At 43.4% G+C, this 241,708-nt stretch overlaps 2 protein-coding genes and 1 long non-coding RNA gene across 5 annotated transcripts; all 3 read left to right on the forward strand.

The window, feature by feature from the left end:
• The first annotated feature begins 13,376 nt into the window (after positions 1–13,376).
• On the forward strand, positions 13,377–185,774 carry MYT1 (myelin transcription factor 1). Of its 3 annotated transcripts, none has more exons than XM_087959158.1 (23): positions 13,377–13,991; positions 70,964–71,064; positions 88,789–88,843; positions 91,589–91,619; positions 101,094–101,156; positions 102,941–103,194; positions 105,833–106,672; positions 111,078–111,212; positions 115,582–115,672; positions 116,603–116,716; positions 119,113–119,327; positions 120,067–120,275; positions 122,400–122,669; positions 130,231–130,385; positions 134,274–134,336; positions 134,670–134,738; positions 144,465–144,527; positions 149,012–149,095; positions 163,962–164,183; positions 169,706–169,797; positions 171,721–171,824; positions 175,935–176,078; positions 184,718–185,774. In XM_087959158.1, exons 3-23 carry the CDS (start codon positions 88,789–88,791, stop codon positions 184,856–184,858), a joined length of 3,414 nt encoding a protein of 1,137 aa, XP_087815284.1. In that variant the 5' UTR covers positions 13,377–13,991; positions 70,964–71,064; the 3' UTR covers positions 184,859–185,774. The 3 variants fall into 3 exon arrangements, with proteins under 3 accessions (XP_087815284.1, XP_087815286.1, XP_087815285.1); XM_087959160.1 differs by having other exon boundaries at positions 120,151–120,275; XM_087959159.1 differs by lacking the exon at positions 134,670–134,738.
• On the forward strand, positions 41,448–192,003 carry LOC148131073 (uncharacterized). Its single transcript, XR_015748419.1, has 2 exons — positions 41,448–41,478; positions 190,696–192,003. It is a non-coding gene; the product is annotated as an uncharacterized LOC148131073 (long non-coding RNA).
• Positions 192,004–205,128: 13,125 nt separating this feature from the next.
• On the forward strand, positions 205,129–230,975 carry PCMTD2 (protein-L-isoaspartate (D-aspartate) O-methyltransferase domain containing 2). The gene is made up of 6 exons (XM_026689869.2): positions 205,129–205,277; positions 215,586–215,931; positions 221,449–221,551; positions 222,226–222,397; positions 225,203–225,326; positions 227,746–230,975. The coding sequence occupies exons 2-6, from the start codon at positions 215,625–215,627 to the stop codon at positions 228,120–228,122; spliced, it is 1,083 nt and encodes a 360-aa protein (XP_026545654.1). The 5' UTR covers positions 205,129–205,277; positions 215,586–215,624; the 3' UTR covers positions 228,123–230,975.
• Positions 230,976–241,708: the final 10,733 nt, after the last annotated feature.

A 241,708-nucleotide genomic window follows, 5' to 3' on the forward strand; every position in this document is an offset into this window, starting at 1 on the left:
GTGGTAGGGAAGCATTCTGGGAGCGGAGTCCCCACGTGATTATTTTAAAGGCGAGCTAAAAGTCCACATTGCAGGATTATCTTTTATAGAGGGGGTCTCGTACTTTGAAAATAATGCTGTCTGCAAAAATTAGGATGCTTTGTATAAAGTGAAAAGTTTGGGAAGAAAATAGTGGGAGTGTAAAGGCAATTTCACCTGGATGAAGTTATATTTGTTTTCATTTATGTGCTGTTTGTAATCATGCCTGTGTAAAATCAAAAAAACCCTTCCTTCCTTTTTTCTTCACCTTATCAAGATTTTCCTCCCTTCTTTTCTTCCTTATCAATAACTTCATTCCTTCCTTTCTTCTTCCCTCCTTCCCTTCTTTTCCCCTTCCTTCTCTTCCTCCCTTCCTTCTTTTCCCTCTTTCTTTCTTTTTCTTTCTTTCTTTCATTTCCCCCTTTCTTTCTTTCCTCTCCCATCCTCCTTCCTTCATTTCTCCCTTCCTTCCCACCTCCCTCCCTCCTTCCTTCCTTTTTCCTTCCTCCTTCCCTTCTTTTCCCTATCTTTCTTTCTTTCTCTTTCTTTCTTTCATTCCTTTCTTTCTTTTTTCCTCTGTCCCTCCCCCCCTCCTTCCTTTTTCCTTTCTTCTTTTCCCTATCTTTTTCTTTCTTTCCTTCTTTCTTCCTTCTCCTTCCTTCCCCCCTTGCTGCGCCGCAGCATGAATTTTTCACACCCCCACTTACAACCATTGTTTTGACCAGGCCTTATAGAGACAAATGTCGATCAGAGGAGAAGAGCTGGCGTATGACATCATAGGAACTAAGTAGCGACAGAAAAATCATTCGAACTCAGAAGTTGCCAGTTTTGAAGCTGGGAGGGAAGTGGGGGATTGGGACTGATCAGACTTTAAACAAAAGATCGACTTCCAACTGTAAATTTCTTGCAGACAAAGAACTTTTTATTCCTCAGGGATGATTGTATAAATCTGGGAGAGAAGGGGGTTATTAAACGGGCTTCCCTCCCTCCCTTCTCTTCCCTTTGCCTCTTGTTGTTCCATCTGCTAGGAGGCTGAATTGAGCAAAATGTACACTAGACCTTCAGCTGTTCGATATACAATATTAATGCAGGGCTATTTTTTTCTCTCCACACATCCCATTCTTAATTGCCGTCTGAGGCATTAAGGCAGTTTTCTCCATCTGCACCGTGAGGGGATGGAGTCCTTTTCCTCCCCCTCTTCCCACAAAGAAATAAGGAAAATCTTCCCTCTCTCCATCTTGTCCCTTTCTGTTCCCTCCCCCCCCCCACTACCCTTGTCTATTCTTCCAGCTGGCAAGCAGAGAACTTGTACCCAATTTCAAATGCATTAAGTTTGAGGGCTATAAATGACAAAAGAGTTTTTAAGAAGTAGCAAAACAGCTTCGCAGTGGTATGTCTGGCTTGGCAGAAAGCCTTTGTTCATTTAATTACAGTGATCTTTGAGAAGTTGAAAACATTTATTTCAATTTTTTTTCCCCTTAAAGAGGCTTCTGGTCCTAAATTATTCTTTCAGTACAGATGAGAGGGAAAACTGCAAGGAATAATTTCTTCCGAAGGTTCACCTTTTATCCTTTTTTTTTTTATTTTGCGCATATCCACTTCCCTTGAATTTAAGGATATGTTTATACTTGTATATATATCTATGGATGTTTGTATGTCTGCTGGGTGCCTTTCTGTGAGTGTATCACTAAATTTAAACCCAACTCATCAGAACTTATCCCACAGTTAAAACTGAAATATAATGAACTTCAGAAAATAAAAAGTGAAGGAAGGAAGGAAGGAAAAGAAAAGATAAGAAAGAAAGGGAAGAAAAGATAAGGAGAAGGAAAATGGGAAGGAAGGAAGGAGCATGTTTTCCCCTGTTAAAACTGAAATATAATGAACTTTAGAAAATAAAAGGCAAAGGAAGGAAGGAAAGAAGGGAGGGAGGAGGGAAAAGAAAAGATAAGGAAGAAAGGGAGGGAAAGACAAAGAGAATGGGGAGGGAGGGAGGGAGGGAGGAGCATGTTTTGCTCTGTTAAAACTGAAATATAATGAACTTCAGAAAATAAAAAGGGAAGGAAGGAACGAAGGAAGGAGAAAGAAAAAAGGAAGGAAGGAAAAGACAAAAGGGTTAGCAGCAATTTTTCATAGTGAACATTTTCTGAAGTTTACTATATACAGTAACTTTTTTAAATTCCAGGAAGACCTATATTAAGTATTTTAAAAGAAACTTCAGTTCTAATATCCCCTTTCACTAGTTTGAAATCAGCTGGCGGTTTTTTGCAAGCTTAGCTCAGAGGTTCCAAGGAGCTGTCCACCTCTCAGTGCTGAACTGAGTCGTTCTTAAGCGAAGAACATTAACATTTTGTGTGTAGAAATTCACAATGGAGATTAAGCAACATCCTCGGGGGATTGCAACTTAGGTGGCATCCCCAGACTGTGGGCAGACTAAGGTAAGAGAAATTTGGGTGCCATATTTCTGAGGTTTAATTACTGTATTCATGGAGACTTTCTTGGTTGCAGTCATGATGTCACGGAAATGCAAATGGTCCTGGGGTTGGAGATATTTCATGACATTGTACGTAGTACATCTTATTTTTTCCAGTGATTGCTACAGAGTCAAGTAATATGTTAATTGTCATCAAGTAGCAGATTTTATTTTGGTCTTTACCATTTCTAGCTTCAGAAGTTTAAAGTTCATACAGATTAGATTAGATTAAATTAAATTAACAGAGTTGGAAGGGACCTTGTAGGTCATCTAGTCCAACCCCCCACCCAAGCAGGAGACCCTACACCATTTCTGACAAATGGCAGTCCAATCTCTTCTTTAAAGTCTCAAGTGATGGCGCTCCCACAACTTCTGAAGGCAACTTCTATTCCATGAGTTGATTGTTCTCACTGTCAGAAAGTTTCTCCTTATTTCCAGGTTGAATCTCTCCTTGTTCTGTTTCCATCCATTATTCCTTGTCCGGTCTTTGGGTGCTTTGGAAAATAGCTTGGCCCCCTCCTCTCTGGGGCAGCCCCTCAAATATTGGAAGACTGCTATCATGTCTCCCCTGGTCCTTCTCTTCATTAGACCAGCCATGCCCAGTTCCTGTAACCGTTCTTCATATATTTTAGTTTCCAGTCCCCTAATCATATAGAATGGAATGGAATGCAATAGGAATAGAAGAAGAAGAAGAAGAAGAAGAAGAAGAAGAAGAAGAAGAAGAAGAAGAAGAAGAAGAAGAAGAAGAAGAAGAAGAAGAAGAAGAAGAAGAAGAAGAAGAAGAAGAAGAAGAAGAAGAAGAAGAAGAAGAAGAAGAAGAAAGCATAGCATAGAATTGAATTCTTTATTGGTCACATGTGATTGGTCACACAAGAAATGTGTCTGTGGTGCAGAAGCACAGTATGTGTATGTGGTGTACATACAAATAAAGTAATACAATCATAAGATGCCCATAGGAGAAGGTAGTAGAAAGGATGAGAAGAATAATAGTAATAAAGCCATACAACATGGGTAAATATCCTTAGACATAAGACAGTACTGTGAGAATTAGGTGTTCAGCAGACTGATGACATGAGGGGAAAAACTGTCTTTGTGTCTAGTTGCTTTGGCATCCTATGGCCTATAGCGGCATCCTGAAGGGAGAAGTTGGAACAGTTTGTGTCCAGGATGTGACAGCTCTGTAGATGTTTCCTCAGCCCTTTTTTCTGACTCATGTAGTATAACAGGTCTGGAAAGCAGGCTGGTTGCAATGGTTTTTTTTTTTTTCTGCAGTCCTAACTATCCATTGAAGTCTGTACCTGTCCAGTTTGGGCAAACGGGCCCTCTTTGCAAATCAACAACTAATACTATTTACGTATACAAAGATCTCCTTGAACATAGGAAGGTATAAATCAGCAGTCCCCAACTTTTTCAGGGTGGCAGTCCAGCCGGCGCGGGGAAAGGAGAGGGGTGTGAATGTCAGGCGCACACAGCTCCATTGGTGTGAGTGGCATGCATGCATGCATGCCCTCCACTTGTGCAAATAGAGCTTCGCGCACAAGCTGAGGGTGCTTGTGCTTGCACACAAAGCTCCATTCACACAAACCCAAATTGTTGGGGGCAATAGGCTGGCTCTGTAAACCACTTAGAGAGGGCTGTAAAAGCACTGTGAAGTAAATCGAAGTGCTATTGCTAATGCCTTTTCTTGAGACAAGTTGGAGAAAGTATGAAAAGCTCAACCAAGTACCAATAGGATAAAGTAAAAATTATTCCATTCTTCACATATCTTTGGGGGTAGCACTTATGATTTATATATCAAATTTGGAGACTGTTTGGCAACATGTTTACCTTGATCCTTTCGACAGCAAATGGTTCCTTAGCGGTTTTAAGCTGCCTTCACTCTCATCCGTCCAGAGATGCCATCTCCTATCTGAATGCAATTGGCTAGGTTGTGTTCTGACACGCTTCCATTCCTTGTATATTGCCTGATCAGTGGTGAGCCATAGATGGAATTAGGATGGAAAATAGATCAATAGTCAGAGAGGAAAAAGAATTAAAGTTGCATTAGGCGGTGGTGGAAAGGGAGGGCAGTGTACGATACAGTTAGTCCTCGATTTACAGCTATTCATTTAGTGACCGTTCAAAGTTACAACAGCACTGAAAAAAGTGACATGACCATTTTTCACACTTACAACCATTGCAGCATCCCCATAAGCATGTGATCAAAATGCAAAGGCTTAGCAACTGACTCATATTTATGACAGTTGCAGTGTCCCTTTTTACGACTTTTTGACAAAGTCAATGGAAAAGCCGGATTCATTCATTCATTCATTCATTCATTCATTCATTCATACATTCATTTATTTTATTGATTGATTGATTTGATTTATCAATCGCTTACAAGATAATAGGTATAAGTATAAACATGAGTAAGAATACAGGAAATAGGTATGCATAAATGGGGACAATAGGACAGGGACAGTAGGCACAATGGTGCACTTATGCATGACCCTTCCTTCCTTCTTTTTCTTTCTCCTTCCCTCTCCCTCACCTCCAACTTCCCCCCCTCTCTTTTTCTTCCTTCCATCTATCTACCCACCCACCCTTTTCTTTCTTTCTTTCTTTCTTTCTTTCTTTCTTTCTTTCTTTCTTTCTTTCTTTCTTTCTTTCTTTCTTTCTTTCTTTCTTTTTTCTTTCTTTTTCTCTCTCTCTTTCTTTCCTTTCCTTTCTCTTTCCCTTTTTTCCTTCTCTCCTTTCTTTTCCTTCCTTCCCTCCCCCTATCCACCTTTCCTTTATTTTATTTATTTGATTTGTCAATTGTTTACAATAATAGGTATAAGTATAAACATGAGTAAGAATACAGGAAATAGGTATGCATAAATGGGGACAATAGGACAGGGACGGTAGGCACGATGGTGCACTTATGCACGCCCCTTACAGACCTCTTAGGAACCGAGTGAGGTCAATAGAAGTTAGTTTGAGGTTAAAGGAGTGGGGGTTTGAGGATGTAACAACAGAGTCAGGTAGTGCATTCCAGGCATTGACCCCTCGGTTACTTTCTGCAATCGAGTTTGGAGCAGTTTACACTGAGTTTGTATTCACTTAACAATTGGTTACTAGCTTAATAACTTCAACGATTCACTTAACAACTGCAGCAGGAAAGGTCATAAAATGTGGCAAAGCCCACTTAATAACTATCTCACTTAGCAAGGGAAATTTTGGGCTCGGTTGTGATCATAAGTCGGGGAGTACCTGTATTGCAAAGGATAAACCTGGCGATGATTCGAATTTGCCTGAAATTGCAAGCTTTCAACCCGAGAATCGATACAAATGCGGATAATTTGCTTACGGTGAGGTGCTACATTATTGGGGAAAAAAGGTTGTTTGCGATAATGGGTTATAAACAAGACATTTTTTTTTCCACTGATGTTTTTCAGTAGAAAGGCAATCTCATGCTCATTTATTTGCGAGAAAGGCCATTACACTCAGAACTTACTTCTGATTAGACATGTGTGAAATTACACTCTTAAGTGCCATTTTAATATACTGCTGGCTTCAAGTTAGAGTTGACTTCTGCCTGGGCTATTTCTTGCAGCATTTTTCAGAAGTGATTTGCCTTCTTCTACCTTGAGATAAGAGAGAACAATCAGCCCAAAGTCACCCAGCTGGCTTTCATGCCTAAGGCGGGACTAAAACTCGGCGTCTCCTGGTGATTGGCCAAAGGTCACCCAGTCGACTTTCGTGCTTAACGCAGAACTTGAATTCACAGTCTCCCACTTTCTAGTCTAGTGCCTTAACCAGTAGACCAAACTGGCTTGCTTGTGGATTCAATTAGGGTCATAAGTCAAGGATTATCTGTATTCACCTGTTTATTCAAGTCAGGTCAAGATATAATCATTTGATTGCAGCCAGTCCTCGACTTACAACAGTTCATCTGGTGACCATTCGAAATTACAACGGCACTCTAAAAAGTGACTTATAACTATTTTTCACACTTATGACCGTTACATCATCTCCACGGTCACATGGTTTGCACTCGGATGCTTGACAACAGGTCCATATTTATGACCATTGCTGTGTCCCGGATCCACTTAACAATCACATCACTGACTTAACAACTGCAGTGATTCATTTCACAAATGGTGCAAGAAAAGCCACAAAGTGGGACAAAGCCCACTTCACCAAATTTCTCACTTAGCCACATAAATTCTGGGCTCAGTTGTGGCTGTAAACCAAGGACTACCTTGTATTCATGACCTGGTTGCCTTTTTCGTGGTTTAGCTGCACAAGGGATAAACCCAACCTTTGAGTCACTCTGTTCTGACCCAAACCTGGTTCCAAGAGAGTAAACACAAGACCAAGATAACAGCACAACCTTTCACCGTTTCATTTACGAATCCTGTTTCTTCACAGATAAAAGGCTGCTTCCCACTAATTAGCTCTGAGAAGGAAGAGCCTTGCCAAGTTTTCGCAAGGCTGCCAAGAACAACAGATAAAGTTCCTAAACAATAAATCAAAGAGACTCCAAAACTCAGATATTCCTAATGTCCACCAGGCTCGGGTATCAAACTTCTTTGCTTCCTGCAAAGAACTGCAGTTTCTCAGCTGGCTTTTATCTTCTCAGGGAGGGGCCATTACTTTGCAGCCTTACACCTGAGTCGCCTGTGCTGCTGCAGCTGCTCTTTCCTTCGAGCAGCCCTGCGCGCACACATACTGGGCACAGGCTCCTCGGGGGCCTCTTCCTCGCTGCTGCCAGCCTCCATGATCTTCGAAGGCAGCACTCAAGACTCCCTGATGGTCCTGGCCCCATCCCTGCATCACACGCAGGCCCCTCATTTGAGTCTTCGCTCTCCCTCAGCCATCCACACCTGCTGCCAGCGAACCACAACACACTCTCATTTCAATAGATCACAAGACACCCCAAATAGCTTCAAATGTGCTATGTGAACATGGCCCATACATCCAGCAAGGTAGTCCTTGACTTACAACAGTTCATTTAGTGGCTGTTCAAAGTTACAGCTGCACTGAAAAAAAGTGACTTAGGGCTGTTTTTCACAGTGACAACCTTTGCAGCATCCCCATCAGCGGTGGTATGCTACTGGTTTGGACTGGTTCAGCCAAACTGGGCTAGCTGAAAGGAGAAAGAAGAGAAAAACACAGGATCGAAACTCCCACCCGCCCTTGTGCTTTTCTTCAGCTGGTGTGGGGAAAGCTCAGGGGGTGAGTTTATACTGGTTTGGACCGGTTCTATAGAACCGGTTGTTATGATTCTGCACAGTTCGGAGAACCGGCAAATCGTGCCCCAGGCTGTCTCCCCCCTCTCCACCCGCCACCCCCCCAGCCCAGTCAGTCCTTATCGCGCATGTGCAACATCATGTACATGCCCGAAATCACTGACTGGGTTCTTCTCTTCCCAGTCACTCTTTAAGGTATTTCTTTTTCCCCTCCCAAGAATCTGCTGTTCCTATGATCAGCTGTACCAGGATCCTCCTCCTGTCTTACTGCTTTGCCCAGGAGGCTTCCCTGAGGCCCAGGAGGCCCCAAAACGGAGCATAGGGGGGTGCTGTGCGGCCCCTCCAAGCTCCGTTTTTTTTCTTCCTGAGCCCCAGAAAATCCTTCTGGGAGCAAACCACCAGCCCCGGACACTTCCCTGAGGCCCAGAAGGCCCCAAAAATGGGGGAGGGGGTGTTGCTGCAAAAAAAGCCATGCCCACCCAGTCACATGGCCATGCCCACCTAGCCACGCCCACCTAGCCACGCCCACAGAACCTGTTGTTAAAACATTTGAATCCCACCCCCTGGGAAAGCTGCATGCGCATGTTGGGTGCACGCAAATGCGTGCATGATCACCAAACCGGTAGTGGAACAGGTGGGATCCCACTGCTGATCCCCATGATCACGTCATCAAAATTCAGATGCTTGGCACAACTGATGTTCCTACTTATGACTGTTGCAGTGTCCCAGGGTCCTGCGATCCCGTTTTGCAACCTTTGTTAACCTCAGTTAACAGCCAGGTTACTAACTTTTTCAATGGCTGTGATTCACTTCACCACAGTGGCAAGAAGTGTCATAAAATGGGGCCAAACTCACCTAGCAAATTTCTCACTGAACACCATCCATGTTGAGCTCCATTGTGGTTGTAAGTCGAGGACTAAAGATAAAGGTTCCCCTCGCACATACGTGCTAGTCATTTTCGGCTCTAGGGGGGCGCGGTGCTCATCTCCGTTACAAAGCCAAAGAGCCAGCACTGTCCGAAGACGTCTCCGTGGTCCTGTGGCCGTCATGACTAAACACCGAAGGTGCACAGGACGCTGTTACCTTCCTACCAAAGGGGTCCCTATTTTGCTACTTGCATTTTTTTTTACATGCTTTCGAACTGCTAGGTTGGCAGAAGCTGGGACAAGGAACGGGAGCTCGCTCCGTGACGTGGCGCTAGGGATTCGAACCGCCGAACTGCCAACCCTTCTGATCGACAAATAAAAGTCAGAGACTTGTATTTGTTGATCCGAAGGAGTCAAAGACTTTTCTTGTATTTAATTTCGTCTGGACTGAGATAAGATAGATTTTTCTTTTTTTTTAAAGGAAACTTTGAAAACCCTTCCCAAGATGCGTTCTTTAAACCAGGCCTTGCCAAAATCTGAAGCAGAGGCCTTGCAACAAGACATCATGGGGCACAAAAGAAATAACAACAGCAGCTGTATGTGCGTTGTGGTGTCCTTGCCCCATTAGCTCACGAAAGCTATCTTGACAATTGCATCGTCCTCTCGGTATTCATATCGAGAAATGATCTTAGGATAATAGTAAAATAAAATAAAAATAAAAAACCCTCTTATCACTACAGCTGGCTCAGAAGTGCAATAAACCTTGAAATTAGTTGTATCGTTGAGATATGGCCAGTTGTGAACTTCTTAATATAATGGCCTACACTTCCCTCGACGTGAGAGCCCTGCCATTGTCCGAGGAGCTGGGCTGTGGGAAAGCATAATAAAACCGAACGCCGCGCATTAGATTCCAGCTCAAAGAAACGACGGGTGCGTGGTTTTTTTTTTTTTTTTATCAAAGTCCCTGGGTGTTTTGTACTCGAACGCATTTCAATGAGCATAAATATGTGTGCCTCTGAAACCTACAGGGCTGCGTGGCAAATCTCTGTATGTGTGTGTGTGCATGCGTGTGCATGAGTGTGCATGCACTGGCAGAATTTTTGCTTTTTGTTTTCCCAAGTTGGGAGCATTTTACAGCTCTGAATGAAATAGCAGCCAAGGGGGGAAAACCATTGTTCCACGGATAAAGTTGATCCCGCTTCCTCCCTCCTTTTTGATGCTATCTGGAACCCGGAACAATGCGGGGCCTTGAAACGCGTGAAGCCTGCTGCCCGATGATAAGGCTTTAATAGAATTTCTGAATGCCGGAGGTTTAAGGAGGTAAAATATCCCTGTCTTTGCAGCGTGGGGAAAGGAGATAGAATTATTTATTTATTTATTTAATTGATTTTATTATTATTATTATTATTTTTAAGGAGGACTCTCGACTGAACACGTCCTTTTATGAGAACGGCTGAGTTTGTAGGAAAAAGGAAGGCCGCGTGGCGGGGATTGGAAGGGGCTGTAGGAAGACTTTGGCAGAGTTTTCTGCTACCCTGGAAGATCTGACTTTGGGAGGAAGGCCGCAAAAGATTTTTTTTAAACGACACCTCCTGGCTTGAAAAAGGACAAAAACGCTGGCTCTTCATCCTCGTGAACGAAAAAGAGGGGAAGCCAAAAAAAAAAAAAAAGGAAGAGTTATACATCTGCCTTCTTGGTTTCAATGGGCTAATTGTCCGTGGCGATCTGCAGCTAAGGAGGAATGAAAAGTCACCTGCAAAAGGACCGTGTCTAATAACCCCATGTGTCATTCTTACGAGCTCTAGTTAATTTGGTGAAAGACTGACCCGTGTGAACAATTGTGTCCAAGTAAGGAAGAGAACTAGTTTGGTCTAGAGATCAAGACACCAGGCCAGAAAGCGGGAGGCCATGAGTTCTAGTACCGTCTTAGGCATGAAAGGGGGCTGGGTGACTTTAGGCCAGGGGTCTGCGGCCCTCCCGAGCTCCATTTTCACTGGCAGAGGCACTGTGGGCCGGTCCTTTGCTGTCTCCAGGGTGGCCTCACGGGTCAGATCTAAACACTCCACAGGCCAGATCCATGTGAGTCCTAGTCCTCACAAAAGCCAACTGGGTGGCTTTAGGCCAGTCAATCTCTCTCAGTTCAACCCACCCCACAGAGTTGCTGTTGTGGGGAAAACACAAGGAAAAAGGTGTCCTAGATATGGTTGCCGTCTTGAGTTATTTGTAAAAAAAAAAAAAAGTAATAACGGTGGGAATGAATAAATAAATAATGAACAAACAAACACAATAAGCCAACGTCAGCAATGCAAGCTTTTACGATATTTGAACTCCAGCTAACTGAAACAGGCAAATAGGTTTCTAGATCAACTGCCTGGTTTGTACTTTTTGGCAGAACAAAGCATATTCTGCTTGGCTTGTAAAAGTTAAAGCCCCTTTGCACTTCCCACAACACATCAAATTGCAGACCTATTTATGACACTCTGGGAACCATCTGGAGGCTAGGTAGCTCTTTGTGGATTAATTGGGTCAGTGGTTTAATTTTATCTAAGGCAAAAACTGTATTCCAGATTCTTTGTTGACTAGATTTGGTTGAATCGCTGCGAAAAAGGTTGATTGGAATCGGAATGAGACAACTTGCCACGGACACTTCTCCATGGCCAAATAATTGCAGGACAATTCAACTATTACGATTTCATCATTCAAAATAAACAAGCAATTGTTTTAATTATTGTCAGTCATGTTTCATTCTGTCCCTCCTTTTGCATCCTTTCTTTAATGATTCTATCCCACCATTTCTTTGATATCAGTGTAACTCCTGTCCCACAGCGAATTGTCTCATGACAAGTTGGCTACAGCAAGTGAGCCATGGTGAATTGGCCATGGTGAGTTGGCCATGGCAAGTTGGCCGTGGCAAATTGTCATAGCTCTGGTTGGAATATAAGTCTTCGGGACTTTCTGACAGTTCATAGATGTAGATAATACTCTACTCATGAAAGCTGCAATTGAAACATCTATATGGAGGGTCTGTTTCTAGCAGTGGAACTCCCTATTGTGTAAATTGTGTAAATTGTGTAAATATTATAGGATTGTGGCATCCCAAAGGTAGAAGTGATTAGGAGGTAGTTCTCAACTTGCAACAGTTTATTTTTGACTTCAAAGTTACAATGGCTTTGCAGGTGTTATATAGGAGAGGAATTATATTTATTGGGGGTTTTTTTCCTCCTTGTTTAAGGCAGGACAGGTGGTCCTCGACTTACAACCACAAGTGAGCCCCAAAGATCCATTGCTGAGCGAGGCAGTCATTAAGTGAGTTTTACCCCGTTTTATGACCTTTCTTTCCACCATTGTTAAAGGAATCACTGCAGTTGTTACGTTGGCAACAAAGTCCCAAAGACACGAAAGACAGTTGGGTGACTTTGGGCCAATTACCAGAGAGCGTGAGTTCTAGTCCTGCCTTAGGCAGAAAAAAAAACAGCTGGGTGACTTTGGGCCAGTCACTCCCTCTCAGCCCGATCCACTTCACAAGGTTATTGTTGTGGGAAAAACAAGTGCATATTAAACATGTTAACCAAAAATATTATAAAGGCGGGACATCAACAAATTAATTAAATAAATAATATGCAATGCCTTTGAGAGTAAGTTCACTTCTTTTATGGCAACATTTATAGATTTATTAATTTGTAATATGACATATAAAAAGGAATACAAAAGCAAATATTAGGGAAATTAGGAAAGGAAAAAGGGAGGTGGATAGTGAGGGAAAGCAAGGGAAAGCAAGAACAAAAAAAAAGGCATTGACTTTCAATTCCTTTGGTGCAGTAAAATAAGCCATTAAAATCTACCCTCAAGTTTTTACTTTTTCATAATAATAAAAACTAGCCATTTCTATAACAACAAATCCATCTAATCGGTAAAACCCAAAAATCAAAGTTTCATATATTTCTTATCACCTCAAGCACAAAAAAGTTCTGAAGTGGTTTCCAAGTAGAAATGAAAGCATTTCTATTTCTTTTTTTCCCCTTTGATCAAAGCAGTCGATTTAGCCATCTCTGCTAACTCCCATCAGTTGTTCTAGCCATTCATCTTCCTGCAGCCAGTTCACTTCTGAAACCAAGAAAAGGTACATCATCTGCATTCATCTTCAGAAAATAGAAAAGGCTTGTCTTAAAAAAAAAAAAAAAAAAACACAGGAGGAGGAGCTAACGGAAGTCACTTTCCTAACGCGAAGTTGGATAAAGTTTGCCAAAGATGTTGGAACTAACTTTGCAAACCGCAGCGAGCGTCCTGAAAATAATAATAATAATATTTTTTAAAAATGCGGTGGGGTCCTGTGGCTGCGCCCAAAGACTCTTCGGCTCTTTCCATCTTCAAAATCGGCTCCGCCGTTCTGCTTCCTTTTTCTCCGTTAATGGCTCTGGGAGGTCATAAAGACGGAGTGGGGAGGGGGAACTACTTTGGCTGCTGGCGAGGCTACGCAAGGGCATCTGTCACTCCTGCTTGTTGCTATTAGAAATTATGGGACTGTACCATAAGCAGGAAACGCGGAGGGGGGAGGGAAGGAGGGGAGGGAAGAGAAAATTAAGCCGGCAATTCCAACCTTCCTGAATTCATTTCTCTCTCTCTCTCTTGCATTAAAAAAAGCGAGCCAAAGGCTAGATATTAATGTCTCGAAGTGGATCTTGGAAAGCGGGAGGCATTCTCCCCTTCTCTTGAACTGGGAAGGGGAGATATTTCAGAGCTCCCGTTTAAAGCACCCCCCCGCCTTTAAAAAAATAAATAACTCGGCACCTCCGTGTGTGTGTGTGTGTGTGTGTGTGTGTCCCTCCCTTCCCTACTGTAGATTTATTTCACCTCCGAGAGTAAACAGATATATTGCCAACCCAAAAGGTTGCTGGGTAGTGTACTGTATTTACAAAGGGAAGGGGAAAAGAGCTCCCCCGCTTCTCCTCCTCCTCCTCCTCCTCCCTCTCTCTCTCTTTCTCTCTCTCTCTTCCCCCTCCCTCCATCCCATTAATGCGACCGATCATTAAGTGAGACGCTGCCTTTAGCAGGCTTCAAGAGTTCGCCCAGGAACGACTAAGAGGCGAAGACGTTGAAAAAGCTTCCGTCAATCTCTTTTTTTTTTTTCCGGGGTGAGGAAACAGGGCCCCCGTTGTTGCTGTTTTTTAGCAAGTCCTCCCCTCGGCTTAGTCCCCCAACAACACACACACACACACATACGCACTCACATACAGAGAGGCTTTGCAGCCTCCGGTACCTTCCAACTCTCTCCAGTCGCCTCCTCTCTCTCTCTCTCTCTCTCTCTCTCTCCCCTCTCCCCCTCCCCACCGAGCCCCAACTCTGCCGTTCGCTCCGATACATTTCATGACTGCCTTCTGTGATGTCATTTTGCAAAAAGGAGAGACAATAGAACTGGCGGCCAAGGTAAGTCCGGGTGTGTTTGTGTGTATGTTGTTTTGGTTGGGTTGGGTTGAGTTGGGTTGGGTTGGGTTGATTAAGCCGCTTACACAGTATTTGTTTGCTGGCTGGCTTGTTGCGGGGGGGGTGGGGGGGGACAAAAGAGGAGGCAGGAAGCTCGGGAGCGGTGGGCTGTTGTGCTGCTGTTAGGTTGTTGTTTGTTGTGGTGGTAGTGGTTTCCGGGTGGCAAAGGAACCGAGAACTCAATAAGAATCGCCAGAGGTGTGGAGCGAAGCCAGAAAGATGGGGAGAGGGTGGGAACTGGATGGTGGACTATATATATATATATGTTGGTCTGTTTGTCTGTTTGTCTGTCTCCCTCTCCGGAAGAGGTTGTGTGGAGCAATCCCTGTGAACAACACCCCTCCATCCATCTAGAGAATCTTTGTTGATCAAAGAGCTAGATGTTCTCGTTGGTTATTTGATATTTTCTGCGTTTTCGGTGGATCTGGCACACTACGGATCTCTCTGGTTGGATTAAGTAGAAATAAAAGCCTGTGGAGATGGGGGAGAAAGTGTAGGAAGTGAAAATGCAGGACTCTTTTTCTTTCACTCTGTTCTCCCCACCCAGCTGGAAAACTTTCCCAGCTGTTCTTCCAGAAAGCGTATGAAAAGCGTATGAAACCTTCGGAAGTTGTGGGTGCTCCATCACTGGAGGTTTTTAAGAGACTGGACTGCCATTTGTCTGAAAGGGTCCAGGGTCTCCTGCCTGAGGGGGGCAGGGGTTGGATTAGAAGACCTCCAAGGTCCCTTCCAACTCTGTTATTTTATTCTATTCTAAGGAAGGGCTCTAGAATCGTCTTTATCCAAGTCGAGGAAGGGAAGAGCGGTTGGGTTCCTCTTGACGCTGTCCAGGGTCCTGAAAGGGTCCAGCGTTCACTCCTCTTTCCCCGGCAGGCATTTGAAAGACGGTAGAGAGAGGGGGGAGTTCGTGAATTGAAGCTGAATATTCTTCACCAGCACGCACACACACACACACACACACACACACACACATTCCCCCATGAAAAGGCAAAACAACCTCTTCGCTCAAAAGTGAAGCTTGCTGTTGTCCTACACTTTGGAATAAAAAGAAGCAGGGTGTAGAAACTCAGGTTTTAAAGGGGCAAAGCCACCGTATAAGCTAAAACGTTAAAAAATAATGACAACTAGGAGAGAGAAAGAGAAAGAAAGAAAGAAAGAAAGAAAGAAAGAAAGAAAGAAAGAAAGAAAGAAAGAAAGAAAGAAAGAAAGAAAGAAAGAAAGAAAAAGAAAGAAAGAAAGAAAGAAAGAAAGAAAGAAAGAAAGAAAGAAAGAAAGAAAGAAAGAAAGAAAGAAAGAAAGAAAAAAAAAAAAAACTTGGACTTTATAAACATGCCAGAAGTCAGCTTTCTGCAATCTGGAGACTTTCTGCAATCTGGACTACAAAGACCATCACCAGCCATAGGCTGGTGAGAGTTGTAGTCTGGCATAGGGTTAGGAAAGCCTGCAGTGAGTGTTATTGTTCTAATTGCATAAACTACCAACTTATCATTCAGTTCTCTTCTCTCTCTCTCTTTCTCTCCCTCTCTCTCTCTCTCTCTCTCTCTCTGCTTCTCCGTTCCTAATGATCTCCTTAACTTAAATATAACTCTCTCCGAATGCCCTAATGAAGAGCTGGGTTGTACAATGTAACTTGATGTTTTATTTATGGAAATGCCATTTTGGAATGGCAGATAGGCAGAAATCGTCCTTATTCTGCTAAAATTAGCAAAGGGAGGCCTTTGTCTGCAGTGTGAAGCGGGCACTGTTTGCCTGGTGAACCTTTATTGTTGAATACGAAGCAGGGATTGTTATGTTTATCTCAATTCCTGATTATTAAATTTATATATTAAAACATTTTAAAGATATAAATGGAAGCTGGACCCTCTGGGACCTGGCCTAAAGTTTTCATGGCAACTATCGGCTATCACCGAACAGGGAAAAGGGGCCTTTAGGGCTGTGTGGATTGTGAACACAACTCTCTTAGTTTTGTGTTTTATTGCTGGCTGGCGTGCGTTTGTTGTGATCCGTGCAGTAACACTCCGGCTGAAGTTTGCCTGCTCTCTAATAATTGCATCCATCCTGGTTCGCATTGGCTCATCTGCTCTTATTATCAGCTCCTTCCATATGTCCACTTTAATTAAAGGCAGACAAAAGAAGAGGAGATGGGGAAAAGGGGGTTATTATGGGAATTAAAGTTGAACAGTTGCTTTGATTGCAACAGGGATGTTGCAACTGAGTAGTGGTGAAAGAGGGCGGGGTGGTTTTTTTTTGTTGTTGTTGTTGTTTTATTGGTGGGGTGCCTGCATTTGATTTCAATTTTGGCAATGTATTTATGACTGAAAAAGTAGACTAGTAAAACCCAGTTAAGCCAAGTTATCCGCTGATTCAGAATCACCAACTGTGCTTCTCGGTTCTGCAGGCAAACAAAGAGACATCAAATATAGATCTAATCTACATGGCAAAGTTTCCTAGCTTTTTTTTTTTTTTAAGAAAAGAAAGATCCAATAACAAAAACAAGCTTTCTTTAACCTCCTCCAGTTTTGAGTTTTGAGCATCTTTAGACTGTTGGTAACTCATTAGCAGTGTGCGAATGTCTATAGCTTGGATGCATACACAAAAAAACGGGGGGGGGGGATATCTTAAGTCTAGTCCAGTTAGAGAAGAAACCCTTAGATTCTCAAAACAGAACCGCCTTCTTTGCCTCTCCCCGCAAAAAAGAAACCTTCTGAAGGTTGACTGATGGCTTGCAACTCTATATTTAGACAAGTATAAATAGAATGCCATGTGTATATATAGAATATACTACAAGGAGCCATGATCTTGGGAGAAATTAGCTCTATATTTCTATTCCTTTTTTCTGACCTGGCTTTTGTAAGCCTGAACAGAAACACATGCTTTGGGAACTTAAAGGAAAACTGCACACACACAAGAGTTTATGGCTCCGTTAGATAGATTTTTTAAAAAAATACCCAGCTGTATCTGTCAGAGTTTATTTTATGGAATGCTCATCGCTGACCCCTGTGACTAAATTTGCCAACATTTTATGTCCTTGGAGTGAGTCCTAGAAATGGGTCCTGCAGGGCCTGCATGCTCAATGATTCCTACTGAGTTATGTAGGCTAGAAAAGGAAGAAAACATGACTTCTATATCTAGACTATCTATCTATTTATCCATCCATCCACCCATCTAACAATAGCTATTGCTATTGTTCTCTCTCTCTCCCCCTCCCCCTAACCCATCCATCCATCTATCCATCTATCCATCTTTCCATCTTTCCATCTATCCATCCATCCATCTATCCATCTATCCATCTTTCCATCTATCCATCTATCCATCTATCCATCTATCCATCTATCCATCTATCCATCTATCCATCTATCCATCTGAAACTGGACAGCCATTAGTCCGGAATAGCAATAGCACTTAGACTTATATACCACTTCATGGTGCTTTAACCGCTCTCTCTAAGCAGTTTACAGAGTCAGCATATTGCCCCTAACAATCTGGGCCCTCATTTTATCGACCTGGAAAGGCTGGAAGGCTGAATCAATCTTGAGCCGGTCAGGATCGAACTCCTGGCAGTGAGCAGAGTCAGCCTGCAATACTGCATTCTAAGCACTGCGCCACCATGGCTCTTGGCGGTACAAGGTCTCCTGCTTGAGCAGGGGGTTGGAGTAGAAGACCGCCAGGTCCCTTCCAACTTTGTTATAGGTAAATGTGATGACCTGGGGTGTGGCACAAAGGCAACACGGTCAGATAATCAGTAGGAGTCCCTTTATCAGCTCCAACTTTGCCCCCAATGTTCAGGTTACCTTCTGGCTGGGGAAAAACTCTCCCAGGAACAGCCTTTAACTGCAGAGAATCAAGTCCAAAACATGGTCAACAAAAACTGTAACTATAAGTCCAATCAAGGCAAGATGAGGTAATTAGTTTGGCAGGGCAGGGGGAAGAATTCCAAACATGAAGGAACGGCAAAACTCACACAGTTGGGAAGACACCAGGAACACAGATAAGCAAAGACAACACAGGATAAAGTCATGTTTGCTCCCAGCAGCCGCACGCAGCCTGCCTTTCTTATCAACTGTCTTCCCAGCTGTGGCTAATGAAGGGAATCAGGGCCCTTTCCTCCCCCATAAGCCACGCAACCCACATTGCTCTATTCTCTGTTCCTCCCTGCATGCCCTAGGATGAAGAGGGGGTGGGCCTGGGTCTTCCTCAGAACTTCCTCTCCCTTCTTCTATGTCTCCCCTGCTCTGCCCAGCCGGACTTTGCTCTTCCCCAGCCTCCTCCACAGCCAATGGAGCCATACTCCCACTCCCTGTCAGCTGTTCATCTTCCTCCTCAGATTCAGACTCCAACAGGGACATGACACCAGTCCTTGACTTACGACCACACCTGAAGCCAACATTTCTGTTGCTAAATGAGGCATTTGTTGACTGACTTTTACCCCATTTTCTGATCTTTCTTGCCACAGTGGTTAAGTCAATCAGTGCAGTTAAGTTAATAACAATATATATGTTGTTCATAATTCACACATATTAACACTTACCAATATATATATATATATATATTGGTCATAAGTGTGAAAATGGTCATGCCACTTTTTTCAGTGCTACTGTAATTTTGAATGGTCACCAAACAAATGGCTGTAAGTCAAGGATTACCTGTGTTTATTATTTTCTATTTTTTAAGACACTGGGGCCGCTAGGAGATTGAGATTGTACCCATTCTTCTATCAAATTAACTTATAAGTTCTACTCATTCTTAGAAGGGTCATTAAATATTCCAGATAATCTTACATCCCGAAATGATCAATCCAAGCATTATTAATAACGCCACTCTAGCGGGGAAGAATAGGACAAGGGGAAGTTCGTCAGATCTCTCCATCTTGGCCATGATGGGTTTTCAAGGAAGTCTTATTTTACTTCAAAGGATGGAGCATAAGTGGACCTGTTTGCCAGGAAAACAGGCATGGAGCTACAGTTCCTCCATTTTGGAAGAAAAGAACCATGATTCATGGTGGTCGCCTTCAGAGCCCAACATGGCTTGGGGCCAGGTTATCTGAAGGACCGTCTTTCCCCATTTATATCTCCCTGACCCATCAGAGCAGGGTTAAAGGTGACCCTCCTAAAGAGGTTTTTCTAGCACAGAAGTCTCCAAACTTGGCAACTTGTAGACTTGTAAACTTCAAGTCCCAGAATTCTCCAGCCAGCTATGCTCCAGCTATGCTGGCTGGAGAATTCTGGGACTTGAAGTCCACAAGTCTTAAAGTTGCCAAGTTTGGGGACCCTTGTTCTAGCAGGACCAAGAAACAGAGCGTTCTCTGTAGTGGCTCCTCCCTGTGGAATATCATCCCCATGGCTATAAGATTGGCCCTCACTTGGGCACATTTTCTCCAGGCCCTGAAGACCTGGTTCTGCCCATGTGCTTTGGGATCCAAGACGGGGAGGGTGGCTTATTTGACTGTTGTCACTAGGGTGGTAGTGGGTGTTACTGCTTTCTTTATAAACTAGCCGGAGTTGTTGAAAGTGAGTTGGGTGGCCATATTTAGATGGATGGATGAATGGCTGGCTGGCTGGATGGCTGGCTGGCTGGATGGCTGGATGGATTGATAGAAGACAGGTAGGTAGGTAGGTGGGTGGGCAGATGGATGGATAAATGTCAAACTAGGTAGATAGGTGGATGGATGAATGAATGCATGGATATAGATAGGCAGGCAGGCAGGCATGCACAGACAGACAGAGAAAGCAAGAAAGAAAGCTTAGGATGATGTTCTTCATATCTTCTTCTGCCTAAAAATGCAAGAGCTGGTAAAAGAAATAAAGATATGACCACAACCGAGCCTAAAACTTCTCTTATTAAGTGAACTTAATAGTCGAACACCGCAGTCGTTAAGTTAGTAATATGGTTGTTAAGGGAATCTGGCTTCCCCATTGACTTCGCTTTTTCAGAAGGTTGCAAAATGTGATCCCATGACCCCAGCACGCTGCAACCGGTGTGAACCGGTTTGCCAAGCGTCTGAATTTTGATCAGGTGACCACAGGGATGCTGCAAAGGTTGTAAGTGTCAAAAAGGGCCCTAGGTCACTTTCTTCAGTGCCATTGTAACTTCGGTCACTAAACGAACTGCTGTAAGTTGAGGGCCACCCATCACCATCTTTCCTCCTCTGTTAGACCCTGCTTTCTAGATTCAGCAAGGAAAATATTGTTTTCCTTTTCTCTACAAGGCTATTCTAGTTGGGAAAAATTTGGAGCCAGGCTGCTTGTGCCCAAAGCAAATTCTGTAGATAAGGAAGAGCCGAGGAAGGCCGATGTCTTCTGATGATTAAATTTGATGTTATTAATACACAACTGTGCAGGAGATGAGAATTCAACCCACGCGACCAGCCCAGATATAAGCCAATTTCATCCCTAATGGAAAAAAATACTTTATGCTGAAGTTATTATTAATGAACGCAAGGATGAAAGCTCTTAAAAACAACAACAAGAAGATAGACCACAATAAATCCATGAAGGCACATTCATTTTGATTTCCAGGGATAAATCTTTTGAGCTGAACATTGAAAAGGGGAACAGAGTCGTTGTTGTAGTTTTTAACAAGTCTCTGGAAAAAAAAAATAAACCATTGCAAGGCAGAACTTGAGAATGGTAAATGAGATGTTTAATTATTACAAAGGGCTCTCTTTTTTCTCTCCCTCTCTCTCTCTCTCACACATACACACACACCCCGCACAAAAAAAACAAACGTCCTTCCTTTTTTGCTACATAGCCTATTTATATGCTTAGTAATGAATATATCCTGATGTAACCTCATTCGCTCAGAGCAATGCAAGTCACGTTGTGGGCAGGTTGTGATCCACAAAGATCCATTGCAGCAGGCAAGGAGAATCTTTTGAGCTTGCAAATGTGAGGGTGCATCATCTGGGAAGTAAGCCCCTTAATCCAGTAATCAAGAGGAAGTGCACTGAGCAGGGCTCAGCCTGCAGCCTTATTATTTATGAATAAATAGGGTGACAGGGGATCGAAGAAGGATGAGATCAGACTGAAGGCAAAGGTTCTTCACTTAATCAGATCACGGAGGAAGCTAAAAAGGACACACTATGAAGTCCTCTAACACAGTTTCCAGGATTCTTCGGCCACTGTCTCCCCTCTTCTCAAAGCGGGGAGCGTTGAAGTTTCCTTCGGCAAAGCACAAAGTTTGATCCAGTGGTTAGGATGCTGGCCTAGAAACCCAATGATTATCAGTCTTAATTCTGCCTTAGGCATCAAAACTGATTGGGTGATTTTGGGCCAATCACCAAGAGACGGTTTATTCCAGCCCCCACCTTAGGTGTGAAAAACGGTTGGGTGACTCTGGACCAATCACGAGGAGGCGGTGAATTTTAGTCCCGCCTTAGGCAAGAAAGACAGCTGGGTGACTTTGGGCCAACCATTTGGAGACGGTGAGTTCTAGTCCCGCCTTAGGCAAGAAAGACAGCTGGGTGACTTTGGGCCAATTACTAAGAAACTGGGAGTTGTTGACTTACTTTGGGACAATCACCGGGAGGCAATGAGTTCTAATCCTGCCTTAAGCATGAAAGTCACCTGTGTGACTTTGAGCCAATTATCAGGAGCTTGTGAATTCTAGTCCCGCCTTAGGCAAGAAAGACAGCTGGGTGACTTTGGGCCAATCACTAGGAGATGGTGGCTTCTAGTCCCGCCTTAGGCAAGAAAGACAGCTGGGTGACTTTGGGCCAATCACTAGGACATGGTGGCTTCTAGTCCCGCCTTAGGCAAGAAAGACAGCTGGGTGACTTTGGGCCAATCACTAGGAGATGGTGGCTTCTAGTCCCGCCTTAGGCAAGAAAGACAGCTGGGTGACTTTGGGCCAATCACTAGGAGATGGTGGCTTCTAGTCCCGCCTTAGGCAAGAAAGACAGCTGGGTGACTTTGGGCCAATCACTAGGAGATGGTGGCTTCTAGTCCCGCCTTAGGCAAGAAAGACAGCTGGGTGACTTTGGGCCAATCACTAGGAGATGGTGAATTCTAGTCCCGCCTTAGGCAAGAAAGACAGCTGGGTGACTTTGGGCCAATCACTAGGAGATGGTGGCTTCTAGTCCCGCCTTAGGCAAGAAAGACAGCTGGGTGACTTTGGGCCAATCACTAGGAGATGGTGAATTCTAGTCCCGCCTTAGGCAAGAAAGACAGCTGGGTGACTTTGGGCCAATCACTAGGAGATGGTGAATTCTAGTCCCGCCTTAGGCAAGAAAGACAGCTGGGTGACTTTGGGCCAATCACTAGGAGATGGTGGCTTCTAGTCCCGCCTTAGGCAAGAAAGACAGCTGGGTGGCTTTGGGCCAATCACTAGGAGATGGTGAATTCTAGTCCCGCCTTAGGCAAGAAAGACAGCTGGGTGACTTTGGGCCAATCACTAGGAGATGGTGACTTCTAGTCCCGCCTTAGGCAAGAAAGACAGCTGGGTGACTTTGGGCCAATCACTAGGAGATGGTGACTTCTAGTCCCGCCTTAGGTAAGAAAGGCAGCTGGGTGACTTTGGGCCAATCACTAGGAGATGGTGACTTCTAGTCCCGCCTTAGGCAAGAAAGACAGCTGGGTGACTTTGGGCCAATCACTAGGAGATGGTGACTTCTAGTCCCGCCTTAGGTAAGAAAGGCAGCTGGGTGACTTTGGGCCAATCACTAGGAGATGGTGAATTCTAGTCCCGCCTTAGGCAAGAAAGACAGCTGGGTGACTTTGGGCCAATCACTAGGAGATGGTGACTTCTAGTCCCGCCTTAGGCAAGAAAGACAGCTGGGTGACTTTGGGCCAATCACTAGGAGATGGTGACTTCTAGTCCCGCCTTAGGTAAGAAAGGCAGCTGGGTGACTTTGGGCCAATCACTAGGAGATGGTGACTTCTAGTCCCGCCTTAGGCAAGAAAGACAGCTGGGTGACTTTGGGCCAATCACTAGGAGATGGTGACTTCTAGTCCCGCCTTAGGTAAGAAAGGCAGCTGGGTGACTTTGGGCCAATCACCAGGGGAGTGTTTATTCCAGTAAAAACCAGTTGGGTGACTCTGGACCAATCAACAGGAGGTTGGACTAGTCCAGGGATCTCCAACCTTGGCAACTTTAAGACTTGTGGACTTCAACTGTTTGTTTAGTGACCCTTCGAAGTTACAACTGAAAACTGAAAAAAAGTGACTTATGACTCTTTTTCACACTTACAACCATTGCAGCATCCCCATGGTCACGTGATCAAAATTCAGACGCTTGGCAACTGACTCATATTTACGATGGTTGCCGTGTCAAAGGATCATGGGATCCCCTGTGATGACCCAGAGCATAACACAAATGTAACAAAATCCAAAATGTAAATAAATGTCCTTTAATGCCTCCAACTTGGCTCCACTGTTCAATAATTCTCAGTTGGAGATAAAACGTACTCAAAAATAGTCTTCAAAAGAAAGCAATACAGGTGATGAGCAGATAGAGGTGAAATAAAAAAAACCAAACAAACTACAATGATGAAATTTCCACAACGGAACAGGAGAAATATTTACCAAATTCAAGGAGATAGCAAGGCACAGTCTGTTGGAAGGACACCAACCAAGATAATTTCAGACCAAAATGAAACACACTTTGCTTCTGGCAAAACTGTATTTTAATGTCTCTCTTATATACTATTCTCCCCAGCTGCAACCAATGAGGGGGATCATGGCCGCTTCCTCTCTCGTAAGCCAAGTTGTTGCCTTCTCCTTTCCTCCCTGTGTGTCCTAGGATGAAGAGGGAATGGGCCTGGTCCTTCCTCTGACTGCCCAGCCGGCCTCAGCCCTTTCCCAGCCTCCTCCACAACTCCCGGAGCCACACTTCTTATTGACTTTTCCTCCTCTCCCTCAGAGTCCGATTGTACCAAGGGCATGGCATCCCCTTTTGTAACTTTCTCACCAGCAAAGCCAAATGGGAAAGCCAGATTCACTTAACAATCGTGTTCCTAACTTAACCACTGCAGTTAATCACTTAACCACTGCAGCAAGAAAGTTTGTAAAATGGGGCAAAACTCATTTAACAAGTGTCTCGCTTAGCGATGTAAATTTTAGGCTCAATGTGTGTCAGCTTTGGAAGCCGTATTAGCACCAAGTGCTTCCACGCGGCCACATTGTTGAGCCTGGGAAAATGGGAGGGGGGAATTTCTTGGAGTGTATATGGTTAGGCATAATAGTATTCTTTTTCTAAGTCAAGGACGTGTTATTTCTGCACCAGGCTGAGAGGACGTCTCAAGTTGGGATGGATGCATGTGATGCAATGATGGGCGCAGAGGGTGGATTTGTAATTTTTTTAGTTATTGCAAGGGAACCTCAGAGCTTTCAGATTTGGGATTTCCCACATGTGCCAGTTTACTACTTAAATAAAAAGAACTTTGGAGACCATGTCTGTCTCAGAGCTGGAGTGGAGGCTTTCTGGAATGCTGAATGGTGGTCGTAAGTTGAGGACTGCCTCTATTTGGGGGCAATGGTAGCAAGTGTCCATAGATAACATGCTGCTGAAGCTTCAGCTGTACACAGAACTGAATAACCAGCCGAACAGAGGAGATGGGAAGCATAAAAAAAGAAAGAAAGAAAGAAAGTTTGTTTTTCATAAATTGTAGCAGCAAGTCAGAGATTCGGCCTGTGACATGTTTTGTCCTCCCGTCCTCCCCTCCCCCCCTTGCCATTTGATCCCTGTAAACTGAGATGGCAGCAATTGAACTTGGGAGTTCATGCATGCGAAGCAGATTCTCTTTATCGCCATGATGTAGTCCTGAAACTGAAGCAGACGAGGGGGTGTTAATTGGGTCGTGTTTTACTTTCCAAAAGAAACCGATGCTTTGCTTTGCAGGCAGGGCGTAGTAGAGGACTCTTGCGAACTCTTCCATTTTTACTTTCCTTTGCTCAATATTAAATCGGACCATTACGAAGCCAGAATGGATCCTCCTCCTTCTGAGCACTCCTCACGACTGTGACAAAAGTCCTTCTTCTTCTCTTTCAGCGCTACCTTTTCTTCACCTCCTCCTTTTTCTCAGATCTGTTTGTGACATCATCAGCTCCTCTTCCTCTTCCATCACCATCACCCCTATCTTCTTCTCCTTCTCCTTCTCAATTACTAGTTTGCATACCACTATCTCCTTTCTTCCTTCTTTCCTTCTCCTCTCTTCTTTTTCCTCTTCTTCTCTTCCTCGCCTTCTTCTTCTTCTCCTCCTCCTCCTTCCTCCTCATCCCCCTTTCTTCTTCTTCTTCTTCTTCTTCTTCTTCTTCTTCTTCTTCTTCTTCTTCTTCTCCTTCTCCTTCTCCTTCTCCTTCTCCTTCTCCTTCTCCTTCCTCTTCTTCCCCTTCCCCTTCCTCCTCCTCTTCTTCTTCTTCTTCTTCTTCTTCTTCTTCTTCTTCTTCTTCTTCTTCTTCTTCTTCTTCTCCTTCTCCTTCTTCTTCTCCTTCTCCTTCTCCTTCTCCTTCTCCTTCTCCTTCTCCTTCCTCCTCCTCCCCCTTTCTTCTTCTTCTTCTTCTTCTTCTTCTTCTTCTTCTTCTTCTTCTTCTTCTTCTTCTTCTTCTTCTTCTTCTTCTTCTTCTTCTTCTTCTTCTTCTTCTTCTTCCTTCTTCCTTCTTCCTTCTTCCTTCTTCCTTTTCTTTTCTTTTTCTTCTTTCTTCTTTCTTCTTTCTTTCTTTCTTTCTTCTTTCTTCTTTCTTCTTTCTTCTTTCTTCTTCCTTCTCCTCTTTGCTCCTCCTCCTTCTCTCCTTTCTTTTTTCATCTCCTCCTCCTCCTCCTTCTCCTCCTCCTTCCAGAAAGAGGATCTTTAGCCTTGTTGTAGGCCATGCATTGTGCATAACCCAATGTCCCACTTCATATCCCAATCATTTATTGATAAAAGTTTCAAGAGGTCTTAGAATTACAAATTTGGAAAGGACTATTAAGTTGCACAAGTCTAACCCTGTGCTTCAGAGCGAAAATGAAAGAGTCTCAGACAAATGGTCTCCTTTTGAAGCTATCCAATGGAGAAAAAATGTTCCATTGTCAAGCTCCTTTTCCTTTTGTGATGCTCTCCTACCCCTTCAAGCATTTGCTAGAAATCGGTCTTCCTATAACTTAAATCCATTACTCTGTGCCCAAACCTCCTATTCTTCCCCAAAACCAAATTTCTCTATACTCTTGTTCGTTCCCTTCCTTCTCTAAACATGGTCCAGTTTGTTAAAGAGTAATTTATAAATATTTATGCATGTTGTGTGAGTCAGAAGGAGGGCTGGGAAAACATCTGCAGACCAAACTTTGTCAAGGACCTTGGAGTACTCATCTCTAATGATCTAAGTGCTAGAGCCCACTGTAACTACATAGCCAAAAAGGCATTAAGAGTTGTTAATCTAATCCTACGTAGCTTCTTTTCTGGTAATATCACACTACTAACTAGAGCATACAAAACTTTTGCTAGACCAATACTTGAATACAGCTCATCAGTCTGGAACCCATATCATGTATCTGATATTAACACAATTGAAAAAGTCCAGAAATATTTCACAAGAAGAGTTCTCCGCTCCTCTACTCGTTGTAGAATACCTTATGCCACCAGACTTGAAACTCTAGACCTAGAAAACCTTGAATTACGCCGTCTTCGGTCTGATCTAAGTATGGTATATAAAATCATACATTGCAATGTCCTACCTGTCAATGAATACTTCAGCTTCAACCATAACAACACAAGAGCAAACAATAGATACAAACTCAAGGTTAACCGCACCAAACTTGATTGCAGGAAATACGACTTGAGCAACAGAGTGGTCAATGTCTGGAATACTCTACCTGACTCTGTGGTTTCTTCCCCAAACCCCAGAAACTTTAACCTTAGACTGTCTACTATTGACCTCACCCCTTTCCTAAGAGGCCTGTAGGGGGCATGCATAAGTGCACTAATCGTGCCTACCATCCCTGTCCTATTGTTTCTTTTTATTTTTTCTTATAAGTATCTATCTCATGTATTCAAAACTATGTTTATTCCTATACCTGTATCTTGTAAGCGATTGACAAATCAAATAAATACTAAAATACCCTTCCTATCCTGGATATAAACTGTTTCAAGTCCTTCGCTCGGGACAGTGCTATAAGGCAAATGTCATGGCCCCGTTGGAGCCTGAGTCAGCGGAGGAGGATGAGCTGGAGCTGGGGCCAAGGGAAGTTGAGGGGGGTGGCTTCATTGGCTTTGGAGGAACGTGGGGAGGAGCTGGACAAAGCAGCCCCAGGTCCCTCGGGCTTGGGACGGCTTGCCAGTAGGGAAGAACAGGGACAGGACGATCGAGAGGGAGGGGAAAGAGAGGGCAGGCAGTGGAGATGAAGAGTGATGAAGCTCAGGCAATGAGCAAGGACTGCCCCCTCCTGATCCCTGAGCAAGAAGAGTGGAGAGGAGGCGGGAACAGCGCAGACCAACTGGAGAGGAGAACGCCCCGTTCCTCTTCACAAGGCACTCCTGGAGACTGAGACTTAAGGAGATGCTGTGGGGGAGGGGCACTTGTTGGGAACAAATGCTGAATTTGTGGAGTTTTGTGTGCTGTGGCCGATGTCTGGAGTCCACTGAGCTTCTTGCCTAGTGCCTTTGCTTCGTAGAACTTGACGGCCTTGTTGCCTCGCTGGATTTCTTGCCTGGAAGCCGTTGTGATAACAGCATTTTGCTGGACTACTCACAGCCACAGGCTGATGGAGGTGTGTGTGTGTGTGTGTGTGTGTGTGTGAGAGAGAGAGAGAGAGAGAGAGAGAGAGAGAGAGAGAGAGAGAGTGTTTTGCTCTGGGACTTGCCATAAACATGGGAGTGTTTGGGGAAAAGTTTGGAGCAATAAAGGGGAGTTTGAACTGTCAGCTGGCTGTGTTGCCTCCATGCCTTGCTCCAGGTCATCACACATTTTCTGCCAAAACAACTACACACAGGGACAGTATTTTCCCTCGGCTGAACACCTATTTCCTGCAGTTCTACCTAATGTCTATCTATATTAACCTATACAGTGTGGTTGCAGAATTATTATTTATCCTTCTTATTATCTTCTCTATGTCCCTCTTCTATTGCTGTTATTATTGTTCTGCACCAGAGACAAATTCCTGTGTGTCTAATCACACTTGGCCAAATAAAGTGTTCAACTCAACTCAATTATTCAATAAACTGTGGCGCCCAGCAGCCAATACATGCATTCAACATGAATCGGATGCAAGTAGTCCTCGACCACAATTGGGACCAGCATTCCTGTTGATAAGCAAGGCAGGTGTTAAGTGAGTCGTGGGATGACCCGGGGTGTGGCACAAAAGCAACAAAGTCCAATAAGCAAGAAGAGTCCCTTTATTATCTACAACTTTGCCCCCAAAGTCCAGGTTACCTTCTGGCTGGAGAAAAACTCTCCCAGGAACAGCCTTTGACTGTAGAAAATACAGTCCAAAACAAGGTACACACAAAGGGTAACTTAAAATCCAAACAAACCACATTGCAGTAATTAACTGAACAGGGGCAGGAGAAGGAATTGCAGACTTGAAAGCACAACAAAACACACACAGTTGGGAAGACGCCAGGAACACAGATAAGCCTTGACGATACCAGATAATTCACGATTTGCTCCCAACAACTTGCTGTGCACAGCTTCCCTTTTTAAACCCTGTGTTCCCAGTTGCAGCTAATGAAGGGAATCAGCGCCCTTTCCTCCCCCGTAAGCCACGCAACTCACGTTGCTCCCTTCTCCATTCCTCCCTGCATGCCCTAGGATGAAGATGGGGTGGGCCTGGGGTCTTCCTCTGAATTCCCTCTCCCTTGTTCTACCTCTCCCCTGCTCTGCCCAGCCGGACTGTGCCCTTCCCCAGTTTCTTCCACAGCCAACAGAGCCAGACTCCCACTCCCTGTCAGCTGCTCGGCCTCCGCCTCCAAATCAGATTCCGATAGGGGCATGACAGTCATGCCTGATTTTACAACTATTTTCTCTGCAGTAGTTAAGCGAATCGCTGCATCTGTTAAGCGAATCATGAGGTCATCAAACAAACCTAAATGTTTGTCGAAAGCTGGCTGGGAAAGTCACGAATGCTGATGAAGTGACTCCGGGATACCGCAGCCATCATAAACACATGCCAGTTGCCAAAGGTCTGAATTTCAATCATGTGGCCATGGGGATTCTGCGATGGTTCGATTTTAAGGTATTTTATTCAGTTACAGATAGTCCTCGACCTACAACAGTTCACTTAGTGGCCATTCGAAGCTACAACAGCACTGAAAAAAAGTGATGAGCGTTTTTCACACTTACAACCGTGGCAGCATCCCCGTGGTCCCGTGGTTTAGATTCGGAATGCTTGGCAACTGACTCACATTTATGACAGTTGCAGTGTCCAGGGGTCATGTGATCAACTTTTGGAACCTTCTGACAAGCCAAGCCAATGGAGAAATTCAGATTCATTTAACAACTGTGGCAAGAAAAGTCGTAAAATGGGACAAACTCACTTAACAAATGTTTCACTTAGCAACATACATTTTGGGCTCAATTGTGGTCGTAACTCGAGGACTACCTCTACTGTTATAACTTCAAACAAATGGCTGTAAGCCAAGGGCTACCTGTACATATATTGAACATGAACATGAACCAGATCAATGCACTTAGCATGAATCAGGCATACGTATTTCAGTTTGACTCTTATAGAACAGGATGGACCAACAGCTTAACTTACGACCACAGCTGAGCTACAAGTTTCTGTTGCTAAGTGGGACAGTTGCTAAGTGAGTTTTGCCCCATTTTACGACCTTTCTTGCCGCAGCTGCTAAGGGAATCACTGCAGTTGTTAAATTAGTAACAACGTTAAGAGAATCAGGCTGCTTCTTAGAAGGTTGCAGAAGGGAATCGCAGGATGGATGGATGGATGGAGATCGATCGATCGATCGATTGATAGCTAGGTAGATAGATAGATCAGTGGCGGGCTTCAAAAAAGATTACTACCGGTTCTGTGGGCGTGGCTTGGTAGGCGTTGCTTGTGGGTGTGGCAGGGGAAGGATACTGCAAAATCTCTCTTCCCTCCCCACCTCACTAACCTGCTTTCCAGCTCTGTTCTCCTGTGCAGGGCAACCAAAGAAGATCCAGCCAATCAGCTGGGACTCAGGAGGCAGAGAAGAGATGGGGGCGGGGCCAGTCAGAGGTGGGATTTGCCGGTTCTCTGAACTACTCGAAATTTCCACTACCGGTTCTCCAGAACTGGTTAGAACCTGCTGAATACCACCTCTGAGATAGATAGATAGATAGATAGATGATAGATAGATAGATAGATAGATAGATAGATAGATAGATAGATAGATAGATAGATAGATAGATAGATGATAGATAGATTAGACAGACAGACAGACAGACAAGATAGATAGATACGGTAGATAGATAGATATTGTAGGTAGATAGGCAGGCAGGTAGGAAGAGAAAGGAAGCAAGCAAGCTTGGGATGATGTCCTTCACATGTTCTTCCACCTAAAAATGCAAGCACTAGTAAAAAAAATAAAGGTAGTCATTGGTTTACAACCACAACTGAGCCTAAAACCTCTCTTATTAAGTGAACTTTGCTGTATTTTATGACCTTTCTTGCTACAGCTGTTAAGTGAAACACCGCAGTTATTCAGTTAGTAACACGTTTGTTAAATACGTTGTAACTTTGAACGGTCCTTAAAGGAACTCTTGTAAGTTGAGGACTACCTGTGTTTACTCAACTGAATTGATAAGAAAGGCTGTAGAAAGACATTAGCAATCAAAACAGGCACCACATAGACAAATAATATGAATGTTTGCCCTGTAGGGACCCTGTAACCAATATCTGGGATAATATCTTTTCTTCAACTGTTACAATACCAATCACAGCTGTCTTGCACAGTGTTTTCTTTTGTCATGAGCTAGGCTGTTGAAAAACAGTGTAAAAAAGAAATAAATCTATCAGCAAATTCAGAATTTATCTATCTTCATTACTCTGATCATTCAGTTTATCCACATGGACCCATCAGAGGTAATAACCTTATAAAAAAAACAAGATTGCTAGTAAAAAAAACAATTATAAGACAATGCATTTAAAATATATGAGTGCATATTTGAAAAGCATATTGCCACAATAAAGTCTTATTTATCCCCGGCTGCTAAGTTTAGACATCATCTTTCATTGTCTCTCCAGAAATATTGAAAGTTCAACTTGGCTATCATGTGGTATGAATGCTATTATGGTTGGGGGCTGAGATAGTAGCTCAGGCTGATGTATAACTCAGCCAAATTGAGATTTTTATTTGGTAGAAAGGGTGAATGAAGAAATAATGAGTTAGAGATCAAATTAAATAAGTTGTGTGAACAGGCCAAAGTCAGGTGCTATTACAATGCTGGCTAACAAATCTGCTTTTTTATATATATTTTAATTAAAATCATCACAAAATAATCATCAGGAAAATAGGAAAGGGAAAGAAAGGAAAAAGTGCAGGGAGAAAAAGCATCCACTTCCAACTTTTTTTTCAGGGCAGTAAAAATGCAGAGTAAAATCACAAGCTCAACTTTTTACTTTACCAATTTAACAAATACTGGCCATTTCTACACAAACTATGTTAATCAGTAAAACCAACATTAAAAAGGTCTTTTTTTTTTCCTGTCTTGAGCACAAAGTCCAGAAATTAAGTGTTGTATCTCATGATTCTTGACGAATGTAACTTTTCTTTTATGTATACTGAGAGCATTTGCACCAAGATAAACTCCTTGTGTGTCCAACCATACTTGGCCAATAAAGAATTCTATTCTATTCTATTCTATTCTATTCTATTCTATTCTATTCTATTCTATTCTACTCTACTCTACTCTACTCTACTCTACTCTATTTTAAATGGTTTACAAGGAGACGTAAAGCTGGATGTGTTTTTTTTCTTTAATTAAAGCAGTCAATTTTGTCATTTCTGCTATTTCCATCACTACTTATTCCATCAAATTTCCTGTTGTGGGAATTGATGTAGCTTTGCATTTCTGCACATATAGAGAATCCTAAGGTGACCAACTTTTTTACAATGAGAAGGAGGACACAAATAAATTGAAGAAAAAAAACAAAGCCACTTGTGCGTGGCACACTTTTTCACGCAATGCACTCTTGTGCGTGGCGCACTCTTGCATGCGGCACACTCTCTCAAAACAATTCTCCTGTGTGGAGTGCATGCATCTCATAATCGCGTCTCGCCGCACTGTACCGAGCCTTGACGAATCGTCATGTTAAATACAAAGACGTCACATCACACACAACGGATCGGATCTGCATCGATCAAATACGGAGATTTACAGATTGGTCTTCAAAGATCAAAAAGGAGGACATGTAGGAGGGCACTTTTCGAGGGAGGACAGAACTTACAAAAGGAGGACTGTCCTCCCTAAAGGAGGACGATTGCTCACCTTAAGAATCCTCAACTTACAATCATTCACTTAGTGACTGTTCAAAGTTTACAACAGCACTGAAAAATGTGAGTTACAACCGTTTTTCACACTGATGACCGTGGTAGCATAACCCATGGTCACGTGATCAAAATTCAGATGCTTGGCAACTGGTTCACATTTGTGATGGTTGCAATGTCCTGGGGTTATTATGGGATCCCCTTTTGCGACCTTCCGACAAGCAAAGTCAATGGGGAAGCCAGATTCACTTCACAACCGGGTTACTAACCGAACAACTTCAGTGATTCTTTTTAACAAATGTGGCAAGAAAGGTTGCAAAGTGGGGCAAAACTCACTTAACAACTGCCATGCTTAGCGATGGAAATTTGGGGCTCAGTGGTAGAGAAATATCTGTAATCCTTCCTCAATCGCATCAAGGGGGGGGGGAAAGAGTCTCTAGACATTTGCAATTGAGAATAAAAACACCATTAGAAACTTGCCTGCATTTATGAGTTAGTGAAGTGTTTTTCAACCTTGGACTTCAACTCCCAGAATTCCCCAGGCAAACATACAGTAGCTGGCAAGGGGAATTCTGGGACCGGAAGTCCGCACATCTCAAACGTTTCCAAGGTTGAAAAACACTGAGTGAGTGAACCCCATCGAGGCATGTGTGATGAGCAAATGTTACTCAATAAAAACTTCGACTAGCAGGGGAAAAGAGAATCAATCATAAAGGGTATATATAGCTCAAGTTTGAAATAATGGGTTCTTGGTGTTCTCTGTGTGCATTTGTTATCCTGCAGATGTTTCACTGGCAGGCTAGAGGACCTCATTAATACAAATGAAACATCTGCAAGAAAACAACCAAGCACAGAGAACACCCAAACCTCCAAAAAGAAATCTACTTATTTTTATTTGTTTATTTATTTTGTCAAGCAGAGACTTATTATAATTTCACTTAAAAAAATAACATTAAGGGGGCTTCAATAATTTCTGTAGTATTTTTAAACTTCCTTAGGGGTACCATTCTCTGGTGTGACTGATGTGACTGATGTCTCACTTGAGACCTTCAAGAAGAGATTGGACTGCCATTTGTGTAGGGTCTCTCGCTTGGGCTGGGGGTTGGACTAGATGACCTACAAGGTCCCCTTCCAACTCTGATTATCTGACTGTTATCTGACTCCTAAAATCTAGAAAGAGTGCAGAGAAGAGCAACAAAGATGATTAGGGAACTAGAGCCCAAAATATATGAAGAACGATTGCAGGAACTGGATATGCCTAGTTTAATGAAAAGAAGGACTAGGGGTAACATGACAGCAGTGTTCCAATATTTGAGGGGCTGCCCCGAAGAAGAGGGAGTCAAGCTATTTTCCAAAGCCCCCGAGGGCAGGACAAGAAGCAATGAACAGAAACTAATCAAAGAGAGCTCCAACCTAAAATTAAGGAGAAATTTCCTGACAGTGAAAACAATTAATCAGTGCAACATCTTCAAAAGTTGTAGGTGCTTCATCACTGGAGGTTTTTAAGAAAAGATTGGACAGACATTTGTTTACAATGGGTATAAGGGTCTTCTGCTTGAAGAGGGGGGTTGGACAAGATGACCTCCAAGGTCCCTTCCATCTCCATTATTCACATATTACTTTAGCTTTCCATGTGATGTTTCACTCATTTTAATTTTTTATTTTGATCAATTTATGGGTGATTTTTAAAAACCCCCCACTGATTTTGCATACTAGAACCCCGGGCTTTTCAATGCTTTGTAAAAAAAAAAAATAATACCGGCATCTTTCCATCTAAAAGCATCCTAAGACAATTTGCAATTTGTCAGCAGTTCAGGATGGTGGGATGGTTAGCACAGATGTTGCAGGAAAGGTGAGATATTAGAGCTTGCCAATATTCCTGCCACCGTTGCATAAAATTTCACTACACGCTGTAAATCTTGCTTTATAAGGGTTTATTTCCTTGCCATTGCGTTACTCTAAAATATTTGCAAGTACAGTTAAGTCCTGGACTTACAGCCATCTGTTTAGTGGACGTTTGAAGTTATAATAGCACTGAAAGTGACTTATGATCGATTTTCACACTTATGACCATTGGAGCATCCCCATAGTCACGTGATCAAAATTCAGATGCTTGGCAACCGGCTTCTATTTATGACAGTTGCAGTGTCCGAGGACGTGTGATCATTTTCTGCGACCTACAGACAAGCAAAGGCAATGGGGGAGCCAGAATTACTTAACCGTATTACTAACGTAACTGCAAGGACTCAATAACCATTGGCAAACAAGGTCATAAAATGAAGCAAAGTTCATTTAACTGTCTTGCTTAGCCACAGAAATGTTGGGCTCAGTTGTGGTTGTAACTTGAGGACTTGAGAAAAACATTGCCTACGGAACTGGCCCGGAAAGCTGTTGGGGAGGAGTGTGGAATCCAGCTGGCAAGGGCCAGATTGCACAAGGCATGCCATCTTGAACTTTGGGTGATGGGTGTTGTAGTCCAACTTATGGGGGTATCAGGTTTTGGAGGGCAGCTGCTACACAGCAGCCACATATCCACTTCAAAGTGAACCCATCAAGCGGCAGGAAAGTGGGAATTCCACTTTGAAAATCCAGAATGAGTGGGATTAAAACCTGATCTAGTCTGATCGGGAATGAGTTTGGTCTAGTGCAGGGGTCTTCAAACTTGACAGCTTTAAGACTTATGGACTTCAACTCCCAGAATTCCTCCTCCAGTCATGTTAGCTCAGGAATTCTGGGAGTTGAAGTCCACAAGTCTTAAAGCTGTCAAGTTTGAAGACCCTTGGTCTAGTGGTTAGGGCATCAGGCTAGAAACTTGGACGCTGTGAGTTCTAGTCCTGCCTTAGGTATAAAACCCAGCTGGATGGGAGACTGTGAGTTTTAGTCTCGTTTTATTAGGCATGGAAAGCAAACTTTGGGCCAAATCACTCTCCTTTCAGCCCAATGCACTTCACAAGGTTGTGAGGAAAAAGAGGAGGAGGAAAATATAAGTTATGTTCTTCCCCTTGAGTTATTTATATAACAAAAATAATAAAGGCAGGGTTTTTTAAAAAATATATATATATAAATCTTTCCTGGTTGGAAAAATATGTGGCATGCTACCATTTGGAGTATTTACAAGAGGGAAGAATTTTGCAGGACCAGCTGTTGCCTTCATTCCTCTCTGCCATTCAGATACATTGCTTTTACCCATGGAGGTTCCACACCACCTCCGCAGTTCAGAATCTCCTAGAGCAGAGGTCTCCAAACTTGGCAACTTTAAGACTTGTGGACTTCAACTCCCAGAATTCTCCAGCCGGCTGGAGAATTCTGGGAGTTGAAGTCCACAAGTCTTAAAGTTGCCAAGTTTGGGGACCCCTGTCCTGGAGTGGAGAGACGCTTGGGGTTTTTGCTCTCGGATTTTCTGCAAGATTTCAACGGTCTCCGGGAACCGATTCGTGTTTAAACCTCTCCCACTCCGTTCCTGGTAGAGTTGCATTTGCGCCGCAGTTGCAAAACTCTTTCGCGAGTTGCTAATCGCCAGTTCAGAGCAGCGCCAGCCGATCAGGACACGGGGTAGGAGGAGCATCGCATTCACACGTGCGCGGCGGGAGGAGCTTTGTTCCAACTCCGCGTCTGGCTCAGCTGAGTCGGCAGCGTCCTGGATTCGGCATCACCGCAGCTGCCATTTTACTTCCGACATTTTGAAAGCTTTATTATTATTATTATTTTAAAAGACGTTTGTGTTCTGGCGTTGTACACGTACACGCCTGTTTGGAGAGGAAGGGGTTAAAAACTAAAACCATCATTTAACAACCGACAGCAGCAACATTAATTTGCTTGTTTGTTTATGTTTATTTGATTTGATTTATTTGGATTTATTTTATTTTAGTTTGTTTATTTATTTATTAGAATTGCACTAATTAAGCTGGTGGACCGCAAGTGAGAGAGCAAAAAACTGAGAATCTTCCAAGATTCAACTTCAAAAATAAAATTAAAGTCCAAAAATGCCCTTCCCTTCCCAGAGTTTAATCCGAATTTCTTGTGTGATTTTGGTGCTTTCACATTTCTTCCAGGACTCTTAAAAGTGTACAAAACAGCCACTGGGTTGGTTTTTTTTTTAACCAAAGCAAAATATCCCTTTTTCTCATAGATTCATATCAGTTAGAAGGAGATCTGGCTGAGTTTTGGTGAGTTTTTGTCCTGAATCCGGAGGCCTTACAATAGTTTATTTAGTGACCGGTCAAAGTTAGAACAGCCCTGAAAAAGTGACTGATGTCAATTTTTCATACTTATGACTATTGCAACATCTCTATAGTTGCGGGATCAAATCTCAGATGCTTGGCAACTGACTCATATTTATGACGGTTGTACCCTAGAATACAGGAATGAAATTCCAAAATAATCTCCACAGGTTGGAAAAATGGATAGATGCAGATAATTCAATTTTTTTTTTAACTTGGGAAACCAGCCAAATGCATAAGGATAAGATGGAAACATCTGCCTTGGCAAAACTATGTGCGAAAAGGCTCTTGAAATAGGAGTTATGTGCAAATCAAACGTATGGCTGCAAATTAAACAATAAATAAACATGTAATTTTAGGTTGCAACAACAATAGAGTTTCCAAAAGACAGACAGGAATGGTTCTGATTTATTTTGCGTGTTGAACAGTTTGGTATTGGTGAAAGGTAACAGAAAAAAAAGGCAATACAACACAGGCTTTTTATGAAAAATGAATACATTATAGGGATTAAAATAAACCCAATCTTAAGGAAATAAAAAAGGGGGATGTACTATAGCACTAATCAAGGGCATTCTGGCAGTGGGATACATGTAAGAAAATCAAGATGATAATTTTCATCATTTTGATGAACAAGGCAAAACCTTCCTTCCCTTATTCTTTCTTCTGTCTCTTTTTTCTTCCTTTCTTTTTTCTTCTCCCTTTCTTCTTCCTTCCATTCATTCTTTAGTTCTTCCTTTTTCTTTCTTTCTTTCTTTCTTTCTTTCTTTCTTTCTTTCTTTCTTTCTTTCTTTCTTTCTTTCTTTCTTTCTTTCTTTCTTTCTTTCTTTCTTTCTTTTCAAAAAGTGAGGATGGGTTTCAAGCATGCATTGGACAGCATGCTCCTGGAGGTTGAGCAACAGGTCGTAAGTCAAGGACTAACCTGCAGTACCTCTGCTCTGTGAGCTACATTAGCTTCTATCAATAGCTTCTGACTGCAATTCAAGGTGTAGGTTGTCACCTATTATACCAAGTCCTTTATGGCACAGGGCCTGGCTATCTGAGGGACCATCTGTTTTAGTTTACAACAGTTGGCTTGCTCTATGTCCCATCCATTAACAGAGAATAATAGGGTTGGAAATAAACATTTCCACTACCGATAGTCCTCTACTTAGAACCATTCTTTTGCAACCATTTGGAGTTATAATAGCACTGATAAAAATGACTTACAACCAGTTCTCACAGTATCACCCTCTCAGCATCCACACAGTCACAGGACTAAAATTTGGACGCTTGGCAACTGGCATGTACTTACGACGGTTGCAGTATGATCACGTGATCACTATTGCCGACTTTCCCAGCTGGCTTCAGACAAACAAAGTCAATGGGGGAAGCCAGATTTGCTTAACAACCGTGTGGCTCACTTAACAACCACAGTAAGTTACTTAGCATCCGTGGCAAAAAAAAGGCCCTAAAATGGAGCATAATTCACTTAACAACTGCCTCATTTACTGACAGAAATGTCATTCTCTATCAGGGGAATGGAAGTCGAGAACAACCCGTACACTGGGTCAGGAAATGGATGCCTCATGTAATGCTAAAATTATATTGATATGAGGCAAAATGTCCCAAAGTAATTGCCATCATTACCCCCAAAACATTTTTGGTGTTCAGCAAAGAGTTTCATTTTGTAGCTTTTACGAAAGCATGAGTGGAAAATCCTATTTCACACATGTACGTGCTTGAAATCGTTAGGGCCTCCTCAGATATCACAGGCCATTGTGAATTGTTGACCAGAAAGACTTCAAATGGTCCTTCCTTTCTTCAAATAACGTCTTGCACAGATTGACAGAGTTGGAAGGGACCTTGGAGGTCTTCTAGTCCAACCCCCTGCACCATTTCAGACAAATGGCTGTCTAATCTCTTCTTAAAAACCTCCAATGTTGGAGCAGCCACAACTTCCAGAGGCAAGTCCTTCCACTGGTTAATAGTTCTGTCAGTAAATTTCTCTTTATTTTTAGGTTGAATCTCTCTTTAATAATCTTCCATCCATTGCTCCTTATCCTACCCTCAAGGTGTTTTGCAAAATAGGTTGTCCCCCTTTTTTTGTGACAGCCCCCTCAAATATTGGAAGACTGTCAACCCTAGTCCTTTTCTTTGTTAGGCTAGGCGCCCAGTTCCTGCAACCACTCATCGTATATCTTATGTCAGGGGATTGCACAGTGGGTGACCAGATGAAGTCAGAGATGCTGAAACAAACATGGGGTTTTATATAAATAAATATATTTAGCATCTACGTTTATAGCCCATAAGATAATCAGGCCCATCACTACATCATGAGGTAACAAATAACAGATAATCAGAGTTGGAAGGGACCTTGTAGGTCATCTAGTCCAACCCCTCCGCCCAAGCAGGAGACCCTACACCATTTCTGACAAATGGCAGTCCAGTCTCTTCTTGAAAGGTAAATCATGAGGTAAATCACAGAACAGCATACAGAGGGCACTCATACACACACACACACACACACACACACACACACACACACATAAAGGAAGGGGGAAAGGAAACTCCCCCTTTACACCCAGCAACCAATCATAATGCAGATTTGCCTCAGGAGCCTGCACTCTCCAACCAATCAGCTACCACTGTGTGTTCTAACCCATTATCCACTTTACTATCCCACTATTAAATATCTTCAACATTTTAGCCTCCAGGGCCCTCAACATCTTTGTTGCTCTTCTCTGCATTCTTTCTAGAGTCTCAGCATCTCTTTTGTGTTGTGATCAGAACGAGACACGGTATTCAAAGTGTGGCCTTACTAGCGCAGTATCAAGTGTCATTATCACTTCTCATGATCTTGATGCTATCTCTTCTGTTGATGCAACCTAGGATTGCATTGGCCTTTTGGGCCGCCGCTGCACACTGCTGGCTTTAAGTGGTTGTCCACTAAAACTCCTAGAACCTTCTCAAAGTTACTGCTGTTGAGCCATCTTTTCCATATCGGTGCATTTGGTTTTTCTTGCCCAGGTGTAAACCTAAGTTCAACCATTTGCTCCTCAAAACCTTTATCTACCTCTACCCAAAAAAACAAAAGCAACACTTTAACCCAATTTGGAGTAATTTCCTTGGGTAGCACCGATATATTGGAACCACTGTTTCAATATTTGAGAGGCTGCCACAAAGAAGAAAGGGTCAACCTATTTTCCAAAGCACCAGAAGAATAGGATAGGATAGGATAGGATAGGATAGGATAGGATAGGATAGGATAGGATAGGATAGGATGATATAGGAATGGAATGGAATGGAATGTATTTATTTATTTATATATTTGTTTGTTTATTTATTTATTTATTTATTTATTTGTCAAGCGATTATAAGATAACAGGTATAAGTATAACCATAGTTATGAATACATGAAATGGGTACATATAAGAAAAATAAAAAGAAACAATAGGACAGGGACGGTAGGCACGTTGGTGCGCTTATGCACGCCTCCTACAGACCTCTTAGGAAAGGGGTGAGATCAATAGTAGACAGTCTAAGGTTAAAGTTTTTGGGGTTTGGGGAAGAAACCACAGAGTCAGGAATGAAATGGAGTGGAATGGAATATAATGGAATAGAATAGAATAGAATAGAATAGAATAGAATAGAATAGAATAGAATAGAATAGAATAGAATAGAATAGAATAGAATAGAATAGAATAGAATAGAATAACAGAGTTGGCAGGGATCTTGGAGGTCTTCTAGTCTAACCCACTACTCAGTCAGGAAACCAGAAGCAATGGATGGGAACTGAACAAAAAGAGAAGCAATCTAGAAATAAGGAGAAATTTCCTCACAGAACAATCAAACCAGTGGAACAACTTGCCTTCAGAAGTCGTGGGTGCTCCAACACTGGAGGCTTTTAAGAAGTGACTGGGCAACTATTTGTCTAAAATGGTATAGGGCCTCCTGCTCGAACAGGGTTGGACTAGAAGACCTCCAAGGTCCCTTCCAACTCTGTTATTCTGTTATAGGGTATAATATCAAAATCTTGAAAGCCTTATAATATTTCTTTCTCATGGAATCTTCTCTTCGTGACCCAAGCTCATGTTTTCTTCTTGTATATTTTCCCGGAGACCATTTCTGACCTTCTCTAGATGATCCCCTAACAAGACCGTGTGTGTTGGGGGGCTAATCTAACTCCCTCGTGATCAATTACCCCAGTTTCCTTGTTTGCATAACAGGCTAACATTCTTCTCTTCTTGCCCTACTTAAGTACCTTATGCAAACATGACTGTGCTGAATTATTGACTGCAAGCCCCACAGATTAATGTTGTACTTTATAAATAGTTCTGCAGTGTATTTGCATAATATTGGTACAGTGGAACTATAATCAACAAGGACTTCTTTTCCCTAAATTTTCTATATTTTGGTCCAGCTTAGATTCAGGAGTGAGAATTTGTGTAAAAGATGGAGAATTATATGTGGTCCTAAGTCAAGGACTACCTGTACTACTTTGTCACTTTTTCCCCCAGTGCCATTGTAACGTCAAACGGTCACTAAATGAATAGCAATAGCAATAGCTCTTAGACTTATATACTGCTTTATAGTGCTTTACAGCCCTCTCTAAGCGGTTTACAGAGTCAGCCTATGGCCCCCAACAATTCTGGGTCCTCATTTTACCCACCTTGGAAGGACGGAAGGTTGAGTCAACCTTGAGCCTGGTGGGATTTGAACTGCCAAATTGCAGGCCGCCGACAGTCAGCAGAAGCAGCCTGCAGTACTGCACTCTAACCACTGCGCCACAGAGGCTCATAATAATGAGTTGTAATAATGAGTTCAGAATGGTTGTAAGTCAAGAACGACCTGTCCTGTTGTAACTTCAAACAGTCGCTAAATGAATGGTTGTAATTTGAGGACTTCCCCGTACAGCCTTTTGCAGAATGGAATAGCACCAGAGGTGATATTCAGCAGGTTCTGACCAGTTCTGGAGAAGCGGTAGCAGAAATTTTGAGTAGTTTGGAGAACCGGCAAATCCCACCTCTGACTGACTCCGCCCCCACCTATTCTCCGCCTCCCATTGAGTCCCAGCTGATTGGTTGGGTCTTCTTTGGTTGCCCTGCACAGGAGAATGGAGCTGGAAAGCAGGTTAGTGGGGTGGGGAGGGAAGGGGGATTTTACAGTATCCTTCCCCTGCCACGCCCACCAAGCCACGCCCACAGAACCGGTAGTAAAAAAAAAATGAATCCCATCCCTGAATAGCGCCCCTGAGTCTGTGCAGCTTTTCAGTCCCTATTTTACGTTCAATAATATTATGTCACGATCTCTCCTTGACCAAAATTCCTCTGAAAAATGAGCAAAAACAATGAAGAATGCAAAGCTTTACTCTTAACTCAGTTGTTCCTGGCAAGTTTTTTTCTTATAAGTGTTCCATTAGGGGAAATTCAGAAGAGGCTTTCTCACCTGTTCAGGCTATTACTGACAACTGATGGATATCTTTTTAAAGAGAATAATGAAACCCCGGTCCTCCTTTTTTTTTCCCCCTTCAACCCAGAGGGGGGGAAATAATCATTTTCACCTGAATTAAAGTAACTTTGATCTTTGTGTTTGATTGAAGGTCCTTCTCTTGGCTTCAGAGAGAATAGATTAATAAACACTTTCAAATGGGAAAAGAGGCTTCATTTCATCTCTTTAAGCAGCTCCTTTTGTTGCTAACCTCGCTGTCTACCTGCTTTCCTCTCTCGCTCTCTATCGTTTTAGGTTTTCCATCTTTTTTTCCTTTTCTTCTTTTCCTTTTATAAAACCAGCTCCTCCATTTGACCATTTCGTGCAAAGTTCTCCTTTTCTTTTTCCCCTTTTGTTGCTATGAATGCCGAAATGGGCAGATGATCAAAAACAACAGCAGCAGCATCCACAATAACAACAATAACAACAACAAATTGCGATGTTATTTTAATCAGGCTGAATGAAAGAGCAAATCAGAAAGGGGATATTTCTTTCTTTTCTTTTTTTTAATCTCTCCTTCCCCCACCCCACCTCCCAGCAAAACTGCGTCGTACATCTGTCATGTTTGGGATTAACGGAAGACTTTGAAAAGAGCTGAAGACTTGTTCAACAAACTATCAGGCGCAAGTGACCTCATTTCTGTTCTTACATTATTCTCATTAATAAAAGCAGGAGGGCTCCAGACATCTGTTAACTTGGTTTGTAGGAATATTACATGGCACGTAATTTGCCGAGAGGCAATATTACACTGCATGTAATTTGTGGATAGGATATACAGATAAACAGATTAACAGAGTTGGAAGGGACCTTGTAAGTCATCTAGTCCAGCCCACCCACCCACCTAAGCAGGAGACTGTCTACCATTTCTGACAGATGGCAGTCCGGTGTCTTCTTGAAAGCCTCCAGTGATGAAGTGTTCTGACCAAGGCTTCCTGAGACTGAAATTAAGCACACACTTAGTCCAAACAACTCTTGTTTTATTTCAACACTGGGAATTATGTGCATTCCCAGCCCGTAATGAGTCCCAAACAGCCCCTCAAGATAAGCACTCACCTTTCTTTCCTTTGAATTGCTGCCAACAGCTAAAGTGCCAAATGAACTGTAAAAAACCAACCGAAGTACAAAGTCCACACAGAGTTTCAAGGTTTAACCTGAACAGAGCGAACAAAGTTGCTTCCTGCAAAGGTTTCTCGACCTTTGCATGTCCTTTATACCTTAGGGGAGGGGCAATCACCTCCAAGCCTTACTCCTGAGTTGCCCCTTTTGTCTCAGCTGCTCTCGCCTTCTAGCAGCTCTGTGCATACATGCACTGGGAACAGGCTCCCCTTGCTTCTCTGCCTCGCTGCTGCCAGACTCCGAAGGCTCCGGAGGCAGCACCCCACTCCCAGATGGTCCTGGCCCCATCTCTGCATCGGATGCAGGACCCTCATCCGAGTCCTCTCCAGACTCCCGGACTGCTCCCCGTTCTTCCCCACTGTCCGATTCCCCTGCCGTCTGCACCGGTTGCCGGCGAACCACAACAGGAAGCTCCCACCACTTCCGAAGGCAACTTCTGTTCCATTGGTCGATTGATACAGGTAGCCCTTGATTTACGACAGTTCATATAGTGACTGTTCGAATTTGCAGCAGCACTGAAAAGAAGTGACTTACAACCAGTTTTCACAGCTACTACCTTTGCAATACCCCCATGATCCTGTGATCAAAAGTCAGATGCTTGGCAGCTGGTTCATATCTATGACCGTGGCTGTGTGCCAAGGTCATTTGATCCCCTTTTGTGACCTTCCGACAAGCAAAGTCAACGGGGAGGCCAGATTCACTTAACAACTGGGTTACTAACTTATCAGCGGCAGTGATTCACTTAACAACAGAGGCAAGAAAGGTTGTGAAATGGGGCAAAACTCACTTAATAAATGTCTCACTTAACAACAAAAATGTTGGGCTCAATTGTGGTCATAAAGCAAGGACTACCTGCAGGGATGGGATTCAAATTTTTTAACAACCAGTTCTGTGGGCGTGGCTTAGTTGGGGGGCGTGGTTTGGTGGTCATGTGACTGGGTGGATGTGGCTTGGGGGTCATGTTATTGGCTGGACGTGGCCAACTCAACATCACTCAGATCGAGGCACGCTTCTCCTCGCCTGGCCTCTCATGACTGTGGGGATGCTGCAACAGTCGTAAGTGTGAAAAACGGTCATAAGTCACTTTTTTCAGTGCCATTGTAACTTTGAATGGTCACTCCACACAAGCAAAGTACCAGCAAAGGAGTGGGGAAAAACTCCAGAGAAGTTCCTGAAACAGGAAGTCTAGTCCTGCCAAGAATGTAATAAGGGTTAACGGAGAGGCAGTTTCTGTAAGCAACGCCAGAATGTTTCCTTCCTGCCTTCCTTACAGGATTAGGCCAGTAATTTCTTCTAACAACCGGTTCTCCGAACTGCTTAGAATGTTAACAACCGGTTCTAGCAAATAGGTGCGAACTGATAGAATCCCACCCCTGACTACCTTGTACAAAACACTGCAGAGAGAGGCTCCCCAAATAATTGAATGATGTTTTTGAGATAAACGACATGAATTGCAAGTTTCCATCTCTTCTGTAGCTCTCCAGAATTTTGGGGGAGGTTCTACCTGACTTTTGAGGCACCATACAATAGAATAACAGAATTACAGAATTGGAAGAGACCTTGAAGGTCTTCTAGCCCAACCCCCTGCTCAAGCAGGAAATCCTATACCTTTTCAGACAGATGGTTGTCCAACCTCTTCTTTAAAACCTCCAGTTTTAAAATCCTCCCAGGACGACATCAGATTAACAGAGTTGGACGGGACCTTGTAAGGTCATCTAGTCCAACCCCCTCCCTGCCCAAGCAGGAGACCCTATATCATTTCTGACAGATGGCAATCTAATCTCTTCTTGAAAGCCTCCCGTGATGAAGCTCCCACAACTTCTGAAGGCATCTTCTATTCCATGGGTTGATTGCTCTCACTATCAGAAAGTTTCTCCTTATTTCTAAGTTGAATCTCTTTCCTTGATCGGTTTCCATCTATTATTCCTTGTCTGGCCTTCGTGTGCTTTGGAAAATAGCTTGACCCCCTTCCTCCTCTCTGTGGCAGCCCCTTAAGTATTGGAAGATGCTATCCTGTCTCCCCTGGTCCTTCTCTTCACTAGACTAGCCAGGCCCAGTTCCTGCAACTGTTCTTCATTTGTTTAAGCCTCCAGTCTATAGGAGGTTGCCATAGATTTGCAATCACGGCGCTAGACTTTCATGTTTTGTCTTCTCCATTGAATTCTTTGTTCCACCTCATTTCTAACAGGATCAAACCTCCCATTCTTCTTCCTCCTTCTCCACCAGCATCACTTCCACTGACCTCACCAGACATATCAAAATCAAAGTGATAGATAAATTTTAAAAAATTCCACTGAATCCTTTACTTTGGTCATTCCAGCGCCACCACATTAGAGGCCATACTTGGAATGTCTATGGAGACATTTCAAGCCAGCCAGGTCATGGTGTCCCAAAGGTGTTTTTTTGGACTTTCTGGGTTTTCTTTAAAGGTGTTTCACTTCTCATCCAATAAGCTTCTTCAGCTCTGACTGGATGGTGCTGTTACCCAAATATTGTTGTCTGACACCATCCAGTCTGAGACCATCCAGTCAGAGCTTGAAGAAGCTTCTTGGATGAGAAGTGAAACGCCTTCAAAGAAAAACCAGAAAGTCCAGTTGCCTCTTGAGAAAAAAAAAACCACCTTTGGGACAACCACATCCAGTTTTAGGTGCCATGACATTAAAAAAGGATGTTGAGCAGAGGTGGTATTCAGCAGGTTCTGACCAGTTCTAGAGAACCGGTAACGGAAATTTTGAATAGTTTGGAGAACTGGCAAATACCATCTCTAACTGGCCCTGCCCCATCTATTCTCTGCCTCCCATTGAGTCCCAGCTGATCGGCTGGGTCTTCTTTGGTTGCCCTGCGCAGGAGAACGGAGCTGGAAAGCAGGTTAGTGGGGTGTGGAAGGAATGGAGATTTTGCAGTAACCTTCCCCCAGGAGTGGAGAGGGAATGGGGACTTTATAGTATCCTTCCCTGCCACGGCCACCAAGCCACATCATGCCCACCAAGACATGCCCACAGAACCAGTAGTACAGAAATTTGAATCCCACCACTGATACTGAGGCTCTAGAAAAAGCGCAGAGAACAGCAACAAAGATGATTAAGGGACTGGAGGCTAAAACATACGAATAACGGCTACAGGAAGTGGGTGTGATCTGTCTAGTGAAGAGAAGGACCAGGAGAGACACGATAGCAGTCTTCCAATATTTGAGGGGCTGCCACAAAAAAGAAAGGGTCAATCTATTCTCCAAAGCATCTGAAAGCAGAACAAGAAGCAAAGGATGGAAACTAATCAAGGAGAGAAACAACCTAGAACTAAGGAGGAATTCCCTGACAGTGAGAGCAACTAGCAATGGAACGGGTTGTGGGTGCACCATCACTGGAAGTTTTTAAGATGAGTTTTGTCTGAAGTGGTACAGGGTCTCCTGCCAGAGCAGGAGGTTGGTCTAGAACAGAGCAGGAGGTTGGTCTTCAAACTTGACAGCTTTAAGACTTGTGGACTTCAACTCCCATAATTCCTCCTCTAGTCCGGTTAGCTCAAGAATTCTGGGAGTTGAAGTCCACAAGTCTTAAAGCTGCCAAGTTTGGAGACCTCTGGTCTAGAAGACCTCCAAGGTCCCTCCCAACTTTGTTATTCTGCTATTCTGAGTCACCGATGCGTAAAATCCGGGCTCTAGAACTGCTAGTATTGCCTGGTTGTCTGAAGTCAAGTTGGAGCTTACGTTTGTGGGTTGGGGAAATGCCAGACAGAAATTGTCGGGCGTGCAGATATGTGGCTGGCTGGCTGGCTGGCTGTGCACACAGATAATTTTGCCCCTTGTTGGCGACACAGTGAACGTGGGTCACCCACAGTGCATAATTAAAGGCTTAGACCCTAGCTGTCGCCAAGCTGGGGGAAAAAAACCCAGAAAAGGAATTGCAAGAAGACCTTGATTTGTATGGTTGCACTGTGGAGATAATAGCATTGGGGGGGGGAACCTTGTGCATCAGCGTGGACCCCCCTCAAATAAGGAGCCCCAATGCACAGAACATTCTTTGAAGAGGCCATTTTCGTTATTCACAGGGCTACCTCCATTGAAGAGGAAGGTTGCTGCTGAACACATTCCTTGCGTCTTGTTTAGGCATGCTGGGTAAAATATTAACAAATGGTGTGAACGAAGAACACAGATGGTGTCAGAACACTGGCAGGATGCCAAATGCATTCAGTGTTTTTCTTCCTCCTTCCTTCCTTCCTTTCTTTCTTTTTCTCTTTTTCTTTCTTTCTCTCTATTTCCTTTCCTTTCTTCCTTCCTTCTTTCTTTCCTTCTTCCTTCCTTCTCCTTCCTTCTTTCCTTTCCTTCCTTCTTTCTTTTTCTTTCTTTGTTTCTCTTTTCTTTCTTCCTTTTCTTTGTTTTCTTCCTTCTTTCCTTCTTTGTTGCTTCCTTCCTCCTTTTTTCTTTCTTTCTTTCTTTTCTTTCTTTTCTTTCTTTCTTTCTTTCTTTCTTTCTTTCTTTCTTTCTTTCTTTCTTTCTTTCTTTCTTTCTTTCTTTCTCCCTTCCCTTTTTCCTTCTTTCTTTCTCCCACCCTCCCTCCTTCCTTCCTTCCCTTCCTTCCTCCCTCTATCTACCTACCAGTATCTATCTATCTGTCTGTCTGTCTGTCTGTCTGTCTGTCTGTCTGTCTGTCTGTCTATCTATCTATCTATCTATCTATCTATCTATCTATCTATCTATCTATCTATCTATCTATCTTTCCATCAGAATAGAATTGGGTGGAAAAAATGCATCCAGCAGCCTCTGATCGAATGTTAGATCTCCAGGGGTGGGGGGAGGATTTCTCCAATGCCACGTAGCCCCCCCTCTCCCCCCAAAAAAGGGCAGGGGGATGAAATAAAATGTCCAAATTGAGTTGGGTAGTGCACGATTAAAAACTGAGGTTCTGAAACAAACAGTGCCTGGGGCCTTTCTTGCTCTGTTTGCTCATTCTGGTAAAGCCAACGGTTGGGTGTATTTATATAGTGTCAAGGTGAACAGATTGGCAGCGTGTAAACAGAGATGCAGCATGCCACTTTGAAATGACAATTGTACACCTTTCAACAGAGCTCATTTATGTCCACGGCTTCTTACAGAATTTCTATAGCAGAGAGAAGTAGGGAGAGAAAGAGAATGGCAAAACAAACAAACAAACAAACTTTTTTAGTAAGAATTTAATTGCTGGTGATTCCATGAACAAATTCACAGAGTTAAGTTTGGAACATGGCCATTAAGTGAATCTGGCCTTCCCCATTGAATTTGCTTGTCAGAAGGTCACAAAAGTGGATCACATGACCCCAGAACCCTGCAACCGTCATAAATATGAGTCAGTTGCCAAGCGCCTTCTGCAATGGTCATAAAGGTGGGAAAATGGTCATAAGTCACATTCATCACTGGAAGCTTTCAAGAAGAGACTGGACGGCCATCTGTCAGAAATGGTGTAAACTAACATTGGAATGGTGGGCATATCTCCAAGTACAATCTAAGGGATAAAAAAGAATGGGGAATAAATTGTCAAGATACAATATTAGATAAAATAGTATTAGCATCAGAGAAGAAACAAATAAAGAAATTGTGTAACTATTTATTAGATTATAAGGTGTATGAGGAGCAGGTGAAAGAACCAATGTTAACTTGGGCCAGAAATTTCGGCTATTACATAAATTTGGATCAATGGCAGCAAATTTGGGATCAGAATAATAAGATTACATTAGCCACATCCTGCAAAGAAAACCTGTTTAAGATGTTTTACAGATGGCATCTCCCACCTACCAGGTTAGCCAAAATGTATAGCTCTCAATCACCTTTATGCTGGAAATGCTTGAAAGAATGGGGTACCTATTATCATATGTGGTGGGAGTGCAAGGAGATACAAGAATTTTGGCACAAAATAGGGCAATGGTTAGAAGAAATGTTGGACGTAAAAATAAATTACACACCAGAAATGTTTTTTTTTATTGGGAATAATAAATGAGAATTTCAAAAAAGCTGATATATATCTAATCATTCATGTTATTACAGCTGCAAAATTACTAATAGACCAAACATAGACCCAAAGAAATACTTGAATGATGAAGCAATAATAGAAAAAAAAATTCAGTGCACTGGGTTAGATAGTATGACACTAGAACTGAAGGATACTTTAGAATTTTATGCAATATGGGAAAAATTTTATAAATGGAGGGATATGAAAGGAAGTCTAAAATATGTGAAATAGAATTTAAGAAGAGATTATATTGCAACATAATGTTTAAGATAGAAATTGATACGAAGATTACCATGTAAATGTATATATAGCTGTATATATGTACAGTATATAAATGTCTGTACTGTTTGATGATAATTTGCTCATAGAGCAATGTAAAGACTGAGATATATGTCAAAAAAGATCACCACGTTTAATGTTTTTAAAACCTAATTTTCAATAAGTTTAATTAAAAGAAAAAAGAAAAGAAATGGTGTAAGGTCTCCTGCTTGGGTGGGTGGGTTGAACTAGATGACCTACAAGGTCCCTTCCAACTCTGTTAATCTGTTAAATCTGCTAATATCTAAATTACAGATTTCAATCAACCAGAATCCAGCTGGAAGGGATCTTGGAGGTCTGATAGTCCAGCCCACTCCAGCAGGGGATTCTCTACCATTTCAGTCAAATGGCGGTTCAGTCTCTTCTTAAAAGCCTCCAGTGTTGGAGCGCCCACAGTTACTGAAGACAAGCCATTCCATTCATTCCTTGTTCTCACTGGTAGAAAATTTCTCCTTCGTTCTAGCTTGCTTCTCTCCTCCTCCTTTCTTCTCAGAGGCAGCAGCAGCAGAACCTGCCCTGTAGCTCTTCAGCTAAGAAACGGGTCCAGTTGCAGATTTCATCAAAGGCCTCTTGAAGAAAGAAAAACCTCGGCGCTAAGAATAGAGTAAATTGTCATCTCCTGCAGCCAGAATCTCATTACATAAAATGCACTGACGTAAAGAGAAAGTCAAGTATTTTTAAGCAGGCAGGAACATCTGAAGCTGCCTAACAATGCCCCTCCGGCGAATATTATTACCGGGGACAGGAAATATTTCCGGCTTAATCTGTAGGTGACTCAGAAGGAGGCCTTTGATTTGACAAGCAGAAGGAAAAGCAGTGACATGTCTTAAAAAGCCAGATTCTTGAGGCTGAATTGTTGCACGCTTTTACTCCGCTCCTGCCTGAAGCATGCTTAACTTTCCTTATCAAAAACCCTTTCCGGGTTTTTAACCTGATTGTATTTTATTTCTTGCACAGCGCGTAGTTGTATGGGTAGTCCTCGATGTACGACCACAATGAAGCCCAACATTTCCGTGTCTAAGCAAGGCAATTGTTGAGTTTCACCCAGGGGTGGGATTCAAATTTTGTAACAACCGGTTCTCTGGGCGTGGCTAGGTGGGCGTGGCTAGGTGGTCATGGTCATGTGACTGGGTGGACGTGGATTCTTTTTTATTTTTTGGCAGCACACCCCACCCCACCCCCATTTTTTGGGCCTTCTGGGCCTCAGGGAAGCCTCATTGGGGGTGTTTTTGCTCCCATAAGTCTTCCCTGAGGCTCAGGAAGGGGAAAAAATGGAGCATGGGGGGCACACAGCACCCCCCCACGCTCTGGTTTGGGGCCTCCTGGGCCTCAGCAAAGCCTCCTGGGTGAAGCGGTAAGACAGCGAGGGGGATCCTGGCACAGCTGATCACAGGAACAGCTGATGGTTGGGAGGAGGAGAAACAAACACCTTAAGGAGTGACTGGGCAGGGAAGAACCCAGTAAGTGATGTCGGGCATGCACGCAATGTTGCACATGCATGATAAGGACTGACTGGGCAGGGAGGGGCAGAGAGGGGCGGGGCCAGCCAGCGGCACGAATTGCCAGTTCTCCAAACTGTGCAGAAACATAGCAACCAGTTCTGTGGAACCAGTCTGAACCGGTAGAATGGCACTCCTGGTTTCACTACATTTTATTGATACAGTTTAATTTATTTATTTGATTTCTACAGCCGCCCATCTCAACAAACACTTTGGGCAGCTCACCCTTCAAAACGTATGTGATGGTTAAAATCTGCACTAGAAGATTCCCCAACTCTGTTCTTCTATTCCTGCCACTTGGACTTTGTTGTTTGTGCGACAAGTCACCGGTGGCCTTCCTTCCTGCCTCTTGGTTGTTGATGTCTCACCTTCCTTCTGTTCCTCACCTTATCCTTCTCACCATCTGTGTCACACCGAGGTAGCCGCGCCTGCCTGGCCTTACCAGGTGGCAGCATTTCAGATTAAAATATTAAGGTCAGGGAGTTATATATAGGTGGAAACAGCCCTATCAGTGGCTTGTTTCCAAGCAGTTTGAAGTTTTCCCATTCATCCTACAACCGTTGCTAATGGAGGGCTTGTCAAAATCTATAAAAAGGCAAAGTTTTGTTTCACACACACACACACCCCCACTCCTCAGTTTTGCTAGCATAACGTAGGTGAGAGATTGGAAGAGGCTGGGAAAATACAGAGGTCAGAACAAAAGGTAGGCACTCCAGAGAAGCAAATTGGTTCCCAGCTTGGTCATAAGTGGCAATTCAAGGCAGGTAAGGATAGGATAGGATAGGATAGGATAGGATAGGATAGGATAGGATAGGATAGGATAGGATAGGATAAGAGATGACATTCTGGGCAGCTGACAAAATGGAGTTGAGAGTGTGGGGTTTTTCTCTTGGGCTGTGCACTTGAGCTTTCTGTTCCACATGTTGACACGTGTATTGTATTGGCTGTTGCCAGATCCCTATGGGGCCATATAGGGGTTATGTAGGGGTCAGAGCTGGCTCTATAGGCAAAAGGAGAAATGCAAATCCTAGGTGTTTGTCTGACCTCCCAGGTTTGGTTAAAGTTTGGACTGCTCTGAGATGATGCAATGAAGGGGCTTGTGTTCTGAAAGGGTGTTTGGCAATTCTTATTGTGTTTTAATTGCCCTGTGTTGGATCTTGGAGGAGAGGCTGCTTCTAATCCTACCATTCTGCCTTTGTTTCAGAATATCCTGTCTTGAATGGATTTCTGTCTGCAGTATTTGCTTTGCCTATGAATAGAGCTATCTAGTTACTTGTCTTCCTTTTTCAATAAGCTCTTTATCTCTTAAGTGCTGGCATCTGCTGTGGGCTATTAAGGAAAGTGGAAGTTGCTTTCTGCCTCTAAAAAACATGTTTCTGCATTTCTTCCTTTGGGAAATATAATATGCTGCTTTTTTAAATATTCCTCAAAATATTTCATTCTTCTAGGAGAGTGGGTGCAGACTTTCTACAAATATGAACCAGTTGCCAGGCCTCCGAATGTTGATCATGTGACCATGGGGATGCTACCATGGTCATAAGTGTGAAAAACCATCCCTTTTTTTTCCAGTGCCGTTGTAACTTCGAACATTCACTAAATGGATGACTGTAAGTCTAGGACTCCTTATATGAATAAATAAAAGTAAAAATAGAGAAAACCTCGAAAGCTGAAGGCCAAATCTTTTCTGTGGTTCCTTCTAAGTTCTACAGAGGCTCTGCCTGCCTTTGCTTGTGTCAGGATTCCGGCAGTTACCCCCCATTTAAATCATGAGTCTCAAGCCAAACTTCCAAAACTTCAAAAGGATTTATTGGGAGTTAACATGTCCTGGGTGTAGCCAACTCTGAGACAATAATCACCAGGCTTGAGATTTTGGGCTTGGACAATCTTGAACTACGCCGCCTACAGTTAGAAATTATCTGCTACAATGTCCTGCCAGTCAATGACTACTTCAGCTTCAACCACAACAATACAAGAGCACACAACAGATACAAACTCAATGTAAACAGCTCCAAACGGCTGCAGAAAGCACGACTTCAGCAACAGAGTGGTGAATGTCTTGAATGCACTACTTGACTCTGTTGTTACATCCTCTAACCCTCACTCTTTTAACCTCAAACTCGTAGAGTTGTAATTGCAGGAATGTTCCAATCTCGGATGGCAAACCTCAGATAAAGAATGTTTCCAAGCAAATACAACTCAGGTAAACAAAGTCATTAATCTAAAGGAGGATTAGAGAGAGGAAGTAAACATATGTTAGACTTTAACTAAAGATAATTAATTGTATGGATTACTGTGCAAAACAGTAACGAAAGTTAAGCAGTAACCAAAGTTAACCAATGATGGAGGATAATTAAAAATGTATATAAATGCAAGACTAGACTCCAATAAAGATCATCATGATGCAGTTGTTCATGATCAAACAATTCGACTGCCTCGTCATTACAACACAAACTATCCATTATTGCCCTCACCCCATTCCTAAGAGGTCTGTAAGAGGCATGCATAAATGCACCATCATGCCTCCCGTCCCTGTCCTATTGTCCCCATTTATTCCTACCTATTTCCTGTATTCTTACTCAAGTTTATACTTCTATTATCTTGTAAGCCATTGACAAATCAAATCAAATAAATTCATTGTCACCCTTGACCCTGGTTTTACCCCATCCCTTGGTATCATAATTCATATTCTCCAATGGGACATATCCATAGCCAAGAGTCATCAATCATGTTCTCCAGTTAGAATTTTGGGGCGGCAGAAACTTCAGTCCCCCCTAGTTACTATCTTTGAAAACGATTTATGGGATGCACTTTCGATTCCCAAGCTGCTGCACTGCTCTTTCAAGCCTCTTTCTCCCCTCCCTTTTGTGTTGGCAACTCTAAAAAGACCATAGAAATATGTTATGAGTTGACACCGAGGCCATTTTTCCAGCCAAGTTTTTTTTTCCGAATGTCAAGTGCAATATTGGCCCTTTGGGATACTTTTATTATATTGAAGGAAGGAAGGTATGAAAAGAAAGACGTCCCGTTTCTTCTTTTCTTTCACGGCATTTTGAACCTCCTGCCATCTTCTGCCTTCAACAGCCCACCCGATGCAAAGTGTGCCTTTATTTATTTATTTATTTATTTATTAATCTTCCCCCGCCAGCAGCTGAGAAAATGATATAGATGTAACTTCCGGCAGTTTAGACTTTCTTTTCCATTTATATGCAAATGCCGACCTTTCACCCAAGCTGTCTCCAAGAAGTATTTCCTTAAAAATGCAAATGGCATGTTTCAGCCTCTTGCAGCGGCTCCGGGTACAGTATTATTACTATGATCACATCATTTAACCTCACTGGTGCTGGGAGAAGCAAAAAAAAATAAAATAAATAGCTAAAATTGCACCGGAGTCCGTAATTTTACTTTTGCATCTGAATTCCGGAGGCGATGAGGCAGACAGCAAAAACAACGCTCAGGAGAGAGAAAGTGGTACATAACTGGAAAAATCCGCCCAGGAATAAGGAAACAAACCTAGACAGGATTTATGTACAGTTAGTCCTCGACTTAATGGCCATTTGTTCAACAACCAAAAGTTCCAATGGTGCTGGAAAAGGTGACTTATGACGGGTCCTCCCACTTGCAACCAAGTGCAGCATCTCCAGGGTAAACGGGAACTTTTTTTTTTTAACCACAGTTGTAAAACAAACAACAGTGTGGTTGTTAAGTAGATCACGCCTTCATTAAGTGAATCTGGCTTGCTTTGTCAGAAGCCGGCTGGGAATGCTGCAAATCGCAACCATGGGACCTCAGGATGCTGCATCCATTGCAAAGACATCCCGTTTGCCAAGCAACCTAAATGCTGATCGCATGACCGTGGGGATACTGTGGCTGTCATAAGTGCGGGAGTTGGCATTTCAAATGGTCGCTTAGTGAACGGTTGTGTGCACCAAGGATGACCTGTAAGCATCCACTCTGTTATGAAGCCAGATTCTCTTAAACACCTGCTGGCTAAAAGTCTGTAGAGATTCTCAGTCATCCAGGTTTTGGATTGTCCCAAATCTGCTTTTTCAGGAAGCAACTGGACTTCCTTTTGAAGACATTTTGCTTCTCATCCAAGAAGCTTCTTCAGCTCTGACTGGATGGTGAGGAATGGAAGGATTTATACTCCTTGCAGACAGCTGGTCATTTGCATCCTTTTTAGAGAGTAGTTGAGGCCACTTGGGGGTTTATCTGTTTCCTCGGAGTCATCTGAGCGATGCAAATGGTTCCTGTAGTCTGCAATTTTTTTTCCCTTTTGGAAGTCCATTCCTGCTCCCACACCATTCGAAAGGGAGTTCATCCCAAATTGTGTAGCTAAAAGTCTGTAGAAATTCTCAATCATCCAGATCATGGTTGTCCCAAAGGTGCTTTTTCAGGAGGCAACTGGACTTCCTTGTTTTTTCTTCTTTTGAAGACGTTTCGCTTCTCATCCAAGAAGCTTCTTCAGTTCTGACTGGACGGTGGGGAATGGAAGGATTTATATGCCTTGCCGACAGCTGGTAATGTGTGCGAGCTGGAGAAGCTTCTTGGGTGAGAAGGAAGAGAAAAAGAAGAAAGTCCAGTGGCCTCCTGAAAAAAAAAACTACATTTGGGACTTAGTGGCCAACATAACAACTGCAGTGATTCCCTTAACAGTGGTGGCAAGAAAGGTCATAAAACAGGGTAAAACTCACTTCACGACTGTCTCGCTCAACGATGGATCTCTGGGGCTCCCTTGTGGTCGTAAATGGAGGACCACCTGTCCTGCCTTAAACAAAGAGAGGGGGAAAAACCCAATAAATATCATTCCTCTTCCATATAAACCGTGCAATGTGCATAAGAAGATTCCTGCTTCGGCAAGTTGTGTGTGTGTGTGTATGTTTATCCTGCAAGGTTATCCTGCAGTTTGTACCACACAAATAATTTATGGTGACTTGCTGGTTATGGCTTGAGGGGTAAATTCTTGCCTGGAGCAACTGGAAATCATATCCAGGATTGCTATCAGAGTCAAGCTTTCTCGGAGACTCCTCCGGGCTTTTAAAAACTCTTTGAAAAATTGATCCGTTCTTATCAGTGGTGGGATTCAAACCTTTTTACTACTGCTTCTGTGGGCGTGGCTTGGTGGGCGTGGCAGGGGAAGGTTACTGCAAAATCCCCATTCCCTCCTCACCCCACTGACCTGCTTTCCAGCTCCGTTCTCCTGTGCAGGGCAACCAGCCAATCAGCTGGGACTCGGGAGGCAGAGAATAGATGGGGGCGGGGGCAGTCAGAGGATGGGATTTGCTGGTTCTCCCAACTACTCAAAATGTCCGCTACCGGTTCTCCAGAACTGGTCCGAACCGGCTGAATTCACCCCCTCTGGTTCTTATTCCTCCACGAACCCAGTCAGGGTGCTTTCCTCGGGGCTGAATGATTTCCCCAAAGGCCATCCAGGCCTGAAGTCGAAAACATCAATAGATGCAGGCGGTGGAAGGCCATTGGGAGGTAGTCCTCGACTTACGACGACACAGAATTTCCAATTGCTTGGCAAGATGGTTGTTAAGCGAGTCCTGCCCAATTTTACAATCTTTTATGCTTTGGTTGCAAAAGGAAATTGCTATAGTTGTTCAGTGAATCCAGCTCCCCACCACACTGACTTTGTTTGTCAATTGTTAAGTGAATCCAGCGGCCTGCAGTGACTTTTTAGGGCAGTTGTTAAGTGAATACAGCTTCCCTAATGTGTATTTTTTTGGTGAGAATCAGCAAAAAATAGTCACAATTGACAATCACAGGTTCTTTTCCAGCAGGGAGCCCTTTTGTGTGTCTTCTATGAAAGAAGCTCTTCTTTATTTCTCTGTATTTAAATCTGTATTAAATCCATAACTCCAACTCCATCTTATTCTTCTCTCCCCCCTCTCCCTCCCTCCCTCTCCCTCTCCGTCCTTCCCTCATCTCTTTCTTTCTCTCTCTTTCTCTGTCTCTCTCCTTCCCTCCTTCTCTCTCTTTCATTTTCTCTTTCTCTGTCTCTTGCCCTCTTCTCCCCCTCCCTCTCCTTCTCTCTCTCTCTCCTTCCCTCCTTCTCTTTCATTCTTTCTTTCTCTGTCTCTCTCCCTCTCCCTCCTTCCTTCCCCTTTCCTCTCCCCCTCCCTGTCTCCTCTCTCTCCCTCCCTCCCTCTCTGTTTCTCTCCTTCCCTCTCTCTTTCATTCTCTCTTTCTCTGTCTTGTCTTTCTCCCTCTTTCTTTCCCTCTTCCTCTCCCCCTTTCTGTCTCCTTCTCTCCCTCCCTCCCTCCCCCCTCTCTCTCTTTCATATTTCCTTCTCCAAATTCATGCAACCTGGTTATTAAATAAACAACAGGTTGGATTCATCTGACATCCAAGCACACCTTGTCTTCAGACCTATGACCACAATTGTCCAAACTTTCTACAAAACAGTTGTAAAATAAGTTTTTCCCCCCATTTTACGACCTTTCTTGCTCAGTTGTTAAGCAAATGACACAGTTGTTGAGTTAGTAACATGGTTATTCAGTAAATCTGGGCCCCCCCCCCCCCCCCCCCCCAACACAAAAAAAACCAAAAAAAACAAAAAAAAAAAACCCCAAACCCAACCAAAAAAAAAAAAAAAACACCAACCTTGGATTAATGGGAACCTCCATAATGTTGTACCTGCATGCAAAGCTGATCTCCATCATGTCTTTTAAAACTACCCTAACTTTATTTACATTTTCTGTAGCAAAATACTGCCGTGCTCAATTATCTTTTGTGGCAAAATTATTTTCCTTGCCTTCCCTAGAAGGCTCGTGGCAGCTCCCTTTTTGTAATCCCACACAAATACAGATAATCCTTGGTTTATGGCCACAACGGAGCTGTGATGACCCAAAGGGACGTGGCACAAAGGCAACACAGTCAGATAATCAGTAGGAGTCCCTTTATTTGCCCCCAATGTCCTGGTTACCTTCTGCCTGGAGAAACATTCTCCCAGGAACAGCCTTTGGCTGCAGAGAGTCAAGTCCAAAACATGGTCAGCAAAAACGGTAAGAACAGTAGTAATTCAACATAGTTGGGAGGATGCCAGGAACACAGATAGTCAATACAAGATAAATTCATGTTTGTTTCCAGCAGACGCCGCACTCAGCATGCATCTCTTTTAAACTCTCTTCCCAGGTTTGCCTAACAAAGGGAATCAGGGCCCTTTCCTCCCCCGTAAGCCACGCAACCCACGTTGCTCTCTTCTCCTGTGTGCCCTAGGATGAAGAGGGGGTGGGCCTGGGTCTTCCTCTGGACTCCCTCTCCCTTGTTCCACCTCTCTCCTGCTCTGCCCAGCTGGACTTTGCCCTTCCCCAGCCTCCTCCACAGCCAATGGAGCCACACTCCCACTCCCTGTCAGCTGTTTATCTTCCTCCTCGGATTCAGACTCCAACAGGGGTATGACACGAGCCCAAACTTTAAGTTGCTAAGTGTGTCCATTGTTAATAAGTGAGTTTTACCCCATTTTACAACCTTTCTTGCCACAGTTATTAAGCGAATCACTGCAGTGGTTAAGTGAGCAACCCGGTTGTTAAGTGAATCTGGCTTTCCCGTTGACTTTGCTTGTCTAAAGGTCGTGAAAGGGGATGACATGATTCCAGGACACTGCAACCATCGTAAGCATGAGTCAGTTGCCAAGTGCCTGAATTTTGATTGTGTGACCATGGGGGATGCTGCAACGGTTGTGAAAAACAGTCATAAGACCATTTTTTTTCCAGTGCCATGGAAACTTCGGTCACTAAACGAACTGTTGTAACTCGAGGACTACCTGTATGATGTATTTCCTTAAGCCAAGCCATGAGTGATGCCTTAAAAAAAACACACAGCTCTCAGAGAGTGTGCCATTTCCTTTCGAACCTCATGCAGAATGTTAAACTGTTTGTTGCACCACTAATGACTAATCATTAAAGCCTATTAATTGAGGTTTAACAGCTGTGTAATGGAGAGACACAACGTCAGGAGATATGATGGAAGATCTGGAGGGGGTGGAGGATGGAGAAGAAGGGGAAAAAAACCAGCATAAATTCTTGGGAAGTTGCTGCTGGAAGTTCCCTTTGCTAAAAACCACTTGGCCTCAGTTTCCTTTGCAAAAGGACATAGAATAAGGAAGAGAATATTTGTAGTGTGGGAAGAAATATCCATCTGGTTTGGTTCCAAGCTGGGAGGAAAACACTGGAAACATGGAAGCTGTTTGGAAAGATGGTTCTAATGTTGAAGCAGAACTACACGGTTCTGGTTCTGGTGCAGCTGACCCCATGGAGTTGAGAGTGAGCGGCTTTTATACCTTCTCTTGGGCTTTGCACTTGAGCTTCCTGTTCCTGTGCAAGAACATGCCTTCTATTGGCTGTTAGAGGGGTTATACAGAGGTCATAGCTGGCTCGATTGTCTGGGCTAAGTTTGGTTGAAGTTTGGAGGGTGACGCAATGTCCTTAGGAGATTGTGCCATGTGGTGAGGTATGCTGCTAGATGGTAGTGGGTTAATCCTATTATGTCTTGAAGGGTCGTGTCTTAATCCCATCATCTTGGAGCTTCTGAAGGCCTTTTGTTTTGTAAATAGGAGAGCCCAGTCTTTCTTAAAATGGGGCAAAAAATATCTGCTGGGGGCTATTAAGAAAGGTGGGGGCTGTCTTTTTCTGTCTCTGCATGTTTCTCCATTCTTCCTTTAGGGAAATATAACATTCTGCCTTTTTAATATCTCTCAAAATATTTCATTCTTCTAGGAGAGCTGGCGGGTCTTTCCTCAGTAGCTCAGGGTCGAAATGAGGGGGTTTTGTTGCAGACGTCTCATTACTCAACAAGGTAGCATCATCAGTGCTAGAAGGGAGTGGCTTGCCCCGTTGATGTTGGTGGGGATTTTCTTTGTGGTTCCTCGATTTGGCTGTTTGGTTTACTGGTTGGTTGTCTGAATTGGTGATAGCGATAGAAGACAATATTTGTAGCTCAGGGTTAAATTGTGGGGTCTTTCTGAGCTTGGTGGTTTTCTTGCGGATCTTCCAATTAGGTAACATTATCAGTGGTAGAAGGGAAGAGGGTCTGTGGAGAGGAAGAGGGGCTGTGGGGTCTTTGGTGCTCTCTGAGCTTGGTTATTTTCTTACGGACATTTCATTACCCAAGTAGGTAAGATCCTCAGTGCTAGAAGGAAGTGGTATGTGTGAAGAAGAGGAGGGGAGACTCCTCAGTTCTTGGTGCTTTCCGAGCTTGCTTGCAGACCTTTCATTACCCAACTAGGTAACATCATCAGTGCTAGAAGGCAGTGGATTTGCTCTCAGGTTATATACTAGTGGCTTGCCCTGTGGGAATTTTCTTGGTGGTTCCTTGATTTGGCTGTTGTTTACTGGTTGATTGTCTGAATTGGTTATTCTTTTCATCAGAGAGTCTGAATACACACACTCTCTCTCTTTCTCCCTCAGCCTCCTTCCTTTCCTCTCCCTTCCCTCTTTCTCCCTCCCTTCCCTTCCCTCTTTCCTCCCTCCCCCCTCTCTGTCCCTTTCCCTCCTTCTTTGTCTCTCCTTCCTTTCTCTCCCTCTCTCCTTCCCTCTCTCTTTCTTTTCCTCCCTCTCCCCCCTCCCCTTCTCTCACACTGTGTGTGTGTGTGTGTGTGTGTGTGTGTGTGTGTGTGTGTGAGTGTGTGTACCAAGGGGCATTTTCTTCAGGAATCATGTCACCTCCATTCCTAAACAGAGAGCTTTCTTCTGAAGCAATCTTCGGAGCTGAATGGAGTGAAATTTATATGGAATCTGCCACCGATTGCCTGTGACACTGCTGATATTCAGGAAAGCTGAGAGGCGCTTTGTGTTAAAAGACAAAAAATATATAGTTCAGAGAAGGCAGGTGGGCCATCTTGCACCTGTTCAGCAATGCCTTAACCTAAATGCATTTTTTATTTTATTTTCTCCTGGAATCTGCAGCTGCCAAGCAACCATCCCAGGATAAGAAACCTTTGGTTCAAGGAGCTGCTGGCAGGTGTTATCAGTTCAGAATCCAAAGCATCTTTTATTTTTATTTATTTTTTTGCTTTGAAACCAAAAACTTGCACCCCACAGTCACTTCATTTATAAATCACTGCAAAGAAAAGCCAACCAGCTAGAAATCCCCCTGCACCATCCAAATGAAAACTGGTTTAGAAAAAAAAAAAGTGGGAGATTTTTTCTGCCTGGCACCAGATTAGTTATTCAGAGGGTAATTTAAATCTTTCTAGCCAGAGATGTTATTCGCTGCCTACAAATGCACTGGTAAATTGCCAAAAAAGCCAGCACCGTCTTAGCCTGCATTAATAGAGGGATAGAATTGCGTGAAGTATTAGTACTGTTTTATAATATGTTGGTTATGGCATCCAGTTTTGGTTGCTACGATATAAAAAAAAGATGTTGAAACTCTAGAAAGAGTGCAAAGCAGAGTAACGAAGATGATTAGGGGACTGGAGGCTAAAACATGTGAAGAACGGTTGGAGAATTGGGTATGTCTAGTTTAATGAAAAGAAGGACCAGGAGGTAAAACGGTAGCAGTCTTCCAATATCTCAGGGTTTGCCACAAAGAAGAGGGAGTCAAGCTATTCTTCAAAAGAGGCAGGACAAGAAGCAACAGATGGAAGCTAACCAAGGAGAAAAGCAACCTAGAACTAGGGAGAAATTTCCACACAGTAATTAATCAGTGGAACAACTTGCCACTAGAAGTTGTGGTTGCTCCAACACTGGAGGTTTTTAAGAAGAGATTGGACAGCCATTTGTCTGTAATGGTATAGGGCAGGGATCTACAAACTTGGCAACTTTTGGCTGGCTGAGGAATTCTGGGAGTTGAAGTCCACAAGTCTTAAAGTTGCCAAGTTTGGAGACCTCTGGTATAGGGTCTCCTGCCTGAGCAGGGGGTTGGGCGAGAAGACCTCAAGGATCCCTGCCAACTTATTTTGTCATTCTGCCCTGCAGCTAAAAAGAGAACGTAGAATCGTAGGGCTGGGAGGGACCTCAGTGGTCTTCTAGTCCAACCCCCTGCTCAAGACATGAGACCTTATACCATTCAGGTCAAATGGGGTGGGGGGAATATATTTTCCTGCAAAACTTCTTAATTTCTTGTTTTCCCGCCCAACTTTTCAAGGGCTGCAGGTCGCACAAAATAGGCTTAGGCATCAACATAAGCTAACGTAGGAATCTAGCTGGTATTTCCTGATTTTTTTTCTTCTAGAATTTTTAGAGGGAGTTTCAGGGGCTTTTTATCTTGTTTGTTAGGTCAACCTTTTCTTCACTTTTGTGTGTGTGTGTGTGTGTGTGTTTCAGCAGGAGATCATGACACCGATTTTCTGCACACTGCCTGCTTCTTAATAATCTGGATGAAAACTCATTTATGAAAACTCATTTATTCTCTGAGACCTGCATTTCTCTGAAGTATGGGAAGATCAGCAGAAAAAAAAGGGCATATATTAATGCATTGAATTATAGTAGTACACCTTCTAAATTGAGAAAATTGCTTTGCAAATACTGCAAATTATTACATATTCATAGAAATTTGTCTCGCTACGCAAGCGGCTATGGATGTAAAGGTACTTCTCTTTTTTTAAAAAAAAAAATCAAACCATGTTGTAAACAGAACAAACAGAATTCTCCAGTTTGCAAAGTGTCTTCGGTATTAATGGAGTTGTAAAACAGGTATTCTCCAAAGTTTTGACTGTAATTGAGCCTGGAATTACAGCTGTAAATCAGTGAGGTTGTTAATCGGTCACTATGTGAATCTTTAGGAATTTTCCACTTCTCTAACCCACCCCACAGTTGTTAAGCAAAAATAGTGGTCATTAAGCAAATCTATTTTATGTAGTTGGTGTATTTTTATGAAAACCAGATATAAACATCAGAAACTGGCAAAAAAAAAACTTAGAAAATTGGGGTTATGTGACTGCTGGATTATAAACAACCATAAAGGTAAGCTGGTTGTACCCAAAATATAATCATTTGACCACAGGATATATGTGCAGCCATTGAAAGTTCAAAATTAGGTTTTGAAGGTAACTTGGCGGGGGGAAGTGTGTTGTAACTTCAAACAGTCACTAAGTGACTTGTCATTAAGCAAGGACTACTAATAGTAGACCACATGAAGAAAAAAAATGGACAGGAATAGCAGCAAGTCTCCTCAATCAGCACTAGACAACTGATTTCACTAGTTTGATTTCCCATAATACCCCACTGTCATACTATACCTGGGGCATGCTGGGAAATTAAGGTGTCATACGACTCTGAGGTAAATCAGCTACTTGGCAAGCATGTTGTGTACCATGCATGGCCTTCATCATCTTCTTCCTACGTTGGGCTATGTCAGATGATTGTTGTCGTTGATTCAATAGTTGAATTTAAACAATGTGCTGAACCACAACCAGTCCTATAGTATAGGTCAGGGGTCCCCAAACATGGCGACTTTAAGACTTGTGGACTTCAACTCCCAGAATTCTAGGAGTTGAGGTCCATAAGTCTTAAATTGGCTGAGGAATTCTGGGAGTTGAAGTCCACAAGTCTTAAAACTGGCTGGGGAACTCTGGGAAATGAAGTCCACCAATTTTAAACTGGCTGGGGAATTCTGGGAGTTGAAGTCCACCAGTCTTAAAACTGGCTGGGGAATTCTGGGAATTGAAGTCCACCAGTCTTAAAACTGGCTGGGGAATTCTGGGAATTGAAGTCCACCAATTTTAAAACTGGCTGGGGAACTCTGGGAGTTGAAGTCCACCAGTCTTAAAACTGGCTGGGGAATTCTAGGAGTTGAAGTCCACCAGTCTTAAAACTGGCTGGGGAACTCTGGGAGTTGAAGTCCACCAGTCTTAAAACTGGCTGGGGAATTCTAGGAGTTGAAGTCCACCAGTCTTAAAACTGGCTGGGGAATTCTGGGAGTTGAAGTCCACCAGTTTGGAGACTCCTGATGTAGACTATAGGCCAGTGTTCTTTAAACCTGGCAACTTTAAAATGGGCAGACTTCAAATCCCAGAATCCCCTCAGCAGCATGGAATTCTGGGAGTTGAAGTGCGCACATCTTAAGATTGCTAAGTTGACATGTAGACTATGAAGTACAACCGGTGCCTGAGCAACATGGAACAAGCAGCAAATATTCCTTGCCTTGTTGGCAAACGGCAAAAGTTTGTTTTGCCAGGAACCTTCCCTGATTCACTTTTGGTTTGTTGTTGCTTTTAACAAATCATTTTGCTTAATTCCTTTTTTTGTGTGTGTGTGTGTCTTTCCACCTAGAAAAGCCTCCAGGCTCAAATGGCTGCAATTTGCAGTTTCTTCATTCCACTGGGCCATTATTGCTAACGAATGCAGCAAATTGGGTGTGAATCAGCCCATTATGGTTTCTTCAACAAACTATGGTTAAATGAACCAAGGCATAATATGATCTGTGAACAAGGCCCACAAAATCCTGGTCTTTTCCTTTCCCCCTCCCCAACAGCTAACCTGGGGAGACTGAGGTTTCAGTCAGAGACCCTGCAGATACTTTCAGCCAATCACGAGCTTTCGGTTCAAGGCAAGCTCATGGGATTGGTGGAATCGTAGAATTGGAGAGAGACTTCAAAGGGGAACTCCTTTCTTAGTGCAGCTGAGGTGTACCTGCCAGGTATAGATCTGCTTGAACTGGGGGTTGGACTAGAAGACCTCCAAGGTCCCTTCCAGTCCAATTGAACTGAACTGAACTGAACTGAATGCTTTATTTGGCCAAGCGTGATTAGGCACACAAGGAATTTGTCTCTGGTGCAAAAGCATTCTGCGTACATGCAAAGCAACAGAACAACAATAATTATAATTCCAACAAAAGGTAGAATATAGAAGATAATAAGGATAATAACATCAACAATAATGATAATACCACAGCGACACTACATGGGTTAATAGACATTAGGCAGCACAGAGAGAATTAAGTGCTCAGAATTATTATTCAGAGTAATAGTTGGAAGGGACCTTGGAGATCTTCTAGTCTAACCCCCTGCTGAAGCAGGAGACCCTACACCAGTGCCCCAACCTTTTTCGAACCAGGGACCGGTTTCACGATTATTTATTCTTCCACGGACCGGTACCTGAGTAATGTGAGACTCCACCGCCATCGGGACAGATCTTTGTTCGAAGCCGCCCCCCCCCTTCGACGAAACTAAGGCGCGAGCACCCAAACGCCGCTTTCCAACCAAAACCCCGGAAGCAACCAAAAACCCGGAAGCGCTGTCAAAACAAGATGGCGGCACCCAAGCTTTGCGGCCTGGTAAAAAATGATCCACGGACCGGTACCGGTCCGGGGACCGGTGGTTGGGGACCCCTGCCCTACACCATTTCAGACAAATGGTTGTCCAATCTCTTCTTTAAAATCTCCAGTGATGGAGCACCCACAACTTCTGAAGGGAAGCCAGTTCTAATGATTTATTGTTCTAACTGTCAAGAAATTCCTCCTTACTTCTCGGTTGCTTCTCTCCTTGGTGAGTTTCCATCCGTTGCTTCTTGTCCTGCCCTCAGGTGCTTTGGGGAATAGGATGACCCCCCCCTCTTCTTTGTGGCCACCCCAAAGATATTGGAACCCTGCTATTATTTATTTATTTGATTTGCTTTGCCAATTGTTTACAAGATAATAAGTATAAGTGTATACGTAGTTGTGAATACATGAAATGGGTACATATAAGAAAAATAAAAGAAGAATAAGAGAAACAATAGGACAGGGACGGTAGGCACGTTGGTGCGCTTATGCACGCCCCTACAGACCTCTTAGGAAAGGGGTGAGGTCAATAGTACACAGTCTAAGGTTAAAGTTTTTGGGGTTTGGGGAAGAAACTATAGAGTCGGGTAGAGTATTCCAGACATTGACCACTCTATTGCTGAAGTCGTATTTCCTGCAATCAAGTTTGGTGCGGTTAACTTTGAGTTTGTATCTATCGTGTGCTCTTGTGTTGTTATGGTTGAAGCTGAAGTATTCATTGACAGGTAGGACATTGCAATGTATGATTTTATATACCATGCTTAAGTCAGACCGAAGACGGCGTAATTCAAGGTTTTGTCACCCTGGGTCACCCTTCGTTCTTCTTTTCGTTAAACTAGACATACGCAATTCCTGCAACCGTTCTTTGTATGTTTTAGCCTCCAGCCTGCTAATGTTTATTGCTCTGCACTCGCTCCGGAGTCTCAATATCTTTTTTTATATTGTGGTGACCAAAACCAGATGGAATATCCCCAGTGTGGTCTTATTTCTATGTTCTATGTTTGTCCCAAACGTGTTTTTTGTTTTTTTCCAAGAGGCAACTGGAGTTTCTGGTTTTTCTTTGAAGACATTTCGCTTCTCATCCAAGAAGCTTCTTCAGCTCTGAACTGGAGGGTGGGGAATTTATAAATCCTTCCCTTCCCCACCATTTGCAGCACTCAGGTAACCCTGAGGACACAGATAAACCTCCAAGTGGCCTCAACGACACAAATGACCGGCTCTCTGCAAGGAATATAAATCCTTCCATTCCTCGCCATCGAGTCAGAGCTGAAGAAGCTTCTTGGATGAGAAGCGAAACGTCTTCCAAGAAAAACCAGAAACTCCAGTTGCCTCTTGGGGAAAGAAAGCCCCTTTGGGATAACCATGATCTAGATCAGGGGTGTCCAACCTTGGCAACTTTAAGACTTGTGGACTTCAACTCCCAGAATTCCTCAGCCAGCAAATTCTGGGAGTTGAAGTCCACAAGTCTTAAAGTTGCCAAGGTTGGACACCCCTGATCTAGATGATTGAATATCTCCATAGACATTATGTTCTATGTTCTATCCAAACTCTGTTTGAGCACTTCTTGAAAGAAGAAAGGTTACAGATAGTAGTCCTTGACTTATGACTGGTTGCTTAGCAACCATTCAGACTCACAATGGACCTCCCTTCAAATACTTATGATTCAGTTACAAAATTCCAAAAGGTCACACGACCAGAATTTCTAATTGCTCAGCAAGACACTTGTGAAGTAAATTTTCCCAATTTTACTATGGAACCTTGTTGCCAAGGAAAACACTGCAGTCTTTAAGTGAATCATGTTGTTAAGTGAATCTGGCTTCCCACATTGGTTTTGCTTATCGGAAGCTGTCTGGGAAGGTCACCCTGTCAGGATTCTGGCAGTTACTCCAATTAAATTATGAGTCTCGAGCCCAACTTCCAAAACTTCCAAAGGATTTATTGAGAGTTAACATGTCTGGCACTGCCTGGGTGTAGCCGACTCTGAGACACATCATTCATTGTCACCCTTGACCCTGGTTTTCCCACCACTCCCTGGGTGTATCGTAATTCCTATTCTCCAATGGGACACCTCCATAGCCAAGAGTCATCAATCATGCTCTCACGTTAGATATTTGCACGGCAGAAACTTCAGTCACCTAGTTACTATCTTTGAAGAACTATTTATGGAATGCACTTTCAATTTCCAAGATGCCGCATTGCTCTTTCAAACCGGCTTCCCCGCCCTCCCTTTCTGTTGACAACTCTAAAAAGACCATAGAAATATTTTATGAGTCAACACACACATAGCAATCCACATCACCCGGGAAGCTGCAAACCATCATAAATATTTATTGGTTGTCCAGCACCCAAATTTTAATTGCATGACCTTGAAGATGCTGCAATGGTCGTAAGTGCGAGGACCACTCCTAAATCGCTTTTTTTTCCCAGTCTTGCTTTAACTTGAAACAAACGGTTGCAAGTCAAGGACTAACCTAAAATATGTGTGATAAGCAAAAGTATGTTATTTTAGGCCAGAGAGTAGAGGTTTAAGATTAAATATAGAAACAGGGATGTCAATGTCGGATTTTCAAGTGATGAAATCCATTTAAAAAGAATAAAACAAAGTCCATCTTCCAAGACAATTTCTTTTATTTAGGAAAGCATCAAATTGGCAAAGTCCACGGTAATTCTGGATCTGACACAACCAGGGGTGAGATTCTACCAGTGCGCACCTATTTGCTAGAACCGGTTGTTAGCATTCTAAGCAGTTGGGAGAACCGGTTGTTAGAAGAAATTACTGGCCTAATCCTGTAAGGAAGGCAGGAAGGAAACATTCTGGTGTTGCTTGCAGAAACTGCCTCTCCGTGAACCCTTATTACATTCTTGGCAGGACTAGACTTCCTGTCTCAGGAACTTCTCTGGAGTTTTTTTCCTCTCCTTTGCTGGTACTTTGCTTGTGTGGAGTGACCATTCAAAGTTACAATGGCACTGAAAAAAGTGACTTATGACCGTTTTTCACACTTACGACTGTTGCAGCATCCCCACAGTCATGAGAGGCCAGGCGAGGAGATGCATGCCTCGATGTGAGTGATATTGAGTTGGCCACACCCAGCCAATAACGTGACCACCAAGCCACGCCCACCCAATCACATGACCATCAAGCCACGCCCACCACCTAAGCCATGCCTACAGAACCGGTTGTTAAAAAATTTGAATCCCACCCCTGCTTTATACCCGTGATGGCGAACCTATGGCACACCTACCACAGGGGGCATGCAGAACCCGCCCTCTGGGCACGCGAGCCACCGCCTCCGCTCAGTTCCACAGCGCATGGGTGCACACCTCTCACCAGCCATCTGGTCTTCGGATCTCTGCCGCACAGCCGTGGGGGGCAGGGCACGTGTGCAGGGGATGGGATGCATACACAGGGATGCGTGTGCCTGTGGGGGGGGCATGTACAGTGGGGCAGGCACATGCGTGTGGGGCAGGAGAGCATGGCATTTTGGTGATGCGCACACACATGCATGCTTTGGGCACTCAGTGCCAAAATGGTTAGCCATCACTGCCCTATACCGTTTGAGACAAGTGGGTGTCCAATGTTTTAAAAACCTCCAACGTTGGAACACCTACAGCTTCTGGTGGCAAGCTGTTCCACTGGTTAATTGTTTTTATTTTATTTTATTTTGTCAAGCGATTATTAGATAACAGGTATAAGTATAAACATGGTTATGAATACATGAAATGGATACAAATAAGAAAACAATTGTCCTTAACTATTATGAAGTTTCTCCTTAATTCCAGGTTGCTTCTCTCCTTGATTAGTTTCCATCCATTGTTTCTTGTCTGGTCTTCTGGGGCTTTGGAGAATAAGTTTAACCCCATCCCTCTTTGTGGCAGCCCCTCAAATGTTGGAAAACTGCTATCCTGGGACCCCTTCTTTTCATTAAACGTAGACCTATCCAATTCTTGCAATTGTTCTTCGTATGTTTTTGTCTGCAGGCCTTTAATCTGCTTAGTTGTTCTTCTCTGCACTTTTCCCAAAGTCTCAACAGGGATGCAGGATTCCAGGTGTGGTCTCACTAAGGGTTTATAAAGCGGTACTAATATTTCTTTATAAAACCTTAGTAATGCCACACCTGGAATAGTGCATCCAGTTTTAGTCACCACATTCCAAAAAAAACATCAGCCAGAGAAGGCTGTATATCCCATGGGTCAAGAAATTTGGACTGGAGGGATCTAGGAGGAGGGTCTTCCCAGCTTCTGCCTCCACCCTATGGAAACTCTTAGCTTCCCCTCCACAAGGTGATGTGAGCCCTCCCTCTTCTAACTTACTGGATGAGTCTTAAGACATGACTTGGCCAATCTCAAAGTCCGACTGCAGCCTTAGCGATGGCTGGTGGCCTGAAAACCTTCTTGCTGCCTTGTTAACCTCCTAAGTTTTGAATTTTAACCTGATTTATGTCATCTTCTAAGTTGGTTTTAACTCTCGTTTTTAAGCTATGCTGTTCTCCATGTATTTATATGGTTTTATTGTGCTGCTATAAATTGCCTAGCATCACTTACGGTAGGTGAGATGAGCGACGTAGAAATTTAATTTAAAAATAGCCTGGCTTCTCTTACTGATGATATGCGTGGAGTCCTTGGTGCTCTCTGAACTTGGCTGTTTTCTTGCAGAAGTTTCATTGCCCAATTAGGTAACATCATCAGTGCAAACCCCAATCCCTTCTAAAACAGATGTTGTTACCTAGTTGGGTAATAAAAAGTCTGCAAGAAAACAACCAAGCTCAGAGAGTGTGATGAACCAAAGGGGCGTGTCACAAAGGCAACACAGTCCGATAATCAGTAGGAGTCCCTTCATTAGCTCCAACTTTTCCCCCAATGTCCTGGTTACCTTTTGGCTGGAGAAAAACTCTCCCAGGAACAGCCTTTGACTGCAGAGAATCAAGTCCAAAACGTGGTCAACAAAAACTGTAACTATAAGTCCAATCAAGGCAAGATGAGGTAATTAGTCCGGCAGGGCAAGAGAAGGAATTCCAGACAGTACAGGCATGACAATAACTCAACATGGTTGGGAACACAGATAAGCAAAATCAACACAAGATAAATTCGCATTTGCTCCCAGCAGCTGTTGCATGCAGCATGCATTTATTTTAAACTCTCTTCCCAGCTGTGGCTAATGAAGGAAATCAGGACCCTTTCCTCCTCCATAAGCCACACAACCCATGTTGCTCTCTTCTCCGTTCCTCCCTGCCTGCCCTAGGATGAAGAGGGGGTGGGCCTGGGTCTTCCTCTGAACTCCTTCTCCTTGTTCTACCTCTTCCCTGCTCTGCCCAGCCGAACTTTGCCCTTCCCCAGTTTCTTCCACAACCAACAGAGCTACACTCCTACTCCCTGTCAGCTGTTCTTCTTCCTCCTCGGATTCAGACTCTGACAGGGGCATGACAGAGAGCACCAAGGACCCCACAGTTGTTCTCCTCCTCCTCCTCCCTCTTTTCTAGCACTCGTGATGTTACCTAGTTGTGTAATGAAATGTCTTCAACAAAACAACCAACCTCAGAGAATACAAAGAATCCCGCACTCCTCCTCCTCCTTCTCTTCCTCCTTTACTCCACCCTGCCTTCTAGCACTGGTGATGTTATCTAGTTGGGTAGTGATATGTCTGCAAGTAAACTTAGAGAGCACCAAGGACCTCGTAGTTCAACCCTGAGCTTCAAATATTCCTTTCTGATTCCATGCACTTTCTTCTTCTCTCCTTAGAAAATGAGTTCCGAGGCAAACTGCTGAGTCAAAGGTGGACCCAGGGGGAGAAAATCAACAGTTGTGAGTCAGCCCCAAACCTCCACAAGAGACACATCAAGGTGAGAAAGCCATTCTCCAGACCTAAGTTGTGGAAACAATGCCACGGTGCATTTCCTTGAGTTGGGACGGTAGGCCCATGTTTTGATGGGTCAATTTGAAGATCTCTTGACCTTCAGCTAACTTCCAAAGTTGGTGGAGGGAATCCATAAAGACTGTGGCTAAGGGAGACTTGTAGGGTCTTAGCTTGGTGATTTTCTTGCAGACATTTCATTACCCAGCTAGGTAACATCATTAGGGCTAGACGAAAGTAGGGTTTGTGCTCTGTTTATATGGATGTGGTTGCCCTGTCAGTGTTAGTGGGAGTGTTCTTGGTGGGTTCCTTGATTAGGCTATATGGTTTAATTGTTTCTTTATCCGAGTTGGCAGTTCCTTGATTGTCCCACCAACACTGACAGGTCACTGGTATATAAACAGAGAGCAAACCCCACTCCCTTCTAGCATTGATGATGTTACCTAGTTGGGGGATGAAATATCTGCAAGAAAACAACAGCATCAAGAACCCCATGGTCATCGTCCTCCTCCTCCTCCTCTTCAAATCCAATGTCAACTCATAAAGCTATGCCTGTTTTCAAGTTGCCATAAGCAAGTGTGTGTGTGTGGGGGGGGGAACCTGAAGGAGCAATATGGCAATTAAAACCAGAAGTACATTCCATGCTTATCTCACAAAGACTGTAGCCTAGGCTACTGGCTCTTCTGACCCTGAAAATCTTTTATTGGAGAATGTGATTGATGACACCCAGCCCGGGAACGTGCTTCATTGGAGAATCTGATTTATGACACACCCAGGGGGGAGGAGAGGAAACAGGGTCACAAATGACCATAAATTACATGAGGCAGAGTTGGCTTCATATGGCTCAATGTCAACATGTTGCTCCTAATAAATCTTTTGGATTCTTTTGAAGCTTGGCTTGAGGCTCATGATTTCATTAGGGCAATCGCCGGAACCCTGGCACCCCACTCATGTTAGCACTGATGATGCTATCTAGTTTGGCAATGAAATGTCTGTGTGATGACCTAGGACATGGCACAAAAGCAACAAAGTCACAAAAGTAGGTAAAGTTCCTTTAATTCCTCCAACTTGGCTTCCAATGTCCAGTTATCATCAGCTGGAGAAAAAACTCTCCCAAGAACAGTTTTTAAAGGGAAGAAATTCAGTCCAAATCCAAAGTACATATAAATTATAAATAAAAACCAACACAAACCACGCTGCAGCAATTAACAAGACAGGACAGGATAAGGAATTGCAGAACTCAAAAGATAACGAAACACACACAGTTGGGAGGACGCCGGAACCCACATAAGACTTGACAAACAAAGATAATGCACGCTTTGCTTCCAGCAAGGTTCTCTATGCAAACACCCTCTTTATCCTGTTTTCCCAGCTGCAGCTAATGAAAGGAATCAGGGCCTTGTTCTCCCCCATAACCCACGTTGCTCCCTTCTCCGTTCCTCCCTGCGTGCCCTAGGATGAAGAGGGGGTGGGCCTGGGTCTTCCTCTGAATGCCCAGCCGGACTGTGCCCTTCCCCAGTTTCCTCCACAGCCACTGGAGCCACACTCCCACTCCCTATCAGCTGTTTGACCTCCCCCTCAGAATCACATTCCAACAGGGGCATGACAGTCTGCAAGAAAGCAACCAAGCTGAGAGAGCACCAAGGATCCCATCCTTCTCCTTCACCACCACCACTCCACAAACACCCCTCCCTTCTAGCACTGATGATGATACCTATTTGGGTAATGAACCATCTGCAAGAAAACAACCAAGCTCAGAGAGCATCAAGGCCTCCCACAGTCCAACTCTGAACTACAAATATTATCTTCTAAGGTAGACTTCTCATCCATCTGCCTTCCAAAATCTGTTGAGACTGCAATTCCCAGAACTATCATGTCATCTGCAACTCTTACACTGCAAAAACATATGGACTACACAACTCGATCAGGGCAAAGCAATAGAAGCAATCTACACAGACTTCTGTAAAGCCTTCGATTCAGTGGTACACGACAAACTACTCCTAAAACTAAAATCTTATGGTATCTCTGGACACCTGCATAACTGGATAGAAGCATTCCTGTCAAACAGACAACAAATGGTCAAAATTGGGAGCGTACTATCAAATTCTGTACCTGTCAATAGGGGTGTCCCCCAAGGCAGTGTTCTAGGACCAACTCTTTTCATACTCTATATAAATGACCTCTGTGATCATATCAAGAGCAACTGCGTTCTCTTCACTGATGATGTAAAGCTAAAAATACCACAGACAATACTGCTACCCTTCAAAAAGACCTTGACTATGTATCAGAATGGTCAAACAAATGGCAACTTCAAATCTCAACAAATAAATGCTCTGTCCTACATATTGGCAAAAAAAATCAGAAAATAAAATACAGGCTGAATAGTCAAGACCTTGTTGATGATCCAAACTCTGTCAAGGATCTTGGAGTACTCATCTCTAATGATCTAAGTGCTGGAGCCCACTGTAACTACATAGCCAAAAAGGCATTAAGAGTTGTTAACCTAATCCTACGTAGCTTTTTCTCTGGTAATATCACACTAATAACTAGAGCATACAAAACATTTGCTAGACCAATACTTGAATACAGCTCATCAGTCTGGAACCCACATTACGTATCTGATATTAACACAGTTGAGAAAGTCCAGAAATATTTCACAGGAAGAGTTCTCCACTCCTCTACTTGTTGCAGAAGACCTTATGCCACCAGACTCGAAATTCTAGACCTAGAAAACCTAGAACTATGCCACTTTTGGTCCGATCTAAGTATAGTACAGTGTATAAAATCATACATTGCAATGTCCTACCTGTCAATGAATACTTCAGCTTTAACCATAATAACACAAGAGCAAACAATAGATACAAACTCAAGGTAAACCGCACCAAACTTGATTGCAGGAAATACGACTTCAGCAACAGAGTGGTCAATGTCTGGAATACTCTACCTGACTCTGTGGTTTCTTCCCCAAACCCCCAAAACTTTAACCTTAGACTGTCTACTATTGACCTCACCCCTTTCCTAAGAGGTCTGTAGGGGGCGTGCATAAGTGCACCAACGTGCCTACCGTCCCTGTCCTATTGCTTTATTTTTATTTTTCTCATATGTATCCATTTCATGTATTCATAACTATGTATATACTTATGCCTATTATCTTGTAAGCAATTGACAAAAATAAATAAATAAAATAAAAATAAAAAAATTACCTGCTCTGCCCTCCCAGCATTCCTGCCTCCCCCCCCTCCCCAGTCTAGATTGGCATCCGTTCCACGAATACTTTAAAAGCGGATACTTTCCCTTCCTGTGAGAGGAAATATATGATGCTCTGCTGAATTAGGATGGCCGGAAGTGCAGAATTCAACTTTCCCAGTTCTTTCCCCAAGCTTAACGTTTTTGTAATTGATTTGTGCAACTGAATTTTTGCACGGCTTCCCTTTGCAACGAGGAAGTGGCCATACACCATTTTTACCTGCCGGTACTGTTTGTACCTACCAAGCTCTTCCTGGTTCAAAAAGAAAAGTTTTTCTCGTTAGATGAAAGTGATTAAAACTGAAATGGAGGCAATGCGAGGTGCATGAGCCAAGAGAGAATTATCCAGCCTGTTCATAATCGGTCAGCCCGGAGGCTGCTATTGTTTTTAATGAGCTGCTTTTTCCATACCTTTAATAGCCTCTTGAAGTATTATGAGCCAGTGATAATGGCTAATCAGTGCTTGTTTCCTTTCCATAATAATAATAAAAAAGTTTTTCTCAGCACCAACCTCATTTTGAAGCCAACATTGTAAAGATCTGCTGTGATTCCTCCCTTTTTTAGGCAAAAAATAAAAGAGTTCTCCAGCAGTACACTCAGCTTTTTACATTTTTGGCACCACGTTGCTACGCTTTTCCTTCACAGCTCTTTAAAAATAGAAATGGGGCGCATAAGTGATACGGGGAATAAAGTCATCCTTTTGATGGTTGAATTTGGGTTGTTCTAGAAATGGCTGGAAATGTTGAGAGATTGGAAGCAAAATATTGATCATATATGTGTGTGTGTGTGTGTGTGTGTTTGTGTTTTCTTAAGTTTTTGTGGGTACTTACATGTATGGTATTCAGCTTTGTTTGGGTATTTTCCCACGTCATTATAGTTGTGCTTTTAAAGTTGTAGCAACGTTTCTGCAGAATCTCATCTGCCATCATCAGGCTTCTGTATTGTGTTCATCTGTGAGTCAGACTTTCACAGCCATTTCAGTTTTAAATTTGGGGCTAGCCTACTGCTGTGACAGAATGGTTTTTTCTTCATCCTGATTGGTTGGGAGTCTTGGTCTGTGTTTATTGGTCTTGGAGTTTGCTGTGTTCTGCTTGATTGGTGTTTTTAATACTTTCTGTCTGTTTTGTAGCATTTTTTTGTCTTGATTGGCTGACAACATTGTGTTCTTAGCCCCAAATTTAAAACTGAAACGGCTGTGAAAGTCTGACTCACAGATGAACACAATACAGAAGCCTGATGATGGCAGATGAGAATCTGCCGAAATGTTGCTACAACTTTGAAAGCACAACTACGACGTGGGAAAATACCCGAACAAAGCTGAATACCACACACACACACACACACACACACGGTATATATACAGTGTGCATATATATACTGTGTATGTATGTATGTATGTATGTATATATATATATATATATATATATATATATATTATATATATATATATATATATATATATATATATAATTTGTGTATTACTGCATAAAAACAAGTTGGAAGTCTTCCTTCCTTCCTTCCTTCCTTCCTTCCTTCCTTCCTTCCTTCCTTCCTTCCTTCCTATTCTCATCTCCTCTTCCTTCACATCTCTTTTCCTACCTTCCTTCCCTCCCCCTTTCATCCTTCCTTCCTTCCGCTCTGTCTTTTCCTTCCTTCCTTCCTTCCTTCCTTCCTTCCTTCCTTCCTTCCTTCCTTCCTTCCTTCCTTCCTTCCTTCCTTTCTTCTTCTCTCCCCTTCCCTTCTTTCTTCCTTCCTTCCTTCCCTCCCCTTCTGGCTTCCTTTTCCCCTTCCTTCCTTCTTTCCTCTTTACACCGCTAGCTGGCTTTTTCTTAGCTCTCTCTCGTGTTTCTTTTAGTATTTCTATCTTATAAGAAATTTTACTAAAATTCTTGGAAAAATAATGCAAAAGTCTGCAGCAGCAATTTCAGAATGTGTTACAGAGGCCAATGTTATGTCAGCCTACAAGGATCTGTGTGTTATACTTTTTTTTAAATAAAAACTTCTGGGTAAGGAGAGCTAGTTGGGTCAGAATAAATAACAAAACTAAGAAAGCACATGATCATTATTCCTTTGCGTTTCCAGGCACGAGGCTGCTCCCAATTTAATTTAATTAATATTAAAAAAAAAACATTTCTCCAGTTTTCCAGGAATATTTTACTTGAAGCAGCAGAGGTTCTGCCTGAAACCTGATTTAATTCCCAATTTAAACATTCCTGCTTGGAAAGCCACCTACCTAGCAACTCAATGAAGTGGCTTTTTGCTCCCAATTCCTTTCCTATTAAAAAATAAATAAGTGAGAACAAAAAGGCCACTGCATACCAGCAAACCCACAAACTCTGGATTGCCAAAAAGAAAACCAAAAAAACCCTGAATTAAAACGACCCCTTCTTAAGAGATAGGCACGTGGGGAGAAGTTGCTAAAAAGGCCAGGTGAAAAGAAAAAAAATTGAAACGGCTCTTTGCACCCGCTCTGTGAATGAGCCTTCCTTCTTACAAATCCTTCAATGGAACTCTTTTAACGGGAAGGAAGAAATTTGCCAAAAGAAAAGTGGAGGTTTGTTGTTTGCAGACAGGAAGGCCTTTAAGAGAGAGAGAGAGAGAGAGAGAAAGATCCAGCTGCAACTTTCTGAAAAGGAGGGGAAAGCAACAGCAGAACTGTTAAAAGTTCAGGCTGAATTATCTTGCCAAGCAAGAATTGGGGGCTTTTGTGCAGAGATCGGTCCACTCTTAGCGGCGTCCAGGCAAACACGGCGGCCTGTGTGCCCCCCCCAGAAACAAGGCATCGACTTGTGACAGGCGAAACAAAGTTAGTGGGAGACAGCTGGGCCAGTTGGCATCTCAGGTCCTGTTGCCAGAGGCTCAGCTGACTGAAAAGAAAGTTCCTCCTGGCTTTAAGCCCTGAAAGAGTCGTCCTGTCCTTGCAAGGATGATGAAGAAGGAACTTCTCCGAGGCTGTTTTATTTATTCTTTATTTATTATTAAACCTATTATTGAAGCCAATGCAATCCTAAATTGCATTAACAGGGGGATGAAATCAAGATCACATGAGGTATTACCGTAGTACTGCTCTATAAAGCCTTTACAAGGCCACACCTAGAATACTGCATCCAGTTTGGGTCACCACGCTATAAAAATGATGTTGGGACTCTGGAAAGAGTGCAGAGAAGAGCAACCCAGATGAGGAGCCTAAACATAAGGAAGAATGGTTGTAGGAATCGGGTATGTTTAATCTAGTGAAAAGAAAGACTATGGGGAGATATTTGAGGGGCTGTCACAAAGAAGAGTGGGTCAACCTATTTTCCAAAGCACCAAAAAGGAAGATGAGAAGCTTCTTCTTCTTTTCTTCAGCGTTCACCACAGAGTTATAGATTTTCGCCTTCAGGCGCATCGGCATCTTCTTGTCACAGAGGACGCCCGTGACGGACTTCCATTTGCCCCACGCTGCGTTGATCCTGGCTGCCACCTCAGTTTGTAGTAGGCCTTCTTCCCCAAGAGTAGTTCCCAGGTACTTGAAGGTGGAGGCGCGCGTAGGTCCTGCCCGCTCACGTGGATGGAGCCTGTCATTTAGTTGTCAGTGGTCAGGTATTCGGACTTCTTTAGGTTCAACCGAGCCCGAACTGCTCGAGGCGGTCGTGCCACTGTTGGACTAGGTGCTCGAGTTCAGCCTTGCGCAGGTTGGCCAGGAACACATCATCGGCGTAGAGCAGCGTCCATGGGGCGGGCGTGTGCAGGTCGTGGTGTAATTGTGTCCATCACCAGAATGAACAGCAGTGGTGAGAGAGCAGAGCCCTGGTACGCCGACGGTGATATTGAACTCCTGAAGATGAGAAGCAATGGATGGAAACTAACCAAAGAGAGAAGCAACCTAGAACTAAGGAGAAATTTCCTAACAGTTAGAACAATTAATCTGTGATGACCCAGAGCATAACACAAACGTAACAAAATCCAAAACGTAAATAAATGTCTTTTAATGCCTCCAGCTTGGCTCCATTGTTCAATAATTCTCAGTTGGAGATAAAACTTACTCAAAAATAGTCTTCAAAAGAAAGCAATACTGTCTGAATTTAATGAGCTAATAGAGGTGAAATAAAAAACCAAAACAAACTACAATGAAGGAATTTCCACAACAGACCAGGATAAGTAATTACCAAATTCAAGGAGATAACAAGGCACAGTCTGTTGGAAGGACGCCAACCAAGATAACTTCAGCGCAAAATAAAACACGCTTTGCTTCTGGCAATGCTGTGTTTCAACCGTCTCTCTTATATACTTTTCTCCCCAGCTGCAACCAGTGAGGGGGATCATGGCCGCTTCCTCTCTCGTAAACCAATTTGTTTCCTTCTCCATTCCTCTCTGCGTATCCTAGTTCTTCCTCTGACTGCCCAGTCGGCCTCTGCCCTTCCCCAGCCTCCTCCACAACCTCCGGAGCTACACCTCCACTCCCTGTCGGTTGTTCCTCCTGTCCCTCAGAGTCCGACTCTGCCAAGGGCATGACATAATCAATGAAACAGTTTGCTTTCAGAAGTTGTAGATGGTCCATCACTGGAGGTTTTTCAGAAGAGATTGGACAGCCCTTTATCTGAAATAATATAGGGTCTCCTGCTTGAGCAGGGGGTTGGACTAGAAGACCTCCAAGGTCCCTTCCAACTCTGTTATTCTACGATTCATTCAAATGCTGCTCTGAATTTCTGGATGAAGTCATTTGTTACAGTGGAGTTGACAGTAGACTTCCATCAGCTGGGTTTTGAGTGTTTGAGGCCAATCACGTTGCACAGTGACACACCAGCAAGTTCACAAAAGATCTTTTGGCTGTTTTGCCAACACCCGTGCCCAGATCAGTTACCAATCTGAGCAACTGCATTGTGGCATCATGGTTTTCTTATTTAGCTTTGATGTTGCTTAGAGACCTTTGTGTGTGTGAGGGGCCTCGGTGTAGGATGCACACCCAGTTCATCCAGCTAGGAAGTTTACTGCTCGATAGATTGTATGACTGAGGAAAATGAGTTAATTTGGGAATCAGGCTTTTAACAGAATAAGAGAGTTAAAAAAAACCATTCAATTGATTTATTTGCATATTAGTTTGTTTTAAACATACTTGCTGCCCATCTCATTTTAACCCTGAACTATAAATATTCTCTTTTATTGAAGTGATTTTGGAAATCCATAGTAACCTAGTCTGGCTCAGATTTTCGGCAGGTGGCAGGAGGCTAGCCTTGACTAACTGACCACCCCCCCTCTTCTTATCTATGTAGATTCTCAGTCATCCACGTCATGGTTGTCTCAAAGGTGCTTCTTTTCAAGAGGCAACTGGACTTTCTGGTTTTTCTTTGAATGTATGTTTCACTTCTCATCCCAGAAGCTTCTTCATCCCACCTGCATTTAAAGACAAAGGCCACTCTTTTGTAGACAGCAAACTCCATATATTTTGGACAGAAAGGGCCGCTGGTTTGAAAGAGAGGTCCAAGAGGCCATCGACGTCAAAATTACCAAGGATTCCTCTTTCCCGCTCTTCCAATTTTATCTGAGAAGCCATTTTGTGAAGTAGGTTCGTCTCACCTACACCTTGATCGGTCTAAAATGACCCGGTGAGCTGTTCTGACAAACAGCAGATTTTTAACCCCCGTTTATATTCTAATCGCTACACCACATAGAGGGTGTCCTGCTTGAGCAGGGGGTTGGACTAGAAGACCTCCAAGGTCCCTTCCAGCTCTAGTCTGATTGATTGATTAATTGATTGAATAGCCCTCTCTCAACAGAAAGGGAAGGATACACATCATCTATCTCCAGTCTACAACGCAATCCTTTCAGTAGTTCCAAAAAAGGCTCCACACCCATTTGCAGCACTCAGGTAAACCCTGAGGACTTTGCAATGCCACAACCACCATCTAAATCAGGATCCCTTCCTCCCCCCTCTCTGTCCCTGGCCAGTTTTCCCCATCTCCTTCCTCCCCATCAAGGCGAGCACTTTGGATGGTTCGCAGTTAAATGTTTTATTTGCACCGTTTGTTTATGCAAATGAAAACTGACAGCCAAGCCTTGTTAGGCTGTTTATTACACAGCAGTAAATTTTCATTTGAGGCCTTGAGAGGACTGGAGAGTGGTTTCTAATGGATGCTCTCCCCAGATTCGAAACAGGGACCACCGCCGTTCTTGTCACACACGGGGCGTGGGGGGGTTGACTTTGGCAGAGAAACTGGGAGGATAAAACGAGGTGGAGTAGGTTAAGTAAGCCAACTGCTAGTTAATTCAGCTGTGAACAAAACTCACCAAGGGAGGAATGTCAGGAGAATTTAAATCAAGCAGTTGGAAGGCCCTAAAGAGAGAGAGGTGGGGGGACACAGCAGAAAGGAAAAAGGCAGAAGAGATCTATGAAACCACAGCTGGGAGCCACAGGAACAAATGCGCAAGCTACAGAGCCATGTGCGGGGAGCGTGCCTTGACAAGGAACACATTCTGTGTGGGCTGTTGTTTTGGTGGCTTATAAAATGTACTTCCAAAATAGTGGGAAGGGAAAGAAAGAAGGAAGGAAAGAAGGAAAAGAGGGGAGGGGGAAGGAAGGAAGGAAGGAAGGAAGGAAGGAAGGAAGGAAGGAAGGAAGGAAGGAAGGAAGGAAAAGAGGGGAGGGGGAGGAAGGAAGGAAGGATCAGTGAAAAGAAGAGGTTTGCAGAAAGTCCAATAGTACCTTCAGAGTGCTAACTTCTCTGGATGGATATGCATCTTCCTTCCTTCCTTCCTTCCTTCCTCCTTCCTTCCTTCCTTCCTTCCTTCCTTCCTTCCTTCCTTCCTTCCTTCCTTCCTTCCTTCCTTCCTTCCTTCCTTCCTCCTTTCCTTTTTTCTTACATTTTCTTCTTCACTCTCTCCTTCCTTCTTCCCTTCCTTCCTTCCTCCTCTCTTCCTTACTTTGCTTGCTTGCTTGCTTACTGTGTTTTCTTTTTCATTCTCTTCTTCCTCCTTCCTTCCCTCCTGTTTTCTTTTCTTCCTTCCTTCTTCCTTCCTTACTTTTCTTGCTTGCTTATTTTCTTCTTCACTCTCTCCTCTCTCCTTCCCTCCCTCCCTGTTTTCCTTCCTTTCTTCCTCCTTCCCTTTCTTTTCTTTTCCTTTCCTTTCCTTTCCTATTTTTCTTCCTTTCCTTCCCTTTCCTTTATCTGCCTAAGGAGCAAATTGCCAAAGCATGCATGAAAGGCAGCCGAATGTTTGCCAATTTCCATGACAAACTGACAAAACAAAGGAAAACCATGTTAGATTTCATTTAAGGGGGTGGGGGGGAGAGAAGAGGGGAAGGAATCACACGCCCAGCCACCCGGCAATCAAAAATATTAATTCTACTGTGAGGCGTGCATCGGAAGGCATGAACTCTGGCGAACGCCAGGAATGGCATATTTGAAAGGCTCGTAAATGTAATGAAGTCCTTTTGACACCTGCTCCTCTCCACACTTTAAATGGAAGCCATTGGTCCAGAGGGAATCGAGCCTTTAAAAATAAAAATTATAGTAATTGTCTTCTTGGGTTATTGGAGAGATTGTAATAAACGTAGGGGCTCAGAAGGGGTGGTTTTGGCCGGGCCGGGCCTGACAGGATGCATAAATTACAGATGTGTTTTTATTTCCTTACGCCTCCCCCCCCCCCCCATCAGCAAATTCACAAAGGGTGCATCATGGTGGATTCGTGCAAGATTACCATACGAGAGAGAGGATAATATGCATGGAAATTTCATCCCAGCCGCTTGATTGGTGGAGCTGCTCTCAAGGCACTTTGTTCACCCTTCAGCATTTTAAACCAAACAATGGAGGGTGATACGTGTGACATCTATCAACCTCCGCTGGTGATGATGCTCTGGAGGAAAATGTGGCCTGTCATCCTTCTGCAAGGAGGGAAAAAGACGGGTGGGGGGGTGTTCCTGGAAAGACATTTGCAAACAGCCAGGACATTGATCGCCCCTCAGTAGAGAAATAATAACCGTGGCTTCTCCATATAAAGAATTCTCCATAGAATATCTCCATAGAATATCTCCATCTAATATCACACTACTAACTATAGCATACAAAACATTTGCTAGACCAATACTTGAATACAAGTCTCATCAGTCTGGAACCTGCATTACGTATCTGATATTAATACAGTGGAGAAAGTCCAGAAATATTTCACAAGAAGAGTTCTCCACTCCTCTACTCGTAGAAGAACACCTTATGAAACCAGACTTGAAATTCTAGACCTAGACAACCTAGAACTACGCCGCCTTCGGTCCGATCTAAGTATAGTACATAAAATTATATATTGCAATATCCTACCTGTCAATGAATACTTCAGCTTCAACCACAACAATACAAGAGCAAACAATACCGTGTTTCTCCAACAATATGCCACCCCAATAGGAAGACCCAGCATGTTTTCTAGGCATAAAATGAAATTAAGCCCCTCCCCCCAAATTTAGGCCTAGTTTAAAACATGCGAAATTCGGGGGGAGGCGCGGGGGACTTGCCATTAGGAGTACCCTGTGGGCAGCTACGCCTCACCATCAGCCACTCCTAACACCATGGTGGAGCACAGAGGGCTCCCTTACCCCTCCCTTACCCGGGTCAGCAGGTGGGCAGCGTCAGCGTGGATGTCCAGCAGTGTTTCAGCCGCTTCTCGGGCCTCCGTAGCTTCCACGGTTCTCACCAGTGCTGGTGCCTCTCTCGCCAGCGCCATCTCCAACAACAGTGTCTGAGTCGCTCCTGCTTTCCCCCGTCCCCGTAACAACAGAAAAAAAAAACATTTTGAGGTACCTGGGAGCGCCGTGTGCTGATTTTTGGTTCAATCCCGAGTGGCTGGGTGGGCGTTGAAGAAGAACATTTCTGCTGCTGCTACCCTTGGTGCTCCAGCCTCGGACTCTGCAAGTTTGCAAAAGTCCCGGTGCGCAGCCCGTTCCTGCATTCAAGCAGCACCCAGGCCGAGCTGCAGCTGTCCTCTCTCGCCAGCGCCATCTCCAATAACAGCGGCAGCAGCGGCAGGCAGGAACCGTGGAAGTTACGGAGGCGGCTCCCACCCGAGAAACGGCTGAAACGCTTCCATGGTTCCCGCCTGCTGCCGCTGTTGTTGGAGACGCCGCTGGCGAGAGAGGGACAGCTGCAGCTCGGCCTGGGCGCTTGAATGCAGGAACGGGCTGCGCACCGTGACTTTTGCAAACTTGCAGAGCCCGAGGCTGAAGCACCAAGGGTAGCAGCAGCAGAGACGCCGCTCGACTCTTCTCACGCCCACCCAGCCGCCGGGATTAAACCAAATGCAGCACGCGGCACTCCCAGGTACCTCAAAATCTTTTTTTTTCCTGTTGTTATGGGGATGGGGAAAAATTCAGACGCTGTTGTTGGAGACGGCGCTGGTGCGGGGGGAGAAAATTCACCCCCGAAAAGATGTCCTAGCCATTTTTTCGGGCTCAAAAAAATAAGGCCCAGCCTTATTTTGTGAGAAACACGGTAGATACAAACTCAAGGTAAACCGCACCAAACTTGATTGCAGGAAATACGACTTCAGCAACAGAGTGGTCAATGTCTGGAATACTCTACCTGACTCTGTGGTTTTTTTCCCCAAACCCCAAAAACTTTAACCTTAGACTGTTTACTGTTGACCTCACCCCTTTCCTAAGAGGTCTGTAGGGGGCGTGCATAAGCGCACCAACGTGCCTACCATCCCTGTCCTATTGCTTCTTTTTATTTTTCTCATATGTATCCATTTCATGTATATCATAACTATGTTTATACTTATATGTGTTATCTTAAATAAATAAATAAATACATAAATAAATAAATAAATAAATGAAAAAGAGTTAAGAGGGACTTCTAGGGGCTTCTATTCTTCCCCAGGCCCTGCAGCATTTGGAAAACGGGTCTAAAGTAAGTTAACTTTCTGCTCAGGTAACAGCAAGAGCCGTAGTGGTTGAGGCATCAGGCTAGAAAGTGGGAGGCTGTGAGTTCTAGTCTTGTCTTAGGTATGAAAGCTCACTGGGTGGCTTTGGGCCAATCACCAGGAGACTGCGAGTTCTAGTCCCACCTTAAGGAAGAAAGCTAACTGGGTGACTTTGGGCCAATCACCAGGAGACTGTGAGGTCTAATCCCGCCTTAGGTATGAAAGCCGGCTTGACGGCTTTGGGCCAGTCCCTTCCTCTTAGTCCAACTCACCTCACAGGGTTATTGTGAGGAAAACAAGAAAAGAAAAGAGTGCTACCTAAAATTAAAAGTTCAGTTATTTGTAAAAATAATAAAGGCAGGACATATTTAAATAAAGAATAATAAGAGGACACCATTGTGTTTCAAATGGGATCTGTTCAGGGCAATTATTGCCAAATTTGGACTCCGCTTGAATGAATTCATTTCAAGACAGCATTTGCAGGTTTACCAGCTGCATAACGCTGCTAGCTCATACTTACCTGGCAATCAACTAGGATACCTTGTTTATAATACATGTGGCTGTTCTATGAAAGAGCATCTCCCTCTAAGGATCATATAGCCCGACCTGATAACCTTTTGTAAAGCTGTTAATATTTTACCTTTCCAGCAACCACTCAGTAAGATTCAGAGATCTTCTCCCTGCTACTTTATTCCTATTTCGAATTGTGTGCTTGATGCCAAGCGGACGTTTCCTTACCCAACTAGGTAACATCATCAGGGCTAGAAGGCAGTAGGGTTTGGTCTCTGTTTGTAGATGAGTAGTTTGCTCTGTCAGTGTTGGTGAGAGAATTCTTGGCAGTTCCTTGTTTAGCCATGGTGACACAATGGTTAGAATGCAATATTGCAGGCTAACTCTGTCGACTGCCAGAAGTTCGATCCTGACTGGCTTGAGCTGGCCTTCCCTCCTTCCGAGGTCAATAAAATGAGGACCCAGACTATTGGGGGCAATCCATAAACACTCCATAAACAGCTTAGAGAAGGCTATCAAGCACTGTGAAGCAGTATATAAGTCTAAGTGCTATTGCTTTTAGGCTGTTGTTTATTGTTTGATTGTTTGTCTGAATTGGCAATTTCTTGACTGGGATTTTGTTTACTGTTTGTTGATCTGGTATTAATCTTGAGGTTAATCTTTGTTTACCTCAGTGTGGATTGCCGGTGAGGAGGTGTTTTGAATTGCTACCCAATGTATGCACTCTTTCCCTATCTTTGTGTTTTACTACTCTGATTGTTTTCATGCTAACATGTCAGCAACCTGGAGTTACTCCAGGAACTGAGGCAGCATACATATTGACAAATAAAAGAAGAAAATAAAAACATGTACTGTCTTCCAAATGCTTGTATCCTCATTCCTGGCTCACAGCTTTATGTTATGCCTGTTGAACCACTAAACCCAATTTAGTTTTTTTCTGAACCTCCATTCTTTTATTTAAAGTATTAGCCAAACCTACCATCCTTGTCTCCTCTGCAGACTGGATAACTACCGTCTCAACTCCTAGTCACTAATAAATACTTTCCTCCAAACTGAAGTTAAGGATTATTGGGAATAATCCTTCAGCCAACTGAGAATCCACCTAACGGTAGTATGATCTGTAGCCCGTATTTCTATGTATCTTAACTTCGGTATTCAAGACTTAATACCGCTTTATAATGACTTGGTAAGACCAAACTTGGAATATCCAGTTTTGATCACCACGATATAAAAAAAAGATGTTGAAAGAGTGCAGAGAAGAGCAACAAAGATGATTAGGGGACTGGAGGCCAAACATATGAAGAACTGCTGGAATTGTTTGTTTGATGAAGAATGAATAGAATAAATAGAATAGAATAGAATAGAGTAGTAGGTAGGATGGAGGAGTAAGAGTAGTAGATAGAAGAACGGTTGCTGGAATTGGGTTTGTTTAGTTTGATGAATAGAATAGAATAGAATAGAATAGGATTCTTTATTGGCTGAGTGTGATTGGACACACAAGGAATTTGTCTTGGTGTAAATACTCTCAGTATACCTAAAAGAAAAGATACATTCGCCAGGAGTCGAGAATCATAAGGTACGACACTTAATGATAGACTAGGGGGGACATGATAGCAGTCTTCCAGTATTTGAGAGGCTGCCACAAAGAGGAGTGGGGGGTTCAACTTATTTTCCAAAGCACCAGAAAGCAGGACAAGAAGCAACGGATGGAAACTAATCAAGAAGAGAAGCAACCTGGAACTAAGGAGAAATTTCGTGATAGTAAGGAAGTTGTGGGTGCTTCATCACTGGAGGCTTTTAAGAGATTGGACAGTCTGAAATGTTATAGGGTTTCCTGCTTGAGCAGGGGGTTGGTCTAGAAGACCTCCAAGGTACCTTCCAACTCTATTATTTTTTGTTCTATTGTTTAAGCTGTGGATCAAATGCATTACCTCTGTACTATATGTGAATATTCCTGCAGGCATGAACATATATGTGAGCATTCCATTAAAGAGGACAACAAAACATCTAAAATAAATCAACAATACCAGACTTTAGAACTGTCTAAATCAGGGGTCTCCAACCTTGGCCACTTTAAGACTTGTGGACTTCAACTCCCAAAATTCCTCAGCTAGCTTGCTGAAGTCCACAAGTCTTAAAGTAGCCAAGGTTGAAGACGCCTGGTCTAAATAGCCCCACAAGAATCAAAAGTATATCCTTAAACCTTCTAAACCTTGTCAACTTTTTACAAGAGGTTTAACATTCAAATTTGCTTTTTGATTGCCAAAAACCTCTTATGTGGACGTTTAAAAAAGAACAAACAAAGAATTATTTTGTTAGGTTCCTTGGATTATTTTTGTGATTATTTTCCTTCTGGAAGCGTGACAAGGTGAACTCTAATAAGCTGTCAAATTGTGAAAGACAAAACAAGATGACACAGCTGCTGTCAAGTACAACCAGCTATCAAAAGTGGAAATCAAATATCAAAATCAACCACGAAGTGTTGAAATTAGATCTCGGGGATGAGGAGGGTGGCAGGTACAAGTCAAATGTTTGATGAGCATTCTGCAAATATCTGCATATTTGAGGAATAAATTTATTCCAGCTATTGCTGACATCCATATGTTGAAGGGAGGGAGGGTTGCTACAGACTTACAACAATTCATTTAGTGACCATTCGAAGTTACAACATCACTGAAAAAAGTGACTTATGACCGTTTTTTCACACTTATGACCATTCCAACATCCTCATGGACATGTGACCCAAGATTTGGAAGCTTGGCAACTGGTTCATATTTATGACGGTTGCAGAGTCCCAGGGTCATGTGATTCCTTTTTGCGACCTTTGGACAAGCAAAGTCAGATTCGCTTAACAATCGGCTTATGAACTGCAATGATTCACTTAACAAATGGTGGCAAGAAAAATCGCAAAATGAGGAAAAACTCACTTAACAAATATCTCACTTAGCAACATAAATTTTGGGCTCCGTTACGGTCGTTAGTCGAGGACTAGCTATATATAAGCTTCTCCTTGCTTTTGGGAAGTAAATCAACCTTTCAATTCTGCAAGGAATCTATTTAAATCTCAGCTAGGAATACAGAGTTACAATCACAACGAAGGCTCCCGTCATTTAAAACTGAGGTGTATACAAACTATATACAGGTATATAGTTCGATTTATAACTACATTGCATCCCCAAATTTCTAAGTGGGACATGTTTAAGTGAATTTTCCCTCTCTTGCCATAGTTGTTAAGTGAATCACTGCAGTAGTTAAGTTGGTAACATGTTTTTTAAGTGAATCTGGCTTCCCCATTGACTTTGCTTGTCAGAAGGTCACAAAAGGAGACCAGATGACACTGCAACCGTCATAAAAATGAGTCCATTGCCAAGCATCTGAATTTTGATGACATGACCTTGGGGATGCTGCAGCGGTCATAAGTGTGAAAAATAGTCAAAAGTCCCTTTTTTTCAGGGCTGTTGTATCTTTCTTGTCTTGCCTTCTGGTGCTTTGGCAAGTAGGTTGACCCCCTTCTCTTTGTGGTAGCCCCTCAAATACTGGACCACTGCTATCATGTTATCCCTACTCCTTATTTTCACTAGATTAGACATACCCAATGCCTGCAACTGTTCTTCGTATGCTTTAACCTCCAGTCCCCTAATCATCTTAGTTGCTCTTCTCTGCACTTTTTCCAAAGTTTCTTTGCACTTTTTCCAAAATTTCCAAAGTTATCAGCCATATGTGGAGATGATCTCTGAGAAGGTTATTGCTTAGATCAGAAGCGTCCAAACCTTGGTGATTTTAAGACTTGTGGTGTTCAACCTTGGACCCTTTTAAGATTTGTGGACTTCAAGGGGCATCCAACCTTGGTTGCTTTAAGACCTGTGGACTTCAACTCCCAGAATTCCCCAGCTCAGGTCAGGAATTCTGGGAGTTGAAGTCCACAAGTCTTACACTTGCCAAGTTTGAAGACCCTTGGCTTAGAGCCTTTCCCACTTTCTTTGGGCCATCTCAATTTTAGAGAAACACCGTGACTTTGACTATAAAATGCTTTTTATTGAACAAAATGTTGAATCCTGTTGTTGTTGAATTCCAGATGAGTTTAGAGAATGATGATAAACGAGCACGAACAAGGTCGAAGGCAATTAGAGGTAAGCGTTTTGTTTGACTCTCCATGTGGGATCAGGGGTGCAGATGGTTCAAACACGTTTTGCCTGAATGGAATTATCCTGCCAGAGGATAAGACCTTGTGTGTTTTTGTGTGTAGTTTGTGCACAGCCACATCCTTTTCCCAATTATGCCCGACAGACTGCTTTGGCAAATGACTCAAATGGCCATTCAACACAGACAGACAGCTTTCCAGTCGGTTTTCTAATTCCTCCCTCGCTCCTTTTCTCTTCTTTAAAAACCAGCCATAAATGCCTGATTTGCTACACAACTACAGGCTGCTTTTATCACAGCCTGAGACTTTGAATTTGGCTAGAAAGGGAAGTAAGTGCTGGGCATGGCATGGGAGAACGCAAGGCTGATGGGTATAGGGAATGGAGGAGAAATAAGTTGTTAACTCTGAGTTGGATGTCTATTTATTTTCAGGCTTTGAAAGCAAAAGGGAGGGAGGGAGGAAATGAAAGAAAGAAGGAAATGGGAAGGAAGGAAATGAAAAGAAAGGAGCAAGGAAATGGGAAGGAAGGAAATGAAATTAAAAGAAAGAAGGAAGCAAATGAGAAGAAGGAAGGAAATGAAATTGAAAGAAAAAGAAATGGGAAGAAGGGAGGAAGGAAGAAATGGATGACAAAAGGAAGGAAGGAGATGGGAAGAAAGAAGGGAGATAGGTAGGTAGATAAATAGAGAGAGAGAGAGAGAGAGAGAGAGAGATGAAGAGATGAGAGACAGAGAGATGAGAGAGAGAGACACACACACACACACACAGAGAGAGAGAGAGAGAGAGAGAGATTCATCATTGCAGAATTGCAGTGACAATATATGAAATAAAATAGGCCCAGGATCAAAGCACCATTATCAAGGCCTCTCCTATCCCATTTGGAATCAATTATCTAATTCAAACAGATCAGGCAAGAGAGCCTGAAAATATTTCAGTTTGCTGTTCCAGAAGCTGCCACAAATTAACCCCAAATCCATAGTAGCTATAGAGGGTCATTCATCTAAATAAGTAGTTGAATCCTGTTGCCACAAGAAGGGCATGATCCCTTTGTTGGTCCAATTACCATGCTCCTAAACCATAAAGGCAGGGACGGCATTTTCCAGAAATGTTAATTGTTAATTATTCAACTGGGGGAGGAAAGCGGAACAGAGTGTTCAGATCGTAAGATTTGCAAAAAATGCTGCCTCAGTACAGGTAGTCCTCAACCAAAATCTATATTGCTACGGGAGACATTTGCCCCATTTTACGACCATTCTTGGCCCTGTTGTTAAGTGAATCACTGCATTTGTTAAGTTAGCAACACGGCTGTTAAGGGGACCTGGCTTCCCCATTGACTTTGCTTGAAGGTCGCTAAAGGCGATTCCATGACCCCGGGACACTGAAACCCATCCTAAATGGGAACCAGTTGCCCAGCATCCGAATTTTGATCACGTGACCACGGGGATGCCACAACAGTCGTAAGTGTGAAAAACAGTCGTAAACTCCCTTTTTCCAGGGCCGTTGTAAACTTTGAACGATCGCTAAATGAATTGTTGTAAGTCAAGGACTACCTGTATAGGTTGGATTTATGGAATGAGATGTGAATTTCGACCAATCTGGACAATAACTAACCACGATCAAAGGATTCAAATTAGAATATAGACCCGGGATGGCGAACTTTTCCACGTTGTGTGCCAAAAGTGCGTGCTAGGGTGCCTGCACCCATGATACAATGTGTGCGTGACTCTCCCGCATGCTGCATGCCTCTGTGGATGCACGCGCATCTCCCACATGCACGTCTCCCCCTGCGTATGCATGGCAGATACCCGACAATCAGCTGGCTGCCGGGGGGGCGCGTGCATGCGCAGTGGGGCTCTTCCGGGCGACCTCTCTGCATGCCACTTCCGGTACACGTGTCATAGGTTCACCATCACGGATATAGAGCAAGGGTCTTCAAATTTGGCAAGTTTAAGACTTGTGGACTTCAACTCCCAGAATTTCTGAGCTAACATGACTGGAGGAGGAATTTTGGGAGTTGAAGTCCACCAGTCTTAAAGCTGTGAAGTTTGAAGAGCCCTGGAATAGATAAAAAAAGAGAGGTAGGGGAGAGAGAGAGAGAGAGAGAGGGAGGGAGGGAGAGGGGGGGAGAGAGAGAGGGAGAGAGAGAGAGAGAGAGAATAGATAAGATTAGATAGATGCATAGATGGATAGATAGATAGATAGATAGATAGATAGATAGATAGATAGATAGATAGATAGATAGATAGATGATAGATAGATAGATAGATAGAGGAAGAGGTAGAATAGATAGAAAGAGAGAGATAGGATAGAATAGAATAGAATAGAATAGAATAGAATAGAATAGAATAGAATAGAATAAGATAGATAGATAGATAGATAGATAGATAGATAGATAGATAGATAGAAAGATAGAAAGATAGAAAGATAGAAAGATAGAAAGATAGAATAGACCAAGGGTTTTCAAACTTGGCAAGTTTAAGACTTGTGGACTTCAACTCCCAGAATTCCTGAGCTAACATGACTGGAGGAGGAATTCTGGGAGTTGAAGTCCACAAGTCTAAAAGCTGTCAAGTTTGAAGAGCCCTGATATTATAGACCAATTGTGGTTGCTATTTTGTGTGTGCAGTAGGTTATGTTTGCGATTTACACTGAGTGATTTTTTTCCCCCAAACCTGCCTTAATCTTCTTTCTCTTTGACCCTGTTTTCTTCTCTTCTTCCTTGTTGCCCCTGCAGTACCAACAGAACTCATCGGGCAGGAATTGAGGTAAGGAACAATATCTTAGATCTGATCTCCATTAGACCTGCTAAGGGACGTGACGGTTCTTGTCGCATTTCTTAAGCAAATCGCTACCGTTGTTAAATGAATCATGAGGTCATTAAGTGAATCCAGCTTCCTCCATTGGCTTTGTGTTCAGAAGCCAGCTGGGGAGGATGCAAACGGCGATCGTGCAGCCCTGGGATGATGCAAATAGTAAATACATGCCGGTTGCCAATGTTGCCTGAATTTTGATTGTGGGACCGTGGGAAAGCTGCCATGGGGGCCAGTGTGCGAACAGTTAAGTCAGTGTTTTTTCAGTGTAACTTTGAACGGTCACTAAATGAATAGTTGTAGATCGAGTATGACCTGCAGAGACTGAACACACCTGGAAACTGCTGGTGACCTTCTACCGCTGCACCATAGAGAGTATCTTAACTTACTGCACCTCTGTATGGTTTGCCAATTGCCTAGGGGCAGATAGGACAGCGCTCCAGAGGGTTAGCGTCATTGCCCAGAAGATCATTGGTTGCCCTCTACCATCTTTGGAAGAGCTTTATAGCTCCCGCTGCCTTAAGAAAGCTGAAAACATTCTCAAAGATCCATCTCATCCTGGGTTCCTTTTTTTTTGAACTATTACCATCTGGCAGATGGTACAGAATAATAAAAACAAGGACAAATAGGCTGAAAAACCAGCTTCTATCCCAGGGCTCTGTTGAATTCTACTGTATAGTGCAGTGTTGGTGTGGTGTCGGAGGGTTTTCAATTCAATGTGTGGAGTGTGAAGGATGTGTGTTTGTATTTATTTTCATGGTCGTGACGTGCACTGAAGATGGTGTTGGATTTGGTTGTACGAGGTGCAATGACAATAAAGAAACTAACAATGCCACATTTCTGAAGGCTACTGTACTGTCCACAGTTTCCTTAGCTTGGGTTGTGGCTTGAGGCCCTTCACCATCCCTTTGAAGGACCTTCTGTGACACAGACCCAGAATAACAGGATTTGGAAGGGACCTTGGAGGTCTTCTAATCCAACCCCTGCTCAAGAAGGAAACCTTACCATTTCACACAAGTGGCTGTCCAGTCTCTTCTTAAAAGCCTCCAGTGATGGACCACCCAAACTTCTCAAGGCAAGTCGTTAACTGTCTTCACTGTTAGGAAGTTTCTCCTTAATTCCAGGTTGCTTCTCTCTTTGATTAATTTCTACCCATTGTTTCTTGTCCTGCTTTGGAAAATAAGTTGACCCCCCCCCTTCTTTGTGGTGGCCCGACAAATATTGGAATACTGCTATCATGTCACCCCTAGTTCTTCTTTTCTCTAGACTGGCCATACCCAATTCTTGCAACCGTTCTTCATCAATTTTTTTGTCTCCAGGCCTTTAATCATCTTAGTTGATCTTCTTTTGAACCAAGGGTTTGGCTAGTCTAGAGAAAAGAGTCACAAAAATATCTGAAAAATACGGCTTGAAGCTTAACACCTCAAAAACCAAGATTATGGTCATCATCATCAAACAACCCATTAATTTACCGCCGATAATTTCGGAAGGAATACCACTAGAAAAAGTTGAAAGGATCACATAACTCGGTTCTAATTTACATGAAAGCTGGAACATGACCACGGAACTAAAGACGAGGATAGAGAAAGCTCGAACAGCATTCTTCAAAATGAAAAAGGTCTTCTGCAGACACGGCATAAATAAGCCTAAGGTTGAAAATCAGGCTTGTCAGATGCTACATTTTTTCCATCCTGCTCTATGGAGTGGAGAGTTGGTCTCTGACAGAATGCCCCTTGAAGAGACCAGAAGCATTTGAAATGTGGATTTACAGGCAGCTGTTATGTATAAGCTGGGCTGACAAAATCAGAAATGAGGAGGTGATAAGCCACCTGGGAAAAGCCAAGGGAAATCATTAAAACCATTAAAAAGCAAAAGTTAAAATATTTCAGACGTGTGATGCAGAGGTGGGCTGCTACCGGTTCGCACTGGTTTGGGCGAACTGGTAGTTAAGATTCTGTGCAGTTTGGCGAACCAGCAAATCCCACCACTGACTGATTCTGCCCTGGCTTATTTTTCGGCTTGCTTTTCAGGCCATTTCCAGGCTGTTTATTAGGCCATTTTCGGGCCATTTATTGGGCCAAAAACATCCTGAAAAACAGGGTTGGTCTCCGACAGAAAGCCTCTTGAAGGGACCAGAAGCATTTGAAATGTGGATTTATGTACAGCTGTTCCATATAAGTTGGGTTGACAAAATCAGAAATGAGGAGGTGATAAGCCGCCTGGGAAAGCCAAGGGAAATCATCAAAACCATTTCAAAAGTGAAAGTTAGAATATTTCGGACATGGGATGCGACATCCGGAAAAATATGGCGTCCTTCGCTTAATCCTCCAGGGAAAAATTGAAGGCAAATAAGGTCCAGGAAGAAGAAGAACATTGTGGCTTCAAAACCTAAAGGGACCAGTTTGGACAAAACTCAGCAGCACTTTTTCATGCCGCTGTTGATAAAATAGGATCGCCAACATGACCGCCAATTTCTGATGACGGATATGGCACAAGAAGTAGAGAGAAGAAGGATCAGAAGTGACACGATAGCCGTATTCCGTTGTTTCTCGTCCTGCCTTCTGGTGCTTTAGAAAATAGGCTGACCCTCCCCTCTTCTTTGTGGCAACCCCTCAAAAGAAGAGGGGCTCCTTCAATTCCAAAATTGTCTCACCCTCCACCCAAGAGAGACCGGTTTCTTTGCAAAGCAAGGCAGACTTTTCGACGTGGCACCTGGCTACAGAGGTGACTCCATCTGCTTGGCTGCTTCCAGATCCTACCCTCTCCTCCACACCCCGCTGTGTTTACAAGTGTAGCCACCGCCAATTTCTCGGCATGCTTGAACGCACGCCCCCCCCCCCGTCCCTTTCTCGTAAATGGTTCTGTCTTTCTCCATCGCCTCCTCCTCCTCCGCTTTTGTCACGGGCACAGCCTGGGCTTCAATTAGTCGATTAATTGTCCAGCTAATCAGGCAGTTAGGGGACAGCTGCAGCGATGGCTGTGCGTAACCAGGCTGCCCCTGAAATATGTCATTGGCATCAATTGCCACCTCTGCTGATGTGTTCGACAATAAAAGGCAGGCCAGGCCGTGCACCCGGTAATCTCCATAACAGCCTGTTCCTCAAAGTAGAAACACCATAGGAAGTTGGACCGGGGAGCTTCCAATTGCTCTTTGGCGCCTGGAGTTTTCTAATGAGGAAGGAAAATAATCTCGCTTATTCGACCCGCAGGATTTGAACGTGCTCCATGAACCCTGAGAAGCTGGGGTGTTTTCAGGAATACCTGGCGGATTCTTAAATTAAGGAGTTAAGGAGAAACGTCTTAACCATGAGGATAATTAGTGGAACAGCTTGGCTCCAGAAGTTGTGGATGCCCCGTCATTGGAGGTTTTTAAGAAGAGATTGGACAGTCACTTGTCTGGAATGGTATGGGGTGTCTTGCTCGGATAGGGGTTTGGAGTAGAAGACCCCTCCAAGGCCTGTCCAGTTCTGTTCCGATTGATTGATTGAAATCTGCAATTTAGATGTTACAGGGAGTTCTTGACTTACAACAATCCGTTTAGTGGAAGGGAGGGAGGAAGGAGGAAAAGGGCGGGATGAAGGAAGGAAAGAGGGAGGGAGGGAGGGAGGGAGGGAGGGAGGGAAAGGAAGGAAGGAAGGAAGGAAGGAAGGAAGGAAGGAAGGAAGGAAGGAAGGAAGGAAGGAGGAGGAGGAAGAGGGAAAGATGGGAGGAGGAAGAGGGAAGAGGGAGGGAGGGAGGGAAGGAAAGAAGGAAGGAAGAGGGAGGGAGGGAGGGAGGGAGGAAGGAGGAAGGAAGGAAGGAAGGAAGGGAAGGAAGGAAGGAAGGAAGGAAGGAAGGAAGGAAGGAAGGAAGGAAGGAAGGAGGGAGGGAAGATGGTAAGGAGGGAAGAAAAAAAGGAAGGAGGGAGGGAGGGAGGGAAGGAAGGAGAAGGAAGAGGGAAGGAAGGAAGGAAGGAAGGAAGGAAGGAAGGAAGGAAGGAAGGAAGGAAGGAAGGAAGGAAGGAAGGAAGGAAGGAAGGGGAAGGAAGGAAGGAAGGAAAAGGAAGGGGGGAGGGAGGGAGGGAAGGAAAGAAGGAAAGAAGGAAGGAAGGAAGAGGGAGGAAAGAAGCAAGAGGGAGGGAGGGAGGAAAGATGGAAGGAAGGAATAAAGTGGGGTAAAACTCACTTAACTTTCTCGCTTAGCAACATACATTTTGGGCTCAATTGTGATCATAAGTCGAGGACCATCTGTGCCAAATTCTGAGCAGTTGGATGTTGTGGTTTCATCTGGCATCCATTCGCTCATGGCTTCCTCTGGACAACAGGTAGTCCTCACCTTACGACCATTAGGACCATGGTCCCCAATGCTTCCATTGCTAAACCAGGCAGTTGTTAAGTGAGTCATCCCCGATTTTATTATTTTTTTCTCCCAACGATTGTTAAGTGACTCACTGCCGTTGTTAAGAGAATCAGGTGGTCATGAAATGAGTCCAGTTTCCCCCATTGACTTTGCTTGTGGGAAAACAGCTGGGAAGGCTGCAAAGGGTGATCCCATGACCCAAAGCGGCAACTGTCAAAAATACAGGTAGTCCTCGACTTATGACCCCAATTGAGCCCAAAATTTATATTGCTAAGTGAGACATTTGTTAAGTGAGTTTTTTACAACTTTTCTTGCCACCATTGTTAAGTGAATCATTGCAGTTGTTAAGTTAGTCACCCAGTTGTTAAGTGAATCTGGCTTCCCCATTGACTTTGCTTGTCAGAAGGTCACAAAAGGAGATCACATGGTGCCAGGTTATTGCACCTGTCATAATTGTGAGTCAGTTGCCAAGCATCCAAACGTAAATCACATCACCACATGGGGATGCTGAAATGGTCATAAGTGTGAAAAACAGTCATAACTCACTTTTTTCCCCGTGCCGTTGTAACTTCCAACAGTTGCTAAGTGAACCGTTGTAAGTCGAGGACCACCTGTACATGTTGGTTGCCGAGCGCCTGAAGTTTGATCCCGTGACTGTGCGGATGCTGCCATGGTCACAAGTGTGAGGACTGGTGGTATAGACAGTCCTCAACTTACAGTTACCATTGACGTTGGAATTTTCATGGCAAGTAGTTGCCATTGTTAATTCAAGTTGGACCCCGTTTAGGACCGTTTTTTTATACAGCCATCGTTATGCAAATTCACCTTTCCCAGGAACTGACAAAAAAAGGTTGCAAATCCTGATCACAAGAAGTTGGAACCAGTCCTAAATACAAACCAGGTGCCTGTTCTGACCCAGGCTTTGTAAATCGTAGTTGTTCCCAAACTTGTTTTAAAAGCAAAACCTATTTTATGGCAACGCTGCGAATTGCTTTCATTCCCAGCCAGAACTCATTATAAACAGTCCCCCAAGATAAGCACACGCCTTTCAGTGCTGTGGAATGCTGCCAAAAACAGAAGTATCCAATTAACTATAAAAGAAACCAACCAAAGTACACAGAGCTTCAAGGATGACTCGGAACCGATCGAACTACTTTGCTTCCTGCAAAGGTTTCGTCATTGAGGTCTGACTTTTATCCTTTATGGGAGGAGCCATCACCTCCCAGACTTACTCTCGAGTCGCCCCTTTTGTTTCAGTTGCTCTTGCCTTCTAGCAGCTCTGCGCACACGCGCACTGGGAACAGGCTTGCCTGGGTCCTCTGCCTCACTGCTACCAGACTCCGGAGGCAGCACCCCACTCCCAGATGGTCCTGGCCCCATCTCTGCATAGGATGCAGGACCCTCATCCGAGTCTTCCCCAGACTCCCGGACTGGTCCCCGTTCTTCTCCACTGTCCAATTCCGCTGCCATCTGCACTAGCCGCCAACGAACCACAACAATGCCAAGGGCCTGAATTGTGGATCACATGATCGCGGGGATCAGTGGTGGTATTCTACCGGTTCGGCCCAGTTCTGGCATACCAGTAGCGCCTAAAATCAGCTGGCAGAGAACTGGTTCACTCAGAGTCTTCCCGACACTCTGCAGTTGGGCCCACCTGCCCGCCGCTGCTCCTTCGTCCTTTTTAAACCTCTCAGCTGTTTGCCGTGGCAGAGCAGATTCCTATGCTAAACAGCTGAGAGGCGCAGTAGCTTAGTTTTTACTGTTTTAACGCATGCGCAAAGCATGCATTTGGCGCGTGCATGTTCATGATTGTGCGAGGCGCGCAAGGCATGCAATCCCACCCCTGCAGCCACGCCCACCAAGCCACACCCACAGAACCAGTGGTGGGAATTTTTGAGTTCCACCACTGGTGAGGATAGTACAATGGTCATAACTGTGAGTTTCCCGAGGCTGTCGTCACTTCAAACAGACTGAACGAACAGTCATAAGTCCAGGACTATCTGCAGAGTGGACGATCTCAAAAGTACATTCGCGGAAATCCATTCCCCCAAAAAATCAGAATTTAAGCAAAGAATGCAATTTATTCATTAACAGAGGGATACAGTCGAGATCAAGTGAGGTACTAATACCACTCTATAAAGCCTTAGTAAGACCACACCTAGAGTACTGCATCCAGTTTTGGTCACCACATTATAAAAAAGATGTTGAGATTCTAGAAAAAGTGCGGAGAAGAGCAACCAGGATGATTAGGGGACTGGAGGCTAAAACATACAAAGAACGGTTGCAGAAACTGGGCCTGGCTAGTCTAATGAAGAGAAGGACCAGGGGAGACACGATAGCAGTCTTCCAATATTTGAGAGGCTGCCACAGACAGGAGGAAGGGGTCAAGCTGTTTTCCAAGGCCAGACAATGAATAATGGATGGAAACTGAACAAGGAGAGATTTAACCTGGAAATAAGGAGAAACTTTCTGACAGTGAGAACAATCAACCAATGGAACAGAAGTTGCCCTCGGAAGTTGTGGGAGCGCCATCACTTGACTCTTCCAAGAAGAGATTGGACTTCCATTTGTCAGAAACGGTGTAGGGTCTCTCGCTTGGGCGGGGGGTTGGACTAGATGACCTACAACTCCGATTATGTTATCTGTTATTTCACCATTATTGATCGTAGGAAGGCGTAGAAAATCCATGTGATTGAGCAATATGACATGGCCGTGTGTGTGTGTGGTTTTATGTGTGGGTGTGTGGTTTTGTGTGTGTGATTTTGTGTGTGGTTTTGTGTGTGTGTGTGTGTGTGTGTGGTTTTGTGTGTGTGTGTGTGTGAAAGAGAGAGAAACTATAACACATAAATAAAATAAAATTCCCTGGCTGTGAGAGCCTAAGTGTGGGAACTGCTTCCTTTTAAAAGGCCTGCTCTTACATATGCAAATCTTTAATTAAACACACTCATAAAACTATAATGAGCCCTTCATTTAATTAAATAGGGTGACTCATTTCATTAATTTTTAGCAAATCACAAAGCCGCTGCCTTCCCTCTTTTGAAATCGAAAGCAGCCGAGGAAATGTCGAAAGGGAATTCATTCTCTTCTCCCAGATGCTTCTAGGTGTCACTTTACTTTCCGAGGCACCTGGCGCCTTCAGGTGCTCTCCATCATCCATGTACAGGTAGTCCTCGGCTTACGACCACAACTGAGCCCAACATTTCTGTTGCTAAGCAAGACGGTGGTTGAGTTTTGCCCCGTTTTACCAACCTTTCTCGCCATAGTTCTTAAGTGAATCATCACTGTAGTTAAGTTAGAGACATGGTTGTTAAGTGGATCCGGCTTCCCCATTGGCTTGGCTTATCAGAAGATTGCAAAAAGGGACTCCAATTGAGCCCAAAATTTATGTCCCTACATGAGATGATTTGTTAAATGAGTTCTGCCCGACTTTTCTTGCCACCGTTGTGAAGTGAATCATTGCATCGGTTAAGTTAGTAACCCGGTTGTTAAGTGAATCTGGCTTCCCCAATTGACTCTGCTTATCAGAAGGTCTCAAAAGGGGATCACGTGACCTTGGGACCCAGGAACGGTCATAACTACGAACCAACTGCGAAGAATTTGAACTTTGATCACATGATTATGGCGATGCTGCAGAGGTCATAACTGGAAACCGTGATAAATATGAGTCAGTTAGTTGCCAAGCGTTCTGAATTTTGAACGGGTGCGGATGCTTCAAAGGTTGTAAGTGTGAAAAAATGGTCACAATTCACTTTTTTCAGTGCCATTGTAACTTTGAACGGTCGCTAAACGAACTGTTGTAAGTCAGGCCAATTGCCACACATCTGTATAGAGCCGAGGTGGCACAGTGGTTAGAATGCAGTATTGTAGGCTCACTCTGCCGACTGCCAGCAGTTTGATCCTGACCAGCTCAAGGTTGACTCAGCCTTCCTTCCTTCCAAAGTCAGTAAAACGAGGACCCAGATTGTTGGGGACAATAGGCTGACTCTGTAAACCGCTTAGAGGGGGCTATAAAGCGGTATATAAGTTTGGTGCTATTGTTATCTCTTTTTTTAAAAAAAGTTTTTTAGTTTTAAATTATTTAAATACATCTTTGCGAGAACAGCGTGGTTCCAGGTGTTTTACATTTTAAATCAGTCATATCCATAGTCACAAATACAGCTTTCTAAGATCACATCATTAACTATTACCAAATTTTCTTCTTTATATTCTCATAAATTATTTTATATCGATCAATCTCTATCTTTCTTGATCATATACTTAAATTCAACATGTTTACAGTTTAATCTATTCATATCATTTCATTAATCAATCCAAATTTCATCTTAATTTATACCATCCACCATCAAATCCCCTTTCCAATATGTAATAACATATATTTTATTTTCTGTGTGTTTCCTCTGTCTAACTTCTCATTTTTACACAAATATATTTTCATTCTTATTTTCTTTAGCCAACAATATAACAATATATCCTGATTACCTTACACAAGTGGATAACAAAATATTTAATTCATTAAAATCATTCTAATCAATCTCTAACTTCCTTGATCATATATTTCTTACGCTCACCATGTTTACAATTTAATCTATTCGTACCATTCATTGACCATTCAAGATTTCATCTTAATTTATATTTCCCCTATTATACCACCCCAGTATTACATTTGCCACTGTTGCATCTATTTTATTTTCTGTATATTCTCTTCCCTCTAACATCTCATTTTTACACAAATATATTTTCTTTTAGCCAATAATATCACTTATAACCTTGTTACCTTATATATATGAATAACAAAAGTTATAATTCATTAAAAATATTATCCTACTATATGGTTACTATTGTTATCTCAATTGGGATCACATGTCCATGGGGATCCTGGAAAGGTTGTAAGCGTGAAAAACACTCGTAATTCACTTTTTTTCCAGTGCCTTTGTAACTTTGAAAGGTCACTCAACTTTTGTAAGTCGAGGACTACTTGAGGTTGAGTTGATTTGGTTCGTTCTCCCTCTTCTTCCTCCCCCACCCACCCCCTGCCTTGGAAATTATACCCGCTTTTATTTCTGGCTTGTGTGTGTCACCCTCTTCACACAGCTGTCCCACTCCAGGATGCAATGGATCAGGACACATTCGAGGAAAGTACGCGAGACACAGGAGGTGAGTTTGGGGTGTCCGTTTGGCATCTCTAATTCCATTGCCATCTCAATCACCTTCACTGAATTCTTCAGCAAGGAGGCTCAGAACACCAAACCATCTTCTGAATTGGTGGCCAATGTTTGTGATCAATTAGGTGACTTTGGGTCAATCACTGAATGATTGTCAGTTCTAGTCCCACCTTAGGCATGAAAGCCAATGGGTGACTTTGGGCCAATCACCAGGAGACTGTGAGTTCTAGTCCCACCTTAGGTATGCAAGCCATTGGGTGACTTTGGGCCAATCACCAGGAGACTGTGAGTTCTAGTCTCATTTTAGGCATGAAAGCCGGCTGGGTGACTTTGGGCCAATCACCAGGAGACAATGAGTTCTAGTCCCACCTTAGGTATGCAAGCCATTGGGTGACTTTGGGCCAATCACCAGGAGACTGTGAGTTCTAGTCCCACCTTAGGTATGCAAGCCAATGGGTGACTTTGGGCCAATCACCAGGAGACTGTGAGTTCTAGTCTCATTTTAGGCATGAAAGCCGGCTGGGTGACTTTGGACCAATCACCAGGAGACAATGAGTTCTAGTCCCACCTTAGGTATGCAAGCCATTGGGTGACTTTGGGCCAATCACCGGGAGACTGTGAGTTCTAGTCCCACCTTAGGTATCCAAGCCATTGGGTTACTTTGGGCCAATCACCAGGAGACTCTGAGTTCTAGTCTCATTTTAGGCATGAAAGCCGGCTGGGTGACTTTGGACCAATCACCAGGAGAATGTGAATTCTAGTCCCACCTTAGGCATGAATGTTGGCTGGGTGACTTTGAGCCAACAACCAGGTGACTGTGAGTTTTAGTCCCACCTTAGGCATAAAAGTCAGCTTTGGGCCAATCACCAGGCGACAGTGAGCTGTAGTACCACCTTATAACTTGTCATGATCAGCAGAAAAGGGGCCTCCTTGAATATCTGTTTTCAGTAATAAGAGTGCCTTTGATTGATGCTTCCAGTTTCTTGGAAGAATCTGCTTTCTCATAAGAACTGATTCAAGGTGGCCACAGATGAGGATGGCCCAGAAAGTTGAATTATAATATATAACCTGAAAACTCTTTATCCTGTGGAAAATGCACACCTTGAATATTCAGTTGGTCATCAACCAAATCATGCTGGGAATATTATGGGATAATATGAACTCTTACATGCTATTTATATACAGTAGTTATAATTCTGAGCTTCCATCCAAATAAATAGCACTAGGAAATGGTCATATGGTTATGTAGACACCTGCTTCTATCACATTGTGTTGAGTTGCTTCTCTTATGCTCTCTCTCTCTCTTTCTTTCTTTCTTTCTTTCTCTCATTCTCTTCTTTCTCTTTATTTCTTTTCTTTCTCTCTCCTTTTCTCTTTCTCTTCCCCTCTGTTTCTGTTTCTCTGTTTCCCTCTTTCTCTTTTTTCTTTTTCTCTTTCTCTCTCTCTTCCTCTCTTTCTGTTTCTGTTTCTCTGTCTCTCTTCCTCTCACTTTTTGTTTCTGTTTCTCTCTCTTCCTCTTCCTCTCTTTCTGTTTGTTTCTCTCTTTTTCTTTCTTTGTTTCTCTTTCTCTCTTTTGCTTTTCTTCCTCTCTTTCTGTTTCTCTCTGTTGTTTCTGTTTCTCTCTTTTTCTTTCTCTCTTTCTCTTTTTCTCTTCCTCTCTTTCTGCTTCTGTTTTTCTCTCACTGTCTCTTTTTCTCTTCCCCTCTCTTTCTGTCTCTCTTTTTCCTCTCTTTCTCTTTCTCTCTTCTTTCTCTTTTCTCTTGGCTTTCCTCCTAGTTTACAAAGCTGCCCGCTGGCGAAGAAGAGGAAACTTCAGCACTTAGAAGGAGGGCACCTGGAGCCCAAGAGGAAATCCCATCCCTTGAAGCTCACCCTGGACGAGGGCTACAATGTGGACAGTGATGGGAGCGAAGAGGCCGAAGCCAAGCAGGACTCTGTGACGGATGATTCAGAAGGCACCCTGGAAGAGGAAGACGAGGAAGGAGCCCTGATGCAAAAGGAGGCGTCCAGCAGCCCTCCCTCGGAAGAAGGTGCGGGGTCCCTCCTTCCAGGGGTGGGATTCAAAAATCCCAGCAACCCATTCACTGACCAGTTGCTGGGTGGCTGGGGCCGTGGTGGGCGGGACGTACTGAAACTTCCTGTTTCCGGCTTCTGGTGGGCCTCCAGAGCCCGGGGGAGGATGTTTTTGCTCTCCCAAGGGTACAGAGGCTTCCCCCGGGCCTCTGGGAGGGGAAAAACGGCCTCCCCGGCCTCTGGAGACCCTCCGGAAACCGGAAACAGGCCCATTTCTGGTCTTCCAGAAGGCCCATTTCCCCCTCTCCCAGAGCCTTCGTGTGGACCCTGCACTTACCTGTATCGAAAATGGGCTGTGTAGGGCCAGCTGGTCAGTTGAAATACCGGTTTGGCTGTAACTTTAACAACCGGTTCTCCTGAACCAGTCCAAACCGGTAGAATCCCACCCCTAGTTCCTTCTGATAATCTCAGCACTGTACTGCTAGTCCTTGACGTAACAACCAGAAGTGGACCCAGCATGTCCATCGCAAAAAAACAAGATGGTTCTTAAGTGAGTCCCAGGAAACAAGCCTTTCCGTTGCTAAGCGAGGCAGTTGTTAAGGGGACTTGTGCCTTGTTTAAAGGACCCTTTTGGGCCACCATTGTTAAACGAATCACTGCAGTTGTTGAGTGAATCGCATGGTTGTTAAACAAATCCAGCTTCCCCCGTTGACTTTGCTTGATTGGAAACTGCTAAGAACATGCCAGTTGCCAGGTGTACCTGAATTTTGATCACATGACTGAGGGGATGCTGCAACGGTCATAAGTGTGAAGACTAGTCATAAGTCAGTTTTTTCAATGCCATTGTAACTTCACAAAGTCACTAAACTAACGGTTGTTAAGTCTAGGACGAGCTGCAATGGCTCCTCTAAATCAGGGGTCTCCAAACTTGGCAACTTTAAGCCTGGAGGACTTCAACTCCCAGAATTCCTCAGCCAACTTTGCTTTGCTGGCTAGGGAATTCTGGGAGTTGAAGTCCTCCAGGCTTAAAGTTGCCAAGGTTGGAGACCCCTTCTCTAAATAATACGTCCATAAGTTCTTCATTCAGAAAATTAAGAAAGGAGCTACATTTTGGTCTTTGGTGCCCTCTGAGCTTGGTTGTTTTCTTGCAGACATTTCATGACCCAACTACGTAACATCATCAGTGCCGGTAAGGAATGGGGTTTGCTCTCAATTTATCCAGGTAGTCCTCAGCATACGACCACAATTGAGCTCAAAAGTTGTATTGCTAAGTGAGAAATTTTTAAAGTGAAATTTGCCCCATTTTACGACTTTTCTTCCCACAGTTGTTAAGTCAATCAGTGCAAGTTATTAAGTTAGTAACATGAAGTGCATCTGGTTTCCCCATGGACCTTACTTGTCAGACGGTCACAAAAGGAGAAAACCATGACCCTGGGACACTGTAACCATCATAAGTATGAGTCATTTGCAAGCATTTGAATGTAAATCATGTGACCATGGGTGAAAAATGGTCACCAGTCACTTTTTCCAGTGCCCTTCTAACTTTGAACAGTTACTAAATGAACAGTTGTTAACTCGAGGATTACCTGAATTCTAGAAGATTGTACCATATTGTTGGGAGTGCTCTTGAAGGTTCTTCAATTGGGCTCCTAAACCACTTACTTCCACCAACAGCAAGCCCTACCCACTTCTAGCAGTGATGATGTTACCTAGCTGGGTCATGAAACATCTGCAAGAAAACCACTGTCCCTCCCTTCTAGCACTGATGATGTTACCTAGTTGGGCCATGAAATGTTTGTAACAAATCACCAATCTCAGAGAGCATGAAAGATCCCACTGTCGTTCTCCTCCTCCTCCTCCTCCTCCTCCTCCTCCTGCTCCTCCTCCTCCTCCTCCTCTTCCTCCTCCTCTTCCTCCTTCTCCCTCCACAAACACCCCTCCCTTCTAGCACTGATGATGTTACCTAGTTGGGTCATGAAATGTCTGTAAAAAAACCAAACTTCAGAGAGCCCACTGTCGACCTCTTCCTCCTCCTCCTCCTCTTCCTCCTCCTCCTCCTCCTCTTCCTCCTCCTCCTCCTCCTCCCTGCTCCACTCCACAAACACCCTCCTTCTAGCACTGATGGTGTTACCTAGTTGGGTCATGAAATGTCTGTAACAAATCACCAAACTCAGAGAGCACGAAAGATCCCACTGTCGTTCTCTTCCTCCTCCTCCTCCTCCTCCTCCTCCTCCTCCCCTCCTCCTCCTCCTCCTCCTCCCTGCTCCACTCCACAAACACCCTCCCTTCTAGCACTGATGATGTTACCTAGTTGGGTCATGAAACGTTTGCAAGAAAACCACCAAGTTCAGAGAGCACTGTGGACCCCATTGTCATCCTCCTCCTCCTCCTCCCCCTCCACTCCACAAACACCCCTCCCTTCTAGCAATGATGATGTTACCTAGTTGGGTCATGAAACAACTGCAAAAAAAAAACCAAGGATGCACCAAGGATGTCCCAGCCTGTTCCTCTGCTTGCTATCCCCCTTGTCATGCAAAAGCCTCACACGCTACACAACAGATACAAAAGTAGGGACACGCTTACCTCTCCCCCACCCCCCCACCCCCAATTGTACCCACAACCATTTTCAAGAAATCACTCTCTTTTTCAATCCAGGCCAAAGAACGGAAGAAACTGTCGTCTCTAAACGGCCTGTGTCAGAAAGCGAAGGCGAGGTCTCCAGCAGCGGAGGAAACACCATGCACTTGCTCTGCGAAGGAGCAACAGAAGAAGAAGAGGAGGAGGAGGAGGAAGAAGAAGAAGAGGAGGAGGAAGAAGAAGAAGAAGAGGAAGAAGCAGTTGAGGAGGAATGCGAAAAGGAGATCATCATCCATACAGAAGATGCAGAAGAAGTGATTGAGGTCACCAGCGAAAGGAGCAGTGATTTGTGCCTAGAACATCAGGAGGATGAGGCGAGCTGTGAGGACTCGTGCAAGCTCCAAAAAGAGGAGGAAGAAGACGAGGAGGAGGAGGAAGAAGAAGAAGAAGACCATGATGATGAAGAAGAAGAAGAAGAAGAAGAAGGGGAGGAGGAAGAGGAGGAGGAAGAGGAAGAAGAAGAATACGAAGAGGAGGAGGAAGAGGAAGCGATGGCTGATGTCCTCTGTCAAGAAGTGCCTCACACTTCTCAGGATAGCCCCCAAACTCACTGTGAAAGACAGGCGGTCAACCCCAAGCCGGAATATTCTGTCATTGTGGAGGTCAGGTCGGACGATGAAAAGGATGACGACACTCACTCTCAGAAGTCCACCGTGACCGACGAATCTGAGATGTACGATATGATGACGCGGGGGAACCTGGGCCTGTTGGAGCAGGCCATCGCCCTGAAAGCGGAACAGGTCAAGGTGGTGAGGGACCCCGGGCAGCCGGCGACGGGAGAGCACGCGAAACATTTCCAAGCAGAGGAGAAGCAGAACAAGACCTTGGACTCCATCAGGAAGAACTATTACAGCAAAGGTAAGAAGAGACGGCTCTGCACGATGGTTAAAGACGCTGAGCTTTCCAGCCGGAAAACTGGCAGGCTGGATTTGAGACCCGGGTGCGCGAGATGAGGTGAGCTCCCATTCTTGCCTCAGCTCCTCCTAGCAGTTTGAAAGCATGCAAATGCAAGTAGATAAATAGGTATCACTTTGGGGGGGAAGTAACTGTGAGCTGTGCACCGTGGCATATAGTCATAACAGAGTTTGAAAGGACCTTGGAAGATTTCTAGTCCAACCCACCGCTCAAGCAGGAACCCCTATACTGGGGATGACCTGTAAGCAAGGTCAAGTTACACATTTTCCAAATTTTTGACCCTCTGAGCTTCAAAGTTTCACTATCGCTGGTCTAAAATTATCTAGCTACGCTCCTGCTGACAGGTTGAGATTCCTTTGGCCTAAAAGTTAGCCTTCCTCAGTTGGAAAAGAAATGTATTATACGATTTATGGATTTGGGGATTAAAAAGGATGGGGAAAGAATAAGATAGCAATTATTCAATAGGAAGAAGGGCTAAAATCATAATTCTGTGTTTTCTTTCTGTTTTGCTTCTTCTTTTCCACCTTTTGTTTGTTTTCCTTTTAATTTTTTTTTGTAGCAATAGCACTTAGACTTATATACCACTTCACTGTGCTTTACAGCCCTCTCTAAGCGGTTTACAGAGTCAGCCTATTTCCCCCAACAATCTGGGTCCTCGTTTTACCCACCTCGGAAGGACGGAAGACTGAGTCAACCTTGAGCCAGTGGGATTTGAACTGCTGAACTGTTGGCAGTTGGCACAGTCAGCAGAAATAGCCTGCGATATTAATCGGAAACAGCCTGCCATATTCTAACCGCTGTGCCTCCACAGCTCTTTTTTTTTTCCTATTCTAATAAATACTAATACTAATAAATACTAATACAAATAAAGTGGTAAAACTTTGTAAATCACGTGATCTGCTCATTTTACAACCATTACAACTTATGACTGTGATGGGCAGGGTCCATTATGGTTGTAAATTGAGGATTATCTGTAGCCTAATAAAACTTGAGTATATCAACCAGAGTAATAACTTTTTAGACACTGCCAATTAACCCTATTTCCCGATAACCTGTTTCCCCCAAAATACGACCTACCCCAAAAGTAAGTCCTAGCTTGATTTTTATATATGCACTCAATATAAGCCCTACCCCCCAAAATAAGCCCTAATTAAGATCCCAACCACTCCAGAGTAGATGGGTAAAAATTAAGCTAGGGTGGGGGTTGGTGGGTGGAGATGTCCTACTACTTACCTTTGGACAGTTGTAGCCAGGCCTTGCACACCCCGACACCTGCCTTGCCGGCCCATTTCTTCTGCAGCCGGCAAGGCTGGCAAAGCTTTCCCTGAAGGCCTCTGTAGCTGATAACAAAGCTCTGGATCGATCCTGAGCTCTGTTACCAGGTGCAGAGGCCTTCAGGAAAGCCTTGCCAGCCCCAGAAGAAATTCCTGAAGGCCTCTGACAATGAAAAGGAGGCCGGGGCTGACGCATGCAAGTGAGGTTAGTCAGTGGATGACATCCCCCCCCCAAAAAATAAGGCCTGGTGCCTTTTTTGGTGGCAAAAAAAAAAAGTAAGACAGGGTTTTATAGTCAGGTAGTGAGAAGAATAAACCAGTGGAACAGCTTGCCACCAGAAGTTGTGGGTGCTCCATCACTGGAGGTTATTAAGACGACACTGTACAGTCACTTGTCTGAAATGGTATAAGTTCTCCTCCTTGAGCAGGGGGCACGACTAGAAGACCTCCAAGGTCACTTCCAGCTCTATTATTCTGTTATTCTGATAAAGAGCAAGCCTCCAGAGTTTTACTTATTATATCTTGATTCCCAGGGGTATATTTGTTTTCTGATCCCTGCCAGAGACCGGAGACTGGAGTTAAGTAGACATTTGAGTTAATAACGAGAGGCAACCTTTGCAGTTTGATGTCTGTAGGGTTCCTTCGCATAAACTCTTCCAGGCCACAGAAGGCGAGAGCTTGTAGAGCAGCGCAAAAGCATTGAAAGGAGGTTTCACTTCATCGCTGCAGGCAGCCGCTTCAAAGCTGCTTTGAGAAGTTAAGGAAAGTAAATGAAAGAAGGCTCCACTTAAAGGATAGAGGAGACGGCTGGGTGGGTTCATTTGGCACAACTTCTCAGGGAATCCCCGACACGTTCAGGAACCAGGAAAGGCTTCTGAGTGTGGACAGAGGCCTTTTCTGAACACAAGAAGCGGAGGAAGCCCCAGAAGTGATGAAAAGTGTCCCAGGAAGGTGATTTTTATCATCGCTGCCATCTTGAGGAGGCAAATAATGGGACTTCCCCACCATTTTGTGTCTTGCTGAGCCAAAATATTGTTCCCTTAGGGGCAGAATGTAGATCTGATCTGCATAGGAACATTGTTTATTCTATCTATCTATCTATCTATCTATCTATCTATCTATCTATCTATCTATCTATCTATCTATCTATCTATCTATCTATCTATCATCTATCATCTATCTATCATCATCTGTCTGTCTGTCTATCATCTATCTATCTATCTATCTATCTATCTATCTATCTATCTATCTATCTATCTATCTATCTATCTATCTATCATTATCTATCTATCTATCTATCTATCTATCTATCTATCATCTGTCTATCTATCTATCTATCTATCTATCTATCTATCTATCTATCATCTATCTTTCTATCTCCTTTCCTTCCTCCCTCCCTTCTTTCCTTCTTCTCACCTCCTTCATTCCCTCATCTATTTTTCCTTCCTTCCTTCCTTCCTTCCTTCATTCCCTCATCTATTTTTCCTTCCTTCCTTCCTTCCTTCCTTCCTTCCTTCCTTCCTTTTTCTTCCTTCCTTCTTCCCTTCTTCCCATTTCCATTTATATCCCACCTTTATTATTTTTACAAATAACTCAAGGCAGGCAAACATATCCAACACACCTCCCTTCTCCTATTTCCCCTTCAACAGCCCCCCTGTGAGATGGGCTGGGATGAAAGGGAATGACTGGTCCTAAGTCACTCAGCTCGCTTCCACAGCTAAGGTGGGTCTAGAACTCCACCATCTCGTAGTGATTTTTCCCAAAGTCATCCAATTAGGCTTCATCCCTAAGACCAGATTAGAATGCAGAATCTCTTGATAATTGGCCTAAAGTCACCCAGCTGCCTTTTATGTTTTAGGCAGGACTAAAACTGACAGTCTCCTTGTCATTGGCCCTAAATCACCCAGGCAGGTTTCACACCTAAGGCAGAACTAGAACTCACAGTCTCCTAATGGTTGATCCAAAGTCACCCAGCTGCCTTTCATGTCTAAAGCAGGACTAGAACTCACAGGCTCCTGGTGATTGGCCCTAAATCACCCAGCTGCCTTTCATGTCTAAGGCGGACTAGAATTCATAGCCAGCTGGTGATTGACCCAAAGTCACCGACCCGGCTTTCATGACTAAGGCTAGAACTCATGGTCTGCTTTCTAGCTCAGTACCTTTTACCATTTAGAGCAGTGATCCCCAACCTTTACGCCGCGCCCGGTACAGCATCAGCTGGCCGCCATCTTTTTGATGAAAAGTGCTTCCGGTGACCTCACCGGAAGCACTTTTTCATCAAAAAGATGGCGGCGCCAGCGCTTCCGGTGAGCTTTTCCGCTCTACCCGGAAAGCTCACCGAAGCTAGCGCCGCTTATCTTTTTGATGAAACGCGCCCGGTGAGCTTTCTACCCGGAAAGCTCACCGGAAGCACTTTTTCATCAAAAAGATGGCGGCGCCCAGCAAGCCAGCAGCCCGGTAGGACTTGTTCCATGGACGGTACCGGTCCGCGGACCGGTGGTTGGGGACCCCTGATTTAGAGGGACGCAGAGTGGCTCAGTGGCTAAGACACTGACCTTCTCGATCGGAAAGGTCAGCAGTTCGGCGGTTCAAATCCCTAGCGCCCTGTAATGGAGTGAGCTCCCGTTACTTGTCCCAGCTTCTACCAACCTAGCAGTTCGAAAGCACGTAAAAAAAAAAATGCAAGTAGAGAAACAGGGACCCCTTTGGTGGGAAGGTAACAGCATTCCGTGCGCCTTTGGCGTTTAGTCATGCCGGCCACATGACCACAGAGACGTCTTCAGACAGCGCTGGCTCTTCGGCTTTGTAACGGAGATGAGCACCGCCCCCTAGAGCCAGAAATGACTAGCACGTATGTGTGAGGGGAACCTTTACCTTTATCTTATCTTTACCATTAGACCAAATTCTCTCTCTCTGTTTCTCCCTCTCCCCTCCCTCTCGCCCCCTCTCTCTTTTTCTTTTTTTTTCAGGGGAAAAAACTATTGTAGATGACGGGAGAGGTTTCTTGGAGCAACCCTACCCATCTAAATCTTATCGTAAGGTCCTTTATAACACCCTCTTCATTCATTTTCTAGATTCTTCAAGACCTGAGAAGCGTGAAATCAAATGTCCCACTCCAGGCTGTGATGGCACCGGTCACGTCACTGGACTCTATCCTCATCATCGCAGCTTGTCTGGTTGCCCACACAAAGACAGGATTCCTCCGGAGAGTAAGTGCGTCTTAAAATCCACTACACCGTTAGTGGAATTCTTTTTTTTTTTAGATATATTTTTATTAAGTTTCCATTATTACAACTCAAAACATCATGGTTTCAACAGCATGTTTGACATCTACACAGGTTCTTATCTTATATAACTTAACACATATTTACATTTATGTAACATTGATTAATAATTTTAGCTATAATTATTATTCTTATATTGTTATATATTCTACATATTTACAATTCATTTTCTTGAGGTCTCTTACAGGTTAATTTCCTATCTTATTTCTGTTTGTTATCCAATCATACCATTTATTCCAAATTAAAAAATATTCAGAGTCTTCTTTCTCTTTCAATTTCAAAGTAAACATATTCATTTCAGCACTTTCCAGTATTTTTTGTAATATTTGTTCTTTTCTAGGAATATTGGAAGTTTTCCATACTTGTGCACAGGCTATTCTGGTGGCTGTTATGATATGTAACATTAGATATTTTACTTTTTTTGGAATTGGGTCTTTAATAATTCCTAAGAGAAAGGTTTTTGGTCTGAGTTCAATTTGATAGCCGGTGATCTCCTGTAGCCAATTTTTAATTTGGATCCAGAATGTCCTGGTCTCGGGGCATAGCCACCACATATGGTAAAATGTACCGTCAACTTTTTTGCATTTCCAACATTTTGGGCTTACATTGGGGTATATTTTTGCCAATCTTGTTGGGACCAGATACCATCTGTAAAACATTTTGTTCAGATTTTCTTTATATGCTGAAGATATTGTTAATGTTAGTGGAATTCTTATAAAACAGCTGTTTACAGATAAATCCTCGAAGTACAACCATTCATCTAGTGGCCAAGCTTTTTGTGGTTGTTTTTTTTTTGCCATGGTTGTTAAGTGGATCACTGCAGTTCTGAAGTGAATCACGTGGTCCTTAAATGAATCTGCTTCCCCTATTGACTCGGATTGTTGGAAGCCGGTTGGGAAGGCCATAAAAAAAGAGATCACATGACCCTGGAGCACTGAAATGTTATAAGTACAGGTGATCCTCAACTTACGACCATAATTGAGGCCAGACGTTAGGTTGTTCAGTGAGAAATTTGTTAAGTTTGGCTCCCATTTTACAACTTTTCTTGCCACGTTTGTTAAGTGAATCGCTGCTGTTGTTAAATTAGCGGCATGGTTGTTAAGTGAATCCAGCTTCCCCCTTGGCTTTGCTTATCAGAAGGTCGCAAAACAGGATCATGTGACCTTGGGAATTCAACCGTCATAGATATGAACCAGTTGACAACCATCTGAATGTGAATCATGTGGCCAGGAGGATGCTGTAATAGTCATTCAGTGTGAAAAACGATCGTAGGTCACTTTTTTTCAGTGACGTCGTTAACTTCGAACAGCCACTAAAATGAACTGTTGTCAGTTCAAGACCACCTGTACCTGCCGATTGAGAAGCCCCTCAATTCTGGCCATGTGACTGTGGAGATGCTCCAAGGGTTGTAAGTGTGAGGACCTGTTGTAAGCCATTTTTTTTCAGTGTCAGTGGAGGAACCCTTGTAATTTTATTTATTTTCTTTCAAGCTGATCCTCAGAGAAGACTTTGAGATTAAAGTATGTATCCTTGAATTACGACCACAACTGAGCCCAAAATTTCTCTTGCTAAGCAGGACGATGAATTTTGCCGTTTTATGTCCTTTCTTGCTACGGTTGTTAAGTGAATCAGTGCCATTCTTAAGTTAGTAACCCGGTTGTTAAGTGAATCTGGTTTCCCCGTTGCCTTTGCTTGTCAGAAGGTCACAAAAGGGGATCCCATGACCCCGGGGACACTGCAGCCATCAAAAATATGAGTCAGTTAGTTGCTAAGCATCTGGATTTTGATCAGGTGGGAATCCTTCAAAGGTCATTAAGTGTGAAAAATAGCCAGTTTTTTCAGTGCCATTGTAACTTTGATGAATGGTCATTAATTGAACGGTTATAAATCGAGGACTACCTGTGGTAGATAGGTAGAATGTGAGTCTAGGCCTACTTTTAGAAAAATTGTGGATTTACCTCATAAAAAGGATGAATGGAGGATAGCAGAGGCTGATTACTGAGCCTGGATGAAGATTCCTCTAGCAAAAGTGCCTGGGGTATCCTAATTTATATATTTTATTTATTATTTAAATTTATTACAGCCGCCGAACCCCAATAGGCTCTTGCCTTGGGATAAATCAGCAGCTTCATCTGTATTGATGCCTATAAAACGCAATACAAGATGAAGAAAAAAAATTGATATTTTTCTCCATCTCAACCTATTTGGAGAGAAAGTTGAATAGGCCAGTGCTGGGAGGTTTTAAATTTTAATAAGACAATGTGGTGTGGAAGAGTTTCATTAACTTTTTCCCCAAAGGGGAAATATTTGCTATTTCTGAGTCTAAAATAATTTCTTTTATAATTCTCTCTCAAGAAAGAAGGTGTGAGCTTATGAAAAATAACAATAAAAAAACCACAATCTATCTTATCAGTTCATTACAAAGGCTGCAGATCCACACACAAAAGAGAGAGAGAGAAAGAAAGGAACATTGCTTGTCTATTTCCTCACGGGGAAATGAAAAACAAAAATATGCGGAAGTGCTGCTCTTTTGAAAGACATTTTTCTTTACTTCCAAGGTTATCTTGACAAAAGGCAGTAAGAAGAAAATACGTATGTGTGTATTAAAGAACCAGAGATTTGACATAAATATATGGAAACCCCTTGAAACAGAGAACCAATCTGGCTTCATTGCACGAAGAGAACTGGATAGTCTGTCTGTCTGTCTGTCTGCCTGTCATCTCATCCTCTCTCTATATATATATATAAAATCTCTTCTCATATCTATCATTTCTCCCTCTATCATCTCATCTATCTATCTATCTATCTATCTATCTATCTATCTATCTATCTATCTATCTACTATCGATCTATATCTATCATCCTCTCTATCATCTCTTCTCATATCTATCATTTCTCCCTCTATCATCCCTCATCTATGTATCTGTATATCTGTCTATCATCTATCTATCATCTATCTATCATCCATCTATCTATCTATATCATCTCATCCTCTCTGTCTCTATAATCTTTTCTTATATCTATCATTTCTCCCTCGATCATCAATCATCTATCTAATATCTATCTATCTCTCTGTCATCTATCTACCTATCTATCATCTCATCCTCTCTCTCTATCATCTCTTCTCATATGTATCATTTCTCTCTATATTATCTATCTTATCTCTGTCCCTACCTGCCTGCCATCCTGTCCGTCCATATCTATCTATCTATCTATCTATCTATCTATCTATCTATCTATCTATCTATCTATCTATCTATCATCTATCTATCTTTTATAAATAAGAATAGAATAACAGAGTTGGAAGGGACCTTGTAGGTCATCTAGTCCAACCCCCCGCCCAAGAAGGAGACCCTACACCATTTCTGACAGATGGCAGTCCAGTCTCTTCTTGAAAGCTTCCAGGGATGAAGCTTCCACAACTTCTAAAGGCAACTTCTGTTCCATGGGTTGATTGTTCTCACTGTCAGAAAAATTCTCCTTATTTCTAGGTTGAACCTCTCCTTGATCAGTTGCCATCCATTGTTCCTTGCCTGGCCTTCAGGTGCTTTGGGAAACGCATTGCTTTGATCCAAAAGAAACCAACTGAAAAGTTAATCTAGGAGTTGCAGATTCAAAGGCTATATCCTTAACCATTATGCACAGGTAGTCCTTACCTTACGACCAGTCACTTTGAAGTTACAATTGGGCTCCATGAAAGAAACTTATAATCCAGTGCTGAAGTTCCAATGGACATACACCTGGTTCAAGGGATTGGCTTTCCATACTGTATATCTATCTCAAACCTCTGATTCTTTAAAAACCAACATACATATTTTAAACTCCCTGCCTTAACAGATAACAGATAATCAAAGTTGGAAGGAACCTTATAGGTCATCTAGTCCAACCCCCTACCCAAGTGGGAGACCCTACACCATTTCTGACAAATGACAGTCCAATCTCTTCTCGCCTTTTGTGAAGATAACCTTAAAATAAAGAAAAAAGAACAGCACTTACCCTTATTTTTGTTTTTCATTTACCCGTGAGGAAATAATTAACCAATGTTCCTTTCTCTTGGGGTTTTTTTTTGGCTGGGGGGTGGTCTCTTGTTTCCAGAAGTTGTGGGTGCTCCATCAGTTGAGGCTTTTAAAAAGAGATTGGAGAATCATTTGTCTGAAATGGTATATAGGGTTTCCTGTTTGAGCAGGGGGTTGGACTAGAAGACCTCCGAAGTCCCTTCCGACTCTGTTATTCTGTTACTTTTATTATTACTATGATTCTCACCTTTCTCCTCATTTTCTTCTTCATTCTCAAGTCCTGGCCATGCACGAGAATGTATTAAAATGCCCAACACCTGGATGCACCGGACAGGGCCATGTAAATAGCAACCGCAATACTCACCGAAGGTACGTGATTTTTCTGCCGTATCCGAGGTATTCAAAATAATGAATCAGGCAGCTGTATGTTTAATAAACATGATTATCCGATTGGGACAGCACTCGAACTAGAGGAAGGAGAGTTCAGAAAAGGACTGGAAACAGTGGGTGGCATCAGAAATGGTCTTGCATTTTTGTCTTGTCTATTTTGCATTAATTTGCATACACACACAAAAATGGGATACAGGTAGTCCTTGACTTATGGTCACTGTTGAGCCCAAAACATCTGTCGCTAAGTGAAACATTTGTTAAGTGAGTTTGTCCCATTCGTTAAGTGAATCACTGTCGTTGTTGAATTAGTAAGATGGTTGTTAAGTGAATCTGGCTTCTCCATTGCTTGTCAGAAGGTCGCCAAAGGGGATTGCATGACCCCAGGATGCTCCAACCATCGTAGATATGAGTCAATTGACAACGGTCTGAATTTTGATCAGGGATGTTGGCAATGGTCCTTAAGTGTGAAAACTGATCAGGGCCGTTGTAACTTTGAAAGGTCACTAAATGAACTGTTATAGGTTGAGGACTATCTGTACTGCATTTTTAGAAGCAGGGATTATGTCACCACTGAGAAAGTATCTGAGAAATTGTCCCCCCCCAAAAAACCACGTCAAAGTTGTCCTTTTTTTGTGGTGACTAAATTTTCCGTTTAATTTCTGCGCCCATTCTATGCTGGTTTTATTTTAAACTAGAATTGTTTTTCCCCAATGTATCTATCGTGAAGGATTTACAATTTTGTTGACATACCTCTTTTTTTTGTAAAATATTTTGAAATCTCCAGGACGCTGCACTTCTTATAATGGTTCTATCTCATTTTATTGTGTTGATTTTATTTAATCCCTGCATTCCTCTTCCCTGTTCTTTCTTTTCTTTTCTTCCTGCTTCTTCCCTGCTTTCTTCCAATAGCTTATCTGGCTGTCCCATTGCAGCTGCTGAAAAATTAGCCAAAACTCACGAGAAGCAACAGCCTCCATCCAGCGACCCTTCGAAAAATCACTCAAATTCAGATCGGATCCTCAGGTAATCCACAGCCAAATGAAGCCTAGCCTCTGTTTCTCCTTCTGCTCTCAAAAAAAAAAAAAAAAAAAACCAGTTACAGCTTCAGTCTATCCAATCTTGGCCACTTTAAGACCTGTGGACTTCAACTCCCAGAATTCTGTGCACAGCTGGCTGGGAAATTCTGGGAGTTGAAGTCCACAGATCTTAAAATGGGCAAGGTTGGCCACATCTGGTTTAGGGAAGTGGCAAGCTCCTTCCTTCCCGCTAATCTGATTTGTGACTGTCAAATATTTTTCTTTGAACGATGAAAAAAAATATGTAGCATTCCCAATCAGGGCACACTGGAGCAGGAATGTCTGCTGTAGCATCCATTAATTCTAAGTTGACGGGCGAAAAGGGTTTTTAACAGAGTCCCAAGCTACGTCTTACTGTGTACACAGCAGTGCAGATGGCCCCAAAATCACATTGATTATGTTGACATTATGAAGATGGAAAGGACAGAAAGCCCCCATCCCGTTTTTCATTTTGTGTGGTGTGTTAACATTTCTCCATGCCTCTCGGTTTCACAGCTGGGTGGAAGGGACATTGGGTGCTAATTAATTATCTGATGAGTTAATAAACTTGCTCTCTGCACTTCAAGTGATGAGCTGATTAGAGACTGCATCCATGTGCCACCTATCGTAGCTGCTGCAGGGCTAAACTGCAAAAGAAGGGCCAGGTTTTAATTCCAGAGATCCCTTTACTTAGAACCACAGTGCCATTGATTGAGATCTCTGCATCTCAGGCTAAACCACATGATTAACAAAGGTGGTTGTTTTTTCAAGAGGCAACTGGACTTTGTGGTTTTTCTTTTAAGACGTTTCGCTTCTCATCCAAGAAGCTTCTTCAGCTCTGATTAACAATTAAGAGAACAGCTCTAGTCTAACAAAGAGAAGGAGTATGAGTGACGCAGTAGAAGTCTTCCAATACTCGAGGGGCTGTCACAGAGAAGAGGGGGTCAACCTATTCTCCAAAGCCCCCTGAAGGCAGGACAAGAAACAATGGATGGAAACTAATCAAGGAGAGAAGCAACTTAGAACTATGGAGAAATTTCCTGACAGTGAGAACAATTAATCAGAATAATTATTCTGTTATCTTCTGTAATCTGAATATGTTAAAGCTTGAATAATATTTTTAAAAAGTTCAATAACAGAGCATTAACTTTCAGGGTTGAGGGAAATAAAAACTTAAGTCCAGGAACCGGTAACTGAGTTGAGCAAGTATTCCTGCCAGTCTAAAAAACTATCAGTGGATACTTCCAACTTTGTTACTCCTTCAGATCGAAAGCACAGAGCCAGAAATAAATCAGAACTAATCAAAGCAAACTCCCAAAACAGACAAGGTCATGAGATCTAATAATGCCTGAACTGTTTGTGAACTGGTATAAGCTTTTTCATCCTATTGAATTTAAGTCTGTAGTATAGGATTTTACTATCACTCTTAAGACATATTTTTTCTATCAGATATGAAAACTGATAACACTTAGAATCATTTTTTCCTAAAAGCATATTTCTACTATCTTTCCCATTTTGCTATATACATTTCCCCGTTATACTTCATACTACGTGTTTATAAATGGGTTCTACTCCAGAGGAAGAAAAGAATTTGAACACAAACAGTACCTACACCCTCAATTCCTAATTTGCTCAGAAAATAATTCCAAATGATTCTTTCTTTGTATCCTATTCTACGATCATAATAAAATACTGGGACTGGATTGGATTGGTTCCTTCCTAGGTTTGTCTTTAATAGATGAATATGAGGGGTCCTTGGTGCTCTCTGAGTTTGGCTGTTTCATTACCAAACTAGGTAACATCATCAATACTAAAAGGGATGAGGTTTGCTCTCTATTTGTACTGTATATAAGGCCCTTCTAGCAATGATGATGTTACTTAATTTGGTAAAGAAATCTGCAAGAAAACAACGAAGCTCAGAGAACATTAAGAACCCCACAGTTCTCTTCCTCCTCCTCCTCCTCCTCCTCCTCCTCTTCCTCCTCGCCCTGATAATATTACCTAGTTAAGTAATAAAGTACCTGCAAGAAAACAGCCAAGTCAGAGAGCACCAAGAACCTTATAGGACTCTTACTCTTTCTTATTCCTCCTCCTCTTCTTTTCCTCTTCCTCTTCTCCGCAAACCACATTTCCTTATAGCACTGATAATATTACCTAGTTGGGTAATGAAACATCTGCAGAAAAACCACCAAGCTCAGAGAGCACAAAGGACCCCTCATTTCAACCCTGAGCTACGAATATTCTCCTCTTATCGGAAGGACGACGCTTGCATTTCCTTTTAGCCAAGTTGTTTCTCACACGTTCCCCCCCAGAATCATAAGCGTCTTACAAAAGTGCCTTCCCTCCCTTTCCTCTTTCCTTCAGGCCTATGTGTTTTGTGAAGCAACTCGAGGTGCCTCAGTATGGAAGTTACAGGCCCAACATGGTTCCTTCCACGCCAAGGGCCAACTTGGCCAAGGAGCTGGAGAAGTACTCCAAAGTCACCTTCGATTATGCAAGTTTCGACGCTCAGGTTTTTGGCAAACGCATGCTTGCCCCAAAGATTCAGTCTAGCGAAACCTCACCTAAAGCCTTTAAATGTAAGTCGGGTCTGGATATGGACAGTCATTGTGGGAATGAATTTATGGGGAGTTTTGTGGTTATTTATTTATGATATACTCTAGTCAATTACACCAATATAGACCAGAGGAGTTTCGTGTCTAAGGCAGGACTAGAACTCACAGTCCCCTGGTGATTGGCCCAAAGTCACCCAGCCGGCTTTCATGCCTAAAGTGGGACTAGAACTCATAATCCCCTTGTGATTGGCCCAAAGTCACCCAGCTGACTTTTATGCCTAAGGCAGGACTAGAACTCACAGTCCCTTGGTGATTGGCCCAAAGTCACCCAGCCAGCTTTCTTGTCTAAGGCAGGACTAGAACTCACAATCTCCTGGTGATTGGCCCAAAAATCACCCAGCTGACTTTTATGCCTAAGGCAGGACTAGAACTCACAGTCCCCTGGTGACTGGCCCAAAGTCACCCAGCCAGCTTTCTTGTCTAAGGCAGGACTAGAACTCACAATCTCCTGGTGATTGGCCCCAAAATCACCCAAGCTGACTTTTATGCCTAAGGCAGGACTAGAACTCACAGCCTCCCACTTTCTATATCGGTGCCTTAGCCGCTAAACCAAACTGGCTTCCTGTTGTAGGAAAAATAGAGGAGGGAGCTTTCAACAGGCTGTGTTGAATTCCTGCAGGAAGGACAAGGGAGCGAGAAATAAGGTGGCTGAACCCCAGCACCATGCCTACCTTTCTGCCTCTCTCTTGCTCCCCTTTTGCAGGCAAACCTTTCCCAAAGGTTTCCACTTCCCCCAGCCACAGCCCTTCCAGCAGTTACGTGAAGAACGCTTCGTCTTCATCCACAGGCTTCGACTACTCCCACGACGCCGAAGCTGCCCACATGGCCGCCACGGCCATTTTGAACCTCTCCACCCGCTGTTGGGAAATGCCCGAAAACCTCAGCACCAAGCAGCAAGATCTTTCCAGCAAGGTGAGCGGGCAAGAGGTAGCAGCTCCGTGGATCGATGGCAGGTAGTCCTCAACTTACGACCGTTCATTTAGTGGCCCTTTCGAAATTGCAACTGAAAAAAAAAGGGGGGGACCGGTGACAATTTTCTGCAGAACCACAGCAGTGATCCAAAGTCAGATGCTGGCCAAGTGACTCGCATTTATGACCATTGCGGCCGTGTCCCAGAGTCCCTTTTTGCAACCTTCTGACAAGCAAAGTCAATGGGGAAGCCAGGTTCACTTAACCACCGTGCTCCTCACTTAACGACTGCAAGTGATTAACTTAACACCTGCGGCAAGAAAGGTTGTAAAATGAGGCAAAAATCACTTAAACAAATGTCCCACTGAGCAACAGAAATTCTGGGCTCGGTTGTGGTCGTACATTGAGGACTACCTGTATTTATTTATTTATGTATTTGTCATTTATTTGTTTGTTTATTTAATTTGTAGGCCACCCACCTCACTGATACAGCAACTCAGGGCAACTTACAATGTAAAAATTCAAGTCATAAATCACAATAAGGTCCTTAGCCCGGTGTACTCTTTGCTAAATAGGATCCAAGCTGGACAGTTAGATTAATCTCTTTTTATTCAGGCATAAGGTAGGTCTCCTGTAGGTACAAGGTGAGAAGATCTTTAATAAAGGGAGAAATGTATGGTTCAAATATATTGGGTGTGTTTCCTAAAAGCATATTTTTAATATCTCTCCCATTTTGCTACATACATTCCGTCTTTATACTTTATACTACGTGTTTATAAATGGGTTCTACTCCAGAGAAAAAAAGAATTTGAACACAAACAGTATCTACACTCTCAATTCCTAATTTTCTCAGAAAATAATTCCAAATAATTCTTTCTTCATATTCTATTCTACGATCATAATAAAATACTGGGATTGGATTGGATCCTTCCTATGTTTATTTTTAATAGATTAATATGAGGGGTCCTTGGTGCTCTCTGAGTTTGGCTGTTTTTCTTCCCGACGCTTCATTACCAAACTAGGTAACATCATCAATACTAAAAGGGATGAGGTTTGCTCTCTATTTGTATATAAGGCCTTTCTAGCAATGATGATGTTACTTAATTTGGTAAAGAAATCTGCAAGAAAACAGCCAAGCTCAGAGAGCACTAAGGACCCCACAGTTCTCCTCCTCCTCCTCCTCTCTACCTTCTCGCCCTGATAACATTACCTAGTTAAGTAATAAAGCATCTGCAAGAAAACAGCCAAGTCAGAGAACACTAAGGAACCCCATAGGACTCTTCCTCTCTCCTTCCTATTCTTCCTCCTTCTCTTCTTTTCCTCTTCCTCTACTCCGCAAACCACATTTCCTTTTAGCACTGATATTACCTAGATAACATCATCAATACTAAAAAGGGATGAGGTTTTCTCTCTGTTTATATAAAAGGCCCTTTTAGCACTGATGATATTACCTACTTTGGTAATGAAACGTCTGCAGGAAAACAACCAAGCTCAGAGGGCACCAAGGAACCCACATTCCTCCTCCTTCTCACAGTCCTCCTCCTCCCTTCCTCCTCCTCTTTTTCACAAACCTCATTCCCTTCTAACACTGATTGTATCACCTAGTTTGGTAATGAAACGTCTGCAGGAAAACCACCAAGCTCAGAGGGCACCAAGGAACCCACCATCCTCCTTCTCCTTCTCACAGTCCTCCTCCTCCCCTTCCTTCTCCTCTTTTTCACAAACCTCATTCCCTTCTAACACTGATTGTATTACCTAGCTGGGTAATGAAACGTCTGCAGGAAAACCACCAAGCTCAGAGAGCACCAAGGAACCCACCATCCTCCTTCTCCTTCTCACAGTCCTCCTCCACCTCCCCTTCCTTCTCCTCTTTTTCACAAACCTCATTCCCTTCTAACACTGATTGTATTACCTCGCTGGGTAATGAAACGTCTGCAGGAAAACCACCATGCTCAGAGAGCACCAAGGACCCCTCGTTTCAATCCTGAGCCAGGAATATTCTCCTCTTATTGAAAAGATGACTCGTGCATTTCCTTTTAGCCAAGTTGTTTCTCACACGTTCCCCCCAGAATCACAAGCGCCTTACAAAAGTATTGTAAATTTGTTCTTGCGGTTTCCACCTTTCAGTCCATGGACATTGAAGTGGATGAAAACGGGACTCTGGATTTAAGCATGAACAAGCATCGCAAACGTGAAAACGCCTTCCCCGGCAGCAGCAGCTGCAGCAGCAGCCCCAGCATCAAATACCCCGACGTGTCCCAACGCCAAAACTGCACCAGTGCCACCAGCAGCACCATGACCTCACCCCAGTCCAGCCACACCTCTCGCCAGGATGAGTGGGACGGGCCCATCGACTACACCAAACCAAATCGGCAACGAGAAGAGGAACTGGAGGAGGTAAAGAGGAGCCAAGCTACTCTGACGTTGCTTCGTTTCTTAGGGTGGGCAGGAAGATTCAGCACCATAACCCTGAGTGCAGGGTTCGGATTCTACCGGTTCGGACCGGTTTGGGCGAACCGGATGTTAAATTTACATCTGGTTCAGTGAATCGGTATTTGAAATGATTGGCTGGCCCCCACCCACCCTGTCCCTCCCCCTCCCAGAAGTCTCCACGTGGCCCGCGTGACACTCTGGGACGGGGGGAAATAGCTCTACTGGAAGTTGCAAAACGGGCCTGTTTCCGATTTCTGGAGGGCTTCCCAGAGCCTGGAGGAGGCCATTTTCACTCTCCCAGAGGCCCGAGGGAAGCCTCTGGACCCTTGGGAAGGCGAAAAATGGCCCCCTCCAGAAGTTCCAGTAGGCCACGCCCACCATGGCCACACCCACCCAGCACCTGGGCAGCGAACCGGTTGCTGGGATTTTTGAATCCCATCCCTGCCTGAATGTCCTGGGCTGTGGGGATGGGAGGCAGGAGGAAGAGAGGGGGTAGGAAGTGGAGGAAGCACCTCAAAAGGAAAAGGGACCTTCCCTAGTTTCTTGGGCTGTAAAGGCAAGGGCGTGGGAAGATATGCTTTCAGGCTACCAAGGTTGATGTAGGATCCAATCTGGGTCGGTCACTGGGATCAGAGTTTTTGTCTTCCAAGCTTTTGGATTCGTGTGTTGTGGTCTGTCAGCCACCGGCCCCTCCAGCAGCTGAGGGGGGAGGAGAAGGAGGAGGAGGGGGCGTGGGAATTGGGGTCAGCATCAAGGCAACCTGAGAGCACCAAAGGGGAAGAGGGAATGGAGCTGTCAGAGAGAGAGAGAGAATGAGACAGAGATGGAGCCTGGGACATCCATCAGCCCTCAGGTGGAGAGTCAACAGCCCCCAGGTCTGGAGGTAGCTGATGAGGAAGAGGAGGAACAGCTGAGTCCAGTGCCTGACGTGCAGATGCACAGAAGGCAGAGGAGAGGAGAGCAGTGGAAATCTATGAGCCGATCCTTGGGAAGGAAAAGCCACTGCTGCTAGCGAAGCCCCACCCTACCTCTGGGGATAAAAGGCAGGGGGTGGAGATGAATAGGTGTGGCAGACAACTCTTCATCTCCCTGACGGACAGACTTGTTAGCTTGCGGTGAGAGAAACTTTTTACCGGAGCTGTTTGGGGAGCTGGGTCAGAAACATCATGTGGAGCCCATGCTCAGGGAATTTCTCTCTAGCTACAGAGATTTAATAACATTTAATAATAGTCATAGGGCGCAATAAGCAATCAAATCTAGGAAACAGTCAATATAAATCGTACGCAACAAAGTGACAATCATACAGTCGCAAGTGGGAGGGGAGGGGTGATAAGGAGTGGTGAGAAGATTAATAGTAATAGTAATGCAGACTTAGTAAATATTTGGACAGTGTTAAGGGAATTATTTGTTTAGCAGAGTGATGGCGTTCGGGGGAAAAACTGTTCTTGTTCTGCTGTGCAGTCCTCTATAGCGTCGTTTTGTGGGAAGGAGAGTTGAAGCAGTTTATGTCCGGGATGTGAGGGGTCTGTAAATATTTTCATAGCCCTCTTTTTGACTCCTGCAGGTAGACAGGTCCTCCATTGAAGGCAGGTGGGTAGTAATTGTTTTTTCTGCAGTCCTAATTATCCTCTGAAGTCTGTGTCTGTCCTGTTGGGTTGCAGAACCGAACCAGAAAGTGATAGAGGTGCAGATGACAGACTCAATAATTCCTGTGTAGAACTGTATCGGCAGCTCCGTGGGCAGTTTGAGCTTTCTGAGTTGGTGTAGAAAGAACATTCTTTGTTGTGCTTTTTGGATGACGTTTTTGATGTTAGGTGTCCATTTTAGGTCGTATATAATAGAACCTAGAAATTTGAAGGTCTCCACTGTTGATACTGTGTTGTCTAGTATTGTAAGAGGTGGTAGTATGGGAGGGTTTCTTCTAAAGTCTACCACCATTTCTACGGTTTTGAGTGCGTTCAGTTCCAGATTGTTCCGGTTACACCACGAGGCAAGTTGTACAACCTCCTGTCTGTATGTGGATTCATCATTGCCTTGAATGAGACCAATCACTGTAGTGTCATCTGCAAACTTCAGTATTTTAACAGATGGATCGTTTGTGATGCAGTCATTGATATATAGGAAGAAGAGAAGTGGAGAAAGCACACTGCCTTGGGGGGGCCCTGTGCTAATTGTACAGGTCTCAGATGTGATTCTGCCTAGCTTCACCTGCTGCTTCCTGTCTGTCAGGAAGCTTGTGATCTACTTATAAGTGTGTTCATAGAGGAAAGCTAAGTGGTTACTCAGTTCCAGATGATGTAATGAACAGCTCAAGGTACTTTTCCTGTCTTCTGGAATATTTTTCTTCCCGGTTTTGCTTGGAATTTCCTTGCAAACTCTCATCCTGCTTAACTTTCTCAAGATTAGCCAAGTACTATCTGCCTGGACTTATACCTATTTTGCCAGCATCGCAATCTAAAGACACAACCTACAAGCAAATATATAATATAATTATTTGACATTTGCGTCATGTTTACTTGTATCCCTGAAAATGCAAGCAGGTTTTTTTTTCCAGAGAATAGGGCTTTTTTACCCATTGGAAGAAAAGGTCATTTAACACTGATAAGTAATAATGTACAACAATCCAGCTGAGACCTTTGTATTAAGCACTGCACCCAAGACGGAAACCTTTCTTTCATATCATAAACATCATTGAATGTGCTTTTGCAATGGTCGATCAATACCCCGCTTAGCTTTAACTGTACACTCCAACGTACAACGTTACATTTATTAACATTTCAGAAATTATATTTAACACCGATATAAACTTTTATCTTTGAAGGTCTGAATCCTCTTAGTATCCACAATTTCTAATTTATATTGCATAAGTACCACTGTACCCAGCTGATATGTGCATTGCATAATATCTTTCATCATAAGTGATTAAATACCTGATAACCACAATTCATTTACTACAGAAATATACCAAACAAATTATCTCTCCTCCTGCATCTCAAATTATTTTATTAGTAGATGCAAAAAATACAATTTGAGGTGCGGGAGGAAAGATAATTTGTTTGGTATATTTCTGTAGTAAATGAATTGTGGTTATCAGGTATTTAATCACTTATGATGAAAGATATTATATCCAGGCAAAGGGATCGGGTTTTTTGGGGTGACTAGGAGTCTGATAGTTATGATTCTTAACGGGAGGACCAGGCAGAAAGCAACTCAATAGAGTATTTCTACTTTACTGTAAAGCTACATTAATAGAATCTTGCAAGACTGAAAGTATAACTCTCCCCCCATCGCCTTTATAGCCTGAGAAACTAGGGAAAGTTTCTTCCAAGCTTCTTATCTGGACCATTATTCAGCTGCAGGTTAAGCTGCCTCTTATCTGACTAGTCTCTAAGCAGCATCTCTTCACCAAGCCAGCTTTCATGCCCAAGGCAGGACTAGAATTCTCCATCTCCTGATGATTGGCCCAAAGTCATCCAGCTGACTTTCATGCCTAAGGTGGGACTAGAACTCACCATCTCCTAGTAATTTATCCAAAGACAGCCAGTCAACTTTCATGCTTAAAGAGGGACTGGAACTCACAAATCATTTGGGCCAATCATCGGTGGTTGGCCCAAAGTCACTCAGCCAGCTTTCATGACCAAGGCAGGACTAGAATTCACACTCTCCTGGTGATTGTCCCAAAGTCACCCAGCCAGCTTTCATGCCTAAAGCAGGACTAGAACTCACACTCTCCTGGTTCCTAGGCCAATCCCTTAACTACTAGACCAAATTGAGTCTTACCAAACCCGTCTTGATTTCTGCTGCTGTAGACAAACACAACTTTTCTCTCTTCTTCTGTTTTATTTATTTATTTCTTTATTTATTTGTCAATCGCTTACAAAATAATAGGTATAAGTATATACATAGTTATGAATACATGAAATGGGTACATATAAGAAAAATAAAAAGAAACAATAGGACAGGGACGGTAGGCACGTTGGTGCGCTTATGCACGCCCCCTTACAGACCTCTTAGGAAAAGGGTGAGGTCAATAGTAGACAGTCTAAGGTTAAAGTTTTTGGGGTTTGGGGAAGAAACCACAGAGTCAGGTAGAGTATTCCAGACATTGGCCTCTCTGTTGCTGAAGTCGTATTTCCTGCAATCAAGTTTGATGCGGTTAACCTTGAGTTTGCATCTGTTGTGTGCTCTTGTATTGTTGTGGTTGAAGCTGAAGTATTCATTGACAGGTAAGTCATTGCAATGTATGATTTTATATACCATACTTAGATCAGACCAAAGACGGCGTAATTCAAGGTTTGCTAGGTCTAGAATTTCAAGTCTGGTGGCATAAGATATTCTACAACGAGTAGAGGAGTGGAGAACTATTCCTGTGAAATATTTCTGGACTTTCTCAACTGTGCTAATATCAGATACGTAATGTGGGTTCCAGACTGATGAGCTGTATTCAAGTATTGGTCTAGCAAATGTTTTGTATGCTCTAGTTATTAGTGTAATATTACCAGAGAAAAAGCTACGTAAAATTAGGTTAACAACTCTGAACACCTTTTTGGCTATGTAGTTACAGTGGGCTCTAGCACTTAGGTCATTAGAGATGAGTACTCCAAGATCCTTGACAGAGTTTGGATCATCAACAAGGTCTTGACTATTGAGCTTGTATTTTATTTTCTGATTTTTTTTGCCAATATGTTGGACAGAGCATTTGTTTGTTGAGATTTGAAGTTGCCATTTGTTTGACCATTCTGATACATAGTCAAGATCTTTTTGAAGGGTAGCAGTATTGTCTGTAGTATTGAACAGCTTTATATCATCAGCGAAGAGAACGCAGTTGCTCTTAATATGATCACAGAGGTCATTTATGTAGAGTATGAAGAGAGTTGGTCCTAGAACACTGCCTTGGGGGACACCACTATTGACAGGTACATAATTTGATAGGACGCTCCCAATTTTGACCATTTGTTGTCTGTTTGACAGGAATGCTTCTATCCAGTAATGCAGTTGTCCAGAGATACCATAAGATTTTAGTTTTAGGAGTAGTTTGTTGTGTACCACTGAATCAAAGGCTTTACAGAAGTCTATGTAGATTGCGTCTATTGTTTTGCCCTGATCGAGTTGTGTAGTCCATATGTTTTTGCAGTGTAAGAGTTGCAGATTACAGGATAGTTTTTTTCTGAAACCAAATTGTTTATGAGAGAGTAGGTTGTTTGTCACTAAGTGGACGATGATGGATTGGTTAATAATTGATTCCATGACTTTATAGGTGATGCAGCATAAGGAGATTGGTCTGTAATTTTCAACTAGGCTTGGGTCTCCCTTTTTGAAGATGGGGATGACCGTGGCTTATGACCATAGTTTTGGCAAGGAGCTGGTCTTGAAAGATTTTTCAAAGATTATGCTTAGAGGTTTGGCTATGGCAGTGGATAGCTTTTTTAAGAAGTAGGCACATATTCCATCCGGTCCAATAGATAGAGATGGTTTTAGATTGCGTAGTGCTTTCTCAACATTGTCTTCTGTAAAATCGATATGTATTAGATCATTGTAGTTTTCTGTGGTTCGGGTAGGAAATACTGGGCATGACCCATTGCTGTTTACAAATACTCAGCCAAAGAATGTGTTAAAGAGGTTGGCTTTAATAGTGTCGTCGTTGCAGTCTTTACCATTAGATCCTATCAGGGGTGGGATGGACTTTGAGTCTGTACTTCAGTAGCCTTATCCTTGCCATGGATCTGCATAGCTTTACCTAAGTGTCCTCTGATACTCAGGGTAAAACTCATCACGGCCTTGATAAGCCAGAATCTACCCTGCTGACTTTATTCTTTTGCTTCCATGTTTTAAGCCTTCTCATGAACCCTATTCAGGAATTCTCTACACTTTGATCAAAGGGTGCTTTTTTTCAAGAGGCAACTGGACTTTCCAGTTTTTCTTTGAAGACATTTCGCTTCTCATCCAAGAAGCTTCCTCAGCTCTGAAGTGGTTGTTTTGTTTCCCCAATGTATAGATCTGCACATGGCTCACTGCATTGTACTGCATCTACCACATTGCTCAGTTTGTGCCCGGGTGTTTTATCCTTGGGGTGCCTAAAGTGTATTCTTGGCTTTGAAGTGTGCACGTATGTCTCCCTCAACAGAGGGGGGGGGGATACGACATCATCTGTCCCCGGTCTACAACACAGTCCTTTCAGCAGTTCCAAGAAGGCTCCACTCCCATTTCCACCACTCAGGTGACCCTGAGGACACAGACCTCCAAGCCGCCTCAACGTCTCTCCAAAAGTGTCATGCCCGTCGGAATCTGATTCGGAGGGGGAGGCCGAGCAGCTGACAAGGAGTGGGAGTGTGGCTCCATTGGCTATGGAAGAAACTGGGGAAGGACAAAATCCAGCTGGGCAGAGCAGGGGAGAGGTAGAGCAAGGGGGAGGGAATTCAGAGTGTTATGTTCTGGGCATGGGCGCAAGGAACAGAGACGAGGCAGTGAACGGTGAACTTCAACTCTTTATTAACAATCAGGAACAGAGCAAAACCCTTGGGCAGCAGCAGCTCTTTTATAGAGATGGCTGCTGTCCCATTAACCAATGAATTGCGTTGGAGCGTTTAAACTGTGCCCAATGGGAGACGACCCGCTATTAGCCAATCAGATTGCCCAGAAGAGACCAATCATGATTCGCTATTTATGGGCCAATCAGAATTGCAGGATTACGAGCCTGCTTTTCTAGTAAGGTTGTCAAACTTTATTAAATGCATTTACTTAGTTCATAACACAGAGGAAGACCCAGCCCCACCCCTTCTTCATCCTAGGGCACGCAGGGAGGAATGGAGAAGGGAGCAACGTGAGTTGCGTGGCTTACAGGGAAGGAAAGTGCCCCGATTCCCTTCATTAGCTGCAGCTGGGAACAGAGTGTTTAAAAAGGGGAAGCTGCGCACAGCAAGTTTTTTGGGAGCAAATTGTAAATGATCTGATATCGTGGAGGCTTATTTGTGTTCCTGGCGTCTTCCCAACTTTGTGTGTTTTGCTGTGCTTTCAAGTCTGCAATTCCTTCTCCTGCCCCATCAAGTTAATTACTACAGCGTGGTTTGTTCGGATTTTTAGTTATAGTTTGTACGTACTTTGTTTTCGATTGAATTTCCTCCACTTAATGACTGTTCCTGGGAGAGTTTTTTTCTCCAGCCGAAGGTAACCTGGACATTGGGGGCAAAGTTGGAAATAATAAAAGGACTCTTCTTGCTTATTTGATTGTGTCGCCTTTGTGACGCCACGGGTCATCACAAAAAGGATGCAAATGACCAGCTGTCTGCAAAGAAGTATAAATCCTTCCATTTCCCCACCATTCTGTCAGAGCTGAAGAAGCTTCTTGGATGAGAAGCGAAATATCTTCAAAGAAAAAACAGAAAGTCCAGTTGCCTCCTGAAAAAAGCACTTTTGGGTCAACCATGACCTGGATGACTGAGAATCTCCATAGATATAGTGTTGTGGCTGGTTTTGCAAAGTTACCTCTACTCCTTCCAGAATATTTTCTGGGTTTGCTTTTTTGCAGTCGGAGCCCGCCGCCCGTTCATTTGCCTCCTCAGAAGCCGACGAACAAGAAGTCCCAGAAGAAAACTTTGAAGAAAGAAAATATCCGGGGGAAATCACCTTAACCAACTTCAAGCTGAAGTTCCTTTCCAAGGAAATCAAGAAAGAATTACTCACGTGAGTCTGCCCACTTGGCTAAGCAGTTGTGCCATAAAAGATCCGAGAGGGGACAAACTCCCTTTATAATTTTTTATTTTATTTTATTTCCAAACCTAAAATGCAAAAAAAAAAAAAAGAGAAAAAGACAAAAAAATAGAACAAAAATGTAAAAAGAAGAAAAGACAAAGGGGGAAAGACAAAAAGATAACAAAACAAAACCAGAAAAATGTGCGTAAAAACAGAGTAACAACAATACAGGTAGTCCTCGATTTACATCCACAATTGAGCCCAAAATTTATGTTGCTAAGTGAGACGCTTGTCGTGGGTTTTGCCCCATTTTATGACTTTTCTTGCCACAGTTGTTAAGTGAATCACTATAAGTTGGTAAGTGAGTAACCCGGTTGTTAAGTGAATCTGGCCTCCCTCTTGACTTTGCTTGTCAGAAGGTCGCAAAAGGGGATCACATGCTCCAACCGTCATAAATATGAATCGGTTGCCAAGCGTCTGGATTTTGATCATGTGACCCTGGAGATGCGGCAATGGTCGTGAGAAAAATGGTTGTAATGGTCACTTTTTTCAGGGCCGTTGCAACTTGAAATATTCACTAAACGAACTGTTGTAAGTCAAGGACTATCTGTTCACATAATTGTATGTCTCTGGTTGAATACAGATAAATATATTTCAATAGTTCCCCCCGCCGTTGCAAAATAGGCCCACAATATATGAACTTCTAGATCTCTATTTATTGAACTACTATATGGCATTAAAAAAATATTTAAAATATGAAAATCTATTATCAGTCAACCAATTTGACCTACCACCACTCTGCTGTTAACGGGTGATCCCAAAAGAAAGCTAGATTTCAACAGTAACTGTTCAACAATAACGATCTGTTATTGCAAGAGTCTTCAAACTTGGCAAGTTTAAGACTTGTGGACTTCAACTCCCAGTATTCCTGAGCTAACAGGACTGGAGGAGGAATTCTGGGAGTTGAAGTCCACAAGTCTTGAAGCTGTCAAGTTTGAAGACCTCTGTGTTATTTTATTCAACTAACAGAAGGTCCAAAACAGCTTCTAGTCTACCATAAAGCTACTGCAATAGATCCCCCTCCATCTCTCTCTAGCTTGCTTTGGCATTTGGATTCCTGTGTTTAGCAGGGGGTGGACTCCATCCAAGAGACCCTTCCCACCATTGGCTTCTGTGATGCAATTCTTCTGAAAGAAGAGATAACTTTGCTGGATGAATGTGGCAGACATGGAAAGTTCAAACGTCATGTGAAAAAGTATGATTTCACAGAATGAGGAGTGGAAATTTGGAACCAACTTCCAGGGGAGGTGGTGGGTCAGTCATCAATAACTGAATTTAAACATGCTTGGGATAAACACATGCCCATCACCCGGCAAATATTATAAAATTTAAAATAATTTTAAAATAATAAATAAATGTATCACAAATGACTAGCACTGATGATGTTAGCTAGTTTGGGTAATGAAATGTCTGCAACAAAACAACCCAGCAAAGAGGGCACCAAGGATCTCCTTCTCCTCCTCCTCCCCACTCCCTTCTAGCATTGATGAAGTTGCCTAGCTGGGTAATGAAATGTCTGCAAGAAAACAACCCAGCTCAGAGAGCACCAAGGACCCCAAAGTTGTTGTCCTTCTCCTCCTCTCCCTACTCCCTACTCCTCTCCATAAACCCCCCTCTCTTCCAGCATTGATGATATTGCCTAGTTGGGTAATGAAACATCTTGCGTTTGCAAGCAATCATGCTCAGAGAGCATCTTATATTAAAAAAGAAAAAAGAAAAACCTCTCGAAGGACAGATTCCATGAATTGCTAATCCCTTTTTTCTGCCGTCTGTGCTTCTGCATTAAAATTCCCACCCAAGATTCATTCATATTTCATAACAGGAAAGATTTTAATTTTAACCCCAAAGCTGTTGATATGAAGAGCCATTCCATATGGTCTCTTGAAGCTTTGCCACGATTTAAGAATGGGGGTGTGTGGAACGGTTAATCCAAACCACCCCAAATCTTAACGTCTGCTTGAAGTGGTGATAAATGCATTTTATTTACATTCGTGCTAGAAATGTTTGGGGATGTGGTGGGAGCAGAAAAACAACTTTAGATAAACAGATTGCCTCGCTTCCTTGTTTGCACGCTGTCACAACATTCCCTGAAAACTACCATTTCCGAAATGTCTTCCCCACTTCGAAACATCCTTTTTTTCCAAATAGAAAAGGGGAGGTGTGTGTGTGTGTGTGTGTGTGTGTGTGTGTGTGTGTGTGTGCGCGCGCAATGGATGTGATGTGTCTATTGGAATAAATACACAACAAATGGCAATCATCAGCAGGCGTGTTTTAATGGCTAGGAATGTCAAAAGGGGAGAAAAAAGGATAAGAGTTTATATTTACAGGAACACTTTTATCGGCAATGTTTCCCTGTGGTTGTATATTCTCTGGAAAAAAAAATCTCCCCTTTTTTTTCTTTCCTTTGAAATCTACTCTTCAACTCATTTGGCCTCTCAACTTAATATTCCAGGGAGCTGAGATAAACTTCAGTCTCTGGTTAAATCGTTGGAGGATTCAGCTGCTTAGCTAACAATATTAAAGGATTTGGCACGATTCTCACTATTTAAATTAAAAAGTTGACCAGCCTGAGAGAATCCATGGTACAAGACTCAAGATGTTTAAATCTTTTTTGGAACATTTATTTAGTTTAAAGGAAATTTCCAGTTGCTTAACATAGCCATACTGGATAAAGCTTTTAAAAAAAAGGCTGGTTAACGGAATCCAGTGGTTGAGTTCGTATAACATTGTATATGACAAACAAATAAACTATGGTTTAATGAGAAGGCATGGTTCATGCAACAGGGTAAAACATAGACTCATAGAACCGGAAGGTCTTCTATCTAGTGAAACCTCCTGTCCGAGGCAGAACTCCTTACACCATCCCAGACAATGTTTTCTTGAAGACCTCTAATGATGGAGCATTCACAACTTCTGAAGGCAAACTGATCCACCGATTAATTGTTCTCATTGTCAGGAAATTCCTCCTTAGTTCTAGATTGCTTTTCTCCTTGATTAGTTTCTATCCATTGCTTCTTATCTTGCCTTCAGGTGAAGAAAGCTGGAAAGCTTCCACTGATGAAGCTCCCACAACTTCTAGAATAGAATAGAATAGAATAGAATAGAATAGAATAGAATAGAATAGAATAGAGTAGAGTAGAGTAGAGTAGAGCAGAATAGAATAGAATAGAATAGAATAGAATAGAATAGAATAGAATAGAATAGAATAGAATAGAATAGAATAGAATAGAATATAGTGGAGTGGAGCAGAGCAGAGCAGAGCAGAACAGAACAGAACAGAACAGAACAGAATAGAATAGAATAGAATATAGTAGAGTGGAGTAGAATAGAATAGAATAGTATAGAATAGAATAGAATATAATAGAATAGAATAGAATAGAATAGAATAGAATAGAATAGAATAGAATAGAATAGAATAGAATAGAATGTTTCATTGCCAAGTGTGTGATTGGACACACAAGGAATTTGTCATTGGTGCAAATGCTCTCAGTATACATAAAAGAAAAGATACATTCATCAAGAATCATCAGGTACAACACTGAATAATAGTCATAAGTACAATAAGCAATCAAATCATACTAGGAAACAGTCTGAAGGTCACTGGGAGGTGACTGGACACCTAAAAACCCCTAAAACTCTTTGATAATTCCCCCTTCCTCGAATTTCTACGACAAAGAGAGAGAGAGAGAAAGAGATTATCTCCTCCTTTTTTTTTCTAGTTTTAGATTTATTTTTTTTCACATATGCACAAATCTTACTGATTTCTTTATATTTTTTGGCCACTCACATTTTCTTTTCCCCATAATTATTTTCGTTCAGTTGCCCTACCCCAGGCTGTGATGGGAGCGGACACATCACGGGAAATTATGCTTCTCACCGCAGGTTAGTTGACCTTACCTACCCTTACTCTTTTCGGATTGTGACCGTCTCTTTAAAAAAAAAATATCTTTTTTTTTTTTAAATTATAAGTGTGGATTCTTTGGTTCTATTCCAGGGGTGGGCAAATATGGCGACTTTATGACCGATGGACTTCAACTCCCAGAATTCCTGAGCCAGCCATGAATGGCTGGCTCAGGAATTCTGGGAATTGAAGTCCAACGGTGATAAAGTGGCTCTAATTGCTCGCCCTTCTTCTATTCCCTCTTCCCCTTGCTTTGATCTTCCCAACTTTTTTTTTTTTTAGCTTACCCAAATATTCCATCTCTTCTTTTTCAGCCTTTCTGGTTGTCCTCTTGCTGACAAGAGTCTCAGAAACCTCATGGCTGCCCACTCTGCTGACCTCAAGTATGTTTGCGCTCAACTCTGTTTCTTTTTTTCCCCTATTCCTCTTGCTTCTTATTCTTTGGCTTGCAAATTTCCCTTTAAAAGTCAAAATCTGCCTGAGAACTGACTTTCCATACCGATTCACAACATGTACAGGTAGTTCCCGACTTACAGCCATTCGTTTAGCGACCAAAGTTACCACAGGAATGAAAAAAAGAGAGAGCCGATGACCATTTTTCACACTTACGACTGTCATAGCATCCCCCCCCCCAATCACGTGATCAAAATTTGGCCGCTTTGTCTACCGGCTCGCATTTATGACAATTGCCGTGTCCTGGAGTCATGTCATCCCCATTTTGCGACCTTCTGATAAGCAAAATCTATGGGGAAGAAAGATTCACTTAACAACTGGGTTACTCACTTATCAGTTGCAGTGATTCACTTAGCGACTGTGGCAAGAAAGGTCGTAAAAACGGGGCAACACTCCCTTAACAGCTGCCTTACTTAGCCAGAGAAGTTTTGCATTCCATTGTGGTCGTAAGTCAAAGACTACTTGTATTGGATTGGGAAGGGACTCAGGCGTTGGGTGACAGTAGGAAAAAGTGGCCTGAAATTTGTATGCATTCACACTGATTTAATCTGTATATATTTGAATCTCAGGCAGATTTTGATGGACCATCCTTGACTTATGCAACCCTATTTTTCCTCTAAACCTCTTAATGATTTTCTAGTAAACAATGCAATATCAGCCGTCCTCCTTCTTCCTAATAGCACTGGTTTTGTTAACAGAGTTGACAATTTATGGACCGCAAACTACGAAGACAGCAAAATGCCTGGCCTACTATGGGGGGAAAAAAATGTCCAAAGTTGATCAAACAACAATCTAACTAGCTTCTCCCTTTGTGGAACTCGAGAATGTCTATCACTTCTTTCTCCCAATGATGGCCTCGTTTTTCCTCCCTCAATTAAAACTCGATTAATTAAGTTTTCTCTATGCATCATTGCATTCAGAGTTACTACAGGTAATCCTCAACTTGGGACCAAAATTGAACCCGGAATTATGGTCGTAAGTCACACAGCGGTGATTAAGCAGGACTGCAAATGATTTTACAATCCTTTTTACATTGGTTCTTAAGCAGGGGTGGGCTTTCAAAATTTTAGCAAAGAGTTTCTAGGTGGGCTCAGAGCACCAAGGACGACACCGTCCTCCTCCTCCTCCTCCTCTTCCTCCTGCCCCCTGCAAATCCCACCCCTTCTAGCACTGATTTTGTTACCTAGTTGGGCAATGAAACATCTGCAAGAAAACACCCAAACTTCACAGTCGTCCTCCTCCTCCTCGTCCTGAGCCATGACTCTAGAAGAAACCTCTATCTATCTCTATATTTCCCATAAAGGTAACCCACTCCTTGTTCTAGAAATAGCTTCTGCTTCAGGAATCCTGGCTCAGATCAGATCAGTGTCTGCCCAGAGAACATCTCATCCACTCCAACAAAGAGAAAATGTTCACACTTCCGAGGATGACTTCTTGCGGCAGCTTAGCAACACCACCCCCAAAAGCCCAAGGAACTTACATTTGGCAATATTTTTTTTTTGAGCTGGTCAGAGGTTGGAACAGAACCCTAAGCAAAAAAATAAGAAAAAAAAAGGGGGAGATAAATAGATTAGTCACAAAAATGAGCCAAGAATTGCAAGCAAGGACCTTACAGCCCCATGGAAGGCAAGACTTATTTATTTCCCATAAAAATCATCTGTAAGACATCATCAGATAACTAGACGTCACCCATACACCCATTCCTTTTTTGGATTTATGAAGGACACACGCAATCACAATTCAGCCCAAAATGAGTGTGGCTAATGAACCATTTGAGTTTTGCCCTTTCTATGACCTTCCTTGCTGCCACCAATAAGCGAACCACCACAGTTGTGAAGTTAGTCACACGGTTGTTAAGTGAATCTGGCTTCCCCATGGACTTTCAGAAGGTTGCAAAAAAGGGGTTCACGTGACCCCAGGATTTGCCAGGGGGGGGAGGAGGAGGAGGAAGACGACTGTGAAGCTTTATTGTTTTCTTGCAGATGTTCCATTGCTCAACTAGGTAGCGTCATCAGTGCTAGAAGGGAAGGGGGTTTGTGGTGGAGGTGGAGGAGTGGAGAGGAGGAAGGGAAGGAGGATGAGGACTGTGGGGTCCTTGGTGCTCTCTGTAAATGTTTCAGGAGCCAACTGGGTCAGGGCTGGGATTCAAACATCTCAGCAACCGGTTCGCTGCCCGGCTGCTGGGTGGGCATGGCCATGGTGGGCAGGGACTATCAAAACTTCCTGTTTCTGGCTTCCGGTGGGCCTCCAGAGCCCGGGGAGGCCATTTTCACCCTCCCAAGGGTCCAGAGGACTCTCCTGGGCCTTTGGGAGGGCAAAAACAGCCTCCCTCAGCCTTTGGAGGCCCTCCGGAAACTGGAAATAGGCCTGTTTCAAGACTTCCAGAAGGCCCATTTTTCACCCTCCCAGAGCCTCCGCACGGGACCCTGTACTTACCTCCATCGAAAATGGGCCATGTGGAAACTCCTGGGAGGGGAGGGCGTGGCCAGACAGTTGCTTGAAATACTGATTCGGCGAGCCAGCTGTAAAACTTTAACATCCGGTTTGCCCGAACCAGTCCGAACCGGTAGAACCCCACTCCTGAACTGGGTATCATCATCACTGCTAGAAGGGAGTGAGATTGGCAGGGAAGAGGAGGAGATAGAGAATTCCTGCAGTGATTCACTTAACAAACGTGGCAAGAAAAGTTGTAAAAATGGGGCAAAACTCAGTGAACAATTCTCTCACTTAGCAACGTAAATGTTGGGCTCGATTGTGGTCACAAGTTGAGGACTACCTGTATTATCCACCTACTTGGATATGCAGCAAAACACTGAATAGAACAGAACAGAACAGAATAGAATTCTTTATTGGCCAAGTGTGATTGGACACACAAGGAATTTGTCTTTGGTGCATATGCTCTCAGTGTACATAAAAAAGAAAAGATACATTCGTCAAAAATTATAAGGTACAATACTTAATGATAGTTATAGGGTACAATAAGCAATCAAACCAACTTCACACCAACAAGAAAAGAATTCCAGTTGGCATAATTCCAACTTCCAGATATCTCTAGCTTCTCATCAACTAGTTGTGTCATGAAACATCTGCAAGAAAGCAACCGAGCTCAGAGAGTACTGGGGACATCATTGTGTCGTTGTGCATTGTCAGCAGATCAATTCACGTTGTGTCATACATCACAAACATTTTCCCTAAGATCTACACATTCCTGCACCAAAAACTGGTAAACCAAGCTGAGAGTTATCAAAGGTTGCATACCCTTTGAATTGCCCTAACCGAGATCTTCCTTCACGGGGAGAATGGAATACATCAACTTACAACAGTTCACTTAATGACGGTTAGAAGTTACAATGCCACTGAAAAAAGTGACTTATGACCGTTTTTCAACACTTAGCAATCTTTGCGACATCCTCATGGTCACATGATCGAAATTCAGATAGAATAGAATAGAATAGAATAGAATAGATATAGAATAGAATAGAAAACATGGAGTGGAGTGCAATGGATTAGAAGAGAACAGAACAGAACAGAACAGAGAACTGGAATAGAACAGAATAGAATAGAATAGAATAGAATAGAATAGAATAGAATAGAATAGAATAGAATAGAATAGAAAACATGGAGTGGAGTGCAATGGAATGGAATAGATTAGAAGAGAAGAGAACAGAACAGAACAGAGAATTAGAATAGAATGGAATAGAATAGAATAGAATAGAATAGAATAGAATAGAATAGAATAGAATTAGAATTCTTTATTGCCCAAGTATGGTTGGACACACAAGGAATTTGTCTTTGGTGCATTAGCTCTCAGTGTACATAAAAAGAAAAAAATACATCAAGAATCATCAGGTACAACACTTAGTGATAGTCATAAATTACTAGATAAGCAATCAAATCATACCAGGAAATAAATAAAATAATATAAATCGTAGACATTCAAGCAACAAGGTTATAGTCATAAATGGGAGGAGATGCTTGGGAACTGTCTCATATTTATGACGGTTGCAGAGTCCCGGGGTCCTGTGATCCCCTTTTGCGACCTTCCAACCAGCCAAGTCAATGGGGAAGCCAGATTCACTTAACAACCATTTCTACTTTAACAACTGCAATGATTCACTTAACAAACGTGGCAAAAAAGGTCGTAAAATGGGGCAAAACTCACTTAACAAATGGCTCAGAAATTTTGGGCTCAATTGTGGTCGTAAGATGAGCATTACCTATATCTTGATCCGGAGGCTGCTGGGTGTCTTAATGAGGTGCTAATTACACTGGAAAAGTTGTGAATGATTGTTATGAGGAGTTCCAAGAGAATTATTTTTCAAGATTTGCAATGCGCAAAGGGGGTGGAATTTAGTTCCTGCACTTATGGAGAACATCAAGTTGTTGTGTTGGAAAGAATAATTACCTTCATGACGCCTGTCCCTTTTAATCTTACACTCTCTTCCTTGATTCTGAATGAGCTTTTGCAACACCGGTGAAGTGATAACTATTTTTATTACACTTCCAGAGAGTATATTTCCACATTGCTAACCCGATGCACTATCCTTTGCATCCCTGTGCAATTTTTTTAAAAAAAACATAGGAGTCAGCAGGTAGTCCTCAACTTGCAACAGTTCATTTAGTGACCATTCATAGTTACAACGGCACTGAAAAAAAGTGATTTATGGTCATTTTTCATATCAGCATTGCAGCATCCCAATGGTCATGTGATCAAAATTCAGACATTTGACAATTGACTCATATTTATGACGGTGTGTCCTGGGGTCATGTGATCAACTTTTGTGACCTTCTGACAAGCAAAGTCAATGGGGAAGCCAGATTCACTTAAGGACCATGTTCCTAACTTAACAACTGCAAGGGTTCACTTAGCAACTGTGGGAAGAAATGTCGTAAAATGGGAGAACATTCACTTCACAAATGTCTCAGAAATGTTGGGCTCAAATGTCGTAAGTCGAGGACTGCCACTATTAATCCCCCATTAGTTCCACCATGCCAGAAAAAGAAAATTATCTCCAGCCCATTCAAGTCTTTCAAAGCACAGATTTAACTGCATTTTTCTGATAGTTGGCCCAAAAAAATTTAAAAATTATAACATATAATGGGAAATTGAGGCAGATAATTGATGATAGATAGTCCTCAATTTACAACTGCAATTGGTGGCAGGATTTCTGTGGTTATGAAAGCCGTGCAGGGGTGGGATTCACCCGGTTTGGACCAGTTTACCCAAACTGGTAGTTCTGGTGATTAGTTGGCCCCGCCCACTTGCCCCTGGCCGGTTGTTAACCGATTGAATCCCACCACATCAATGTTATGACTTCTTTGCCACGTTTGTTAAATGAAACACTGCCATTGATAAATGAATCAGATGGTCATTAAGCAAATCTGGTTTTCACACAGTTACTTTGCTTTCTAGGAGCTGGCTGGGAAGGTCTTAAATAGCAATAGCCCTTATTAGACTTATATACCGCTTTACAGTGCTTTAGAGCAGTGATCCCCAACCTTTTTTACGCCGCAGCCCGGTACCGGCATCAGCTGGGCGCCGCGGCCCGATACCGGCATCAGCTGGGCGCCGCCATCTTTTTTTGATGAAAAAGTGCTTCCGGTGAGCTTTCTACCCAGAAAAGCTCACCGAAAGCGCTGGCGCCACCATCTTTTTGATGAAAACATGCTTCCGGTGAGCTTTCTACCCGGAAAAGCTCACCGGAAGCACTTTTCATCAAAAAGATGGCGGCGCCTAGCAAGCCAGCGGCCCGGTAGAACTTGTTCCGCGGACCGGTACCGGTCCGCGGACCGGTGGTTGGGGACCCCTGCTTTAGAGCCCTCTCTAAGCTGTTGACAGAGTCAGCATATTGCCCCCAACAATCTGGGCCCTCATTGTACCCACCTCGGAAGGATGGAAGGCGGAGTCAACCTTGAGCCTGGTGGGATTCGATCTGCCAAATTGTAGGCAGCTGGCTGCAGAAGTAGCTTGCAGTACTGCACTCTAACCACTGCGCCACAGAGGCTCCTAAATGGTGGTCATGTGACCTCAGGACACTGCAACCATTTTAAAAACAGGTTGGTTGCCAACTGTCCAGATTTTGATCATGTGACTGTGGGATGCTGCGATGCTCGGCAGTGCAAGGACGAGTCGTAAGTCACCATTTTCAGTATCTTTGTAACTTTGTACTACTTTGTAACTGAACGAATGACTGTAAGTTGAGGACTACCTGTATATTAAAAAAAAATTACCACATATAATTGTAGATCAGCCTTTCTGCAGATAATCTGACCTGCCAAATTTCAAGCAAATTATCATGAAAAGTGCACCACTGATCCTCAAAAATTTAACCATACCAACAGCGAAACTGTAAACCGTTGCATTGTCATTTATAAAACTGCACCATTTTAAGGTTGTGACCAGCTTTTAAAAAGCAGAGCTCTGGTTCATAGACAAGCCAAACCCAATTTTAGAAGCTAAAATTCTTGACTTATCCACAAGTATAGACGGTAAACAAAAAAGAAACTTTTGGAGCTCTGAAGTCCTCAAAAATCTTCATGACCGACGTGACACCATTCCTTTCTTCTGCTTAAAAGCCCCTGGGGGCTATCTATAAAGAATATTTTATTTGGTTTTTATTAATTAAATTTATTTTGCGGCCTGTTTTGCTACAAAGTGACTCTGGGTGGCTTATAACATACTATTCAGAACCAGAAGTTTTTCCCAATACAGATAGTCCTCGACATACAACCACAACTGAGTGCAAAATTTATGTTACTTGCCGCCTTTGTTAAGTAAATCACTGCAGTTGTTAAGTTACTAACACGGTTGTTAAGTAAAACTGGATTCCCCCATGGACTTTGCTTGTCAAAAGGTGTTCTGACCCAACCAGGTTCCCAAAGAGCAAACACAGACAAAGGCAGCAGCCCCCCACCTTTCAAGGTTTAATAACGAATTCTGTTCTGAAGGCTGCTTTCCGCTAATTAGCTCCGACAAGAAAGAGCCTTGCCAAGTTGTTTTTCAAGGCTGCCAAAAACCCAGAGATAAGAACTAATTTACAAGATTCTCCAAACACGAATTAAAATGTCCACCAGTCGAGCTTAAGAGCTTCTTTGCCGTCTGCAAAGAACACTTTTCCAAACCTGGCTTTTATCCTCTTGAGGGAGGGGCCATTACCTTGCAGCCTCACTCCCGAGTCGCCTGTGCTGCTGAAATTGTTCTTTCCTCCGAGCAATCCTTCATGCACGTGCACTTGGCACAGGCTCCTCGGGAAACTCCTCATCACTGCTGCCAGCCCCCATAATCTCTGAAGGCAGCAGTCCACTCCCTGATGGTCCTGGTCCCTCATCAGAGTCCTCGCTCTCCTCAGCCATCTGCACCTGCTGCCGGCTAACCACAACAAAAGGTTGCAAAAGGGAATAACATAACCCCGGGACACTGCAGCCATCATAAATGTGAGTCAGTTGTCAAGCATCTGAATGTAAATTACATGAGCATAGGAATGCTGGAAATGGTCATAAGTGTGAAAAACGGTCCTAAGTCACTTTTTTTGGTGCCGTTGTAACTTCAAACAGTCACTAAGCGAACTGTTGTAAGTCGAGGACTGCCTGTACTCATGCCCATTGTTATACAGATAGTCCTCAACTTACGTCAGGTTGCTTAGTGACTATTTAAAGTTATGATGGGCCTCCCCTACTTATAGGGCTCACTTCTGAAGTTCCAACAGCCCTCCCCACCATGGTCACATGACTGCATGTGGGTTGCTTGGCAACCAGCCTGCATTTACAGCCATGGTCACATGACTACAATTTACAATGTTTTTGATTAAAAAACAACAACATTTATTTCCGGATTTCTGCCAAAACAGCCCACGGCAAACAACCACCACCGCAAAAAAGTTCATAAAATCAGATTGGTCACAAGAATGACCTGCTTTATTTATTGACTGAACTAACAACTGTAATGGGTAACTGTGATGACCCAAAGGGGCGTGGCACAAAAACAACAAAGTCACAAAAGTATGTAAAGTCACTTTAATTCCTCCAACTTGGCCCCCAATGTCCAGTTATCATCGGCTGGAGAAAAAAACACTCCCAAGAACAGTTTTTAAAGGGAAGAAATTCAGTCCAAATCTAAAGTACATATAAATTATAAATAAAAACCAACACAAACCACGCTGCAGCAATTAACAAGACAGGGCAGGATAAGGAATTACAGAACTCAAAAGATAACGAAACACACATAGTTGGGAGGACACCAGAACCCAGATAAGACGTGACAAACAAAGATAATGCACGCTTTGCTTCCAGCAAGGTGCTGTGTGCAAGCATCCTTTATATCCTGTTTTCCCAGCTGCAGCTAATGAAGGGAATCAGGGCCTTTTTCTCCCCCGTAACCCACATTGCTCCCTTATCCGTTCTTCCCTGCATGCCCTAGGATGAAGAGGGGGCGCGCCTGGGTCTTCCTCTGAATGGGCCTGGGTCTTCCTTCCCCAGTTTCCTCCACAGCCACCGAAGCCACATTCCCAACACCCTGTCAGCTGTTCGACCTCCCCCTCGGAATCAGATTCCAACAGATGCATGACAGTAACCTTATTGCAGTTGCAAGTCGAGGACTACTTGTAGGTTATTATAAAGGAGTGCTCAATAGTAAAATTCCACTCAATAGTAGAATTAATAACCACAGGAATTGGTGGGCTCTCTTTCTTGGATGTCTTCAAGCACAAACCGGTCCCCCAATGATTGGAAATAATATGGAAGTGGTTCTTGTTTAGTGGCTACTAGGACTGGCAACGTAGTCATTAAGCAAAGCAGTCACTAATTGAAACTACAGCTGTGCTTCTGATCTGTCTTCAGCTTTCCTTTGCTTTACAGACTTGCAAAGGTTGTAAGAGTGAAGTTTGGTCATAAAGTTATTGATGTAATTGAATGGTTTCTGTACAAGGCAGTCGCTAAATGAGGACTATCTATTTCAGTTCCTGAAGAGAGCAGGGTTGAATTTGTTGGTTTGGCCCCTCTCTTTCAAAACTAAGCTCCTCTGAATGTGGGAAAATCATTGGAGTCTTCATTCCAGCCCAGATTTTTGTTCTCGTCTTCATCCAGCTTCCAATCTCCATTCCATAGTAATAAATTTGATAGGTCCATGCATCCCCTTGGTTTTACGGTTTTATTTCTCTTTTCTGTGCTCTGAGAATCCTAGGAGACAATAGGTCTACAACGACAAATGATAGAGATAAAAGAGAGAGAGAGAGAAAAAAAAAACCACAATCCTCAAACCTCTGTGATGGAAACAATTGACTCTGAAGTTATGGACTAGGTTTGCCTTACTCTAATGTGTAAATTGTAGGGAAGCAGATTTACTATCATGTTTGTGTCCATCTGGAATTTCCTTCATCGAAATTTACCTACATTAAAAAAAGAAAAGAAAAAACAGTTTCCCATCTGAGATAAGGATGATAATTATTTCTTTTCTTTCTTTTCTTCTCCTTCTCCTCTTCCTTCTCCTTCTTCCTTACTTCTTTCCTTCCCACCTACTTCTCTTCTCTATTCCTTTCTCTCCCCTCTTCCTCCTCTGTCTCCTCCTCCTCTTTTTCTTCCTCTTCCTTCCTTTCTTCCTTCTCTATCCCTCCTTTCTCCTTCCTCCCTCCCTCCCTCCCTCTTCATCTTCTTCCTCTCAGGTGCCCAACTCCTGGCTGTGATGGGTCCGGTCATATAACAGGAAATTACGCATCACATAGGAGGTAAGTTGAAAATGCGTCTACAAAAAAAAAGAGATCGACGGCAGAAAGAGAGGAAGTGAATCAGTGTATTTGGGGAACTGATAAGCCCAGGCCTCTTTTCAGGGGAGTCAAGAAAGCCAAGACAATGGCTGCAACCACACAATTCATTGCCTGAGTTATGGTCACGGCCGCCATCTTGATTTTTTCCCTCCATCCCATCCCACTTGTTTATGCATTCTTTTAAGAATGATTTATTGAGCCATCCATCTCGCTAATCTGACTCTGGGCAGCCAACTAAGGTTTAAAAGCACAAGATTAAAGTACATATAGTTTCCCCTCTGTTAATGCAGCCCAAGACTGTGTTGGTTTTTTTGAGCAGCTGCTGCACACTGCTGGCTCACATTTAAGTAATTGTCCACTAGAACTCCAAGATCCCTCTCACAGTTACTACTGTTGAGTACTTATACCTGTTCCCCCACTCATCTGCATAACCATGAACAGTGCTCTCTGATCTTGGTTATTTTCTTGCTCGTGCTGATGATGTTACCTAGTTGGGTAATGAAACGCCTGCAAGAAAACCATCAAGCTCAGAGAGCACTAAGGACACCACAGTTCAACCCTGAGCTACCAATATTCCCCTCTTATTGGCACGAACAGTCTAAAAGAGCTGTTAAAGAGAACCAGTCAAATTTAAGTAAAAAAGAAGAAGAATGAAGCTAAGGAACTTTCTAATGCAATAAATGTAATAATAATCTCCCCCCTCCCACTCTTCAATTTTCCAACTTCCTATCTTGAGCCTTAGAGCAGGGATCCCCAACCTTTTCGACGCCGCGGCCCGGTTCCGACATCAGCTGGGCGCCGCGCGGGGTTCAGGCGTCAACTGGGCGCCGCCATCTTTTATGACGAAAAGGTGCTTCCGGTGACGTCACCGAAGCGCTGTTCGTCATAAAAGATGGCGGCGCCAGCGCTTCTGGTGAGCTTTTCGGGTAGAAATGGCTTTCTACCGGAAAAGCTCACGAGCGCTGGCGCCGCCATCTTTTATGACGAAACAGCGCTTCTGGTGAGCTTTCTACCCGGAAAAGCTCACCAGAAGCGCTTTTTACAAAAAGATGGCGGCGCCCAGCAACCAGCGGCCCGGTAAGGGTTGTTCCGCGACCCGGTACGGTCCGCGGACCGGCGGTTGGGGACCCCTGCCTTAGAGGACTGGACAGAATGTGATTAAGATACATATTATATATGCATTCCTTGAAAAAAATAATTTAGTTTCAATTCTGAAGTCATTTCTAGTTTCTCTTTCAATTCATTTCGGAATAGAGCTGGAAGGGACCTTGGAGGTCTTCTAGTCCAACCTCCTGCTCAAGCAGGAGACACTATACCATTTCAGACAAATGGTTATCCAATCTCTTCTTAAACATCTTCAGTGGTGAAGCTCCTACAACTTCTGGTGGCAAGGTGTCCCACTGGTTAATTGTCCTCACTGTTAGGAAGTTTCTCCTTAATTCTAGGTTGCTTCTCTCCTTGATTAGTTTCCATCCGTTGTTTCTTGTCTTGTCCTCTGGTGCTTTGGAAAATAAATTGACACACACACACACACCTGTCTTCTTTGTGCCTGCCCCTCAAATACTGGAACACTGCTATCATGTCCTGCCTAGTCCTTCTTTTCTCTAGACTGGGCATACCCAAATCTTGCAACCGTTCTTCATATGTTTTAGTCCCCAGGCCTTTCATCATTTTAGTTGCTCTTCTCTGCTCTCTTTCCAAAGTCTCAACATCTTTTATTTTTTTCTTGGCGCAATAGACAAATTGCAATATATTCGGAAAAGTTAGCAAAAGACAAATCCAACTTTCACCTCTCGAATCTGCTTTTCAAAAAAATAATAATAATAAACTTTCCAGAATCAGATTACTTACCTTCTCTGCAGTGGGTATAAAGATAGAAGGCTCAGATTTTAGCTGATGCAAAATTCCTGTTAATAACACCACTGTATTTATGACTCCTATTATCTTTTTCAAACATTAATGAGGGGCCTCGGCAGTCTCCCATTTGAACAGCTCCATTAACATCTGCCATCTGCTAGCAAATACCTTCCTGGCCAGACACTATTAATTGCAAAAGCTGCTCCCCTTAAAGCAAATGGCTGTCTTCTTTTTTTTTTCCCTCCATTTTCTTTTTAATTTTCACCACCGCTTGCCTCCCTTCTGAGGTGTGGAAATGGAAATTATCAAATCACAGCACATGTGGAAATATCAAAGGGAAGAATGGTTCCTTTTCAGTGTTAGGATGAAAATGAGATGTTCATTTTCAGGGGGAAATGAAAAATTAATACTTTCCTGGGAGCAAGGAATGGGGGGGGGGCGTGTAAGGAAGATTTCCCCAACTTGGGGCCCAGCCAATAAATTATTTAGATAGTCGAAATTCCTCTTTCTTTAGTCACATCCATCTTAACCAGAGTTCGTTAAATATTTATAGGTAGTCTTCAACTTACGAACCACAATTGAGCCCAGAATTTATGTTGCTAAGTGGGAAATTTGTTAGATGAATTTTGCCCCATTTGGCAACCTTTCTTGCCACAGATGTTAAGTGACTCACTGCAGTCGTTAAGTTAGCAACCTGGTTGTTAAATGAACCTGGCTTCTGTTCAGAGTTTTGCAGCACTTGAGTGCCAGAAAAATAAACACAGATGGCTGATGCTTCATTTAAACATCTTTATAAACATAATAAGTAGATTTTACAAACCAGTTGTAGATTTCTCCAACATGGAGCAAACTCAGACAGAAGCATGTTGCAAGTAACCTCAGTAGCACAGAGAACAGAGGGAACTTCCAGTTTCACTTTAGTTCAGCAAGCAAGCAGAGGAGAGAAGCAGTTTCATTTTCAACAGGCAGACTCAGAGCTTATCATAGCTGCAGAGCTGCAGAGCTTAATATAGAGCCGCGCCTAGGCTACTTCTAGTTTCAGTTTCCAAACAGTCCTCATTGGCTGATTTAGTTGCTATGCCTATTCATTGGCTGACCTTGTTACCAAGCTCTATTCCAGTTCAAGAATATACTTTGCAGCTTTCCCACTGACTTTCCTTATCAGAAGGTTACAAAAGGGTATCGCGTGATCCCGGGATACTGCAACTGTCATAAATGCGAGTCAGTTGATCACATGACACAGGGAGATGCCACAATGGTCATTAGTGTGAAAAATAGTGAAAAAAACTTTTTCAGCGTCACTGTAAGTTCAAACACTCCCTAAATGAGCTGTTGTAAATTAAGGACTATCTGTATTTACTTATATCCTGCCTTTATTGTTTTTTTGTTAAAAATAACTCAAGGCAGTAGACATATTTAATACACATTACTCCTCCTGTTTTCCCCACAAAATTCCAGCTGGCTTTCATACCTAAAGTGGGACTAGAACTCACAGTGTCCTGGTGATTGTTCCAAAATCAATCAAACAGCTTTCACATCCAAAGTCTCCCAGTCAGCTATTATGCCTAAGGCAGTACTAGAACTCACCATGTCCTGGTAATTATCCCAAAGTCAAGTGGATTTCATGCTAAGGCAGGACTAGAAGTTACAATCTCCTGGTAATTGTCCCAGAGTCACCCAGCCAGAATAGTCATTAATGCAAGGACCAGTTTGAAGTCACTTTCTTTCTTTCTTTCTTTCTTTCTTTCTTTCTTTCTTTCTTTCTTTCTTTCTTTCTTTCTTTCTTTCTTTCTTTCTTTCTTTCTTTCTTTCTTTCTTTTTTTCTTTCTTTCTTTCTTTCTTTCATTTTATTTGTCGAGCATGTATTAGATAACAGATATAAGTATAAACATGATTATTAATACATGAAAGGTACCAATAAAAGGGACATTGGGTCAGGGACAGTAGATAGATTGGTGCACTTATGGACGCCCCTTAAAGACTTCTTAGGAATGGGTTGAAGTCAACAGTAGACAGTCTAAGGTTAAAGTTTTGGGGGTTTGGGGAAGAGTCAGGTAGTGTGTTCCGTGCATTGACCCCTCTGTTGCTGAAGTCGTATTTCCTGCAATCGAGTTTGGAGCGGTTTACCTTGAGTTTGTATCTATTGTGTGCCCGTGTATTATTGTGGTTGAAGTTGAAGTAGTCATTGACAGGTAGGGTATTGCAATGGATAATTTTTTGTACTACGCTTAGGTTGGACTGAAGTCAGTGTAGTTCTAAGTTATCTAAGCCTAAAATTTCAAGTCTGGTGGCATAAGGTAATTCTGTTTCGAGTAGAAGAGTGGAGGACTCTTTTCGTGAAATATCTCTCGATTGTGTTAATGTCTGATATGCAATGTGGGTTCCAGACAGATGAGCTGTATTCAAGAATTGGTCTAGCAAATGTTTTGTTTAGAGCAGTTGTGACTTCGAACCATTGTCAAACGAATGGTTGTAAGCCAAGGACTACCTGTTAAGGCGACTAGCATCAGGGCAGGAAGGAATTTGCCAAATGAATTGTGATATCCTTGTGTGTTTTTTCCCCTTCTGTTTTTTAAAAACTCCTATAGTTTATCAGGTTGCCCTCGTGCCAAGAAAAGCGGAATGAAAATCCCACCCACGAAGGATGATAAGGAGGATCCTGAACTGATGAAGTAAGTGAGGGGGGATGGGGTGGAAATGTTTCAACCGTTCACAAAAGCTATTTTATTGCATCAACTACCAAGGTGGAAAAACAGCTCCACCTGTTTTACAGGCTACCGTACATCATTTTCTTTTATTGAAAACTTGCTTGGCGTTAATGTAGCAAACTGTCAGCATTGCATAAAAGTTAAGCCCAGGGTGTACATTGATTAAATGAATTCTCAGGAAAATCATGCCTTTGCTGGCTCACATGAAGGCGGGGGGGAACCATGGCCCTTATAGACTTCAACTCCCAGAATTCCTGAGCCAGCCAGTCTGGATTCTGATTGCATGACCACGGGGATGCTGCAACGGTCGTCAGCGTGAAAACGGTCATAAGTCATTATCTCCAGTCCTGTTGTAACTTCAAATAGCCACGAAAGACATGGTTGTAAGTTGAGGATTATCTGTATGATGGATTTGCATGTGGGGTTCCCAGATCCAAAGCTGTTTCAGACCAATAATGAGAAATTGGCCCATTTATAAGCGTGACCCATTTATAAGCATGACCTCTTCCTGATTCCTCCTCGGGCCTTGCTTTTGTTGTTAACCTAGAATTTCCTTCTACCTCTTTAAGACCGACGCATTTTAAAAAAGCAGAGCAGGGTTGCAAAAATTATGCACCCTTAAGCTTCCAAGGAAAACATGTAAGTGGTCCAAAGGTCTTTTGAAGCTGTCTGCTCCATCTCTTTAGAGCCAGAAACCAGGGCATTTGTATCCAATGAGCCATGTTCACAATTAGCAGAGTAAGAATAGAATAGAAATAGAAATCTTTATTGGCCAAGTGTGATTGGACACACAAGGAATTTGTCTTGGTGCAAATGCTCTCAGTGTACATAAAAGAAAAGATACATTCGTCAAGAGCCAGGAATCATCAGGTACAACACTTAATGATAGTCGTGGGGTACAAAAGAATAGAATGGAATGGAATGGAATGGAATAGAATAAAATAAAATTAGGATAGAATAGAATATGGAATAGAATAGAATAGAATAGAATAGAATAGAATAAGAATAAGAATAAGAATAAGAATAAGAATAAAACAGAATTCTTTATTCGCCAAGTGTGATTGGACAGACAAGGAATTTGTCTTGGTGCAAATGCTCTCAGTGTACATAAAAGAAAAGATACTGTCAGTGTGTGCTCCCTTCAAGATCCAAGAAAGAAATACTCAGACTCCATGGGTTAGAGCAAAGTTATCCTTTTACTGGAAATCAAAGTGGAAGCTACAGATTTAATTCCGAATCTGAAGAATTGGCGCCCAGATCACATATACAAAGGAATGGAATTGTTCCCACCCCCCAAAGTCCAAATGATTCTTCCAATTAAAAGTTCTGAATATGATCATGTGGGCATCTTCAGGTGGTGATGATGCCTCTGTCCGTTGACCTTGACATATTTTGATAAAACTTCGCAGCTGCGCAAAGGGGATAGGAGCTAGCCAAGAAATGGAAAGTTAAAGACAAGAACTCATACACCCCTCCCCTTGCTTACCCACAGCAAAGGAATGCAAAACACCTCCAGCTCTCTTCCCTTCCAAGTCCCCCCCCCCCCCCCGTTGCTAATGACAGCCGAAAGAAATAGCATAGCATAGCAGCAGAGAAGATGCAATAGATAGGATGCAGAAGATATAAGATGTGGAAGATATCTTGAGGCTGACAGATACATTCGTCAAGAGTCAAGAATCATCAGGTACAACACTTACTTAATCTTAGTCAGAGGGTACAATAAGCAATCAAACAATACTAGGAAAAAGTCCATATAAATCATAAGGATACAAGTGACAAAGTTCCAGTCATACAGTCACAAGTAGGAGGGGATGGGTGATAAGGAGTGATGAGAAGATTAACAGTAATAGTAGTGCAGACTTTGTAAATAGTTGGACAGTGTCGAGGGAATTATTTGTTTAGCAGAGTGATGGCTTTCTAGAAAAAAAATGTCCTTGTGTCTAGTTGTTCTGATGTGCAGTCCCCTATAGCATCATTTTGAGGGTAGGAGTTGAAACAGTTTATGTCTGGGATGTGAGGGGTCTGTAAGGAGGGTTTATTAAAAGCGGTCAATTTAAAATCCACATAATTTTTCTTGAATGCTCAAAATCAGAAGGCAAAGCCATGTATAATGTCATTGAGCTGCCCGTTTGGTCTAATAAGGCATCAGACTAGAAACCAGGAGACTGTGAATTCTAGTCCCACCTAAGGCATGAAAGCCGGGTGGGTGACTTTGGGCCAATCACCAGGAGACGGTGAGTTCTAGTCCCACCTTAGACAAGAAAGCTGGCTGGGTGACTTTGGGCCAATCATCAAGAGACCATTGAGTTCTACTCCTGCCTTAGGCATGAAAACCAACTGAGTGACTATGGGCCAGTCTCTTTCTCAGCCCAACCCACCTCACAGGGTTGTTGTTGTGGAGGAAATAGGAGGAGGAAGGTTGTATTAGGCATGTTTGCCACCTTGAGTTATTTATAAACAATAAAGGCAGGATGAAAAAAAATCAAATAATCCCAAAAGAGAAGCATGTCAATTAATTTGCTTTCAAATGAAATATTAGGATTATTAGGTAAGGGGATTAGTTGAAATGGTGTTGAATTGAGAGATCCAATATGGGTTCCTCCATAGGACCAGAGGTTTTTTTCTTCTTCTTCTCTAGAGTACAGAGAAGTTCCCTGAAGATGGACTCCAGCACAAGTCCAAAAGCTCAGAAGACAAAAACTCTGGTCCCAGTGAATGACTCAGATTGGATCCTACAACATTATCTATTATCTACTACTAGCTCGATTCCCAGGCTTAGCTATGAAACTATGTATTCAGGCTTAGTTTTTGGGGAGGAAAATAAGAGGGGGTGGAATTGTGCCTTTGCCTACCAGCATGCATCAATATTCATCTGGCTAGCGTCCTATCAGTGTGTGAGAGAGTTGAGGGCTGTTTGGAAACTGAAAAAATATTTGCTGTGTGAGCAAGAAGGAGACAGCAAGGAGCCTGGGCGTGGCTTAGCTCAACTGTTCTGTACTAAAGCTGGTTGCTGCTCTGAAACTGAAACTGAAACTCCTATCCTCTACTTGTGTTTTGCAATTGGAACAGATTTATTTTCAGTTGGGGAGGGGGAGTAGAACCCCTTAGCATCAGAGTGTGTTAATAATAATAATAATAATATAGGAAATAAATTAATGCTCTGATGGTCATTTAAAAAAATCCTTTCTTAGTGAGCACCTAGAAGCCAAGAGGAACATACGTGCCAAATTTCAAGTTTGTAGGCTTTATGGTTCTGGAGATTTTGTGATGATGCATGAGTGGTATTTTGCTTTTATAGTATATATAGATTAGACGTAGATTCGCCTTCAATCGTGAATTGAGAGAGTCTGTCATTTTCAACAGGATCACTTAAAAATGAAGTATTATCAGTGATACAGTCTACAAAGATTTTTCTCCTGTGAGGTTCTGGGGTCAAGTGACTCAAAATGTCATGGATAATAAAATGCAAACTATGCAAATGTCACACAAGTTAATATGCACGCTTATTTGAAAATATGTCTCCTGTTTTGGACCTTTAAATCTGAGAGCCACACCATTAACCCCTTTCAGGGGTTAACACCATACGATTAAGCCCCATACCAACCATCCTGCGGCTTCCTAACACACCCACAACAAAGTGAACACTTAGCAAGCTTAATATATTGCACCAATATCGCTACTAGACCTTCTACTATTCTGATTCAACATGTTGTGTGAACCAGTAGTGGGATCCTATCTTAGTCGCTACTGGTTCAGTGGGTGATCGCGCATGCGAACCTAACAAGCCAATCAGCTGAAAGGATGAAGAAACCAAAAGCTAGGAGCTCCCACCTCCCATGCGCTTTTCGGCTTTTCTCTCAGCTGAGGCTTTTTCCCCTCCTCTCAGCTGATTGTTGGCTTTTTCCCCTCCTCTCAGCTGATAGTTGGCTTTTTCCCCTCCTCTCAGCTGATTGTCGGCTTTTCCCCTCCTCTCAGCTGATTGTTGCTTTTCCCCTCCTCTCAGCTGATAGTTGGCTTTTTCCCCTCCTCTCCAGCTGATTGGAGGCTTTTCCCTCCTCCTCTCAGCTGATTGTCGGCTTTTTCCCTCCTCTCAGCTGATTGGAGGCTTTTTCCCCTCCTCTCAGCTGATTGTTGGCTTTTCCTCCTCTCAGCTGATTGGAGGCTTTTCCTTCCTCTCAGCTGATTGTGGCTTTTCCCCTCTCAGCTGATTGTTTTTCCCTTCCTCTCAGCTGATTGTCTTTTCCTCCCTGATTGGAGGCTCCTCTCAGCTGATTGTTGGCTTTTTCCCCTCCTCTCAGCTGATTGTGGGCTTTTTCCCCTCCTCTCAGCTGATTGAGGCTTTTTCCCTCCAGCTGTTGTTGGGTTCTGCTGATGGCTTTTTCCCCTCCTCTCAGCTGATTGTGGCTTTTTCCCTCCTCTCAGCTGATTGTCGGCTGATTTTTTTCCCCTCCTCTCAGCTGATAGTTGCTTTTTCTCCTCCTCTCAGCTGATTGGGTTTTCCTCTCAGCTGATTGTTGGCTTTTTCCCTTCCTCTCAGCTGATTGTTGGCTTTTTCCCCCTCCTCTCAGCTGATTGTTGGCTTTTTCCTTTTCCCTCCTCTCAGCTGATTGGCCTCAGCTTGTTGTCTTTTTCCCTCTCTCTCAGCTGATTGTGGCTTTTTCCCTTCCTCAGCTGATTGTTGGGTTTTCAGCTGATTGTCAGCTTTTTCCTTCCTCTCAGCTGATTGGAGATTGCGCTTTTCCCCTCCTCTCATGATTGTCGGCTTTTTCCCTCCTCTCAGCTGATTGTTGGCTTTTTTTCCCCTTCCTCTCAGCTGATTGTCACTTTTTCCTTCCTCTCAGCTGATTGTTTTTCCCCTCCTCTCAGCTGATTGGAGGCTTTCCTCCTCTCAGCTGACTGGAGGCTTTTTCCCTCCTCTCAGCTGATAGTTGGCTTTTTCCCCTCCTCTCAGCTGATAGTTGGCTTTTCCCTCCCCAGCTGATTGCTCCTGATGGCTTTTTCCCCTCCTCAGCTGATTGTGGCTTTTTCCCTTCCTCTCAGCTGATTGGAGCTTTTCTCCTCTCAGCTGATTGTCGCTTTCCTTCCTCTCAGCTGATTGGCTTTTTCCCTTCCTCTCTCTCAGCTGATTGGAGTTTTTCCTCCTCTCAGGCTTTTTCCTCTCAGCTGATTGTCGGCTTTTTCCCTTCCTCTCAGCTGATTGTTGGGTTTTTTCCCCTTCCTCTCAGCTGATTGTCAGCTTTTTTCCCTTCCTCTCAGCTGATTGGAGGCTTTTTCCCCTCCTCTCAGCTGATTGTGGCTTTTCCCTTCCTCTCAGCTGATTGGAGTTTTTTCCCCTTCCTCTCAGCTGATTTGCTTTTTCCCTTCCTCTCAGCTGATTGAGGCTTTCCCTCCTCTCAGCTGATTGTCCTGTTTTCCTTCCTCTCAGCTGATTGGAGGTTTTCCCTTCCTCTCAGCTGATTGTCGGCTTTTTCCCTCTCCTCTCAGCTGATTGAGGCTTTTTCCTCCTCTCAGCTGATTGTCGCTTTTTCCCCCTCTCAGCTGATTGTCGGCTTTTCCCTTCCTCTCAGCTGATTGTTGGGTTTTTCCCTTCCTCTCAGCTGATTGTCAGCTTTTTCCCTTCCTCTCAGCTGATTGTCGGCTTTTTCCTCCTCTCAGCTGATTGGGGCTTTTTTCCCCTCCTCTCAGCTGATTGGAGGCTTTTCCCCTCCTCTCAGCTGATTGTCGGTTTTTCCCTTCCTCTCAGCTGATTGTCGCTTTTCCCCTCTCTCAGCTGATTGTCGGCTTTTTCCCCTCCTCTCAGCTGATTGTTGGCTTTTCCCCCTCCTCTCAGCTGATTGGAGGCTTTTTCCCCTCCTCTCAGCTGATTGGAGGCTTTTTCCCTCCTCTCAGCTGATTTGGCTTTTTCCCTCCTCTCAGCTGATAGTTGGCTTTTTCCCTCCTCTCAGCTGATTGGAGGCTTTTTCCCTCCTCTCAGCTGATTGTCGGCTTTTTCCCCTCCTCTCAGCTGATAGTTGGCTTTTCCCCTCCTCTCAGCTGATTGAGGCTTTTCCCCTCCTCTCAGCTGATTGGAGGCTTTTTCCCCCTCCTCTCAGCTGATTGGAGGCTTTTTCCTCTTCAGCTGATTGTTGGCTTTTCCCCTCCTCTCAGCTGATTGGAGGCTTTTTTTTTAGTACCAGTTCTGGAACTGGTAGTGATTTTTACTACTGGTTTGTCCAAACTGGGACGAACCAGTAACATACCACCACTGTGAACCCAGACCCATATCTTGTCACAACAAAGCAAGTTAATCTAATAGAGGTAGTGCTTGACTTACAACAATTCATTTAGCGACAAAGTTCAAAGTTACAACGGCACCGAAAATGTGACATGACTGTTTTTCACAGCTTTGTAGCATCCCCTTGATTGGACTGCCATTTGTCAGAAATGGTGTAGGCCTGTAGGGGGTTGGACTAGATGACCTATAAGGTCCCTTCCAACTCTGATTATCTGTTATCTGTGTGATCAAAATTCAGACCCTTGGCCACTGGTTCATATTTATGATGGTTGCAGGATCCTGGAACCACATGATCCCCTTTTGTGACCTGCTGACAAGCAATGTCAATGGGGAAGCCAGATTCACTTAACAACCGGGTTACTAATTTAAGAACTGCAGCGATTCACTTAACCACTTGGCAAGAAAGGTTGTAAAACTGACTTAACAAATGTCTTGCTTAGCAAGATAAATTTTGGGCTCAATTGTTGTAAGTCAAGGACTACCTACCTATAACGGCTCAATTTTCGGCCTGGGCATGTCGGCATGTGGACGCATTTTCATAATGCAAACATTGCATTGCATCAGACTTATACAGTAGATGGGACGCAGAGTGGCTCAGGGGCTAAGACGCTGAGCTTGTTGATCGGAAAGGTCAGCAGTTCGGCGGTTCAAATCCCTAGCGCCATGTAACGGAGTGAGCTCCCGTTACTTGTCCCAGCTTCTGCCAACCTAGCAGTTCAAAAGCACATAAAAAATGCAAGTAGAAAAATAGGGACCCCTTTGGTGGGAAGGTAGCAGCATTCCGTGCGCCTTCAAAGGCATTTAGTCTTGCCGGCCACATGACCACGGAGACGTCTTCGGACAGCGCTGGCTCTTGGGCTTTGTAACGGAGATGAGCACCACCACCTAGAGCCGGAAACGACTAGCACGTATGTGCAAGGGGAACCTAATACAGTATATGGATTTTGTGTAAGCTTTTTTGCTTCTTGAAAAACCAGGGTCTGTTGCATATTTCTGAAATTCGGTTGCCTCTGTGGGTAATATATTACAGGAAGTCCTCGGCTTACAACCACAATTGAGCCCCGCATTTCCCCTGCTAAGCAAGACAGTTGTTAAGTCAGCTGTGTCCCATTTTTTGCCATAGTTGTTAAGGGAATCACAGTTGTTAAGTGAATGTGGCTTCTCGCATTGACTTTGCTTGTCTGAAGCCAGCTGGCAAGGGGACAAATGGTGATTCCCGTGACACCCCCCACCCCAGGAAAATGCAACCATCATAAATCCATGCCAGTTGCCAAACGCCTGAATTTTGATCACATGACTTTGGGGATGCTGCAACGGTCATTGGTGTGAAAACTAGTTGTAAGTCGCTTTTGTCAGTGCCTGTTGTAACTTCAAAAGGTCATTAAACAGATGGTTGTAGGTCAAAGACTACCTGTATGTCAGGGCAGTTGAGATCATACCATGTCACCCTCCATCTCTTTGTTTCTCCACTTTTCCTGCCTGTTTTCCCCAAAGCAGGATACAAGGAAGGAAGGAAGGAAGGAAGGAAGGAAGGAAGGAAGGAAGGAAGGAAGGAAGGAAGGAAGGAAGGAAGGAAGGAAGGAAGAAAGAAAGAAAGAAAGAAAGAAAGAAAGAAAGAAAGAAAGAAAGAAAGAAAGAAAGAAAGAAGAGAAAGAGAGAGAGAGAGAGAGAGAGAAAGAGAGGAGAGTGGGAGGAAGCAAAGAGAAAGAAAGAAAGAAAGAAAGAAAGAAAGAAAGAAAGAAAGAAAGAAAGAAAGAAAGAAAGAAAGAAAGAAAAGAAAGAAGGAGGAGGGAGGGAGGGAGGGAGGGAGGGAGGGAGGGAGGGAGGGAGGGAGGGAAGAGAGATAGAAAGAAAGAAAAATGAAAGAGGGAGGGAGGAAAGAGAGAGATAGAGAGAAAGAAAAGAGGAGGGAGGGATGAAGCAAAGAGAGAGAGCAAGAGGAGGGAGGAAGCAAAGAGAAAGGAAGGAAGGAAGGAAGGAAGGAAGGAAGGAAGGAAGGAAAGAAAGAAAGAAAGAAAGAAAGAAAGAAAGAAAGAAAGAAAGAAAGAAAGAAAGAAAGAAAGAAAGAAAGAAAGAAAGAAAGAAAGAAAGAAAGAAAGAAAGAAAAGAAATTACATTCCCCAGAATCCCTGCAGGGAGAGGGCTTTTAAAATTAGGCCACTGTCTAGGAAATTGTCCATGCTACCATGGTTCAACCACAAGGGTCAATTAATTACCTCCAAGCCATCATTAGAATCGTCACACACGGCATTTACACCAGATTTGGAATGGGTTCACTGTCCTTCATTATTTCAAGCCCTGCTATAGCACACACAGAACCCTGCAGCTTTGGTAGGATTCTTTCTTAAACTATAAACACCAGCCCCAGGGGCTTAGCTTCTCTCCGTGTTCCCATGATAACAAACTCTTCTGGCTCAAATTTATGGCATGTAGCGGTCGTTGTTAACAACCGCACTATGCTATGGTCCCCAATAGCATCCGAGCCGCACCACAAGGAAAGGGGGGGTTTAAAGAACTCTCGCAAGGACCACAATCCTAATTAATTCCCCGTTGCACCTAATTCCACATCTCTATTTGAAGAACAATTTGGCATTAGCTATATTTCTTTTCCTGACTTATAAGTTATCCTTGACTTACAAGCCTTTGTTTAGGGATTGTTCAGTTACAAGGATACCGAAAAAAGTGACTTATAACCAGGGTTGGGATTCAAATTTTTTAAACAACCGGTTCTGTGGGCGGTGGCTATGTGGCCATGTGACGGGGTGGGCGTGGCTTCTTTTTTTGGGGTTTTTTTTTTGAAGCCTATGTACACACACATATGTTTTTGCACTCCGTTTTTGGGGCCCCTGCACTCCGTTTTTGGGCCTCCTGGATAGTAAGCAGTAAGACAGCGAGGAGGATCCGGGCACAGCTGATCATCGGAACAGCTGATCGTCGGGAGGGGGGGGGAGAAATACCTTAAGGAGTGACTGGGCGAGGGAGAATTCAGTCAGTGATGTCAGGCATGTGCACGATGTAGCGCGTGTATGATAAGGACTGACTGGGCAGGGAAGGGAGGGGCAGGCAGAAAGGGGCGGGGCCAGCCAGGGGAATGATTTGCTGATTCTCTGAACTGCGCGGAATCATAACAAGCGGTTCTATAGAACCGGTCTGAACCGGTCGATTACCAACCCTGCTTATGACCAGTTTCACACTTACGACTGTTTGCAACATGGTCACGTGATCAGAAGTCTACCGCTTGGCAGCTGTCTCATATCTATGACTGTCACGTTGTCCCACACTCACGTGGTTCTAACCGTGGCGACCTTCTGACAGGCAAAGTTGACGGGAAAGCCAGATTCGCTTCAGAACCGTGTACCTAATTTTAACAACTGATCCACTTAACCAGGGTGGCAAGAAAGGTCGTAAAATGGGGCAAAACTTACTTATCAATTTTCTCGCTTTAGCAACAAAAACGTTGGGCTTGATTTTGGTCATACATCGAGGACTGCCCGTATTTAATGGACCATCCCTGGCTATCTGTTCCTTGAAACAGCCGCAAAACCTCTTGAAAATCTCTGCCAAACCCTCATGCAGACTCCCTCAGTCGTTCTCAAGGGCGGCTATTGGCGCTGATGAGATGCTGGGTTATTTTTTTATAATAAAAATTCAATGGGAGTTAAATTAGCAACGTCAAATATGAAATGGTTGTGTGGTAAATGCCGATTCAAATTGCCTCCTTCACCTTTCTGCCTCTCCTTCCCTCTTTCTCTCAAGGTTTTCGGTCGTTTCCTTATGACCACATAAACAGCAAGGCTGTTATGAATGTGCTAGCAAGGATATTATAGGTGAATTGTGCCACATTTGCACATGATTTAAAACGGGTCCAAGATTTCCAAATTATATCAGAGCGGGGGAAGGAAATAGGCACGACAGGCTTCTCAATCGTCAACTCCTCTGCTTTCTTTTTTTCTAGTGGAATAAAATTAAAATGCTGATGGAGATAACAATGAAACATAGGATAATGAAACTCAAACAAAGCCGCGGTATATATTTTGACAATTGCCTTTGAGATTCCTGATGGTTTCTCCGCGTAAAGGGGTAGCTCAACTTTTATTTCATCAGATGTATTTTATTTGTTAATTTATTTCTCGCCCTGGGGCTAACTCTAGGCAGCTTACAACAATAAAAAAGGAGAAATGAAAAGAAGGCTCAACGTTAACAGTGGCAAAGTAATGGTACAATAGAATAAACAATGACCAAGAAAACAATGAGAATAGAGCGATATAACAATGAAAGATGGGCGGGGATGGAAGCAAGAAGTGAAGGTGAGATCTGCTGTCAATCTAGTTGCCACCTCTAGTGTGTTAGTGCCCCCCCCCCAAAAAAATAGTCATTTTCTGGGGTCCTTGGTACTCTCTTGGTACTTTTCTTGCAGACGTTTCATTACCAATCTAGGTTTCATCATCAGTGCTAAAAAGCAGTGGGGTTGGAGGAGGAGGAGGAGGAAGGAAGGAGGGAAGGAAGGAAGGAAGGAAGGAAGGAAGGAAGGAAGGAAGGAAGGAAGGAAGGAAGGAAGGAAGGAAGGAAGGAAGGAAGGAAGGAAGGAAGGAAGGAAGGAAGGAAGGAAGGAAGGAACTGTGGGGTTCTTGGTGCTCTCTGACCTGGATGTTTTCTTGCAGATAGATATCATTAGGACTAGAAGGGACAGACATTGTGGAGAGGAGGAGGAGGAGGAGGAGGAGGAGGAGGAGGACTGTAGGTTCCTTGATGCTAACTGAATGTGGTAGTTTTCTTGCAGATGTTTCATTAGCAAACTAGTGCTAGAAGGAATAGGTGGATGCAGAGAGGAGAACTGGTGCTCTCTGAGTTTGGTGGGGCTTTTTGCAGATGTTTTAATTCCAAACTAGGTAACACCATCCGTGCACTGATGATATTAACTAGTTGGGCAGCGAAACGTCTGCAAGAAAACAGTCAAGCTCAGAGAGCACCAAGGACCTCACAGTTCAACCCTGAGCTACAAATATTCTCCTCTATACATTCCCTTTTCTTAACGGCACCATCCTGTAGCAAACATTGATGTATGCTTTTGAATGACATATATTATATTGATAATAATAACTGGTCCTTGGGAACCATTCAATAGGTGGCTACAGGTATCCCTGCACTTACGATCGGTCGCTTACCGACTGTTTGAAGTCATGACAGACCTCCTTAGAGCTACTTATGACCCAGTTTCAAAGTTCCAACTTGCGTCACATGATCACATTTTGGCCGCTTGGCAATCAGCCCACATTTGCTGCATCCCTCGTGGTCACGTAACCATGGTTTTTCAGCAGTTACTTCCAGAAACAACCCATTGGCTAAAATGGGTTCATTTAATGATCACGGTGTTCCCATAATGACTGTGGCGTTTGTTTATTGCACTTTAAGAGATGTGGACTTCTACTCCCAGAATCCTCCGGCCAGAATTCAGAAAGTTGGAGTCCACACCTCTTAAAAATTCCCAAGCTTGAGAAATTCTGATCTAGAAGATGATCCCACACCACAATATATTCCTAAGCCTGGCCTTACCTATCCATTTCTGGCAACTAGTTAGTTGGTCCTTGTTGAGGTAATTCCCCGTTAGGAGAATTAGCGCATACAGGGAGACGTATAGAGAGTAGCGTTGGAATAATAAACACAGAGCACACAGATACACTGTACAGTAAATGTAGGTTTTTACTTCCAGAAAGGTTTAAGCAAAGTCCAAAATAAGCAGTCCAAAGTCATTCACAAGTAAATCAGTCAGTTTTCAATCCAGGGATAATCCAAATACCAAATTCCAGTGTCAAAAACAGTTCAGTAACAGACTTACATTAAATCCAGTAATATCAGTCAATTAGAAGAAATGGAGCAACGGCAATACTTTCCAACAGAAGGAAACAGAGATACCCACTCAGACACACTCTCTTCTGAGACTCAGACTAAGACTAAACAACCCAGGTTTCTGGCTCCATCTTATGGCTGTTTGAGAAACCACACCCAATTGCATGGTCTTGCATTCCCTTAAAGATATAGTACTAAAATGTTTATCCTGGTTTATATATATTTCTAACCCAAATACCTTTTTAGGTGACTTATATTCCTAACAGTCCTCGCTTTACAGTCCACTTAGTGTCCATTCAAAGTCACAATGATGCTGAAAGAAGAGGCTTAGGGGAGGTTTTTCACACTTTACAGCCGTTCGTAGCATCCCCGTGGCCATGTGATCAAAATTCAGATGCTTGGCCGCTGACTCATATTTATGACGGTTGCAGTGTCCTGGAGTTTACATGATCCCCTTTTGTGACCTTCTGACAAGCAGAGTCAATAAGGGGGAAAGCAGATTCACTGAACAACTGTGTTATTAACAACTGCAGTGCTGCACTCCACGACAGTGGCAAGGAAGGTAGGGTCTCCTGCTTGGGTGGGAGGGGTTGGACTAGATCAATGGTCACCAACCAGTGGGCTGGGGACCACTGATGGTCTGCAGAGAAATGTCCCCTGCAAAGCAATTAATCCAGGCTGCATGGGAACACAAGGCATTTCTGGCGGAGTTTGGGGGAGAGAAAGAAAGACTTCTGCTGCTTCTGCTGCTTTCCTTGCATTAAGCCAAAAGTCTCTCTCTCTCTCCCTCTCTCCCCCTGAGAACAGAGCTGGAGGCAGTAAAGAACGATCGATTGGTAGGAAAATGGGGTGGGGAATTTTCCTGCAGACTTTTTGGGGGATTTTCCCAGGGTCTCTGGTCTATGGGATTCAAAATTATGAGTTTGGTGGTCCCTGAGGTCCAAAAGATTGGCGGACCACCTCTGGACTAGATGACCTATAAGGTCCCTTCCAACTCTGATTATCTATTTTCTGTTAAGGTCATAAAATGGGGGCAAATTCACTGAACGAATGTTTCGCTTCGCCACAGAAATGTTGGGCTCAATTATGGTCACAAATCAAGGACACTTGCACAAAAGGGGATCGCATGAACCCTAGGACACGGCAACCCATCATAAATATGAGTCAGTTACCTGGAATTCTACCACATCTCAGCAAATCAGCCATAAAGATTCTTCTTGTTGTTGTGCCATATCCATCAATGGACATTGGCGATCATGTTGGCAATCCTATTTTTATCAACAGCCGCACGAAAAAGGGTTGCTGAGTTTTGTCCAAACCAGCCTCTTAGATTTTGAAGCCCTGATGTTCTTCTTCAGCCTGGGCCTCATTTGCCTTCTATTTTTCCTTGGAGGATTAAGTGAAGGATGCCATATTTTTCCAGGTGCTGCATCCCATGTCCGAAATAGTCTAATGTTCGCTTTTTTATGGTTTTGATGATTTCTCTTGGCTTTTCCAGGCGGCTTTTCACCTCCTCATTTTTGATTTTGTCCACCCAGCTTATACATAATAAAGGTAAAAGTAAAGGTATAGGTTTGCCCTGCACATACATGCTAGTCGTTTCTGGCTCTAGGGGGCAGTGCTCATCTCTGTTACAAAAGCCAAAGAGCCAGCACCGTCCAAAGACGTCTCCATGGTCATGTGGCCGGCATGACTAAACGCCTTCAAAGGCGCATGGGACCTTCCCACCAAAGGGATCCCAATTTTTCTACTTGCATTTTTTACATACTTTTGAACTGCTAGGTTGGCAGAAACTGGGACAAGGAACGGGAGCTCACTCCATTACGCGGCACTAGGGATTCGAACTGCCGATCTTTCTGAGCAACAAGCTCAGTGTCTTAGCCACTGAGCCACCGCGTCCCTTCATTCGTCCCTATTATTATAAATAATAGCCACCTGTAAATCCACCTTTCAAATGCTTCTAGCCTCTTCAAGGGGCTTTCTGTCTGAGACCAACTCTCCGCTCCATAAAGCAGGATAGAAAAGATGTAACATCAAGATCGGAGGGTTCCTGTGATGACCCGGAGTGTAACACAAACATAACAAAACCTAAAACGTAAATAAATGTCCTTTAATGCCTCCAACTTGGCCCCACTGTTCAATTATACTCAGTTGGAGATAAAACGTACTCAAAAATAGTCTTCAAAAGAAAGCAGTACAGTCCAAATTTAATGAGCAGATAGAGGTGAAATAAAAAAAACCAAACAAACTAGAATGACAAAATTTCCACAACAGAACAAGAGAAGTATTTACAAAATTCAAGGAGATAACAAGGCACAGTCTTTGGAAGGACGCCAACCAAGATAACTTCAGACCAAAATAAAACATGCTTTGTTTCCAGCGTTTGCCACTACACAGGTCCGAACTCTTATTCAGTTGTCACAGCTGCAGCCCATGAAGGGGATCAAGGCCCTCTCCTCTCAAGTAGACTACGTCTCTCCCTTATCCTCTCCTCCCTGCGTGCCCTAGGATGGATAAGGGATGGGCCTGGGTCCTCCTCTGACTGCTCAGCCGGCCTCTGCCCTTCCCCAGCCTCCTCCACCACCTCTGGAGCCACACTTCCACTCCCTGTTGGCTGTTCCTCCTCTCCCTCAGAGTCAGTCTCCACCAGGGGCATGACAGTTCCAATTCTGAGTTTCCTTCCTTAATGGTTCCTTTGTCATTCTCTAGGTGCCCTGTTCCTGGCTGTGTTGGACTCGGACACATTAGTGGCAAATACGCCTCCCATCGCAGTGCCTCAGGTTGCCCCCTTGCAGCCCGGAGGCAGAAGGAAGGCTCTCTCAACGGCTCCACCTTTTCATGGAAGTCGCTCAAGAACGAAGGTCCTACCTGCCCAACTCCAGGCTGTGATGGTTCGGGTCACGCCAACGGAAGCTTCCTCACTCACAGAAGGTAAATTTCAAGCATCTAGCATGACTCTTTTCTCTGTAAAGGTTCAAAATCCCATTTTTTGTGTGTGTGCGTGCCGATTTTTAAGATGGGTATTCCTCAGATTGCGACCACAATTGAACTCATAATTTCCGTGGCTAAGCAAGACAATGTTCTGACTCAGCTCCCAAACACGACAAACCCTCTGTAGTTAAATAAATGTTCCCTTTATTAGGAGCGCCAGCAGCCCTGGCAAAAAGTCTCTCTCTCTCTCTCTCTCTTTCTCTCTCTTCTCTCTCTCTTCTCTCTCTCTCTCTCTCTCTCTCTCTCTCTCTCTTTCTCTCTTCTCTCTCTCTCTCTCTTTTCTCTCAGCTAACAAATCCATCGAGCAGGGAGATGAATAGTGGTTTCCCACATCTATTCATCTCCGCCCCCTGCCTTTTATCCCCAGAGCTAGGGTGGGGCTTCGCTAGCAGCGGTGGCTCTTCTGTCCCGAGGACCGGCCCATAGATTTCCATTGCTCTCCTCTCCTCTGCCTTCTGTGCATCCACACATCAGGCACTGGGCCCGGCTGTTCCTCCTCTTCCTCATCAGCCACCTCCAGACCTGGGGCTATTGACTCTCCACCTGAGGACTGATGGACGGCCCAGGCTCTGCTTCCGTCTCTCTCTCTCTCTCTCTCTCTCTCTCTCTCTCTCTCTCGCAGCTCCATTCCCTCTTCCCACTCGGAGCTCTCAGGTTGCCTTGATGTTGACCCCGACTCCCAGGACGACGCCTCATCTGTTTCAGCTACCGGAGGGGCGGGTGGCTGACAGGCCACAACAGACAGTTCTTAAGCCCCATTTTACAAGCTTTCCTGCCACAGTTGTTAAGTGAATCACTGCAGATGTTAAGCTAATCATAGGATTGTTAAGTGAATCTGGCTTCCCCATTGCTTTCGCTGGTCCGAAGTTCACAATAGATGATCACATGATCCCGGGACATTGCAACCGTCATAAATATGAGTCGGTTGCCAAGTGTCTGAATTTGGATCATGTGACCATGGGGATGCTGCAACAGTCGTAGCTGTGAAAAATGGTCATGTCACATTTTTCAGTGCCATTGTAACTTTGAACAGTCACTCAAGGAACTGTTGTACGTCAAGGACTATCTGCATAGCAAGTTCCAGAATGCAAATTTAGGAGGCATCAAGCATTCATTTCCATGAAAAACTTCATTTTATGGTCACGTTGTCTGGTTGTATCTTTTTATGGGCCAATCTGCAACCGAATTTCTCTAATATATAAATTCTTTCCCAAACACAAGGCTGTTCAAATCATAATGGATTTCTAATGGATGTATAAAAAAAATACTGCTTATAAACTCGAGGGAGAAGATGAGAAACAAATTTACATCACACATAAAATAGATGTTTTCATTTTCTAATTTTCCTCTCCTGACAAAGGAGAAAAATAATAAAAAGCAGAAATTAGAGAAATCAATCTTCCTTCTCGCAAAGAAGGCAAATCTATTTTGTTTAAAAAGGCAACTGGTTTCAAGCATGTTTTCTTTCAGTTTCCTTCAAGGGCAGAGAAGAGCAATGAAGATGTTTAGGGAACTGGAGCAGGGGTGTGTTTCAAATATCTTTACCACCGGTTCGGTGGGCGTGGCTTGGTGAGCGTGCTTTGCCGCATGCCAAATATGCACTTTGCACAGGCACAGAGGCATATTGAGTCACTTCCTGCAATCCTGCACCCTCCCCGACTCTTCAGCCGCTGCTGCGCAGCAATTGCTGTGCACGCAAAGCATCTGTACTTCAAAAGCAGGACATAAAGGTTAGAATGGGAGCCCAGGCGGGCGGGCAGATGGGCCCAACAGCACAGCATTGGAGAGAACCAGATCACAGTCTTCGCTGCTCATTGCCGCTACCAGCCTGGCAGAACCAAGCCGAACCAGTAGAATACTACCACTTAACTGGATGCTAAAACCGGTTCCAGGAATTGGGTATTCAACGGGTGTAACAACCGGTTCGGTGAGTGTGTGCTACGAGGGGAACAGCATTTGAAAAGCACCCCTTTTTCAGCTCCAAAACTTACCTTCTGATGCAGCCCCGGTGAGTGAAACAGCTGATGCGTGGCACAGCTTGGCTGCAAAACACAGAAACATAGAACAGACTAGTGCAGGGACAGGTGGGTGGAGCCAACTAATTACCGGAACTACCAGTTCGCTCAAACCAGTCTGTACCGGCTGAATCCCACCCAGGGGTGGGATTCTACCAGTTCGCACCTATTCGCTAGAACCGGTTGTTAACATTCTAAGCAGTTCGGAGAACCGGTTGTTAGAAGAAATTACTGGCCTAATCCTGTAAGGAAGGCAGGAAGGAAACATTCTGGTGTTGCTTACAGAAACTGCCTCTCCGTTAACCCTTATTACATTCTTGGCAGGATTAGACTTCCTGTCTCTGGAACTTCTCTGGAGTTTTTTTCCTCCTTTGCTGGCACTTTGCTTGTGTGGAGTGACCATTCAAAGTTACAATGGCACTGAAAAAAGTGACTTATGAGCATTTTTCACACTTATGACTGTTTCAGCATCCCCACAGTCATGAGAAGCCAGGCGAGGAGATGCGTGCCTCGATGTGAGTGATACTGAGTTGGCCACGCACAGCCAATAACATGGTCACCAAGCCATGTCCACCCAGTCACATGACTCCCCCAAGCCACACCCACCAACTAAGCCATGCCCACAGAACTGGTTGTTAAAAAAATTTGAATCCCACCCCTGATCCCACCCCTAGGTATGTCCAGTTTAATGAAAAGAATGACTAGGAAGGACATGATAACAGTCTTCCAGTATTTGAGGGGCTGCCATAAAGAGGAATAGGATAGGACAGGACAGGACAGGACAGGACAGAACAGAACAGAACAGAATAGAATAGAATAGAATTCTTTATTGGCCAAGTGTGATTGGACACACAAGGAATTTGTCTTTGGTGCAAATGCTGTCAGTGTACATAAAAGAGACATTCGTCAAGAATCATCAGGTACGACACTTAATGATAGTCATAGGGTACAATAAACAATCAAATCATACTAGGAAACAGTCAATATAAATTGTAAAGTTACAAGAGACAAAATTACAGTCATACAGTCACAAGTGGGAGAGGAGGGGCGATAAGGAGTGATGAGAAGATTAATAGTAATAGTAATGCAGACTTTGTAAACAGTTGGACAGTGTTGAGAGGGTCAATTTATTTTCCAAAGCACCAGAAGGCCAGACAAGAAACAATGGATGGAAAATAACGAAAGAGAGAAGCAAGCTGGAATTAAGGATAAACTTCCTAGCAGTGAAGACAATCAACCAGTGGAACAGCTTGCCCTCAGATGTTGTGGGTGCTTCATCACTGGAGGTTTTTAAGAAAAGACTGGACAGCCACCTGTCCGAAATTGAATAGGGGAGGTTGGACTAGAAGATCTCCAAGGTCCCTTCCAGCTCTATTCTGATTCTGAAGAAAATATTTTCTTGTACAGCGGATGCAACAACAATAAAATGAGAGAGCAACTTATCAGTTGCTATCAGTCCAAGGATTCATTCGTTGCTTATTGCTCAAACAGTGTTGCATAACCGTCAGTGGACAGAGCACAGAGAAATTAAATTGATTATTGCTGCAAGAATTTTGTAGCACGTATAGTATTTTTTCTGCGATTGCTCTGGTGGGTGATGTAAGTCGTCATTGACGTAAAACCATTTAGCAGCCATTCAGCAACCATTCATCACAATGGCATTGGGAAAAAAAAATGACCCAGAACCGGTTCTTGCATTTACAACTGTCACATCATCCCCAGAGTCATGTGATCGAAATCTGGGCATTTGGCATGTCCAGGTAAGTCCTTGACATACAGCAGTTCACTTAATGACCATTCAAACGTACAACAGCACTGGAAAAACATGACCTATGATCGTTTTTCACAGTTACAATCTTTGTGGCTTCCCCATGACTATGTGATCAAAATTCAGACACTTGGCCACTGGTTCGTATTTACGACGGTTCCCCTTTTGCGACCTTCTGACAAACAAAATCAATAGGGAAGTCAGATTTCCCCCCGTTACTAATTTAACAACTTCAGTGATTCATTTAACAACAGTAGCCAGAAAGGTTGTAAACTGGCGCCAAACTCACTGAAACAAGCGTCTCACTTAACAACAGCAATTTTGGGCTCAGTTGCGGTCGTAAGCCGAGGGCTACCTGCACTTAGAACAGGGGTCCCCAACCACCGGTCCGCGGACCGATACCGGTCCGTGGAACAAGTACTACCGGGCTGGTTTGACTGGCGCTTATCTTTTTGATGAAAAAGTGCTTCCGGTGAGCTTTTCCGGTAGAAAGCTCACCGGAAGCACTTTTCATCAAAAAGATGGCGGCGCTTAGCGCTCGTGAGCTTTTCCGGTAGAAAGCCATTTCTACCCGAAAAGCTCATCGAAAGCGCTAGCCGCCATCTTTTTGATGAAAAAGTGCTTCCAGTGAGGTCACCGGAAGCACTTTTTCATCAAAAAAGATGGCGGCGCCAGCTAATGCCGTACCGGCTGCGCCATAAAAAGGTTGGGGATACCAGGCCGCGCATAAGAAAGGTTGGGGATCACTGACTTAGAATGCTTGCAACGTCCTCAGGTCACATGATCACCTTTTGCAACTTTCCCAGCTGGCTTCTGACAAACAAAGTCAATGGGGGAAGCCAGATTTGATTAATGACTGCATGATTCATTTAACAACTGGAACGATTTGCTTAACAACTATGGGGAAAAGGTCATTAGATCACCTTGCTCAGCCCCAGAAATTCTGGTTGCAGGTCAATGACTATCTGCATAATAAAAGCATCTCCCTACCTAATTTATACTTGCCTTCAGCAATCAGCAATATTCTGGGATTTCAGACTGACTCCTACTCCATTCCTAATACTCACTTCCTGAATCAATCTACCCAATCAAGGATCATGTAATGAATTCTCTGAGCTATGCCAGATTTAATATTAGTGAACATCAATAACAAAAGTCTTTTGGGTTGTTGTAAGGAATTAGATTTAACTACCCACATTAATGTGGCTTTTATATTTCTAATTGACATTTTCATATCTTCTGTTTTATTTGTTGCGTGCTGCCGGGAAGGAGGGAGGGAGGAAAGAAGGGAAAAGGGAGGAAAGGAGCAAAGGAGGGAGGGGGAGGAACTGAGGGAAGGAGGGAGAGAGGGAGAAAGAAATGAAGGAAGGAAGGGAGTGGAGAAGGAAGGAAAGGAGGGAGGGAGGGAGGGAGGGAGGGAGGGAGGGAGGGGAGGAACCGAGGGAAGGAGGGAGAGAGGGAGAAAGAAATGAAGGAAGGATGGGAGTCAAGGAAGGAAGGAAGGAAGGAAGGAAGGAAGGAAGGAAGGAAGGAAGGAAGGAAGGAAGGAAGGAAGGAAGGAAGGGGAACAAGTTAGGACAAGTTTTTGCAACATATACTGCATCAAGTCAATTCAACTTGAAGTATTGTCTAGCTTCAGCTCTTTCTGTAAGTTCTAATTTCTTTCATTTTTCTTTCAGCTTATCGGGGTGTCCAAGAGCTACTTTTGCCGGAAAGAAAGGGAAAATCTCAGGGGATGATATTCTCAACACTAAATTCAAGACCAGCGATGGTAAAATAAGACAATTTATTATTTGACTAGTTTTGTAATTTGGGGGGTAAAGCAATTTAACATTGGAGTGCTTGGCGCTCTCTCTGAGCTTGATTATTTTCTTGCAGACATTTCATTACCCAACTAGCTAATATCATCAGTCCATGTAACTTTGTTTTATACATTGTATATATCCGCCCAGGGGTGGGATTCAAATTTTTTAACAATTGGTTCTTTGAGCGTGGCTTAGTTGGTGGGCGTGGCTTGGTGGTCATGTGACTGAGTGGACGTGGCTTGGTGGTCATGTTATTGGCTGGGCATGGCCAACTCAATATCATCGAGGCACACATCTCCTTGCCTGGCCTCTCATGACTGTGGGGATGCTGCAACAGTTGTAAGTCTGAAAAATGGTCACTTTTTTCAGTGTCATTGTAACTTTGAGTGGTCACTCCACACAAGTAAAGTACCAGCAAAGGAGGGGGAAAAACTCCACAGAAGTTCCAGAGACAGGAAGTCTAGTCCTGCCAAGAATGTAATAAGGGTTAATGGAGAGGCAGTTTCTGTAAGCAACACCAGAATGTTTCCTTCCTGCCTTCCTTACAGGATTAGGCCAGTAATTTCTTCTAACAACCGGTTAGAGTGTTAACAACCGGTTCTAGCGAATAGGTGCGAACTGGTAGAATCCCACCTCTTGTATCCGCCGTATTAATATTATTCACTGATCAAGATGACCAATGCAAGTTGAATTAGAGCTATCCAATTCGCTTTAAAAGTGCACTACAATTTCAGCAAGATATTCTTTGCACTTTGAATGAGCTTCACTGTTCACAGTTATGAATAGATTCTGGTTCTCTTTCCAATCTCTCTAATATATCAACAAAATGTATGGTCTTTCAAAGGAAATTTTGTCCAAGAAATCTATTTTTGATCAGGAATACCAGTCGTTCTCGATTTGCTACCATTTTTGAGCAATTTTTATTGAGTGTAATTTTATAATTATGAATTTTATAATTTATCATTAACGGCTGTACATCATGGCAGTCATTAAATGGATTGTCCCATAACCACACCGGATTTTACACCTTTTTTGCAATGGTCATTAAATGAACAAGACGGTGGTTAAATGAAGCCATTATACGTAATGAGTGGGGTTTTGCCAGAAATCAGGACACCAAAAACTGGCAAAAAAACACCCATTAAAAAATCTGGTCATGTGACTGCGGGATGCCACACAGAAGTTGTAAATGCAAAATGGTTGCCAAGCACCCAAAATGCAAGGAGGGGGTGGAGCCATCAGAATGTTGAAGTCTGGTCACCATTAACTTTTGGGGACTCGATCTTTACTTCAAACGGTTGCTAGGCAACCAGTCATTAAGCAAGGACTACCTGTACCTACAGGTAATTCTCTCCTTATACCATTCGTTTAGTAGTCATTTGAAGTTTTAACAGCGCTGAAAAAAGTGATTTATGACCGGCATTCACACTTACAACATATGGTCACGTGATCAAAACTCGACCACTTGGCAACTGGCATGTATATATGACAGTTGCACTGCCCTTGGTCATGTGATCACCATTTGTGACCTTCCCAGCCGGCTTCAGTCGGCAAGCAGAGTCAATGGGGGAAGCCAGATTTGCTTAACGAGGAAAGAATTCACTTAATCCATGCAGTGACTCAACTGAGGCAAAAACGATAAAACGAGGCAAAACTCACTTAGCAATGGAAATGTGGAGCTCCATTGAGGTCATAAGTCAAGGACTACCTCTATTGGCCAACCTTAATAGGTTGGGGCTGATGAGTTTAATTTGTTGCCTTTTACGATTCATCATCATTTCCCAGTAACAAATTGGGTAATGTTATTTGAATACACATTGGGTTTGAAGAAAAAAAAACTAACATGTTATTTGTTGATTCAATTTTTCTTCCCTTCTTGTGTCTTCAAGTTCTAGAGAACGACGAAGAAATTAAACAGTTAAACAAAGAAATCAGTGAGCTGAATGAATCCAACACTGAGATGGAGGCAGCGATGGTGAAGCTGCAGTCGCAGGTGTGTTTGCGTGTTGTCGTTCTGATGGGCCATCAAAACACAGGCCGATGGCAAGAAGAAAAAAGTGGCTGAAAGGGTTTAGAATAGAGCAGTATCTTCCCAACCTTAGCAACTTTACCATGTGTGAACTTCAACTCCCAGAATTCCCCAGCCAGAGCTGAAGTCCACATACCGTAAATCGCTATGTGTCTATGCAGATTTTCCATCAGCCAGTTCATGGTTGTCCCAAAAGTGCTTTTTTTCAAAAGGCAACTGGACTTTGTTTTTCCTTGAGAACATTTCGCTTCTCATCCAAGAAGCTTCTTCAATTCTGACTGAATGTTGGAGAATGAAAGGACTTATATTCCTCGCAGTCCTCTGGTCGTTAGTACTCTCTCTCTGCAAACGGATGTGAAAGAGGGGTCAAAGAGGCCATCTACGTGAAGATTGAACAGCCCTCTCTCTCTCAACAGAGGGGGAGGGATACGACCCCCACCAATCTTTTGTCTACAACACGGTCCCTTCAACAGTTCCAAGAAAATTCCACACCCATTTGCACTATTCAGGTGGCCCTGAGGGCACAGATAAACCTCCAAGTGGCCTCAACCACTCTCAGAGAGAGTACTAACGACCAGATGACTGCAAAGAATATAAATCCTCCCATCCTCCTCCATTCAGTCAGAATTAAAGAAGCTTCTTGGATGACAAGCGAAATGTCTTCAGAGAAAAACAAAGTCCAATTGCCTTTTTTTTTAAAAAAAAAAAACCAATTTGGGGTACTGAGAATCTCCATAAACCAGAGGTCTCCAAACTTGGCAACCTTAAGACCTGTGGACTTCAACTCCCAGCTTTGCTGGCTGAGGAATTCTGGGAGTTGAAGTCCACAAGCCTTCAAGTTGCCAAGTTTGGGGACCCCTGCCATAGACATTGGCCTTTGAGGTAAATTGATCCTTCAGCGAGCTTTCAAAAGCTCCAAGAACTGGCCGTGTTGCCTGTAACCCTTCTCCTTTTCGTATTTTATTTATTTTATTTATTTGATTTGCCAATTGTTTACAAGATAATAAGTATAAATGTATACATAGTTGTGAATACATGAAATGGTTACATATAAGAAAAATAAAAGAATAAGAGAAACAATAGGACAGGGACGGTAGGCACGTTGGTGCGCTTATGCACGCCCCCTACAGACCTCTTAGGAAAGGGGTGAGGTCAATAGTAGACAGTCTAAGGTTAAAGTTTTTGGGGTTTGGGGAAGAAACTACAGAGTCGGGTAGAGTATTCCAGACATTGACCACTCTATTGCTGAAGTCGTATTTCCTGCAATCAAGTTTGGTGCGGTTTACTTTGAGTTTGTATCTATTGTGTGCTCTTGTGTTGTTATGGTTGAAGCTGAAGTATTCATTGACAGGTAGGACATTGCAATGTATGATTTTGTATACCATGCTTAAGTCAGACCGAAGACGGCGTAATTCAAGGTTTTCTAGTTCTAGAATTTCAAGTCTGGTGGCATAAGGTATTCTACAGCGAGTAGAGGAGTGGAGAACTCTTCTTGTGAAATATTTCTGGACTTTCTCAATTGTGCTAATATCAGATACGTAGTGTGGGTTCCAGACTGATGAACTGTATTCGAGTATTGGTCTAGCAAATGTTTTGTATGCTCTGGTTAGTAGTGTGATATTACCAGAGAAAAAGCTACGTAGGATTAGGTTAACAACTCTTAATGCCTTTTTGGCTATGTAGTTGCAGTGTGCTCTAGCACTTAGATCATTAGAGGTGAGTATTCCAAGGTCCTTTACAGAGCTTGGGTCATCAACAAGATCTTGACTATTCAGCTTGTATTTTATTTTCTGATTTTTTTGCCAATATGTAAGACAGAGCATTTATTTGTTGAGATTTGAAGTTGCCATTTGTTTGACCATTCGGATACATAGTCAAGATCTTTTTGTAGGGTAGCAGTATTGTCTGTGGTATTGAACAGCTTTACATCATCAGCGAAGAGAACGCAATTGCTCTTAATATGATCACAGAGGTCGTTTATGTAGAGTATGAAGAGAGTTGGTCCTAGAACACTGCCTTGGGGAACACCACTATTGACAGGTACTGGATTTGATAGGACGCTCCCGATTTTGACCATTTGTTGTCTGTTTGACAGGAATGCTTCTATCCAGTTATTCAGTTGTCCAGAGATACCATAGGATTTTATTTTTAGGAGTAGTTTGTCGTGTACCACTGAATCAAAGGCTTTACAGAAGTCTATGTAGATTGCGTCTATTGTTTTGCCCTGGTCGAGTTGTGTCGTCCATATGTTTTTGCAGTGTAAGAGTTGCAGATTACAGGATAGTTTTTTCCTGAAACCAAATTGTTTATTGGAGAGTAGGTTATTTGTCTCTAAGTGAAGGATGATGGATTGGTTAATAATTGATTCCATGACTTTACAGGTGACGCAGCATAAGGAGATTGGCCTGTAGTTTTCAACTAGGCTTGGGTCTCCCTTTTTGAAGATGGGGATGACTGTGGCTTGTGACCATAGGTTAGGCAAGGAGCTGGTTCTGAAAGATTTTTCAAAGATTATGCTTAGAGGTTTGGCTATGGCAGTGGATAGCTTTCTTAAGAAGTAGGCACATATTCCATCCGGTCCAATAGATAGAGATGGTTTTAGGTTGCGTATTGCTTTTTCAACATTGTCTTCTGTGAAATCGATATGTATTAGATCATTGTTGTTATCTGTGGTACGGCTAGGAAATATTGGGCATGATCCATTGCTGTTTACAAATACTGAGCCGAAGAATGTGTTAAAGATGTTGGCTTTAATGGTGTCGTTTGCAGTCTTTACCATCAGGTCCTATCAAGGGAGGGATGGACCTTGAGTCTTTTAGTTTGTTGTTTACAAAATTGTAAAAAGCGCGGTGGAATTGGTGCTTAGAAGGTTTTCCTCTTGTTTAATGTGATAATTGGTGCATTCGGTCTTTATCTGGTGGCATAGATTTTTGTATCGGTTTTTGAAATTGGCAACGTGACCAGATTTGTTTTTCCGCCAGAGTGATCTCTTTTTGGATTGAAGTTTCCTTATTGATATGGGTAATCTGCTTTTTTGTTTTGTTTTGGGAGTTGTTGTTGGTACATATAGTTTGATGACTCTTTTGACTTCAAGTAAAAATATGTTATAATGGTCTTCAACGGTATTGCATCCAGTGAATAGAGATTGCCAATCAAGGGATGAGAGATCGTTGTCTATAAGATCATAGTTGCCTTTTTGAAGTTACAATAGGGGATTACATCATTGTGGTGATTTTTGTGTGGATGTATGTTGAGACAAAAGTCGATCATATTGTGGTCACTACTGGAAAAGGGTTCTTTAGATTGTATTCCGTAGATTAGGTTCAAACTGTTGCAGAAGATGAGATCGAGGCAGTTGTTTAGTCTAGTGTTGTTGGTTACTAGTTGTTCCAGTCCCAGATTTGTAATAGCATTGTAGAAGGTTGTGTGTATGATTTCAGTTGTACAATCATTTAGGGTCCAGTTAATATGAGGTAGATTGAAATCACCAAGAAGGATAAAAGGGTATGGGCAGGATGCAGCCCATGTTAGTAATGTATTTAGCTTGTTTACATGTTCGATGTCATAATCAGGTGCTCTGTAACATAGTAAGAATCGAATTGTGATATTTGAGGATAGTTCACAGATGATGGTTTCAGGAAGGGCAAACTCCTGGGTAACTTGGATATTTTTAGATGTAAGGATTTTTTATAGAATATAGCAACTCCACCTCCTCGACGATTTTCACGATCTGATCTGTAAACATGATAGTCTCTTACTGTGGTAATGGAGTCGGGGAGAGATGCATTGAGCCATGTTTCACAGACAAATATAATGTCGAAGTTAGCCATATTTAGGAGGAAGAGAAATTCAGGTATTTTATTCACGAGGCTTCTTGCATTGAGTAGTTTGCATTTAAGGCCGGCAGTAGTTGGAATTGAGGTAGTTGGGGGCGTGCGTGCCTAGTCTTGGGTGATGGTGGATGGGTTGAGGTAGGGTTGTGGTTGAGGGTAAAAGCTGAGTATTGGGTTGAGTGGTTTACTTTTGATACAGTCAGCATGGTAGTCAATGTACAGGTCCTTCTCTATCCGGCAGATCTCCAGCATGGAGAAGAACCTCAAGAACATCGAAGAGGAAAACAAGATGATAGAGGAGCAGAACGAAGCCCTCTTCCTTGAGCTATCAGGGCTGAGCCAGACCCTTATCCAAAGTCTTGCCAATATCCGCCTTCCACATATGGTAAGGAGATGGCCCTGGAAGCTCAGCATTTGCTGAACCATCATATCCCGGTTTCTGTAAGCCATTATTGTACGAGGGTTTTGGGGGTTTTTTTGGCCTTTCCTTCAGTAGAAGAGAAGATGCTTCTGAATCATTGGCTCATTCCCTTTTTTTAACCTAGTAGAACGGTCGGTGTGGAAAAAGAACACCATTTTGGCAGTGGTTTGCTCTCCAAGCTTGTTTCAGTTTAGTTTCTGAATGTTTTATTAACCAAGCTTGGTAACATCATCAGGATGTTCCTCTCCTATTCCTCTTTAGCTTATACATGTCTTGTGGGCCAGTGGGGTCAATTGACCGTGGGATTGGTTGTTCATTTGGAGGTATGTTTAAATTCTGAGCAGCTGATTGGTTCTCTTGTTGGTTGGTCATTCAGAGGGGAGGAGAGGAGAGGAAAGGAAAGGAAGAAAAATAGGAGGAAAGGAAAGGAAAGGAGAGGAGAGGAGAGGAGAGGAGAGGAGAGGAGAGGAAGAAAAATAGGAGGAAAGGAAAGGAAAGGAAAGGAAAGGAAAGGAAAGGAAAGGAAAGGAAAGGAAAGGAAAGGAAGAAAAATAGGAAAGGAGAGGAGAGGGAGAGGAGAGGAAAGGAAAGGAAAGGAAAGGAAAGGAAAGGAAAGGAAAGGAAAGGAAAGGAAAGGTAGAAAAATAGGAAAGGAGAGGAGAGGAAAGGAAAGGAAGAAAAATAGGAAAGGAGAGGAGAGGAGAGGAGAGGAGAGGAGAGGAGAGGAGAGGAAAGGAAAGGAAAGGAAAGGAGAAAATGGTCTAGCCTGGGTGTAAAACTGATTAAAATTGTTTATAAAACCATCCAGTTGTGACATAAATTAGACCAGACAGTTTCAGGTTAGCTCAATATGGCTGGTAGCCCAGCTTGTAGCCAGATTTAATTGGAAAGCAGCTTATTTGCAATGCTGTGCAGAAGGTTAGGGAAGAGGGAAGTCAGCTACGCTTGAGGCTCTAACTTTCCCATCAAGAAAATGAGTGATAGGAAATCCAGCCCAATCCTTCTCCTATAGTCTCAATATATCAGTGTTTCTCAACCTTGGCAACGGTAAGACCTGTGGACTTCAACTCCCAGAATTCCCCAGCTAGCATGATCTTCTTTGTGTGTTTTTGAATTGTCACTCATTAGATCTCAGAACCCAACTTAAAAGAAAACGATAAAAGCTTTATCAAGACTATGCACTGAGCAAAGCTAGGAAAGGAATCAAATTTAATAGATGTTGCAGCACCTATTGTAATTCAGTACAATCTTCATTTTTCTATCCCAATTTCTGTCATCTGAACAATCCTGGCTATAAAGAGAATATATTATATTTAACAAACCAGTATCCAGCTGCCAAATTACTGCTGAGGATTTTTTTTCCTAAGCTTCGTTGAACTAGAACAACGGAAAATGACTATTAATTGCCTACTCTATTTTCCAGAAATTAATTTTATCCTGTGGCAGGCAATCATTAATGAGGAAGAATTGATGTCTTGTAGGACACCAGAGACAGATAGAAAAGGAAATGAAGAGTGCTGGGTGCTCTGTGAGCTTGGTTGTTTTCTTTCTTCTTTTTTTTTTTAATAAAGTTTTATTTGGGTTTTCACACATACAAAATATAAGTAAAACATCTTTTTTGAAAATAGCATGGTCCCGGGTTGAACTTCTTTATACAGACACAAAACTCAATTTCATGCTCCTTTTTGTATTCTATTCCATATCTTATACTATTTTACATTTTCTATATAGTTTTTCCCCTCTTTTAATTTTCTCAATTTTATTTTGATTATCTCATCTCAATTCAGATCATTATATTTATACTTCTGTCTGTTCTGTTTCAATTTCATATTATCTTTTCTCATTAAACAAATTTTTTCCTGTAGTTACTAATTGGAGTATGACACCTTTATATCTTTTAATTACATCCATTCAACTCTTATTTAAACTTCAATATATACCTTAAGGTTATGACCTTCAATATAATACATAATAGATAGATTCCAATCGAATTCTGCTTGGTACATTCTTATAATACACACTATATTCTTTAAAAAAAAAGGATTGTAAATATATGTAATTATAAATCCTCATTCCATTCCAGTTCAGTTCTATCATTAATAATCATTAAAATCTTAACATCTTTAACACTTCTTTTCAATTAAATATCATACTTCCTTAAAACATATATAATCTCCATAATTAATTTTTCCCTTATTTCTCTTCACATATGTTTTATAAATCATTAAATGTTACATTTATTTATTGACAAGCATTCCACTGAATTACGATAGCTATTTTATCAGACATTTTAATCATACATTGTTTCATATTTTCTAAAATTATTTCTGTTTCTAATATAAACATACTATCTTATGTACCTTTGCAGAATCCCTTTTTCCATTAAATTTTTACCCATGATCTCTAAATAGGCCCTGTTTCTCTATATTTTGCTTCTGTCCTTTATAACTTCTTTTCCTTTCTTTCTTCCCTCTCATCTTCTCCCTCCTCTTTTTACCCCCTTGTCTTTCTACTTCTAATTCTCTCTTCTGCATTTCCCTCTTCTGTTGCTTTCTTATTTTATACTTATTTTTCACTCTATTTTTTTGGAGTTGTTTTTCCCAATCTTAAACTTTCCGTTCTCTTTCTCCCCTTTCCTTTTTTCCCCCCATCTAAGATTACTTGTTCATTAAAGATGGCTTCTTCTTTGTCGCAATCTTCTTGTTCTGCAGGCATTTCTTGTTGTTTCTCATAATTCCAAATGTCCATTTCTAAAAACTGAAATACGAAGCCAAAAGAACCTCTCCCTTCTTGTGCATCTTCTTTGTATTTTTTAAGTTCCATTTTCAGTTCTTCTAAGAGTGGAGCCATTTTAAACAGTTTTAAACAACCACCCGATTGATTTTAGTCATTGAAAACAATAACCAAGAATCCAGGAATCATCAAGTAATCCAGATAGTCCCGAGTTATATCTTCCTATTTCTTTTTTGACTTTCTCTTCCTGGGGTTTTTGTTGCGATATTTCAGTTAGAATGTATCTTTTGGAAGTCTTGTTGAGATTTTGCTGTAAGTTCTTTTTTAATTCCAGGCAGTCTCCTCCCTTCCAAATCCTGCCCTTTTATTCTTCCTCTCTCCTTTCCTGTTTTCAAAAGCTTTTAATTATCCAGAAATCTTTATTATCCCTTTGACTTTTTATTTTCAGCATTAAATGCCTATTGATGTCAAAGTGGATTTTTTTCCAATTTCTTGCTTAAGTCTCTTAGCTGTCAGTATAGGAAAAGGAGGAAAAAACCCAAATCTTTTCCCTTTTCTCTCTCCTTCGCAGCTTAAAAATCTTCTGAGGGGACAATGTTATTGTTTTTTAATAGTTTCAATTCCAGGGTATCTTATTTGTTGCTTTTGCTGTTTGACCCGGTCAACCAAAACTTTCTCTTCTTATCTTCCTCCTGCACATTCTTTTCCGGTCGAGTTCTTCTTTGTGGTGGCCATTTCTGACCACCGCTGCAACTGCCTTCAGGAAAGGGAGTAATGGCCAGCTGGGGAGGAGAGATGCGGCTCTCCTCAACCCTGCTGGCAGTCTTCCCCCTCTTCACCACCTTTACGGGGTGGCTTAGCCCCGAAACCAGCCGGCTCAGGGCGCTCCAGCGGCGAGCACGGATCGAAGCCTCGCAGAGACAAGGTTTTGGTCTGTCGCTGAAGAGGCTCAAACTGGAAGAGCTTGGTTGTTTTCTTGTAGACGTTTCATTACCCAACTAGGTAACATCATCAATGCTAGAAAGGAGGGGTGTTTGTGGAGAGGAGGAGGAAGAGGAAGAGGACTATGAGGTCCTTGGTGGTCTCTGAGCTTGGTTGTTTTCTTGCAGACATTTCATTACCCAACTAGGTAACATCATCGGTGCTAGAAATGATGGGTGTTTTTGGAGAGGAGGTGGGGAGGAAGAGGAGGACGACTATGGGGTCCTTGGTGATCTCTGAATTTGGTTGTTTTCTTGCAGACATTTCATTACCCAAACTAAATAACATCTAGTTAGCGCTGATGATATTATTTAGTTTGGGGAATGAAATGTTTGCAAGAAAACAACCAAGCTCAGAGAGCACCAAGGATTAAGCTCCAAGGACTCCTCGTTGCAATTCTGAGCTACAAATATTCTCCTTTATTGCTAAATCTACTCTAGAAGACGGGTAGTCCTCAATGTACAACCATCGGGGCTAGAAAGGAGTTGGTTTGCTTTATGTTTGTATACCAGTGGCTTACTCTCTCAGGGTTGGTGGGAGTATTCTTGGTAGTCCCTTGATTTGGAGCATTGCTTTCTGCTCAGTACTATTATTTACTCAGGTATTGTTATTGTTTTAAGCAGTAGACAATATTCCAAACAAGGAACTGCCAGATAGATAGATAGATAGATAGATAGATAGATAGATAGATAGATAGATAGATAGATAGAGAGAGAGAGAGAGAGAGAGAGAGAGAGAGAGAGAGAGAGAGAGAGAGAGAGAGAGAGAAAATCCCTTCCAACACTGATGATTTTACCTAGTTGGGTAATGAAACATCTGCATGCAAATAATCAAACTCGGAGAGCACCAAGGACCCTACACTTTTCCTCTTCCTCCTGTTCTTCCTCCTCCTCCCATTCTGCTTCTCTTTCTCCTTCTCCTTATCTCTGCAAACCCCACCTTCTTCCAGCACTGATAATTTTACCTAGTTGGGTAATAAAACTGCATGCAAATAATCAAATTCAGAGAGCACTAAGGATCCTACAGTCCTCCTCCTCCTCTTTCTCCTTATCTCTGCAAACTCTACTCCTTCCCAGCACTGATGATGTTACCTAGTTTGGTAATGAAACATCTGTGTGCAAATAACCAAGCTTCATTATACAGAAAATAATAATACATTGACCTAGATGGCTAGGAGTAGAAAGCTCAGTGGAATGTTCTACTCTTGCATTTTTTTTAGAAGCTTCAAAGGGGATTGTTGAACAATTTGGCATGTCCCACCAAGCAATCACTGTTTAGTTCTCTTGTTCATGTTTTGTCCCTCACCAGGAACCATCCACCACATGCAATCTAATGCATGATATCCATTTTCTGGGGTTCTTCGGGTGTTGTTTTTATATTGGCGTTCCTTATACTATAACGAATGCCCCAGTTTGTCTTATATCCTATGTTCCTTTGGGCATTTTTATGCTAGCATAAATCTTCTGCAGAGATGCCTTCTTTTTCCAGTACTGCTTGCACAATTATTCCTGACAAAATGCCGGCCCTTCCCCTCAGCCAGCATATGGGATCTGTGTCCCTGCACTCTGGACTGTGATTAACGGTTAGAGAACCTCATTAGCCATTATTTACGGTGTGCTTAACAAGAGTAGCAGACCTCCTGCTGCTTGTATCTACTTCATATACATTCAGTGTGTTATTCATTTCTCCTCCAAGTTCAAAGACAGAACATTGTGCAACTGGGTTGGGACCGAGATCTGGGTAGCTCTGGTGTTCAGGGTGAACATTTCTTCTTCTGCTTTGCTCTCGACAGCTCTTAAATTCTCCTAGGCAGAACTGTAAGCTGTAAGAACTCCATTCAGGAAGGGGATTGTAACCATCTTTAATCAGAGCTTATAGAGATTCTCAATCATCCAGGTCATGGTTGTGGGATACAAAATAAACACAGTCATAAAAAACAGGTGAAGCCCCTTGAATTCCTTCACTTTGCTTCCAAGCTCCAAATATCCTTGACTGGAGACAAAAAACTCCCACACAAGCAGCTACAAGAAGGAGGAAATGCCCGTTTAAATTATAAAGAGTAACAACACAAATTATAAAGAGTTACAAACCAGATAAGGGCTGGAAGACGTACACAGATATCAGAATACACACTGGGAAGGACGCCAAACTTAGAGAGGAACAGTAAACTAGAGATATTTCCAGGCTTTGTTTCCAGCACTCGCCCGTACGCATGTCCGACCTCTTATTCAGTTGTCACAGCTGCAGCCCATGAAGAGGATCAAGGCCCTCTCCTCCCAAGTAGACTACATCTCTCCCTTATCCTCTCCTCCCTGCATGCCCTGGGATGGATAGGGGATGGGCCTGGGTCCTCCTCTGACTGCTCAGCCGGCCTCTGCCCTTCCCCAGCCTCCTCCACAACTTCTGGAGCCACACTTCCGCTCCCTGACGGCTTTTCCTCCTCTCCCTCAGAGTCATTCTCCACCAGGGGCATGACAGGTTGTCCAAAAGGGTGCTTTTTTCAAGAGGCAACTGGACTTCTTGGTTTTTCTTTTGAAGACGTTTTGCTTCTCATCCAAGAAGCTTCTTCAGCTCTGACTGAATGGAGAGGAATGGAAGGATTTATACTCCTTGCAGACAGCTGGTCATTTGCATGCTTTTGGAGGGTCTTTGGAGCACAGAGCTTTATCTGTATCCTCAGGGTTACCTGAGTGGTGCAAATGGTTCTGGTAGTCTGAAATTTTTTCCTCTGGAAATCCATTCTTACTCCCACACCATTCCCAGGGGGGTTCATCCCAAATTGTGTAGCTAAAAGTCTGTAAAGATTCTCAGTCCTTCAGGTCATGGTTGTCCCAAAGGTGCTTTTTCAGGAGGCAACTGGACTTCCTTGTTTTTTCTTCTTTGAAGAGGTTTCCCTTCTCATCCAAGAAGCTTCTCCAGCTCTGACTGGATGGGGGGCGGGGATGGAAGGAATTATATTCCTTCTCATCTTGGATGAGAAGGGAAACCTCTTCAAAGAAAAAACAAGAAAGTCCAGTTGCCTCCTGAAAAAGCACCTTTGGGAAAACCATTTATCAGGGTTTTGAGTTGGGTTTCTGTAACGTAGCAGTTAATATACCTAAAAAGTCCCTGGTTTGAAACCAGGCCAAAACAGCCAAAGGTTAACACAAAACATAGAATAGCAGCATTGGAAGGGACCTCGGAGGACTTCTAGTCCAACCTCCAGTCCCCTAATCATCTTTGCGGGCTGGGGGACTGGAGGCTAAAACATATAAAGGAACCGTTGCTGGAATTGGGCACGTCTAGTTTGATGAAAAGAAAGACCAGGGGTGACATGATAGCAGCGTGCAATCTTGCTTGAACCTGATTGGTCACATGGGGTGGGTGGGGGTCAGCAATGGGAGGCAATTAAAGGAGGAAAAAGTTGGCCTTAGGGATTTTGGTGTGCAATGCTCTGTTCTGGCTATGCATTACTGCAATACCCTTGACTTCTAAAACAATTATATCTGTCTCAATGAAAAGAGCCAAGGATCGTTTCTATTTAGAGGTTTAAGTGGTGGCAAGTCTGACAAGATCATGAAGAGACTGGGCGGCCATTAGTCTGGAACAGCAATACCACTAGTACAGGGGTATCAAACCATAAGACCTGCAGACCGAATGTGGCCCACGATGTGGTCCAATCCAGCCTGTGGGGCCGTCCCAGAAAATGTAAGGGGCTGGCTCGCATCCCTTCAGCCTGGTCTACCCAGTGTGAAGAGGAAACATCATGTGATGACCCAGGGTGGGATACAAAAGCAACAAAGTCACAAAAACAGGTGAAGTCCATTTAATTCCTTCAACTTGGCTTCAAAGGTCCAATTATCATTGAGTGGAGAAAAAACTCCCCCACAAACAGTTGCGAAAAAGGAAGAACTTCCGTTCAAACTCAAAATACATATAAATTACAAACAGAAAAAAACACAAAACCACACTGAAGCAATTAATGAGACAAGGCAGGATAAGGGCTTGAAGATGTCTACAGATATCGAAATAACACACACTGGGAAGGATGCCAGAACTCAGATAAGAACTGAAAGACTAGAATTATTTCACACTTTGCTTCCAGCACTGGCCCATGTGCAGTTTGTCCTTTTAAAGAGTCCTTACAGCTGCAGCCCATGAAGGGGATCAAGGCCCTTTCCTCCCCCATAGACCACACCATTCACGTTTCTCCCATATCCGCTCCTTCCTGCGTGCCCTAGGATGAAGAGGGGATGGGCCTGGGTCTTCCTCTGAATGCCCAACTGGCCTGTGCCCTTCCCCAGTTTCCTCTACAACCTCCGGAGCTACACTCCCACTCCCTGTCGACTGTTCCTCCTCTCCCTTGGAGTCAATTCTAATAGGGTCATGACACATCAAGCCAGCTGTTTGGGGAGTGGCGTCAAGCTGGCCATACCCAACCAGTCAGCCATGCCCATTGAGTAGCATCAAGCTGGCCACACCCAACCAATTGCCCCCCACCAGTTCAACCACAGCCCTGATGCAGCCCTCAATGAAATAACAGTCCTCTCTAAGCGGTTTAGAGAGTCAACCTCTTTCCCCCAACAATCTGGGTCCTCATTTTACCCACCTTGGAAGGATGGAGGGCTGTAGTCAACCTTGAGCTGGTCAGGATCAAACTCCTGGCAGTGAGCAGAGCTAGCCTGCAATACCGCATTCTAACCACTGCGCCACCATGCCTCCTGGTGGTATGGAACGGTATGGGGTCTCCTGCTTGGGCAGGCAGTCCCTTCCAACCCTGTTATTCTCTTACTCTTTCTGATTTTAGATGCCTTTATGAGTCTTTTATGTTTATGACTTCCCTGTTTCCCAGTTAGGATGTACGGTGATGGTAATGATGCTTTTTTCTGTTTGTCTGTTTTGGAATCCAGGAGCCAATCAGTGAGCAGAACTTTGATGCCTACGTGAACACTCTTACCGACATGTATACCAATCAAGAATGCTACCAGAATCCTGAAAACAAGGATCTGCTGGAAAGCATCAAACAGGCCATTAAAGGAATTCAGGTCTAATAGGTAGGACCAGGAAAAGAAAGAAAGAGAGTGAGAGAGAGAGAAAGAGAGAGAGAGAGAGAGAGAAAGAAAGAAGACGTTAGGATATCTGGAAGACTTTAGAAGACCTTCACTCAGGTTTATTTGTTGAATGAATGAATCAAAGGACCAAAATTTAACCAAGAGGCCATTCACAAAGGAAGAAATGAACTCAATTTTTTTTTCCGTTTTGTTTTGTTTTGTTGACTTGACTCCATCACTTCAGCAAACAGCAGGGAATCTGTTTTATTTTTGGCGGTAGATTCAAAGCTGGGCTTGGAAGTCGGTAGAGATGTTGGATCTTCCTACACTTCATAACGGAGTTATTCCAAGATTTAGATCATTCAAGGAACAGCGATTTTTCTCTACATCCATCACAGGAGGTTCCACAATCATGTGTTGCTTTTGGTTACGTCTCAAGATCAATTCTGTATCATCTGTTGTTCAGGAGAATCTGGAACTGCGGTCCCTCTGTTGAAATCTGGGCCTGGATTGTCCCAAAGGTGTTTTTTTTCTAAGAGGCAACTGGACTTTTTTTTTTTTTTTTTGAAGACGTTTTGCTTCTCATCCAAGGAGCTTCTTCAGCTCTGAGAAAGTCCAGTTGCTCTTGAAAAAAAGCACTTTTGAGAACCAACCATGACCTGGATGACTGAGAATCTCCATAGACACTGGGCCAGGATTCTGACTCAACTAAGGAGTCCAAAGCCGCTGGACATGAGAACTCACAAAAGTATTACAGAGTCACGTTATTTTTTACTTTCCAAAAATAAAGCAGCTCCGGATCTCCAGCGGAAAACGCAACAGGAAATGAAAACAAAACAAAACAAAGCAAAGGTTCTCAGGGAAGCTTTTTGGAGTTTGCAACTACAGTATTCCTTTGTCTGTCTTTTTTTTTTTTTTTTTAAGAAAAAGAGATTAACGGACAGACCAATCTAGGGGACATTTTATAGGGGAGAATTCTTAAGTGTGTTATCATGGTCCAATGGTCCATCAGTTTTGGAAAGTCATTTTTTGCTGACTGTTCTGGTTTTTGTACATCGTTATGGTCATCATCCTTCAGTAGCGCTGCAGACATCAATGCCAGAGACATATTTCAGCCGTAACTAGGAACAAAGGGCTAACCTACTAGTTACTCTTCCCTCTGGACTTTGGCTGAAACATTTCATGGCAATGCTTATTGGTTCTCAGCTTTGTTTTCTACATTTCCCTCCATCCCCCGTGTTTCACAAAAACAAAGGGATTGTCCTTCAAGAAGTGTTGGGTAAAGCTCTTCCAAAGAACCAATTTAATTTGGTTTTGGGGTTCACCCTCCAGTATACGTAAGTCCACTGTGCACTTAAAAGAATTCCAAGGAAGTGAATGTCTCTTGCAAAGCAAATTGATTCAGCACCCCCTAAATTCAAGGAGATATGGTTAGATGTTTTCAGAGGGAGGTAAGGGTGCTGGGGGAGAGATGAAAATAGGACAGAAACAATGGTTTGTTCCACCCCTTATCAAGAGAATGAATCCTTAGTTTGAACCCAGCCATGCTAGCGAGAAAGATCTGGATGGGGCACTGAAGCAAACAAAATGTCAAAAAGTTATAATATTTATGTAGTTACTTACCAAGCATGTCTAAATTATATTAAGTAACCAAAATATCTTTACAATCCCCAAGGCATGCCACAACTTTTGAGCATCCCTAATGTTTGCAAATCGAAAGTTGAAAAATTTGACATGCCTTACCAAGTACTGTAGTCCTCGACCTGTGACCACAAATGAGCCCAAAATTTCTTTGGCTAAGCAAAGCAGTTGTTAAGGGAGTTTTGTCGTTTTTAAGGAGGTTTTTTTTTTTTTTTTTTTTGCCAGTTAAAGTGCTGCAGTTGTTTAAGTGAATCTGGCTTCCCCAATGGATGCTGCTTGTCAGACACCGGTGGGGAAGATTACAAATGATGATCACGCAACACCAGGACAATGCAATCATCATAAATACACGCCGGTTGTCCAGTTCCCAAATTTTGATCATTTGTCTGTACTGGGCGCAAGTTTTAAAACCAGTCATAAGCGGTGGTGGTATTCTACCAGTTCAGCCCCGGTATTCTACTGGTTAGACTTGGTTCAGTCTGGTTCGGCCAAACCAGTAGCTCCGACAATCATCTGTCAGCCAACCGTTTTGCTCCGACGATCAGCTGCTGGGCCCTCCCACCACCCCGGCTCTGTATTTCATGTCAGCGATCCAGAAAACCTCACCTCGAATTAAAAAGTCCGAGACAGGCATCTTCACAAAGTTTCCTTTTATTAGAGTTAGTTATACTGGCACATCTGGAAAAACCCAAATCTGAGAGCTCCAGGTTTTCCCTTAGTAATTCCAAAGTCAAAACCCAAGCCCTGCACCCATCAGTCCATCACATAGTCCAAACACCAACCGTCCCAACTTGAGACAGCCCTTCCACCACTCCTCCTCCAGGTGCAGAAATAACATGACCTTGACCGAAGAAAAGAATGCTATTATGTCTTAACTCCCAACACTCTAAAAATGCCCCCCACCCGCCCACTCCTACTTTCCCAGGCAGAGGAATGTGGCAGCATGGAAGCTTCTGGTACTAACATGGTTTCCAAAGCTGACATTTCCTGCTTTGCAACCTCAGCTGCTTCACACAGCGCAGCCGATTGCCGCGCATCAGCTGTTTTACACACAGGGCTTCTTGCAGCAGAAGGTAAGTTGTAAACGCTGCGTGTGCACGCAAAGCACGCACTCACACCAAATCGGTAGGAAAAAGTTTCAAAACCTACCACTGGTCACAAGTCTTTTTGTTTTTTCCCCCAGTGCCGTTATAACTTTGAATGGTCACTAAATGAATGGCTGTAAGTCGAGGACTACCTGTAATTGGCTAGAGGGAAATCGCTACCATTTTGAGATACCTAAAGCATGACCTAAGAGATGTGGAGCAAGCCAGAAGAAGGCAGGGGAATCTTCTCTAGAACACGCAGTTCTCTCCTGAGATTGATGCTTCTCGCACTTGATGAATTGTGGGGTCTCGGCAAATCCAAAATGCAGACAATTCTGGCTTTTGAGTTAGATACAATTCAAAGAATAAGGCAGGGGAGGACTTCAAAAATTTTAGCAAAAGGTTCTCTGCTCTGTTGTTGGATGGGTGTGGCCCAGTCGATCTCCTGCACCACTGTGGGAAGGAAGGCATTTTTGCCCTCCCAGGGCTCCAGAGACTTTCCTTGCGCCTCCGGGAGGGTGAAAACCGCCTCCCCAGGCTCCAGAGGCGCTCTGGAAGCTGGAAATGGGCCCATTTCCGGCCTTCCCAAACTTCCGGGGGGTCCATTTTTTGCCCTCCCCGAGCCTCCGCGCACACCCTGCACTTACCTGCGTCCAAAATGGACTGCGTGGGGACTCCTGGGAGGGGAGGGGTGGGATGGGTGGGGCCAACCAGGAGTGGGATTGGGGTGGGGGGTTGTCCGAACTGTGCATAATCTTAGCTAGGGGTTCTCCCAAACCCCTGCGAACCCCCAGCAACCCACCCCTGGAATAAGGTACTAGCTACTTCGTAAGATTCTTTTCACTGCGCTTAAACCTCCCTTTTTCCTGGCAATCGCGTGGTTTTTCAAAGCGAATTCTCCCCTCACTTCCAAGCTTCTAAGTTGCAGTCCTCAATTCACTTCCAGGTAGGTGCTGTTTTTTGCCCCGTTTTACCACCTTTCTGGTCACCGGTTGTTATGCGAATCATGGCAGTCGTTCAGTTAGTGACACGGTTGTAAAAGTGCCTCTGGCTTCCCCATGGACTTTGCTTTGTCAGAAGGTCACAAAGGAGAGATCACGTGACCCCAGGACACTGCAACCGTCATAAATAGGAGCCGCTGTCAGGGCTCCAGCAGTTACCCCCATTTAAATCATGAGTCTCAAGCCGAACTTCCAAAACTTAAAGAAGATTTATTAGGATTTATTTCTATGGTCTTTTTAGAGTTGCCAGCCAGTTGCCAGGAGTCTGAATTTTGATCATGTGACCATGGGGATGTTGCAACAGTCGTAATTGTGGAAAAAAAGGGCAAAAGTCACTTTCCTTAGTCACTAAACAAATGTTTGTAAGTCAAGGACTACCTGTAATTCTACCCTTCTCCTCCAACATGAAAGCTTCTAAGTCGCTAGTTCTCAATTCACACAGGGCCTTTAGCATTTTTGAAATCAGGGAAGTCCACTCCAAAATCACAGTCATGTACAGGATTGTGCCGTCATTCTGGTCTCAGGTTGTTGGTGTGTGCAGGTGTGATTATTTTTCTTTCAGATATGGCCCTTCACACCACATCAGAAGGCTGCTCCAGACCTTTCATTACCCAACTAGGTAACATCATCAGGGCTAGAAGGGAGCGCAGAGAGGAGGGAGGAGAAAGAAGAGAAGGGCTGTGGGGTCCTTGGTGGTCTCCGAGTTTGGTTGTTTTCTTGCAGACATTTCATGACCCAACTGGGTAACATCATCCATGCTAGATGGGAATGGAGTTTGCAGAGGAGGAGGAGGGGGGAGACTATGAGGTCTTTGGTGCTTTCTGAGCTTGGTAGTTTTCTTGCAGACATTTAATTACCAAACTAGGTAACATTGTCAGTGCTAGAAGGGAATGGAACTTGCAAAGGAGGAGGAGGGAGACTGTGAGGTCTATGGTGCTCTTTGAGCTTGGTAGTTTTCTTGCAGACGTTTAATTACCAAACTAGGGCAACATCATCAGTAAATGAAGTGCACGTGCAAAATAGTTTCCTTTCCCGTTCCTCTGAGGGTCCGATCTTCACTCTCACAGAGGCCCAGTGGAGGAAGTGCATTCATAACGCATAAATCACAATTTAGATTGCCAGGTGGGGTCTGTATTCACGTTGCAAATCTGACTGACCCGGGAGTCCCTTCAAGCTTCAGTGTGAGAATGCCTTAAAAGCCGTAGTCCTCAACCCACTTGGGCCATATAAGCTAAAATATTTCGATGCCATTACGAAGATGGAGACAGAAAGCGAACACACACAAATGCACAGATGGGCGACTTTACCAAAGGCCCAACGGTTGTAGCAGACTTCTGAAATTGCCCACCTGAGGTAAACTGGCTGGTGGCGCCAAATAGGATAATTAACACTTAGCCTTGGCTTACAACCTGTAGCAAGAGCGAAAAGCAAATAAAATAAGGGAAACGTGATGGAGGTGAAATATTAATATGGTATTCAGTGTGTAAATAAAGTCTAATGGGATGGTAACTGGCAGATCATTTAGTACTTAAAAATAGAGAAATTGCACTTCGAAGGGGTTTTTTTTTTTGAGGGAAAAAATAGTTGAATAATACTGTAAATTATTTAAGAGTGCATTCATTGCCCATACTCAAAGCGGTGAACAGTCCTGAGGTTCGTTCATTGTGTTTGGTTCATACATACAAGCTACGTACAGGTAGTCCTCGACTTACGACCGCAATTGAGAGCAGAATTTCTCTTATTAAGCAAGCCAGTTTTGTTAAGTAAGTCTTGCCCAATTTTAAGACCTTTTTTTTTTTTGCCATGGTTGTGAAGCAAATCACTGCCGTAAATCATGCGGTCATTAAGCGAATCTGGCTTCCCCCATTGACTTTGCTTGCCTGAAGCCAGCTGGGAAGGTTGTAAATCCGGATTTCATGACCCGGGGACGCTTTACATATCAGTTGCCAAGCACCCAAATTTTGATCATGTGACCATGAGAACACTGTGTCGGTTGTAAGTATGAGGACCGGTTGTAAGTCACTTGCCAGTGCCATTGTAACATTGAACAGTCACTAAACGAATGGTTGTAAGTCGAGAATTACCTGTAAGTCGAGAATTACCTGTTAAGTCGTCCTGGGCTTAAAACAGCTCATTTAGTGACCGAAGTTACAACGGAACTGAAAAAAGTGACTTATCCCCATTTTTCACACATATGCCCATCCTCACTGCAATGCTTGACAACTGGTTCATATTTATGATGGTTCACTTAGTAACGGGATTACTTATTTAACAACTGCAGCGATCCACTTAACAAATGTGGCAAGAAAAGTTGGAAAACAGGGCTGAAATTCACTTCACACGTTTTCCTCCCTTAGCAACATAAATGTTGTGCTCAATTGTGGTTGTAAGGCGAGGACTACCTGCAGTTTTCCTACCCATGTGCTACGAGGGCTCAGTGGATTCAGGAGGGATGGTCAAGAATCTGCGATGTGGATTCCATTCTCCGCGCCCTTTTACTCTACTTTTCAAACGGTGTGTGTAGATTTTGTTAAAGTACTAATCAAACATTAAATCTGATTCCATTGCAAATGGTGCTTTTAAGGCAGACGGCTCGTTTGAGTATTTAATTCATCAATAACTGCGTCTGCAAAAAAAAAAAAAGTAGGAAACTTGTTTCATTCTGCAGAAAAGATTTGGGGGAAAAACCCAGTATCTTTTTTTTTATTTTTTCCCATAGGCACCCTGTAATCCTAATTTGGGAGGAGATAATATATTTGCAACACCTTATGTTGAAGGGTTTTTCTGCTATTTATTGAAATGTTTATTTATTAAATTTATACTTCTTTTAAAGCTGGACATCACATCAAGAGGAAAGGGGAAAAAAGGCAGATAATAATTCCTGGAAGAAAATACAACTTTTTGATCAATAAAACAATATTCCCTCTAAGTAAGAAAAAAAAGTCTAACTTTTGCGTGTAATTTTGATGCAACCAAGTTTTTTTATATATTTTTGTTATTTATTCTTTTACCAATGGGAATTTTTTTAAAGATATTTTATAACTGAAGTGCTTTTTTAAGAAAAAAGATTTTTGTTTTGATTTTTTTTTTGCGTGGGGACAAAATGCAGAGAGAGAGAGAGAGAGAAAAAAAAAAATTAACTCCTTTTCGTTGTTTGTTTTGTGTTCTTTTTTATTTTTATTTTGTCTCGGCGTTCCTATTGTTTCAGGCACTGAAAAGGATTAAAAAAATTTAAAACCCTGTCATTTCTTATTTATTTAATATTTAAATTAAACAAAAAATTGATCTGTGCTCTTGTATATTTATTTTGTCATGTTTGTGTGTTGGTTATGTGATGGCTGAGTACTTGTTTATGTGAAGGAATACTCTTCCTATTTAAATAATAAAGAATCACATTGGAAATGAACCAGAGACTGTATGTTCTTCTATGGATTTTATTATTTTTTTTTAAAAAGAAACATAGGATGCATTGTATGAAACAATCCCCATTTATTTTTGAGAGTTAAGTGTGAATGTCATAGCTTGTGAATGTCGTAGGCCTCGATTTATCATCAGCAACTGTTCAAAATTATGAACTACCTGGAAAAGATGGAGTTATGAACCAGTATCGAAGTTCTGATGATCGCGCCCACCCCCCACTGGTCATGTGACCATATTCCAGACACGTGTCAACATGGCTGCTATTTGCAGTGTCCTGTGGTCATGTGATCACATTTTATTTTACGACAGTTTGGCCCAAAACCTGAAAGTTTTTCCAGTTTTCAGCAAAACGTTGCCATAACAAACAATGAGTTCGCTTAGCAAACACAGCATTTGTTTAATGACCACAGTGCTCCTTTAACAACCATGGTGCTTGTTTAACAACCAACATGTTTATTTCTCAGGCATGCTGCTCTGCAACTAGCACTGCAAAAAAAAAGGCCGTAAAATCGGGTCAGTCACATGACTGACCCCATTTAGGATTGTCACAACATACAACTGTGATGGGCAGGTTCCATTATGGTTGTATATCAAGAACCACCTGTACATGAAACATGGAGGTAGTAATCAGAGATGTCTCTTGAGGGATCAAAACAGTCAAAATGGCAGCCATTCCACCATTTTGAGTTTTTGGATTCTCCCCTATAGGCTACCCATTTCCAGGTTTTTCAGAAAATAAACACGTTGCAAATATCCAGAAACTCATGACCATCAACTTCCGATTCCTCCTTGGGGAAAAAGAAATAGAAAAATCAGGAATGGGATGAGGGAAGGGCTGGGATTCAAAAATCTCAGAAATCGGTTTGCTGTCCGGTTGCTGGAGTACGCATGGCCATGGTGGCCATGGCCTACAGGAACTTCCTGTTTTCGGCTTCGGTGGGCCTCCAGAGCCCGGGGTGGGTTCGAGGCCGTTTCGCCCTTCCAAGGGCCTGGTGGCCTTCTTCGGGCCTCTGGGAGGGCAAAACGTCTTCCCGGGCTCCGGAGGATCTCCGAAAGCCAGAAACAGGCCCATTTCCCGGACTTCCAGAAGGCCCGTTTTTCTCCCTCCCAGAGCCTCCATGCAGACCCTACATTTAACCTCCATTGAAAATGAGCTGCGTGGAAACTCCTGGGAGGAGAGGGTGGGAAGGGTTGGGCAGGGCCAGTTGGTTGGTTGAAATACCAGTTTGGCGAACCAGATGTAACTTTAACATCCGGTTCACCTGAACTGGTCCAAACTGTAGAATCCCAGTTCTCCCTGAGATTGATCTTCTCGCACTTGATGAATTGTGGGGTCTCGGCAAATCCAAAATGCAGACAATTCTGGCTTTTGAGTTAGATACAATTCAAAGAATAAGGCAGGGGAGGACTTCAAAAATTTTAGCAAAAGGTTCTCTGCTCTGTTGTTGGATGGGTGTGGCCCAGTCGATCTCCTGCACCACTGTGGGAAGGAAGGCATTTTTGCCCTCCCAGGGCTCCAGAGACTTTCCTTGCGCCTCCGGGAGGGTGAAAACCGCCTCCCAGGCTCCGGAGGCGCTCTGGAAGCTGGAAATGGGCCCATTTCCGGCCTTCCCAAACTTCCGGGGGTCCATTTTTTGCCCTCCCGAGCCTCCGCGCACACCCTGCACTTACCTCGTCCAAAATGGACTGCGTGGGGACTCCTGGGAGGGGAGGGGTGGGATGGGTGGGGCCAACCAGGAGTGGGATTGGGGTGGGGGTTGTCTGAACTGTGCATAATCTTAGCTAGGGGTTCTCCCAAACCCCTGCGAACCCCCAGCAACCCACCCCTGGAATAAGGTACTAGCTACTTCGTAAGATTCTTTTCACTGCGCTTAAACCTCCCTTTTTCCTGGCAATCGCGTGGTTTTTCAAAGCGAATTCTCCCCTCACTTCCAAGCTTCTAAGTTGCAGTCCTCAATTCACTTCCAGGTAGGTGCTGTTTTTTGCCCCGTTTTACCACCTTTCTGGTCACCGGTTGTTATGCGAATCATGGCAGTCGTTCAGTTAGTGACACGGTTGTAAAAGTGCCTCTGGCTTCCCCATGGACTTTGCTTTGTCAGAAGGTCACAAAGGAGAGATCACGTGACCCCAGGACACTGCAACCGTCATAAATAGGAGCCGCTGTCAGGGCTCCGGCAGTTACCCCCATTTAAATCATGAGTCTCAAGCCGAACTTCCAAAACTTAAAAGAAGATTTATTAGGATTTATTTCTATGGTCTTTTTAGAGTTGCCAGCCAGTTGCCAGGAGTCTGAATTTTGATCATGTGACCATGGGGATGTTGCAACAGTCGTAATTGTGGAAAAAAAGGGCAAAAGTCACTTTCCTTAGTCACTAAACAAATGTTTGTAAGTCAAGGACTACCTGTAATTCTACCCTTCTCCTCCAACATGAAAGCTTCTAAGTCGCTAGTTCTCAATTCACACAGGGCCTTTAGCATTTTTGAAATCAGGAAGTCCACTCCAAAATCACAGTCATGTACAGGATTGTGCCGTCATTCTGGTCTCAGGTTGTTGGTGTGTGCAGGTGTGATTATTTTTCTTTCAGATATGGCCCTTCACACCACATCAGAAGGCTGCTCCAGACCTTTCATTACCCAACTAGGTAACATCATCAGGGCTAGAAGGGAGCGCAGAGAGGAGGGAGGAGAAAGAAGAGAAGGGCTGTGGGGTCCTTGGTGGTCTCCGAGTTTGGTTGTTTTCTTGCAGACATTTCATGACCCAACTGGGTAACATCATCCATGCTAGATGGGAATGGAGTTTGCAGAGGAGGAGGAGGGGGGAGACTATGAGGTCTTTGGTGCTTTCTGAGCTTGGTAGTTTTCTTGCAGACATTTAATTACCAAACTAGGTAACATTGTCAGTGCTAGAAGGGAATGGAACTTGCAAAGGAGGAGGAGGGAGACTGTGAGGTCTATGGTGCTCTTTGAGCTTGGTAGTTTTCTTGCAGACGTTTAATTACCAAACTAGGCAACATCATCAGTAAATGAAGTGCACGTGCAAAATAGTTTCCTTTCCCGTTCCTCTGAGGGTCCGATCTTCACTCTCACAGAGGCCCAGTGGAGGAAGTGCATTCATAACGCATAAATCACAATTTAGATTGCCAGGTGGGGTCTGTATTCACGTTGCAAATCTGACTGACCCGGGAGTCCCTTCAAGCTTCAGTGTGAGAATGCCTTAAAAGCCGTAGTCCTCAACCCACTTGGGCCATATAAGCTAAAATATTTTGATGCCATTACGAAGATGGAGACAGAAAGCGAACACACACAAATGCACAGATGGGCGACTTTACCAAAGGCCCAACGGTTGTAGCAGACTCCTGAAATTGCCCACCTGAGGTAAACTGGCTGGTGGCGCCAAATAGGATAATTAACACTTAGCCTTGGCTTACAACCTGTAGCAAGAGCGAAAAGCAAATAAAATAAGGGAAACGTGATGGAGGTGAAATATTAATATGGTATTCAGTGTGTAAATAAAGTCTAATGGGATGGTAACTGGCAGATCATTTAGTACTTAAAAATAGAGAAATTGCACTTCGAAGGGGTTTTTTTTTTGAGGGAAAAAATAGTTGAATAATACTGTAAATTATTTAAGAGTGCATTCATTGCCCATACTCAAAGCGGTGAACAGTCCTGAGGTTCGTTCATTGTGTTTGGTTCATACACACAAGCTACGTACAGGTAGTCCTCGACTTACGACCGCAATTGAGAGCAGAATTTCTCTTATTAAGCAAGCCAGTTTTGTTAAGTAAGTCTTGCCCAATTTTAAGACCTTTTTTTTTGCCATGGTTGTGAAGCAAATCACTGCCGTAAATCATGCGGTCATTAAGCGAATCTGGCTTCCCCATTGACTTTGCTTGCCTGAAGCCAGCTGGGAAGGTTGTAAATCCGGATTTCATGACCCGGGACGCTTTACATATCAGTTGCCAAGCACCCAAATTTTGATCATGTGACCATGAGAACACTGTGTCGGTTGTAAGTATGAGGACCGGTTGTAAGTCACTTGCCAGTGCCATTGTAACATTGAACAGTCACTAAACGAATGGTTGTAAGTCGAGAATTACCTGTAAGTCGAGAATTACCTGTTAAGTCGTCCTGGGCTTAAAACAGCTCATTTAGTGACCGAAGTTACAACGGAACTGAAAAAAGTGACTTATCCCCATTTTTCACACATATGCCCATCCTCACTGCAATGCTTGACAACTGGTTCATATTTATGATGGTTCACTTAGTAACGGGATTACTTATTTAACAACTGCAGCGATCCACTTAACAAATGTGGCAAGAAAAGTTGGAAAACAGGGCTGAAATTCACTTCACACGTTTTCTCCCTTAGCAACATAAATGTTGTGCTCAATTGTGGTTGTAAGGCGAGGACTACCTGCAGTTTTCCTACCCATGTGCTACGAGGGCTCAGTGGATTCAGGAGGGATGGTCAAGAATCTGCGATGTGGATTCCATTCTCCGCGCCCTTTTACTCTACTTTTCAAACGGTGTGTGTAGATTTTGTTAAAGTACTAATCAAACATTAAATCTGATTCCATTGCAAATGGTGCTTTTAAGGCAGACGGCTCGTTTGAGTATTTAATTCATCAATAACTGCGTCTGCAAAAAAAAAAAAAAGTAGGAAACTTGTTTCATTCTGCAGAAAAGATTTGGGGGAAAAACCCAGTATCTTTTTTGTTTATTTTTTCCCATAGGCACCCTGTAATCCTAATTTGGGAGGAGATAATATATTTGCAACACCTTATGTTGAAGGGGTTTTTTCTGCTATTTATTGAAATGTTTATTTATTAAATTTATACTTCTTTTAAAGCTGGACATCACATCAAGAGGAAAGGGGAAAAAAGGCAGATAATAATTCCTGGAAGAAAATACAACTTTTTGATCAATAAAACAATATTCCCTCTAAGTAAGAAAAAAAAGTCTAACTTTTGCGTGTAATTTTGATGCAACCAAGTTTTTTTATATATTTTTGTTATTTATTCTTTTACCAATGGGGAATTTTTTTAAAGATATTTTATAACTGAAGTGCTTTTTTAAGAAAAAAGATTTTTTGTTTTGATTTTTTTTTTTGCGTGGGGACAAAATGCAGAGAGAGAGAGAGAGAGAGAGAAAGAAAAAAAAATTAACTCCTTTTCGTTGTTTGTTTTGTGTTCTTTTTTATTTTTTATTTTGTCTCGGCGTTCCTATTGTTTCAGGCACTGAAAAGGATTAAAAAAATTTAAAACCCTGTCATTTCTTATTTATTTAATATTTAAATTAAACAAAAAATTGATCTGTGCTCTTGTATATTTATTTTGTCATGTTTGTGTGTTGGTTATGTGATGGCTGAGTACTTGTTTATGTGAAGGAATACTCTTCCTATTTAAATAATAAAGAATCACATTGGAAATGAACCAGAGACTGTATGTTCTTCTATGGATTTTATTATTTTTTTAAAAAAAGAAACATAGGATGCATTGTATGAAACAATCCCCATTTATTTTTGAGAGTTAAGTGTGAATGTCATAGCTTGTGAATGTCGTAGGCCTCGATTTATCATCAGCAACTGTTCAAAATTATGAACTACCTGGAAAAGATGGAGTTATGAACCAGTATCGAAGTTCTGATGATCGCGCCCACCCCCCACTGGTCATGTGACCATATTCCAGACACGTGTCAACATGGCTGCTATTTGCAGTGTCCTGTGGTCATGTGATCACATTTTATTTTACGACAGTTTGGCCCAAAACCTGAAAGTTTTTTCCAGTTTTCAGCAAAACGTTGCCATAACAAACAATGAGTTCGCTTAGCAAACACAGCATTTGTTTAATGACCACAGTGCTCCTTTAACAACCATGGTGCTTGTTTAACAACCAACATGTTTATTTCTCAGGCATGCTGCTCTGCAACTAGCACTGCAAAAAAAAGGCCGTAAAATCGGGTCAGTCACATGACTGACCCCCATTTAGGATTGTCACAACATACAACTGTGATGGGCAGGTTCCATTATGGTTGTATATCAAGAACCACCTGTACATGAAACATGGAGGTAGTAATCAGAGATGTCTCTTGAGGGATCAAAACAGTCAAAATGGCAGCCATTCCACCATTTTGAGTTTTTGGATTCTCCCCTATGGCTACCCATTTCCAGGTTTTTCAGAAAATAAACACGTTGCAAATATCCAGAAACTCATGACCATCAACTTCCGATTCCTCCTTGGGGAAAAAGAAATAGAAAAATCAGGAATGGGATGAGGGCAAGGCTGGGATTCAAAAATCTCAGAAACCGGTTTGCTCTCCAGTTGCTGGGTAGGCATGGCCATGGTGGCCATGGCCTACAGGAACTTCCTGTTTTCGGCTTCCGGTGGGCCTCCAGAGCCCGGGGTGGGTTCGAAGCCGTTTTCGCCCTTCCAAGGACCTGGAGGCCTTCTTCGGGCCTCTGGGAGGGCAAAAACATCTTCCCCGGGCTCCGGAGGATCACTGGAAGCCAGAAACAGGCCCATTTCTGGACTTCCGGAAGGCCCGTTTTTCTCCCTCCCAGAGCCTCCATGCAGACCCTACATTTAACCTCCATTGAAAATGAGCTGCGTGGAAACTCCTGGGAGGAGAGGGGTGGGAAGGGTTGGGCAGGACCAGTTGGTTGGTTGAAATACCAATTTGGCGAACCAGATGTAACTTTAACATCCGGTTCACCTGAACTGGTCCAAACTGTAGAATCCCAACCCCACTGGAGGAGGACAAAATCTTCTGAGATGCTAAAAAGACACTTTTTCCACCAGCATTTATTTTATTTTATTTTGTCAAGTGATTATAAGATAACAGGTATAAATATAAACATAGTTATGAATACATGAAATGGATACATATAAGAAAAATAAAAAGAAACAATAGGACAGGGACGGCAGGCAAGTTGGTGCGCTTATGCACCATATTTCATATATTGCATATTTCATCGTTGATGATAATGTGTTAACTCATTGATCTTTGGTTACCCTAAATCAGAGCTGCATGAACTACAGGCAGTCCTTGACTTATTGAGATTAAAATTTCCATTGCCAAGCAAGACAGTTGTTAAGTGATGAGTGAATTTTGCCCCATTTTACGACCTTTCTTCCCACCATTGTTAAGTAAATCACTGCAGTTGTTAAGTGAGTCTGGCTTCCCCATTGATTTTGCTTGTCAGGAGTTTGCAAGAGTGGTCATGTGACACTGCAATCGTCATAAATGCATGCCAGTCGCCAGGCACACAAATTTTTTTCACATGACCCCGAGGATGCTGCAATGGTTGTAAGTATGATGAGTTGCGCGTTAAGTGTCACGTCCCTTTTTTCAGTGCTGTTGTAACTGTACTGTGACTAAAGAAATGGTTGTAACTCAAGGCTCACCTGTATTGCAAAAATTCATGGATGCAATACATCACCATGTTAATATACTCAACCTACTCAATTAAAAGCTTAGTACAGTAGCTTCCTGCATAGTATAATAAATCTTGTTAAGGTTGGTTACATCTTAAAATCCTAATAAACTCTGCAAACTCAGCAGGTTGGATGAGTTTGCACTCAGCCTGCTTCACAAATCCTGAAAGTGGGTTTATTAGGCAGATAAAAGCTGTTGTATGAAGGTTCCCTTGTGTATATTGTCAGATGGACTTCTTGATGGATGAGATGGGACATAGAATTCCACTTTCTTTATTCTTTGTAGTTCTTGTCCTTTGATTTTCAAAGTTTGAGTTTAAGAAATGGGTCTCCTGTTTGAGCAGTGAGTTGGACTAGAAGACCTCCAAGGTCCCTTCCAACTTTGTAATCCTGTTATGGAGATAAGTATAATTCCAGTGTTATACTTTGTTAATTATTGATAATTATTTATATCCCGCCTTTATTATTATTTTTTAAAAATGCAAACGCAAATACTTTAAGGTAGTGAACATACCAAACATAACTTCCTCCTCCTATTTCCTCCAGGACAAACAACCCTGTGAGGTGGATTGGGCTGAGAGAGAGTGACTAGTCCAAGTTGAACTCCCATCTCCTGGTGACTGGCCCAAAGTCACCCCCCCCCCCCTTTAAGGTAGTGAACAACCAAACACTTCCTCCTCCTACCCCAGACAACACCCTGTGGGTGGCACCGACCCCATCTCCTGGTCATTGGCCCAAAGACCTGCCCAAGGCAGGACTAGAACTCACTGTCTCCTGGTGATTGGTCCAAAGTCATCCAGTGGGTGTTCATAGCTTAAGTAGAACTTGAACTTGCCGTCTCCCACTTGGAAGCCTGATGTCTTAACCACTAAACCAAACTGGTCTTTGAACTTTGAACGTTACATACGTTACATTTAACCAGATCAATTAAAGATCTAGAGATTACTGAAACACACAAAATAGTATGCTTATTAAAGGTAGGTTTGGGTAGTGGGCAGGTAGACAGCACTCCATTAGGAATTTGTAATGTGAGTTGCTTTTTTTTTTTTTTTTTCTTCCCTTTTGCCCATTTGATGTCCAACACAAATGTGAGTGGTTTGGTAAAGTTCTGGTTTTATTTATTTACTTATGCACTTATATGAGCATAGTCAAATATAAACGGTCCATTAGTCATATATCAATTTCAGTCAAGTCTTGTCGGGATACTCTATTTGCAAAGTCCGTGTTGAATAGCCAATGTCAGTTCACTTACAATAAATCAGTCCAATCTTTTATCTTCTCTCCGTTGAGAAAAATCAACACTCCTTTTTCTCTCCCCCGCTTCAGCAAGAACGCAGTCATCAATCCATCCAGTAATTAGGATCAGTAAGCCAGAGAGAGAGAGCTGCAATTGCCTCGCTTCTTTATTTAGTGCTTTACAACCACACCCTTAATTACATTCTTGCTGTTAAAGTTACACACACTTTAACTAACAAACCATGATACCTTATTTATTATTTTTACCCAAACCAGTTAGGGTAAACAATGTTATCCCTAACAATAAGGACTGATCAATAAGAGATTCAACCTGGAAATCAGGAGAAATTTTCTGACAGTGAGAACAATCCATCAATGGAACAGAAGTTGCCTTCGGAAGTTGTGGGAGCTTCATTTCTGGAGGCTTTCAAGAAATGGTGTAGGTCTCCTCCTTGGGCGGGGGTTGGACTAGATGACCTACAAGATCCCTTCCAACTCTGTTAATCTGTCTAATCTAAATTCTTCTAATCCTCTTTGAACATGCCTTTGGCTGGCTAATTAACCAAAACCAACCAATTACTTCCGCTACAAATCCTACCTCTCAGAAGATCCTTCCTTCAGGCTCAGATAACTTATACATCAGTTCACAAGAACAGCCAGGTAAGTCATTCTCGGATTACTAAGAGGACAAAATGACCCACACTGGATTTCTGGTTGCTTGCATTACAAATCCTACGGTAGATTCACTGCACAAGCTTGCTTTATGATAACCCAGGAGAACATTCAGGCACAGGAATGTAGAGAGACCTTGACTTACAACCACAATTAAGCTCAAAATTTCGGTTGCTGGGCAAGATAGTTTGTTAAATGAGTTTGTCATTTTATGACTTTTCTCAAAACATTTGTTAAGTGAAACACTGCAGTTCTTAACATAGTTACACAGCTGTCACGTGAATCCGGCTTCCCCATTGATTTTGCTTGCCAGAGGGGCAGAAAAAGGGATCACATGACCCCGGGACACAGCAAAGGTCATAAATATGAGCCAATTGACAAGCACTCGAATTTTGATCACGTGACCGTGGGGAATGCTGCAATGGTCTTTAAGTGTGAAAACTGGTCTCACGTCCCTTTTTTCAGCACGGTTGTTGTAACTTTGAATGGTCACTAAACGAATGGTTGTAAGTCGAGGACTATCTGTATTTCTTCAAATGTTGTTTCTGATTTCCAGTAGCTTTGGTGTTCACGTCAAGGTAGCCTTATTACTCTGAGCTGTCTTCAGCAGCAGCCTCCACAAGCGTTCTAAATAGCTTTATTTTTTATTCATCGCAGTCAGCCAGATGTTCAGGTTGGGTTTGGCATTTTTGTCTACCTATCGAGTCCTTACCAAGGACCTGGGATAGGCAGATCTGGATGGTGTTACAGATACTGTTGTTGTGGTTGTTGTTTTGCAGTCTACTCAGTCTTTTAGCCTCATAAGTGATAGAATGTCAGGGAGAATAGAATAACAGAGTTGGAAGGGACCTTGGGGGTCTTCTAGTCCAACCCCCTTATGCAGGAAACCCTACACCACTTCAGACAATTAGTTATCCAATCTCTTCTTAAAAACCTCCAGTGTTGGAGCATTCACAACTCCAGGAGGAAAATTGTTCCACTGATTAATTGTTCTGTGAGGAAATTCCTCCTTAGTTCTAGGTTAGTTCTCTCCTTGATTCATTTCCATTAGTTGCTTCTTGTCCTGCCTTCAGGTCAGTGGTGGGATTCAAAAATTTTTACTACCAGTTCTGTGGGTGTGGCTTGGTGGGCATGGCTTGGTGGCATGGCAGGGGAAGGATACTGCAAGATCTCCATTCCCTCCCCACTCCAGGGAAAGGATATACAGCAAATCCCATTTCCTCCCCACTCCTGGGGGAAGGTTTCTGCAAAATCCCCCTTCCCTCCCCACCCCACTAACCTGCTTTCCAGCTCCGTTCTCCTGGGCAGGGCAACCAAAGAAGACCCAGCCAATCAGCTGGGACTCGGGAGGCAGAGAATAGGTGGGGGCGGGGTCAGTCAGAGATGGGATTTGCCAGTTCTCCGAACTACTCAAAATTTCCACTACCGGTTCTCCAGAACTGGCCAGAACCTGCTGAATGCCACCTCTGCTTCAAGTGCTTTGGAGAATAGCTTGACTCCCTCTTCTCTGTGGCAGCTTCTGAGATATTGGAACACTGCTATCATGTCACCCCTGGTCCTTCTTTTCATCAAGTGCTCTCCAAGACCTATATGCAGAAAAACAAACAAGCGCAACCAGAAGAAATGTGGGTTCCCTATTTGAAAAGATGTCAAGCCTTCTCTTTGGAATGTTATCTCACACACAACAAAAAAGTTTTTACTGTACCCAGCAGGCTCCCTATGAATTTTAAATATCTTTATCCTTTCCACGAGCTCCACCTTGTGTTTGCTTAGAGAGCAGTAGCTCTTTATTTATTTTAGAACATTTATATTGCCGCCTACTCGCACATGACCTAGAATAACTTTACTGTCCCTTTGAATGTACACTAATTCACATACATTGAAATGAAATTTCATTGCATGCAGCTCTCAGAAGTGTGTGTGACTTAATACAGGGAGTCCTCAACGTACGACCCCGAGCCCAAAATGTCTGTTGTTAAGTGAGAATATTTGCTGAGTGAGTTTTGCCTCGTTTTATGACCCTTCTTGCCACGCTTGTTCAGTGAATCACTGCAGTTGTTTAATTAGTAACATGGTTGTTAAGTGAATCTGGCTTCCCCATTGAGTTTGCTTATTAGAAGGTCACAAAATGTGATCACAGGACCCCAGGACATTGCCACTGTCATAAATATGAGTCAGTTGCCAAGCGTCTGAATTTTGACCACGTGTCCCTGAAGAGGCTGCAATGGTTGTGTGAAAAAGTCGTGTCACTTTTTCAGTGCTGTTGTAACTTCGGTCACTAAACAAACTATTGTAAATTGAGGGTTACCTGCAGCTGCCTTGGTTAACAACAGAACTTCTGCTCCCGTCTGTGGTTGTAAGTCGAGGACTACCTGTAGTGAACTCAGGAATAAAAGCCTGAAGCCATGCTGCCAGCACGCCATGCTGCCAGGTTATCATAAACATCCTTCCAGCCTCTTCAAATCCTCAATAATCCATTGTTTTTAAAACAAACACCAAGAAATGGGAACTTTATAATTGATCTTTTGTTTGTCAGAACAACTGCCAAGGCAATGACGTTTGTGGAGCTGTTCATTCATCTCTAATCTTTAGAAAAGAGGTGTGAAGTATTGCAGATCTCCAGGGACTGAACAATGAAAGGGAGCAGAGGAGAGATAGAATACAGCGTTTAGAATAGAATAACAGAGTTGGAAGGGATCTTGGAGGTCTTCTAGTCCAACCCCCTGCTTAGGCAGGAAACTATTATTTCAGACACATGGTTATCCAATCTCTTCTTAAAAACTTTATTTATTTATTTATTTATTTAATTTGCCAATTGTTTACAAGATAATAAGTATAAGTGTATACATAGTTGTGAATACATGAAAAGGGTACATATAAGAAAAATAAAAGAATAAGAGAAACAATAGGACAGGGACGGTAGGCACGATGGTGCGCTTATGCACGCCCCTACAGACCTCTTAGGAAAGGGGTGAGGTCAATAGTAGACAGTCTAAGGTTAAAGTTTTTGGGGTTTGGGGAAGAGACTATAGAGTCGGGTAGAGTATTCCAGACATTGACCACTCTATTGCTGAAGTCGTATTTCCTGCAATCAAGTTTGGTGCGGTTTACTTTGAGTTTGTATCTATTGTGTGCTCTTGTGTTGTTATGGTTGAAGCTGAAGTATTCATTGACAGGTAGGACATTGCAATGTATGATTTTATATACCATGCTTAAGTCAGACCGAAGACGGCGTAATTCAAGGTTTTCTAGTTTTAGAATTTCAAGTCTGGTGGCATAAGGTATTCTACAACGAGTAGAAGAGTGGAGAACTCTTCTTGTGAACTTCCAGTGTTGGAGCATCCATAACCTCTGGAGGCAAGTTGTTCCACCGAATAATTGTCGTCACTGTCAATAAATTTCTCCTTAATTCCAGGTTGCTTCTCTCCTTGATCAGTTTCCATCCATTGTTCCTTGTCTGGCCTTCAGGTGCTTTGGAAATGGCTTGACCCGCCCCCCCCCCTCCTCTCTGTGGCAGCCCCTCAAGTATTGGAAGACTGAGAGTAATTGTTCTTATTTATTCATCAATCCTAGCCACAGCCTTCTTCCCACTTGGCATCCAGACGCTCCCCCCACTTTCCCTGCTAAAAATGTGGTCGCACAGACACCCCCGCGGAAGACCACGGTGGACCCTTCTCTTCGCCCCCCTTCCCTTTCGGCCCGCATGGTATGTTCCCTCGCTGCCTCTCTCTCTCTCTCCCTCCCCCCCTCCCTCCTGCCTCGTCCAGCGTGTGACGTCAGGCAGCGCCTGCGCAGTAGCGCTTGCCCTGAGGGGGCTGTTGGCCAGCTGGGCTTCTGTTTACAGCCGTGGGACGCGGCGTGTGGCTGGGCGGGGGAGAGTTGGCGGCTCGGAGGGCCGGCGGAGGTGGCTGTGGCGCTGGAGGAACAGGTAGAGCTGCGCCGGCTGTTGTTCCTCAGGGCTCCCTCCGTCCTCAAGTGATGGCAGGCCGGGGGAGAGCCCCCTCGCTCCTGGCAGCCAGGCCCCTCCCCTTTCTGCCCCCTAGCAACAGCCTCCCCCGCCCCTTTCTCCCCCCCAGCAACAGCCTCCCCCCTCCTGCCCCAGCTTCTGCGAGGTGAGCCTTCTCTTCCCTTTTCCTCCGGGAGGGGAGGGGGTAGAACCGCTCTGGCGCTTGATTGGACCACAGGACCCATCATCCATGGCCAGGGTCGGTGGGCATGCTAGGAAGGGAGATGCACTCCAGAGGGGTGCTGGGCCCAAGGCCAGGAAGCAGAAGAGCCTCTGGTCTGCTGGGGAATCCCATGTTGTCCTGCATGCCACCGGCCCACTGGCTGTGCACCATGGGTGGAAGGATTCCCTGCTAGGGATTCCCACAGTGCCCAGCTTCCCATTCTGACTGTGCATCATGGGAGGGTGGGATTCCCTGCCAAGGATTCCCATGGAGCCCAGCTTGCTATTCTGGCTGTGCATCATGGGAGGGGTGGATTCCCTACTAGGGATTCCCACAGTGCCTAGCTTGCCATACTGACTGTGGGGGGAGTAGCCCCCATATTTGGAAATCTTCCCTCACCCTGGTGAACCCTTCAAAGGGCACTTGAAAAGATTCATCTGGAAATAATAGCCCTGCTGGGGGCGGGGGGTTTGTGGCTTGCCTTGCAGCCCTTTTGGTATAAAGTTTGACGGCTGGTTGGGTTGTTTTTCTGTGTAACATCTTCCATCAAAGCAAGCTTCTTTTATTGGGCTAATAAATGGCTGGCAGTGGATGGGACTTTGGCATTTCTTTGCCAAAATAAATATCAAAATGTTGATAAACAGATGTTTATCAACCTGAGAGCCTCTCCAGATGTGTGGAATTTGGCAACCGGCCTTTGCTGAGGAGTCTGGGAGCTGTTCCCACATAGTTGGAGACTGGGGAAGTCTGGCTAACACCCATTTCGGCAGTGTAGAGCAACATCAAGCACACATACCAAAATTATTGTCCCATTTATCTTTCTTGAAGTAGCAATAGCACTTAGACTTATATACCGCTTTATAGTGCTTTACAGCCCTCTCTAAGCGGTTTACAGAGTCAGCATATCTCCCCCAACAATCTGGGTCCTCATTTTACCCACCTCGGAAGGATGGAAGGCCGAGTCAGCCTTGAGCCTGGTGGGATTTGAACTGCCAAATTGTAGGCAGCTGGCTACAGAAGTAGCTTGCAGTACTGCACTCTAACCACTGCGCCACAGAGGCTCCTCGTAAGTAGGCCTTGGCCTTAGTTTCTTGGCGATGTGTTGCTTGCCTTATGGAGAAAGGATTGGCTTTCTGCCCCTGTATTCATAATACCACCACCACCCCAACTCGCATACTGGAGATAGGTAAATATTTATCCTGGTTTTTAATCCTTAAAAGTCCTTCTGGCTGTTTGTCCCGGTAGAAGCTGCTGTTGTACAGTCTTGCAACTTTTGCAGATTTTGTCTTGTGGTGCTGTGTTTCTCTGCCATTTCTTAAAAAAAAACCTGCAATTTTACAGGGCATTTGAAGATTATACGTTTTCTCACAATGCCCAATAAGGTGCATTCCTGTACAAGTAATCCTTGACTTACAATCACAACTGAGCCCAAAATTTATCTGGCTAAGAGAGGCAGTTATTTAACTGAATTTTGCCTCGTTTTCCGACCTTTCTTAAGGTTTCCACTGATGTGAATGACTGCAGTTGTTAAGTTAGTAACACTTTTGTTAAGTGAATCTGGTTTCTCCATCGACATTGCTTGTCAGAAGGTCACAAAAAGTCATCACACGATCCCAGGTCTGACCATGGGGGTGTTTGCAGTGGTCATTAAGTGTAAAAAATGGTCATGTTTTTTTTTCCCAGTAGTGTCGTAACTTTGGTCACTGAATGAACTGTTGTCAAGTTAAGAAAACCTGTATGCCCACAGACCTGTTCAGAATGGCTATGTGGTATCTTTTGAGTGCTTGTGCTAGGAATTTCCTTTTGAAAGGATTTCTTTGATTTCTCTGCTGCTGTTCGCTTTGAAAACTGAGCGTTTCCTTTCAGGCGAAAATCACTTCCGTTGTTTCAGGTTGCGTCCTGTGAATATACATGAAGTTCTGCCCACAAACTTCATTGCTGTAAATAGAAGGAACATCTGGGCTGCCAATCCAAGGAATAAAGTTTTGACACTCTTGTCGGTCTGTGTGGAGCAAATGCCAGGGTTGTGATGGTCATATAGCAGGAAAAGAAACACAACACACACTTTTTAAAAAAGGTTCTCTTTTTTTTTTTTTGCATTTGGAAACCAGGCTGTCTGCTGCAGGCCTGGGCTGCAACATGAGTGTGTTGTTGTCAGAAGAAAGCTATTCATTATCCCTCCACACCCTCCTTCCCCTGGGATACACAGTCCTTCAGCGATAGGGCAACGTAGGCAGGAGTCCTTGTTTTCAGTAAGTGTGCCTTGGGTTGGCAGCAAGCCCATTATCTCTTGTTGTGGCTGAACAAAGCATATAGAAGCATGCTAATAGCCCCTGTAACAAGAGAACCAGCCAGGTCAGAGAGCACGTGTCCTTTTGCATGGAGGACCTTTGTGACTTTGAATATGTTGTTCAGGGAAGAACGGACAGTAAATTAAAAAGGAAGGCACTCGACTATTCCAAATATATGTGCTGACAGTAAGCATTAAGCCATAGGAAGCACCAGCAGTTGAATGCTAAAAAGAGGTGCATTTCTACTTAAATCCCATTTCGGATTCTTGGTTTTCGTCCGAGTTTTGTAGGATCCATCAGAGGCTGAGTAGAAATACTGGGAACATCCGTTCCTTGAGCTATAAATATTCTCCTTTATCAATATCCATTCTTTGTTTGATCTTTGAAAGCGATCCTTTTTATTTTCACTTCTAGAAACCATCGTTCGATAACAAAGCGGTGGGGGGAGGTTTGGACTGGATGACCCACAAGGTCCCTTCCAATGATGTTATTCTGTTATTCGAAAAAAGAGAGTAGAGACAGATGGAAGGGAGGGGAAAGGTGACCTTTTCAATTCAGGATCTTTTCAATTCACGATCAGAATCAAGTCTTGGTGGGGAAAGGTAGACTTGAAGGTATATTATAATAGATAATAGTTCATGAGGGAAGGAAAGAGCAATTATCAGTTTGGTCTAGTGCAGGGGTCTTCAAACTTGACAGCTTTAAGACTTATGGACTTCAACTCCCAGAATTCCTCCTCCAGTCATGTTAGCTCAGGAATTCTGGGAGTTGAAGTCCACAAGTCTTAAAGCTGTCAAGTCTGAAGACTCTTGGTCTAGTGGTTAGGTCACCAAGCTTGAAAGTGAGAGTGAGTTTGAGTCTCAAAATCAGCTGGGTGACTTTGAGCCAATCACCAGGAGATGGTGAGTTCTAGTCCCGCCTTAGCCATGAAATCAGCTGGGTGACTTTGAGCCAATCACCAGGAGATGGTGAGTTCTAGTCCCGCCTTAGCCATGAAATCAGCTGAGTGACTTTGAGCCAATCACCAGGAGATGGTGAGTTCTAGTCCCGCCTTAGCCATGAAATCAGCTGAGTGACTTTGAGCCAATCACCAGGAGATGGTGAGTTCTAGTCCCGCCTTAGCCATGAAGTCAGCTGAGTGACTTTGAGCCAATCACCAGGAGATGGTGAGTTCTAGTCCCGCCTTAGCCATGAAATCAGCTGAGTGACTTTGAGCCAATCACCAGGAGATGGTGAGTTCTAGTCCCGCCTTAGCCATGAAATCAGCTGAGTGACTTTGAGCCAATCACCAGGAGATGGTGAGTTCTAGTCCCGCCTTAGCCATGAAATCAGCTGAGTGACTTTGAGCCAATCACCAGGAGATGGTGAGTTCTAGTCCCGCCTTAGCCATGAAATCAGCTGAGTGACTTTGAGCCTATCACCAGGAGATGGTGAGTTCTAGTCCGCCTTAGCCATGAAATCAGCTTTGAGCCAATCACCAGGAGATGGTGAGTTCTAGTCCCGCCTTTGCCATGAAAGCCAGCTGGGTGACCTTGAGCCAATTGCTCTTTCTCATCCCAAGCCACCTCACAGAGTTGGTGTTCTGGAGAAAATAGGAGAAGGAAGGAGTCTTGGATGTGTTCACTGCCTTGAGTTGTTTATAGAAATAAAGATGGAATAATAAATAAATCACCTTTTTTGCGTATCTGGCCAGTGTTCCAGGGCATCCAACTGGCATCGGTGACAAAAACAATATTTAAACCAGACAGACTGCTGAATTGATCCATCAAGGGAGCCTTGGAGCCGGCACCCTTCCAGCCCTATTCAGTTGGATGATAAAATTAAATCAAATCAAATCAAGGACCAGATTTTATTTAATTTATTTATTGGAATTTGTCAAACAAAAACAAGAACAAGAATAAAAGAATAAAAATACAATGACAGGGATGATAGGCACATTAGTGCACTTATGCCCCTTCTATTGACCAATTAAGTATGAAGTAAGAACTACGGAAGTCAATTTGTGACTGAAACTGAAAATTTGTAGCTGAGACAACTGATTCAGATTTTGACAACTCTATTACAGAAACTATATTTTTTACTGTCAAGTTTAGAACGATTTACATTGAGTTTAAAGCGGTTTGTTCGTGTGTGTGTGTTAATGCAATTAAAGCAGAAAAGGCCATTTACGGGTAAAACATGACTACGTATAATTTTGTATGCAATATCTACATCTGACCGCAAGCGACCCAGTTCTAAATGACCCAAACCGAGAATTTCGAGCCAAGTAGCGTAAGGAATTCTATTGTGTACAGAAGAGGGCAAGATTTTTCTTGTGAAAATCTGGAGAAGCACAGCATTTCTGGCCTGGGCAGACCCATCCCTAAAGACGGTCCGAGATACTTTTCTGGGCCTGAATGTTGAATTTAGCTATTATCAGAAGCGTGTAGGTGATGATCTGCTTATATGATTATCTCTGGGGCAGGTAAGAGCTCCTGGGGCAGGTTCTGTCAGAGGCCGCAAATCCTTCACAGCCTCCGCATTTCAAGCCATGATTATCCCTTGTCTGAGCTCTGCATCTGCTCATGCTCAGACGGGGAGGTCAGGTCCCCAAAAATGCAGGTATTTATCTCACAGCTTAGAAACCGGGTCCCTTCCCACTCTGTTACACTCTTCAGTTACAAACCAAGCCTACTGCCTGCCTTTTAAGTCTGCCACCAGTACCGGTGGTCTTCCACTTACGACCAGTTGTTTAGCAACTACAGGTAGTCCTCGACTTACAACAGTCCATTTAGTGGCCATTCGAAGTTTCAACAGCACCAAAACAAGTGACTTATGGCTGTTTTTCACACTTTTGACTGTCAGCGTGCGCACACACACATACTGTGGTCTCCTGCTTTATATTCAGATGCTTGAAAACTGACTCACATTTATGACGGGTTGCAGTGTCCAGGGGTCACGTGATCCTCTTTGGCGACCTTCTGACAAGCAAAGTCGGTGGGGAAGCCAGATTCACTTAACAACCGTGTCACTTAATTTAAGAACTACAGTGATTCACTTGATACATGTGGCGTAAAATGGGGCAAAGCTCACTCTAACAAATTTCTCACTTAACAGCATAAATTTTGGGCCCAATTGGTGTCGTAAGTTGAGGACTGCCTATACTCAAAGTTATGACAAAGCTACCTCGGGGCTGCTTGCTCCCTCCCCCCCCGATTCAAAGATCCAACAGTCACCCCTCCACCAAATGGCACATGCTTGGCAACATGGCTGCCTTTAGGGCCATGTACAGTGTCCTGCAGTCACGTTACCATGTTTTATGATGGTTTTGCTGAAAACTGGCACTTACAGAGCGAACCTTTGTTCACTTAACAGCCAAGGCTTAACTTAATGGCTGTGGATTTGCTTAATGACTGGGGTGGGCTATGGATTTGCTTAACTAACTCTGCAAAAAGGTCATAAAATCAGGCCAGCCATGTGATATGCGGTCAGGTTTTATGACCATCATGACTTACAACCGTGATGGGCAAGACTCCATTACGGTCGTAGGTCAAGGACCACCTATAGTTCAGATTCAACTCCATCTGTAGAAACTCTCTTGGTGACTTTGGACCAATCCTACACTTTCAGTTTATCCTACCTCTTAAGGTTGTTGTTATGATAAGAAACAGTTAAATCTGATCTCCTGCAGAAAGGTTGGTGTATAAATCTAAACAAATGGGTATCTTGGTGCATGGTTGTTGTTTTTTTGTAGTTGTTTTGCAGATTATCCAAAATCCACCTAAATACAACACCATTAGTTTAGTTTATTGTCATTGCACATTCTACAACGAAATTAAATACCATCTTCAGTGTACTATACAGTAGAATTCAACAGAGCCCTGGGATAGAAGCTGTTTTTCAGTTTATTTGTCCTTGTTTTTATTATCCTGTACCGTTTGCCAGATGGTAATAATTCAAAAAAGGGGTGCCCAGGATGAGACGGATCTTTGAGAATGTTTTGAACTTTCTTAAGGCAGCGGGAGCTCTAAAGCTTTTCCAAAGAGGGGAGAGGGCAACCAATGATCCTCTGGGCAATGACGTTCACCCTCTGGAGCGCTGTCCTATCTGTGCAATTGGCAAACCATACAGAGGTGCAGTAAGTTAAGATACTCTCTATGGTGCAGCGGTAGAAGGTCACCAGCAGTTTTTCATTCAGTTGTTGTTTTCTCAGGTAGTATAATCTCTGCTGGGCCCTTTTGACCAGGGCTGCAATGTGAGCACCCCCAGGTCAGGTCCTCTTTTATGGTAACACCCAGAAACTTAAAACTGGCCACTTGCTCCACTCGGTCTCCATTGATAAGCAAGGGCTGGATGTCTGATCTGTTCCTTCTAACACTTATTATTTGTAAGTGTTCAGTAAGAACTCTGCTGAAGTGGTAATTTCCCATTTAGATTTTGCAGTGTGTTTTATTTTATTGATAACAGTTTTGCTATATACAAATGGATTATCAGTTTTCGTGAACAGGTGCCAAAGTAAAACATGTTAAACAGGGAACTAAAGACCAGGTTGCCTGCTTCTCCAAGTCTTATTAGAAGAGCAAAATACTGTAATTAAAATTCCCCTCCTCTTTTTTCCTAAATGTATTATTAACCATCTATCTAAGTGTCACTTGGTTATTAACAAAGTGCTCGCTCAGTAGAACTGGCATGAAAAAAAGTATGTAAGATTTTTGTGATACTTACAATGACCCCAGTTAAGATAATTATTTAAGATTGTTTTGTTTAAGAGGATTTCTGGTTGAAATATTGGATTTGAGGTTGCCTTTGTTTTAAGGCCAGGATCTAAGCAACAATGAACACATACCAGGTTTTGTATAGTAGATGTGATGACCCAAAGGGGCGTGGCACAAAGACAACACAGTCAAATAAGCAAGAAGAGTCCCTTTATTATCTCCAACTTTGCCTCCAATGTCCAGGTTACCTTCGGCTGGAGAAAAACTCTCCCAGGAGAACAGTCTTTAAGTGGAGGAAATTCAGTCCGAAAACAAAGTACATACAAACTGTAACTAAAAATCCAAATAAACTACGCTGCAGTAATTAATTTGATAGGGCAAGAGAAGGAATTGCAGACTTGAAAAGCCAGCAAAACACACACAGTTGGGAAGACGCCAGGAACACAGATAACCCTGACGATACCAGATAATTCCCGATTTGCTCCCAACCGTTTGCTGCGCGCATCTTCCCTTTTTAAACGCTGTGTTCCCAGCTGCAGCTAATGAAAGGAGTCAGGGCCCTTTTCTCCCCCGTAAGCCACACAACTCATGTTGCTCCCTTCTCCGTTCCTCCCTGCGTGCCCTAGGATGGAGAGGGGTGGGCCTGGATCTTCCTCCAAATTCCCTTTCCCTTGCTCTACCTCTCCCCTGCTCTGCCCAACCGGACTTTGCCCTTCCCCAGTTTCTTCCACAGCCAATGGAGCCCCACTCCCACTCCCTGTCAGATGCTTGGCCTCCCCTCCGAATCAGATTCCGACAGGGGCATGACAGTAGAATTGTGTACCCCTCTTTGACCTCTGTTGGCCAATTACTATTTTCAGACTGATCAATTCCAGGCTCAATTACGGTCGTAAGTCGAGGTAGTGTAGTGGAGAATTCTGCACTGTAGGGGGTTGTTTGTTTGTTTAGGTAACCACAGAAACAAGGAATGGTGGTTTTCTACCTCCCAGTACAGTCCCAGTATGGATCAGTATTGTTTTGCTCAAGAGTTCATCAACTGCAGAATTAGACAGGACCCTGGTGAGTCATTCCTCGGTCAGCTTCATCTCCAACGTACCGTACTTGAGCCAACAAGAGCGGCTGCATTTAGGAAAGAACCAGGCTTCAGAGCGCAACTTGTTACAGGTAGTCCTCAGCTTACAACGGTTCATTTAGTGACCATTCAAAATCACAACATCACTGGGGGAAAAAAAAGGACATGAGCATTTTTCAGACCGACGACCCTTGAAGCCATCCCCTTGGTCACACAATCAACAATCACACAGTTGACAACAGACTCCTATTTATGACGGTTGCAGTGTCCTGGGGATCATGTGATTCCCCTTTGGCGACCTTCTGACGAGAAAAGTCAGTGGGGAAACCCGGATTCGCTTAACAACCGTGTTACTAACTTAACAACTGTGGCGATTCACTTAACAACAGTGGCAAGAAAGCGTATAAAACGGGGCAAGGCTCACTTAACAAATGTCTCGTGTAGCAACAGAAATGTTGGGCTTGATTGTGCTTGTAAGTCGAGGACTACGTACGATCCCCACAAAAGGCCAGGCTCTCGTGGGAGAAAAATTCAGGACCAAAAGTCAAGCGGAATTCATTTTTCCGTATTTGTGAGATTTTTAAGAGGAAATCTCTGGTGAGAAAAAGAGGGCTGTAACTGACAAGATTTGTGTGTGTGTGTGTGTGTGTGTGTGTGTGTGTGTGTGTGTGTGTGTGTGTGTTTTCTACATACAGGGAGTCCTCGACTTATGACCAAAATTGAGCCCCAAATTTCTGTTGCTAAACAAGTCATTTGTTAAGTGATTTTTGCCCCATTTTACGACCTTTCTTGGCGCCGTTGTTAAGCGACTCACTGCAGTTGTTAGGTTTGTAACATGGCTGTTAAGTGAATCGGGCTTCTCCATTGACTTGGCTGTGTCCCACGTGACCTTGGGACACAGCTGCGGTCATAAGTATGAAACAGTTGCCAAGCATCTTGAGTTGTGATCACCCAATCATAAAGCTGCTACAAAGGTCGGAAGTGTGAAAAACGGTCATAAGTCACTTCTTTTAGCACCGTTGTAACTTTGAACAGTCGTTAAATGAAATACTATAAGTCAAGGACTACCTGTAATTGACAAGGTTTGGGTGTGTGTTTTGTACATACAGGGAGTCCTCGACTTAACGACCACAATTGAGCCCCAAATTTTGTGTTGCTAAGTGAAATGTTGTTACGTGAATCATTGCAGTTGTTTTATCCCATTTAACAGTGGGGCAATTAAAGTTTGCCTAATTTTACATGCAGCATAGCAGAATTTGGCCACATTCAGAGAAACTACTTCATACTGACCCAATAACCGATGGTCACTAAATGAAATGTTGTAAGTCGAGAGCTCCCTGTATATGCCCCTGGTATCTACTTAACTCTTCCTCCAGATGGTTGCCAATAATATGTCTCAAACAGAGGTGGTATTCAGCAGGTTCTGACCAGTTCTGGAGAACCGGTAGTGGAAATTTTGAGTAGTTCAGAGAACCGTCCAATCCCACCCCTGACTGGAGATTTTACAGTCTCCTTCCCCTGCCACGTCTACCAAGCCACGCTCACAGAACCGGTAGTAAAATAAAATTGAATCCCACCCCTGGTCCCAAAGGTGCTTTTTTCAGGAGGCAACTGGACTTTCTGATTTTTTTCTTTTGAAGACATTTCACTTCACATGCAAGAAGCTTCTTCCACTCTGACTGGATGGGTGGGAACCGAAGGATTTTTTTTTTCTTTTGAAGACGTTTCGCTCCTCATCCTACTCACTTGCCTGTCAGAGTGGAAGAAGCTCCTTGGATGAGAAGCGAAACATCTTCAAAAGACAAAAACCAGAAAGTCCAGTTTCCTCTTGAAAAAAAGGACCTTTAGGACAACCCTGACCTGGATGATTTGAGAATCTCTACAATAGGGGTCCCTAAACTGGGCAAGTTTAAGACTTATGGACTTCAATTCCCAGAATTCAAGTTTGGGGACCTCTGCTCTGCAGATTTAATCGCTTACAATACTTTTTCTGCTCCTTCTGTAATCCAGGCTTGATTTTTTTTTTTTTTTTTGCAACCGGCGTGGACGATGGGAGGCGCAGTGAGCGCGGGAGAAGACAACGACGAGTTGATCGACAACCTGAAGGAGGCTCAGTACATCCGGTCGGAGCTGGTAGAACAGGCCTTCAGGGCGGTCGACCGGGCTGACTACTACCTGGAGGAATTCAAGGAGAACGCCTATAAAGATTTGGCCTGGAAGCATGGCAACATCCATCTCTCTGCTCCCTGCATTTACTCCGAAGTCATGGAAGCCCTGGATCTGCAGCCTGGACTTTCTTTCTTAAACCTAGGAAGCGGCACCGGATATCTGAGCTCCATGGTCGGGCTCATCTTGGGTGAGTTGTCTTAGACACAGATGCAGATGAACAGAGTTGGAAGGGACCTTGTAGGTCACCTGGTCCAACCCCCAGCCCAAGCGGGAGACCCTACCCCATTTCTGACAGGTGCCAGTCTAGCCTCTTCTTGAAGGTCTCAAGTGATGGGACTCCCACAACTTCCGAGGGCCACTTCCGTTCCATGGGTTGATTGTTCTCACTGTCAGGAAGTTTCTCCTTATTTCCAAGCTGAATCTCCTCTTGTTTTTGACTGTCTTGTGCAGGTAGTCCTCGACCTATGACAGCAACGGAGCCCAAAATATATGTTGCTGTGTGAGGCCTTTGTTAAGCGAGTTGTCAGGATTCCAGCAATCGCTCTAATCAAATCATGATTCTTGAGCCAAACTTCAAAAAACTTCAAAGGTCTCATTAGAGGCGACATACTGGCCCTACCCTGTGTGAAGCCAACTCTGGCCTACGTCATTTACAGTCCCCTGTGGCCCTGTTTTCCCCCCTGGGTGTCTCCTAAACCAGATTCTCCCATCGAGCCCGTTCACGGGCTGGATGTCATCAATCACGTTCTCCAATTAAATACATTCGTGGGCAAAAGCTCCGGTATTTTAGTTACAATCTTTTAAAGTTAAGAGTTGGAATGTACTTTCGCTTTCAACTGCTCTTCCAGATTTCCTTTCTCCTCCTCCCCCCCTTTTTTTTTTAAAATGGCAACTACTAAAACAGGCATAGGAATGTTTTATGAGTTGACACGAGACTTGCTCCGTTTTACCTCCTTCCTTGCCACCGTTGTTAAGTGAATCCTGGCAGTTGTTAAGTTAGTAACACAGTTGTTAAGTGAGTCTGGCTCCCCCCCCCCATCGACTTGGCTCATACAAAGGTCACAGAAGGGGATCATGTGACACCGTGAAAGAGTTGCTAAGTGAGTTTTGTCCCGTTTTCTTGCCCAGAGTTGTTAAATGAATCACTGCAGTTATGAAGTTAGTAACACAGTCGTTAAGTGAATCCGACTTCCCTGTTGACTGCTTGTCAGAAGGTCGCAAAAGGGGATCCCTTGACCCAGGGACGCTGCGCCTGTCATAAATACGAGTCAGTTGCCAAACTTCTGAATTTTGACTACTTGACCAAAAGGCTATTTAACTTATTTGGTCATAAGCATGAAAAAACAGTCGTAAGTCACTTTTTTTTAGTGTCACCGTAACTTCGAATGGTCGCTAGGTGAACCGTTGTAAGTCGAGGACTCCCTGTATTCTGCCAAATTTCCCCTGTAAATCCTGCTTCTTGCCTCATGAAAGCAAAATACTCTTTTCTTCTGAGCGTTAATACAGATAGTCCTCGACTTACAACAGTTCATTTAGTGACTGTTGGCACTGAAGTCACAGTGGCACTGAAAAAAGTGAGGCATCACCGCTTATCCTACTTACAACCATTGCAGCATCCCCGTGGCCATGGGATCGAAATTCGGATGCTTGGCAACTGACTCATATTTATGACGGTTGCCGTGTTCGGGGGTGGGGTGGGTGGGGTGTCACCTGATCCCCTTTTGCGACCCTCTGACAAACAGCCAGATTCACTTAACGACCTTGTTAAGTTAATTTAATAATTGTAGTGATTCATTTAACGGCTGGGGCAAAATTCACTTCACTGTGTCCCTTAGCAACAGAAATTTGGGGCTCAGTGGTAAGTCGAGGACTGCCTGGAATAAGAGTGGGCACCGCCAGGTTGCAAAGTGCTATCGCTGATTTCCACGAAACAGGTTTTTTTTCCCCACCCAGGGAGCCTTTCTGCCAAATATGCTTTTGTGGCGTATCTACAGAGGGAGGGAGGGAAGGAACTGTGGGGGAATTACAGTTCATCATCCCTGCCCGTTGAATAGTTGCCCGTTGAAACCAGGGACGTTTCTAGCATTTTCTAGACTTTTCTCTTTGTGACCTTCCACCCACTTTGGAACAAAATGAGTACTCAGCGCTATGCTGGATTAGCATCCTGCGGGTGAGCTGTTAAGCCCCGCTGTATTTTATAGCGCTCTCAATTCACCGTGAAAGTATTTTACAGCTCTCAAACGCCCTTGTCCTTTGAGCTAGGAGCTAGGAAAGGCTGTGAGACGTTGGTTTCCCCCCCAGTTTGAATTGTTTTATTTATTTATTTATTTATTTATTTTATTTATTTGATTTGTCAATTGTTTACAAGATAATAAGTATAAGTGTATACATAGTTGTGAATACATGAAATGGGTACATATAAGAAAAATAAAAGAATAGAGAAACAATAGGACAGGGACGGTAGGCACGTTGGTGCGCTTATGCATTGGCTTTTAGGTCCTGAAAATAACTACTCGGGAATATTTCCTAGTTAGCTTCGATTGGGGGTCCTTTGCCCCCCTTCCCCATATTCTGTCCCTAAAGGGTTTGTCGGTTTATTTCTTGGTTTAATCTAGGCTAGGGTCTAGGCCTCTTGCAACTTGGTTTAGCTGCCCCCGCTGTGTCGCACCTCTTAAAACGTTGCTCCTTGTTAATGCAAGCGTTGGGTTTGCATGGACACCATTAATCCCAAAACCTCTCAGACCTGGTTAAAGAGGGGGACCTGAACGTTTATTTCTAAGGCTTAGTTCTGGAAAAGGAGAAAATCCTGTTCTCCTCTACCCCCCGCCCCTGCAGATACACAAGAAAATAGAACATACGCTTTCCTACTCAGGAATAAGCGGGAACGGTTTAATAACCAGCCCCTACTGCAGACCTGGGCATTTTATGGCTCTCTGGCCACATCCAGCCTTTGGGCTGTCCCTGTTTGCCTGCATGTCCCTGTTTGCCTGCATGGGTTGCTTTTATTTTGAAGGCGGCGGCTGTTTTTTTCTGTTTCAGTTTACGTCTGTGCAGTGGTGGGATTCAATTTTTTTTACTGTGGGTTCTGTGGGCCTGGCTTGGTGGGCGTGGCAGGGGAAGGAGACTGTAATATCTCCAGTCAGAGGTGGGATTTGCCGGTTCTCCAAACTACTCAAAATTTTCTGCTACTGGTTCTCCAGAACTGGTCAGAACCTGCTAAATTCACCACCTCTGCATCTGTGTGTGCATTCGTACCCACCTTCACAGCCCTATTGATTCAGGCAGGTAACTCCATTTGGAAGTTGCTGGTACTCTCATCAAATGACGGCTTCTGTGGACATGATTACAAACCAAACACCGCTTGTTTCGCCAAATGGCAAACTGGTGGCACTGAAAAAATAAGCCCTCGTCTACAATCATGTTTCCCGACCTTAGCAATTTTAAAATTACTGTTTGTAATCTCTCCAGCCTTTGACCTCTTAAAAGTTGCTAAAGGCGAGAACCTAAAGGTGCTTTTTAAAAGAGGCAGCTGGACTTTCTAGGTTTTTTTTTTAAGACGTTTCGCTTCTCATCCAAGAAGCTTCTTCAGTCAGAGCTGAAGAAGCTTCTTGGATGAGAAGCGAAATGACTTCAAAGAAAAACCAGAAAGTCCAGTTGCCTCCGTTAAAAAGCACCTTTTGAGAATCTCCATCGACATAAAGGTGAAAACAGCGGTCTAAAAAGGCAAATAGCAGGCATCCCTATCAAGGATGATGAGAGTTTTTCTTGGTGGTTCCTTAATTGGGCTGTTGTTTATGGTTAGCTTGTTTGTCTGCCAGAAAACAGCCAAACTCAGAGAGCACCAAGGACCCCACACTTCAACCCTGAGCTACAAATATTCTCTTCTGTGAATATAAATGTATATGTGAGGAAAGAAAAAGGAAGCCTTGCCCTTTAAGGAAAAAGGCAAAGTTCTTTCCTTTGTGGATTCAAATTTCCCGGCTGGGAGATTTTACTTTTAAAATCATTTGATCAGCTGCATTGGAAGCCAGAATCAGTTTATTAATAGGAAGGCAAATAAAGAATAAACCCTACAGCGTTCCTGAGATTAATCTAACAAGTGAGTATATGCATGTATGCTTTTTATGGCTTTAAGTTCCTTTCACAGGCTAGGCTAAAGGGAGTTTCTCCGTCTTGCAGAAATACATCATTTTCTTCGCTTATTGCAGAAATGAGGGGATCGCAGGCATTGTGTTAGCTAGATGCCCCTGGATGTCTCATTTAATTTCCCTCTTAACAGATGTTCATTCTGTAGATTCAAGCTATTATCCCAGTTAGGTTCTGAAAAGCGGAGAAAAACTGCAGCCATTCCTAGTCTGAATCATTAATTGTTGTTTTTCCCTACTTTGTACGTCAGCACAGCAGAGCAAAACAGGTCTAGGTGACACACAAACACCTGCAGAGATTATTACAAACAGAATAACAGCAAGTTCAAATCCTAAGAATGTTGTCTGTGCTGTACGAAAAGAGCCAACAAGTTTCAGTCTCTCTGTTCAGGATTAGCAAAGTGAGAGAGAAAAGTAAAGAAAAGCTAACAGTTCAAAGCCACTTTTCTCATTGGTTTTATTTTCTTTGGTATTTTATATTTTGAGAAACTAATAAAATGTGAAACTATAAAAAATGAGAGGAAAAATATCAAAATTACATTTTCTGCATCTGTCTTTTCTCCCCCCATCCCTCTATGTGTCATCTTCTTACATTTCCTCACTGGTTTTTTCAGTGAAATACAAAGAATTTTTCCATGTTAGTTATTCCATATAGGTAGTCCTTCACTTGTGACCATTGTGTCTCTTAACAACCGTGTCATTCACTTAGCAACTGCAGGTCGTAAAATCGGAGGCACCTCAATTAACCACCCCCTTGCTTTGCAGTGGACATTTTGGTTATAAGTTGAGGGCTACCTGTACTATCCCCAAAGATGCTTTTCCAAAAGGCAACTGGACTTTCTTGCTTTTGTTGTTTTCCTCTGAAAACGTTTCTCTTCTCATCCAAGAAGCTTCTTTTTGGATCATGAGTTCCCCTTCCATTTCCTCATCTAAGTCACTTATAAAGATGTTGAAGAGTAACTGGGCCTAAGAGGGGGCCTTGTGGTACCCCACTGCTTACTTCTCTCCATGTGGATGTAGTACCCTTAAGGGCTACTCGTTGAGTACAGTTTGTCAGCCAGCTACAAATCCATCTGGTGGTGATGTTGCCTATTCCACATTTTTTTTAGCTTACCCAGAAGCAGATTGTGGTCTACTTTGTCCAATGCCTTACTGAGATCTAAGTTATACTATGTCCACAGCATTTCCCGGTCTACTAATTTAGTGACTTTATCAAAGAATGAAATAAGATTGGTTTGGCATGATCTGTTTTTAACAAACCCATGCTGGCTACTAGATATAACTTTGTTTGCTTCTAGTTGTTTGCAGATCTGTTTTTTTTTTTTTAATTACTTTTCCAGGATCTTCCCAGGTACTCTTTTTACCCACTACATAATTCAATTCTACTAGTAAATAAAACTAAAGAATTTATTTATATGTGGCTTTAAGTGAGTACCTGCCCATTATAGGCCAATGCAATTGCAATCATTCTGCCTTAGTTTGTTTTTCAAGCTGGTTGAACTCAGTCTGTATTTTTCTTGTCTTTTGTAACTGTCTCTTTCCCTTCCTTAAACCTCTAGGTCCTTTTGGAATAAATCATGGCATAGAGCTTCATGCTGACGTTATAGAATATGCAAAGCAGAAACTGGAATTCTTCATCAGAACAAGTGACAGCTTTGACAAGTAAGATGAGGGGGCCACTTAGGTTGCATTAAAGCAGATTTTCAGAAAAAGTCCTACCCTTCAGACAGTAATTCCTAGTTTCAGAAGGAAGTGAACCCAAAACAGGTCCAGGTTGTCCTCATTCGGCAGACTCTTGTTGAGCAACCCAAGTAAGAAGAAGAAAAAAAAAACCACTGTCTTTGGGGTTCTGAGAGGTTAAGATCTGCTATGTTCCCAGGGTTATGTTTAATGTAATATGTTTATTTTTTTTCTTTTTACTCTAACCCTGTGTATGAACCAAATCAACCAGTTTGATACACTGGCTAAGGCATCAGGCTAGAAACCAAGAGACTGTGAGTTCTAGTCCTTCCATAGGCATGGGAACCAGCTGGGTGACTTTGGGCCAATCACCAGGAGACTGTGAGCTCTAGTTCCACCTTAGGCACGAAAGCCCAGCTGGATGACTGTGGACCAGCCCCTCCTCTCTCTCAGCCCATCCCTCCTCACAGGGTTGTTGTTGGGGAAAAAACAGGAAAAGAAAGGAGTATTAGGTATGTTCGCCATCTTGAGTTATTTGTAAAAGGTGAGATTTTTTAAAAAAATCTAAAATAAACTGCTGTCGCCGTTGAATTCTCGTGCTGTGTTGAAAGTCTCGTTCACAACCCACCTTCCTTCCTTCCTTCCTTCCTTCTGAGGTTTGAGTTCTGCGAGCCGTCCTTCGTCTCTGGAAACTGCTTAGAAATCTCTCCAGAGTGCTCTCAATACGACCGCGTCTACTGCGGAGCCGGCGTCCAGAAGGAGCACGAAGATTACATGAAGAACTTGCTGAAAGTCGGGGGGATTCTCGTCATGCCCCTGGAGGAGAAGGTTTGCTGGTGGTTGATGGGTGCCTTTGGTCGTCTCCGATAACTGTTTTTGAGTCCGGTCAATTCCATAAAGAGTGAGCTTTGCTATCCGGGCTGCCAAGAAACAAACGAAAGAGCCCCGGAGAGATTAAACAGATCTAAGATGGCTGGGAGGATGGAGAGGGTGAGACCTAGAGAAGGAGTAAGCCAAGTGGGAGAGAGGGAGAGAGATGAAGCTGAAATTATGGGACCTTTCGTTTGATAGGGAGGAGTCAATTGTTCAGAATAGGATTGAGGTACAATATAAATTGGGATAATGCGGTACAGGTAGTCCTCAACTTACAACAGTTCATTTAGTGACCGTTTGAAGCTACAACAGCACTGAAAATAGTGACATGGCCAGGGCTTCAAAAATTTCAGCAACCGGTTCTCTGCCCAGTTGCTGGGTGGGTGTGGCCTAGTCGGCCTCCTGCACCACAGCAGGAAGCGGGGGGGCATTTTTTGCCCTTCCCAGGCTCCGGAGGCTTCCCTCGAGCCTCTTGGAGGGCGAAAACGGTCTCCCCCCGGGCTCCAGAGGACCTATGGAGGCCGGAAACGGGCCAGAACTTCCAGGAAGTCCGCTTTTTGCCCTCCCCAAGCCTCCACGCACGTCCTGCATTTACCTCGCATCCAAAATGGGCCAGGGGGACCCGACTTTTGGGAGGGGTGGCCGGAGCCAGCCAGGGTCGGGATTTGGCGGTTCACTGAACTGGCTATAACATTAGCTATGGGTAGCAGCGCATCCCTGCTCATGGACCATTTTCCACACTTTACAACCATTGCAGCATCCCAAGGTTCACGCGATTTGCATCCAGATGCTTGACAAAGTGACTCCTATTTCTGACAGTTGCCATGCTCAGGAGTCATTTTGCAACCTTCTGACAAGCCAAGTGAATGGGGAAGCCAGATTCACTTCACAACCGGGTTACTACTTCAACAATGGTGGTGATTCCCTTAACAAAGATGGCAAGGAAAATTTGCAAAATGGGACAAATTCACATCTTTTTTTCACTTAATAACATAAATGTTGGGCTCAGTTGTAGTCATAAGGTAGTCCTCGACTTAGAGCCATAATTGGGAATAGAATTTCACTTTCTAAATCAGGCAGTTGTTAAGTGAATCTGGCTTCTTCATTGACTTGCTTGTCAGAAGCCAGCTTGGAAGGTTACCTGGGACACTGCAACTGTTATAAATACAAGAAGGTTGCCAGGTGCCTGAATTTTGCTCACATGAATAGAATAGAATTCTTTATTGGCCAAGCGTTATTGGACACACAAGGAATTTGTCTTGGTGCAAATGCTCTCAGTGGACATAAAAGAAAAGATACATTCGTCAAGAATCATAAGGTACAACGCTTAAAATAGCCATAGGGTATAATAAGCAATCAAATCATACTAGGAAACAGTCAATATAAATCGTAAGGATACAAGCGACAAATTTACAGTCATACAGTCACAAGTGGGCGGGGATGGGTGATGAGTGGTGAGAAGGTTAATAGTAATAGTAGTGCAGACTTTGTAAATAGTTGGACAGTGTTGTGGGAATTACTTGTTTAGCAAGTTTTTTGGGGGAAACTGTCCTTGTGTCTAGTTGTTCTGTTGTGCAGGGCTCTATAGCATCGTTTTGAGGGTAGGAGTTGAAACAGTTTATGTCCGGAATGTGAGGGGTCTGGATATATTTTCACAGCCCTCTTTTTGACTCGTGCAGTATGCAGGTCCTCAATGGAAGGCAGATTGGTAGTAATTGTTTTTTCTGCAGTCCTAATTACTCTCTGAAGTCTGTGTCTGTCCTTTGGGTTGCAGAACCAAACCAGACAGTTATAGAGGTGCAGATGGCAGACTCAGTAATGGGGGATGCTGTGACAGTCGTGAGTACAGAGACCAGGGGTGGGATTCTACCAGTTAGGACCAGTTCGGGCGAACCAGTAGTTCCAGTGAGCATTTGGCCCCGCCCACCCACCCCTGCTCTTTTCTATTGCTTTATTTCGTTGTTTTAGAGCACAGCTGATTCACACGGCAGAAGCGTGCACTCACCAAACCGGTTGTTACCCCAGTTGAATAGCACCATGACGGGAACCAAGTTGCAAGTCGCTTTTTTCAGTGCCGTTGTAACTTGGAACAATCACTAAAAGAATGGTTGTAAATTGAGGACTGCCTGTAATAGTAGAGGGGAAACACCTTTGTACTAAATTTTAGCTCAGGATTGGGGGACGATGGCCTCTTTATATGCCTGGTGGACTGCAGCTCCCAGAATTCTTGAGCCAGCCATGCTGGCTGGGGAATTCTGGGAGTTGAAGTCCACAAGTCACAAAGGGGCCATCATTCCCATTCCCTGAGCTAGCTGACATCACTGGGGAGGAATAGCTTGCTGAGAAGTGTTGGTATGGTGCAGTGTATCTCAACCTCCACAACTTTTTAAGGTACGGAACTTGAACTCCCAGAATTCCCCCAGCCAGCATGCTGTCTAGAGCATTCTGGGAGTTGAAGTCCACCCAACTTTGAACTGTTGAGTTTGACAAAGTGTAGTATACAGCCCACCATAACCAATCTTTGCAACTTCCAGGTATGTAGAGCAACTCCCAGGATTCCTTAGGCAATGAGGCCATGGCTAAGACTTCTGGCAGCTGGAGTTTATTGCGACCAGTACAACTGCTGGGTTTTAGGTTTAGCCAGGGACACGTTTGCAACGTCTGAGGCAGAGAAGTCTGTGTGTTTCGGGGGGTGGGAGTGTTTGGTGACGTCTGCTATAGCCCACGTTTCACCTTCTGCTTTTGTCGTTCTGCATACAGTTGACGAAGATTACTCGAACAGGCCCTTCCGCCTGGGAGACCAAGAAAATCTTGGCTGTTTCCTTTGCTCCTCTAATCCAACCGAACCATTTAGATTCAGGGAAGTCAAGACTGGTTCATTTGCGTAAGTCAGCCACCCCTACCCAGCTCTGTTTATGTATTCATTCGTTCCATTTTGAAGATAGGGTCTAGTGCTTAACCTAGAAACCAGGAGATTGGGAGTTCTAGTCCCGCCTTAGGCATGAAAGACAGCTGGGTGACTTTGGGCCAATCACCAGGTGACTGTGAGATCTAGTCCTGCCTTAAGCATGAGAAGTGGCTGGAGGATTTTGGGTCAATCACCAGGAATCTCTGAATTCTAGTCCCACCTTAGGCATGAAAGATGGCTGGGTGACTAGGTGTCAGTCTGTGCTCCATTCAAAATCCAAGAAAGAAATACTTAGACTCCATAGATTAGAGGAAAGAAATCTTTTACTGAAAATTGAAGTGGTAGCTTCAGGTAAAATTCTGAATCTATGAAATTAGGCACGCAGATCACATATACAAAGTGATGGAATTGTTCCCACCCCCCAAAGTTCAAAAGATTCTTCCAATTAAAAGTTCTGGATATGATCATGTGGACATCTTCAGGTGGTGATGAGGCCTCTGTCCGTTGACCTTGGCATATTTTGATAAAGATTTGCAGTTGCACAGAGAAAAGAAAGCCAAGCGAGAAATAGAAAGCTAAAAGCAGGAATTTATACTCCCCCCATTCTCCATTTATACAATACAAGAATGTAACACCTCCAGCTCTCTTCCCAGACAATTCCCCCTCCTCCCCCGTTACTTTATGGCAGCCAAAAGATGCAAAGCAGTTGCAAAAGATCTTGAAGGCTGACACTAGGTCAATCACCAGGAATCTGTGAATTCTAATTCCTCCTTAAGCATCAAAAGTGGCTGTGGGATTTTGGGCCAATCCCCAGAAACCTGTGAATTCTAGTCCTACCTTAGGCATGAAAGACATCTAGGTGACTTTGTCTCACTTTCCATCAGCCTAACCCACCTCACAGGGTTGTGGGGTAAAAAATAAGAGGAGGGAGGAGTATTAACAATGTTTGCTGCATTGAATTATTTATAAAAATAATAAAGGCAGGTTATAAGCAAGTATATAAATAAATACAGAGTGTACCACTTGTTCCATTGCTATAATGAGCTGGATTGTTTAGCTCAGGGGTCTCCAACCTTGGCAACTTTAAGACTTCTGGGACTTCAACTCCCAGAATTCCTCAGCCAGCAAAGCTGGGAGTTGAAGTCCACAGGTCTTAAAGTTGCCAAGGTTGGAGTCCTCTGGTTTAGCTCACCGGTCCCCACTTTTTAACACGCCCTAGTAAGATGAGCGATAGCAAGAGGCCCTAATGCCCTCATTCCCCAGGACCTAGTCTGAACCAGTGTAGCCCATCTTTCCGTTAAGCTGCATGTCAACGCTTGATTTAGAATTTCCAGTACGGATACCAAAGAAGGAGAACACCAAGGGAGACGCCTGGGCTTGTACCGTAATAAATCTTTTTAAAGGGTTTATTAAGAAATTGCCCGCAAGTATAACATCAGGAGGATACAACCCCCATGAGCCCTAATGGCAGGGAACGTTCACAGTCCTGAATTTGACACGTAAGGGAGCTGGGGGGGGGAAAGGGGTAAATCTTTTAACAGTCCCTTTTCTCCACATCCCCCTCACCCTTAGGAATCCTCACCTCTGTTATTTATTTATTTATTTATTTATTTGATTTGCCAATTGTTTACAAGATAATAAGTATAAGTGTATACATAGTTGTGAATACATGAAATGGGTACATATAAGAAAAATAAAAGAAGAATAAGAGAAACAATAGGGCAGGGACGGTAGGCACGTTGGTGCGCTTATGCACGCCCCCTACAGACCTCTTAGGAAAGGGGTGAGGTCAATAGTAGACAGTCTAAGGTTAAAGTTTTTGGGGTTTGGGGAAGAAACTACAGAGTCAGGGAGAGTATTCCAGACATTGACCACTCTATTGCTGAAGTCGTGTTCTGGGATCATTAGCAAGCAGGAAATCCACGTTCACTTATCGGAAAGGACAGGATTACAGGAGAGTAAGCAAGCACACGATAGGGAATATGGAAAGGAATGCCTGCCTTGGCTATTTGCTTAATATGCTCTGGGCCCATTGGGATACAAAAGGAAGCCTTTAGCCTGAAACAGATTAGCAATCCCTGCAGATTTCACTCCTGCTAGTCATCCCAAAGGTGCTTTTTTTTCTTTTTTTCTTTTTTCTTTTCAAGAGGCAAACTGGACTTTCTGGTTTTTTCTTTGAAGACGTTTTGCTTCTCCTCCAAGAAGCTTCTTTGGCTCTCACTGGATGGCGGGGAATGGAAGGATTTATACTCCTTGCAGACCTCCAAGCGGCCTCAACAACTCACTAAAAGGACGCAAACGACCAGCGGTCTGCAAGGAATATAAATCCTTCCATTCCCCGCCATGCTACGGGGATTCCCTCACCTGTTCCCTTCTCCTCTTTCCCGTTTCCCAGCCCCGGTGACGGTTCGCAGCCTACAGGACCTGTCTCGCATTGCCATCCGCGGCACCATTAAAAAGCTGATCCATCAAGAAACCAGCAAAAATGGGAACGGCCTCCGGAACCCGCCGAGGTTTAAACGGCGGCGCATCCGGCACCGCCGCATGGAAACCATCGTCTTCTTGGACAAAGAGGTCTTCGCCAGCCGGATCTCCAACCCTTTGGAGGATAATAATTGTGAGGAATTGGAGGAAGATTGCCGGGAAGAGGTGGAAAAACCTGTGCCAGAACTGAAGCCCGAACCGGCGACAAACACCTTGAGAGAAAAGATTCTTACCCTGCCTCTCCCCGATCCTTTGAAATATTACCTGCTTTATTACAGAGAGAAATAGGAGCCTTGGGGAAGCAGAGATTATCGTCAGGGAGGGAGGCAGGACAATGAAACGCTCGGCGGGGCTGACAAACGCAAGGCCCCTCGCTCACCTTTTCACACAACCACCCGCGTGGGGTGAGAGCTTAAACTGGGGGACACGGCTGCCAGGAATTTAAAAATGGGATGGCCTCTTTTACTCCCCACCCTCCCAAGATCCTTTCCTTTGACTTGTGCGCTCCTGTTTGCTCCTAAGCAGAACTTCCTTGGTGGGGAAGAGAATGTGGCAAGCCAACCCCTTATAACTGATGAATGTTGTGCCGGTTTTGAAAAGGAAAAAAAAAAAACCCCTGAAAGAAAAAATCACACATTTGCTGAAATACCTGTGAATATCTACACTGTTTGTTTGTTTGTTTGTTCGTTCCTCTCTTTCAGGAATTAGTTTGGCGGGACCCCAAATGCCTCGATTGGCCTGCAAAAAAAACAAAAACAAAAAACCAGCAAATCATTGCGTTGAATTGGACCCGCTCCGCCTCGTATCTACAACAACCCACTGGAAAAAAATATATAAATAAAGTATATCTTATTGGTGAGTGGGCTGGGAGGCTGGCCTCAGCTGAACACCCTAGGGCTGCCTGCCTTTCCCCATCGGATGTTTAGGCAGAGCTTTTTGCAAGATTCCCCAGAGACGACCATCCGGAAAGACCTGAGAAGAGATTTTTCCAGTAAGATTAAAACGAGAGCAAAGGAGGTCGCGTGCGGCTTGAAGCAGGGACAGTCAAAATCACGACACCTTAACGCTGCAGAAGTCTGCCTTTTTTTCCCCATTTGCTCGCCTGAAAATTGGCTGGGTTTATTGTTCCCCACACGGATTTCAGGTGATGAAGAAGGAGATGAAAGAAAGAAAGAAAGTCCTGCCTCCAAACCCGCTGGGCCTTCTCGAAGGTCTGTTATCAAGGGGGTTGAATCAAGTATGTCACGGAGAGAAAATCGGGCACCTTGTTTGCATTCAGGTAGTTAGTCGTCCAGACAGGAAGCGCCTGGAGAAAACTACCAATGGAGGGGGTTCTTGTATCTTTAACCCCCACCCTCAGCTTCCCCCGGGTCCTCTACTTAACCAGAAAGGCTAAAAACACACGTTAGATTCACTCCCCCCTCTTTTTTTTTTATAGCGGCTATGCTAAAGCTTAATTTGAAAACATGGCACAAGATTTCTTAAAAGTGTCCTGTAAGACATAAATCCTTACTCTGGAAAGTAGATTGGTTCTTGGGTTGGAATTTAGAGCAGGGGTCCCCAAACTTGGCAACTTTAAGACTTGTGGACTTCAACTCCCAGAATTCTCCAGTCAGCTATGATGGAGTCCACAAGTCTTAAAAGTTGCCAAATTTGGAGACCTCTGATTTAGAGTTTGCAGCAGCAGTAAAAACTCTCATTGCAATTTTAGTTTTTTTCCCCCCTTCAACTGAAATATTGGACAGAATCATACGATATTCCCCAAGGGGACCGAAGATAGTTTTTCCGTTTACTTTAGATTTCCTGTGGAACGTTTTAACTTCATTTAACTTCTCCATATTCGTGGTTTGGCTGCTTTAAGTGAGAAAAGAGTGAACCAGAGGTTGATTTTTTTTATTTTTTATTTTTTAAGTTGAAATGCAGGCAAAAACCATTTTTAGCTCTGGCAAGCAACTCTCCTCATTCTGAAATATAGTGGCGATGTCCAGGAGCTGAATAAATCTGTGCTGTGTGAATCCCCCTCAGGGGAAACCCCAACCCTAGTCTTAGGCACTGCATGCGCAACGTTGCCTTTCATGTTGTGTCATCTGAAGCTGTGTCAACAATAGCAAAGGATCATTTGTAGAGCTGTGTTCTTGACGATACAGTTATGTGCTGAATTCCTTCGGTATCTTTCCTTCTGCTCTGAACGATGCTGTTAATTGTTCAATGCTCTGTTATCACTTTTCTTCTACTGAGTCTGTCTGTTGGGCCTTTGGAGCTGTTGTCATCTTGGCCCATCAAGTTTGACATCATCAGTGTCTTCCCTGTGGCAGGCTCAAATTTTAATTGTCCAGAAAGCTGTTTTATCAAAGAACCTATGACGTTCTTCTCTGCAACTTGGGTTTAATCTTCACATTTAGTTCAGTAAACATTCTTCTTTTGGCATTAATAAATTCTGCCCATTCTTTTCATCAGCTTTAGTTCTTTCCACTTGTTCTTGTGTTTTCTCAAAGAAGAACGATCAGAGTTATTGTGTGAAGGTTTTTCTTCACCTTCTCCTTTGTTAAAAACGATCTAGAATTCTTTTTTTTTCCCCAGAGCGTAGAAAAACAAAACAAAAACAAAAACAAAGCAAGGATCTTATGGAGCCTTTTCTCTTGTTTGGGGTGAAAGATAACAAGATTTGCAAGCCGTTGTGATTTTGTTCAGTTGTTGTTTTATCAATATACAAAGGTAGAAAAATGTGTGTTTGGGTGACAGCATAACTGTGAAATAACATAGGCTTTAACATTGTAACAGAAGAGGAATTGTCAGTGTGGTATTCCTACACACCAGCATATACACACACACTGGTTAATCCGGTCGGTGTGTTTTAGCAAACTAACGTGGCCTGTGACATCTGCCAATGTTTATTGTTTTCAGTTTCACATAAGCATCCTTTTTTTGTTAGCTTCAGATACAATCGCCAAGTTGTACCCTTAACAAAAGGTTTTGCTTTCCTAAGGAAGTCAAAAGATGTAAATAGCTTAGAGATTAAGATTGGAAAATAAAAGTTACTTCTGGAGCATGGAGACCGTTGGAAAGAAAGTGGTTTCAAAAATACAGATTTTTATCAAAATACATGTCTGTTTCAAATAAAAAAAAATGGTTCCACCTGAAGTGGTAGTGTTGGTGCTTCGTCCTGGGAATCCATTCGGTGCTGCTGCATGTTTCTTCCCTTGTTCTCACAGTCACTTTCCGAATGGACCTTCAGAGTCCGTGGGGGGTGTGGCCTGGTTATGTTAAGAAAGCTTAGAGCTCCCAGTTGAAAGATCTCCTACTGTTTCTTGGTCGAACAAAGGACACCACACACATTTATTTAATATTATACTCCAAGAGCAAATCAACAAATATTAAATCTGTTCTATCTGTCCATCCATTCATCATCTATCTATCTATCTGTCTGTCTGTCTGTCTGTCTACCTACCTACCTACCTACCTACCTACCTATCCATCCATCCATCCATCCATCCATCCATCCATCCATCTTCTCACTTTATAATGCTTTGGTAAGGCCACACTTGGAATACCGCATCCAGTTTTGGTTGCATGATATAAAAAAGATGTTGAGACTCTAGAAAGATTGCAGAGAAGAGTAATGAAGAAGATTAGGGGACTGGAGGCTAAAATATATGAAGAACGGTTGCTGGAATTGGGTATATCTAGTCTGATGAAAAGAAGGACATGATAGCAGCATTCCAATATCTTAGGGGCTGCCACAAAGAAGAGGGAGTCAAGCTATTCTCCAAAGCACCAGAAGGCAGGACAAAGAAGCAATGAATGGAAACTAATCAAGAAGAGAAGCAACTTAGAACTAAGGAGAAATTTCCCAACAGTTAGAACAACTGGGGGTTGGGCTAGAACTGCGGTCGCCAACCAGTGGGCCGCGCCCCACTGGTGGGCCGTGAGAAAATTTTGGTGGGCTACAGAGAAATCTCACCCCCAGAGCAACTCCCCCCAAAAAGCAATTAATCCAGGCTGTGCAGAAACAAGGCTGTGCTGCCCACATGGCCTGCGGGAACCCTCCCCACCCACTCACTCCTTATCCACAAACTTGCCTGCTAAATTGCTATTTTTCCGACCATCAGCTGTTCTGCTGTGCCGGGAGATTCAGATTAGCTAGGAAGCAGGAAATGGTTGGATTTCTTCCTTTCTAGCTAGTCTTTAGATCTTCAGCTCTGCTTTTAAGCACAGCCAAACCTCCCTTAGGACTGAAGGTTCTATTATTCAATGCAGGCTCACGGCAAGCAAATTTTATGTGACAGACTGAGCTAGCCAATGGCAGATAGATAGATCTCTGAATGAATCTGTGATTCTGTCTGCCTGCTTTGCCTGATTTTGGGTAAAAGTTGCTCTTTTTTTATAAAAAAAAATCAATATTTATATAAATATTTATAATATTTACATACAATCCATGCCCAGCCAATCACATGACCCAGCCACACCCACAAATTAGGCCACACCCACAGAACCGGTTAGTGGTCCCTGGGATTTAAAATTATGAGTTTGGTGGTCCCTGAGGTCCAAAAGGTTGGCGACCCCTGGGCTAGAAGACCTCCAAGCTCCCTTCCAACTCTTTGTCATTCTAAATGTATTATTTTATCTATCTATCTCTAGCTACCTGTATCTCTATATATAATTCTGGCTATCTGTTTAAAACACTCCCTTTATACGACTCAGTAATCTCTTAATTCAGGGTCGAGTCGGGGCAACTGAATGGAGCTGAGCATTTACTAGCCGGATGCCCTTCCTGACACCATACAGAGTTTGCAACAGATATTTTTTTCTTTGTGCTCTAGGAAACAACTGCTGCTACCTAGGATTGAACCCTCAATCTTCCGAGTGGGAGACGAGCATCTTCACTACTAGGCCACCATCCCACTCTATTCTATCCCTTTGTCTCTATCGTCTACCTATCTATCTACCTGCCTACCTAGCCTCCAGAAGTTTCCATCGCTAGAAATTTTTACAAAGAGTTTGGACAGCCATTTGTCTGAAATGGACCAGGGTTGAGCAGGGACTACAAGACCTCCAAGGTCCCTTTCTACCTCCGTTGTTCTGTTATCTATCTAGCAGAGAAACCCAAAACAAAGCTGTGGTAAAAGCATCCGTCCATTCCTATAAGCCAAAGCAATAGATTAGAAATGCCACCTCTGCCCCTGAGACATTTAAACCTGGGTCACTTCAAACGAAATCGGTGATCTCATCGTGAAGGGCATCGAACTTTCTAGTCACTGGGGTTATGATTCTGATTATCATCATGTACAGAGTGAATCTAAGGGTGGCATTTGATTCTCCGCCCACCGAGAACCTCTGGAGAAAACGAGCAGCCTCCGCAAACAATTGTCTGGTCACACAAAGGCACCGTCAGCGGTCCAGGATAACAGCGGTGGGGACCTAACAGAAACTGTTTCCACCCGTATAGGGGTCAGGCAGGGATGCAAATTAATTAGCCCCTGTGCTGTTCGACCTTTATGTCGGTATTTCTCAAAACTTGGCAACTGGTGTGTGTGTGGACTTCAACTCCCAGAATTCCCCAGCCAGCACACAGGCTGGCTGGAGAATTCTGGGAGTTGAAGTCCGCAAAACAATGTCTGCAGTTGCGAAAACACTGGTTTACGGGGAGTTCATTAAGCGAGTTGCGCCCAATCTGGCAACCTTAACTGGTACTGCAAAAAAAAAGAAAAAAAATCACTACAGTTGTTAAATGAAACACATGATCATTAAGGGAATCCCCGCATGGACTTTGCTTGTTGGGTGTCCCCTGGGAAGGTCACAAATAGGGAACTACAGTGGCCGTAAGTGCAACAACCATTGGTTAAATCACTTTTTTCAAGAGTGTCATAACTTTGAACAACCATTAAATGGTCATAACATGAGGACTAACAGACCGAAGAGCACGTAACCACCACAGAATTGCTAAAACGCCTGGAGCAACCCAGGAATGAGCTCTTGAAAGCACAGCCAATCAAGAGACAATAAAGCTGCTTCTCAGCTCTCCCTACCCTACCGGAGTCCACCATTCGAGAGCAAATCAGCAGAAATAACTTATTTTTGCCACTAGATGTCGCCCTCGTCCTGGCCTTGGTAGAAATGCTTGCCGCTTGCTAAAACATCAGCAAAGTTTGTCCAGGAATACAAAACAAACTGCATGCCTTGACTTACAACCAATAGGGTAGGGTAGGGTAGGATAGGAAAGGAAAAGGAATGGAATGGAATAGAATTGGAATGGAATAGGTAGGAATAGGAATAAAATGCAGAATAGAATAGAATAGAATAGAATAGAATAGAATAAATAGAATAGAATAGAATAGAATAGAATAGAATAGAATAGAATAGAATAGAATAGAATAGAATAGAATAGAATAGAATAGAATAGAATAGAATAGAATAGAATAGAATGGAATGGAATGGAATGGAATGGAATGCAGAATAAAATAGAATGCAGAAAGAACAGAATAGAAATAGAAATAAATAGAAATAGAATAGAATAGGAATAGAATATAATAGAATTCTTTATTGGCCAAGCGTGATTGTCTTTGGTACATAAGCTCTCTATATAAAAAAATATACATCAAGAATCATAATACAACACTTACTGATAGTCATAGAATACTAAATAAATCAAAATCATACTAAGAAACTAAATAAAATAATATAAATCGTAAAGATATGAGCAACAAGGTTATAGTCATAAGTAGAAGGAGATAGGTAATAGGAAGGATGAGTAGAATTTAGTGACCGAAGTTACAATGGCACTGAAAATAAATTTACATCATTTTCTTCTATGCTTTGCTCCTGGGAAGCACCTGAAGCAGGTTAAAATGAATCACGTAACTAATGGCCATATTTGATTCAATCAGAAAAGAGGAAGTTTCAGCAAAAGTTTGTAAAGCAGAAAATTAGGTGTGAATATTGAGAATATTCTATTAGGAGTACAAGTAGTTAAAAAAGGCATTTGGAACTTTCTGTACTTTCTGCACTAAAGCAAGGGGATCATATAACAAGATGTCACATCACAGCATCACTTAGCAATATCTGTTCCTGCCTTCTTCCCGCATCCTGAATAATTTGTGCCTTCTCCACCGCTTTCCTCTGATCCCCTCCAAAAAACGGATAATCTCACAAAAGGTCAAAAAAAATATCTTTTTATTACTGTGGAAAGAAAGTGGTGCAATCTGATCCCTGCAGCGAGAAGTTTGTAGTTTAGATTAAATTAATAGCCTTTTTCACAAAACAGTGACTTAGGACAACAATCCCCAACTTTGCATAAGTCGAACTGCACACATGCACACCGGCCCACTGCTCGCACAAGTTAAGTTCCACATGCTTGAACACATGCCATCCAGATGCTCACGTGGCGCAGTTTCGAACAGACAATGGCCTGTTGTGGTTCGCCGGCAGCAGGTGTGGATGGCTGAGGTCTCGGAGAGCGAGGACTCAGATGAGGGGCCTGCGTGTGATGCAGGGATGGGGCCAGGACCATCAGGGAGTGGAGTGCTGCCTTCGGAGATTGTGGGGGCTGGCAGCAGTGATGAAGAGGTCCCCGAGGAGCCTGGGCCAAAAGTTCGCGTGCGCACAGGGCTGCTCAAAGGAAAGAGCAGCTGCAGCAGCACAGGCGACTAGGGAGTAAGGCTGCAAGGTAATGGCCCCTCCCTTAAAAAAAATAAAAGCCAGCTGAGAAACCGGAGTTCTTTGCAGGAAGCAAAGAAGTTTTTCCACTCAAGCCTTGTGGATGTTCAGAATATCTTGGTTGGTGTTTGGAGATTCTTTGTGTTTGAAATATTTCTTAGTAACTTTATCTAGTGTTCTTGGCAGCCTTGCAAGGCTCGTTCTTATCAGAGACCATTAGTTTGAAACAGCCTTTTCATGGTGAAGGAACGGAATTTGTAAAGAATCATTAAAAGGTTTTGCTGTTACCTCCGTTTTGTGTTTGCTTCCTTGGAACAAGGTCAGAACATGGCCGGGTGGTCAGCCGCGGCCCATGGGTTGGGGACCCTGAACTTACGACGGCTTTTTCGCTCCACTATTGGAGCACCCCATGGTCATGTGATCAAAATCCAGATGCTCGGCAACTGGCATGTATTTAGGACGGTTGCAGCCTCCCAGGGGTCATGTGATCTCCGTGTGTAACCTTCCCAGCAGCTTCCAACAAAATCAATGGGGGCGGGAAAGCCAGATTTGCTTAATGACCGCACGATTCACTTGCAACTGCAGGGATTTGCTTAACCGGCCAAAAAAAAAAGTCATAAAATGGGAACAAACCGACCTGCCTGGCTTAGCAACGGAAATTTGGGACTCCATTAGTCCTGGTAACACTGATAGTCCTCGACTTACGGCCTCAATTGAGCCCAACCTTTCTGTTACTAAGCGAGACATAGGCTCAAGTGAACTTTGCCCCATTTTGCCCCAGTTATGGTATGTTCCTTACCCATAACTTCAAAGTGCATCACGGTCTTAAAGTGTGAAAAATGGTCATAAGTCCCTAACTTTGAATGGCCACTAAGTGAATTGGTTGTAAGCCGAGGACTTCTCTGTAATTGGATATTCCTGCAAAGCCAGCTTGGGGCAACATTACACACAAACACACACACACACGCAAAGACACGCACGGAAACCGATGAAGTCAGTCCTGGAACTTGGCCAGATTTGAATGCCTGAGTCAGAGAAAGGAAATGTCGAGCTGGTGACAGGCGTCCCATCCTGACCTCAGCCGAAAGTTTATTTTCTCAGCAGAGGAGCCAAAGAGCCTTATCTCACCCATCCACCCTTCTCTCCTTTTTTTTTCTGAAAAGACTCTGAATTTTGCTCCTGGGCTCTGTCTCAAGAGGATGACTAAATACCATAGCCTCGTTTCTTTGCAAAACACACATACACACCACCGCAGGCTTTTCCAAGAAAAACAACCCCTGCCGAATTCCCGAAATCGCTGGAAAAAGGAGATTACAGGTAGCCCTCCACATGCAACAGGGTCAGTGTTCATTTAGTGACCGTTTGAAGTTACAAAGGCGCTGAAAAAAGGGACTTTAGGACCAGTGGTGGGATTCAAATTTTTTTACTACCGGTTCTGTGGGCGTGGCAGGGGAAGGATATTGTAAAATCCCCCTTCCCTCCCCACCCCACTAGCCTGCTTTCCAGCTCCGTTCTCCTGTGCAGGGCAGCCAAAGAAGACCCAGCCAATCAGCTGGGACTCAATGGGAGGCAGAGAATAGATGGAGTGGAGCCAGTCAAAGGTGGGATTTGCCGGTTCTCTGAACTACTCAAAATTTCTGCTACCGGTTCTCCAGAACCGGTCAGAATTCACCACCTCTGCTTAGGACTGTTTTTCACAATAATCTAGATTTCAGGGCACCTGGTGAACCCAGTGCCACCGGCTGCCTTGTTAAAAATCAGAATCCCTTTTGGAGTCTACATGAAATACGGATGAGCAAAAGTTACTCCTCATCTGATGTCCATCACCTCACGACTTATAGTCTACTTCCAGCTTGGGGAGGTCATTAAAAGTTCCCACTTCCAAAACTTTCAAGGTGGTTAAAAATGCAGGTAGTGGGTAAGAAAAGGGCAGGGATGGGATTCTACCGGTTCTATAGAACCGGTTGTTATGATTCTGTGCAGTTTGGAGAGCCGGCAAATCGTGCCCCTGGCTGGCTCCACCCACCCCTCCCCACCCCGCCCAGTCAGTCCTTATCGCGCATGAGCGACATCGCACGCATGCCCAACATCACTGACTGCATTCTCCCCCGCCCAGTCACTCCTTTAAGGTATTTTTCTTTGTTTTTTTTCCTTCCGACGATCAGCTGTGCCGACGATCAGCTGTGCCGACGATCAGCTGTGCCGAGATTCCCCTGCTGTCTTACTGCTTTGCGCCCCACCGCACTCCATTTTTTGCCTTCCTGGGCCTCCCCCAGGAGGCTTCCCCGAGGCCTGAGAGGCCAAAAAAACCCGGAGCATGCGGAGTGCTGCCAAAAAATAGTAGAAGAACCTGCACCCACCCAGTCATGTGGCCACGTCTCCCTAGCCACGGCCACCGAAATGGTTGTAAAAATATTTGCATCCCACCCCTGGGAAAGGGATGAAAACAGAAGAGGTAAGTCATTTCCAAAGTTAGGCTGCTTATTAAACCACAAGGTGTGCATTTATTTACATTTCATCTTTCTGAACCACCCCCTCTCCCTTGTACACAAGACACAGATAGTCCTCGACTTACAACAGTTCTTTTAGTGACCATTTGAAGTTGCAACGGGGCTGAGAATGTATGGCCGTTTCTCACACTTAAAAACTGTGGCAGCATCCCCATGGGCCACGGGAACAAAATCCAGCCGCAACTGGCTCCTCTTTAACGACGGTTGCAATGTCCCGGGGTCGCATGATCCTCTTTTTGCGACCTTGAAACCAAAGTCAACCGGGGGAAAACCCGATTCGCTTAACAACCATGTGACTCATTTCACCACTGCAGTGATTCCTTTAAGAACTGCGCCCAGAAAGGTTGCAAAACGGGGTAAAACTCAATACCCGTCTCACTTAGCAACATAAATTTTGGCTCAGTTGTGGTCATAAGGCGAGGACTACCTGTATTTATGTATTTGTGTATTTGTGTATGTATTTATCTATTTATGTATTTATGTATTTATTTCCTGCAATATTTGCAAAATCACCTCTCTCCCTCCCCTCTCCCTCCCTCCCTCTCCCTCCCTCCTTCCCTCTCTCTCTCCCTCCCCTCTCCTCCCTCTCCCTCCCTCCTCTCTCTCTCTCCCTCCCCTCTCTCTTCTCCTCTCTCCCTCCCTCTCTCCCTCTCCTCTCTCTCCTCCCCTCTCCCTTTCTCCTCTCTCCTCCCCTCTCCCTCCCTCCTTCCCTCTCTGTCTTCCTCTCTCCTCCCTCTCTCTCCCTCCCCTCTCTCCCTCCCTCCCTCTCCCTCCCTCCTTCCCTCTCTCTCTCCTCCCCCTCTCTCTCTTTCTCATCTCTCCCTCCCCTCTCTCCCTCCTCCCTCCTCTCCCTCCTCTCCTCTCTCCTCCCTCCTCTCTCTCCTTTCTCTCCCTCCTCTCCCTCTCTCTCTCTCCCCTTCTCTCTCCCTCTCTCCCTCCCTCCCTCCTTCCCTCTCCTCCCTCCCTCCCCCCTCTTTGAATCTGTTGTATTATAATGCAAAAGTTGCTATCAACTGAATGCTATTCCTGGGTTCCTCTGAGGACTGATTTTGCATTACAAACCTTTTTCCAGCGGAATCAATTAAATGACTCAGTGGGAGGGAATTGGCCAGGCTTTCCATCCAGATGTTTTAAATCTTAACTCTCACCTCTTCTTCCCTACCCTGTTTTGACCCTCTGGAGCAGCCCAGGATGACACATTCAGGGCCCAACCTCACAAAGGAGACCTTTTTTCAAGCTGGCATAATGTCAGTCTATTTTTTTATTAGACTTTTTGAATCCCGGTTTTATTACTTCATAAGTTACTCAAGACAGTGAATATAAAATACTCCTTCCTCCTCCTATTTCCCCCACAACAACAACCGTGTGAGGGGTGTTGGGCTAAGAGATAAGGGGATTGGTCCAAAGTCACCCAGCCGGCTTTCATGCCTAAGGTAGGACTAGAACTCACAGTCTCCTGGTGATTGGCCCAAAGTCACCTTGCCAGCTTTCATGCAGGACTAGAACTCACCTAGCCTGTGAGTTTCGTGCCTAATGCAGGACTAGAACTCACTCTGGGTTTCCAGGCCAGCACCTACAACCCATTAAACCTCAAACAAAATCCAACCAGGCTTTAACCAACTTCAGCATGTTGAGTGAACACAAGTAGGGGATGCTATTTGCATTTATTCTGTTAGGCCATCGCATTGCAAACAAAGGGGGAAATGCAAATGTTTCAGATGTGCGGACTTCCACTCCCAGAATTCCCCAGTCAGCCACGCTGGCTGGGGAATTCTGGGAGTGGAAGTCCACACCCTTTAAAATTGTCAAAAACCCTGAATTAACTCTTCTCAGGAACAAATATCCAGGGAATGGATGTCCCTGAAAGTCTTAGTGTTAATTATAGCATCAGAGAACTGGCAGTTGATTTAATCAAGTTCATTTATCAAGACTCAAAGGAGCTAGCCATTCATCGGACGACATTAAAAAATAAAAACTCCATGTAGAAATTCAACTTCTCTTTTTCACTCCCCCGTGCCCTTATGTTCTCCCACTGTGCGCTCTGAAGCCCAGATTAAAAAGACACATTGAAAAGGCATCTAACCCTTTTTCTACAACCTGCTAGGTTCTTGACAATTTAGTTTTAATTAGAGTTAATGTCTAAGAATTGGCCAAGGGTGAATAATCCCTTTCATTTAGGATGGATGGTTGTCTGATCTGGCATCCGTTGAGCCTCTGCTTGGAAGGATTCCTCTGCTTTGGGGCACTGCAGAGGGAAAGAATAACAGAATAACTGAGTTGGAAGGGACCTTGGAGATCTTCTAGTCCAACCCCTTGCTCAGGCAGGAAACCCTGTAGCAATCTGGACAAACAGTTGCCCAATCTCTTCTTGAAAACCTCCAGGGTTGGAGCACCTACAACTTCTGAAGGGCAATCTGTTCTAGCCACTCTTTTGAAGACAGCAAAGTCCACATATTTTGGACAGAGGGGACCGCTGGTTTGGAAGAGGGGTCAAAGAGGCCATCTAGGTCAAAATTGAACAACTCTCCCTCAACAGAGGGGGAGGGATATTGACACCCCCTAACTCTTGTCTACAACGCAGTCCTTTCAGCAGTTCCAAGAAAGGCTCCACATCCATTTGCATCACTCAGATGTCCCCTGAGGACACAGATAGTCCTCCAAATGGCCTCAACGACTCTCTAAAAAGGATGCAAATGACCAGCTGTCTGCAAGGAGTATAAATCCTTCCCTTCCTCACCACCCAGTCAGAAGTGAAGAAGCTTCTTGGATGGGAAGTGAAACGTCTTCAAAGAAAAACAAGAAAGTCCAGTTGCTTCTTGAAAAACAAAAAAAACATCTTTAGGACAACCAATACCTGGATGACTGAGAAGCTCCTTAGATGTTCCACTGATTAATTGTTCTCCTTGTCCAGAAATGTCTCCTTAGTTCTAGGTTGGTTTTCTCCTTGATTACTTTCCATCCGCAGCTTCTGAGGAAGAGGGGGAAATGAAGGTCTCCAAGTGGATAAACAAGGGCAGAGAAACTCTGCAGAAAATCCAAGGATAACGTAACATCTTTGTTGGTACCTAATACACCTTGATTTATAACCACCATTGGGATCCTAATTTCTGCTGCTAAGCAACCGTGGATGGCGAGAGAGTTACACCCCATTGTAAGGTGCAACACTTAATGATAGTCATGGGGTACAATAAGCAACCGCGTCATACTAGGAAACAGTCCATATAGATCTTAAGGATGCAAGCGACACAATCCATACAGTCGCAAGTGAGAGGGGATGGGTGATAAGGAGTGACGAGAAGATTAACAGTAAGAGTAGTGCAGACTTTGTAAATAGTTGGACAGTGTTGAGGGAATTATTTGTTTAGCAGAGTGATGGCATTTGGGGAAAAAAATGCCCTTGTGTCTAGTTGTTCTGGTGTGCAGGGCTCTATAGCGTCATTTTGAGGGAAGGAGTTCTTCTTCTTCTTTTTCTTCAGCGTTTGTCTCGCTCTGGCGAGGTCCGCTAATAGTACTTAAATGTGGGTCTGCCTTCCGTCTCCAATATTGGAGCATTCACCTTCTGCAACTTCTGGCGCGAAGGCATGTGCGGGACTGCCTCATGACCGTGATGGGCCGACGTTGAACCGTCCGCTCGTTCCGCGATTGATGTTTTGATTGATGTTTTGAGGGAAGGAGTTATTCCCACTATTAGGAAGTTTCCCCTTAATTCCA

The sequence above is a fragment of the Notechis scutatus genome, chromosome 3 (genome assembly GCF_049901735.1).
Source record: "Notechis scutatus isolate UNSWTSFEM ecotype Mainland chromosome 3, rNotScu1.2, whole genome shotgun sequence".
Taxonomy (NCBI): Eukaryota; Metazoa; Chordata; class Lepidosauria; order Squamata; family Elapidae; genus Notechis; species Notechis scutatus.

Bases quoted from the DNA above. Each gene is read 5' to 3' on its own strand.
- PCMTD2 (XM_026689869.2), top strand. From the start codon at position 215,625: ATGGGAGGCGCAGTGAGCGCGGGAGAAGACAACGACGAGTTGATCGAC. The intron at 215,932-221,448 runs GTGAGTTGTCTT...TTAAACCTCTAG, and splicing joins CATGGTCGGGCTCATCTTGG to GTCCTTTTGGAATAAATCAT. The intron at 222,398-225,202 runs GTTTGCTGGTGG...TTCTGCATACAG, and splicing joins TCATGCCCCTGGAGGAGAAG to TTGACGAAGATTACTCGAAC.
- MYT1 (XM_087959158.1), top strand. From the start codon at position 88,789: ATGAGTTTAGAGAATGATGATAAACGAGCACGAACAAGGTCGAAGGCA. The intron at 101,157-102,940 runs GTGAGTTTGGGG...CTTTCCTCCTAG, and splicing joins AAGTACGCGAGACACAGGAG to TTTACAAAGCTGCCCGCTGG. The intron at 115,673-116,602 runs GTACGTGATTTT...TTCTTCCAATAG, and splicing joins AACCGCAATACTCACCGAAG to CTTATCTGGCTGTCCCATTG.